We start from the raw sequence: 288,358 nt of genomic DNA, 5'->3' as shown, positions 1-288,358 counted from the left end.
GTTTGTGGTCTGGGAAACTAGGTGGAGGGTAGAGCTATTTGTGGACAAACAGGAGGGAAGAACCTAGAATCCTGTTTGGTACACATGCCCATTGATATCCAAGTAAAGATGTGGAGTATAAACAGGGTTGCATATCAGTGTCCCTGAAAGGGGATTGTTGATATGCTTTTGGGAGTTACCAGCATATTCATGGTATTCAAAGCTATGGGGCAGATGAAAGCTTCAGGGGGTGGACTGTAGATCGAGAAGTGAGGTCTGTACCTAGGGGTACTCAAACATTTAGAGGCCAGGAAGGAAAAGAAGATCCAGAAAAGGAAACAGAGAAGAAGCCGCAGTGAGGAGGGAAAGGCAGGGAGAGGATAACAGGAAAAGTGCCTTGGAAGCCTAGCGAAGAAAATCAGGTGGAGCTGCAGATTCAAGGCTCAACTCCCAGGATTCAACTCAAATTGCAGACCAGTTTGAATTGGTCAGCAACAGAGCTACAGCCTCTCTGAACATTCAGAGGTTGCTGGCTCAACTGTTGCTGTAAAGTTGATAAGAACTGAGAGCTGATCATTGGATTTGGTAACATGGAGGTTATCAATGGCTTGGCAATGGCAGTTTCACTGAGTGTGTCAAAACAGATAGGAATGAGGAAATAGAGACAATCCGTATAGATAACTCTTGATGAGCTCACCATACAACAAAGCAGATACGTGAGGAAGTGGAAGACAGGAGGATAGGACATTTTTATTTTAAGACGGGAAATATTAGAGCATGTCTGTATGCTAATGACGGATCCTGCAGAAAGGGAGGAAATAGTGATATGGGAGCAGTGGAGAAAATTAGAGTAGAAAAACCTTTAGCGGTGTCAGACAGATGGAACCCAGTGTTCAGAAGAGGGGTTGGCTTTAGACAGGATCAGAGACAGTTCCCCTTTTGTGGCAGGTGGGACGGCAGAGGGTCATGGGCAGTAGGCTGACTGATCAGGAGGTGGGAAGACATGAAAGTTCTCCTCGGGTTGCTTTTTATAGTATTGTAAAAGAAGGGGAAACGGTCATCATTTGAGAGTGAAGACAGAAGTTGGAGGAGAAAGGTGTGAACAGTTGTCTGGGAAAGAGAATTGTTTAGGGAATGAGCTGGGACTGCCTGGTAGAAGTAAGGGCACCCATGAGGTTGCATGGGTGCAGCAGATCGGTCAGCAGAGCTGCATTATTCTCTACATTCAGTTCAGAATAATAAGAATTGGATTAAGCCAAAGACGGGGCTTTGCTAGGAAGGCTCAGTGAAAGAGGAAAGGTCAGGTGGCCACAATATATGGAAAGGAATCACTTAGTGATGCTTCAGGGAATCTAACCTGGGCAAGAAAAGAAGCAAGGACCTGAGCTGCTTGAAGGGGAAAAGGTGGGAATTCACAGGAAATAATTTGACAGCACCAGTTAAGTTGAAAATAAGGATGCCCGTGGCATGGCCATGTCTTCCAGAAAAAAAAACACATTTATCTGTGCACAGGGAGGTGTTCAAAAATGTTCACTGTAGCATCGTTTGAAATTGAAAACAAACAAATGGGAGAACCAAATGCCCATTAACAGAAACATGTGTTTTAAATAATGATGGTATATTCACACCGTATAATAACACGTGGAAGTGAAAATGATGAACTAGTGCTGCAGGCCAGCAGGGACGACTCTCACATTCCATCAAGAGAAAATAAAAGGAAGTCATAAAGGAATACAGTCTGTATGATCCCAGTAATTATAAGTTTAAAAGCATGCAAAACTAAACAGTATTGTGTAGAGAGATAAAAGAAAAAAATTAATGAGTGAGAATGGTAGTTATTAATACAAAGTTTAGATAGTAGTTATCTAGGGGATGTAGTTGGGAAGGCTATGTAATGGGGTTTAATGCTCTTGGTAATATTTTATATCTATAGTTAGATAGTAGATATATGACTGCTGTGTTATTCTTTATATTGTTTGTATGTGTGAAATGATTCTTGACATATTTCAAAATAATAATGATGTTTTAAAATAATGCCAATGGACTGGCAGTATCTGGGAAGTCAGGATAGTGTTGGAGTGGGCACATTAGGGAAAGCCTGGAGGCTGTAATCGGAGACAGGGCACTTAAAATGGGGATTGCTGAGGTGGTGTAGTTACAGATATTGAAAAGCCTTGAGAATACATAGCAAAGGTGTGGTGGAGAAACAAATGAGTGGGCATAAAGGGGTCTGGGAACTGGGAAGCCAGGGTTTTGGATGGATAATTTATGTAGATGCTGAAGGATGTGAGTAACAGGGCTGGAAGTATAGCACTATTCCTAATGTAAAATAAATTGACAATGAATGTTTATCAAAATGAACTGAATTTCTTCAATAAATTATTGATAATCCTCTTCATTCTAGGTCTCTTTTTAATTTTTCTTCAGTGTAAAGTATCAAGGGTTGGTTGAACATTGTTCCACACACACACAGACACACACATACACACACATCTATTGGACCATTGTGTCCTTCAGTAAAAACTCCTAAGTTATTTACTTCCCATGAGGGAAATAGTTACATGTGGATGTGATGGTACGGCTGACTGTCACCTGCATGCTTATGCCTACGATTCTTTTTTTTTTTTTTTGAGACAGAGTCTCACTCTGTCACCCAGGCTGGAGTGTGCAGTGGCGTGATCTTGGCTCACTGCAAGCTCCGCCTCCTGGGTTCACACCATTCTCCTGCCTCAGCCTCCTGAGTAGCTGGGACTACAGGCGCCCGCCACCAGGCCGGGCTAATTTTTTGTATTATTTTCAGTACAGACGGGGTTTCACCGTGTTAGCCAGGATGGTCTTGATCTCCTGACCTCGTGATCTGCTCGCCTCAGCCTCCCAAAGTGCTGGGGTGCTTATGCCTACAATTTTAAATGTCAGATGAAAGCATCTTGAATGGAGAGTGAGGAGTCAATGTGATGAGTGAAAGACCACTGGATTATTTGTACTGACCACAGCACCTATTTTTACAAAAGCCAAAGGCCAAACAACAACAACGACAACAACAAATGCCACACACAAGAGCATGTATGTGTGTTGGTGGCGAGGAGGGGTTGGTGCAGGAGGGAGCATCTGGTCAAAATATATTTTAAAAAGCATATTGTATAAAATAAAGTGCTCAGAGGGATAAATAAGGTAGTTCTTTTTTTTCATCCAGACTTCTGATCTCCAAATGGTGATTAAGCTTTTTAGATTGGGAAATTCTCTTAATCAGGTAGTCATGGCTGGGTACGGTGGCTTATACCCGTAATACCTGCAATTTGGGAGGCTGAGTTGGGTGGATCACTAGAGTCCAAGAGTTTAAGATGCCTGGGCAACATGGTGAAACCCCTTCTCTACAAAAAACACAAAAATTAGCCGGACATGGTGGCATGTGCCTGTAGTCCAAGCTACTTGAGAGGCTGAGGTGGGAGGATTGTTTGAGCCTAGGAGGTTGAGGCTGCAGTGAGTTATGATCATGCCACTGCACTCTAGCCTGGATGAGAGAGTGAGACCCTGTCTCAAAAAAAAAAAAAAAAAATAGGTAGTTGTAAATCAAGGGGTACTTTGTTTCTGAAGCTCTATTCCCTGAATCTATATTTTACTACAAAATCTGGAGATAGATACTGACATGGTTTGGCTGTGTCCCCACCCAAATCTCATCTTGAATTCCCATGTGTTGTGGGAGGGACCCAGTGGGAGGTAATTGAATCATGGGGACAAGTCTTTCCCATGCTTTTCTCGTGATAGTCTCATGAGATCCGATGGTTTTAAAAAGAGGAGTTCCCCTGCACAAGCTCACTTTCTTTGCCTGATGCCATTCATGTAAGACGTGACTTGCTCCTGCTTGCCTTCCGCCATGATTGTGAGGTTTCCCCGCCACAATTGGAAAAGTTTAATTTTCCAATTAAACTTCTTTCTTTTGTAAATTGCACAGTCTCAGATTTGTCTTTATCAGCAGCATGAAAACGGACTAATACAGATACATTTTCACCGACCATGAAGCCCGGCACCTACCACACCTTAACACACAGGTAAGCAGCATCCATAGGCTTATGAAGTCATGGGCAGGAAGGTTGGTTCGAAAATGTGGAAAGCCTCTTCACTTACCGCCAGCAGCCTCTCAATACTGGAGTTTAGGGCAGCAGATTTCTTATTGGGCTTGATCTATCTGTAATCACACAAGGTGTGGTTCTACACACCAGAGATGAAAAAAGGAGTGAGGGTACAAAAAGTTTGAGTGATTTCCAGTCCCTTGAAGGACTTAAAAGCTTTTCAAATTGATCTCTGAGCTTCAATTGCATCATCTGTAAGATGAGAGTTGACTGATCTATAAGATCTATTTTAGTCATAAAATACATTAAATTTTAAAAATGTAACTGGGGGCACCACTGTCGAATAACCCAGGAAATTGATATATAGTATATATGGCTATGCAGACATGCAATTACAGCCGCATGATATAGGATGGTATATGCTAAATTAATGATACACCCAGAAGTGCTTGAAAATAAACTTTATGAGTCACACTATCTGGTATGATAAATATTGATTGCATATAACAGTTTCTTGGTAAATATTACACTAGCTTTAAAGATAGTTGAGAAAAGTTTCTAGATAAATACAGCAAAATCTTGTAGGATTATAAAAACCACTTTCTCTGATACCTCTATATGAAAAATTGTTTTATTTAATTTCTTTATTTATTTGAGACAGGTTCTCACTCTGTCACCCAGGCTGGAGGGCAGTGGCACAATCACAGCTCACTGCAGCCTTGACACCCTGGGCCCAAGTAATCCTCCCACCTCAGCCTCCCAAGTAGCTGGGATTACAGGCACACACCACCACACCTGGCTAATTTTTATATTTTTTGTAGAGACGGGGATCTGCTATGAGGCCTAGGCTGGTCTCAAACTCCTGAGCTCAAGCAGTCCTCCCGCCTCAGCCTCCCAAAGTGCTGGGATTACAGGCATGAGCCACTGCACCTGGCTGAAAAGTGGTTTTTAAGAATGCAAAAAATTCTCTAGCAACAACCAAATAAGGAAAGGGCATAGCATTATTCCATAAACATCAAAGAGTAGAGTCTATAAAAAGAAACAGAAGATTCAGAAGTGCTATGGTTCTGCCTCCAGAAGAAGTACTAAGGAAGGAAGACCACTTCACATAATGAGATTCTCATAATTCCCTACCATTCTGAGAAAAGTGGACTAAGGCTGATAAGATAGTCTTGGGACAAACCAAGGAAAAATTACTTAAGGAGCAGAAATCTTCTAAAAGTAGGAAGTCAATCCGTATAGTCTTAAACTAAAGCATATACCTGTAGTTAAAAATACAGTGATCATTTATTGTAATAATTAAGTCTCCAATGTCATAATGTTTTCCACAATAATTTTCTTAAGTTTAGAAGACTCTTTGATGGTGAAGAAATGCTTAATGAAGTTTAGCAACTCTTTCAGTTTAATGTCAGTTTCTTTTTCTTTTTTTTTTTTTTTTTTTTTTTTTTGAGACAGAGTATTGCTTTGTCACCCAGGCAGGAGTGCAGTGGTGCAATCTCAGCTCACTGCAACCTCTGCCTCCCAGGTTCAAGTGACTCTCCTGCCTCAGCCTCCTGAGTAGCTGGGACTACAGGCACGTGCCACCACACTGGGTAATTTTTTGTATTTTTAGTAGAGATGGGGTTTCACCATGTTAGCCAGGATGGTCTCGATCTCCTGACCTCGTGATCTGCCCGCCTTGGCCTCCCAAAGTGCTGGGATTACAGGTGTGAACCACCGCGCCTGGCCTGTTTTTCTTCTATCAAGTTTAAGTAAAATTGTGATTTTTTTTGTAAAGTAAGTAGCTTCTATAGAATTATTTTATTTTTAAACAATCATTTGACTTGCTGGTTATTTATATATAGATCTATTGTGATTTTTAAAAAGTAAGTAGCTTCTATAGAATTATTTTATTTTTAAATAATCATTTGACTTGCTGGTTATTTATCTATAGATCTTTCTATCCATCCATTTATCTAACTGTCCCTAACAAATAGCAGTGAGTAGGTTACATTGCAGCACTTTTAAACAATTTTTTTTTTTTTGAGAGAGAGAGAAAGTCTGGCTCTGTCACCCAGGCTGGAGTGCAGTGGGACAATCTTGGCTCACTGCAACCTCCACCTCTTGGGCTCAAGCCATCCTCCCACCTCAGCCTCCTGAGTAGCTGGATACAGGCTACTGCACCACCACCACCGGATAATTTTTGTATTTTCTGTAGAGATGCAATCTCACTATGTTGCACAGGCTGATCTTGAGCTCCTGAGCTCATGCAATCCTCTTGCCTTGGCCTCCCAAAGTGCTGGGATTAAAAGGGTGAGCCACCACATAGAGTCTTTAAACAATTTTGAGAAAATATTTTTAAATTAGAAAGTTTCTAGTACGAAGGCAAATGTCTCACTTCTAGCAGAACAGAAGTTCTGACAACACTGGGACCACATTGCCACTTGGCAATCACCTGCTTTACCTGAGAAATACCTGTGCCCTCTGGATGGGGCATGTCTTCTTCAGTTTGCCACAGTTGCCATCACTCTTATTGTTCTCCCAACAAGGAAAGCGTTGGTTGCTATATATCATCTTGCTTGCCCTGTAGTTTAAAAAAAATTTTTTTTTAGGGTACAGAAATATTTCTCCATACCATGTGGAAACACTCAAGGTAGACTGAGAGGATTGAATGAGTTTCCTCACATCAGTCTCAACCATGGAAGTTCCTCTTGACTCCTGAAAGCATTTTAGTTTGCAATATAGGCTTAAAGTGACATCTAGAATGATGTTCACCATGGACCAAACTAATTTTTTTTCCTTGGGGAGATGTGATTTTGTGGGATTTGTTAGTTTCTTCTTTGCTCTTTCCTGCATTACGTGATTTTTCTTTATGGTGAAAATGCATCATTTTTAGTTTTCAAAATCGGGCAATACTAAATATACAGACACACACATGCATGTATGTATGAATATACATATGTGTTTATATAAATATATGTATGTGTATACATAAATATCTATGTTTATGTGTGTGTGTGTGTGTGTGTGTATATACATATATATATGATGGAAAGTGGTGAGGGAAAATTATTCAAAGTACTCTTTTCTTTTTTTTTTTTGAGACGGAGTCTTGCTCTGTCACCCAGGCTGGAGTGCAGTGGCGCGATCTCGGCTCACTGCAAGCTCCGCCTCCCGGGTTCATGCCATTCTCCTGCCTCAGCCTCCCGAGTAGCTGGGACTACAGGCGCCCGCCACCTCGCCCGGCTAATTTTTTTGTATTTTTAGTAGACACAGGGTTTCACCGTGTTAGCCAGGATGGTCTCAATCTCCTGACCTCGTGATCCGCCCGCCTCGGCCTCCCAAAGTGCTGGGATTACAGGCGTGAGCCACCGCGCCCGGCCTCAAAGTGCTCTTATAAGAGAGAGGAGTACAGAACTCTTGGAGACAGTCTATGTACCTTCCCCTGAGTTAATAAATCAAGATTTTCCATTAGTAATCTTCAGATACACCTCTAGGGAGTCTCCTACATATATATGTAAAAGTAAATGTGACTCATAAATGGGGCATTCATTTATCGGGCATTATGACTTTTCAGGATTTCTAAAACAGCAGCAGAAAAAAAAATGATTTTTTTTAACACCACAGAAGGAAAACTTCTTAAAAAGTGAGATCTATTCCAGGGGAAACCACATCCAGATTTGGGAGCTGTTTCTTCTTTTTTTCTGTAGAAAGACTGATGAGGAACTTCATCTGAATCTATAATGAGGTTTCAGTTAAGTTGTATTTAATCAATCTTCCTGGCAGTTGTGTTTAATTTACAAAGGTATATCATTTCCCCCCTTCAAATTATTCAATTCAGTCCCCAGACGCTGTCTCCAACATACTGCAAGCCGGGAGATGATGAATGAGCAGAAGGAGGAAAGGTAGCAATTTCACAGCTGTTATACTTTCAAATCATAGCTTTTCACTAGATATTTTTTCTATTTTTTTAAAACATCTAACAGCATTATTGATGTCTTTTACATTATAATTGACCCTAGCAACTTTAAACTACTCTAACTATGCTGAAGTAGGTAATCAATAAGGATCACAAAACACAAAAGCAACCAAGATTAAAATCGAATATTTTCAAGAAATTATCTGCTTCAAAATTATACCAGCGAATCAAAAGCTCTTTCTTATCTCGAAGGCTATGGTGAGAAACGTAGGGAGTATTTGAATGGAGGCATAACGCGCTTTGTAATCCAGTCTTTGCATTTCATTTCTGCACTTTCTACCTTGCAGATTGTTTTATCCATTCCTTCCCTGGTTGGCTGAGGGAGGGATTGTGCCTCCCACAGGGTAAGGACTGAATCATTGGTAACTAGTAAATACTAGTTCACATATACCATAAACTCCTTTTTCTTTTTTTTTTTTTTTAAGACAGAGTCTGGCTCTGTTGCCCAGACTGGAGTGCAGTGGCACGATCCTGGTTCACTGCAACCTCCATCTCCTGGTTCAAGCGATTCTCCGAGTAGCTGGGCTTACAAGCGCCCACCACTACACCCGGCTATATAACCACCTTTCTGAAAAGACAAATCTTTCTTTGTCCTGAATCAAAGTTTCCCTACAAGCTTTATCACTGCCTACTCTGCTTTTAGAGGAGTTCCTTAACTCCCACAATATATAACAAAGAGGAAAGAAATCAAACATTTTTTAACCACACAGGAATATTTTTATTTTAACCATGAAGTAATTAATATATTAATGAACATAATTAATTAAGCTATACTACATTAAGTGTATCTATGCATGTATAATGAACCAATACACGTAAAGCACTTAGTATCTGGCACATATTGCTCAATTCACATTAAGTATTATGATGATGATGATGATGATTTTCATTCAACAAATATTTCTTGAGTTCCTACTACATGTCCTGTACTATCCCTACTGTGGGGCATATATCAGTGAATAAAACAGACAAAAATTTCTGCCTTCATGGAGCTTACATTCTAATGAAGAAGTTAAATGTTTAAATAAGTACATTATATAGGGTTCTGGGAGGTGATAAGCCCTATAGAGAAAAAAATTTTTTGTTTTTTTGAGACGGAGTCTCATTCTGTCGCCCAGGCTGGAGTGCAGCGGTGCTATCTCGACTCACTGCAAGCTCCGCCTCCCAGGTTCACGCCATTCTCCTGCCTCAGCCTCCCGAGTAGCTGGGATTACAGGCTCCTGCCACCACACCAGGCTAATTTTTTATATTTTTAGTAGAGACAGGGTTTCACCGTGTTAGCCCGGATGGTCTCGATCTCCTGACCTCGTGATATAGAGAAAAATTTTAAAACCAAGGAGGATAAAGAGTGCTGGGGGACGGTAGGAGGTGGATGGTTTGTAATTTTGAATAAGTGGCCAGAGGAGACCTGCCGAGAAGGCAAGATGCCAGCAGACTTAAAGGAACCAAAGGAAGGAGCCAGGAAGGTATCTGAAAGAAATATGTTCCAGGCAGAGGGAATGGCACGTGTGCAGAACAGCGAGGAGGCCAGAGTGGCTAATGCTGAGGGAAAACAGGCAAGAAGTAGGAGATGAATCCCTCTGCATTCTATGAAGGAAAAGGTTGTATAAACGCAACCCCCACTGTATTAGTCAGATAGGGCTTCAGTAACAAACACCACAGATGGTGCACCTTAGGCCACAGAAGTTTATTTTCTCACTGTTTTGGAGGAGTCTGAGATCAGGTGTCAGCAGAGCTGGTTCATTCTGAAGCCTCCCTCCTTGGCTGGTAGATGGCACCTTCTCCCTATGTCTTCACATGGGATTCCCTCTGTGTGTGTCTGTGTCCCCCTCTCCTCTTCTTCTAAGGATGCCATTTAAACTGGATTAGAGCCCACTCCCAGGATCCCATTTTAACTGAATTATCTCTTTAAAGACTCATCTCCAAATACGATCATAATCTGAAGCACTAGGGTTTGGGACTTCAACATACAAATGTGGGGCTGGGTGACGTGGTGCAGCACGGAACACTCAGGGTAACTTTTTCTGTGGCCACTCATACTGTGGTGGAACCGCCCTGCAAGGAGGCTTCCTTCCTACTTCGCGAGTCTGGTTATGAGACTCCAGTATCAGGTGACCCACTGCCTCACTTCCCTTCTATGGGAATTGCTTAACTGCATATACTTTCTGACTGCTGTCATCAAGGTTGCAAGGGTTCCCAGGGCTTATCACAGGACAAGTTTGGGGTGATGAGTCAGCTATACAAAACAAAGTCATCACAAATCTTTTCCTGAGAAATTGCTCAAAAAGGGTGAGGTGTTAGGTGCTACAAGGCATCTAGCTAAGTTAATGAAACATGTAAATCAAGAACTACCAAAAATTAACTACTATTGTCTATGGAAATATCAACATGAATGAAGCATTGACCAGAATAATCACTATGAACTTTCCTTCTTTCAGATAATAAATTGCTTTTTAAGAAGTAAACTGTCTATACTCTTTATTAAAATTATTTTTAGGGAGCATGGCCCTCAGAAGGTATTTCTGAAACTGGTATAGTGAGTGACAGAGCTGAATTCAAAGCAAGGTCTGATTCTTCCACATCCATGATCCATAAATCTAGATTTTTTTTTTTTTGAGACAGAGTCTCAGGCTGGAGTGCAGTGGTGTGATCACAGCTCACTGCAGCCTTGACCCCCTGGGGCTCAAACAATCCTCCAACCTCAGCCTCCAGAGAAGCTGAGACCACGGTCATGTACCGCCACACCTGGCTAATTATTATTATTATTATTATTATTATTATTATTATGATTTCGTAGAGACTGTTCTTGCTGTATTGCCCAGGCTGGTCTAGAACTCCTGGATTAAAGTAAGCCCCTTGCCCTGGCCTCCCAAAGTTCTCGGATTTACAGGTGTGAGCCACCACGCCCCGCCAAATCTAGATTAATTGTGAGGTAGAAGGTATCAGACCTTCTGCTGGTGGCCCCGCTGGCTTCTGAGGCTGTTTCACAGCAGTTACAGGGAAATTTGACAGGTATTTCTAGCACAGTGTGTAAACTGCAGGAATTCAATAGCAATTATAGGTCCTTTTTTTCTATTATTAACATAGGGAATTTAAATAATCTAGGAGAAGAGATCAAGGTTAAGAGAAAATATTGTGTGATCATGAAAATTATATTTATTGAACATTCATATGCCACTACACAAACATTTAAAAAATGAATAAAGATGGTTCCTGACAAGGTCTTTCCAATAGCTAAATATGGTTAAATCCATCTTCAGCAGGCACATTACTTTTCATCATATATGCTAGGGAAATCAGTTGCAGGAATTAAGATCTTAGGCTGAAATGAAACTATGCAACGGGCAATCAAAACGAGGTGCCTCACCAGACGACCCAGGTGCCAGCAATCTTAACTCATCAGGAATGATTTGTCTTACTTAAAAACTCAGCAGAATCAGAACAGATTTTTTTAAATGCTTCTGAAACTTTGATGTGACACTTTTTTCCATAGGATCCAATTTCCTCGTGTTGTATTTGATCAATGTTGGCAACCCCCTAGGTTTATTAACAGACAGTGTTGACAGGTTAATTACAGGAGGAAATTAGCACACATCAGAGACCTAGGTGATCACTCCTACTCGCAGTCACCTTTCATTGTAAGTGACTTGCTGCAGCTTCTCACCCACTCCTGGGGCAAAGGGTTTGGACAACATAGAAACTGCACAAAAGCCAGCTCCCTTCGCTAGGGAAGGAGTCTAGCACTGTGTCTTCACTAGACATTTGGCAAAGGCTTCTTTGAGTGCATAAAATATTGAGGATAACTAAAGACAGCATTCTGGTTCCCTAGGACTGCCATAACAAAGCACCACAGACTGGTTGGCTTAAACAATATAAATGTATTATTTCACAGTTCTGGAGCCTAGAAATCCAAAATCAAGGTGTTTGGAAGGCCACACTTCCTCTAAAGATGCCAGGGAAGGAGCTATTCCAGGCCTCTTTCCAAGCTTCTCAAAATTCCTTGGCTTGTGGCAACATAACTCCAGTCTTCATGTGGCATTCTCTTTCTCTTTCTCTGTCTCTCTCTCTCTCTCTCTGTGTGTGTGTTCAAATTTCCCCTTTTGGATGGGTGTTGTAGCTCACGCCTGTAATCCCAGCACTTTGAGAGGCTGAGGAGGGAGGATTGCCTGAGTTCAGGAGTTCAAGACTGGCCTGGCCAACATGGTGAAACACTGTCTCTACTAAAATACAAAAAAATTAGCCAAGTGTGGTGGCGGGCACCTGTAATCCCAGCTACTCAGGAGGCTGAGGCAGGAGAATTGCTTGAAATCAGGAGGTGGAGGTTGCAGTGAGCTGAGATCACGTCACTGCATTCCAGCCTGGGTGACAGAGCGAGACTCTGTCTCCAAGAAAAAACAAAAACAAAAACAAAAATAAATTTCCTCTTTGTACAAGGACATCAGTCATATTGGATTAGGGCCCATCCTAATGACCTCGTTAACTTGATTACATTTCCCTGTCTCCATATAAGGTCACATTTTGAGGTACCGGGTATTAGGACTTCCACACATAAATTTTGGGGCGGACACAATACAACCCATAATACACCCTGTTACTATCTAATTAATGATGGCTCCAGCAGCTGAAATTGCAGAGGAAAGAGGCAGGTGCCATGCTGTATGCTAAAAATATGGGTTTCAGGGTCACATAGACCTGGGTGTGGATCCTGACCTGTTCATCTATGATCTGTGCCCTTAGGGAAGTCGCTTGATTGATTGTCCAAAAGCAGTTCATAATTATCTAGTGCATTTTAAGTGATTTTTAAAAATCCATTCATTTTGTACACTTAACAAATATGTACTTTACAAATATTAATTTGTATAACCCTTATAACGACTCAAGGGGTAGGTATGGTTGTCACACAGAAGGTGCACAGAAGTTGAGTAACTTAACCTCAGTCACACAACTAGCAAGAAACAGAGGCATAATTCCAAAATAGTAGCCTTGCCCAAGACCCGAGGACTTAACCACTGTACCGTGCAGTAGATCATGCCCCACGTAGCTTTGTTCAAATGTTTTTTTTTTTTTGAGATGGAGTCTTGCTCTGTCGCCCAGGCTGGAGTGCAGTGGCGCAATCTCGGCTCACTGCAAGCTCTGCCTCCCGGGTTCACACCGTTCTCCTGCTTCAGCCTCCCAAGTAGCTGGGACTACAGGTGCCTGCCACCAAGCCTGGCTAATTTTTTGTATTTTTAGTAGAGACGGGGTTTCACCGTGTTAGCCAGGATGGTCTCGATATCCCGACCTCAAGATCCACCCGCCTTGGTCTCCCAAAGTGCTGGGATTACAGGCATGAGCCACCGCGCCCAGCCGCTTTGTTCAAATTTTTTTACTGGCTTCCCATTTGACTCAGAGGGAGAGCCAGGTCCTTAGAGTAGCTTATGAAACTGTAGAAGACATCACCCCTGCCAGCTGTGTGATCTCATCTCTGATCACTTCCCCCTCAACACCTCTGCTCCAGCCAAAACACAATCCTGAACACACAGGCACTCTCTGCCCCAGTGCCTTTGCACCGGTTGTTCCCTCTGGCTATCATGCTTTTCCCCCAGCTTTCATAGGACCGGCTCTAGTTCTCACCAGTGCCCCCGTGTCATTACATTTTTATGTCACTGATTACCTCCTGATGTCATACATGTTTATTGTTTGCTTGCATATTGTTTCTCTCCCTTCACCCCACCGGAAGCTTCATGAGGATCATGAATAATATAAGTTTTAATACAGGTAATGCAAGTAATTGGACACTCATGAGCTTCAGGAGTCTTTGTGTGTTTATTCACTGCTGTAATTCCAGCACTTAATATGCAATAGGTACTCAATAAATAGTTGTGAATGGGTAAGTGAATTAATGAATTAGGTGACTATTACTAGGCCTGGTCTGTAGATCATGCTCAATAAATAATGACTGCAAATTTTTTTAGTGTGGAAACCAGAAGTTACTGAAAATAGCACAGAATGAGGTTAAAAACCAAAGGTTCTTAGTCGGGGGTTTTTTTGTCTTAGTATTTAGAAGATGCATGTTGCTGAAATTCACCATGCATCAGGCTTGGGCACAGTGCCTGGGATATAAGAAGCACTCCGTAGATGAGGGTTGAGGGAAGCGGGGGAAAGGGAGGGAGAAAGGAGAGGATAGACAGGGAAGGGGAGGTAAAAGAGGAAGACAGGGAAGGGAGGAAGTTTGAACACCTGCTATGTGCTGTGCAGGGTGCCGTGGTGCTGGCAACACAAAGATGAAAAACTGGGCTGAGCCCAAGAGAAACTCTGTGTCTGGTAGCTGGGAAGTGTCCTATGATAGACAGTGCAATATTACAAAGCCACTCTACTGGGTGTGTCCATCTGACTGTCTGCATGGAAGTGTCCTCAGAGTGCTTCCATTCTTCATTCCTCACTTATGAGGGGAAGGGATTTTCTCTGAACCCCTGAACTTCACAACTTCACTTTTTCTTTTTTTTTTTCAGACGGAGTTTCACTCTGTTGCCCAGGCTGCAGTGCAGTGGCACAAACTCAGCTCACTGCAACCTCCACCTCCCAGGTTCAAGTGATTCTCCTGCCTCAGCCTCCCAAGTACCTGGGATTACAGATGCCTGCCACCACGCCCAGCTGATTTTTGTATTTTTAAGTAGAGACAGACTTTCTCCATGTTGGTCAGGCTGGTCTCCAACTCCTGACCTCAGGTGATCCACTCACCTTGGTCCCCCAAAGTGCTGGGATTACAGACATGAACCACTGCACCTGGCCTGAACTTCACATTTTGAGCCACAATTGTACCAAGACCCACGTGAAACTTCTTAGACATGAGTGACCTTCTGAGACATTTTCTATCCTCAGTGATACAGGGTAGATTGCTCAGCCTAATGGCAATTCATTTTCTCATTGCCTTGCAAAAGTCTAGATAAATTATTTTCTGAAGGACTTTTTTTCGTCTCTTCCTGCTGTTCTTAGCAAAGAAAAACAATAGCTTGCCAGGGACTCTGGGTGCCCATGTCACCTCTATAATAATAAACTATCACATGGAAAGGCTGGCAGAGGCAAACTCACTCACTCCATAGGAAATGCATTTTGGCTTGACAATTTCAAATGTTTCAAAGAAAAATAGGCCAAACTCAGGTTATAATGTCTGACTAATGAAAACTATGCCGACTGCCACTCTTCACTGGTCTGAAACCAGAGCCAGCGTTAATGGGTAACCGTTCACAGGGATCCTTCGTCTACCCGACCCCAGCATTCTCCTGTGGAATGTCCTTATCAGCATCAAAAGTCACCACATTCCATACGGATCTTTCTGGGACAGGGAGTGTAAAGCGAAGCTACCATATAAGGTCATTTCCAGCTGCCACAGTGCTGTTTTCAGGGGCAAAGCTCCCTGTGTCAGATCCTTCTCCCACCAAATCCAAGGCAAGATGGAGAGACTTCTTCTGGGATAACATAGTTTAGAGTCCAACCACAAAATGCAGAAATGAGCTGTCACTAATGATGTCTGACATCACTGTGCATTCAACATCTGAAAATGTTTGTCCTTTTTTGGAATCTAGAAAGCCAACCCTTTGGGGCACAGTTCACAAATGCACATTCTGTGTTTACATTCATTACAGACTGTGGATTTCAGAAGGTGTGCCCTATGATGACTTAACTTTCAAAAAAAATTGAAGGAAGAGGGAATTCTGATTTCTAGGTAGCTTTCTAGTGACTGTAACTCTTCTGACACGTGGCTAATGCTCATGCTACAGAGGATGGGTCAAGAGAAGAGAGAATGGGAACCAGCACCCATAGTGTTTGAGGTAGGGGGTGGGTGGGTTGAATTTACCTTCCTTGGAATATGTTTTTAAATTTAATACCAAAATGAATTTGCATTCTTGGGATATGTACCAACTCCTTGGTTTATCCAACCAACATTTATCTGTCATGAAAGGATTGGAAAAAAAGAGAAAAGGAACAGGAAGAGAAAAAGTAATCCAGAAATGTCCTAAACGAAGTATCAGGGGATAATTAAGAATGGATTCAACCTAAAATAGTCATTTTTCCATTTCCAACAAGAAAATCAGAAATGCACTCCAAATTATGAAGTAGAATAATCTCTCAAAATAACAAAATATGGGTCTGGCGCAGTGGCTCCCGCCTATAATTTTAGCACTTTGAGAGGCCAAGACAGGAGGATCGCTTGAGCCCAGGAGTTTGAGAACAGCCTAAGCAACATGGCAAAACCCCATCTCTACCAAAAGAAAAAAAAAATTAGCCTATAGTCCCAGCTACTTGGGAGGCTAAGGTAGGAGGATCACCTGAGCCCCGGGAGGTCAAGGCTGCAGTGAGCTGTGATCGCACCACTGCACTCCAGCCTGGCAACAGAATGAGACCCTGTCTCAAAAAATATATAAATAAAATAAAATATAGAAGAAAAGAGTCTATGATAGAATGCAGTAGAAAATTAAAATTTGTCCTATGTAGTATTTAAAGTCATTTTAATTCATTTTATTCTTAGGAAACTAGAAAATACATGTTTTTCCAAATCACTGAACTGCAGAAAAATAATTTCTTAAATGTAGAGGGAACCATTCTTGTAATAATGGGATGCATTTGGATTTTTTCCCATTTCCTTTTATCCTCCAACTCAGCAAAAGCTTATTTTAATGGCATTCTCATGAGATCCCCATACATAGCCATAAAACCAACCTATACTGTTTTCAAAAGACATGTTAGAAAGGACCTACTAGAAAAAACTTTTTCAAAAGAAACTTTTGATATTGGATATACATAAGAGTTATTTTTTCACTCCCCAACTAAACTTTTTGCAAGTACCCCTTAATGAAAACAAAATACGATGAAAATAAATCTGAGAGTATACAATCCATAGAACAGAATTAGGATCAAAAGAGAAGAAGATAAAATAGGTTACCAGAGAAGCCTATTAGCAACTTCTCAAGTCGTTGGTGAAAGCCGAACTTGTAAGTATGGAATCCAAATTAATTCATCCTGGGATTCTCCAATACTACAGACCGTGCCTTATACATGTTCAAAAAAATGTTTTGTTTTGTTTTGTTTGTTTGTTTGTTTTAGATGGGTCTCCCTTTGTCATCCAGGCTGGAGTGCAGTGGCACAATGATGGATCACTGCAGCCTCCACCTCCCAGGCTCAAGTGATCCTCTCACCTCAGCCTCCCAAGTAGCTGGGACTACAGTTGTGTGCCACCACATCTAGCTAATTTTTGCATTTTTTATAGAAACGGGGTTTCCCCATGTTGCCCAGGCTCGTCTCAAACTCCTGGGCTCAAACGATTCGCCCACCTCAGCCTCCCAAAGTGCTGAGATTATAGGCGTGAGCCATTGCAACCAGCCTTGTTTGATTTTAAATAAAGAGAAATAAGATTCTAGAGAAAGAAAAGCATGTGTTTGAAAATGTCTAGATTAAGAATAGAACACGAGAAGACCTATATCATTCAACCACGATTTATTGGCCACCTACTAGCTTCCCTTCTCTGCTCTAGGCTTGTAAACTACCAGGTCTCAAAAGAATGATGACACATTCAATCAATGGTTCAGTATTCATCTGTAGGTTCATGCTTCTCAGTCTGGGCTAGGCATGGCTTAGGTCAAGTTGTGTGCCAAGGATTACATAAGGCCAAAAATGAATATGAAACATTTTTCTGCAGTGCTCATTTTATGCCAAGAATTTTTGGGGAAGGGTTATTAAAACAATGGTGATATTATAAAGTAGAATGCAAAAGTCATGTAATTTTTAAAATAAAACAAAAAGATTTCAAATCTATTCCAGGCATGAGGCAGACTGTTTGAAGCTACCTGTTTATTCCCTTTGGCTTGAGAGATGCTTTGGTGGAAAGTCTAAGAAGCCTATCTCTGGGTCCCTTTAAATGAATCTGGAATGCACAGTGGAAGTGCTTGCAGGATGCATAAAAGAGAGCTACCTCAAATAATGGCCTTCTAGACTCCAGTCTCTAGGCTTTTTCAAAGCCTGCCCCACATTAGCATGGTTTTGATGCAGGGAAGGCAAGCCCCAAAGTGGAGCTTAGGCCACAAGGGTACTTAGTTTTGCCCAGGAAAGAATTCAAGGGCAAGCTGGAGGTAGAGGAAAACAGCTTTATTGAAGCAGCAGTGTTACAGCTCCATAACTGCGCCTGCAGAGCAGGGCTACCCCGTAGGCAGATAGTAGCAGTTCAGGGCAGTCTTGCAGTCATATTTATGCCCAATTTTAATTGCATACAGATTAAGGGGCAGTTTATGCAGAAATTTCTAGGGAAGGGGTAGTAACTTTGGAGTCTTGCCATGGAAAGGGGAAGTAACTCCCAGGTGTTGCCATGGCAATAGTAAATTGACATGGCACACTCCTGGGCTGTCTGATAGAAAGCTGCTTCTGCCCCTGGCCCTGTATTTGCTAGTCCTCAATCTGGTCCGGTGTCTGAGCCCAGCCTCTGGAGTCAAGTCCTGCCTCCTATCTCAGTTTGACTCAATTCTCCAGCAGTCTTGGTCTCCATCTTTACACCATTTCTCATCTCTTAGTCCCAATCTCAAGCCTAGACTTCAAAATCAGAATGGGGATTCCCAAGTCCAACATGGTCCATTTTCTCTACTATCTGAATACTGAAGGTAAATGGGTTTCTGTGCCCCACCACAGACAGGGCAGCACCCAGCTTCCTGGGAATGGTGATGAGACCAGCACAACCCTGATTTAGGCAAGCAAAGGTTAGGCTCTGTACCAGACATTCTACGAGAAGGGCTGGATGTGCACAACATATAGCTTTTATGTTTTCCACTTGTACAACATATAGATTTTATATTTTCCACTCAAATACCTGACATAGTACACTCAAATTGTCTTATACTAGGTACAGAGAAGAAAATGTTTGTTTTTAAAAATTGATTGACAGTGGCTTATGCCTGTAATCCCAGACTTTAGGAGGCCGAGGTGGGCAGATCACCTGAGGTTGGGAGTTTGAGACTGGCCCGGCCAACATGGAGAAAACCCATCTCTACTAAAAATACAAAATTAGCCGGGCATGGTGGTGGGCACCTGTAATCCCAGCTACTCCGGAGGCTGAGGCAGGAGAATCACCTGAACCTGGGAGGTGGAGGTTGCAGTAAGCCGAGATCACGCCATTGTCCTCCAGCCTGGGCAGCAAGAGCAAAACAACATCTCAAAAAAAAAAAAAAAAAAAAAAAGGATTGACAGTCATTACAATGGAAAGGCAGGGATTAGTCTGTTCTCACATTGCTATAAAGACATACCTGAGACTGAGTAAGTATGCATCAGTCCTGTGTAGTGACTGGTGTCCTGTCTTCTGGTAGGTTCCAATGCCATTCTGTTGGAATAGATGTAAAATATGATTCGAACCAGGAAGGTATAATCAAGGTAATGAAGATGCCATGAACAAATAAGCAATTATGGTTTTAATAACTGTTACAGACTGCAAGGACCTTGACCACAGGAATCATTTCTTGTCATCTTTGGACTCCTGGCACAGTGACTGCTGCCTGCAAAGACATCCAGGCTTTGACCATTTCTCACTGCCTCCATTGTGACATCCTGGCTCAAGCCACCATCACCTCTCCACTGTGTTAACACGAGAGCTTCTTAATTGGTCTTCTTGCGTCTGTCGTTGGCCTCTGTGATGGTTAATTTTATTTGTCAACTAGGCCCAGATATTTGGTCAAACAGTATTCTAGATACTTCCGTGAAGGTATTTTTTTTAGATGAGATTAACATTTAATCAGTAGACTCTGAATAAAGCAGATTGCCCCAGAAGCGTTCCTTCCCCGGAGATCTGCATGGTTCTCTCTTTCATTGCCTTTGAACTGTTGTTGCCTCCTTAGGAAATTCTTCCTTAATCACTATTTAAATCTCACATGTACTGTGCTCTCCACCAGCACTCTCATCCTTATTATGCAGCCTTGTTTTCCCCTGTAGCACCTGTCACCTTCTAACACACCCTATCATTTATTTATTTCCTATGGGGCTCTCCTTACCACTACAATGTAAGCTGCATGAGGGAAGGGGCCTTTTATTCCCAGCCTGCTAGAGGCACTCAGTACTTATTGAATGAATGAATGAATAAATAAATACCTTCTGTTCCCAGGAAAATTGTTACTTATATGTTCTCTTTGCATCTTCAAATTTTCTCCTTTAACTTTTCTGTCAGCATTTAAAAGATCTGCAAGATTCCCCATTTTAACAAAACAAAATAAGACAACAAAGACCAACAATGAACTTTTTTCTATGGTTTTATTCTTAGTTCTCGATGCTGTTCATCTTATACCATCTCCCTGGGTGACTTCATCAAGACCCTGGTTTTCAGCCATGATATGCTGATGACATCCATATAAAGACGTCCATATGTAACGACCATATAGAGACTATGGTCTCTAGCCCAGCCCGCTCTTCTGGAGTTGTAAGTTCAGGCAACTGACTAATATGCATCCTCTGTGTGCTTCACAAGCATCTCAAACTCAACATTTCCAACATTGAGGCCAATAGCATTCTCCTAATCACCTATGCTTTTAGGCAGTAGCCTGCATGTGACACCCATGTCCAGCCAACTGGTCCAAGCCAGAAACCCAGGTTCCCTTATACCTCCTCCCTCTTCCTCACCCCCAAATCTAAATTTCTATGACATTCTTTCCATTTTACCTCCTAAATAGCTTTCAAACCCATCTGTTTTCAGGGGCCAGCTCAGACCCTCACCACTTTTTGTTTCTATGACTACCCATCACTTTAACAGTCCGTCCTTCCTCTTGTCTGTTCTCTACCATCTTAATTCATTATGGCTGCCACAAGTGACCCCTCTGAAATGCAAATCAGATCCTGCCATACCTCAGCTTAAAACCCTTCCTTGGCTCCCACATAATTCAGAAGACAGTCTAAAATCTTCTATGATACAAATCTAACCTACCCTTCCCACCTTGTTTCCTGCCATCTCCCTTCTGCTCTATGGTTTTCCTTTTCTTTTCTTTACTTTTTTTTTTTTTTTTTTTTTTTTGAGACAGTCTCTCACTCTGTTGTCCAGGCTGGAGTGCAGTGGCTCGACCTCGGCTCACTGCAACCTCCCAGGTTCAAGTGATTCTCCTGTCTCAGCCTCCCGAGTAGCTGGGATTACAGGCGCATGCCACCACACCTGGCTAATTTTTGTAGTTTTTAGTAGAGACGGGGTTTCGCCATGTTAGCCAGGCTGGTCTCAAACTCCTGACCTCAGGTGATCTGCCTGCCTCAGCCTCCCAAAGTGCTGGGATTACAGGTATGAGCCACTGAGCCCAGCCTCTACACTTTTCCCATGTCAAAATGAACTCAGCTCCCCACACTTCATCCCAGTAGTCATTCTTGCCTTCATTCATGCTGACACTCTGCCTGGAACTCCCAACTCTCTTTTAATTGACAAGGCCAGACATACTTATTCTTAAAGACTCTCCTCATGTGACTTCCTCTTCAGGATGATTTAGAGACTCTTTCTTTGAGGTCTCACAGCATCACACATGGTGCCTCTACTAGCATCTATTACCCTGAATTGAAGTTGATTTACTTACTACCTCCATCTTTCTAAACTTCACATTTTTTGAGAGCAAGGAATGTGTCTTTATACATTTTTTATTCCTCATTCTTAGCTCAGTTCCTGGCATAAAGTAAGTACTCAATAAATCTCATTTAATTGTAATAATGATTTTCTTGTCAGTTCCTAGCATAGCATAAAGCTAAATAAATCTTAGTTAAATGAAATAAATGGAATGTGACATGCCGGGCAGCTTGAGATCGAGTGAGGCGACTTCACTGAGAGCCTAGGAAGAGGATTCTAACATGGGGATGGCGGATGAAGGTTCCTCTTCTGTCTCTTCGGGGGCAATATGTCACAAATGGAAATCGCAATTCAGAGCTGTGACTGGGGTCGCAAATGATGATGGGAAGGAAGGAAGGATTTTTGAAGCAGGAAGTTATGTCAACAACTAACCTCACATCACCCTAATGGAAGTTTTCATTTGCACGGAGAATAAAAGAGTAGTTATTTGGAGATATTCCAGAGCTATGGGATAGAGGCAACAGGATCAGTGGCTACAGAGGAGAACTTGAATGCATGCCAACGAGAATGCCTAGTCCACACCCAAGAACCCTTCTGGAGTAATGATAGAAATGGAGAAACTGAGATTCTGTTGGCTGAGGGCTGAACTGCCAAAGATGACTTATAATGTATATATACAAATTCATGGATTAAATGTCTAAATAGAACATACCTCTTATTGGAATTCCATTGACATCACTTCTACTAGAGAAAGCTTCTCAACCACAAAGTAGAAGAGGATGTATGCAACTGTCTAAGTGTAGGAACTGGTATAAAATTGTGTGATCAGCTAAACACGGGAATATTATTATTTTCTCCAAGTCACTGGTCACATATTTCAATACAAAAAGGTCAAGGACAGGGCCCTTTGCCACAAGACTGAGGCTTCCTTTTAGTTTGACATCAATAGGGACCAGTGGTTCCACATACTACTAATTGGTCTGACTGTCATCTAGCCTTAGTTGCAAGATTATTACAAAAGACCTTATCAAATGCCTGGCTGAACTCCCCTTACCCTGTGTTTATGGTAGTGGGCTTTATGAAGTTCTGCAAAGGTGAATGGATAGTTATTCTGGTAGATCTCTGAACTTCTGTCTTATCCAGTAGAGTAGCTCTACTAGAAACTTCTTTATATATTCAGATACAGGTAAAGATCTCAATGAGTTTTTTTTTTAAGTACATAAACCAGTTATCTATGGCATCAACCAATTTAGCAATTTGATTTAAAAAGGAAACTAGGAGAGTTTAGCATACTCATGATTATCGTACACAGGTTGGTTCAGAGTCACCATGATTTCCTTTCTGAGGACAACCAGTAGTTAAATTTGGAGTCAGATGTATTCTGTGTGCCAGCTTTTCTGCTTATAAGCTATATCACTCCCAGGCAAGTTACTTAAATTCCTCTTGGGCCTCAGTTTTATCTGTAAAATGTGTATAGGTCCAGTTAATTGTGTTATTGTGTGGATTAAACTAGATGTAAAATTGTAGAGGAATCCTGGCATATTGGAAGATTGTTTTTTTAATTAATACATTCTAAAATTTTTTTAACCGCTGACATCTTGCCTGCATGTTGCCTGGGTATCTACACAAGTCAGAATCCTTATTTTCCCGATTTTGAAATCAGAACATTTCCCTGTTTTAATCTGGCCACTCTGTGTTCTCTGTTCATGTATTTATCTGCATATATTTATTGAGCACTTACTCTATACCAGGCAATGTTCTAGATGCTGGAATACAGCATGATGAAAGAGATCAGACCCATGCTCTCAGGGAACTCGTCTAGTAGCTAGATTCGTCCAACTTTGGAACAAGTCAAGTGCCAAAGCCTATCAATGATTTCATCACTGAGAAATATAATTTATCTGGAGTCAGAGATGAAAACGTATTTCTAACACCTTGATATTCTCTTAAGTATCCTTTTCTATCTTGAATTCAGTTTTTCTTGTGAGGAAATTTCATCTCTCTTTTCTAGTTTGAAGTTCATTTCTCTTTATAGAGGACAAAGACAAAATAAGAATTGCATAATTTGATTTTCTTTATATTAATATTTTCCCAGCTTCCCTTGGCAGTGTCTGTCCTTTTTGGCTCTTCTTTGTGCTCTGAACGTAGCTTTCAAAGCCCTTTGGCTTCTTCTACCTCATTCTGTTGTAAGAGTCCTGACAACAGCTACTTATGTTTTTTGTTGTTTGTTTTTGAGACACAGTCTCGCTCTGTCGCCCAGGCTGGAGTGCAGTGGCGCGATCTCTGCTCACTGCAACCTCTGCCTCCCAGGTTCAAGTGATTCTCCCACCTCAGCCTCCCAAGTAGCTGGGATTACAGGCACCCGCCATCATGCCTGGTTAATTTTTGTATTTTTAGTAGAGACAGGGTTTCAGCATGTTGGCCAGGCTGGTCTCAAACTCCTGACCTCAAGTGACCCGCCCACCTCGGCCTCCCAAAGTGCTGGGATTACAGCCGTGAGCCACCGCGCCCGGCCTGTCTGTCCTTTGTGGTAGGCTCTTTGTAATCTGAATTTATGAATAAATATCTGAGTTTATCAGAGACCTCCTGGCTGGTCATAATGGTCAGTGCTGTAGCACTCCCTTTACTTAATTTAGTTATGTGGTAGATTCTCTCTCTCTCTCTCTCTCTCTCTCTCTCTCTCTGTACTCTCCTTTAGATCTCTTCCTGAAGAACTAAAATTTTATAACTTCCTTCCTAAAATCTGATATCATAATAATTCCCCAGACCTGTGCTGGCCAATGGTAGCCACATATCCAATTATAAATTTTCTAGAAGTCACATTATACAAGTAAATGAAATAGGTAACATTAATTTTAATAGGTTTAATTCAATCCACTATTTTAAAATATTTACATTTCAACATATAATCAATAAACGTCATTAATGATATACTTTGCATTCTCTTCTTTTTGTTCTGAGTCCTCAAAATCACATATGTATTTTTGAACTTACCGCACATCTCAATTGAGACCAGCCCCATTTCAAGGACTCAACTGCCACATGTACCTACTTAACACTTCTCATCCCATCATGCAAAAGCTATTCATGCTACCCATTATTTCCTTTTAATATTGAATTAATTATTTCTCATTAAAGCTTTTGGTTAGTAAAAACTATGAAAAAGAATTAAAATCCCTTAAGTTCTAAAACTGAGCCAGTTTGAAGTAGTATTTGTCGTATTATGCACTCAAGTCTGTGACTTTTGCTTCGTCTCTTTCTCATAACTTGCATATTAATGCACCTAACAATATACTTGAAATACTTAGCACCGTAGTAGGGGGTCACTAAACATCTCTGCTTTCCATTGCTTTTCATCTGTAGTGTCTTAGCTTGTCATTAAAAAACATAGCGGATTAATTGCGCTTTAAACGATATTCCACAAACAAACAAATTGCAAGATGTTTGATCTCATTAATAAGCAAATAAATGCAAAATGAAAGAACAATTGGGAGCCATTTTAGCCTATTAATTTAGCAATTTACTTTTAAATGACTACATCTAATGAGGATAAGACCTTGAAAACTGTTTTTCTGCACACCGTTAATGATATTGTCACAACATTTTAAGAAAACATTTTGACAATATGAGTCAGTAATGTTAAAAATATTTATCCCATTGATTCTGTAATCATCCTTCATGGAATTTATCCTAGAGAAATTATCAGTGATATTGACAATAATATTCATATGGAATGCTTTCTTCAGAATTATTTATAAGAGCAAAAAGTGAAAACAACCTCACTGTCCAAAATGGGAAATAGGATAAGTAAATTACACTATGTTCATTAGGCAGCATATTGACTAAGTATTGAAATTATAATAATGAAAAACTTTCAGGAATAATAAAAATATAAGAATAATATGTTAAGCAAAAAGCATATAATTAAATTACATAGGCCAGCTGCTGTGGCTCACGCCTATAATCCCAACACTTTGGGAGGCTGAGTAAGCCTTATAACAGCTCTATAAAATTACCACTATTATTATCCCCATTTTGCAGATGAGAAAACTGAGGCCCAGGGAGCTTCTAGTCACACAGCTTCTAAGTGGCAGATGCAATAATATTAGGTGATGAGCTTACTGTTTGAAGTTACATGACTGTGTGGGACTAACATTTTTTAAATGTTTTACAAAACATTTAGCTGTATTGCAAAAAAAAAAAAAAAGTATGTTTCAAAATAGAACTTAAAATGTTCCTGTGTTACTCCATTCTCACATTGCTATAAAGAACCACCTGAGACTGAGTAATTAATGAAGAAAAGAGGTTTAATTTACTCATGGTTCCACGGATTGTACTGGAAGCATGGCTGGGAGGCCTCAGGAAACTTACAATCATAGAGGAAGGGCAAAGGGGAAGCAAGCGCGTCTTCACATGGCGGCAGAAGAGAGAGCAAAGAGGGAAGTGCCACACACTTTTAAACCATCAGATCTCATGAAAACTCACTCCCTATCACGACAACAGCAAGGGGGAAATCTGCCCCCACGATCCAATCACCTCCCACCAGGTCCCTCCCGCAACACTGGGAATTACAATTCAACATGAGATTTGGGTGAGGACACAGAGCCAAACCATATCAGTTCCCAATACAAAAAAATTATAAATGCTTGAGGTGATGGAAATACCCAAATACCCTAACTTGATCATTACACATTCTATGCATGTAATGAAATATCACATGTACTGCATAAATATGTACAAATATTGTGTATCCATTTAAAAATTTAAAAATATGTACTTAAGAGAGGTAAAAAAATTACACACACACACACACACATTTCTATGAAACATACAAATCAAAGAAAAATGCTGAAGAAAATATCCAAAAATAAAAATAATGGTTTTATATGGGTAGTGGGATGTAGATTATCTTTTGGATGAACCATATTCCATGTTTTAAAAAGAAATATTGTAATTGATTTAAATTCTAAAATTAATTTGTACACTTAAGAAGTCAGTCATATGATATGAAGGTGTTGCAGAAGCATATTTAGCAATTGTCTAGTGGCCCAAGAGAGGACTGAGATCCTGGTTCTAGCCCCTAATTAGCTGTGAGAATGGAACATACTTTATCATGTTTTCTGGCCTCAGTTCCCTCATCTATAAAATGAAGAATAGAAGTAAATGACATTATACATTTTCCAGGTCTAATATTCTATAATTTTACAAAAGCACAGGCCAAAATGATCTCTATTGTGTTTTCGTAGTGAGCATCAAATGAGATAACATTTAGGAAAGTAGTTTAAAATATGAAAAGCATTACCATGTTACATTGGTTCTATTATTAAAGTTCAGCTCTGTAACTACACCATGTATTGGATTTTGGCAAAATCAATCAAACAATATTGACTATTGACTTCTGGACATAATTTATTATGTTCTTTTTATTTATTTTAAAAATTGTATTCTTTTTTTTTTTTTTTAGACAAAGTCTCACTCTGCTGCCCAGGCTGGAGTGCAGTGGCACAATCAGGCTTGCTGCAGCCTTGAACTTCTGGGCTCAAGCAATCCTTCCACCTCAGCCTCCTGAGTAGTTGGGACTACAGGCACACACCACGACACCTGGCTAATTTCTTTAAAAAGTTTTTGTACAGTTGGGGTCTCCCCGTGTTGCCCAGGCTGATCTTGAACTCCTGGGCTCAAGCCATCCTCCCACCTACGCCTCCCAAAGTGCTGGGATTAGAGGTGTGAGCCACTGTGCCTAGCCTACTGTGTCCTTTTTAGATTGGTTGACAATGGACAATGTTTTAACAAATCAACGTAGACAAAGTAACAGTGCTCCTAAACAAGTGTGGTTGCTCTGTATCTTGAATATATTAGCTTACCTCTTAGTTTACTGTTAGAATGCTATTGTGAGAATTAGACATTTTTTAGAATTTTTAAAATACTATTACTGGTATTATTAGCCCATTTAGTAACAGCCAAAATTATATTTTTCTGTGCTCTTTTTTTTTCTTATTTGGTTATCAAAACTTAGAGATTGTCAAGAAATATGCATATGCCAGCTGTGCCTGGAAGTTCAGCTTAGAAAGCAGTAGAAAATATTTGGCATCTTGAGAGTTTTAAATACTGAAAATCAGGGCCATATTTTTACACCCATATACCATTCAGTAAGACATTTATTCCTGCTAACTTGTAATACAAACTTTTGGTCTTAAATGGGTGAATTAATTTATTCAAGAGATGTTAGTATTCCAACCCAGTTGCAATGTGTCGGGTACTCTTACAGGTGTTGACAAGAGAATAAAATAGAAATGTTAACTCAAGGAGTTTACCATCCTGGGGAGGGGTGTGGAAAAACACTACAAGAGCCAACAGATAAAGAAATTAAGTATGAAAGGAAGGAATTAGGTGCCACAAGAAAAGACTAAGAAAAACGGGCTCTGTGTTAGAGTGGATGCCTAAGGAGGGTCTCTCTGAATGGGTGACCACCAAAGCCAAAAGAATAAGACAGAGAGAGAGCCGGATAATGCAGAGTTGGGACAAAAGAGTTGCAGGCAGAAAGCAAGCAGTGCACAGGCTCCAAAGCGGCAAAACTGACTTGTGCAAGGAACTGAGAGAAGGTCAATAGAGTTGGAAACTGCGGAGTGAGAGGAGGTGGGAGGAACAAGGTGGGATTTAAGAAATGGGAATGAGCCAGTTCAAGGAGGGCCTGAACCTCTGGAAAGAAACCTTTGTTCTGGATTCAATGGAAAGCCACTGAAATGTTTCTACCCTGCTTATTCAACTTTGAACATTTTTATTTTCTATTTTTAAAAATAATACATATGAACGGTAAATAATTCAAAAGGAACTAAAGGTTTTATATATAGAGTGAAGATTCAGCCTGTCCCATTTCTTCCCGTTCCTACTACTCCCAAGTCCTGTATCCAGAAGGTACAAATGTTGGCAGCATAAATCTGCATAAAGGATAAGAGTGGAGATGTGTGCATACATATTTATAGTTTTTCTGAAAAGGTAGCATAATATACACATTGTTCTACAATTTGCTTTCCTTTTTACTTAGTATATTTCAGCAACATATCAATACAACACAACACAACACAACACAACACAACAATACAATGTAAGTAGCCTTACTATTTTTTCTTTCAGTGACTCCATAGTATTCCACTGAAGGCATATCTTACAGTTTATTGAATCTCTTCCTTATTTGGCCATTTAGCTTGCTTCCAACTTTTGCTGTTACACATAATGACATAAATATCATTGTTCACATTTTTCCCACATGTGAATATGTCAATAAGAATAAATTCCTAGAAATGGAATAAATTCCCAGAAATATGCATTTTTCATGTTTGACAGAAAGTGCCAAATTGTTCTCCAAATTGGTCAGACTAATTATTTTACTGTCATTAATAGTATATGAAATTATTACTGAATATAGTCCTTCAAATAGTGCACAAACATTTTTGTTGTTGTTAATCGTTTGCGGAAAATGGATACTGTACAGAAGAAGTTCCAGTTGGCATTTCACTTATGAATGAGGTAGAACATTTTTCAAAGATGCCAAATTCATTCACATGTCTCTTCCTATGAACTATTTCATGTTTTTGTTCATTTTTCCTTTGAATTATTGGCCTTTTCTAAACAATATGTAGGTATTTTATCCATTTATAACTCATTTTGCATGTTGTATTTTTTATCCATGCAATTTTTAAAAAATTTCTATGTCATCGAATTTATTAGTCTTTTTTTATATTTGTTGAATTTTGTGTAGTGTTTAGAAAGTGTTTTTTTTAACTCTCATATTATTAAAAATAATTAGCCAGTCTTTTTACTGGTATTTTCATGATTTATTAAACATTTTAAAAATATTAAATATTTAATCAATCTGAAATTTATTTTGGTGAAAGGAGTAAGGTGGGGTTCAAATTAATTTTTCTCTTGATTGGCTATTAAAACACTCCACTGTTATCTACTAAATGAATCATCATTTCTCTAGTGATGTGAAATTCAAATATTATTATATACAAAGTATACATTCAACATATATTTATCTATTTTTATACTCTGTAGTCATGCCCATTTATAGGGATATATATTTGTCAATAATAAACTGTTTTATTTCCTATAATATTTGGAGTACGGACAGGAACAGTTTATTAATCTTTCTTCAGAATTTATTTGTTTTTTCTTGCTTATTTATTTTTCCATTGAACTTAGAATTAGTTCACTTAATTCCAAAAACAATTTTTTCTCCGGTATTTTTATTGAGATCACATTAAACTTGTGATTTAATTTTAAGAAAATTGAACTTTACAATATTGAATCTATCAGCTCAGGAATAAGGCATACCATTCTATTTGGATAATATTTTTATGTTACTCAGTAGCATTTGAAAACCTTATATAGATCTTATATATTTCTTATATTTATTTCTTGTAATCTTATAGCTATTCTAAGTGGTGTCATTTTATGTTCTGATTTTGATATAAGTAATTAACTGAATTTTGATATTAACTTCGTATCTTATCAAATTCACTTATTGTTTTTATGTTTTTCATGTGTACAATCACAGAATCTACAAATATCAATATAGTTGCTTCTTCCTTTCCTACTTTTCATTTCTCTTTTTTTCCCCTGGCTGTCCTATACATGGTGGTGGTCCTAGAAACTTGTGTATGTTTGTTAAGAAAGTATCGATCTATTCATAATTTGTTAATATTTTTGAAAGCTCAAGGAACATATCTAAAATCTCTATAGTTTCCATGAAGATGATATGATGAATTTTCACCTTTGTAACATTAGTATGGTAAAACAACAGATTGTCTAATATGGAGCTATCATTGCATCACTGGTATGAACCCCATTTGGTTGTGGCTTGTCATTTTTTAAAGATGCACTTTGGTTTAATTAACTAATATCTTATTTATGACATTTATATTGCTATCCATAAGTGATAGATGATCTTAACTTTTATTAACTGAAAATATCTCAGACTTTATTTTTAAAGGATAATTTTCTAGATATAAGATTTTAGGCTGATAACTCAACTCTTTAAAGATGCTAGTCCCTGATAGGCTGTCTTGTATTGTTTTTAATGAGATGTTAGTAGTCATTTTCTTAGTCTGTTTGTGCTGCTGTAAAGGAATTCCTAAGACAGGGTTATTTATAAAGGAAAAAGATTTATGGCCAGGCATGGTGGCTCACACCTGTAATCCCAACACTTTGGGAAGCCAAGGCAGGCAGATCACTTGATGTCAGGGGTTCAAGACCAGCCTGGCCAATATGGTGAAACCTCATCTCTACAAAAAAATTAGCAAGGCGTGGTGGTGCACACCTGTAATCCCAGCTACTCGGGAGGCTGAGGCATGAGAAACGCTTGAATCCTGGAGGCAGAGGTTGCAGTGAGCCAGGATCATGCCACTGCACTCCAGCCTGGGCAACAGAGAGACTCCGTTTAAAAAAAAAAAAAAAAAGATTTATTTGGCTCATGATTCTGATAGCTGGAAAAGTTCAGGATTGGGGATCTATATCCAGCAAGGGCCACAAGCTGCTTCCAGTAATGGTGGATGGAAGGCAAAGGGGAGCTGGTATGTGCAGAGATAACATGGCAAGAGAGGACACAAGGGGTGGGTGAGGTGCCAGGCTCTCTTTAACAATCAGTTCTATGCAACTAACAGAGGGAGAACTCACTCACCACCCCACAGGGAGGGCATTAATCCATTCGTGAGGGGTTTGCCCCCATGACCCAAACACCTCTCATTAGACCCCCACCTGTAGTATTGGGATCAAATTTCAACATGAGGTTTGAGTGGGACAAACATCCAAACTATAGCAGTAATTTTTACCTTTGGAAAATGTTCAGCCATTATTTTTGCAAATGTGTCCTCTGCTCTGAACTCTGCTCTCTTTCTATGACCCCGATTACCACTTGATAATATTTCAACCAACCACTGAAATTCTTCATTTTTAAGAAATCTCTCTTCTCTGTATTTAAATTTAGATTTTCTGTTGCTCTATATTTAAGTTTTCTGATACTTCCTTCTGCATGTTTCAATCTGCTATTCAGCCCATCCAGTGAATTTTTCATTTCTGACTTTTTTTAGTTCCAGATTTTCCATGTATTTAATTTATATAGTTTTGATTTCTCTGCTGAAATTCATCTTTTCGTTAAAAAAAAATGCTCATGCTCTTCTTTTAATCCTGAAACAAATTTATAATACTCTTGGAAAATTTCTATTTCATAATTTCATCATCTGGGTCATCTCAGGTCTGTTTATTTCAACTTATTTCTCCTGGGTATTTGGTCACATTTTCTTGCTTCTTTGCACGTCTAGTAACTTTCATCGCATATGGGATATTGCAGCTGCTATGTTGCTGAGAGTTTGGATTTTGTTGCCTTTCTTTAGCGTTGAGTTTTATTCTGGCAGGCAGTTAATTTACTGGTGAATCAACTGACTTTAGGCTTTATTAGGTAGCATTTACCGTATGGTTAGTATACCCCTATTTTTTTAACAATTTGATGGTTTTAGTGAAATTATAGAATTGTGTCACCATCACCACAATCCTGTGTAAGAACATTTCCATCATCCCAGAAAGTTCCTTCACGCTGTTTCCAGTCAATTTCAATTCTTATCTTCAGCTCAAGACAACCACTGATCTGCCTTCTGACTTCACAAGTTTGTCTTTTCTAGACATTGCATATATATTTAATAGTCTTTTGTGTCTGGCTTCTTTCACTTAGCATTTTTTCTAGTTTAATACATTTTATTATTAATTATGTGTATATATGTATTATTAATATGTATATATGTAATATTAATACATATGCCAGTAATCATTCTACTTACTTGCTGAATATATAATTTCATTGTATGGATACACACATTTTGTTTATCTGATCACTAGTTGATGAAAATTTAGATTTTTACTTGCTTTTGGCTATTATAAATAACTGAGTTTACAATTTCATTATATGGATACACACATTCTGTTTATCTGATCACTAGTTGATGAACATTTAGATTTTTACTTGCTTTTGGCTATTATAAATAATGCTGTGGTGAACATTCATGTACATATCTCTGTGTAGATATGTTTTTAATTCTCTTGAGTAGATTTCTAGGAGTGAATTTGCTAGGTTGAATGATAAAGTTTTGTATAACATTTCAATACACCAGCAAAATGTTTTTCAAAGTGGATATACCATGTTCATTTCCATCAGAATGCATGATGGTTCCCATTTCTCCACATCCTTGCCAACACTTGGTATTCTTGTTTCTTATTACAGCCACTCCAGTGGGTGTATAGTGGTACATAGGCCACTGGTGTTTCAATTCACATTTCTCTAATAACTACTGGTATTGAGCAAATTTTCATGTGCTTATTAACCATTCATATATGTATACCTTTTTAAAATGAACTCTCTAATTCAAGTCTTTGGCTCACTTTTTAATTTGGTTGTCAGTCCTACTTTTAAGGTGTGGCTTTTCTGTGATTTCAAAACAGAATGCCTGAGGTATTACGTGAAATGACTCCACTCTGCCAGGTCAGAACGCCAGTGCCCCTCAGCACTGTGGAACCTGCAGTATTCCAGTTCAACTCAGAGCCTCTTATAGCCCTTCTCTGCCAGAAATCATGGAGTTTCACATGTGCATGCCAATGACTCAAAGGAACCTATATGCAGATTTCTAGAGCTACGCTTCTGTGCAGCTTTTTCCTCTCTGGATATGCCTCTTCAAAAATTATAGCTGCGTCATGGCCCTGAACTCTACTGTTCCCTCCACCCAGCAAGACCACTGCTGTCAATCTGGGTGAACGCCTTACACCACAGTGTGGAAAGTGCCCCAGGCAGAAAGCTAAAGGCAAGGTGTGTCTGCCTGCCTGTGATTCCATCTTGAATGGACTACAGCCCTTTGTGGTAAGTTGTCCAATGTCTGAAAACAGTCACTTCATCATTTTTGTCCAGTTTGAGAGTTCATTACTTTTCAGTAGCTACATTTAAAACCTGTTATTTAGTCATGTTCATAATCAGAAGTCCCTTCCTTTTTAATATAAAAATGTTTCTTTCAGAAATTTTACCTCTAAATATATATATTCATTGTGTGTGTGTACACATGTATGAATATTAAACCTTAGCCTGAAATGTGTAAAAAATATTTTAGAGACTTCCACTGCTTTTTATTTTAAAATAAATAATGACTTCTCCTAGGAAAGTTTTATAAAGTTGCAATGAAATAATAATACATATCACTTTTCAGCTGAACCTTTTACTCTATGGGACAATTGCATAATGACTCATAAAAGTTTTGATTTTATTGGTGGAATTTAAATGTATGACATGAAGTGATTTTTTTTTATTCTAACTGCTTCAGAGAAACAGGAAATGCATTCTAAGAAATTCCATCTGTGACAACAGATTGAGGCACAAAGGGCTGCAGTTCAAATTTAAGAGGCAAATAAAAGGGAAAATGGAAGAAACCATCAATAGCTTCATTATGTTGATTGCAATGAGATTAAAATGCAAACATGGTCTGCCCAAATGGGATTGTTTGCGAATGCCACATTAATCAATGGCAATAAATACAGATCAAAATATACCATTTTTGTGTTCCATTCTGGAATAGTGGAATGAAGAGAAGTTTGAGTCTGTGTTTAGTGTGATGATACTGTAATTGGTAAACAGGTGACAAAGCAAAAATTTTGACATTTGTGCTGAAAGTTCTTCAAGATATTTATATCTAAATCTTTTGTAGGTAACATTCTAGGAAATTCCAGATCCGAGTACAAAATAGAGACAAATATATCATCTGTATTCTCAATACAAAGGCTTTGAGAGATCAAAAATCATGATGTTGCTGAAAACACTGCCTATTTTCTCTTGAAGCCAAAGGAAAAGGTAATCCTCCATCATCTAAGTGTTCCCCAGGTAAAATGATTTGACAGAATTCAAATAGTTCTCTTTTACGTTCTGACAAATTGCTCCCACTTCCCCCAAAATCAATCAGTCAGTCAGTCTGTCTGTCTGTCTGTCTGTCTGTCTGTCTGTCTGTCTGTCTGTCTGTCTGTCTATCTATCTATCTATCTATCTATCTATCTATCTATCTATCTATCTATCTATCTATCTATCTATCTTTACAATGTGATTTGGCCTGGAATCCCTGCCACTGTAGCTCCTTAAAATAATGTTGAGTTTAATTATCTGAAATTCTTTTAAATTTATTTTTGTTAGCTACTTATTGTTCAAACTTCAGTAACTTCACATGGGCAAATACAACCATAAATTCTATCCCTTGCTTTTGTATATTGTATCTCAAGGGATATAACAAAATTATTATGATATAGTTAATTTGGGCTTATATATGAATATTAGAGGTATGTGCCACGCTACGATTTTGAGTGTAGATGGCTAGACAGAATCCAAAAATGAGTTGAAATCACTGTCCCATAATTAAATGATCTTACCTTATAAATGTGAAAAACCATGAAAGGTGGCAAAAAGATGAGAAATCAGGACATCATCTAAATTCTAGTCCAAGTAGGACAAGATTAAATTAAGTGATTAAAACTTAGTTATCTCAGTTAAACTTCTCATCTAAAAAAGAAGGGCTTTTATCTGAAAGATCACTGTAGAACATATCTCCAAGAACTCCATAACGTAGCTGGCACCCCAGACATTTGCACAGAATATTTAATAAACACAAGAGGATGCTAAAGCGAGTCTGCTCCACAGAACAGGAGTCATATCCTTTAAATTTGCCTTTCCTTCTCTTTCTCTCACTCAGTTCTCCTTCTGAGTGTTTCATGTATCTAATTAATACTACAGAGGATGTTAGACCAGTAAAAACAACTTTGTTCTACCTTGTTTGTTCTCTTATTCTCAAATTTTCCTGTTTTTCAAAAGGATTACAACTAGGATTGGTAGACTCCTGAAGTTTCTCTTGTTTCGTTTTGGCTTAAATTTTTACTAGAATTAAAAAAAATCATTTTTCTTAGCTGTTCTAGTTGAAAGTACATTTTCTTTTTTTATACATAAGTTTTCTCCCTTTAAATGTCCTGTGATACAGACTCCCCCATGAATAATGTTATACTGCAGTTTGGTCTCTGGCATCATTTTTACTTCTTCACTTTAGAAAAATCAGGTCTCCTTCGGTGCTGAGATGTGCATCCTTTCTTGAGTCACCGGGGAGGGCCACCATGTGATTGGACGCCACATCCTGCAGTACTCATGCACACAGTGTCACCCGCATTTCTAATCGCAAAGGCATTCTGACGTTATTAATGACACCTTCTACTTGCACAGTACTGTTTATATATTATTAGGTAATTCTACACATTTCCTTACTGGATCTTCCTCGCAAGACTCTTTTGATGCAGGCATGGCACGCACTATTCTTTAAGAAGGAAAGAATGGAAGATCAGAGATAGCAAGTCACAAAGAATCCAAGAGGTGAGACTGAGGGAAGAACCCACGTACTCTGGCCCCTGGTTCAAGACTCAATCACTATGTCACATCATCTTTCCTCTCCAAAGAAACAGACATTTCCTTCAGCCCTGAACTAAACTGAAAACCTTCTTTGAAATCACTATGAAACCTGATTTCATAACAATTCACATGTCATCAGAACTTTTGCTGCTAGTTGGGGATGGGACAATAGATCTCTTAGAGTTACAAATAACCTGTCAGCTTTATGATCAATATGCCTGTTATCTTTTTGCTTCACATCCCTGAGGCACGACAGGAAGAAGCAATTTCTGAGTGTGATTCCTCATATACTTTATTTTCTCTTATTTTTCTCTTTTCTTTAAATAAAAGGGAAATTTTTGTTTTAAGAAAAAAAGGAAAAGATGGTACTGATATCACACATAAATTATTTTCTATTTGACTTTTCAACATGACAAGTTCATGAAATTGATTTTTAGGTGCGTTAGTTGGCATCTTCAATTCTTTTCCTATTTTTCATGCTATCTTTGTAATCTACTGTTAATACAGGAAGTGCTTGAAACTCTGGGCCCCATGTATGAACTTGTCTAATTTCCAAATCTTAGGAAAATACACTGAGAATAAACTACAGAATAATGAATTTCGATATCTGGGTAATCAGCTTTCAGGAGAAGAAATATGAGGTATTCCGTAGTTTCCATATCTCGGCTCTGATCATACTCTCAAGCTATTTTGGCAAAGAAAATAGCTTCTCTTATTTGTACCACAAAATGCATTATTATGATCAAAAGAGAAAAAATGGGATTTTAAGGTAAGTCATCTAGATGTTAGCATCCATGTTTTATGATGTAAGAAGAACCACTTCTACACTTTGACAAATACAAGCTCTCACCTTTGCAACTTGTATCACTATGATGGCATCCAGGATAATATTCACATTTTCCTGTACTGACTGTAGCGAGGGCGTCAATGTTTCAGCATTTGGGTGTCTGCTGTTTTGAGAATCTACTCAAAGTCTCCGAATACTTTTCTTTTGGATTACTTCAGTTCTCTGTAATAACAGATCTGATAGAGTTTATAAGCCAAGCTAAAACACCTGGCATGGTGGCATGTGCCTGTAGTCCCAGCTACTTGGGAGGCTTAGGTGGGAGGATTGCTTGAGACCAGGAGGTTGAGGCTGCAGTGAGCTATGATTATGTCACTGCACTCCAGGGTCTCACTCTGCTGCTCCATCCTGGGCAATAGAGTGAGACCCTGTCTCTAAAAAAAAATTTTATTTATTTATTTACTTTTATTATTTTTTATTTTTTGAGACGGAGTCTCACTCTGTCGCCCAGGCTGGAGTGCAGTGGCACAATCTCAGCTCACTGTAACCTCTGCCTCCCGGTTTCATGCCATTCTCCTGCCTCAGCCTCCCGAGTAGCTGGGACTACAGGCACCTGCCACCAGGCCCGGCTAATTTTTTGTGTTTTTAGTAGAGACGGGGTTTCACCATGTTAGCCAGGATGGTCTCGATCTCCTAACCTCGTGATCCACCTGCCTCGGCCTCCCAAAGTGCTGGGATTACAGGCGTGAGCCACAGTGCCTGGCTCTAAAAAAAATTTTGCTTAAGTTACAAAAAATAAACATATGTATAGTCAGAATTATAAGACTGTCTGCATATTCAGAGCATGAGTTCTTAACCCTGACAGATGTTTGTTGACCTATGAAACTGACCAAACTGCCATCATTGCAATATAGCTATGTCTATCTTAATGAAATCACATGTTGTTTACACCTGTACTTGATACATCTTTTTCAAGCCCATTCAGCATTAAGCAGCACCTACAATAAAAGATCCTTTACCACAAATGAAAACAAAGATATGTTCACGGATTTGAATATTAATCTCGTGTGGATTTATAACATTGTAAAGTAAGACCTGAGGTGATCCAGAGGGAAAAGAAGTTGTGGCTTCTTCTCATACACGCTTAAGCCCAGAAGGTGGCCTAACGCTCTTACAATCTTTCAATGGAAATTTTGATGAAAGAAAATGACGTGGTGTTTATGAAATACAGGAAACACCGAATATCTTTCTTATTTTTCATAACAACACATCTATTTATAATTACTTGTTAAGAGATTAAGAAACAATAATAATTTTGGAGAAACTGACAATTAGAGCAAATCCGTAGGTGATTTTTAAATACTTAGTATAAACAGATACATTTTCTTCCTCTGAAAATATTGCATGCTTATAATTATAGTTTATAAGAATAAAGAACTCTTTCTCCTCAGTAGATGAAGACTGAAGTTTGTGAATCGCTGCAAATGTATATGCCAAGAAAACAACTGAATTTATTTTAATTTAAAATGCTCTTATTCAGCTTAGCAAATAATGGGCCTGTAGTTAGAAAAGAATATGCATGAAGAAAAAGTAAGATAAATACACAGTAGAAGTGGGCCAACATTTTCCAGGGTCTCAGGCAAATATTTATCCATTCTCAGCCTCAGTTTCCTTAACTGAAAAAGAGTGCCAACCTCATAGTATTAATAGAAGGATTAAACGAAAAAAAAATATGAAGTGTTTAGCAGGATACCTAGCACACAGTAAATGATCAGACATTTTAATAATTTATTTTGCAAATGCTATTCAATATCTTGAGTGCATATTGATATAAAGCTTATTTGAAATTTCTACAAGATAAATGCTTTCCAGTCTTTTAAAAGAAAATTCATGTCATAGCTGTTTAGTTTCTCATGTTTTATATCTTAATTTTTGTTTTATACTAACAGGATCATTTTTGGAAGCATTATTTATAAATAATAAATAAGTACATATAAATGATAAATAAACAAAACATTATTTATAAGTAACTACTGTTGGGAAAAATGCCTAACATCATTGTAGATTTCTACTGAACTTTTGGTTTTGCTTATGTGTATTACATGGATACATTTTCTTTTTAAAAAAACATTAAAACATTACTTGTAGGTGATACTGTTACTTGTAAGTGATACTCACCTTCATGGAACAATAGTAGTCATAATGGTAAAAGCAGGAGAGCAACCTTGGCCTTGAGCTCCTTGTGCTCCACGACTTCCATCCTCCCTGCTCCTGGGGATGAGAAGGAGCAACTCATTAACTAATTGTTGGTGGTGACCACTGGCTCATATTTTTAAGGAGGGTGGAGCCAATCTATGAAAATGCTGTAAGATTGAGCTATCCGTCTCTTTATTTTCTGGCTCCAATCAGAGGTTATGCAGAACTAAGCTCCCTTTCTTATGGACTGTCCCAAAGCTTAGCCTGCTGGTGGATGGTGCGGAGGGAATGCAGGGGAGCAAAAAATGATAGGAGGTGAGGAACAGGACCACTGCAAGCCTGCTTGATTATGAAACTAAGCCACCTGCTCCATTATCACCTTCCTCAGTCACAAAGCTGATATTTGGGTCCCTATCTATATATTAATCTGTTCCCAGCTCAGGTAGAAAACAACTGTATTGTTCATTTGCCTCATAAAACCCCATCACCTCCTGATTGCCTGTCCCACAACCTTCAGCGTCTCTCCAGGGACATCCAGAGCTATGAGCTACATGTATCATTCCATGCCTTTTCCTGTGCTTTTACATAGAGATATACGACTTCATCATTCTATACTTCATTTGTTTATATCTTTCCATATTTTTAAAATAAATTGGATCCCATTGTATAAATTTTTCTGCAACTAGTTATTTTATCTCAAAACATGTCTTGGAGATCCATCCATCTATTAACGCTTTCTTTTTAGTTCTGCTTAGTATTCTAGAAAAAGGAAAATACTGTCGTTTATTCAGACATTACTCTATTGAAAGGCATTTAGGTTCTTTACAATTTTTCAGTAGAGAAAAACACCACACAATGAATTTTTTCGGTCATGTCCCCTTGGCAAGTGTTCCTCTAGGGTTGATGTAAGGGAGTGGGGATTGCTGGAACATAGAGCCTGCACGTGTAGCTCTAATAAATACTGCCAGATTGTTCTTCCAAATGGCCCCATCAACTCAGACCTCCCTCTGCCAGTTGTGTCTGAAGACACTGCTTCCTCTACAGCCCTGCCATACCAGATGTGCTTAGGTTCTTAATATTTGCCTACCTGGTTATAAAAACCATATCTTGTTTTAATTTGCATTCCTCTCATTTTTATTAAAGATGTCCTTTATTTCCCATGTACCTGTTGTCCATTTATATTTTTTTCTACTATGAATTGCATATTTTTACATTTAAACAAATATTTTTGTAGAGATGGGGTCTTGCCATCTTGCCCAGGCTGGTCTCAAACTCCTGGCCCCATGTAATCCTCCCACCTCGGTCTCTCAAAGTGTTGGAATTATAGGTGGGCACCACCATGCCCGGATCTTATTCTCACAGTTTGAACATTTTCCTAGTGTGTTATTTGACTTTTCCCGACCAACTTGTAAAATAATTGAAATAAGTTTTGGATGAGAATCCTCTGTAAGACACATAAAGCAAATATTTTCCTCCAATTTAGTTTTTATTTTAAACAGTTTTGAGGGTAGTACCAAAGTTTTGCCTCTTGATGAACTTGAATTTACGAGCCTTCATGATTTTGGGGTTTTGTTTCTTACCTGCAAGCCTTTCCCTATCTCAATGTCATAAAGATAGCACTATATATTTTCCCTAGTAAACGTATAGCTTCCCTTTTCATAGTTATACTTTGAAATGTTATCTTAAACATTTCAGATTAAAGTCACAAGAAACATAAACCCAACACAAACACTTTCAAATATTCTTTATAAATTAATCAAATTCTTTTAAATATTTTACATTACAAGTATAAATTTTATGTATTAGTATCTGATTCTCTGAAGTACTTTGAATACTGACATGGGAGACATACAAACGAATAACAAATAACAAAAACAAATGTTACTAAACACAAAAATTCCCCTATCACTTATCTAGCTTATTAGAAAGACACATTGTGGTTTAGAGTCAAAATTTCAGAGCAAGAAGGGACATTTGATTGTCAGTTATTATCTTCTGGTTTCAAATTTCTAACGTTGGTCTCCCCAGATTAATAACAATCAGTGCAACAATAATAATAATGAGAGAACTTTGAACACTTAATACAGGCTACACAGGTCCTTTACTAAACACCTACATAAGATCTCATTTATTCACAGCAATTTCTGAGGTTGATATTATCATTAGGCCCATTTTATAGATGAAGAAATTTAGGTGCAGGAAGATATAATGACTTTCTCAAGTTTAGAAAACTTGTAGGTAGAGGAGGAAGAATAAAATCCCAAGCACAGTCTCCAAAGCCTGTGCTGGTAGCTACCATGAACATGGCCCCTTTGTATCATTTTATTTTTTTAACTTGTATTTTAGGTTTGGGGGTACATGTGCAGGTTTGTTATACAGGTAAACTCGTGTCACAGGGATTTGTTGTACAGATTATTTCATCACCCAGGTACTAAGCCTAGTACTCAATAGTTGTTTTTTCTGCTCCTCTCCCTCCTCCCACCCTCCACCCTCAAGTAGATCCCAGTGTCTGCTGTTCTCTTCTTTGTGTCCATGAGTTCTCATCATTTAGCTCCCACTTATAAGAGAGAGCATGCAGTGTTTGTTTTCCTGTTCCTGCATTAGTTTGCTGAAGTTAATGGCCTCCAGCTCCATCCACGTTCCCGCAGAAGATATGATCTCGTTCTTTTTCATGGCTGCATAGTATTCCATGGTGTATATGTACCACATTTGCTTTATACAATCTGTCACTGATGGGCATTTAGGTTGATTCCATATCTTTGCTATTGTGAATAGCCAAAAGCAATGACAACAAAAGCAAAAATTGACAAATGGGATCTAATTAAACAAGAGCTTCTGCACAGCAAAAGAATATATCAACAGAGTAAACAATCTACAGAATGAGAGAAAATATTTGCAAACTATGCATCTGACAAAGGTCTAATATCCAGCATCTGTAAGGAACTTAAACAAATTTAGAAGAAAAAAAACAAACAATGCTTTGTATCCTTTTTAAAGGATGGAGAGTATTCACCCTCTTTGGACATTGCTTTCTTCATTTACTAAATGGGGAAACTGGAGGAGTTAGCTCAAGCTTGCTTTTTATATCTGAAGTCCAACGGCTCCTAAAAACATACCCAAGACTGGCCGGGCACGGTGGCTCACGCCTGTAATCCCAACACTTTAGGAGGCCGAGGCAGGTGGATCACCTGAGGTCAGGAGTTCGAGATCAGCCTGGCCAACATGGTGAAACTCCATCTCTACTAAAAATACAAAAATTAGCCAGGCATGATGGCAGGCCCCTGTAATCCCAGGTACTTGGGAAGCTGAGGCAAGAGAATCGCTTGAATCTGGAGGTGGACGTTCCGGTGAGCCGAGATCAGCCATCGCACTCCAGCCTGGGGGACAAGAGCGAGACTTCGTTTCAAAAAAAAAAAAAAAAAAATCCCAAGACTTACAAAAACAAAATTACCCCGAGTCAAACCAAATACCACTCTGACTAATCAACTGTTTCTAATTACTGCTTAACAATGTCACTCAGATACCCTCTTGTGCCAGTTGTGAGTAACCTGGAGGTTGCCAGGCCATAATAAGCATCCCGGATCCCAGCAGAACTGGAGATGCAGAGGCAGCTCACTAAGTGGCTGATGGGCTCCTCGCAGCCTCAGGAGGCTTCTTTGTTGTCTAATGCTGGTCTCCGGACAGGCCTGGACTCTGTGGAGGGCCCAGCAGCGATCATATGCAAAGATCACTCCTCTCTGTGACCAATCCCTGTTAGGTTGCACCAAGAATAAAGTCAACCCCAGAAGAGCCAGGCAATACGTACCCTCCCTTCTGGATGGTGCCGCGTCACCTACAAAGATCTCACACACTGTTCCGCCAGCTGACAGCCCATCCTCCCTTAGTGAATGCACAGAAAGACTCCACATTTTCGAACTTTTAGAAAGAAGACTTCACATAAGCTGTCAGAGATGACCTGTTTGGTTTATTTGACTTATTTCTGCCTTGTCTGGTTTTTCTGCAAAGCACTTAGGAAACATTTTAAACATAGCGCAGTATTTAAAAATAGGGTGTAAGTGGTTTTGAACATAGTCACAGATACACATCTGACCATGGACTTGCATGTGATAAGTGCTTCATAAGTATTTGTTGAATGAATGTTAGTATCTGTTCTATTGGAAAGCATTTAAAATTATTGAAAAACTTGAATAACTAGGGCTAACATTTATTTGGATATTACTATACACTAGGATTTGTTAAATACTTTGCATATTATCTGTTTTTATCTTCCCAAAGGCCCTCTCATGTTGGCACTTTTGCCCTAACTTACAGATGAGAAAACTGAAGCACAGAAAATAAATAATTTGACAATTAGCTGGTAAATTGTTTCCATATGCAATACTTAAAAAAAATTAAGCTAATGTTTTGATTTGACAGATAAACTAGAAAACACCAGCACTATTTAATAGTAATTAGATACGAATATTAATATTCATTAGATACCAATTAATTATTAATTCAATACTAATAATATTGTTGCAGTATGTAGATGACAAGCCTTGAGATAGTATTTGTAAATCTATTCTCTCTTGCCCACACCCCATTTAGTCATAAATTTGTGAGATGACTCATAACAGTTAGAGACACAATCTATGGTCATTGAAATAAACCTTGAACAGAGATTGAACTTATGTTCATTCACACCAACCACCAGATCTAAATGGCCCCTAACTCTGGACCGAAGTAATGCAATGTACAGATTTTACAAATCATTCATTTACAAATCATTTAAATTACATTACAAATCATTTACAAATACATTTGGCATGTATTCTACGTGCTAAAGAGAGTTATTTAAATAGCAACAAGAAGGACAACAACAACAACAAAAGTTGTAAGTGCCTCTAAGAGACAATACAAGTCCATCATGGAAATATGTTATCTATTTCAACTGAAATTCTAAAGAACATACGATTCTACCTGTAGCAGAAACTCGAAATGTTTTGTCGCCTGAATCTGTTGTGTCTTCCAAATGCTGCTTCTTTTTTTGAAGGATTTAGAAAAACGACAACAAAGGGTTCACAGGAATTTGTTTAGTTACAAAACAAAACAAACAAAACATTTTTCCAGGATTGGTCCCTGGGGTCCCTGTGTCAGTTCTGATCTTTATCTCCATTTAAAGGGCCTTCAGAGCACTGACCTGGGGGTATTAGGGTTGCTTAAGTATCAAAGAGGGTTGATGTACCGTATACTAAATATTTTACAACTATTTCCAACAGAGGCTTAATGCTTTCATTGAGCATTTAACTTCATTAGTTAAGTTTTTAATAATTTGCGTGATTTTAAAAAAATAAATTTTAGAAATTATTTTATTTTTCTCCTCATAGACATATTTTTTGAAATTTGGTTTCTCATAATCAGTATTATGAATTCAAAAGTTTCCAACCCTTGTAGATTAGAAATGACGCATATTATTTCATTAGAATAGTTAACATACTTTTAATGAAGACCAGATTGTCCAATCAATAATTATTATGATTGCACAGGGTTGAGTATGAATAATAAGTAGACTGCATGAAGTCGTAAACTACTTCTGGCAAATAAAAATGTTGAAGGAACAGAAAATGTCTTGCTGTGTAATGAAGGTACAGAGATGTTCCAAAATAAATAAATTCAAATGTATTAAAGGGCACTACTGCTGAATCAAAACTGTTCTTAACATTTGACCCTACTGGGCAAAAATAAGCCTTGCTATAAGCAGAGAAAACTAAGCATGCCTGGCTAATTGACTGATCTCAGAGCTGGCTTTTCTTTCCATGACTGATCTCCAGGAATGTAAAGCCCTGATGTCTTTCACCTATCATGGTTTCCTTAGATCTCATTTGGCAACATTCATAGGTAGCTAACTAAACATACTGTCTTTCAAGTAACTGAAAACAAGTGAATGAAAGATGTCTTGTCTCAAGCAAATTCAACAACATAACAAATGTCTATTGGTCTTCGTGAAATATCTTTTTCAAGCCCACAGATATATAGACGTCATAAAAGTTATCTAATTATTCACGTCTGCATTTCAGGACCAAAAGTAAGAATCAGACAAAGAAAAAAGTTACGTTTTATATGTAGGGACCTCTATTGCCTTATACTGCAATATGGGATCATCTGCTAAACAGAACAAATATTTATTTTTCTCTCTTACGCTTTTTATAGCTAAAATGTATAAATGCCTTCATTTCCAAGTTCCTGTCATCGCTTTCTTTCCCTCATAAAGTCTGCACATAAAAAGCAGTGCAATTTGCTGTCCCCTTCCTAGGAGAAATATGTTTAAATAATTATCTTCTTTATAAAATGTAATGGAAAATTGCTCCATTTCTTTTTGGAAATATTTCTGAAAAGATCAGACTCAGGAACTTTATAATATAATATGTTATGCTGTATTCCAACAATGTCAATACTCAAAACAATGTGAATCCCTGCTCCACTGTCTTCCCTCCAATCTTTTCTCATAAGACATGTAACAAAGACATTTTTCTGAATAATGATGAAGAACTGAAACTTAATCTACTTGGAAGTTTACATGTGTTATGCTTGATTAGAACTGTCACTTTGGATTGCTCTTTTATCTCCTGCTATTTAAGTTAAATGTTTCTTCACTAAATATTTTTATGGCTCCTATTATATCAGTTGTGAGAAAGGGCAAAGAAAAAGGTTACAAAATCTATTATTTATACAAATATGCATGGCACTGGACATACTCGTTTTTGTAGAAAATTTAAATGGGATGTTTTATGAATACTAAATAGACTTTCACCTAGAAATGAATACAATACAACCCAATTATCATAAATCATTACTGAAAAAGCAGCATGGAACAGTAGAAAAAAAAAAAAGGACCGTGTTTTAACTCCCAGCCTCACTACTTAACTAGCTTTGCAACCCTGAGCAATTATCTCAACCACAATGTGAGAATGACTTCATATAATGCAATATCTGTTGTAAATGTTAAAATTAAAAATACTGCACTATATAAAATGTGAGTTTTTTTAATAAAACACTATCATACCAACAGAGCATGACCTATAATCTCAAAATTTAAATCTACTATCTTGTTAGTTTAAGTAAGAAAATTTACCTATCTTTGAAAAGTCATTTATCAATATCTCTTTGAGCCAGGAAAATTTCCTGTTTAATTTGAGGTGTCTTAATAATTACCAAAATCAGCTATATTTTTTTTTCAGAATGAGATTTATGGTCTAAGTGGTGGGGAAATAAAACTTAAAACTTATTTAGGTCCTTAATTTCCACTTTTCCATCCTTACCTGAGCATGCAGTCCCCAGTAACAATCTAGTTCCCAGTAACAATCTAGCACCTCAAAAGAACAGTCGTTCAGTGTGCTGAAATACACCCTTAATACAATATCTAATGTACACCTCAGGCATGATGGAATGAGACAGCCCTAGCTTCTCAGAGAACAAAAGCAAAGTAATTAGAAAACTTTTGTTAAATGTCATGGGGACTTTTAATTATGTCTGAAAGGCCAAATCTACAAAATGAACAAAACTTGATTCCTGACTTAGAGAAATGTCTGCCTGGTCCTTCTCCCAGATGATGGAATGTGGGTGGGTCATGGGTTTGAGTCCCAGGCTCTTCTCAGCTGCCTCTATCTACTTTCTCAGAGCAGATCTAGTCGTCAGAGTCCGAGCTCTTGGAGGTGGTGTCCATTCAGAACTCGCTTGAGAATCAAGTGGAGGGGTGAACAGCTAAGCATTGCCTCCCTGGCTGATCCCAATACATCTTAGAGGATTGGCGTGAATCATACTAGAATGTTTAACCTTGCAGTCTTCCTTGAAGAGAAATCACTATGTTCTTCCATATTTATGTCTGATTATTATGCAAATATGAGCTTTAGCTGTGAGCCATGAATTCCCACTAGCTTCTTGCTGTGAGGTTCATTTTAGTTTTACACAAAAATGAATGGGGACATGGCATTTCCCTCACAATAGCCCACTTTCTCTTCTTTCATAATCCCTGAACTCTCTCTCCTTCCACCAGAAAGGCAACTTCTTTTTTATTATTTCTGCTCTGTGACTCTCCCTAGGTGTGTCCTTAGCTATCAGGTGAGGAACCCGCCAGATTATCCTATTTCCAGCCCCTCTCGCAGGGGCCACTGTGAGCTTGGCCTCAGAGCCTGATGGCCTCAGAATGTGCTCTTTTGTCTGTATCTTGTTCAAGCCTGGAGTCCGATTATGGAGGATGCTCCCGGAATGCTCTGATCATGAGGGTATAGAGTGTGGTTTTACATAATGTATTATGAAATCATGGATTTCTGGCTGGGCATAGTGGCTCATGCCTGTAATCCCAGCACTTTGGGAGGCTGAGGCAGTAGGATTGCTTGCGGTCAGGAGTTCAAGAACAGCCTGGGCAACATAGCAAAATCCCATCTCTACAAAACATAAAATAAAAAATAAATAACGTATTTCTACTATGCCCCAGATTAGGCTTTATCTTGGGAGAGGGAGGGATGAGGGTGGCACATACTGAACTTTGTGCAAAGCAAACTGCTGTTTTTTAGTACACTTAAATTTTCAATCCAAGTGCCAAGGCTTTTGCTTTCTTGTTAAATTGTCTTATTCATATTCAGCCCATCTCTCCGCTTGGTTGAATCTTCTGGACACTGATCCTGACCTACTTGGGTCATCAACAAATGTCTCCTCTATTTTATTCAGTCCACCAACTAAAAAGAAAGGACACGGTGGCCAGCTTGGCACTGGGTCACTCGTGATTGCTTCCACCCTCCTCTGCATTACTTCCCTTTCCTCCTTACTTTTGTGTCCTGTGACTGCCTCACTCTCCCGTAAGTTATTAACACATTAGAAAAGTGACGATGATGGTTTCTGGAATCCACAGCCCGTGCTCCTTTCCCTGTAGTGCTCTGACCCACTGATTGCTCTTTCCACTTAACGAGCCCACCGTACAAATCATCCTTAAATCCAACCACAATATTATTGCGGCTTCGTCAGATGCCTTCCTAAATCCCAAAATGTGGTTTATTCCCTTGGTCTCAATGCCCTTTCACGTTCCCTGCTATTTGCTTATGTGTTATGCTGTTGCATCACACCATCCTGGCTTCAAATCCCAGCATCTGCACGGCAAGGTTTCATCACATCTGTGAGTTGCAGCCTCTCCACCTATAAAACGAAGAGATAATCCTTCCTGCTTGGAATGATTACATAAGATTATAGATGGCACGCCGTAGGGATAAATACGGATTCTCCTCCACAGTGCTTCTGTCTGTTCTGTCTCATCCACTGTCTCTGCTTAACCAAGTCCCTTCAAGGCCATATTTAAATGTCTCATTCTCTTTGAAGCACTCCCTCATCAACTCAGCCAGGAATTCTCCTTCATTCGCACTCCTGCTGGACTCGGTGGTACCTTCTTTTGCCATTCAAGATACCTTGCGTCTTGCTTACTTACTCTTCTACTAGAACTGAAGCTCCTGAAGAACAGGCATCATTTAATTTGCATCAAATTTGCATTCCCAAAGTTTTTTTTTTCTTTTTTTTTGAAATAGAGTCTCACTCTGTCGCCCAGGCTGGAGTGCAGCGGCATGATCTCAGCTCACTGCAAGCTCTGCCTCCCAGGTTCACGCCATTCTCCTGCCTCAGCTTCCCAAGTAGCTGGGACTACAGGCGCCCACCACCACCCCCAGCTACTTTTTTTGTATTTGTAGTAGAGACAGGGTTTCGCTGTGTTAGCCAGGATGGTCTCTATCTACTGACCTCATGATCTGCCCGCCTTGGCCTCCCAAAGTGCTGGGATTACAGGTCCCAAAGTGCTTTCTACACTATTGGTGCTAAATAAATATTATCGAATGTCTGAGTGAATCCTCTCTTCCACTTAGACTGGTCCCTGGCACACATTCGTCTTAGACTTCATGACTGCTATTTTTGTTCTACTCCTTAGCATCATGTATATTCTAAAGTCCCAAATCCTATACCTCCTTCAAAATACAGCAATCCCCTGTATACACAAATCATTCTTTAACTTCTTAAGACAATCACTTTCTTAACTCTCATACATTTTTAAAGTCTGTGGTCTCTACGATGTGGTCTATTGTCGTGTCCTAGTTTACCTGATCTGTCTTAAGCAGGCATTCTCCTCTGGGGTAGAAACTGTACCTTCTAATTTCTTTTGGAGTTGGTTGGTACTTAAATTATTACTGGATTTTGGATGTCTGGGCGTTTTCTTCAAACCCAAGCCTGATTCAGAAGACAGTGAACACCTAGGAGCAGATAATGTCTCTTATGCCTACAGTGCCTTCCAGAGAACCTTTACACTCAAGGTTCCAGATAAACCTGTGTGTGCAAAGACTAGGAATCGAATATATTTAAGTAAATGCATCATGACTTTCAGATTACAGATGTTCTTTGATTTACCATGGGGTTACATCCCAATGAATCTATTGTAAATTGAAAATATCCCAAATAAAAAATGCATTTACCGGGCACAGTGGCTCATGCCTGTAATCTCAGCACTTTGGGAGGCCGAGGCAGGCGGATCACTTGAGGTCAGGAGTTCGAGATTGGCCTGGCCAACACAGTGAAACCCCATCTCTACTAAAAATACAAAAATTAGCCAGAGTGGTGGTGTGTGCCTGCAATTCCAGCTATTCGGGTGGTTGAGGCAGGAGAATCACTTGAACCTGGGAGGCAGAGGTTGCACTGAGCTGAGATTGCGCCACTGCACTACAGCCTGGGCAACAGAGCAAGACTGTTTCAACAACAACAAAGCATTTAATATATTTAACCTACTGAACAACATAGCTTAGGCTACCCTACTTTAAACGTGCTCACTTACATTAGCCTACAGTTGGACAGCATCATCTAACAATTATTTATTTAAAAATAAATAAAGTCTAGAATATCTCGTATAATGTATTGAATACAGTGCACTGTAGTGTGTTTGTGGTTACAATCACGTAGCTGGCTGGGAGCTTTGGCTCCTGCTGCTGCCCAGCATCATAAGAGATCAAACCATATATTGCTAGCGCAGAAAGATACCAAAATTCAGAGTATGGTTTCTACTGAATGCTTATCATTTTCACACCAGTGTAAAGTTGAAAAAATCATTAAATTCAAACATAGTAAGCTGTGAACAGTCTGCATATAATTTGTAGAGAAAAACATTTGGCTATTCTTGCTTTAAACCTTTTCTCCTTTTTTTCCCCACTTGGTAATGAGAGCAGCGAGTTATTGCCATTAAAATATTATATTATATAAATATATATTATATTATATATAAATATATATAATATATAATATATAATATAATATATATATTTTATATATAATATAATATATATTTAATATATATAATTAATATATATTATATATTATCTATAAATATATATATTATTTATATATAATATATAAATATATATAATTACATATATTATATATAAATATATATAAATATATAATTACATATATTATATATAATATATACATATATAAATATATACATATATATTATATATAATATATATACATGTATATATTATATATAATATATACATGTATATATATTATATATAATATATACATATATATATTATATATAATATATACATATATATATTATATATAATATATAAATACATGTATATGTGTATATAATTATATACATGTATATGTATATAATTATATAATATATATGTATATTATATATGTATATATGTATATATGTATACTATATATGCATATATTATATATGTATATATACATATACATGTATGTGTGTATGTGTGTGTGTATATAATATATATACATGTACATGTATATATGTGTGTATATAATATATATACATGTACATGTATATATGTGTGTATATAATATATATACATGTACATGTATATATGTGTGTATATAATATATATACATGTACATGTATATATGTGTGTATATAATATATATACATGTACATGTATATGTGTGTATATAATATATATACATGTACATGCATATATGTGTGTATATAATATATATACATGTACATGCATATATGTGTGTATATAATATATATACATGTACATGCATATATGTGTGTATATAATATATATACATGTACATGCATATATGTGTGTATATAATATATATACATGTACATGCATATATGTGTGTATATAATATATATACATGTGCATGTATATGTGTGTATATAATATATATACATGTACATGTATATATGTGTGTATATAATATATACATGTACATGTATATGTGTATATATAATATACATATACGTGTATATATTATATATACATATATACATATATACATGTACATGTATATATTATATATACATATATACATATATACATGTACATGTATATATTATATATACATATATACGTGTATATTATATATACACGTGTACGTATATATATTATATATACATATATACATGTACATATGTTTATTATATATACATGTATATGTATATATATAATACATGTATAGGTATAATACATGTATATGTATACATATACATAAACATGTATATGATATACACATGTACATGTGTATATTATATACATATATACGTACATGTGTGTATATTAAATACACATATATACATGTACATGTGTGTATATTATATACACACATATACATGTACATGTGTGTATATTATATACACACATATACATGTACATGTGTGTATATTATATACACATATATACGTATGTGTGTATATTATATACACACATATACATGTATGTGTGTATATTATATATTATATATATATATAACATATATAATATACACATATATATTATATATATAATATACACATATATACGTATGTGTATATATTACATACACATATACATGTATATGTATATATTATATGTATATGTATATATATTATATACACATAAATACATGTATACGTATACACGTAGATGTATATATACGTATACACGTAGATGTATATATAACATATATGTAGATGTATATAATATATAACATATATACGTATATGTATATATAACATTTATATATATCATGCATGTAATATATACATAGATTTTATATATATACAAATATATATTACAAAATACATATTTTGAATATTAAATAGGAAATTTAATATTTTAAGTCATGGGAAGTCACATTGAGAGAAGATTCTTACGCTGATATACATCCTGTATTTAGAATTTATAGATGGTTTTGAAACAAAATTAATGAAAATCATCTTTCTGGTATTATTTGAAGTTGACTGCAAAATGTAAGATGAAAAACAGAAAAGTCAAAAAGAACCCTGATGTTACAATTTGAACTGAGCATGAATCAAGATCTATTAACTATCTTAACAGTCTTCCAACAAAAATAATTATTTTCCATAATCCTTATTAACTGCTATCATTTAAAATTCAGGCCAGGGATTAATTAGTAAGAAACGTGTTACTTATACTGTTTCTGTGAAAGGAAAATCAGGTCTATATTATGAAAAAAATAACTGAGAAACAAAATTTGTACATTCAATACCATCAGTTAATTATCATTTTGAAAGAAATAATTATCATTTTGGCTTAAAGTTTAGGGAATGAAAATAAGTTATTGGAACACCCTCGATTTATGTTATAATACATTTTCATAAGCCGGATATAATAATCTTTAAGTAGAAAAACGACCTGTGGTTCTTCAGCTGTTTTTTCCAGTACTTCTGATGATAGCATTGCAGTGGATTCACACAAGGTATTGAAATTGTTACACATTAAAACTTTCACCTGTTTTGTCAATAAATTATCTTACTATGTCATTGCACCCTAGTTCTCTACAGGCCTGGGTCTCCACACACGACAGTGCAACAGAATAAAAGTCAAATGTAGTCCCATTAGTTCTCCGAATTACATTATTAGGAAGTCGTTTATATTTGGGAGTATCAAGTGGACACTGCTCCTTGGGAAAAGACGACTTTGGAGAAATAGCACAAAATTATTGTTCCCTTGTCTATTTTGTGCATGTAATTTCAAAATATAATGGCTTAGACTTTGGTAATATTTTTTATAGAGCTGCATATTTCAAATACTAGCAAAATACTTGAAAGGCTACAATAAAGCTTGAAAGTTGCCAACAGTAAAGGTATTTGCATGATGTGTTGAATTTTGAAAAGCCCAAAATAAGAATCTTGAAAAGTACAAAATAAGAGTAAGGTACATTACAGCATTATGAAAATTTCAAGGGAACATCCACTCACATCGTAACACTTAAGTATAGGAATTTTTTAAATTAAGAAAATTCTATAGAAACTAAAAAACCTCAATGCTAAAAACTCCAAGCATTATTTTTGAATTTAGAGAAGTCATCTGTACTTAATTATGGAGTTAAGAATATGCTTATTATACTGCTTTAAAATTTTAGGCAATAAAAAGTTCATGACACAGTTAAAACATTAATTTTGAGAAACTGGACAGAAAACAGACCTCATTTTCAACAGCTATTATTGATAGGGCAACGCAATCCCTGGAGCAGATATTTCCAGAATTCTTTCCAAAGCTATCTCAGAATATAAAAATGTAGTTTTATTGTTTTTGAGAGAATTTTGTTACTTAATCTGTGGAAATATGTAAATGTAAATTGAAGCATTCATTTAAAGCATCACAGATCCACCAGTGCGTGCTGGGACTGCAGCACACCTTGGAGATCCTAATTGAGATAAGGATAAGCAAGTTGAAATGCCAGGTCTTTGCAGAGTCACAGATGTGAAGCTGGGGTTGGCTAGCAGCAGGTCTCCAAACCCCTTAGTAGATAGGCTGTCCCCTACCTCTCTCCCCGCAAACCATGCTGTTGTCTTACTTATTTCATGTCTCTGCAATCTTTGTAAGCAAGCCTTTAAAAATGTGAATACATTGACTTAATGATGTGCTAAGTATTTAAATTGCAACATTAAAATACTTTTCTCATAAACCTAGCATCTGTAATCATTAATAATGCAAATCACTGCACTGGTAATTGGGGGCTCCCCATGCCGCCATATTTTTCTGAATAAGGATGGTTCAACCTTCCAGGACAGGAAATAGTAATGTCTAAAGAGAGTCACTTAAGTTAATTTAGAAGTCTGAATTTGGCTCTTCGGTAATCTTGGACACTCTGTAGTTCAGTGCTGGACAGAGTTCTGTGAGTTTAACAGCATCAAGGGAAAGAAGAGCCCATAGCCCACGAACAGATCTGGTGTTGGAGCCTGGAAATGAGGTTATACGGGTCTCATCTGAGCCAAATTCTAAGGACAATGGGGTTTAACTCATGTTTCCCAGAAATTTCCATACCCTCATTTAGGAACGTTGCCCATTTTAGGCTATATGCTTTATGTATATACAGAAAGTATTCTTATATATTTAGTCTTCTAATAATAACTATGAAATGACTTCTCACAAATAAGAAAAATAGGTCAATCAGTTGTATGGATTTCAGTTACAGTTTCACATGGTAGAAAGGCGACTACACATGGTAGAAAGGCGACTAAAGTCTCTGTTTATAAAAAAAAACGAAGGGTTGACGGGAATGTGGAAAGAATGGAACCCAGGGCTATTTTCCAAATGCAGATCACTGATCACTGGATGATATAAAGAAGGCACAACTGAAGCAATGGTAAAGTCAGTAAACAATATTTTACTGAAACATTTCATAACACAGAAAATCTGTCTGAAGTGTAAAGTTACTGTCTTACACAAGGAGGACAGACCCATTTTCAAAGACTAATATGAATACAATAAATATGGAGTTTACATACTAATTTATACACAGAAACTCTGCCCCATAGCCATAAAATTTATATTCAACAGTGGAACATATAATTTAATCATTTGATTTGACAGGTTTTCCTTACTAAACACAAATAACTACCTGATTTTCATATACATATATATTTTTATGTATATAGATATTCAACAATCTGTACAGTTTCTAAACATAAAGCTCCTAAAAGGCACAATTGTCTATACAACATGTACAAAAATGGCTGGAGCTGACACAAAACAACAATTATTGGTCAAAAGTTCATGATTGCACAAAGATTAGTCATGAGTTTATGTCAGAAAAATGTGCTTTAAGGAAAGGAGGGTTTTCAAAGAAACCTTTAAGTGTTATATATAAAAAAAAAAGCAAATAAAAAATAAAATCCATCAGGTTGCTATCACAAGCCTGTCCTCGTCATCATCGCTGCTCACGTCGCTGAACTGCACAGTGGGCTGCCTCCGCGGCAGTGCTGTGGGCCTGGGCACCTGTCTGTCTGGAGAGAGAGTCTGCTGGCCTGAGGGCTTTGTAAAAACTTCAGAATGTGCCTTCAGCAGAGGTTGTGACGTGGACGCTGGTTGGCCCTGTACGGAAGTGAGTTCAGGCTTGGGCTTCACGTGATTTGCCGAGGCAGCCTTCTCTGTGTCCATTTTACTCAGGCCATCAAGCCTTGCATGGTCACCTGCAGGGGCAGGTGGATTCAGAACTTTTTTTGCATTTTCTCGCTGGACTTTAGGTGACCCCTGAGGAGACTCGGTCCTGCTGACCTGGTTTGCGCTGGCTACAGAAGTCTGCTTGGGTTGTGTCTCGCTTGCTTTGCTTTGGGAAGCTGGCATTTCTGGAGCTCCCTGTGCATCAACGGCTACTTGACTGACTGAGGGGATTAAGGTGGGCAATGCTATGTTCAAGATCTGGAGACCTGGAATGTGTGCCTGAGGGGCGGGGCTGCTTTGTGACGAAGGGTTTGCAGTCAGAACCTGCAGTCCGACAGCATTCAGAGCCAGTCCTGGTGGATGGACTTGTGGGGCCATATTTGTATTGGCTAGGCCTACAATATTGACGGTTTCCATGCTTAACGAGGGGAGTGACTGCAAGCCTGGGGTACTTAGGTTCTGAAGGCCTGGCACGCGGATTTGGCCAATAGGAATACATGGCACAACACTGCTTAATTCAGCCACTCCAGCGGGGTTTGTAGTGCCAGACACTTCTGTGACCGTATTCCCGGGAGTACCCAAAGTTCTGTGAACGACACTGACAGCAGGGATCGTGAGCTGCACTGGTCCAGCCTGAAGGGGCACAAACGTGGAGTATGTGAGGCCAGCAGGTACCACATGGATCCCCCCAACTGGAACCATATTATAAGGTGTCCTCGATTGCTGCTGGGAATGCAAAGGAAGGTGGCTAAACAAATGAGTGTGGGGAGAAGGCAAGCCTGGAGTCGGCTGTAGAGTTATTTGCTGCTTCTGTTCTTGAGGGTCAGGATATGGGGAGGCCACAGAAGGCATCCCCACTGCTGTCTGGGGGCTGTGCTCGGCTGCAGCAGGAGGAAGTCTTACAGATGATGGGCTCTAAATGACAAGAGAGAGCAATCCTTTTATGACAGGTCTTTTGTAATCACTGAGATATAAAGCTAGTGCTAAATCTATTTCTTCACAATGAGACAAAAGTAAGTATATTTGCATTGATAAAAATGATGTTTGCTGCAATGAAATTATTTTTCGATTTTTAAAAATAAGCTTCCAATTAAAAAATTATTACATCTTTAATTTCGTTTCCGGTAGAAATAATGGCAATACATCTTGTATAGTCTTTTGCATGTCTGAAGCAAATTTCCTGGATTTTGTCATATTGTACACAGAGAATAACTCTGAGAAGTGGACACAGCTATATTCTTAAGCTGCTATTTTTGTTATTATTTCTGTTTCTGGCACTACCAGCTCCACCTTATTTCAGAGATTAAGAGTTACTGAGAAATTGAGATACAAGTTGGCTGTGTCAACTCAATGGGGAAAAATGAACTAAAGAATTATTTGTGAAGAGATGTTACTATGAAAAAGGTCTCTGGTTGTTTGTCTATCGTTTGCAAGTTTATGAAATGTCTACTGAAAACCAGATTTCCAGGCACTGGTAAGTGTCTGAGAGGTTTTGGGATAGAGATGCTTACAGCACAATCTGCCACAATTAGGAATAAATCCTATTGCAATATTCAATACATACTAGAGGTAAGAGAACTATCAATGAGGGAAGAATGTATTCCTCCCAGAATTAATCATTTGTCACAAAACAGCCAGAGGTAGAGCAGGGACTCACTCACAGCACATGGAGCGTAACTTTTCAGAGGCCTGTGCCTGCCTTGAGCTAGTTCTTGGGCAGAAAGCTCTCCCAAGCTGCTGTAGCAATGTGATCATTCAAGCAAAGTGAACTTCTTGATGTGTTTTCGGGTCACATTAACTTTGCCATAGAAACTGGTAGCTGTCTTGCCAATGGGGGCAAAGTGCAAAATGTTTGGATAAGTCAGTGAAAATCCATCATCACATCAGCACCAGTGGAGAAACTGCTCAGAAGGGGCCAGCAGATAAATCAGTTGCGGGACTTGTGTTTGCCACTGTCACGTTTATTTTTTTAATTTCAAAAATTTTTCAAAAAGCAAATAAAAATAAATGGGTATATTTTTCAAGAACCATTTGGTTCTTTCATAGATTTACAATAAAATATCTGAACTGCTTAAGATACTCAACAAGACTCCAAAGGGCAAAAATACCCTCTACCCTTAAATACAAGAAAAAAATAAAGCTATACAAACTGATTTGGCCTAAAAAAATCACTTAGGTGCATTATTTTCTTAAGCCATTAAGTTCTCCATATTTAATAGGTTAAAACGAAAAAAGAAATAAAAGAACAACTGCCAATCATTTACCTGTGTTATAGCAACAGCTTTTCCTGCCATAGAACTTCTCAGAATTTCTTCTGACTCAGGGTAGTCCACAGACATCTGATGACACGGGGACCTGGAAGTGTCTACAGACGGAATTGTGTCGTTTTCATCTCTCGCGGCACGCTGCCTGACCTTCCCCGGAGAGAGTGTCTTCCTATTGTAGTCAGACTGTGCTGTGCTCAGGACAGTCATTTTGGTGAGCAGCGCCCTGGGCAGAACGTCCATTGGGTCCGTGTGTACCCCAGAAAAGCAATCGGTGATCCTGACATCCTCGTCAGCACTCACAGGGTCCTGAAGGCTACTTCTAGATGGAAGGTGCTGCGGGCTAGCTGTGACTGAGGGTGCGGCTGACAGGACTGATTCAGCCTGGCTGTCCTCATCATCGTCTTCATTTTCATTGTCATCCTCATCTGGGCCATCAGATTCTTCAAGATCATATCCAGATCGCTCATAACTGAATCTCTGTTTTTCATCTAATAAAAACAACCAAGAGGTATGTGATGGAATGCTTTCCAAGTGCACAAGTGCTATTTAAAAAATTTTTTATACGTTTGGCAACTCTGCGAGGATTATAAAAGACAAGGACCCTGCCCACAACGAGCCTCCGCCCTGGCTGAGAAGGCCCTGGGGAAGAATAAGACAGTTGGCCATCAGGATTCAGAGGAGGGCAGCTCTGCGGGAGGGGCCGGGTCAGGGACGAGGAATGGGAAATGACTCTCAGAAGGGGAATGAGGCAGGCGGAGGGTAATCAAGAAACAAGGAAATGAAGGCCTCTAAGATTGCACTTGAAAATCTTTAAAACACAACTGAACTACATATAAAATTAATAAAGAGTTCAACACCACTCTTTTCCTGAGCTTTTTCCCTATTTTGTATCTTCCTTTTATTGAACAAATTAAATCAAACACAAAAAACTGATGGCTGTTGGTATCTGTGAGCAACATACATTTTCTTTAGATTTGAATAGTATTATAGATGAGGAAAGTAAAGGACTTTTATCTGAGGAATGTGGGCCCTTTCAAATTACTAGGCCCCAAAGAGGCATTAAGATGAGACAGCAATCACATCCTACTCCACACTTTACTGAAGCTGCTTCCCATTGCCACAGGTAGCTGTGAATTAACCTAGTAATGTGGCACCGGACACTATATCCCACATTCTATAGCTTAACCATGGACAGGCAGTCACTAATCACTGTTACTTCTGTATATCCATGAGAATTCCTGACAGAACTGTCTAACAGTCTACTCGGTAACACCGGCCCCCTCCCCTGCCTCCTGTTTTTTTGTTTTTGTTTTTTTCTTTTTGCCTTTAAAAATCTGCCTGTAACAAAGGCCAAGCAAGCAGTTTGGGTGAGTCATCTGGGCAGCTGTCCTTATTCTGGCTCAAGTCAACTCTTTCAACCACACTTTGTGCTTTAGCTTCTTCTTTTGGTTGACACAGGCACGTTTCAATGGTCCTCCGTGTCGTCATATTCACCTAATGTGTAAGCCTTCTTATTTACTCAGAGAGATGCTAAAATTTCCTGTCAATTTCTTCTGTGATATGATTCAACCCATTCCTCATAGAAAGGGGGATATTATCTAAAAGTCGTTAGTATCAGCCTCTTAACATCATGTGAAACTGAGTTTAACAAGGAATCTTCAAGATGATCCAGGAAATAGTTTCAAAAATCTCATAAGCTCATGTGGAACTTTTAAACTCTTCGCATTTTCAAAATCTTGCAAATTAGAGGCTCTTTCCCACTGAAAGCTTAATAAAATTTAGTTATGGGGGAGGAATGTCACTGAGATATAATAAAGATGACATTAGACAATGTACAGTTTAGCTGTGATACATTCTGCACTTACAGGTATTTTTTTGAAAAGAGACAAACATGTAAACAGAGCAACAAGCAATAGGCTGCCTTTCCCAAATGTCCTAGATATTAATTTTTTACTACTTTTTCTTTGTATATGACAACAATGAGTTCTTAGAGAAAAGTCTTAGAAGACTCATAGAAAAGATTTGAGGGTGATTATTTCCAGGAGATGAAAAGAACTTGACATTTTACATGATTTATCACAAACGTGTGCTACTTTTATAATTAAAAAACTCAAAGATGAGACATGCATTTAGGTTCTGTTAGCATGTGATTTCATAAGCCTTTTGCTTTTAGGGTTCTACTATTATGCTGTAAAATAAGTAATGACATAAAATAATAACCAAAGTATTGAATGGCTCTAGGGGCCTGTGCTGGAGACAGAATGTGTGATTTCTGGGTAAATACCCAGACTCCTGCGCCTCAGCTACTTCTCTACCTTGCCTATTTTAAAAATTTTTTATAGGTTTGGCAACTCTGCCAGGATTATAAAAGACAAGGACCCTGCCCACAACGAGCCTCTGCCCTGGCTGAGGAGAAGGCCCCGGGGAAGAATAAGACAGTTGGCCATCAGGATTGTTTGGCATTGTAAAATTCGAGTCATCCTCAATTTGACTTGAATTTGCCACATCAGTAGCAAATTAGGTATTCTTTTTTTTTTGGAGACGCATCTTCTTTAAAGAAGTAAAATTTGTAAAAAGACTAAAGAGAACTGAATGACTGGGAGAATAAGTTACTGGAGAGAAAGGATGATTTCATTCAAGGCTGCTCTTGCTGTAAAGTCTAACAAGGATGGGACCTGTTTACGTTAAACACACACACAAGCGTGCACGTGCGCGCACACACACACACACATGTACAGCCTAACTTTAAACTTATTAACTTTTTCCAAACCCATCAATAAGCCGAGGTCCCAGATAATCAACAGCCCAAAATCTAAGGAGACACAAGCTTGTGTCACCGAGGGCAGACACAACAGAACCCCAGTCAGGGGAGTCCCGCTCAAGTATCTGGTTAGAGTCAAGAGTGGGCTGCCAAGATTGTGTGAAACCTCTGAGGGTTACATTCTCACACAGGATCTATGCCATGACCATCACCCAGGTGCTCACAGGAAGGTGGGGTAAGAAGTGTCCACTGTGTTCCAGATATGGGGGAGAGAAGCAGTAACCCTAGAGGAGTGGCAAGGAACTACACCTGGATCCATCTCCCCTGTCTCCACCAGGAAAACAAAAGACCTATCTCCTGTGAGGAGAAGGGCGGCACGCACTGTTGTCCTTAGGACACTGCTGAAAACTCACTGCAGTGTGGAAAGGGAACAGGAAAAACATACACATACAACCTGTCTCCTTGGGGAGGGACAGGATTACACAGAAACTCCCACAACACTTGGGGGAGAGGGAGGAGAACTGAGAAGGTCACAGCCCAGAAACCTAAGAAAATGGTGCAGGTACGAGACTGTAACTCAATCGGAACAGAGACAGCACCCCATCCTCCTCCTTGCCCCACAATGTCAAGCTAAGGAGCTTAGCATTACAGGTAACAAAATAGTGCTTGGAGAGAAACAGGAGAACAAGAATGTGCAGAGAGACCCTTTCTGAGGCATAGTGCAAAAGGAAGGCCTAAAACTAGAACTGAACAGGTGATGTTCTTGTGATCCAACCCCCAGCCAAAACACAAGGTATCTCTACAGGAACATGAAGCCTTTGCTGCAGTGAGGATAGCTGTAGTGCCAACAAATCTCTCAAACCTAGCAAACGCCTAACTAGATAAACTCTAACTACCACACTAAAGGCCTCTAGGAAGGAGAGGCATGCACATTTCTAGGATACAAACAATTTCCATGGGTCTCTACTGTCTTACACAAGATGTACAGCTTTCAACACAAAATTATAAGGCATACAAGAAGGCAAGAAAAAAACATACTTCAGAGAGACAAAGCAATAATCAGAACCACAGTCAGATATGACACCTATGTTAGAAATGACTGAGAATTTAAAATAACTATGATTAATATTTTGAAGGCTCTAAAGGGAAAGGTAGACAATAACAGATGGGACTTTCAGCTGAGTGCCGACAACTATTAAAAAGAATCCAATGAAAATGGTGCAAATAAAAAATACAGTAACAATATCAAGAAAACTGTTAAATCCAGAATTCTATGCCCATTGAAAATAATTTTCAAAGATGAAAGAGAAATACAGACTTTCTTAGAAAAACAAAAACTGAGGGGATTCATTGCCAGCTGTTTGACCTAGTGGACAATAAATGTTAAACGGAAGTTCCTCAGGCAGAAGGAACACAACATCAGATGGAGGCCCGGATCTACACAAACAAACAAAGAGCAGTGAAAATAGAATAAATGGGGACACAATTTTTTTTCTTATTTTTTAATTGCTCTAAAAGATACCTGAATGTGTAAAACAATGTACTGTGCGTTCACAGTAAATGTAAATGTAAAAAGGTATGGCCACAACAGCATAAAGGACGGAAAGAAGGAGCTGTGTATATACTGCAGTAAAGTCTATAGGCTCCATGTAAAGCAATGTAATATTATCTGAAGGTAAATACAATTTTTTAAAGGTATAAATAATAAGTCAGTAGAGGAAATAGAACAGAATCATAAACAACACTCGATTAATACTAGAGAAGGCATCAAAAGAAAACTGAAACCCAAAAATGAAACAAACAGAAAACGGCTGCCAATATGGTACATTTTAATCCAATTACACAAATAATAACAGTAAAAGGGGTGGCCTAACACATAAATTAAAAGACAGAAACGACTAGGACTGAATAAAATGCAAGTCCCATGCATATACTCTATATAAGAAATGCATTTTAAATATTGATATAAAGACATAAGTAGGCTGAAAATAAAAGTTTGGGGAAAGATATACCATAAATCAATAACTAAAATACAGCTGCAGAAACTATACTAATATCAGACGAAGTGGACTTCAGAGCAAAGAATATTATGAAGGATAAACAGGAGCATTACATAATGATATAGGTCATCCCATGAACATAACAATCCTAAGTATGTACGCAATAGAGCTTCGAAACAAATGAGCGGAAACTGAAAAAAATAAATCCATAATCAGAGCTGAAGACTTCAATAATCCACTCTCGGTAATTAATGGAACACATAAATAGAAAATCAGGAAGAACATAAAAGACCCGCAAAACACTATCAAGACCTAATAGACATTTATAGAAATGTTCCACTCAACAGCAGGACATACTTTTTATATAAGGGTATGTGGAACATTCACCAGTACATACCATATTCTGAGCTACAAAAGAAACCTCAACTATTTAAAATCAGTAGAAACCATACAGAGTGTGTTTTTACATGAAAACAGAATTAAACCAGAAATCAATTAATTGGAGGATATCTGAAAAACCATCAAATTATTGCAGAATTAAAGAACACATGCATGATACTGGTACAAGAACAGACACATAGATCAACGGAACAGAATAGAGAACTCAGAAATAAGACTGCACACCAGCAACCATCTGATCTTCAACAAACAAAAAGAAGTGATGGGGGGAAAGAGTCCCTATTTAATAAATGATGCTCGGAAAACTGGCTAGCCATATGCAGAAAACTGAAACTGGACCCCTTCTTTACAATATATATAAAAATTAACTCAAGATGGATTAAAGACTTAAATGCAAAATGAAAAACTATGAAAACCCTAGAAGAAAATCTAGGCAATATCATTCAGGATATAGTCACGGGCAAAGATTTTATGACGAAAACACCAAAAGGAAAAATTGACAAATGGGGTCTAATTAAACTGCAGAGCTTCTGCACAACAAAAGGAACTATCATCAGAGTGAACACGCAACCTACAGAATTGGAGAAAATTTTCACAATCCATCCATCTGACAAAGGTCTAATGTCCACAGTCTACAACGAACTTAAACAAATTTATAAGAAAAAAAGTAACCCGATTAAAAAGCAGGCAAAGGACATGAATAGGCACTTCTCAAAAGAACACATACATGCAGCCAGCAACATGAAGAAAAGCTCAACATCACTGATAATTAGAGAAATGCAAATCAAAACCACAATGAGATACCATCTCAGGCCAGTCAGAATGGCTATTATTAAAAAGTTAAAAAATAACAGATGCTGGAGAGGTTGCAGAGAAAAAGGAATGCTTTGACACTGCCGGTGGGAGTGTAAATTAGCTCGACCATTGTGGAAGACAGTGTGGTGATTCCTCAAAGACCTAGACCTCTGCAGAAATACCATCTGACCCAGCAATCGCATTACTGGGTATATACCCAAAGGAACAGAAATCATTTTATTATAAAGATAACATGCATGCATATGTTCATTCGTAATAGCAAAGACATGGAATCAACCTGAATGCCCATCAATGATAGACTGGATAAAGAAAACGTGGTGCATGTACACCATGGAATACTCTGCAGCCACAAAAAAGAATGAGATCATGTCCTTTGCAGGGACATGGATGGATTTGGAAGCCATAATCCTCAGCAAACTAATGCAGGAAGAGAAAACCAAATACCGCATGTTTTCACTTATAAGTGGGAGCTGAACGATGAAAACACGAGGACACATTGGGGGGAACAATACTCACTGGGGCCTGTCTGTTGGGGGGTGATGGGGGTGTGGGGGAAGAACATCAGGAAGAAATGCTGGGCTTAATACCGAGATGATGAGACGGTTTGTGCAGCAAACCACCATGGCACACGTTTACCTATGTAACAAGCCTGCACATCCTGCACATGTACCCCTGAACTCAGAAGTTGAAGAAAAAAAAGAACACATCTCTAAATATTCATTGGGTTAATGAGGAAGTCTCAAAACATGTCAAATATTTTCAACTGGATGAAAATTAAAACACAACATTCAAATTTTGTGGGATGTAACTAATGCAGTGGTCAGTGGGAAATTTATCGTATTCAACACTTTCATTAGAAAAGAAGGTTCTCGGATAAATCTAAATTTTCAGTTTAAGAAATCAGAAAAAGAAGATCAAACTAAACTCAAAGCAAGGAGAGGGAAGAAAATAATAAAAATAAGAACAGAAATGATGACATTGAAAAAAGAAAAATAGAGAAAGGCAAGGAAACCAAAAGCTGGGTTCTTAGAAAAATTCTCTGGTAACACTAGCCAAGAAAGAGAGAGAGAAGATACAAATTACCAACATTAGAAAAGAAAGGGGAGATAAACACACAATTTTTAAAAAATTTATTATACTTTAAGTTCAGGGATACATGTGGCAAATGTGCAGGTTTGTTACATAGGTATACATGTGCCATGGAGGTTTGCTGCACCCATCAACCCGTCTTCTAGGTTTCAAGCCCCATATGCATTAGGTATTTGTCCTAACGCTCTCCCTCCCCTTGTCTCCCACCCCCGACAGACCCTGGTGTGTGATGTTCCCCTCCTTGTGTCCATGTGATGAACATACAATTCTATGCATTTGTCAAAAACCACGTACTATACACCATAAAGTAAATTTTATTGTAAGTAAATAAAAACAGAATCAACTAGGATGTGGGGTGAACCTAAGAGGAATGCAAGCTGAGACAGACGGCTCTGACTGCAGCTGCATGGATGGCACAGCCACGCTAAGGGCATGGAAAGTAAGGTCCTGTCCTAGATAACCTTGGCAAAGAGGGTTTTGACTGGAGACTGTGAAGGCTAGAGACAAGAATCGCACACGCTGCACGTAATTTTAAATCTGTTTCTCACAGGAGTAAAGGTAAGGATTTCTGAAACTAGTTTATTTATATACTAGAACTGAGCAAATATGTAAACATACTGTAGGTGCGAACCAGGTTTCTCACTGTGGGTGAAGAAGAGAAGGAAATGGAGAAGACTAGAATAAATTCAGTGGTGCTGGACTGGAAGTTATCAGTATGGATTCATATCTTCACTTGTATATATGGAATACACATGTACACTGCAACCTCCGCCTCCCAGGTTCAACTGATTCTCTTGCCTCAGCCTCCCAAGTAGCTGGGATCACAGGCACCCGCCACCATGCCCGGCTAATTTTTGCACTTTTAGTAGAGACGGGGTTTCACCATGTTGGTCAGGTGGGTCTTGAACACCTGACCTCAAGTGATCTACCTGCCTTGGCCTCCCAAAGCGCTGGGATTACAGGCGTGAGCCACTGCACCCGGCCCGCTCTAGGGTCTTTTACTCTACTGATACCGCTATTCTCTCACATAAGCTTGCACAACGAGCACCTCCCTATTAGCCCCATAGTCAAATCAAGACTTCTCACTAGTACCTTCTGTCTTCCTATTATTTAATAGGACACTATCAATTCTTGAAATCAATTTCAACACTTCTACTGGTTAACTTGGAAGCACAGGAAATTTCACCCCAATTCACTCTAACCTAGATACACATTTTAAATTCTTAGAACCTAAAAGTGCTCTTATCTTGTATCTATTTTTTTTTTTTTGCATTTCTTACTCTATTGTACATATGATGACTAAATGGCTCTATTCCGGTTGCAGCCATCTATAGCCTGGATCCTAAGTTAGCATCATTCTGTACAAACCAATACTATTCGATCATAATTCAAACAAGGACTAATTAAGGAGTTGACTTTTTCTCAGAGCATGATTTAAAAGATGAAAAATGCAGTTAATTACTTTCAAAGTGGTGAGCCCACAGCTCATAAATGTCACAGCTAAGATTCAAACCCATGTTAGTCTACACCTAGACATTCCACATTCAATCATATTTTAAAAATCTAACTACAGAATCATCAGAAAGGTCAACAATGAATTATAGTCAATAAGCTACCTTATAAATATGCATGAATTCAATGTTTGTAGGTACAGACATTAAGAATATCATATAATTATTTGATTACAAGTAACAGAATATATAAAATGTAGTCCCCAAGGAGAATGTAAATAATTGAACTTTTAAAATTTCAAATATACTGCATTATATGAAAGTTTAAGAATCAGTTATAAATATTTTAAATTGTTAAGACTTACATGTTTCAAGAAGCATGCTGATTTCTTTTTTAGCATATGCAAATAATATGAATAATTTAAAACGAACACCATATATTTTTTATGTATGTAAAAACTATTTGAAGTGTAAAACTATTTGGCTCCATTTTAATCTGATTTTGCCTTGATTATATTAAATTTCAGGTCAGGTCAGGATTAGCAGTATGGGTGAGAAGACACACAGGGTGGCTTCTCTGCTCCCTTCTCCCCCCCTGGATGAGCCACATGCCTGTAGCTTGGAGAGGATGCAGGAGGGGCTGGGATTCCTTTCCTGGGTTTCTTTCACTGAGATAAGCACAGAATGATGTTTCTGTCTCTGAATACATAGTATCTGAAATCTCTGCTAGAGGAGATCACTGTCAAAGTTTAAAAACCTGCAAATGAATTTTGAACCATTACATATTTGTTAAACAGGACTGATATTCTGGGTAACAGAGAAAAGATAAAATGGGTAGCTTAAATGAACAGAAGACAATGGTATCCTTTTAAACATCCACGGCACCAAAACAAAGCACAGACAACTCCGCCCTCTGTTTGGATTCATAAGAATAAAAGTCCATTATATACTTCCCTGTCCCCCTTAACCTCTGCCCCTGCCCCCTAAACAAGACTACTGCTGCTGAATCAAAAGTCGTACTGATAGAAGACCCAGAAAGGAAAAGTGCCTTGCCTGGGATCAACAAGTCTGCGAGGACAAGAACAAGGACTTGTTATGGACTCAAAACACTTGTCATATATGACTCTGTGATACTGCTTACTTTGCTACTGCATGTTATTTAATGTAACAGCTATGATACTATGTTGAGTAACTGGTTTTTTTGTTGTTGTCTTTTTTTGTTTTTTTGAGATGAAGTCTTGGAGTCTTGCTCCGTCACCCAGGCTGGAGTGCAGTGGCATAATCCTGGCTCACTGCAACCTCTGCCTCCCAGGTTCAAGCGATTCTGCTGCCTCAGCCTCCCGAGTAGCTGGGATTACAGGTGCCCGCCACCATGCTTGGCTAATTTTTGAATTTTTAGTAGAGATGGGGTTTCACCATGTTGTCCAGGCTGGTCTCGAACTCCTGACCTCAGGTGATCCACCCGCCTCGGCCTCCCAAAGTGTTGGGATTACAGGTGAGTAACGGTTATATCAGGGATTGGCAAACTATGGTCACCAGCTGCATGTGGCTCTCCACTGGTTCTTGTGGATAAAGTTTTATTGGAACACAGCCAGGCTCATTTGTTTATATACTGTCTATGGCTGCTTTTGTGCTACAGTCACAGTTTAGTATTCATGACAGAGAATAGGTGGCTTGCAAAGCCTAAAATATTTACTATCCAGCCCTTGACATTAAAAAGTTTGCCAACATCTATGCCACATCACCCTCCAGGTTTAAGCCTAATTACCACCCATGACAGAGTTGATACCACACCCATCGTCCACAAGGAAGTTAAGACGCTTGTACTGTATATGATTAGAATGCATCAAAGCCAGGATTCAAAAACAGGTTTCTATGAACTTAGGAGCCCTGTCATTATGCCAATAAGATACACTGACTTTCTCCTTTTCTATTACAATTGTTCCTTTCTTGGTGTATATAATACAGACTAATACTTCAGGAGGGTAAGCACTGTGGCTTACCCCTTTGCAGCCATCAGAGACTCTAGAACAGACCTAAGGAATCTATATTTGCTTAGCAAATTCATAAATAAATGGTCCTAAAAGTTCCATTTAATTATGTCCTCCCAGCCACATTCCCCTCTCATTATAAACAAATGTTTCTAATACTCAGTAAAATTTTATATCAGCACAAGATTAATTCCTTTATTTTCTGTGAATTTCAATTCATGAGGGAAAAAGCAGGCATATGATGTAGCAACATTTTTGTCAAAAGTAAAGGTTTTGATACATTTACGTCAAACAACTTCCCTAAAGATAAATTTTAAAAGTTATAATTTGAAGATGAGTCAGGTGAACCGCAACCTGCCCGCCCACTGCTGCCAGACAGTGACACCTGCTGGAAGAGTCGGAGTCACAAAAGCAGCAGGAGGGGCTCCCTGAGAGAAGGGGCTCCCGAGGGTAGCAACCCGGCCCACGTACACTCAGTAGCAACCTTCTTTTGTTGTTGAAGTTTGCCTGTTTTTGTTTTTCACATATGTTTAGAAATATTACTCTGAAAGCCAGATAAACAATGGCAACCTAGGGAAAAAAATTTTTTAAAGAATGTGAATACAATTATATATATATATATATATTATATATATATATTTTTTTAAAGATAAAATCATCATTTAAAAACATAATGGGGCAGAGTTTAATGTTTAACTTTAGGAAGTAAACCAAAATACTGTGTCATGTGCGTGTCATTCAAAATAATATTAGCACTGCTTTAAGTATAAATCCTAAAGCCTATTATGGTTTCATATTCTACACATGGAAGTGTTTCTTAAAAAGAGTAATAATGTATTCTATAAAAATCCCGATGATAATATATTCTACAGGTTTCATTTGGAAAAAAAGCTTTGCTAGTAATTTTTAAAAATTCACCTAAATTATTTTTAAGAGTAAATGTGATATAGGTTTTAAAACCTGCGATTAAACATCATCTTTACTGTAAGTACTTAAACTCCAACAAGAATAATGTTTCTCACTGCACTTCGTCATATTAAACGGTTCTCCTAGCTGGCAGCTGAGGGTACACATTAACATTCCTTGCACTGAATGTCCAGCATTTGTTGACGAAAACATTCTTCGGATCAAAGGATGAAAAGCAAACTGCTGGCGGCATGAATTTTGACACAAAAGGTGAAAACTAAAATGTAGTCACTAATACCCCAAGAACAGGAGAACAAAATTCCCGAGGCTATATCATGTTTTATGGCAAGAAAACAAGGGAATGTGCAGTGGAGCGGAGGGATTAGGCTTCCCATGAGCATTTCTTATCATTGCAGCTCAAGTTGCTAGTTTTAAACTAAATAGAAACTTCTTTTAAATGCCGAATGTCCACATTTTAATGGCTGGCTTATAAAAATGTATAATTCCTCCTGCTTCATCAAACGCAAACGTTTCCCAACATCCCCTAATTTATTCCATTGAGAATTAGAACATGAATTCCATCTGCTAAAAGATAAGACAGGTACCGCGCAGCCTGCTGTTGCTAAGGGTGGTAAAGAATTCAGAAGGGGCCTGTGGCCTTTCATCACATCATTTTCACATCACCCTTTAATGAACACTCTTTATCAACCAGAGACCAGGCACAATATGATGGTGAATGATAACCTGGGTATGGTGTGGCTGGCAGAGTAGAGAACAGGTCTAGGATCCTCAAAAGGAAAAGACTGAAGATAATGCTTGGAAAACACTGACATTAATTAGAAAGAAATATGGAGAAAACCTTTAGTGAAAAACAAAACAATGCACATGTAAGGGAGCAACTCAGCACAAACACAGCATAAGACCTGGGCTTTTTCCAGAATGCTATGAGCTGACGGAGATATTACCAAGTGGTAATGATGTTTAAAAAATAAGCACTATACTGGGGTGCTTTGTAGTAACACTGACTGCCTCTAAGTGTTTAGTACATTTTGTTTAATGAATGAAAGCTCAGAGACGTTTCCTGGTGATGATTACGTTTATGCTACAGAAAAGACCAGTTAAATGACTATGCCCCCAAATGTGTCCTATAAACCTAAAAACACAATCCTTAGGTTTCTGGGTACTGTTCTGCAAACTCTGGCAGGGGTTGTGACCTTTTAGACTTACAATCAGGTCTCCCAAATTTTGTCCTTTTTAAAAAAAGGTTTACCCCATTTTCCATGTCAGAGATCATCAAGACTCAAACATATAAGGCATGTTCTTAAATATCCTATTAGTATCAAGTATACATCACTTTCAGAAAAGCATGCTGAGTCTAATATTCCCTCTTCACATGCGGCAGGACCCCACTACTGATGTCACTACCACCCTGTTGTTAGGAAATAGGAAGTGTACCTACCAAAACAGAGAAGACAATTTTCATATTGATCAAGACTTGATGTTTCATAGTACTGGTTCCTGAAAAGACACGTGGCTCCTGATGTGGGACATTTTTCTTTCAGCACTATATTATCTAATAGTCATCTATAATCTGTAAGCATGATGAAACAACATACTTCGACTGTGTTTGGGAGAACCCAGGAAATAAAAGAGTTTCCTGGGTTATTTTGGATTTTCAGTTTTCATATAGCTAGACCAGACATCCCTCGATAACTGCAGGTGTGAAGACATAATGAAAGGTGTCTGAAAAGCCACCAAAATCACTGTTTGGAATAAAAGTAAGAGGCTGACTTTGATAACTGCTGTGGAAACTTACTGCTGGCAAAACCAGAGGATTGTCCTGAATTTCTACTGTTTACACACAGCAAATGAAATCCCGGTGTGGTTTCTAGCAGTCTGTTTGTGTAACATGACTAATATTCGAATTATGTTAGATTAAGAAGATGAGAGATGATATCAAGACCCCATGATACCACAAAACGTTGTTCACCATTAAAAGGAAAAGACAGCAAGTTTGTGTGTTAAAATATCCCACTTTACACAATACAATGTTTTCACTTATCCTCACTGACTGGGCTAAGAAAATGGAGAATACACTGTCAGGCAGGACTCTCAAGAATGGCAGAGGCTCTGCATAGTGGCTCACTTCTCAAAAGGAGCTGCTGCCAAGAGCCTGCTCCCCAAGAGGGGCAGGTGCCCCCTATGATGAGGGAAGTGGAGATGCATCGGGGTGTGAAGAGGATGCCGGGGAGAACCAGGCACATGAGCTCACTCGACAGTGACCAGCCCCCAGGCCTCCCTAGCTTTGTTCTGCTGGGCTGTCCACTTCAAAACTTGAAACTGTAGTACCAGAAACATTTTATTCTCCTTCATCATGTTTTATGTCAGCCACTTCTTCTACTCCTACTGTATGTCTAATATAGTAATCATTTGCATTTTTCTTTGGAAAATACAATTGTTAGTAAAATGAAACACTTTATAACACACTGCTCTCTTTATAACATTCTTATAGAGTTGATTGGGGCAAGGTTTTAAAACATATACAGAAGCGTTAAAGTAGCACAAGTACAGGCCTCATCTTTTACCAGAGGCTACTCTGTGGTGAAAGTTCTACACCACAGTGATCCTGGGCCAGAGCAGAAACTAATTCCAGGGGAAATAATGCTTCCTAGTTTAATAAATTGATAGCGCTATTTCCAAATTAGTCATTATACATTTATACATAGACATAAAAAACGGGATATCACAAGGGAAAATCATTTCAGACTTTCCATCCAAACTGTTAAACTCCATCTGGTGGAGAATGAGAGAGGCTGAAGTCCTGAGGTACTTCTTTTATAAAACACTCATCCATCCAGAAAAAAGGCTTTGGCTCTGTGGGAGTATTAGTATTATTGTTGCTGAATGGGATCATCCACTTAATGAAACATGCTTCTTTCTGTCATTACTGTCTAAATTCCCACTACAAAATAAAACAGCAGCAACAGCAAAAAAAAAACAAACAAACAACAAACCTCAACAATGAAAATTCAAGGGTCACAGATTAAAAGCCCTATAATCTTTTATCTTGTCTCCAGAACATTTGAGAACATAACCCAGGATAAGTCAGATATATGTGGTCCTAAAGGGGCAATAGCTTTAAACAACTTCAGTTCAGACTTTTGTAATCAAAGAAACACTGTATGTGTCACTATTTAGAAAAATTAAAATACTCAAGAATCCTATCTAAAAAATAATAGTTTTCAAGTGTCAGAACATGAAGAAATGGGTATAAACTGACATGACAGGGGTGCTCATTGTATCCAAGCCCAGTGAATAGAGTTTAAGCCTGAAATGGCAGTTCTCATGCTGAAACTCCCCTGCACAGCATCTATTACCTGTCCCCCAGCCTGCTTCCCAGCCTTGGGCCCTGTGGAACTCTCTTGTTTTTCTGTCCCATTCACACTCTTATACCCTATTCCTCTTCCCCAACCTGTGTGTCTTCGGTCAGGCAACTCCTTGGTCTAGAATGTTTGCCCTTCCTTTCCCTCCTCACCAACAGCTTTCCAAATGCAGCAGTGTAGGGATAAATAAATTCCTTCCCTTCCTTCTGGGACCACTTTGGCCATCACCGGTCTTTCCCTGATTCCAGACTTGGGAAGTGAACCTTGCCAAATTTGGGCTCATGCCACATCATAGCCATCAGCCAGGAGCTCCTGGGCGATAGTAATTGTGCACACATTGAATAGGTGCCGAAGTGATACATAAAAAAAAAAAATCATTCAAAAAGAGAATAAACTTTTCTCCTCTGGAGCTATTAAAAAACAGAACAGATCTTTATCAACCTGAAATGATCATCACTGAGGATGAGAACACATAATAGTCAAAAAACTTGAATTACCTTCTAGTCATCTGCTCCAATAACCAATAAATAACAAATTAACAAACAAATGCCATTATCACATTAATAATACCTATACTGACCTTGGCCATATAACATAAACACTATTTATAAGTAAAGGTATCAAGTAGCACAGTTACCATTTGATTTTAGTGAAGTAATTTAATGAAAAACGATTATATCTAATTACTATTATTATTATTTTTTTGAGATGGAGTTTAGCTCTTGTTGCCCGGGCTGGAGTGCAATGGCACCATCTCGGCTCACCGCAATCTCCGCCTCCTAGGTTCAAGCAATTCTCTTGCCTCAGCCTCCCAAACAGCTGGGATTACAGGCATGCGCCATCACGCCTGGCTAACTTTTATATTTTTGGTTGAGACAGGATTTCTCCATGTTAGTCAGGCTGGTCTTGAACTCCCGACCTCAGATGATCCGCCTGCCTTGGCCTCCCAAAGTGCTGGGATTACAGGTGTGAGCCACTGCACCCAGCCGACTATATCTAATTCGAAAATTAATAATATTGAATTATTTCCTAGATTATAGAAAGCTGCTGCCAAGAACAGATTATACTGTCCATTTTAAAAAAAGGTTTACCCCATTTCTCCTGTCAGAGATCATCAAGGCTCAAACATATGAAGCATGTTCTTACATATCCTATTAGCATCACTTAAGTATATGTCACTTTCAGAAAAGCAGGCAGAGTCTAATATTCCTTCTTCACATGCTGCAGGACTACAGATTTTAGAGATTTTTTTCTAGTAATTCAATAAACAACTGTTTATTACCTACTATTTGCCAGGCACAATCCTAAGGAGCTGAAGATACAGCAGCAAGCAAAATATCATCTTTGCCCTTATATAATTTATTTTCTAGTTGGAAGAAATAGATAATAAACACGCACACACGTGTCTGGTGGTGGTTAAGTGCTATGAGGAAAAAGAAAACAGAATAAAGGGCGTAAGTGATGCGAGCAGTAAGAGGGTGAGGTGCCTTTTGCTTTTATATATATTTATATTTACATATATTTATATTCAGGAAGGCCCCACTGATCAAAGGACATCTGCTAGAGAGCTGAAGGCAGGGTGGCGTAAGTCTCACAGTATCTGGTAGAGGGCGTTCTTTTTTTTTTTTTTTTTTTTATACTTTAAGTTCTAGGGTACATGTGCACAACGTGCAGGTTTGTTACATAGGGTATACATGTGCCATGTTGGTTTGCTGCACCCATAAACTAGTCATTTACATTAGGTATATCTCCTAATGCTATCCCTCCCCCAGGCCCCCACCCCATGACAGGCCCCAGGGTGTGATGTTCCCCTCCCTGTGTTCAAGTGTTCTCATTGTTCAATTCCCATCTATGAGTGAGAACATGCGGTGTTTGGTTTTCTGTCCTTGTGACAGTTTACTCAGAAGGATGATTTCCAGCTGCATCCAAGTCTCTGCAAAGGACATGAACTCATCCTTTTTTATGGCTGCATAGTATTCCATGGTAAATATGTGCCACATTTTCTTAATCCAGTCTATAATTGATGGACATTTGGGTTGGTTCCAAGTCTTTGCTATTGTGAATAGTGCCGCAATAAACATACGTGTGCATGTGTCTTTATAGTAGCATGATTTATAATCCTTTGGGTATATACCCAGTAATGGGATGGCTGGGTCAAATGGTATTTCTAGTTCTAGATCCTTGAGGAATTGCCACACTGTCTTCCACAATGGTTGAACTAGTTTACACTCCCACCAACAGTGTAAAAGCATTCCGATTTCCCCACATCCTCTCCATCATCTGTTGCTTCCAACTTTTTAATGATCACCATTCTAACTGGTGTGAGATGGTATCTCACTGTGGTTTTGATTTGCATTTCTCTGATGACCAGTGATGATGAGCATTTTTTCATGTGTCTGTTGGCTGCATAAATGTCTTCTTTTGAGAAGTGTCTGTTCATATCCTTTGCCCACTTTTGGATGGGGTTGTTTTTTTTTCTTATAAATTTGTTTGAGTTCTTTGTAGATTCTGGATATTAGCCCTTTGTCAGATGACTGCAAAAATTTTCTCCCATTCCGTAGGTTGCCTGTTCACTCTGATGGTAGTTTCGTGCAGAAGCTCTTTAGTTTAATTAGATCCCATTTGTCTATTTTGGCTTCTGTTGCCATTGCTTTTGGTGTTTTAGAGATGAAGTCCTTGCCCATGTCTATGTCCTTCGTGGTATTGCCTAGGTTTTCTTCTAGGGTTTTTATGGTTTTAGGTCTAACATTTAAGTCTTTAACCCATCTTGAATTAATTTTTGTATAAGGTGTAAGGAAGGGATCCAGTTTCAGCTTTCTACATATGGCTAGCCAGTTTTCCCAGCACTGTTTATTAAATAGGGAATCCTTTCCCCTTTTCTTGTTTTTGTTAGATTTGTCAAAGATCAGATGGTTATAGATGTGTGGTGTTATTTCTGAGGCCTCTGTTCTGTTCCATTGGTCTATATATCTGTTTTGGTACCAGTACCATGCTGTTTGGTTACTGTAGCCTTGTCATATAGTTTAAGTCAGATAGCATGATGCCTCCAGCTTTGTTCCTTTTGCTTAGGATTGTCTTGGCAATGTGGGCTGTTTTTTGGTTCCATATGAACTTTAGTTTTTTTCCAGTTCTGTGAAGAAAGTCATTGGTAGCTTGATGGAGATGGTCTACAAATTACCTTGGGCAGTATGGCCATTTTCACGTTATTGATTCTTCCTATCCATGAGCATGGAATGTTCTTCCATTTGTTTGTGTCCTCTTTTATTTTGTTGAGCAGTGGTTTGTAGTTCTCCTTGAAGAGGTCCTTCACATCCCTTGTAAGTTGGATTCTTAGATATTTTATTCTCTTTTTAGCAATTGGGAATGGGAGTTCACTCATGATTTGGCTCTCTGTTTGTCTGTTATTGGTGTATAGGAATGCTTGTGATTTTTGCACATTGATTTTGCATCCTGAGACTTTGCTGAAGTTGTTTATCAGCTTAAGGAGATTTTGGGCTGAGACAATGGGGTTTTCTAAATATACAACCATGTCATCTGCAAACAGGGACAATTTGACTTCTTCTTTTCCTAATTGAACACCCTTTATTTCTTTCTCTTACCTGATTGCCTTGGCCAGAACTTCCAACACTATGTTGAATAGGAGTGGTGACAGAGGGCATCCTTGTCTTGTGCCATTTTTCAAAGGGACTGCTTCCAGCTTTTGCCCATTCAGTATGATATTGGTTGCGGGTTTGTCATAAATAGCTCTTATTATTTTGAGATACGTTCCATCAATACCTAGCTTATTGAGATTTTTTAGCATGAAGGGCTATTGAATTTTGTCGAAAGCCTTTTCTGCATCTATTGAGATAATCATGTGGTTTTTGTCATTGGTTCTGTTTATGTGATGGATTATGTTTATTGATTTGCATATGTTGAACCAGCCTTGCATCCCAGGGATGAAGCCGACTTGATCGTGGTGGATAAGCTTTTAGATGTGCTGCTGGATTTGGTTTGCCAGTATTTTATTGAGGATTTTCACATCGATGTTCATCAGGGATATTGGTCTAAAATTCTCTTTTTTTTTGTTATGTCTCTGCCAGGCTTTGGTATCAGGATGATGCTGGCCTCATAAAATGAGTTAGGGAGGATTCCCTCTTTTTCTATTGATTGGAATAGTTTCGGAAGGAATGGTACCAGCTCCTCTTTGTACCTCTGGTAGAATTCAGCTGTAAATCCGTCTGGTCCTGGACTTTTTTTGGTTGGTAGCCTATTAATTATTGCCTCAATTTCAGAGCCTGTTATTAGTCTATTCAGAGATTGAACTTCTTCCTGGTTTAGTCTTGGGAGGGTGTATGTGTCCGGAATTTATCCATTTCTTCTAGATTTTCTAGTTTATTTGCATAGAGGTGTTTATAGTATTCTCTGATGATAGTTTGTATTCTGTGGGATCGGTGGTGATATCCCCTTTACCATTTTTTATTGTTTGATTCTTCTCTCTTTTCTTCTTTATTAGTCTTGCTAGCAGTCTATCAATTTGGTTGATCTTTTCAAAAAACCAGCTCCTGGATTCATTGATTTTTTCAAGGGTTTTTTGTGTCTCTATCTCCTTCAGTTCTGCTCTGATCTCAGTTATTTCTTGCCTTCTGCTGGCTTTTGAATTTGTTTGCTCTTGCTTCTCTAGTTCCTTTAATTTTGATGTTAGGGTGTTGATTTTACATCTTTCCTGCTTTCTCTTGTGGGCATTTAGTGCTATAAATGTCCCTCTACACACTGCTTTAAATGTGTCCCAGAGATTCTGATACGTTGTGTCTTGGTTCTCACTGGTTTCAAAGAACATCTTTATTTCTGCCTTCATTTCGTTACTTACCCATCAGCCATTCAGGAGCACGTTGTTCAGTTTCCATGTAGTTGTGCGGTTTTGAGTGAGTTTCTTAATCCTGAGTTCTAATTGGATTGCACTGTGGTCTGAGAGAGTTTGTTGTGATTTCTGTTCTTTTACATTTGCTGAGGAGTGCTTTACTTCCAACTATGTGGTCAATTTTAGAATAAGGGCGATGTGGTGCTGAGAAGAATGTATATTCTCTTGATTTGGGGTGGAGAGTTCTGTAGATGTCTCTTAGGTCTGCTTGGTGCAGAGCTGAGTTCAAGTCCTAGATATCCTTGTTAACCTTCTGTCTTGTTGATCTGTCTAATATTGACAGTGGGGTGTTAAAGTCTCCCATTATTATTGTATGGGAGTCTAAGTCTCTTTGTAGGTCTCTAAGGACTTGCTTTATGAATCTGGGTGCTCCTGTATTGGGTGCATATATATTTAGGATAGTTAGCTCTTCTTGTTGAATTGATCCCTTTGCCATTACGTAATGGCCTTCTTTGTCTCTTCTGATCTTTACTGGTTTAGTCTGTTTTATCAGAGACTAGGATTGCAACCCCTGCTTTTTTTTTTTTTTTTTTTTTTTTTTTTTTTGCTTTCCATTTGCTTGGTAGATCTTCTTCCATCCCTTTATTTTGAGTCTATGTGTGTCACTGCATGTGAGATGGGTCTCCTGAATACAGCACACTGATGGGTCTTGACTCTTTATCCAATTTGCCTGTGTCTTTTAATTGAGGCATTTAGCCCATTTACATTAAAGGTTAATATTGTTATGTGTGAATTTGATCCTGTCATTATGTTAGCTGGTTATTTTGCCCGTTAGTTGATGCAGTTTCTTCCTAGTATTGATGGTCTTTACAATTTGGCATGTTTTTGCAGTAGCTGGTACTGGTTGTTCCTTTCCATGTTTAGTCCTTCCTTCAGGAACTCTCGTAAGGCAGGTCTGGTGGTGACAAAATCTCTCAGCATTTGCTTGTCTATAAAGGATTTTTTTTTCTCCTTCACTTATGAGGCTTAGTTTGGCTAGATATGAAATTCTGGGTTGAAAATTCTTTTCTTTAAGAATGCTGAATACCGGCCCCCACTCTCCTCTGGCTTGTAGAGTTTCTGCCGAGAGATCCGCTGTTAAGTCTGATGGGCTACCCTTTGTAGGTGACCCGACCTTTCTCTCTGGCTGTCCTTAACATTTTTCCCTTCATTTCAACCTTGGTGAATCTGACAATTATGTGTCTTGCGGTTGCTCTTCTCAAGGAGTATCTTTGTGGTGTTCTCTGTATTTCCTAAATTTGAATATTGGCCTGCCTTGCTAGGTTGGGGAAGTTCTCCTGGATAATATCCTGAAGAGTGTTTTCCAACTTGGTTCCATTCTCCCCGTCACTTTCAGGTACACCAATCAAACATAGGTTTGGTTTTTTCACATAGTCCCATATTTCTTGGAGGCTTTGTTCGTTTCTTTCTACTTTTTTTTCTCTAACCTTCTCTTCTCGCTTTATTTCATTAATTTGATCTTCAATCACTGATATCCTTTCTTCCACTTGATCGAATCAGCTATTGAAGCTTGTGCATGCGTCACGTAGTTCTCGTGCCACAATTTTGCTCCATCAGGTCATTTAAGGTCTTCTCTACACTGTTTATTCTAGTTAGCCATTTGTCTAAGCTTTTTTCAAGGTTTTTAGCTTCCTTGTAATGGGTTCAAACATCCTCCTTTAGCTTGGAAAAGTTTGTTATTACTGACCTTCTGAAGCCTACTTCTGTCAGCTCATCAAAGTCATTCTCCATCCAGCTTTGTTCCATTGCTGGCGAGGAGCTGCGATCCTTTGGAAGAGAAGAGGCTCTCTGGTTTTCAGAATTTTCAGATTTTCTGGTCTGGTTTCTCCCCATCATTGTGATTTTATCTACCTTTGGTCTTTGATGTTGGTGACCCACCAACATCAAATGGGGTTTTGGTGTGGATGTTCATTTTGTTGATGTTGATGCTAATCCTTTTGTTTGTTAGTTTTCCTCCTAACAGTCAGGTCCCTCAGCTGCACATCTGTTGGAGTTTGCTGGAGGTCCACTCCAGGCCTTGTATGCCTGGGTATCACCAGCAGAGGCTGAAGAACAGCAAATATTGCAGAACGGCAAATATTGGTGCCTGATCCTTCCTCTGGAAGCTTTGCCCCAGAGGGGTACCCGCCTGTATGAGGTGTCAGTCAGCCCCTACTGGGAGGTGTCTCCTAGTTAGGCTACACGGGGGTCAGGGACCCACTTGAGGAGGCAGTCTGTCCTTTCTCTGCGCTCAAACACCATGCTGGGAGAACCACTGCTCTCTTCAGAGCTGTCAGACAGGAATGTTTAAGTCTGCAGAAGTTTCTGCTGTCTTTTGCTCAGCTATGCCCTGCCCCCAGAGGCGGAGACTACAGAGGCAGCCTTCCTTGCTGAGCTGCGGTGGGCTCTGCCCAGTTTGAGCTTCCCCGGCCTCTTTGTTTACCTACTCAAGCCTCAGCAATGGCAGATGCCACTCCCTCTGCCAGGCTGCTGCCTCACAGGTAGATCTCAGACTGCTGCGCTAGCAGTGAGCAAGGCTCTGTGGGCATGGGATCCACCAAGCCAGATGCGGGATATAATCTTCTGGTGTGCCATTTGCTAAGACTGTTGGAAAAGTGCAGTATTTGGGCGGGAGTGTCCCGTTTTTCCAGGTACTGTCTGTCACAGCGTCCCTTGGCTAGGAAAGGGAAATCCCCTGACCTCTTGTGCTTCCTGGGTGAGGCGATGCCCTGCCCTGCTTTGGCTCACCCTCTGTGGGCTGCACCCACTGTCCAACCAGTCCCAATGAGATGAACCAGGTACCTCAGTTGGAAATGCAGAAATCATCCGTCTTCTGCATCAATCACGCTGGGAGCTGCAGACTGGAGCTGTTCCTATTCGGCCATCTTGGAATGGAATCCTCCTAGAGGGCATTCTTAACAGAGGAAAGAAGTGCAAAGTCCCTGAGATAGGGGGCTGCTGCGGGTGTTCAAGAAAGAGGCAGGAGACCCGTGTGGCTGCAGCTGAGCACACGAGGGAGGAAGGATGGGGAGCTGAGCCACAGGGAGATGGTAAGGAGGAAGACAGAGCTCCTGGTGGGTGCCTGATCAGTGCTCCAAATGAGTCAGGAAACCCCTGGGGCTTTTAAGCAAAGGAATGACACAATTGTTACAAGGCCACTTTGGCTGCTATGTGGAAGATAGTCTGTAAAGGAACAGGGTAGAACCAAAGAGACCAATCAGGAGCTATTCCAGAAGCAATTTAGTAGAGAGGATGTGGCTGGGGTGGGGTGTTGGAGGTGATTAAAAGTGGATAGATTCTGAAGACACTTTGAAGTGAAGGGCCAAAAGGTTTTACTGGTAGAGTAGAGGCAACACGTGAGAAAGATGGGCATCAAGGATGACTTCAAGATTTTTGGCCAAGCAGCTGGAAGGATGGCGGAAGACTACGGGGGAAGTGTGCTTAGAGGTAAGGGGTGAACCAGGGATCTGGGACACATCAGATCTGAGATACTAATTAGACACCCCAGCAGAGACTGGTGGGATAAGTCAGAATGATACCCACATGTGGAATGAACTGGGGCATCATCAGCACAGAGATGGTATCTGAAGTCAGGAGACCAGATGAGACTACCTACAAAGTGAGCACAGACAGGAAGAGAAGAGATCAAAGGCCACAGCCCTGGGGCCTATGTGAGAGGCTGGGGAGGTGAGGAGGAGCCAGCACAGAAGACTGAAAAGGAACAGCTGGTACCACTCTGGGCTGGTGGAAGGCTAGAAACAGTGCACCCTCCAGACACAGCATCATGCTGCAGGCTTCTGGCTTGTCCCCTCAAACAGGGACATGTGCAGAATTGCTAAGCAAAATCCCATCTCCAGCTATCATCAGTTTAATGGAGTAAAAGTTTGTTTTAAAGAATAATGAGACCCAATCTTAGTAATCAATAAACCAGAAAGACAACAAACAAATCCATCAAATTGGCCAAAAATTTAAATTCTAACAATATTAGGTATAATTACAGAGGTGAGGAAATGGAAAGTCTCTTCTGGAGAACAATGTAAAATTATAAAGCACAATATCTAGGTATCTACATACAAAGTGGTACTGTTTATGCAAATTTAAAATACAAACATAAAATCACATAAAATCACATATGATAGATATATACATGTACGTTGAATGAACTGAAAGGAAAACCCCCAGTGCAGTGAGAGCTCCTCTGAGAGGGACAGGAGAGTGGCAAGGAGTGGGAAGTAATGGAAACTGCCCCTCAGCAGCAATAACCTTGCTGAGCTAGTTTTTAAAAAATATATTGAATTTGTGAAAAGAACGTGAAGCAAATATGAGAAAATATTTATAATCAACTCTGCTGTTAATACATGAGTACACACAATAAAATACTTTGTACTTTTTTGTATATAAAAAATCTCCAAATATGTTTTAAAAGCACAGAAAAGCACAATAAAACAAGATCATTTGTTTAAAACAACAACTGTTTACTATATTTAAACCTACACTGCAAGCCTATAATAAAGCAAAAGGAGAGGAATAAATTCTGCTGGTGTAGCAACACAGAATGTTAGGTCTCTAGCACAGCATGACACAGCACTTGGCAAAACTCCACCTCTGTGTTCTACTTCACTATTATTTGACAAACACTGTAAAAAAAAAACTTTCAGCACACTACCCACAAATACAGTAGTTTTAAAAAAAAGTAAACGGAAAGGAAAAAGGTAAAACTACGTTGTTTATCAGAAGTTCTAATCTAAATAGGGAATTAGGATATCAACTTTGAGTAATAATCTAAGACCAGGTTCAAATGCTTTTGGAATTAGATGAAAATACAACAATGAATAAATACATAGGTAGGTCAATCAGTCAGCAAATGTAAACAATCTATGATAATTAATAGAAACTATAATTCTCCTATGCAAATTTAAGATATAAGTACTACCTTCCCTTAACAATTTAGAGAATTCTACAGACATATTAATTTTTATAAGATTCATCTTCTTGAAGATATACATGAGTATATACTATAACAATAGCTTTACCTTGTCCCTTTTCTAGTCAGTGGGTAATGAACATACTTGCTGAAACTCTTACACATTTTTCCTAGCTTTTTACAACCGAAGTGCTCTGTATCACTGAAGACGTGAGTCATTTCTCTTGTATATTTATAAGTAAATTCAGGCTGATTCATTTCGTGTGTTACAGGGATTAAATGCCTTTGAATTTTTACCTATATATTCAATGATGTCCTCATCACTTTCTCTTTGGAAATTTTCTCTAGACCAAACTAATACATGTTAAGAAAAATATAGCAAGCAGGTAAATGTTTAATTCAGGGCATTTTAAAAAGCAGAATACCTTTTCAATTTTTTTTTTCTTTTGTTGATAAATCCTTGGGTTAAAAACAAGTTTCACAAAAACATATTTCTATTCTCTGATGAGTTAGAACACATGAACAGGTTTATTCTTCCTCAAAATTGGTCAGAGATAAATACTTAAATTTGTTAACACCTTTTAAAAAAAAACAGCCATTTAACCTTTTCGGAATAATAAACACTTTGGAGAAGTAAACAAACGCTTTATTCCACAAATATGGAGCTGCTGAGCAGCGCAAGGCACTGCGCTAAGTGCTTCTGGTGAGCACACATTATGCACTCACTGGCTCTGCTCATGACATGCTGAATCACTGTGGTGGGAGCTCAGGTGAGTGCGTGAATAATCTCAGAACAAGAGGGGGATTAAATGCTTTCAGGGAGGAAATTGTAAAATACTAGAGGAGTCCAGAGAAGGGAAGAATTGTTTCCTGCAAGAGGTGTGGAAAAGGAAAATCAGAGAAGGCTTCATGACAGCAGTGGACTTGGCTGGATCTTGAAGGAAAGTGAGATTTTGACCAGGGCACTGGGAGCCACGTTTGTGTGGGGAGTGAGGGCTGGGGTTTTAAGTGAGGGGTGTAAAGGTGAAGAGCGATCAATGTCAAGTATGCAGGAAATTCAAGCATGAGGGTAGGTAAAAGAGAGAAATGAGAAGGGTAGAGAAGTAGGTAAGCAGCAGATTACAAAGGATTTTGGTCAAGGTCAAGTGTTCACATTTTATTTTCTAGACAGATGGGAACCGATGAGAACCTCTGAGCAGAGGAGAGGTATGATCAGACACATACTTCAGAAAGATGAACATCGTGGGGGATAGATGAATAGGAAGGAGGAAGGAGGACAATCTAGACATGGAAAAACTAATTAGGAGTCTACTGCATATAAATAAGAGGTAATGAAAACAGAATTAGGCAGAATCAGTGGGAATGGAAAGGGTATGGAAGCAAAAAAAATTGTACATTATAAATAGCATTTATGAAAAATATGGTATAAAGCCTTACCTGATTCTTCTGTATCCTGTTCATCTATTAAACCTACTGAGACGCCTAAATCCACACATTTCTTGCTATGTGCCTTGGACTTCATGTGTTTTGTCAGATTTCCTTAAGGGAAAAGAATGTTTACTAAGCTTAAGTAGTATGATTTTGCTATTGCATTTGTAAACACTGGCAAATTTCATTCCTATTCAAGCAAAAGTACAGATTGTGGTCGTACAATTCCAATGACTAAAATGTGAACAAAAGAAAATTTGGTATCTATATGTTTTAATACCTTGTTATTTATCAGTTTATATTTTCTTTTTAAAATCTGCCTCCTCTACTTTGATAACATTTCCTTTACCTTATGTTTTCTATTCTCTAGTCCTTATTTATTTCTTGGGACATTTTATACATACTTAATTTAAAGTCCCGTTCAGACTACACTGTGATCTGTAGTTCTTGGAGTGTGAATTCTCCACTTGTTATGACTGCTGGCTCTTTCTCATTTGTTTCTTTGCATGCTTTTTACTTTTAATTATAAGTTTATCCTCAGCAAGATTGTTTTCCATGGAATCCTAAGTACCCTGGGTTGTAGAAACATCTCTATAAAGCAGTTTTTCAATTGCTTCTGCCTGGGACCTTAACAGTTTCATTGGCTTCAGACAACTGACTCTGGGCCAGTTTGTTTGTTTGTTTTTGCATGGTATAGATATAGGGTTTTACTTTTAAGCGGTTAGGGTTTTTCCCACATGGCCCAAAGTCACTGGACAGGAGGACTAGGCTTATTTCAGGAACCTCAGATGCTATCTCAGGACAGGTAAGCCTGTAGGCATATATCTGGCCTCGATTCCCATAAGGCCTTTTAATTTTTTTGTTAGTATCTGTTCACCATGTTAGCTTTGAGCTTCTTATTTCTGGTACCTTGGAATTCACCTTTTAAAGTTTCAAGCTTGACTATGAAAAACTATTTTGGGTCATTGTAATTTTATAAACAGTATTTCTGGAATAAGAGAAAGCATTTCCTGTATTAATTTCATTTCACATATAGAGTATAAGTCTCAAAATAGTACCAGTAAAGGAGTGTTCCCTCTGGCAGCTGTTGTATCGACCTCTTTAAGTATGACCATGCTAGCTGAGAACCACTAGCACACCTGCCTCAAGTGATCACTGAATCCAGGGGAAACAGTTCATATTCTTCTGAGGATAACAAGCATCTCCAGTGGATAATGCCATACACAAAAGCATTGCCAACAAGGGCAAGCCATCTTTTTTGAGAAACAAAAACAACTCTAAATGTTGAATTTAGTGGGCAGAGGCAAAGTAGTATTTGCGAATAAGTCTTTAGAAGAGCTCAAAATGTCTGAATCATTGGTCCAAATTTCGGGCTTGCAGTAGCCGAAGCACATGGAAAATAGCTATATCTATTCAATTTCTTGATAAATGCACTAAGCCTGTGAAACTGGTCATCCCTGTACAAGCTGATTCTTGCACTACATAGTACATTCTTGTCTCAGCCAACCACGCAGGACCCCAGAACTTAGTACTTAAGGAGGTCAGGCTTAAGAGGATGCCGAGACCAGATGATGGCTAAGGTCCATCAAACCCTGACTTCTGTGATTCTGGAGATAACACCTGGATTAATACTTGGCTATCTCTGATATTTACATTAAATATACTGAAAAAATATGAAGCAAATATGGCAAAATCTTAGCAATTATTAAAAGATTATGTGCACAATGGTGTTCATTATACAGATCTCTACTTTTATGTGACAGCTTTAAAGTTTTCACATTAAGAAATTATAAAAATGGTTTAGATATCTTACTATGGTTGAAATTTCCACTTGTAAGTCAAAATGTTTTCAGTGTGTTAATACTAACAATATTACAAACCATATTATAAGGTCCATTATAGTCCTCTTTTTTTGTTGTTGTTGAGACGGAGTCTTACTGTTGCCCAGGCTGGAGTGCAGTGGCGAGATCTCAGCTCAGTGCAACCTCCATCTCCCAGGTTCAAGCCATTCTCTTGCCTCAGCCTCCCGGGTAGCTGCGATTACAGGCGCCTGCCAATGCGCCAGGCTAATTTTTTGTATTTTAGTTAAGACGGGGTTTCACCATGTTGCCCAGGCTCAAACTCCTGACCTCAGGCAATCTGCCTGCCTTGGCCTCCCAAAGTGCTAGGATTACAGGTGTAAGCCACCGCACCTGGCCCTCTTTTAAAATGTTTTTGCTCCCTAGATAGACACCCATTGCAGGTTATTTACTTTTTAAGAAACTAATGTATAATTGTAACTAGACAAATTTGGAAATACAAGTTTTTAGTAAGCATATTTTCTCATAACTTTAGCTATTATTTATTATGAATCAACTTCCTAAATAATGTAAAATAAACACAAATCTGCATTTCAATATACAAAATATTGAAAGTGTGCCCATATTGAAACGCAAATATCTCTTAGCAATTTTATAAACCTGTGTGTTAATTTAATAAATAATTTTTCTGATAGATTTAATAAAAATTTATCTGAATCCTCTGGAAAGCATGAGAGGTTTTGTTTCTGGACTCCTAGAGCTACATACAGTCTAACTTTCTGTGATATAAATGAGACTAAATCTTGCAGAGATACAAGCTCTCTATATGTTTTCTGCTGACTGACCTTTAACGTAGAATCATGAAAACAAATCAATTAAAATTATTTTGAAAATGTACTCACAAAATAAACTCAGAGGGCAAATAATGAATTATGGATTTGTAAGCATTACCATCAGAAGCATCAATTTTTAGCTCTACAGATTATTTTTCTGATAGCGTTTTGCTGTCTTTGCATACCATATTTATACAGCATGCCATCACATCACTATTTCCTTCTGTTAGTAACCCGACACTTTCAATAATAAGTGGAGTCCTACTGGCTAGTATAGCAAGTAAATCAGAGAAGGTGAAACTCTGGGGCATAATTCAAAAAAAGGTCTACTATTATTTAACTACCTTTAAAAGGTGCTGTGGAATCTGTTTTACATAGATTCACAAAAAGTAGACTTCAAAAAGGAAGCTGACTGTAAAAAAAAGAGAAGTGTCATGCCAAGAAAAGGGAAATCCTGAATTTCTAACATTTTCTTCACCAGTCTCCTTAGCAAGGATAGCCTCCTTCAAGTAAATATTTACCATATAATTCCACATAATGTCTTACAAAACAACAAATTTAATGCAAATTCAGATATACAGCATATTAGAGATGTGTAAGACATGAAAAGTGCTAACAGGCAATGCTCACTCTTCAGGGGTCATTATGGACTGTCCACCATTTAGTTAACATTTATCTAAAATCTTCGAGTTATTTCACTAAGATTAATATTTGTGACTCATCATATTTTTCCTTGCCAAGAAATCTCTGTAGTTTCATTTGGTTTACCACATCTAGGTTATCCTTCCTTTTTTGCCCTTACTTGATAAATATTTTTTAAATAACCTCATTCTTTTTCCTCTTTCTATTGAGAAATACCCATTTCCCATTGTATCTTGATCTTCTTGTATTTGATAACATCCTTTTGTACATGATAATCTTTTATTAGTAATACTAGCTTTCTAAATATGCTTCTTGTCTTATAAAGGAAGCTAATAGATGTTTCTTAATCATAGGATCAAAACGAGTGAAAAAGCAATAAATTCAGTTAAAAGACCAAAGTACTTTACCCTATCAGAGTCCTCCCTCTGGACCAGGAAGGAAACTCATCCTTAAACTCACCCTCCAACGACAGAGGGAGGTTCTACGTCACAATTAAAAAACTGCATCCTGAGTATCCCTCCCAACCTCTCTCATTTCTTGAAACTTTTTTGAAATATTCAAAGCCATCTGAAGAATATTTTGTTTTTCCATCATTCTTGTTTCAGACACCACTGGCACTTAAAGAGTACTAATTTGAAGCATGTAGTTGTTACAAGTTATAACTCTCTTTAAATGCCCATAAATACTAGCCAAAAAATGTAATAAATTTTGCTAAGAAGTTGATCAATCTTTAAAACAAAAACTGCAAAGACAACCAGCATAAGAAAAAAGTAAATGTTAACTCAAAGGATAAAAGTTGTTTCTATTTTTAAAAATCAATTAATCTTTTTTTTTTTTTTTTTTTTTTTTTTTTTTTTTTACTGTTTTCTCAGACATGTTTTCACGATTACCTTGCTTTGTTAAAGAGAGATCTTTGGTTTTTAGAGAGTGGCATATAAAATTAAAATCTCAAGCAACAAATTGTTCATGAATAAGGAGCCTGACGGAGGAAGCAAACATTTAAAGTAGTATACCTATTATATGTGTCAAGAAACTTGTACAGGGTAAAATTAACTATGAGTGAGGCTTATAAATAAAAACCTATTTAAAAACCCAGAAAGGGTCCTAAATATAATTTTAATGATTAGTTCTGAGACTTCTTTATAAACATTAATAGAAACTATAGAAAATTTTTGAAGCTAAAATTTAACAGTATTTGTGTAAAAAAAAGCATCGTGAAAAAAATGGCTATGTATGCCTAAAATCAGACAATAAAACAGAAGTGTAATTATTATAGTTTACTGTAGTTATTACTTTAAATCTTTCTTCAATCTTTTAGCACCCAGTGAATTTACTTGTGATCACGAAAATTTCTTTTTATTCTTCAGCCCCAAATTAAATATTCTTGAAAAGGTATATTAGTCATCATGTTGTACAACTGCAATTTAAGGAGTTACGTTTTTTAAAAAGGGCAGTTGCTCTTTTAAAAATATTATATTTATTATATATTTATTCTAAAAGTGTACAATTAAAAACTTTTCCCAATGGGTCTAAAATCATATAAAGTAATAAGACTACAACATTGACAAGATGTAACTGACATTAGTCTATTTAAGCTACTATTTCATCGGTCAAAGAAAACGCACAGTTGGGTTTTAGCTCTCCCACCTAAATACATATAAAAAGGACCTTGAAGCAATGTGCATCTCATACCTTTAGTCTTAAAGGAGAAGTTACAGTAAGTGCAGTGGTAGGGGCGGACATCTGTATGGGTTCGTATGTGTTTCTTTAACATGCTAGGTTTCTTACAACGTATTCCACATTCTTCACAAATGTATTTTCCTCTTCCCCTGCCTCGGACATATACATACTCTTCATTTGACTTATATCTAATTTAAAGAAAAAAAATGAATAGGGAGATTGGACACTATGTCTCTGAGAAAATATTGATGATTAAAATTCAACCCAAAAATAAAACAAGGCACAACTTTTATACTCAACCAATAACAATTTTACGCATGTGTAAGTAACAGAATATTCCAACTTTTTACATCAACACTTAATATAGCTAATTCTAATCAAACAACCTTTTGCAATATTATATTTTGTTTTTTTTTTTTTTTTTTTTTTTTTAGAGACAGTCTTGCTCCGTTGCCCAGGCTGGAGCCCAGTGGTGTGATCGTAGCTCAATGAAGCCTCAACCTCCCGGGCTCACATGATCCTCCCGCCTCAGCCTCCCGAACAGCTGGGACTACAGGCGCGCACCACTGCGCTGCACTACTGCATGTAATTTTAAAATACTTCTCTGTTTCCCTGTTTCCAAGTCATTGGTTAAAATTTGTTCTTCTTTGCTAAATTCAACCACAATAATTTTAAGTACTGAAATATTTTGGAGCTTTACTATAACTATAATTGGCTTTTATGATGTTTTTGTTCACAACAAAATACACAAAGATATCTAATGGGCAATGAATTCATCTGAGAGCAGATTCGCTAGGTCATTCCTTACTGTAAATCAATGTGAAAACCAAGGTTCACTCTAATAATTTAGTTTTTAGCTGCCTTCAAGGTAGTACAGTATTTCCCAAATAGTCATCATTTCTCCATCAAAATAAAATGATTTAACATAATGCTAACATATTTTGCTATGGAGATTCTGTTAATATGCTGAGAAACCTTGCAACATCGATGCTAAATTGGCACTAAGTCTTCATTCACATGAAAGCAAATGTACATTTAAAAAGTCAGTTTAAATGTACATTTAAGAAGCAAAATTTGTACTTGCCCTCCATCAAATATTTTAATTCTTCTTGGTTCACTTTTGATTAAGGAATTTTCTTTATCTTGCTCACTGTTTATTTCAGAGGCATCTTTATTGCTGAATTCAACTACTGTGGACTTTTGATTACCTAATGCTCTCTGAAAGGAAAAAAGAGAGAAACTAATTTAATAAAACTGAAAACACAAGCATGCTAATCTTTCACTGGAAATTAAAACATGGCAGAGTACAGAGCATATGGTCAACGAAATGCATTTCAAAGTAGTAATAGGTTCAAAGGGCATTTGCTTTATCTCCTCCCTTATGAATCTGTCTCAATCACAGCAAACTGATAAATCTTATGTTACTTTAAAATTCCACCACAGTTCACTGACACCCCCAAATAAAGGCTTTACAACCTCCTATACCATGGTATTCCATAAGTCTAACAGAAACTTTTTTTAGTAGACTAAATATTTTTTCTTCCATTTAACCAGCCACTCATACTACCATTTAAATACATTTCTTAAAGAGTTTACTTTTGGAGATGGAAAAGAGCTAGCTACTCCTTTTGGTAAAATAATGCCTCATATCCATTAAAAACATCATTAAGTCTCCTTCAGCTTCAGTGCATTATAAGGTAAAGCAGAAGCCCCATTTCCAAATATTTTACTTTTTCTTCCTCCATTATTTTAAATCATAAATCTTTTTTGAGATGGGATCTTACTATTGCCCAGGCTGGAGTGCAGTAGTACAATCATAGCTCACTGCAGCCTCAAACTCCTGGGCTCAAGAGGTCCTCCCACCTCAGCCTCCTGAGTAGCTAGGACCACAGGCCTGAGCCACCACACCTGGCTACCTTTAAAATTTTACAGAAATGGGGGTCTTGCTCTGTTGCACCGACCAGTCTTATACTCCTGACCTCAAGTGATCCTCCCACCTCAGCCACCCAAAGTGCTGGAATTACAGGCATGAGCCACCATGCCCAGCTAAAACCATAATTCTTTCTATCTTCTCAAAAGTTTACTGAATACTGATAAATGTGACATCCAGGTCTAGCCAAAAAGTTAGGTTTTGGCTTGGTAACAATTAAGTCTCTGGAAAAAAGGTAATGAATGTCAAAATCAAAATGATAAACGATATGTGGTTTTCCTATAGGAACAATATAATAATACCACCTTATGATTTTATGTAAGATTTTATGCTACTACCCGTTTGATAGTATGTTGTCTCACTTATAGTGCCATTCCATTCTCTCAGGTCCCTGTGAGGCAGGCAGCACAGGTGGACTATATATCCCAGTGAGGAAGGACGCTCTCAGGGTGAAGTTCCTCGTCCCATGTCAAGTGTTAAGTAAAGGCTCAAACTCTAATCCTCTGGCTGAATCCAATGCAACGCACAACTTTTCCTACCAAGGGCTTCTTTTATACAAACCTCCTTTGAGAAATTACATTGTCAAGCAGACAGCTGTGGTGCTGAAATGACTTAATAATACTAAGAGATAAGAGTCTGTTCATTATGGAGAGGGGTATGTGTGGCCTCAGAATAGTACCTTGGGAGGCCCACCCTTACACAGGCAGGAGGAAAGAAAAGCTGCTGGCCCACGTTCCTCAAAAAGGCAGAGGGAAGAGCTACTGATGCAACCTTTCCTTCTCTTTTCCTGGCAAAGATTGGCTTCCGCATAATTTAGAATATATGCACACACCTTCCTTTGACTTTATCCCTTTAACAGTAATCCTCTTTATTTTCAATATCAAATTCCCCTTTATCTTTTGCTCACTTTCGTACTATTAAATCTGGCTTCTACTTGCCAAAGTTATCAATGAGCTAAATGCCAAAATCTTAGTCTTTACATGCTTGAGCACTCTATGTATTGTATGTTGAAAATGCCATGTTTTGCCTAGAAATACTTTTACTTTATAGCATCTATCTGTTCTTTCCCATTGTGAATCATAAATGCATTAACATTTGAGTTGTGGATAAAAGCCCAGTAATCCATGCTCCATAGCCACTTGCTCATAGACTCAACTCTCCAGTGATCTGCGCAGTCCAGATATACCCATTTGCCTTCAACTTTATTTGACCTAACAACTCTCCTTGAATATCTTCTTCTGTGTTTTATGTGATGCCACTTTCTGCTCATTCTTATCCTTCCTCTATGATCAAACTCTTTCAGTTTCCATACAGGAGTGTGGACTTTCTTCAACCATTCAACTTTTTAAATAGTAGTGATCCCCAGGATCCAGTCTAGGCTCTCTCCTCTTCTTTATACCCTGAGCAATCTCATTAATCACACCTATGCACTAAAGAATCTCTACCCTACACAAAAGAATCTCTACTCTACACACTTCCATCCAGAGCTCTCTCCTAAGCTCCAAATCTAGATATGCATTTCCAGACATTTCTTCCGAGGCATCTGGTACTCAAGGAGAGCCACTTCTCTTCTTCACAAACACTACAGGAACATACACGGAGTTTTGTTTAAATTCTAACGATTAGGTCTTAACTTCCAAGATTTCGTAGATTTAGAGCCTGAGAACTTAACAAATTCCACAGGTGGTTTGGATGCACTTTCCTTCACTGAGAAGGTATCATTGGTTCTCCACCACAATACACATGATTTGATTTTTACCTATGTTTCCAACTTATAACACTTTTTAACCAGGCCAGACTCTTCAGAGTTCTTTAAATGAACCAAGTTTATTCTCATTTCCATGTCATTTCGTGTATTATTATTATTATTTTTTTTAATTCTTGCTGGGCGCGGTGGCTCACACCTGTAATCCCAGCACTTTGGGAGGCCAAGATGGGTGAATCATCTGAGGTCAGGAGTTCAAGACCAGCTTGGCCAAACCAGACATGGTGAAACCCTGTCTCTACCAAAAATACAAAAAGCCAGGCGTGGTGGTGGGTACCTGTAATCCCAGCTACTCGGGAGGCTGAGACAGGAGGGTTGCTTTAACCTGGGAGGGGAGGATGCAATGAGCCAAGAGCACACCACTGCACTCCAGCCTGGGCGACAGAGTGAGATTCTGTCTTGAAAAAAAAAAAAAGATTATTCTTCTTTGCCTGAAAAATCCCTATTTTTTAAAAAAAAATTTGAAAAGTTAGCTAAAGTATCACCACCTTTGGAGTATGTTTGCTGAATTCTTCTCTCTTCCACCTACCAGTAATGTTAGAAACTTCCTTCTTTAGAATTGTTCATAATTCTATAGTAATACTGATACTGCAGTATTTTCCTACTGACAGATCTGTAAATGTTTATTAACCTGTGTTGCATGCTTATGAATCTGCAGAGGCCAAATACTTCTGAATATGCAGAGTCGAACGTGATATGCTTACCTATTATTCTAATCAAGTAAATGACTTTTTCCCATTTTATAAAGCTGATAATTCTAATGAGACTGATTCCACAAATTACCCCAAGTTACAGTTTCATGACCTTAAATTACTTTATAAATATTGACCAAATCAACTTACCAAGTATATGAATTATTTTGTGAAACTTCTCTCTAGTGCTAATGGTTCTCACAGCTACATTGGAAGACAGCTACATAGCATGACAGGGGCGTGTAGCTAGTAAGCTCAGGACAAGTCTAAATGACTTTCTGCTTATATTTCAGGATGAAATGCAACTATCTTTGATTATCTACACCTGTTTCCCTGCATTAGGAGGAACAAAGCATAACCATGATTTCCTTTCACTTAACAAGAAAAACAAAACCTCAATATAAATAAAACATCAAAGTAAAACCATGATCATCTGTACTACTAAGTAAAGACTTATATAGTTAGCTGAGAAAAAGAAAAGTGCTCAGGGTAAATTATTTCTAAAATCTTTCAAGATAGAATCACTGCAAGACTCTTGGTAACTCTTATCAATGTAACTCCTGGGGTAAATATATCACCCTGTCTTTCAAATAAGACATTTACAGCACATCTTTGTCACTCAAAATTAAAATATTTCCAGTTAAAATATTTAAAGGTATCAAGACACATGAAAACAAATTTGCGCAAACCATATCTGAAGATAAATTATATTTCAAGTACCTTGCTTAAGCTGCTTTTCCACTTGCTTGAATAGACCAATAAGTCTGACTTGGAATGGGTAGTTATTGCTTGACAGTATAGTGATTTTCCAGTGTTCTGTTTTGAATTAAGGAGAGCAAGTGCAACTTTTGTGGGCAAACCGAGTGGATTTGGATTACTGGCGCTTACTGTCCAATCAGTATAGGCTGAAGTTTTCTGGTCCTTCTGAGGCAAATGCAACGACTTCTGCCTTAAGAGATAACACCATGTAAAGTTGGTTGTAGTTTTCAGGCTAGGGAAAGCCAGCTGCTGGGTGTCCTTGATGTTAAACAATGAAAGAGAAGTGACTGGCCGTTGACTTTGCTCTTGGATGTTCACTTTGTCACCTTGATTTTTAACCCCTGGAGACTTCCTTTCTTGGTTATTGTCTGTACATTTCAAAGGAGAAATATGAGTATTTTCTGAAGGGACAGGTGAACTTCGAACTGTAAGAGTTAATGACGTGGATGACTTGATGTTTTCAAATTCCTGAAATTCACTTATAGGTTCTATAACAACAAATTTAGAGCATCCTGTTGATGAATTATCAGCTGGTAAAACATTTGTCAAATTAACGGCCTCATTACTAATTTCAGGTTGAGAAAAAACATCCTTTTCCAACATCACACCGTCCAGGGGCTCTGTAGTACAAACCTGTCTCACTAAAATAGGCTTCTTCTGTTTACTAGCTTCATTAACTCTCGAACTCAAAGCCTCTAAAGGTCTCACGTCTGTTGCACAAACAGCTCCATTTTCATCTTTGGCCCGCTTCTGGTGCTTTTCCATGGCAATGTCTAAACTATTTGCTGGGGAAAGCATCCTTTTACTCGAAGCTGAAGATTCTTGTTGAGGGGAAAGTCGACCAACAGATATTTTCTGAGTTATGGGCAAGGATTCTGATAGAGAAGAATTTTGGCCCATCTCTGAAAAAACATTTTCACATAGAAATTCCTTCTCTGGGTTTGGCAAAGCATTCTGATGACCTTTTTGTAATGTTGGCACAGAATTTTGTTCTTCACTGATTGGCACTACACTATGATTAGTCTGGCAAATTGGCTGATTGGGCAGATCTTGGGTCACTAGTATTTGTGGCAGGGATGTGAGTGTAGCAAAACAGTAAGCAGGAACATTACTCTGCAGGCGTATGGGCAGCATGAATGATGATGGCACCTTCTGCACCTGACTTCCAAGGGGCCTGAGCTCTGGTGGTAGCAGAGGATGCGAATTAGACATGCTATCAATTAATTTGGTTGGTAATGTTGCTGATGTCACACAATGATCTGTTCCAACTGGATCTGAAATAACTTGATTTGGCAAAGAATGCACAGGATTAGAAGAGCAAGATGGGCCTGAAGTGAAAACCTGACAATGCAATTGGTATTTGGGAGCAAAGCAATCCTCACTTTTAGAAGACCCAGATAAAACAGAATTTTTATCTGGCTTGCTACCCTGCGTAGACACTTGCAGAGACAGCTGTGTGCTCTGGTGGCTAGGCGGTGCATGGATTTGATTTAACAAATTGATATCACAGAGCTGTTGAACAGGAAAAATGTTGGTAGAGCTGGAGTTTGATGTTTCTGCCTGCAGATCCTTAACCTGAGTCTGAGAGTGCAAAGTATTTGCAGAAAACTCAGCTAAAGATGTACTAGTGAGCTGAGGCCCCTGATATGGCACTGCGTTCACACTGGGAAGAGCAGTATTTTGGAAAGATGTTGGGTGTACAGGAGACAGATGACTATCTGGGGCTATGTTTAAAGATATTTGCCGTACCAGTGGGCCTCTCCTTCTTTCTAAGAGAGGCACGTGCCCAGTCACTCCCACTCGAGAAGGTGAAGATGGAGGCTGCAATTCAGTAAGTGGTGTTGTCTGGGGTGGGGTGATGCTTCCACAATCAAATGATTTGCTTCTGAGATCAGAGACCTCCATTGACGTTTGCGTGCAATTAATCTGTTCTGATGCAGTACGCCTCATTTCCCGGTGACATCCAGGAACATTCAGCGTATTCAAGCCAGCTGGAATCATAAGAAACTCGGCTTTATTTAGAAAATCGATTTTGGGGGAAGCCTCCGTTTTAGAAACGTCCTCTATGTCTAAAGAGGCTGAGAAACTTGAAGTGTGAGATAAACTGCTCTCCCTACTTAGACTCCTGGAGAGAGTGGAATCAAAGCTCGATTCCGTTGAGGAATGTTCTATCTCAGACAGACGGAGCCTTTTCTTTTTGGGTGGCAGTTTCTCTGTTGGCAATTTTGACAAGGTTTCACTACGCTGGGGCCAACTGAACTTCTCTGACTTTTCTTGATCATGGCATTGAGCTTCCAGGTCTCGATCTGGTTCTTCTGTGACCAAAATCTCTGGAACTTGGATGTTGTGCTGCCGGACAAGTCTTGAGGGCTGTCCTAACACATGTCGTTCACTTGGACTCTTTCTGGAGCTTTCCTGAAGTTCTCCTCTGAGAGCGTCTGATAGTGCAAGCTGGTGAGGATGAGACCCGTCCCGAGAAGGGTGATTTTCCTCTTGGGAGATTCCTATCACTTTTAGAGACCCCGACTTCCCTGTTCTATTCAGCTCCTGGAAAGAAACTGGGGAGGCTCTTTCAAAAGGCTCAGGCTTGTCAAATGAGTTGGGCCTGCTCAGGGAGTTGGTGTGCTGGATGACAGAGATTCCAGTTCCGTGTCTCTGCAGTTCTATCTTGTCCTGGGCTGCTGAACTTATCTGTTGTTCCATGATGGTCGACAGCTTGGGATCCATGGTCTGCTCAGGGCCCCTGGCAACAAGGTGAATATGGGAGTTTTGCAACTGTATATTTTTATGCTGCTGGTCACTTCTTATGGTAACATTATGTTTAGGCAAACTGGGATTACAGCCCAGAGCATTCTGAAACTGAAGGCCTTCAGAACTTTTTGGAGATGTTCCACTTTCATTTTGCTGAAGTTCATCATCATCCCCAACACTTTTCATTTTCCTCCTTTTTCTTATCTGGGGCGTCTGTTCCCAGATGCCGGAGGACCCAGCGACTCTGTAGTGTAAAATCTGCGGCTGCTGACCGCCGGGCACAGGGCTGTGCTCAGGTTCTCTCATGGCTACCTTTGTTTTTGGTCCATGTAACTCAGAACAGTAAAATTTCTTATGATTTTCAAAATTTTCCAGTTTCCTATACCTGTTTCTACAAGTTTCACACTCAAACATTGTCCCTCGCCCTTGATGAGACTTCTTTTTTTCTATATGTGGGCCTTGTGCCAGTGCCTTGCTCCGCACTGACATGGCTTCACCAGCAGCATGGCATCCTTGATGGCTCTCATCCAGGGACTGTCCAGTACCAAGAACATGACTTTCATTTGCTGAAGAGTCTTCTATGGCTGCTTGTCTCACAAGTGTACGGGGATGCCCACTCTGGGGCAGAGGAGTGTTAGGTCCTGATACAAAAACATCATCATAGAAAGCGCCAATTTTGTCGTCAAATGACTGACTTCCTCTTAGTGGATGAGGAGGAGGTATTATATTTGCAGGTACTGCTGAATAACCTGTGGTCGGCATGGAATTACTTCTTGTGATAGGTAAACAGTCAAGTGAAGGTACAGACAGAAGAAACACTTGCTTTGATTTTTCAGTAGGGGTGAAAGGTGACTTCGGTATATCAGAGCTTGAACTTGTTCTCCGTCCCACTGGTTTTAAATCAAACTGGAAAGAATCTTTAAATATGTATGATTTGGGGGAATCAATGCTTCCTCGTCTTGATAGTGAGGTTCTCCGTGGCTTCACACTATCCAGTTGCTTGTCATCTACCAAAGCTTCATTGTCTGAGATAAGCTTCGATATCCGCTCCTCAAGTGTTTTTGTGGCCAAAGGTGGGCGCATCTGACCTGGTAAAAGCAATGCCTTTTCCCCTGTGGGCAAAGCAGAGGGTGTTGACGTGGTGACAAGAGCTGCAGAGGGTCCGTTACTCCTTCCAGAGTCTTGTTCTGTGCTGGGTAACCTTCTGGCAAAGGGAGTTGGTGGACTCACTGTTTGATCGGCACTTTCAGAACGTGAAAAGTAACCAGAATCCGTACTTCCTAAACTTCGAGGACTCAGGAGCTTTCCTTGCTGCTCTTGGGAGTAATCGGTAGCCTGCTGCCTTTGTAGCTGGGCGTGTACTGTTCCTACGTGAGAGTCTTGCTTTCCTTCCAGTGGATTCATGTCACCTTTCTGGTGGGAATTCTCATTAGTCTCCAACCTGGAGACTCCACCCTGGGACATGTTGGCTGAAAGTGGCTGTACGTTTGTCACCTGAAGGTCCTTTTGCTTTTGTGCACTAGAAAGTTCAGGCTTGGGATCCACGGCCTTTGGACTGTCAGTTCTTAAGGGGGACACGGTGACATGGTGGACCACAACTTTCGGTAACTCTGTCACAGCTTGTGATTCTGCAGATTTGTCCTGTAGCAAAAAGTCACCTACCACATTTTCTGGATTGCTTGGAGTGAAGCTTGATTTTAGTAAAGTTTCAGCATTTGACATCCTCTTTATTATGTGCACAGGCTGCAGCTCCATGGCACCCAGGTCATGCTGTCTCTCATCAGTGGCGCCTTCCTCCTCGCTCTCCCCACTGTCTTCTACGTCTGAATGAATACTAAGTGCTTTGGGGGACTCGTGGGACAAGAACAAGCCACCAGCATCTGGTTGCAAGACAAGACCCAGTTTGATAGTATGTGCGTGGGATTTCTTGTGCTTATACAGATTACTTTTAGTCTTAAATGAAAATCCACAAGTCACACAGGGATAGGGTCGCTCTCCAGTGTGGGAGCGGATATGCTTTAAAAGCACACTAGGCTTTGCACATGCTCTATTGCAATACTCACAAATATATTTTCCTTGTTTTTTTGGCTTCTGATCTTTCAGAAGGAGATTGCACATTTGCTCTACGCTTTGATTAACAACAGAGGCAACATGAGTTGAATTATAGATTGGCATGGGGGGCGACTGTGTAGAATTAGCTGGACTTATTGACAAAGGTGAAGCAGAATCCATTTGCTGGTTTTGAGGAGTAACCTGAGATCTACTGGAAGGTGAAGTTAGGCCTACAGATGATGTCACTGCTATATTATAAACCTGTTCAAGTTTGGCATTCTCTTGATTTTGCAGATTTGTCAGTGATCCTGTGAAACCTGAACACCCTGGAAGCTGTTGATTATGTTGGTTGGATTTGGGAACAAAGTGTTCATGTTGATGATACAAATGAGAAGCTGACTGCACTGCCCCTTGCTCATTCTTCTGAGCAGCAGACACATGGACTGTGTATGAGGTACAAGAAAACTGTGATTCAGCAACCAATTCCTGTGAAGTCTGATTTGGGGCATCCATTGAACTGTTTTTTAATTTGGAAGGGGAATGTGCAGTTTTATTTGGCCTCAGTTTTTCTGTCTTAATTGCACAAGGTGAGCCCTTTTGTGACAAGCTGCTCAGTTCTGGCTCCATTGCTTTCAGTAAGACATCGAATGCGGTGTTTGTATAGGAGGGGGACGTAGTGCCACAATGAGAAGAGATGCATTCGCTATTGTCAGTCCTGGTTTTACTTGACAAGGAACTTGAGTCACATTGTTCATCGAGGTCACTGAATTTGGCAGGGTCAGCGCCTTCGGATCTCCATCTACGCAGTTCAGATGGATGCTGCAGAAACAAGGGCTTCTTTGGGGAGACAGATTCTTCAGATTTTGAGGCTTCAGCAATTATTCCAGGTGTTTCTCCATTTTGTTTGGTAAACTGCTTCCCATTTTTTACAGGAATATAATTCTGTTTCTTGTGAGACTCCGAAGCACTATGAAGAACGGCGAAAGATGACTCTTCTGTATTTTGCTTATGTTTTGCCTGAAGAGGATTTCTCAGTGGGGATTTTGGTATTTTTTTCAGGTGATTCTCAGCTACGATCTTTTTGCGTTTCACACCTTTAAGGGATTCCGAAGTTCCTTTAACACCAGCCTGTAAGATTTCTGGAAAAAAAAACCAACAACAACAAACAATTGGTAACATTGTACATACACCAACTATAATTTTTTGAAAATTAAGATTACTATCATAAGGACATTATGACAAGTGAAGAAAGTAGTTTAAGGAAAGTCTATTTTTTAAATAAAATTGCACTTCTGCATTCTGGAAATTGAACAATGTTGCCAATCAAAATCTATTGAAACACTCATTCAAAGACCTAAGTGTGCATTTCTAGAATGCTTATGTTCCTTTCTTGAATAATCAACATCCTGGAACTAGGTCTTTCAAAACTGAATTGTCTTTCCCCTTTTCACTATCATACTTAAACAGTGCTCCATGGGGTTAAAGAAACTGGTAACTAACAAGAAGTTTTGAGCTTGTCTTACAGCACTGCAGATAAAGAAACAGCTTGTTAGAACTCCCTCTGCTTGTAACAAAACTGGTTGACTGGTTGAAGCTGGTTGGAACTAGTATGGCTGATTGGGATCTGCACAGAATAGACTTCTTGCCAGATGAGGGACTTTCTGATATCAAAGCCAGTATTTTCACAACAGGTTTCACACCAACTCCCTCTGAATTTGCAAAGGCAACCCATGAAGAAGCACGAAGAGACAACTGTGCCTGCTCAAGGGACTTTCCAAACCTCCCCTCCCTTTCCAACAATCATTAACCAACCCCAAAACTCCTCCTCCAGCATCTCCTTTTATATACTGCTTTAAGCTGGTAAGAGAAGACAGAATTGAGCCCATCTCCTGCATGGCTGCCTTGCCATTACTCTTTCTCTCTATAAAAATCCAGTGATTCAGTGTTTGGCTTTTCATTGTGTGCAGACAAATGGACCTAGATTGGCTTGGTAGCAATACCTGAGGACTCTGTCTACACAACAGTCTGAGAAGGCTGGCCAAAAAGAAGAAAATTCAACCCTTTAATGCTGAATATTTGACTGTCTTATCTCATTAAGGTTCTTTTAAAACAAACTTTTCAGCAAATTTCTAAGTATGCAAAACTGATATTTTCATGAGAAAAGGGGCTGCTAATATAATTTCTAGAGCAGACCATAGTCAGGACAGCCATGAAGTATTGCTGATATAGCAATTATATCAATGAACAGAAAATTATGAAACTAAAATAATCCACTTATTTGTGGTTTCTTACCAACAAAATTAAAAAGTCATAAGGTTGTAATGGGCCTTGGTTTAAAAAAAAATCACCATTTTAACTCAACAAAATATTCAATGGCTATGTTTCTTTGTCATTAGCAATAGGTAGGGCAGGTAGGCAGGTAGGGAGATAGGCAGAAAGAAGGTAAAACTTATTGCAAGAGAAATGAAATCACCTTAATTTCTAGTTGTGTTGGAAATAACTCAGTATTTAAGTGACAGTGCCCACAATCTATCAACTACTGTATTTTTGAGCAATAATTACTTACCATGATTTAGTTTGGTTTCCATTTGTTGGATTGTTGGGCATATGAACAAAAAATATTCAATCATATATTACTCTATTTGTAGAAAGCCAACTACTTAATTCTCCACTATTTTCAAATAGCTGTTGCAACGTACATATTTGAAATTCATATTAGACCAAAATGTCTACACTGTAATAACTACTAATTGAGAATAAAATTTACATTAGAAATATTCTAGTAATATTGTGACATCAGTTTATATGCTCCCATATCATAGTTTAATGAAAAAAATGCATACTATTCCATTAAAGATATATTTACCCACCATAATAAAAAAAAAACCAAAAGGGGGTCTCATAACTAAAATATTTGAGCTAAAGAACAATAGAAAAAAGTATCAGTATTATTCACTTTTACAAAATGTTGAACAAACATTTTTTTATTCTCCAATCCACTCACTCATGAAATGATGTTTTCACACTGGTTTTCCCTTATTAAGATGAATGTAAGAAAGTCAGTGATGCACTTTTTGACTCTCATTAACTCTATCAGGCAAGTAGGCAAAGTGAAAAATGATGCTCATCAACCTGGGCTGAGTAGTCTCTCTGTCCACTTCCAAAAGCTAGATGTGGGTATCATAAAGGTGAAAGCCAGTAGGCTATTGAAATAAATACAAAAACAGAGATGAGAAACCACTTGGATGAGAAGCTAGCAGAGCTGAAACACCATGGACTTAAAAATAATCTACCCATGTCAGGCCCCATCCAGGACCTATTCAACCAGAGTCTTGGACAGGGTGGGTATGCCTGTTTTGCTCTGCTTCACAAACATTTTAAGATAAACTTTTATTTTTAGATAAAGTTATGTTATTCAAAATTAAATAGTCTTATACTCCAAAGAAAAATGCAAAAATTCAACCCAGAAATACTGTATGTGATTTAAACAACAACAACAAAAACTGTAACCTTGTACTTAAAAGAAAATGACATTGAAGTTAAGATAAAGGAATTGCTAAACTTAAGATCCATATTTCTTTATAAGAGAAACTATTTTCTAAAAATCTACTGGGAGTTAAGAATTGGAAAAACAGATATGTTAAACGGAACTTTTGAACTACACGTTTTGATTTTGGATATAGACAAACTCCTCTCTCATTTGTCAAAGCTTATAACACTTACATTTTATCTGTATCATTGTTTATACTTAGTTCTCTAATTAATTTTAACACTTGACTGGTGCTATTCCCTTCAAAACTTTGCATACTCCTTTGTTTTCTGGCAATTTGGTTTAAACCTCAGAAAACTTTTCTTCTATGATATCTTCATATACGTTTTCTGGTCAACTTTTTTTGGAATAAAGTTCTTTTCTTTAGGGAAAAGGTTTTTACCTTTTGTTTTCTCTACAATTTTCTAAAGCTTTTCTCTTATGTTGATAACTGAATTGTCACACCATTAAATTCTTTACTGTTTCATATTTATTCATTAGTTTTGGACTGACAGTATTTTGTTCTCATTTTATTCCCTTAGTTCCATATTTCCCATTTCATCTCATTTTATTGTCTCATATTAAGTTTGAGCTCTTGCTTAAATACATTTATGATCTTTAGTTCTGCACTTAAAAACACTTGTGTTTCTGGAGTAATATTTCCTTTAAGGCAGAATTTGGGCCTGTCTTCCACATTCTCAAGGCTCTTCTACTGCCTGAGATCATGGGGAATGGTGATCTCACTCAGCACTCAGCTCAGAACATACTCCTGACAGTCTTTTTTGAGTTGTGTTCATTCTTCTGGATTTTGTTGGATCTTCTTTCTTTAACAGGTTCACTGTCCTTGTTCAAGGGATAAAGCCCACTCTACCACTGGTGCTTGGGAGGGGAGGAGGTAGTGAGATGACCCTGGACCTTGGATCAGTCTAAATTCAAGGACTTTTTTTTTTATTGTAAGGAGGGAAGAGGCTAGTGGAGGGGATGTGAGAGATGCAAACAGAAGGACGATGGCAGGCATATGTGAGAAGAATACTGCACTATCATTTTAGAGGTGGAAGTGAAAGCAAGGTGCCTGCCTCTCCATAGATTTTTCACTCTCCACCCCTTGATTCTCAAGATCTGAGGCTGAACAGCTCAGAGTGGGCAGCTAAACCATCAGGCTAGGAATTATAGACAAATACCTTCTCTTGAGAACCAAGGCCCTAGAGTGGAAGGCAGCAGACCCTTGGGCTTTCAGATAATGAAATACCTGGAATAGTTTTTTAAACTTACCCTCATCTTAATTAATTTTAAATCTATCTATTAAAGAGTGACTGGAGTTATTTTCTCTTGTCCTCTTATCTATAGAAAAGAGCACAATCATCAAACCTTGTGGCTGTATCTACAACATAGTCAAGAGGATGCACAGACCATAGTGCTTCAAAGCAGAAATAAAATTGGTATGAAGAGAAGGAGGAGACAGCTGTTCACCATTAGCACTTGTGCTTTTCCATCATTTTAAAGGCAATTTGTTGTTAAGGTGAATTAAATATAAAATACATTACAGGAAACAAAGAGAAAGACCAAGCAGTGGAAGGCAGCCCAAGGATTCACATGGAGCTTATGCAATGTGATCACTCCCCACCAACCCCACCAACCAGCACCCCCTGCGAGCCTCTGCCTCAGAGGAAGTACACTGGCTTCTATTCACCACCCTGATTCCAGAAATGTTGTCATTTTGCATGTTTGTTTTTACCATTACTAAGTTTAGACATACTTGGTGTACACCAGCATTGAAACACAACCCTCTCTCCTTACACAGGGAGAACTTACAGTCAGATTGGGAAGGGAAGAGAAAGATTCAAAATAGGAGTCAGGCGGCCACTGAAAACTGTATTCTCCCACTTGTCAGTGTGCTACCGGTAATGACTGAAAATCAGGCAGAAATTCTGAGATACCAACACATCAAAAATCCAAACACGACTTCATATAACAGATACAAAGGACACTCAGGAGAGGGACCAAAATCAGCAGCACTGCCCCTGTCAGACCACTGACCTGGGCTTCGAAAGGAAAGCCAGCACTCTTCATCAGTTAGGGAGTCAAGAACAGCTTAGAAAGACCACAGGGGCCACTTCGTTTAAAAAAAAAAAAAAAAAAAGACTAGTTGGGGAAGCATAAGTTAAGATTCCTGTGTTCTATGTGAAGTCACTGACACTTTATTTTCCAAGGCACAAATCTATTTATTAGGGCTTCTATGTTTCTTCAAAGAAGAGCACCAACAAGTTTGAAATATCACTGTCAGCTGTTTTTCAGGATTACTTCTAGAGAGTAACAGATTAAAAGCAAACAGATTAAAAGGCTCAAGAGTGCATCTTAGTTGCCAATAAAGTGTGGTAAAGAATATTCTTATGGTAAGTAGCAGAGATGATAAACCACAACTCAGAGTGTGTTTAAAATCCTGTCTTGATTGAAGGTGAACCTCCAAATAAATCTCTTTTCAGATTTACTCAGAGACATGTCAGCTGAAAAACTTCAGATCTCTTTTGGGCCTTAGGAACACAAGTAGTACCTGTTTTCTAACAATTGAGATCATGCTCGGCCAGAAGGTCAAGAGATCAGACCAGGAGGCCATTCAGAAGGCTTTTTTCAGTAGTTTGTGCAAGAGTTAAAATGCTACCCTGAACTCAGGCAGTGACAGTGGGCCTCTTATCTGATTCAAAATAAGAAAGCCTGAGAAAGGTTTGCCAAAGATTCTGCTGAGGTTTCTCGTCTGAGCACTGAGCTAGTTTGGAAGAGAAAAAATCCATTCACTTTCCATTCCACTCAATCTCAAACTCAATATACATGCACAGAATTGTAAACTGTAGCTGGAAATTCAGGACAAGAAATTTTCAATAGGAAATGGTTAGGCTAATTATGGCACAGCCACTTAACATAACATTATACATCCATTTAAAATAATTACAAAGATTACACAGCAATATGAAAATTATGATACATTAAGTATACGTGCACATACTTTTTTTTCCTCTAGAGAGAGGTCTGGGCTAGAGGCACAGATCTGGGAATATGCAGTGAGAGCTGTTTTTGTAAAAGGACATAAATGATAAGCCAAAGAGAATATGCTGTGGAGAGGGGAGGTCTGACATGAGAAGGATGGGTAATCCCTACACTTAGGGGTGAGCTAGAAACAAAAAGAAACAAGGGGAAATCAGAAAGATGAGACAAAACATGTGATAGTGAAACAGCCAGGAAGTGGGGGTTTAGAAACTTTTAAAAAGGAAGATGTGGCCAATAGTGTTGAATATCACATTCAGATACACAGATGAAAATTAACAAGAGGTCCCTGGGCTTGGTGGTCACTGGGACTAGGAAGACATTATTATCTCTGAAAGCAGTGTCAGCGGGGTTCTGGAGGTAAAAACCCTATCATACACCAGTAAGGAGTGAAGGAGGGCATGAGGACGCACAGGGCCCGCAAATACAGGCGCTCTCCTGGGGATATGGCTGTAAAGTAAAAGAGAAAGACAAGACGTCAGAGTCAGGGGAAAGCAGGGCAAGGGAAGGCTTCTTTAGGATATGGGAGGGTTGAGTGTGTTTATAAACAGGTAGTGAAAGTTGGCAGAGAGAACCAGACTAAAGATACAAGACAGAAAAATTAATTAAATAAAACAAATTTAAAAATTAATTAAACAAACTAAACAAATAATGTGTGATAAACAGGTATACTCAAGAAGCTACCACATAGATGTGGGAACAACTGGTGAAGATGGAGGTAAGGAAATGCCTGGGAGAAGTTTCGTGGCAGCAGCACATCTGACTAGAGCCTACAGAGACAGGCAGAGAGGGACAAGTCCTTTCCAGTTAGGGAACAGCATGACAAGGTGAGCAGGAAAATGCATAAGACTCACCTAAGAGCAGGAAGCCAACCTTGTTGTTCATCTATTGGTAGAGTGGGAGATAGGATGGAAAAGGTATTCTAGAACCAGGTTACTCTAGGCCTTGAACACAAAGCAGAAGAGACTGGAACTCACTTAGCAAGCAAAAGGGAGCTACATTCAGATCATCACCAAGTTCTTCCCATTCCTCACGCAATGTAATTCAAGCATCTTAACATGGCCAAAAGACTGCAGGGTCATCTGACTCACAACTCTCCAACCTCCCTCTACACCATTTCCCCTGACTCACTCCGCTTCAGCCTGCGGTAAACTTTCTCCTCCTCGAACTGCCCCATCTCGTTGCTGCCCCTGGGATTTGTACTTGCCATCTCCTCTGCATGAAAAGCCCTCCCTACACCCAACTCTCAAGATGACAGGGTCATTTTCAACCTTCAACTCACCGCACCAGTGTTACCTCTGGGCTGTTCCTCCACTCTACCTAAGGTCGGTGTCCCTGTCCTGCCCACCCCACCCTTCTTTACAGTCATAATCTAGAATGCCCTGTTTGCCTGTTTACATGTGTATCTTCTGCCTTTGAATTAGGATGGGCTGAGGGAGTCCACACTCACTTACAGGCTCTTTAACATGGGCCCGCACCAGGTGCTCACATGAGGGGCAGGACAAGGCCAGAGAAGTGTCCCCAGCGTGTAAGCAGAGTGGACAGGCATGAAGCCAACCCTCCTTGAGAGCTTCCTCCCCCTGAGCAAAGCCTTGGGCTTTAAGCTGATAGGGAAAGGGCAGCAGATGTCACCACAGGGACAGACAGAAACACCCTGCAGCCGGGAGAAGAACAGAGGAGGACACCCTCTACCCCAGGGGAGGCAGGAAACTGTCCTGAGACCAAAATCCCACACCAATAAAATTTCAGTCCCTTGCCATGGGGGAGGGGCTGGAAACACAGGGACCGCCAAGACTGAGGCTGGACCAGGAGATGGAGCAACCCTCCCCTCCCCACCCCATCCAGAAGCCCAGCCCTGTGGGGGAAGCAGCAGCAGCCCACTGCTAGGGGGGCGGTGAGGAGGTGGGCAGGGACTCCCCCAGCCTATGGCGCAGGAGGCTGCAAGCTGAGCAGGGGCACTAGCACTGAGAAAAGCCCCCAGAGTCCCAGTCCCCACCATAAGCACAAGGAACTGGCAGGAAAAGGAAGAATAAACAGGGTAGTAGAAATACATGAAAAAAATAATGGCCAAGAATTTTCCCCAAATAATGAAAACAACAAACCATACATCCAAAAAGCCTAAATAACCCATAACTAGGATGATTAAGAATAGGATACGAAAGAATAAGCATAAAGAATAAAAAAAATACTGAGAAAAAGAAGAAAAGGGAGAAAAAGAATTTAGACAATATATTCAAAGTGCTGAAAACCAAAGATAAAGAGAAAATCCTGAAAGCAGCCAGAGGGTAGAAAAACATTACACACAGAGAATAAAAGATAAAAATTAAAGCAGACTTCTCAACGGAAACCATGGTGTGATATTTTTACACTACTGAAAGAAAAAAAAAATTGTCCAACCCAGAATTTCATATTGAGAAATAATTTAGCTTTCAAAAATGAAGGCCATAGCAAGATTTTTTTCAGAAAAACAAAAGCTTAGAGAATTCGTTGTCTTCAGGCCTATACTGAAATGTTAAAACTTAAATGTGGATCTATACATATAAATGAAGAGCTCTGAAAATGACAATAATAAAATTATAAAAAGAACTTTAAGAATTTTATCACTTCAAAATTTCACCAGTTTAAAAGATAATACAGTGTAAAGTTGTACTGTCCAATGTGGCAGCATGGCGGGTGAAATAATGGCCCTGTAAAATGGCCACACCCCAACCTCTGGAACCTGTAAATGTTTCTGAATGTGGCAAAGGGGACACTGCAAATGTGATAAGGTTACGTATTTTGAGATGGGGAGATTATCCTCGGTTATTGCAGGACTCTTTCAAATTTAATTACACAATCCCATAACAATGGAGAATCTCTTCTGGCTGAAGTCAGAGGTATTGAACAACTGAAGAGGCAGGAAAGAGACAGGAAATGAGACCTGACCTGCCATTGCTGGCTTTCAAGATGGAGAAAGAGAGCTCCCGTCCAAAGAACATGGTAGCCTCTAAAAGCTGGGAATGGACTTCAGCTGACAGCTCACAAGAACATGATGACTACAGCTACAGGACTAAATTCTGCCAGTAACCTGAATAAGCAGGAAAACAGAATTTCCCCTGGAGCCTCCAGAAGACAGACCTGCTGACATCATCATTATAGCCAGGTCCTGTGTCAGGCTTCTGACCTACAGAACCACAAGACAGTAAGTACTGTGTCAACTGCTAAGTTTGTAGCAATTTGTTACGCAGCAAAAGAAAATGAATACAGGTATACCTTGTTTTGTTGAGCTTCATAGATACTGTGCTTTTTACATTAAGGGTTTGTGGCAACTCTGCATGGAGCAAGTCTGTCTTGGCACCATTTCTCCAAACATATGCACTCACTTCTGGTGTGTGACACATTTTTTCTAATTCTTGCAATATTTCAAACTTTTGCATTATTATTATATCTGTCATGGTGATCTTTGATCAGTGATCTTTGTTTTTACTGTTGTAATTGTTTTGGGGCTGCATTAATTGTGCCCATGTAACACAGTGAACTTAATAAATGTTGTGTGTGTGTTCTCACTGCTCCATCAACCAGCCATTCCCCAGTCTCTCTGCCTCTCCTTGGACCTGCCTATTACCCAAGACACAACAATGTTAAAATTATGCCAGTTAATAAGCCTACAAGGGCCTCTAAGTGTTCAAGTGAAAGGAAGAGTTGCATGTCTCTAGCTTTAAGCCAAAAGCTAGAAATGATTAAGCTTACTGAAGAAGGCATGTTGAAAGCTGAGATAGGCTGAAGGCTAGGATGCTTGTGCCAGCCAGTAAGCCAAGTTGTGAATGCAAAGGCAAAGTTATTGAAGGAAATTAAAAGTGCTACTCCAGGAAACACCTGAACGACAAAAAAGCACAACAGTCTTATTGCTGATATGAAGAAAATTTTAGTGGTTTGGACAGAAGATGAAACCAGCCACAACATCCCTTAAGCCAAAGCCTAATCCAGAGAAAAGCCCTAACTCTCTTCAATGCTATGAAGGCTGAAACAAGTGAGGAAGCTGCAGAAGAAAGGCTGACAGTTAGCAGAGGTTGGCTTAAGAGATTTAAGGAAAGAGGCCATCTCCATGACATAAAAGGGCAAGGTGAAGCAGCAGGTGTTAATGTAGAAGCTGCAGCAAGTTATCCAGAAGATTTTGCTAAGATAACTGAGGAAGGTGGCTACAGAAAACAACAGATTTTCTATGTAGATAAACCAGCCTTCTATTGGAAGAAGATGCCATCCAGGGCTTTCATACTAGAGAGAAGTCAATGCCTGGCTTCAAAGCTTCAAAGGACAGGCTGACTCTCTTGCTAAGGGCTAATACAGCTGGTGGCTTTAAGTTGAAGCAAATGCTCATCTACTATTCTGAAAATCCATAAGACCCTTAAGAATCATGCTAAATCTACTCTGCCTGTGCTGCACAGATGGAACAACAAAGCATGGATGACAGCACATCTGTTTATAGCATGGTTTACTGAATATTTTAAGCCCAATATTGAGAGTGACTACTCAGAAAAAATAGATTTCTTTTAAAATATCACTCATTGATAATAAACCTTGTCATTCAAGAGCTCTGATGGAGATGTATAAGAAGATGAATGTTGTTTTCATGCCTGGTAATACAATGTCCATTTTTCAGCCCACGGATCAAAGAGTAATTTTTACTTTCAAGGCTTACTATTTAAGAAATTCATTTCATAAGGTGATAGCTGTCATAGACAGTGATTCCTCTGATGGAGCTGGGCAAAGCAAATGGAAAGCCTTCTTGAAAGGATTCACTATTCTAAATGCCATTAAAAGCATTCATGATTGATGAGAGGAGGTCAAAATGGCAACATTAACAGGAGTTTGGAAGAAGCAGATTCCAGTCCTCAAGGATGACTTTGAGGGATTCAAGACTTCAGTGGAGGAAGTCCCCGCAGATGTGGTGGAAACAGCAAGAGAAGCAGAACTAAAGTGGAGCTTGAAGATGTGACTGAATTGCTGCAATCTCACGATAAGGCTTGAATGGATAAGGAGATGCTTCTATGGATGAGCAAAGAAAGTGGTTTCTTGAGATGAAATCTATTTCTGGTGAAGATGCTGTAAACGCTGCTGAAGTGACAACAAAGGATTTAGAGTACTACATAAACACAATTGATAAAGCAGTGGCAGACTTTGAGAGGACTGACTCCAGTTTTGAAAGAAGTTTTACTCTGGGTGAAATGCTATCAAACACCATCCTATGCTACAGAGAAATCTTTCATGAAAGTAAAAGTCAAGGTGGCAAACTTCACTGCTTTAAGAAACGGCGGCCTGGCCCTGTGGCTCACGCCTGTAATCCCAGCACTTTGGGAGGCCGAAGCGGGCGGATCACGAGGTCAGGAGATTGAGACCATCCTGGCTAACATGGTGAAATCCCGTCTCTACTAATAAAAAATTTAAAAAAATTTAAAAAAATTAGCCGGGCGTGGTGGCAGGTGCCTGTAGTCCCAGGTACTCGGGAGGCTGAGGCAGGAGAATGGCGTGAACCTGGGAGGCGGAGCTTGCAGTGAGCCAAGATCGCGCCGCTGCACTCCAGCCTGGGCGACAGAGCGAGAGTCTGTCTCAAAAAAAAGTAAAAATAAAAATAAAAAATAAAAAGAAATGGCAATGAGAGGTGACAGCGTGCTGGCAGTCCTGAGAACCCTCGCTCCCTCTCGGTGCCTCCTCTGCCGGGGCTCCCACTTTGGCGGCACCTGAGGAGCCCTTCAGCCCACCGCTGCACTGTGGGAGCCCCTTTCTGGGCTGGCCAAGGCCAGAGCCGGCTCCCTCAGCTTGCAGGGAGGTGTGGAGGGAGAGGCGCGAGCCGGAACCGGGGGTGCGCGTGGCGCTTGCGGGCCAGCTGGAGCTCCGGGTGGGCGTGGGCTTGGCGGGCCCCGCACTCGGAGCAGCCGGCCGGCCCTGCTGGCCCCAGGCAATGAGGGGCTTAGCACCCAGGCCAGCGGCTGCAGAGGGTGTACTGGGTCCCCCAGCAGTGCCAGCCCACCAGCGCTGCGCTCGATTTCTCGCCGGGCATTAGCTGCCTTCCTGCGGGGCAGGGCTCGGGACCTGCAGCCCGCCATGCCTGAGCCTCCCACCCCCTCCGTGGGCTCCTGTGCAGCCCAAGCCTCCCCGATGAGCGCCGCCCCCTGCTCCATGGCGCCCAGTCCCATTGACCACCAAAGGGCTGAAGAGCGCGGGCGCAGTGCACGGGACTGGCAGGCAGCTCCACCTGCAGTCCTGGTGCAGGATCTACTGGGTGAAGCCAGCTGGGCTCCTGAGTCTGGTGGGGACGTGGAGAACCTTTATGTCTAGCTCAGGGATTGTAAATACACCAGTTGGCACTCTGTATCTAGCTCAAGGTTTGTAAACACACCAATCAGCACCCTGTGTCTAGCTCAGGGTTTGTGAAGGCAACAATCGACACTCTGTATCTAGCTACTCTGGTGGGGCCTTGGAGAAACTTTATGTCTAGCTCAGGGATTGTAAATATACCAATAGGCACTCTTTATCTAGCCCAAGGTTTGTAAACACACCAATGAGCACCCTGTGTCTAGCTCAGGGTTTGTGAATGCACCAATTGACACTCTGTATCTAGCTACTCTGGTGGGGCCTTCGAGAACCTTTGTGTCCACACTCTGTATCTAGCTAATCTGGTGGGGACGTGGAGAACCTTTGTGTCTAGCTCAGCAATTGTAAACGCACCAATCAGCGCCCTGTCAAAACACACCCCTCGGCTCTACCAATCAGCAGGATGTGGGTGGGGCCAGATAAGAGAATAAAAGCAGGCTGCCCGAGCCAGCAGTGGCAACCCGCTCGGGTCCCCTTCCACACTGTGGAAGCTTTGTTCTTTCACTCTTTGCAACAAATCCTGCTGCTGCTCACTCTTGGGTCCACACTACCTTTATGAGCTGTAACACTCACCACGAAGGTCTGCAGCTTCACTCCTGAGCCAGCGAGACCACGAACCCACCAGAAGGCAGAAACTCCGAACACATCCGAACATCAGAAGGAACAAACTGTGGACACGCGCCTTTAAGAACTGTAACACTCACCGCGAGGGTCCGCAGCTTCATTCTTGAAGTCAGTGAGACCAAGAACCCACCAGTTCCGGACACAGCAACAGCCACCCAACCTTTAGCCACCACTACCCTGATCAGTCAGCAGCAATCTGCATCGAGGCAAGACCCTCTACCAGCAAAAAGATTATGACTGGATAAAGACTCAGATGATCATTCACATTTTTGGCAATATTTTTTAAATTAAGGTATTCTCATTGTTTTATTAGACACAATGCTATGAAAGCCAATGCTCACCTGCACTTACACGGATTACAGTATAATGTAAACATAACTTTGATATGCACTGGGAAATAAAAAAAATTCACGTAACCTGCTTTATTGCAGTATTTGCTTTACTGCAGTGGTCTAGAACTAAACCCATGGCATCTCTAGGGTATGCATATTCAAGGAGCACTAGGTACAGTGCCTATTGGCTATTTAAATTTTAAAACAAAGTATGCAGTTCAAAAAAGTTAAGAAGACATAGAAAGTATGTTCTCTGAACACAAAAAAATTAAACTAGAAATAGCAGAAAGATACCTGAAAAACCTCCAAATATTTAGAAAGTTATCAATACAATTCTGAACAGCCCAGGGGTCAAACAGAAAGTCACAAGAGAAATTAGAAAAATCAAAATAAAACTAGCAAACTAAGAAAATACGATAAAGAATATCCCTCATGCCAATGATACGCAATACTCAAAGCCAGATCCTAGAAAAATCTCCTTCTGAGGTCTGGGATAATAAGAGGATTCCTGCAATAGCCACTTATTTTTAATCACTTCTGTAGACTGTTCAACTAACACAATGAAAGAATAAAAATCAATGAAATATAAATGATGGTAAGAAGGAAAATAGCATTATTTCCTGATAATAAAATGGTCTCCTAGAGAACCCATAAGAAATCACTGACAATCTATTATACCTAACAGAAGAGTTCAGTACAGAAACACACAAATATCAGTCTTTTTCCTTATGCCATAAATGATTAGTTAGAAAATACAATGGAAAATATTCTTCGACTAATATTAATAAAAATATTAAAATGCCATGAAATAATTTCGCACAGAAAATTTTAAAGTTTTCAATATGAGTTTTTGTTTAAAAGTGGCTTACATAATAAAGAAACACACCATCCCCCTGGGAAAAAAATCATATTTTGAATACGTCAATTTGCAAATATCCAAGTTTTATAAAATTTCAAACAATAAAAAATTTTACTCTTTTAAGAAATGTAACATGCCTCCAATCTCCATTTGAGAAAATAATCACTCTAAATTGAACAATAAAATGCTGAAAGAAAATTATGTAAAGACAGCTTCATGGAAAAGATATTAAATGGTTAAGACAATATTTTCTCAAGATCAGATCAATGGATAAACCAAAAATACATAAAAAGGCCCTATCATATATATGTATATATGTGTATATATATATATATGTGTGTGTATATATGTATATATGTGTATATATATATGTATATATGTACTTAGTAAATGAAAAAGGTGCCATATTTCAAAATTTTTGGGAAAAGAGATTCAAGTCTCATACACTGGATGATAAAGTAGAAGCAGATCTTAAGCAAACAGCATGTACCAAAATAAGTTCAATAATTCAATGTAAGAAATAAAACCACAAAAAGAACAAGAAAATAGGAATAAATATTTAGCTCACCTTGGGCTGGGATTACACTTTCTAAGCAAAAAAGCAAGCAAAGCAATTTGAATACATAAAAACTAAGGAGTGTGTCTGTGTGAGAGCGTGTGTGTATGTAATTTTCATTTTAAAAAGCAAGTGAGAAACTGAGAAAGTATCTGCAACATGTAAGGCAAGGGTTAATATGATAATGTATAAAGAACTTTTATAAGGGACTTATAGTAATTAAGAATTAAGTAATTAAGTAATTCAGATGATCCTCCTCTCAGGACAACAGATTACCTAGACAAAATATAAACATGATCACCTTGAAGGCAATTAAGCAATAAAAAGATAGTGAAAAGTTACTGAGCCAAGATCCTGGAGAGGATAAAAGTCCAAACAGGGGAGATCAGTATCTAGGGCTCCTTTTGATTAGGGAGGGTTTGTCTATTCAAAAGAGCAGCTAAAAGGCTGGGCAGTTCTGACAATCTAAAGGAGCTATAAAGGTACAAATGACAGAATCCAGGGCATGCCATGCATGGAGTCCGCATTAAAACCTGCATGTTTTCAGCTGAGAACCTAAAGGGCTTCATTCTAGGAATAAGGGAAAACTGCACAAAGATCAAGCTTCACATAAACTGCAATTCACTTTCAATGGCCCCAAAACTCTCACACTCCAAAACTCAATTAAGATGAATCTTAGATTGTCAGTTCTCCTAGAAGCCTGGCAGAAGAAAACTGAAATCTTCTTTGAAGGAAGATATTGTCAACTTAGGCTTAAAACATTTCTATAATTTTTAAAATAAAATGTCCATCATATATTCAAAGATAACCAGGCATCTGAGAAAAGAATTCAACATGAAAGAACCAACATTATAAACAGATTTACAGGGGTCCAATATATTGGAATGAATACACAAAGACTTTAAAATAAATGTGCTTACTTAAGGACAAGAATACTGAAAATTTCAGAAAACTGGAAGTATAAAGAGACACAGCATATTTGAAAAGCCAAATATAAATTATAGAATTGAAAAAAATACCATAATAGAACTAAGATAGATTTAAATTTAGATTAGAACAACTGAAAAAGACAGTTGCTAGGTGCAGTGGCTCACAGAGGTTGCCACTCCCAGCTACTCAGGAGGTTGAGGCAGGAAGATTGCTTGAGGCCAGAAGTTCAAGACCAGGCTGAAGAATATAGCAAGACTTTGTCTCTAAAACAAGAACAAAAACCAAAACCAAAACAAAAAATAAATATAATCTGGGTGCAGTGGTGCATGCCTTTAGTTCCAGCTACCTGGGAGGCTGAGGCAAGAGGATTGCTTGAGCCCAGGTGGTTGAGGCTATAGTGAGCTATAGTGAGCCTGGATGACTGAGCAAGACCCTGTCTCAGAAAAAAAAAAAAAAAAGGAAAGAAAAAGAGAGAGAGAGAGAGAAACGAAGAGAGAGAGAGAAAGAGAGAGAGAGAGAATAAGTCAGATGAAAACAACACAGAATAAAGTATTAGAAGACCAAAGGATACAATATCCAGAAAGTAACAAAACAAAGAAGGTGGAAAGATACACAATGAGGCAGAAGCAATATGTAAGGAGATAAAGTCTAAAAATTGTTAAAAATGAATGAAATGCATGAATCTACAGATTCAAGAGCACTCTAAACCACAAGCAAGACAAATATAGAGAAATCATACCTGTACACATCACTTTGAAACTATGAAAGTCAAAGACAAGGCCCAAAATCTTAAAAATAATTTTAAAAATTACTAGTAATTTTTAAAAGCCAGATTACCTTCAAAGAAGCAATAGTGTGACACCTCTACACCAACAATGTACTCAGGAAAATAAAATGCCAGGCTAGATTTCTATGCTTCCAAACCCAGCAAGAATATTTTCCAACAATGAAAGTGAAATAGACCTTTTCTAATAAATGACACTTGAAAGAATTTGCCACAACAAACTTGCACAAATGGAAAACTAAAAGAAACTCTTTAAAATTATGAGAATATTGTATTCTATTTTAACTTAGACAACCTGAATAACACATAAAATTTAACTTATATTATAAATAAAATTAGCCCAAGAAAGCAAAAACTTTAACAGGTCTCTGAGGAAGAAAATAAGAATACACTATTGAAGACCTACACAATACTCTTCTCCTTCCCTCAAAAACACTCAAAACTTTCAAGTAACGTATATTAAATTTTCCAGAATATTAAATATAATAACAGCTGCCTAATACAGTTAAGTCCAGATAGATAAAAAAAAAAAAATAGTAAGTCTCCATGTGTGGCACAGCCATTCATGCAGTTGTCTAAACTAGAAACTATCCTGGAATCTTGCATCCAGTTACCACTTCCGCTCACTTTTTCTCAAATCATCACTGTTCACATATGTCCTCTGGTGAACTCTGAAGACAGGGAAGCCAAGGTCTAGGTTCTGGCTCTGCTGCTTCAGCTATGTGACCTTGGGTAAGTTCTATTATTGAGCCTTCATTATCTGCAAAACACAGATAATGGCACCTCATGGGGTTGTGAGAATTATTTGAGATAATGCATGTAGACAGCTTGGCATTGTGCCCAGAACTTCAATTTTAGTTCATTATTATTGCTTCTGTTGATATTATTATTATTATCATTATTACATAATCAACACCATTGCTGGTTGCAATTGCAATACTAGGACAAAATGGCTACACCACTATTTCAGCATGTATATTTCTATCATACTACAGGGCCGGGATTAACACTGGTATTTTAGCTTCAGTGAAACTAAATGTTTAATACCCTTCTCATAAAAAAACTCATAAACATATATTTTATTTGATGTTTTAAAATAACTTTCTTTAAAAAGCTATTATTCTAATTATTAAAATACAAAATATTTAAAGTAGACTGAACACTATTAAAATAAAACAAACAAAAAAACAAAATCATTTTATAAGTATGTACTTATGAATTGACAACATAACAACACTGGGTCACAAGTGTATTTCTGTACTAAAAGTTTCAGCTTTTAACATGCTCTGACTCTACCTTAAGAAAATGAGATCAAATGTTATTTCTGTATCTTCAAATAATCCGCTTCTTGCTTGATATTTACGAAGATGCTTTTTACTTTGAGGTTTTTCTTGGAGGAATTGTAGTTGTACATCAAGCTGTATTTTTGTTTCAAAGAAAACATTTCCAGAGGCACTTATCTTTGCTAGTTTCCTCATGTAGAGGAATTCAAATGCAGAATTACCTGTTATCAGTATGACAGCAATGTTCCTAGTCTACTTGTCTGGAAAGCCTTGGTGTCATTTGTACAACAGAAGTTCTGCTTTGCTGACTGACATTTCTCCTCCTCTTAGGGACAATGTGGGACTGGAAGAATTTTTTCACATCAGTACATTTTTCTGTTACTGATTTCTAATTTCATTCCACGGCAGTTGGAGCAAACTATATTATTTCAATTCTTTTTGATTTAATGATCAACTGCTTTATGGCCTAGGTGATGGTCTATCCTGAAGAATATTCCATGTATACTGGAGAATAATGTGTATTCTGTTGTTCTTGGGTGGAGTATTTAGGTCTACTTGGCTTACAGTGTTGGTAGTCAAGCCTTCTATTTCCTTGCTGACCTTCTGTCTAGAAGATTCCATCCATTATTAACAGTGGGGTAATGAAGTCTCCAACTGTTATTGTTGAATTGTCTATTTCTCCCTTCATTTTTATCAGTTTTTGCTTCATGTCTTTTAAGGCTCTATTATCAGGTGGATACATGTTTATAACTGTTATACCTTCCTGATGGATTGACACTTTCATCATTAGAAAATGTCCCTCTTTACCTCTAGTAACATTTTTTATTTTGAAGTCCCTTTTGATATTAACATAGCCACTCCAGCTTTCTTATGCTTATTATTTGCATGATACATCTTTTCCTATCCTTTCACTTCCAATATATTTGTGTCTTGGATCTAAAGTGAGTGCCAGTGCAGACAGTGTATAGTCAGATCTTGTTTCTTTAATCTGGTCTGACAATCTATGCCTTTTGATTGGACTGTTTAATCCATTCATATTATTGATATTATTGACATAGCTGAATTTGTGCCTGCAATTTAACTTTTTTTTTCTGTATGTCTTGTGTCTTTTTTTGTTCCTCTACTTCTCCTTTAATGTTTTCTTTTACATTAAGTGAATATTTTCAAATGTAATATTTAATTTCTTTAATAATTTTTTCACTTATAGAGATTTTTGATTATTTCCTTTGTAGTAGCTCTAGGACTTACCTCACATCTTCAGAGTCTTAGATTTATATTAACTTAATTCCAGTGAGATGTATATTAACTTAATTCCAGTGAGATGTGGCAACATTATGCCTATATAGCTCTATTTTCCTTTTTCCTCCTTTTGTTATATACATATTGTATTTATACATGTTATATACATATTGTATTTATAAATGTTACAGTTCAAAAATACACTGTTATCATTACTTAACTATGTCTTTTAAACACTCCACTAAGAGAAGAAAACCAAGTATATACTCAGAGTATTTGTTATATTAACCTTCTTATTTGCCTTTTCAATAAGCACTTTGCCTGACTCCTGACAAGTACTTCATAAAAAGTGGTAAGAACAATTTTGTAACTCAACACAGGTCCTCTTTGGCTATGATATAGCTGGGTTAGCACAAAAGGTAATAGAAAAGTGACAATTGATGTGAAGTGTCATGAAATAAATACATTTTCTATTTTTATAACTTGCTCTAATGTTGTATAGTATGGTTTGTACAAAAGTAGCAGAAAGCTGAAAGACAAAAATCTAAATGTTGCTAACAAGATAACTGACACTGATGAGAAAACCAAACACATACTATCTCTCATCCAAAATGCTTGGGACCAGAAGTGTTTTGGATTTCTGATGTTTTTTTCAGATTTTGGAATATTTGCATTATACTTGCCGGCTGAGCATCCCTACACTGAAAATCTGAAATCCGAAATGCTCCAATGAGCATTTCTTTTGAGCATCATATTAGTGCTCAAAAAGTTTCCAATTTTGAAGCATTTTAGATTTCAGATTTTCAGATTAGGGATACTCACCCTGTATTCTACTGTTATTTTTACAGGTTTAAGAAAATCACTTAGCAGAAGGTTGATTCAGCCTTCGACTAAAACACTAGGTTTACAGAATAATAGTTACATTTCTCTGCCCTGAGTCTTTCAAATTTATATCCTCTTGCTCCACTTTCATGAGAAAGATTCCAAAGACTTCAGTGATTTTTCTAAGAAAGTTCTAGGATCTCTAAACTTAGGATTAGTGTCCAGTCAGTGTCATGTCTGTCTCTTACTGTATACAGTAGTTGAATCCACAAGAATATAGTATGATAACGATTTCTCCAAGCAATGTGTGCTGTGGACCACTCCACTACTAAACAAATATTCAGGAATTTTGCAAGCCGCAACCATTCGGTAGGTTGAAATCATCCATGGTGGGGAGTATTTTTACCACTTTGAAAAATGCTATAAATTGTTAACTCCCTCCCCAACCAACCCCTCTAAGCCTGCCCCAGCTAGCAGCTAGTTTACTAGCACTCCAACTGACCCCACATCAGCAAGAAAAGGTTAAATCCAGGGCAATACTGTCTATTACCAGAACAGGGAAATGTGAACTCCCCTTGATTAACATTTCTACCACCAGGACGTTTGAGTTGTAGTGTTAACACCAGAAATCTGGAATCCTCAGTTCTTCACACTATCACAACCTCCCACCAGGTTTACAAAGATGTTATGATATCACAAAATAACTACACTGAGAGTAGTCTGAGTCTTCCTGATTCAATGAAGTCATAAGAAAGGATTCATTTGGAGCTGTTAAAGAAGGAAGCTTTTATTTTTGTGACAATGACACACACAAACTATTTGCACACATCACTGCATTAGATAATTTAATATGACAAAAGAAACAACTTACTTCAGAAAAGCAATCTAGATTACATATCTAACCACACTTAAGAAATCAAAGAAAGCAATAATAACGCACTGTTTACAAATCCTGCCTGTTAAGTAAAGGAATCCATCCTTTCTGACACCTCTACCATCCATCATCGATTCAATAAACATTTGTCAAATGCCTACTACATGCACTAAGAACTGTAGTAAGTGCTGTGCTATGACTGTGGGCAAAACTGTATAGGGGAAAATGTGAGGAGACCCCAGGCAGAGGTGAGAGGGTGAGGGTGTGGAGAAGTGAGTTGCATCTATGTTACCACGTTTTTTCCTCACATATAAGGGTCATGTTAAACAGTTACTAAATGGCTAACTACATGATGTGGGGTGAGCCTGCTGAAATAAACACACTCCTCCAGGCCAAAAACTCAGTGACATTTCCCTCTGGCTCCTGCTCCTTCACAGTGGGCTGGACTCCCAAAGCGTCTGCTCCTCGGGCTCCTGCAGTCCACCTCCCACCGCAGATCAGGCCATGCATGAATGTTACTACATACATTTGTTTTCATTGCGATGCTTTTAAGTCCTCTTCTTGCCCTTCCCACTCATCCACAGAATCTTATCTGCTACTTCCAACGCTTTTCTTAAATAAAATAATTTTATACCCCATTGCTTGGTGGTCAGGGAAAAATTCTAAGCTACATCCTTCAAAGTTTGATAAATTTCCTGCGTATAGCATAGCTCCACAAAATACCCTTTGCACAGTGAAGCAATAAAAGAACACCATATTGTTGGTTAAATACTTTGCTATCTCCATGCTTTGCTTTTTAATTTTTTAAATTCATTTTATAGACTTCCTCCCAGTTTGTTATCTGTCTTCAATTTATCTGCCTCCTCTCACTTTTATTTTCTACTATTTCTGCCCTCAAATTATATTCTTCAGGTTTATGCAACATGTCTGCTCTCTTCTCTGAGGAAACATGAGAAAAAGAACAAATCTCTACGTAGGCAAAATATATACAAGCTTATCTCTTTCTTTCTTTTTGGTCTCATACAGAGAATACAGTAGCAAACCTGGGGAAAAGCCTAAATAGATGAACAGCAACACATATTATCCTTATAAGTCACTCCGTGGCATTATTTATATAGAAAATACTCAGATATATGGCATGAAGTCAATTACCTAAGAAGCAAAGTGAAACAAACAAAACCTGGGTTTTTCTCCCCATACCACTCTTCCATGAATCCCCAAATGAGCCTCTAGGATAAGATTCATTTCTTTGTTTTTCACAGTCCTCAGGGATTCTGTCAAAGCAGCTCAAATCCATATGCCATTACCTTAAATACTTTATCTTTCTTCTCAAAAAATGTACCAGTGGACATAAATATGTATTTAATATAATGTAAGACAAATTTTAAAAAGCATTTTAATCCCTCTAAAATCAGGATGCATCTTCTAATCAATTATAAGAGCACTGTGTCATAACTTAATTGGCAGTGACTTTTCTCCTTGCTAAAGGATGCATAAAATCGTTGTGCATCTTGCAATCAATAGCATTTTGAAGTCAATGAAATATGCTATAAGTATGCACAAGAATGTGAGTCTTTCTATGAATCATCCTATAAAATTAAAATCAGGTTAGCTATTTAAGTCTCTAATAAATGGCTCAATAAACCATGATAAGTAACACTGTTAGGAAATACTGAGAATTTTTGCTTTCATATTTCAAAAGGAGCAATGTTTTAGGATTTTGAACTTAAACACAGTGAGGACAGATATTTGAAGACATTTATTTTACATTAATATACTACAAAATGTTTTGTTTATATCATTATGCAAATCATCTTTTATAAAGCTGGCAGTCTATCTGAAAGGCAATGATCTCTTGGGAGTTGGGATTTTCAAATTTCTCAAAATATTGGCATGGTTAACACATGATACCTTTAACTTATATAAATGACACAAATAATTAAAATACTAATTTCCCTGTAATTCAAGCTCACAGCATTCACTGTCTATTACACTAAGAGAATACTTTGTAAGACGTGAATATTTAAATTTGAAATTTTAATAGTAAAAAAAAGGAGATGACTTTCTTTTCTAAAAAATAAAAAATCTGTTGCTGTTTTCCCAAGGGAAATTTGTTAGGCACTGCTGCCAGTCTACCTCATGAATTTTTGCTCTACCAATTCAGGATTTATGATGATTTGGGTAAGAGCTGGGTTAAAGCTTGCGGGCTCCTTTAAGGTTTAGACTTTTTCTTTCCTATCTATTACTCAGGGCAAAAAAAAAAAAAAAAATGGCTGGTGCACAACAACAATTTACTAAATAAATTAATGAGAGGTACAAGGAAAAAACATAATTTTTAGGGCATTTAACATTAAGAGACTAAGATGTACAAATACTGTTATTTAAAATAAACCTCTATTAAACATGCTCACTAAAATATATTATTTCCTAATAAGAAACCCAAGGACCACGCTGGATAAAAAATAAACTAGTTAACATCAATATAATGTTAAAATAATAAAACTGCATTCCATTTAAAATACAGAATTCCATTCAGACATCTCACAAAAATACTATACTAGCCTTTCCTCTAGCCATATCCACATGAGCTTTCATTTTGTAAATTGTCAATACCCTTCTAAGGTAAGCCTATCAAGTTTTGTTTTATTGTACAAATGTTCTCCCAGTTTTAAAACATTTTCACCTTCTCTATTGACATTCTTCATTTTAATTTAATAAAATCTGTCCAACTTTTCTACTATACTACCTAAATTTCAGTATTACATGGGAAGGACTTTGTCATCCCTAATTACAAGAATATGTCCTTGTATTTTCTTAATTATACTCAGCAGAATTGTTAAGGAAGAGTGTCATTGGCAATAAAGCATGGCCTTATTAACATAAAATATTTATTCGAAATTAGCCTTCGTTTTAAAAAATGTTATGTGTGGTAATTAAAATTTTTTTTAAATGAGAGTCACCATTTTTCACCCCTTGGAAACTCATTCACATTATCTTCAAAAATATTATTATAATTTTTTTATAATATCATTGTAAAATGAATAAAAATATTCATTTTTTAATGTAGAAAAGTAGGCGAGAAACTAGCATTTTTACTGACACACCAATTAGAGTTCATGATCCAATGGAGCCACTCTCACTTCTGACTTAGTCTCATTTTCCACAGGAACCTAACTTCCCTCAAGCTTCCCCAGACAAGAGAAGCATATTTCAGGGCATAAGTCATGCCTATGTTAACAAAAATCCCACTTATCAACTGACTTTTCAGAGCAAATATGAATATCATTCAGTATTACTAGAACAGATTTCCTTACTATATTTCTTAACTCATATAAACTACCTATATATATTTAGGCCCTCTTACTCTTATATAGATGCTGATATTCACAGAAATTATTTAAAAAATAAAAATGTTCTGGGGCTGAAGTATATAATGTAAGAGTGATACCACTACTGCTGAAAAGAAATTACTGGTAATGATAGTGGCAATTGTAGGTTCTTATTGTGAGACAGAAAATAATGTTAAAAAAAAAAATCATAATGCAAGCTGACCTAAAGTCTCTACCTTTCTCTATGGCCATTGTCTGAATCCTAACTCTTTTATCCTGTATCATCGTAACATTTCTGTAGGTGACTGCTATCATAATCTCATCATTCAAAAAGGTAAGTTAGAACAGAAATAAAACTGTACCAGAAATTCAACTATAACACAGATCTTATCTAGTTATACCAGGGAATAATATCAGAATAGCACAGTCCAAGACATGGGCTTCATTTTCCTCATGTACTTTCTGGTTGCACTCCCTTGGGTTAAGTTATTTAACATTATTCAACTTCAGCTTTTTCATCATGGCAAAATGATTAATTTACTTATAAAATGCTCAATTTCTAACATAAAATCTATGAGTACTTTTATACTACATTCTCAGAAAATTTCGATTACATGGTATTCAGAAACAGAGAAGAAATAATTTTGGATATCCTAAATGGTTTTAAAAAACAATTAACAATACAATGCAATTAAGTGAGAAATTACTAAAAATAAATAAGATCCCCATCCATGTGGAGAAAAAGAAATTCCAACATGATTTGGGGTGGGGGGAGGGTCAGAGAAGAAACCAGCATAGAAAAGAATGAAACTAATAAATATAAAATTGTGTATGATACATCTAAGCAATACTTACAAGGAAATTAACAGCTTTAAGTGATTCCAATAGAGCAGAATAAAGGCTTAAAAATGAATGAGCATTCCAAGTTAAGAAATTTGAGTAACAGAACAACCCTGAAGAAAAAGACAGGAAAAGATAATAAAGAACAAAATTTAATGAAACTAAAAAGGATGAAGCAAGAAAGTATCATGAAAATCAGATGTTGGCAAAATAAAAAGAAAGTAAGACAGAAAACTGGCAACACTAATCAAGAAAGCGAGGAGAGGCACAAATCAATGATAGAAGCGATAAAAAACAGACATAACTACACACCCAGCAGAAATGAAAGAGAGTAAGAAAATACTACGACTGATTTTTGCCAACAGATGTGACTGTTTAGATAAGATGGATAAATTATAAGAAAAATACAACTTCCTAAAACTGAAGAGAAAATAGAATGTTTGGATAATCCCTTATTGTTAAGTACACTTGGGAGTTAAAAGTCTACCCTGCAGTCCCTCCCAAAAGTCAAAATATGTTGTAAGACTTGCCTACAAAGGTACAGTTCCAATATCAAACAAACAGCTCCATGCGAATCAGAAGCATATAGTCCTCAGATCATCCTATCAAACTAGCATAACCTTAAAACAAAATCAGGCACAGAAAATTATAAAACATAATAAAAATATAAACCAATGCCTTGAACATGGATTTAAAATTCTTCAATAAAATATTAACAAATCAAATCTAGCAGTGATTACGATTAAACATCATGACCAAATTGGTTTAAAGATACGTAAGTCACTTTTAAACATCAGAATGAAAGAATAAAGGACATAGTAAGATCGTCTTTACATAGAAACAAAACGTGATAAAAATAAAAATCCATTTATGATTTTTAAAAAAAATTTCAACAAATAAAAAATAGAAGATAACACCTTTAAGCAACTAAAAAATATACAGACTCTCTTCCCACAAAAAAAGATAGCAAACATTTTAATGGTGAAAAATTAGAAGCATTTTCTTTAAAATCAGGAGCAAGTCTAAGATACCAATTTTACTGGCGCCAACTGAGCAAGATAAGAAAAATAAATAAAAGAAACAATTATTTCAAAATGAAGAAACAAACTTTCATTATTCCCAGCTGATATGACAAGAAAATCTGAAAACACCAGCAGACGATTTTCATAACGAATGAGAATCCAGCCAAGTAGCTGGATATAAAAATAAATATTCAAAAATATATTGCATTTTTATTTGCCAGGAGCTAGAAAACAATTTTACAAAAGAAAAAATCATTAAAATGAGGAAAACACCAAATTCTAAGAAATAGAGCAGAAAAAAATAAAGATTCATATGGAGGAAAATGATAAGACACTAAAGAAAACACAAGTATCAGAAATATACAATCTTTTTTGAATAGGAGGCCTGAAAACTGTGAAGATGGTCAGTTTGCCCCAGATTCAATCAAACCCAAACAAAATTCCAACAAGTTTTTTAAAGACCTGATTCTAAAATTCAAATAGATGAGCAAAGGACTATAAATAGTGAAAACATTCCTGAAGGCAAATAACACAAGGAATCTGCCCTACTGTATATAGTATATACTAGTTATTGCACACTGTATATATCAAGACAATAAAGTGGTAAGTAATTAACATACTGTGATATTAAAATATGGGTAAACAAATTCACAGAACAGAATAGCTAAGAAGCAAACCCACACAAAAATGAAAAATTAATACGAAACAGTAAAAGGAAAACATACTAAATGTTTCATGGACATTTAACAATATTAGCAATGGTTACCCACTTGAGAAAAAAAAGAAACTTGAATCCTAACTTACACTACATTAAAAAACTAGGTATATTTTTTTAAAAAAACAAACTCCAGATGGGTTTTTAATCTGAAACATGGAAGTCTTTTAGAAGAAAATATAGAAAATATATATATATACTTAAGACCTTGTGGTAGAGAAGAATTTAAGACAAAAATACAAAAAAATGAATCACAGAAGCAAGAAATTAATAGGTTGACAATATTAAAATCAAGAGCTTCTATTCACTTTAGTGAATAGAAGGCACTTTAAATGAAGTAAAAGATAAATCTGAAAAATAAAGCACATAAAATGAATAAAGATAGTTATTCAAAATATATTAAGAAAAAGATAACTCAATTTTTACAAAATGGACAAATAATAATAGCAAGCATTTCAGTAAGGGGGAATACAAATGAAGACATGTTTGACATTATTAAATTAAATAAGCAGGAGGCCATTTGCCTGAGGCTGTCTCCTTACCTCGAGTTATGACCTAACAAACGGCAACCTCATTTAGTGCGCAAACACAAACCTAATTTAGAGTATTTTTTGTAAAAGATAGCTACTTTTCAGCCAATCACAGGCAGTCAACTGATCAGATCATGCCCAAATAAGGCAAATACTTCATCACACCCTACCTGAATAAGGCAGGTGCCTAGTTGCAGCCAATCAGGTGATTTCTCACTTTGCTTGCGAGTTCAGCCTATACAAGCTTGCTGCTCACACTGCTCGGCAGAGCTCTCTGAACCTCTTCTGGTTCTGAATGATGCCTGATTCATGAATCATTCTTTGTTTAAATAAAATCAGTTAAACTTTTTGTGTCTAAAGTTTTTCTTTTAACATTAGTAACCAGGGAAACAAAAATCAAAGCAGAATAAAAGAGGATTTAACATCTATCCAATTAGGAAAAAAAAGACTAAAAATACCATGTACTTGATAGTACAAAATGAATTCTTGGACACTGATAGCGGGAATGCAAAAAGTTTCCCCAAAAAAACTCTGGAAAACAATATAGCATCATTTTGTAGAGCTGAACATTCACATTCCCTATATATCTCTAGAAACTCACACATAGGCACCAGGATATAAAAATATTCATACCTGCATTGTTTATGATAGCAAACAGGTGGAAATAACTTAAATATCAACAGAAGAATGGGCCAACAATTTCATACAGTGCAATATTACAACACTGAAAAGTAACAGCTATGTGCAACGGCATGGGTGAATCTTAGGAACAACGTTAAGTGAAAAAAGCTGCAGAAGACTACGTACAATATGGTTTCATTTAAAAGTTCAAACTCAGGCACAACTAGAAAATATATTGTTTGGGGATACATACTTATATGACATAATCGTTTTTTAAAAGGACTGAAATGATGAACACAAAACTAAGGACAGTAAAACCTCTACAGAAGAGACAATGGGATGAATTGCCCATCAGCATGTGGGTGGATACAATGGTACTGGCAACATTCCCGTTCTTAAATTGGGTGTGAGAATCAAAGATTACCATGTCATTCTTATGCTTTGTAATTTAATATGCTACATATATTAATTTATATGTGTCAAACATTGTATGATAAAAATTTAAGAGTATTAAAATTAAAGCTTGAGAAAGCCATAAAGCTCTCCTAATCGATCTATTTATTTCTTCCCAGTTAATTTTATTCATATTCCATTACCACATCTGTGACAGTCACTATTTCATTTAAATCCCACTCAACAATTTTAAAAATAGTGTCAAGCACAATGTGTGTTAAGAATTAGGAGATAGCACTGTAAGGAAAAACATAATGACTTTATGGAGACTTGTGTGAATGTTGCATCCTTATCTCTATCCCTAAATTGATTAAAATCAAAATAAATCAAATTAAAGTCATCTGATTTTCATTGAAAAGAGAAAAAGAATAAAATAAGTACATTAACATAATTTAGTGCATTTCTTTATTCTATTGGTGTATGATAGGCAAAGTCAGTTTCTTTACTTCCATATGACACTAAACAGATTTAATCCTCCTTAAATTATTAAAATACAAGAGGAAATGTCTTTTTTAATCTATTAATGAGGAAGTTGCTTTTAAGAGCCTACTACTATGCTAGATACTTCTGAAAATAAATTAGTTACTTGTCCTAATAATTACAAAAAAGAGAGAAAGGGAGAAAGAGCCTCAAATAAGTTAAAGACCACAGAACCTTTAATGGAGACAAAGCCTTAGAACTACAAGCAGTGTTTAAAAATAATTTTTTTAAAAAGCAATGTGGCTAAACTCACAGGGTGAAAAAACCCAAAGTACGTCAGAAAAACAATGCAAAAGAGATCTATTGTAGATGACTTACCATAATCTAAAATGAACGTCTATATTTTTAAAGTACATTCTTTGATGGAAGAAATGAATATCCTTTAAAATAAAATAGGTATCAGCAAGAAAAGGTTTGAAAAATCTCAACACCACTGTTACTCACACTTTTCATGTTGTTAAAGAGAAACTGATATTATTTCTTACTTATATTTGAAAGGGAAAACTATTTTATTTTTAATTTCTGTATAAAAATGAAAGCCAAGCAGTAATTCTATGCAGTGAACTGCACAGAACAATGCTCACTTGGTATTCATCCTAGCTCTTAAATAAGTGTAGCCTGCCAACTGTAGCCCAATCCATTATTCTGAACCTCATTATCCAATTTCTCTTTCTAGAACCTTTGTTTCATTTCCTCCTTCCTATCAGGCATTTAGTTCACTGTTCTGAAAACTCTTGCCAAAGAAGTAACAAGGAAAAGGAAGACAGGCTCACATTTACTTTGCTACTAGAAGCAGCTCTAAACCATGACTAGATGTAAAAAAAAAAAAGGCTGGCTATAAAGAAAACTTTAAAAGTATGACCTCTTATAACCCCAGTGTCTCAAATGCCTCATGCGTTTAAGTCAGTCAACCCTTCAAAGGGACAAGGTGGCCATGGAGACATCTTTACTCTTTCTATGCTTGTTTTTCTGCAAGAATGTCATTAGAGGGTCAGATATACATGGCCCTTCCAGAGCTCCCATGGAAGGAGTGTGGGTTGAGGAGAAGGCAGACATGTGGGGTGCTACATAGTACCCCATAAATGTAAGACCAACCCCAAACCATCCTGAAGGCTTCACAGGCTGGTTTAAGGGATGGAGAACTGGGATGGCAGGAAATTATTTCCCCTACAGATACCTGCTCAGTAGTCTAACTAGATTTAAAAGCTATTTTTTGTAAAACGGCTTTCAATTGGAATCCTATTTAGCTAAATTACTCTGTCAAAATAGTCTGCTGTAATTTGAAGATACAAGGCAAAATAAATAATAAATCACGGAATACAAATGTCATAAAGAGAACTTTATTTGCCCACAATATTAAAAGCACATAATCAATTTTGCTCTTTAACAGATAGCGTTTAAACAGTATTTACCTCACTACCTGACCATCCCTACATGCTCTTCTGCATCACATCTATTTGTTTATATTACTTGGAAAGATAATCAATGTTTTCTATGGTGAAAACCAATTTTTTCCTTTCAAGTTTTTAATTTTAATACAAAATTACATCCATTGCAGCTGGTGAAATAATACAAAGGCATATAAATGAGTGGGTCATCTTCCCTTGCTCCTCTTCCCACTATTAACACATATCTGTGTATAAATCCTTTCCAACATTGTCCAATCTCACAGAAGCCTCTGTGTGTGTATGCATATATATATATACATATAAATACTTGTATACACACTTGACTTTGTTAGTTTTCACAAAAAAATAAGATATTTTACATACTACATTGCAATGTTATTTTTCTTATTTGATAAGTTATCACCATCAACTAAAGTAATTAACACTTTTTCAAAGCTGCATGATACCCCAAAATATGAGTATACTACAAATTATTCAACTATTCTTCCACTGACTGGTATTCAGGCTGTTTTAGTTGCCTTAGGTTTTTGTCGCTACAAAAAAAAAAAGAAAACTGCATCACATGAATACACACATGAACACACATGCACGGACATAGCCAACTGTGCTCCTTATATAGGTACTTTCATTGCTACAGGACAGTCTCACAAACAGGACTTTCAAAAGAGCTGCAACAACCTTTCACACTTCTACCAGTCATACATTAATACGTGGGAAACAGTTATAGAATGTGCTATGTGGCTAAAATGTTTCATGAAGCAAAGTCCACAACATTTTAAGTATCAACAAGTTCAAGGGGATTTCTAATTTTGTGATATGTCTATATTGATTTATTTCATAAGGCTACATTTATGAGGTATATGTATAGGCATCATTGCAAGAATAAAGTTTACATTCAAGCTGATTTTAATTTACCTTTTTTTGAAACTTCTGCCCCATTAAGTTCTTTTTGTGCTTCTTCAATTTTGTCTAAGAAAAACAGAGAAAAATTTATAAATGAATTTACCTTAAACAAATAAGAATACAGTAAAGCAAACATACTACTTTTAAACAGTGTCAGATACCTAGTAATAAATGTGTTGAATAAATTATGATACAGATGTGTATAAACTGTTGAAGGATATATTCCCTTTTAAATTCATAATTTTAATCATTTCTTAGTCACAAGGACTATTTCCGATTAACAAATGTTTCCATAATGCAAATAATTAGTACATTTTAGATACTGAACTACAGCTTTAAAATTCTAGTCATCTAATCAAAGTATCTAAAAATAATATTATCTTTACATACAAAGTACCTAATACGGATTTTAGAGATCTAACAAATGCCTACTAGCTTAGAAACAACCAGATTAAGCAAAGCTAAGACTTCAGACAGAAGATAGAAAAGGATGGAAAAACAGAGAGGAGGATGAGCTGAAATATGGCATGGCAGAAAGTGTCTATATCCCTTGCTGGCAGCATAGAGCTGACAGCATCTATGAAGTATGAGGACAGAGCACTGCATTCAAGAGGTACTATATACAACTCACTGCAGAACTGCTACACATGTGCACAGTTTTGTCAGACAGATGTAACCCAGGAGCAATAACTAAGAGAATTGGGAGCAGTGCCTCGCTCCTGCTGTTCTTTGACCTGGGGCTCTGGGCACAACTGGATTTTGTAAATATGTCCATGCTCTATTTCAATAATAATTAATTGAAACTTTATAAGGATATACATACTTCATGACATGGGCAGTAATCGATTCCAAATTTAACACACTGGTCTAGGTACTTATTAAAATGGCAAAAGGAACAAATTCCCAGGGTACTATTTTGTACTGAACTGAAGACAATACTGATAATTATATAACATTCTACATATCCCAAATGTGTAAGTACAATTTAAATAAACGCATCAGCTCAGAAGTTGTCTCCAATGCTGACCCTACCGCTGCTCACTGGCCATGGAAGATGTAACCTCCAATATGGTATCCTACTCCAAATAAATAAAAGGCAGACACCGCACACCATGGGCCCTTCAAACTCTGATCTACCTGCCTCTCTCCCTATCTTGCCAGAAAGGCCAAGAAATTCAGAGAACCTTCTATTTACAGATCAAACGTCTTTCAATTGCATATTGATCCAACTTGCCAAGGCAAAGTGGGAGAACAGAACAAAGGAAGCAAGCTAGTTTGAAATATAGGACGTTACATCTCAACAATAGTCAAAAATAACTAAATTTTCATCCTGATAAATGTATCGCCCACAGCAATGTCTTATTTGCTTCCTGCGAATTATCAGATCCAGAATATAATTTGAGAGTAGTACAGGCAATCTTTGGAATAAGACAATTTTTCTTATTTATAAACTTTAGTTACTGCTCGTGAAAACGGTGAGTGAAGTTGAAATAGTCCTGGAAAAAAACACACATTAAATGCAGAAACTGGATCCTCTGTTCAGTGGTAGTTTTGCTTCATAGAGAAAAATATGGAATGCTTGCATGAAATCTATATTAACACAGTGTAAGTAACAAAAGGCTAAGACCCACTTTTAAAAAACGAAATACATGAATTACCTGCAGATTTTCAAACTATAAATAATAAACAAATCACATAACATAGAGTACTTGAAAAACATGTAAAAGGACTTTTATTACCAAAGCACTAGTATTTCTATGCCAGTAATTCACCCAAACTTAAGAATCATAAATAATATATATGTATTATATATTCACAGTAGTAACAACTGTGCTTAATAGTTTATGTGCACATAATTTTGCATTATATAATAAAAACAACTTTTCTTAATAGAATCAGTTGTGGCTTAAAGCAACAAGAACTCATGATTAACAAATACTTACAGAATAGCTGTTGTTAAGTAATTGAAGTTTGGCCACTTTCTGTTTGCACTTCAACATAACAAAACTCTTACAAAAATAACTTGTTTATATCTGCTTACAAAATACCAGTCTCTGTTTTTAAAATTTTCAATTAAGTTACCTTTTTATCTTGATAATAACAGTATATAAATTTAGACTACTGATTTAGGACAGCTACTACAATAAATATAATAAGTACCTCCTCAAATGCTTCTACCTATAGCTCCAGGTCAATAGGTAAACAATCTCCAATTAGCTTGTAACAGCCATTATAAAAGCTTTTGCTTTGGGCAAGTTTTATTACAATTCCTGTTTATATTTAGTGTGTTTTTATAATTCTCCTGGTAAATATGATGTGTTTTAAAGACACTCTCCAAAATTACAAAGAAAGTAGTCATTTACTACACGCTCTTAACTGATTCATACAAGACAGTTTACTGATATGTAAAGCATTATTTATATTTTTTCACCGTGACAGAGAAAAAATATAGTTTTACGTTTCAACTAATATCCCACGTGCATACATATTATGCATACATGTAATTCCCTATTAAAAATGAAAAATCCTGCCCCTTTCTCAACTACATTAATTTCAGGGCTGCCTGCTAGACTCTAAATCTACAGCTTTAAGTTCATCAATATAAGAGGCAGTTTCCAACACATCCTTTTTGCCAAACCTTTACCAAGGGTAACACTTCCCAGCAATCACATCTCTCACCATAAGTCTTGATTTAGGGGAGGAGGAGCAAAGGGAAAAAAATGGTATGTTAGACTCTAAGACATCCCCCATCATGCCCTCCCCACCATCACTGGGATCTGGGTTAACAATTTCCCAAAGAACTACACATTCAGAAATAAATAATAGTTTCTCTGTTGCTGTTACCTAAAAATAAAAATAGATATACAAACAAAAAGAATACTCATACCACGTCAGTAAATCTGAAGCCCATAATATGCATTCTTACTATAATGAGTTCTTACTGTATTTAAATTAACATGTAATCTTAATTCATTCAATTTTTACATTAAATACACTTGGAGGAGCCATCACTTGGAAGAAAGATCCCAGCAAACACATGAATGGATCTGTAATCTTTGAGATCCAGAAAGGCCAGTGGCTAAAACAGCAATAGGCTAGAAGAGAAGTAACTAATAGTATAGACTAAATTTTTGTTCTACAACTATTAAAAATGTATACTATTAAAAATGTATACACAGAAACTGTTAATGATAAAGGCTATAAGAACTATCTTGTGTGATACCTTAAATTAAAAATTTTGTGTAAGAAAATGATGCAAAAATATCTCATTTTCATCATTCACAAATAATCATAAAAGAAGTCTCTTTATTAGTGAAACATAATCTGAAACCACTGAACAAAAGGAAAAAGTCCTAGAGCCGTTAAGAAATAATAATCTTTCTTTTAGGGTTTCTGGAAGAAGACTGAATTAAAAACAAATCATTTATAGAAATTACATAATCTTCAAATAAGGATTTACAGTAGCCCCTTGCTCTCTGACCATTCTTCAGTCTATGCTAAAGTGCGTGTGGGGACGGTCTCCCTCACCATCTCAGAGGCCTGCCTCTCATTCCCCAAGAGCCTTGGGCTCTAATGCATCACAGGTTGGAGGAGCAGCCCACTAAGTTGTTAGGATTTGGTTCAATGAATGCTGTGTTTTTACTGCAATTGCATGCCTGCTCTGTGTCAGGTTTAATGTGAACAGTTACAGGGAAAAAGGTATCAGGTCCTCCCAGAGGGGCTCCTACTTTAGTGTATCCTTACAAATCATTTTAATATCAATTTGATGGTAAATAAGGCTCAAACTCCCCTGTGTGGTTAACGAGGTTCTTTGTGATCTAGTTACCTCTTTGCCCTTTGCCACTTCTGTTCTCTCTTCAAGATCAGGCACAGTGAAGTCCAGGCTCAACCAGACCCTAGGACTTAACCCCCGCTTTGTCCTCTTCCCTGAAGGTGCCTCCCACACTGTCCCTTCTCTGTGGGGCATCCTTTCAAGATGGGGCTTCTCTGGGCAAACTTCCCTAACACCCTTGTCCAGAGCCCATCACTCTCTCTGTACCACCAGTAAACGTCGTGCACAGAACCCTGTTTCTCTAGAGTTGCATAGCTCATGATCGTTAGTAATAATGGCAATTAGATGGAGCTGAGTGGTTTACTGATCATATAAACACTGACAAGACAATAACCTGTGACACAGAACCTGCATTCTGAAGAGAAAAAGAGAAAAAAGCACCTACACACAAACTGAAAACTGGCACTGCGTGGTTTCACTTAAGAATCTACCATTTTATCATCTTTAACATTATAAATTATGTCAACATTTGGGAAGCTGTATCAGTAACCTGAAAGCACTCGAGTCAACTATTGCTCCCTTAGATCTATAAGAGATTTAAGTCATGTCTCACCTACTTCTATCAGCTCATCCTTCTCTCATACTGTTCTGCTGGGTACCATATAGCCTCTGCGCTAGCACCCGTGCGTCCTCCCTCTTCGTTTAGCCTTCAAAACCCACATTGGTAACATTTTATGAAGTAAATCCTAATGAACTGTAAAAGGCACCTCTGTTTACTGACAGAGGTACCATCTGATTGAAAAAAGATCACCATATGTAACTGTACTATTTTTACTACTGAATAAAACATAATTCCTACTTCCTCTCATTATATGCCAGCGCAAGCACCTTACTCTTACTGTGAACTGTAAGTGCTATTTCAATAGCACTAAATAAATGACAATGGCATAAAATTAAAATTGTATCCAGCACACACAGTCATTTATACATGCTCTTGTAAGTGAAGATTATTCCTAGTCTTCACTACTAAGTAAACTGAGTAAACCCACCTTTACAATCAACCCATTTTAACCTCCAAGTTTCACATCTCAAATACCGCTGGACTTACCTGTCTTTGAGGAAGATGACACGCTGTTATAATGCTGAAAATGATAGTCTAGACTAGCAGTATTTCAAACAAAAACACTGCCTGCAGTAAGTGAAAAAGAAATCAAAGACTCAACTCTGTGCTAATGAATTTGAAAATTGTGATGAACTAGTAAAATCCTAGAAAAATACACAACTACCCAAACTGATCCAGAATGAGGAAAGCTTGACCAGAATAACCAGCACTGACAAAGCTGAGAGTTGCCACAGCATTACACTGAATTTGCTTTTTAAAAAAATTCACTGGGCCTGGAACCTTATTATCAACTTCTTTCAAATTTTAAAGAATAAAGCATGTCCTAAACTGCTCCAGAGCCCAGGATAACACAGAAGGCATTCTACATTATTTCATACAGCTGGCATGCCTCAGATACCAAACCCAGCCAAAGGGGCAGAAAAACCAACACCACACATGAACACAGCTTTAACAATCTATATCAAGAAGCACATTCACAGAAAATAGGAAGCAAAGCTATTTCAATATTCAGAAGCAACATATTATAATTTTTCACAGCAACAGGTCCAGGAAGGGGAGTAAAGATAAGTTAAATAATGTCCCACATGTACTTGATTAAATCATACCTATCTTTAATGTTTCAAAAAACCCTCAATATTACATAGAAAAGGATATTCTTCATCATACTAACCAAGTGTTATCCTAACAAATATCCTGAGCAAAAGAAATCAGTCAATAACCATGTTGTCTGTTCCCCTGCAGCTCTGGTAGGCAGCCTTCCCTGACATCTCCCTCAAACTCCTCTGTGTCCCTGGCATTCTTTTCCTACCCCTAGAGCAGCAGCGGTCCTCACAGCATATTCCGAGAGTCTGTTTGCTTGCTTTCCACATCAAACTGTATCTTACTCCACAGAGCACATAGTTGCCAGGGTCACTAGACCCTTGACACACAGTTGTCTAATAAATGAATTGCTACTGCGATATTACTCCAGCATTTTTGTTAATAATAACTTGGCAGGAATTCTATATACAAAACAATATGGAGCTGGTTAAACAAATACTTAAATATTTCTATACAAGAGAATGTTGTTTAGCCATTAAATGTATTTTTTACAAAATATTTATTGATGGAAAATGCTCAACATACATTATATTAAAAAGACATAATTCTAAACATTTTGCGCCATGAAGATGAATGTGTAGAAATGTACAGAAACACACACACACACTTGACAGACATATACACTCATACGTCTATGAAGAAGGCCCAACTGGGTATCTGAAGGCAGTGCATTAACACACAGTTTTCATTTTACCATTTATATTTTCTCCAATTACTAAAGTACCTATAATGAATACATATCTTAATATAAACTGTATAATTTAAATTCAATAAAAGCTAACAATGTGCTCAATTATCTTTTAAAAAACGTTGGCTATAGATTCCAAATTGCAAAGTTCCAATCATACAGAAAACTACACAATAATTCCTAAAACATGGAAACATTCATACACATAGTCCCATTTGGCTCAGCATGTATTCATTAGCTCCTGTGTGCCGGCACTAAGGATACTCGAAGATGAACAACCCTGCATGCAGGAACTTAGGGAAATAAATAAGCAATTCCTAGGCACGCAGTAATGCAGTGACTATATCCAAAGAGTCAAGGGCATTCAGGTAGAGGGGCATTAGGGTTTGGAAAGGCAAAGAGGCAAGTTCATTGAGGACTTAAAGCAGTTTGGATACATGAATCTAGAGAGAGCAGAGTCGCGGTAAAGAGTTCAGGAGCCACTTTCTTACATAACTGGCAGTTAAAACCATAGCCTAGAGTTGGTAGAAGCAAAAATAGGGCTTTCTATGAAAAAATTTGACCACAGGTATCAAGATCTTAGAAAACCCTACCTTTTAATAGAGTAATCCGGTCTATCCTGAGACTATGAAACAAGTGAAACAAATGCTACCTATCAGAGTGCTTTTCATGACAGACAAAAACTGAATAATCAATAGCACCTGGGATATAGAAGGTGCTCAATGAATATCTGTTGAATGAATGAATATTTAAGAAATGGTTAAATAATTTATGGTACCTGCATATGACAGAATATTACAGAGCCATGATACTGTAGGTTTCTAGAAGGACATACTGAATCAGATACTCCAGGAATGACACCCCAGACTGTATACATTCTTTTAAGCTTTGACAAGTGGTTCTGTTGGGTTAATTACTCTCCATTTAAGGCAGAATGGGAAGTAGTTCCAAATTTTAAGGAGCAAGTAGAGGAAAAGAAACACACAAAAAAAGAGGCAAAAAAAATGGTTAAAAAAGGAGAACAGAAAGTATTTTGGCCACAGAAGTCAAGAGAACAGCGTTTCAATGTAAAAATCAGTAGAGGATGCAAAAGACAAGGACTGAAAAAGCTTTCTATGAATGCAGTGATTAAGAGGCCACCGGTGGTGTTTCCCGAAGCATGCAGGATATGGGGAAGCCTGGAGGGAAGTGGGCTGAGGAAGTTATGGGACAGGACAGAAGAGAGAGGGGAGAGAAGAAAGCAAAGTGGAACTGTCTTACAAACTCCTGAGCTTAAAATAAGAGAGTGAACTGCAAAGGAGCAGGGGATAGAGAAACACAGGGTCAAAGGAAAACACTTTTGACTATTTGATTTGTTTTGTTCTTCCAAGATGTTCACAGGCCCAGTGGGAGGAGCCAATAAAAGAAGAGTGAAAATACAAGAAGAAGAAGAGGTGTGGAGCGGCAAGGTTTTGGAGAAAGCAGAGCAGGGCATCAAGAGTCCGAGCAGGGCATCGAGAGTCCAGGCCGAGCGTTGGTTTAAAACTGGGGAAGACTCGAGGCTGTTCTCTGAGGCCAGAGGGAAGGCAAAGAGCACAGAAGGAATGTTAGGTGAAAGGAAAAGCCTGCTAGTGGAAAGGATGAATTTAAGGCAATTCATATCCAACTGCCTCCACTGTATTGAGGTAAGAGACATTGCTGTCTACAAAGAAAAAGGAGTTTAGTGAGTGTGTAAGGGGCTACAGAGACTAGTAAAAACATGGCAAAGTGACTGATGGGAACGCAGGAGCCAACCAAGTGTGAGGACAAAAGCACTGCTGAACAGGAACTAGGCAATCTGTGAATGTGGAAATCCATGCATTTTTGGTGTCTCCAATCTGCACAGCGGTTTCATCTACTCTTACAAAGCTTGGCAACTCGGATGAAGAAGTGGAGAAGGGATGCCACGTTTGGATATTTCCAGGAGGAAAGACAGAAAATTCAGTGAGATGAAGGTGCCAGAGAGGAGTCCATCTGATGGACCAAATATACAGGATGGATAGAGGCTAGAAAGGCAGTGTGAAGAGTGACACAGGTACCAAGAGCAGATGGCTGAATAGGAGGGGGGAGCTGGAAGTCAGAGCGCCCAGAGATAGAGGGAGCTGCAGGTTTTAATTAATTTATAGGTAATGGTTCAAGGGTTTTTAGAAGATCCAGAGTGGTTATGGACAAAATAGAGTAGAGATAAAAGTTAAATGGACATGAACAATGTCTACCCTAGTGTGATAATGAGCTGTGGAATAGCAAAGGTGATTAGGAACAAAACATTCTATAATAAAATTTAAAATGTGAAATGCCTCATCTTGCTACACTTTTATGGTCTGCCCTTTGCAAAACTCTTCACTTATCCTTTTCAGAAAGCATGTTTCCATTGTGATACTGAAAAAAACTTTTAAAAGTTCAAAGAGAAAAGTAGATATGAGGTCCACTGCACTTTTAAGACCACAGATCAACTAAACGTTGTTTCTTCTTTATGAAAACCATCTTGATATCAAAACAGACCATGAAAATAACCAAATGTACACAGACACACAACAAATGTGTTACACTGAGCCTTCTAAGGATTTTACATTATTCTGTCTCTTAACATATCTAATTATTGATACATACGGTATATATCAATCACCTGGTTTCATTTGGCAGCCTTGTTCTGAGAACTGTGTGAGACCACCACCCTTCAACTGCACTTTTAATAGTGGGGGAAAGAAGTTCCCCCTTATACTAAATATGTTTTTACCCATAGAAGATGCTAGGAAGACCACTGTCTTTTACGGTTGAGCACACATTCCCTAAGAAGTAAAAATAAAAGCAAACTCCCAAAGTCTCCTTCCGAAAACCTCACACTATTTCAGAGCCCACAGGAGCCCAGGTGAGGGACCGAGCTAAAAGTCCAAAAGCACCTTCTTTAGACAGGTGTCAAATCAACTTAGCCCAAGGATGATTCTCTTAGTGCCACTCTTTTAGCTCCTGCTTTGATGACCCTTTATACATCCCCTAAAACAGTAAAACCCAACTTTTGATGCATATTTTTAAAGATTTAACTCACTTATTAATAAAACAGCAAGACACTATAACTCATTCAAAGGAGAATTCAAAGATCAGATATAGATAGATAGATAGATAGATACCATCAGGAATGTCAAAATAAATTTGCTTAATTATGTGAAAATAATCAACATCCACAGGGCAATAATCAACTGCATCTTCACCAGGCACAATTTGCATTTCCATGGACAAGAATCAAATTTGTTGTATTAATTTCTATTACAGAGTTGTTAAATAATTGCTGCATATTTGAGTCACCTAATATTAGTCATTTAAAAATCTTGATACTCAGGCTGCACCCCACTCCAATTAAATCAGCATTTTAAAAAGTTTCCCAGGTGATTCCAACATGCGGCCAACCTTGCAAATCAATGTTCTCTAAATTACAGATATTATCTGGTCAAGATTCAAAATTGTATAAAATGCAAGTAGTTAAGGGAGAAAAGTCTTATCAGCCAGCTCTTCGAAGCAATATTTTATCAAGTACCAGGGGCAGCAGCAGCATCTGTCTGCCTTATCAAAGCTACTGCTGATGTTAGTGGATACTGAGGAAGATAAGGAAGGAAAAGTTCAATGTGCACTTCATGGCTAAGAATGTCTAATTAAATTATACCTCTAAAATCCAAAGCCAGAGCCTATATTCTTAATAGGTATTAAACCAAAAATAGATCTAATAATTATTACTGTCAGCCCTAAACTAGAACATAATTTTCCAGCTGAAAATTTAATGCTTGAAGATACAAAAACTATTTAAATATATAAACTATTGTTATAAAGATGTTGAAAATTGATAAGCTTTCCAATACATATTTCTAATAATATAGTTTTCTAATAATCACAACAAAATATGTTGCCCACTGTGGGATGGATATAATTATTAGAGTATGACAACATTGGTTTCCTCTTCCCACTGGATGATTTCTGATGTAGCAAATGGAAGGAGGTAGTCATTGTAACCATGGTGGGAGAGAAAGAACAAGACAGTATTCTCACCCTGAGAGGCTACATGCCAGGGACCACTGAACTTGGGCTACTAATCCAGTATGGATTCACACATGCACACACACACACGGGCACATGCATCCACACCCTGAATTTGGGGCTAAGGATGCAGATTTACGGATGGTTGGGAGAGACCCAGGATCTCAAAGACTTAAAAAAAACAAAACAAACTCACTGGCATGCTCCTCCAGCTTTTCAGGCAGGCCACTACCCCACCCCTTGTCAGCAAATAATTACATCCATTTTCCCCTATAATAAATGTTAAAAGTATATATATATGTGTGTGTGTGTGTGTGTGTTTATATATATGTATATATGTGTGTATGGTGTGTGTATATATATATGTATATATATGTATATATATGTGTGTGTGTGTGTGTGTGTGTGTATATATATATATATGTGTGTGTGTGTGTTTTTTTTTTAAAGAGGACTCAGATACAAGGTGCTGCTATTACCTGGGGCAAAAACACAGAAACTAAGCCACTAAGTGTAGTGAACTCTGACTGCCTCTCCAAATCCGAGCCACTCCCCTTCCTGGGCCTTGTGCACTTAGCTCACTGCAGACCAGGAACCATGAGAAATGTACTATGGGTTGGAGCAAATCCTTTTTGATATTTCAGATTTCTGGTTCTGTTGGAACAAGACACAGTCTGAGAAAAGCTTGGTCTACTGGTACTGGGGCAGAGGATCTGAGCAACAGAGACGGGGCAGCACCAAGCCTGACAATGCGGACCAAGTCAAACAGAAACACAGACCACCAAGACTATTCTTTCAGACGTTCTTAAATGCTAAGTTGTCAATTAGTGACTATGTTTTTTAGCTATTATAGCTGAGTCAATGCTTTGCTTCGCATCTTTCACATCCCTTCTCTAGGAGTATTGAGATCAACAGACCTGCCTGTCAGATATTAATCCTACAGTCACTATTCACAACTGTCCCATTAACTTGCCATATGCATTCTTCTTCACCGTCTTCTTACCTAAACGATGTCCTCTTCTTTTGTAATCCTTTCCAGAATTGGTAATTCTCTGTGGGGGAAATACAACAGCAAGCAAGATATAGCCTCTTTTCAAGATGGTACTCCATCGCATTCTGTGATCTCAAATTACTACAGATACAAACACATCCATATTCTCTAAAAGGAAAGGATGAAGATTTAAAATGTGGGAGTAGCAGAAAAGAAACAGTGAAAATAACTGTCCAACCCCCTCTTGAGTAAGAAGAGGGAGACTGAGAGGCACAGAAGATGAGAAAGGAAAGAATGCCATTACATTTCTTCTAGAACTCTCAACAGAACGAAATGTCAATTTGAGATAAATAATATACTGATGCTTCAGTTTTCTACTATAGACCCAACGACCAAACCAACAGCTAAGACTTAAGACCTTCCAGTCCCAGACACCGGACTTATCATCACTGTGCTGGCACCTTCAGCTGGTGGATCTCCAGCCCCATCTTCCCCTTGTAAGTTTTGCACATTCCCTGAGAAGGCTCCTTACTTCAGGAAGCTCTCACTTCCCCATCACATGCCTACGAAAGGTGACAAGTGCAGATGACTTATGACAAGGACGCCAAGGACTTCAGAGCTCCTGTCCAGGATCCCATGGCACGAGAGCACCCACCCGGAGTCTTGAATATAACCCTAAACAAAGCGTCCCTCTGGACACAATGGCATCGCCACCAGGGATGACGTTAGCAGGATGAGCTCTGTATTGCCAGTGACAATAGTCAGGTACATTACAAATTAAATATCTTTTGCAGGCTATGCTGAAAACCTAATCTGATATGACACATTATTACTAAGGGCAAATGTGGTCTGGGCACCAAACCACAGATTTAAAACTGAATTTTTGTTACATAATCCAGTTATAATTGAGGCCTCACTGCATGTGACTCGGGTTCACAATGCTTCAGATAATTCACTTAGGAAGAAAACTCTGTCAGTACGAGAAGTTTCTGGGCTCCTCCTGGGGCTTTGGAAGTTGTAGTTTAGGGCCCTGGCTTCCTATCTGATATACATCATCCCTCCAGCAAGATCCACCTCTATGGAAAACTTACTCTAGGTAATCTATGCTCACATCACAGAGACTCTGAAAAGGCCTCTGTCATGTAACGTTAAGTAGCTGACTATATTCTAATTAAAAATGAAACAAGAATTCTCTTTTCCTTCAGCCCCAATCAGAAATTTGGCAGACACATTCACTCACTACCTGTTGCACAGATATGGCTATCTGCTGTGGTCTCGATGTTTTTGTCCCCTCCAAAATGCATGTGTTGGAAACTTAACCCACAACGCAATAGCAATGGGAGGCAGGGTCTACTGGGAGGTGTTTAGGTCATGCAGGCTCCCCCCTCATGATGGACCTATGCTGATATAAAAAAGGATTGCAGGAGTGGGTTTACTGTCTTCTGCTCTTCAGCCATGTGAGGACACAGGGTTTGTCCTTCTCTTAACCTTCTGCCTTCCTCCATGTGAAGACACAGCAAGAGGGCCCTCACCAGTGCTGCCACCTTGATCTTGGAATCCCAGCCCCCAGAACTGTGAAAAAGAAATTTCTGTTCCTTTATAAATTATCCAGTCTCAGGTGTTTTGTTATAGCAAGCACAAACAGACTAAAACAGCATCTCTCTCTCTAAGATGTTTTCAAAGTAATTTTATCTGATTTTGAACTATTTTTTCTTGTGAGTTTTTATTTCAAAAAGTATACCATACTTCAAATCAATAAACATGTGCTTAATTAGTAACCCATACAAGTCAAAGCCATAAACAGAGATATGTTAGGCAACAAATGTATATTCAAATATAATCTGATATTGAAAGAATATCTAAAAACTTAAAAGCAATCAGTTAATATTCTTTAATAAAACATATTTCTATATTTGACCATTTGAAAAAACAAAGACCAACGGTAAAAAAGCTGTAAGACAAACAACTCAGTTCCTTTCACAAATAACCTGCAAAAAAACCAAGAAGAGAATTGGAAAGGGTACCCACAGATCAAAAGAACACAAAAGATACATCAACTTATAAAACAGGTGGAGCTTATTTGCCCTCATTCTAACGAAATGTTTAAAAAATTACAATACTGGGGACAACTGGAAATTCAAATACTGACAGGATATTTGACCATATTATTAAGGAAATTACTCTTCTTTATTTTTGTTTGTTTCACAAAGGTATTGTGATGACATGAAAAGATATCCCTTATCGTTTGGAGCTTATATAATGAAAACATAGGAATGAAATTATATCCCCGAGGTTAGCTTTAAAGCAATGTGGGAGGGTGGAAGTAGCCAGAGTAGTAAATGCAACCAGACTGGCTACCAGCTGTTAGTTACTGAAGCTGAACGATAGGTAAATGGAGGCTTATTACACTATTCTATTTTGTAATCATTTTAAAACTTCCATAATGAAGTTTAGAAAAAAAAAAAAAAGCCCAATCTGAAATTTTTTAAAAACTGAAAGATTACCAAACTCTTAACACGTGTTGTTGTAGTGTTAGTAATAATAAACAAGAAATGACATGTGACAGTGCAAGACGAGTGAGGTGAAGCAGCTAAAGACCAGCGCAGAGTGGGCATTCAAAAGGTCACTGCCCCTAAAAATCATCTGAGCCCAAAGGAAAGGAAATAATTTCTGAACTACCACTAGGAGTCAGGTTTGCACACACCAAAGCTGAAAAGGATAACAGAATAGAAAACAATTTCTAGACATCCAAAGTTCTTCATTCCTTTCGAGAGGATTGGGAGACAGGGTCAAAGACCTCCCCTTTAAGAATCTGAAAATTGGAAAGCCTTCAAGATACAAAATCTAAAACGCCAAACCCAAGGAGCAGAGCAATGTACATGGTACACTTCCATCTGTGTCATGCACGTGTCTACGTGCCTGTGCGTGTGCATGAAACGATACACAAGTCACTGCTGCAGTCAGCCCTGAGGAAAGGGGCGGTGTGAGAAAGACACAGGTTTCACTGTACTTTTTTTACTGTCTTTTCTGTTTGAACTAATTAACTTGTGAGATTTAACTTTGGTTTTTGAAATTTAAACGATATCTAATAGAAGAAGAAAGTATTTCAACTATCCCAATTTGCCACTGTTAACATATTACCACATTAGTTTCCAGGTTATTTTTCATGTTTGTGTATGTATACACACATACTATCAAACATGAAAAGACATAAGAAAATATGGATACATTCTTTCTATCTTTATAAATTACATCTTCATCATCCTACTCCAATACTGATCCATCACTTTTTCCATTAAAAAAGTGATTTTTTAAAAAGAATAAAACTTCAAAAGATCTCTATAAAAAAAAAATCTCATGACCAGCATACAGCCTCTCTCAGAAAGAGAGACAAGGACATGCGCGCGCGCACACACACACACACACACTTTTTCATACAATTAAGGACTGCAGCAATCTATGGAGACCCCTAAATCCATGTCAAGAACCCCTGCTACAGACCTACACTACACTATCATTATTCTTGCACTGTGAATGAGAATTCAAAGATACATTTTTATGGTGCTATTGAACACTAACTTTTCTGCTCATTTTCATTTTTTTCAGTTGTTAAATTTCTCCCCAAATAATATAGTAATATAGCTCTTACTAGTACACACTATTCTTATTTTGCCATACGGAAAAATAAGTTTAAAAAGTAGGTATATAATCTTTCCTTTTCTTAATTTCCCAATGCAATTATTTTTAACAACTCTCATAGAGTGGAAGAGAGTAGACAGGAAAGAAAAAATCACTGATATCGGTGCATCAGGCATTGTGCTTGGCATAGGACACTCACATCATCTTTAGAATCGGCCATGTGCCAACCTTTGAGTAAGGCAGTATCCCCCGTTTTAGAACCTAAGCTTTAGTGGAGATGAACATATTTTAATCACATAAAATGTTTTCACGCATAAGTACCTATAACATACAGTAAACAATGCAATTTCTACAAATGCACAAGGAAGAAAGAACAGTGATGTGCAGCTCTCATGGTGCACACCACTCCAATCAATCTACTTTTGTTCCCAGCAGTAGTGAGGTGGGGAGTGTGTGGTGCAGGGACCTCTCACCAGCTCACCTACAAACCCTGCCAGCCAACTGGGGGCACCCAAATTCACCACCCAAAAGGATCCCAGCACCATCTTATTTTTCCGCCTGCCAGCTCAGGAGGCTTCCCAGAGTGTCTTAATCCTTTAACATGATGAAAATCTGGACGGCAAAGGTTCCCCAAGAATTTAATATCTACTCACTTAGGACTCAGGCTTCTGGTAATGGCAGAATAGCCTATATGAGACTAACCCTCCTTCTAATAACAATAAAAATGTAGAGAAAATATATATTTTTAATGAAAGTGCTGGAGAGTGACCAAGAGCTGGCAGAAACTAGATGTGTTGACCCTTAAAGGCTGAGATGCAAAGGAGGTGAGGCCACATTTAAATGGTCTTTCCCCCAGGGCAACGGCCAGTCCCCTAGCAACAGTGAGGCAGGAAGCAGTATCACTGAGCTGGAGGACACAGAGATGGGGTCTGGGGCAGCTGGAAATTGGGAGGAGGTAGGTACAGTGAGTGGAAATCCCAGAAGAGAGGGAGACTCAGAGGAGGGAGTCTAGAATCTAATAAACCCTCAAATCCTTGGCTGTCTTTTGAACTGCTTGTGTAGAAGACAAGGAACCCAAAGTAAAGCCACCCAAAGGAAGACTGGAAGAACTGAGCAAAGTATCAGCAGTGACTCAATATGGGGGACAAGGAGCTAGGAACTCAAGTCCTGCCAGGGATAGAGTAGCCAAGCGAACATCTTGTATTTCCACTGAAACTTCAGACTATGGGCAACTCAACAGACCTACTCTAAAAAGCCTCAAACCAAGCCTCCACCAGTCTACAAAATAATCTGATAGTAATTTAACTGCCTGCTAGAAAACACATGATAATCTTCAGATGAAGATGACAACAGAGAGCCTCTAAAACATATCCACATTGTTCTCTATGTGATTAAAAATTATTAGGCACGCAAATCACAAAAATGTGACACACAGAGAAAGCAGTAAAAAGAATAAGAACTACACAAGACAAAGATGTTGGAATCAGCAGACAAGGGATGTAAAATAACTATAATATATAGGAAATCATTTACAGAAAAAAGATGGGTAAAGAATGAATGAAGAGTAGAAGAATTTCAGAAGAGATATAGAAACTAAAAAGAATGGAAATATTAGAACAGAAAAGTACAATAGCTGAAATAAAAACTCACTGGATGAGAATAACAGCAGACAGGGCACTGCTGTTAGGAAAGGAGTCACGAACTTGAAGACAAGTCAACAAAAATTATCCAACCAACACATACAGAGAAAAGCCTGAAAAAAATGAACAAACTGTGGAATCATATCACGTAATCTAACACAGATGCAACGAAAGCTCCAGAAGAGAGAGCTGGAAAAAGGGAATAGAAGAATATTCCCCAAACTTGACTGAAAATATCAGCCTGCAGATCCAGGAGGCTCGGTGAACCCAGGGAAGATGGCTCTAAAGGATACTACACATAGACATATCACAGCAAACCAGCAGATTAAAACAGGAATAGAGATGAGGAAAGGGAGGGGCACCAAGTGGGAGAGGGGAAGGGGAGGGAGAAGCAGCGAGGCAACAGGATTTAAAAATGTCTAACTAGAATTCTATATCTAGCCAAATTACCCTTTGAAAGTAAAGCAAAGTGATGATATTTTCAGAAAAAAGTTGAGACAATTTCTTGCCAGTATTATAAGCAATGCTAAAAGGGGCTGATTCAGGCTGATGGGAAATGACAACAGATGGAAATAAGCACCATAGCAGGGGACAGAGCACCATGGTCCACAGGCCAACTTCAGCCTATCGCTGTTTCTGTAGTGCCCATGCATTATTTATTTAATAAAAAAAAAAAAAAAGAAGATGAATATGTGACAAAGACTGCAGACTATGAGGCCCACAAAATCTGTAATATTTACTATCTTGTGCCTTACAAAAAAAGGTTGCCAAATCCCAATTTATAAGAAGAAAAAGACAGAGGCAAATGTAAGACTATATCTTTTTCTTTAGTTCTTCAAAAGATAATTGTTTAAAGCAAAAATAACAATGAATTAAAGCATTTACAGTATATGTGTAAATAAAACAGATTACAAAAAATTAACTCATCTAAAAATGCCCTCAAGCCCAAGGCCATCCCATAAATAATGAACTCATACAACCCTAAATCTTAGTAATATTAAATTATTTCACATTATTTCTCAAAAGCCTTAAAACACCAGGCTGAAATGATTATTTTTTAATAACACAAAACTGAAATAAAATAGATGGTTTGCTCCCAATCTATCTTCTAACATACACAGCAAATAGCAAGTATGTTATCAGCTATGAAAATCTTTTGAAAAACTGAAAGCACCTTCTGTTTAAAGTGCTTCTTAAAAAATTAATAATTTGCTCTCTTTCAAGCTGTTGAATATTGGCAAAGTGTGAGGGTTGACAGGAAACACTTCTTTGAAGAAAGAACATGAAGAAGGGTATAAATAGGAAAAGGAAGACAATATTTGGGGAACAATGGTGTGAGTCAGAAAGTAAATACACAAGGTGAGAGGAGAGTGGTGAAGAGTTAGTGTATCGGGAGAGCAATCAGAGTCTCTCACAAGGCACAGAGGGCTCTGGCTGGGGGGCAGGAGGTATGGCAATGCCAGCCCCCCACTATCAAGGAGGTGACCCACTTTCAGCACTGTACATCCAGTGGCTTGCACAATTTACACACATAACTGAGGGAAGTGTCTGGAATCAATAGGTTAACTACTACATGAACAAATGAAGAAACAGAAATGGTCTATTAGGGATGAGAAGTCAATGTGTACACATAACAATGAATTTGGAACATGAGCCTAAGGGGTGGGGGCTTATTCCAAGAGAGATGCTTCAAAAGAATGCTGGAACAGAACACTACAGACTGATCAAGTCAGGACCTACTGATTCTGATTTGTAATTCAGAGTCTCGAGTTCTCATTTACTTTAATAGATCCTGGTTTGTGTTTTATCATGTTTGGTCACTAAAGAAAATTGGGAGTGCTTTGTTCTCATTCTATTTCAAATGCATACTATGTAAATAAAATTATTATGAGTGAGAAAATTAAAAATCAGCAAGAAACTGATAAAGATACTAACCAGATGGATGGGAAATAAACGGTAACCTAAAATCATGGAGGCGGTTGAGTGGAGCCAAATTTTATAAATGGTCAGGTCACTAGCTGGTGTTTTCCTACTGGTAGAGCTTTAACTTTCAATTTAAGTTCAAACTGTAGAAATATGGATAGTGACTTTTTAGAGTATGATAATCCTGAATTTTTTAAATAATAGACTTTCATATTAGTATCCAGTCAAGCATTCCATAATGACATTTCAGTTAACAACAGACTAAATGTACGATGGTAGTCTCACAAGATTATAAAGGAGTTGAAAAATTCTTTTTAGTAGAGGCAGGGTTGCACCATGTTGGCCACGCGCTGGTCTCGAACTCCTAACCCCAAGTGATCTACCCGCCTCGGCCTCCCAAAGTGCTGGGATTACAGGCATGAGCCACCGCACCTGGCCGAAAAATCCATATTGCCTAGTGACATTTGGGCTTTCTACGTCATAATGCAACACATTCATCACGTATCTGTGGTAATGCTGGTGTAAACAAACCCACTGCACTGCCAGTCATATACAAATACAGAACATGCAATTATGTACAATACATAATGCTTGATAATGATAGTAAATGACTATATGACTGGTTTATGTATTTACTATACTTTGTTATTTTAGACTGTACTCCTTCTACTTATTTTTTTAAAAAGTTAATAGTAAAACAGCCTCAGGCAGATCCTTCAGGAGGGATTCCAGAAGCAGCACTGTTCTCATGGGAAATGACAGCTCCATATGTGTCACTGCCCGTGAAGACCTTCCGTGGGACAAGATGTAGAGACGGAAGACAATGATACTGATGAGCCTGATCCTCTGCAGGGCTAGGCTAATGTGTGTGTGTGTATCTTAGTTCTTAACAACAAAGTTAAAAAAGTAAAAAATAATAATTCTAAAAATAGAAAAAAACATAGAATAAGAATATAAAAAATATTTTTGTACAGCTATACAATGTGTTTGCTTTAAGCTAGATGTTATAGAAGAGTCAAAAAGTTAAAAATTAAAAGGTTATAAAGTTACAGTAAGCTAACTAACACAATTTTTATTTATTTATTTATTTATTTATTTATTATTATTATACTTTAAGTTTTAGGATACATGTGCACAATGTGCAGGTTAGTTACATATGTATACATGTGCCACGCTGGTGCGCTGCACCCACTAACTCGTCATCTAGCATTAGGTATATCTCCCAATGCTATCCCTCCCCCCTCCCCCCACCCCACAACAGTCCCCAGAGTGTGATGTTCCCCTTCCTGTGTTCATGTGTTCTCATTGTTCAATTCCCACCTATGAGTGAGAATATGCGTACTAACACAATTTTTTAAAAAATTGAGTATATCCTAAGTATACAGCATTTATAAAGTCTACAGTAGCGTGCAGTAACGTCCTAGGCCTCCCCATCCACTCACCACCCACTCACTGACTCAACCCAGAGAAACTTCCAGTCCTTCAAGCTCTATTCATGGTAAGTGTCCTATACAGGTTGTATGAATTTTTTATCTTTTATACTATACCTTTTCTGTTTAGATACACAAATACCATTGTGCTGTAATTGCCTACAGTATTCAGTAAATGAACATGCTGGGCAGGTTTGTAACCTAGGAGCAATAGGCTATACCATATAGGCTACGTGTGTACCCTATATGGTACCATCTAGGTTTGTGTAAGTACACCCCATGGTGTTTGCACAATGACCAATGAGGAAATCACCTAACGACACATTTCTCAGAATGTATCCCATTGTTAAATGATTAATGACTTTGTACATTACATAAGTCAATTTTTGTGTATGTGCACACATGTTTTAAAGAACAATATTATCATAGCTGCATTTCTGGGGAAAGTGACAAGAAATTGGTAAGGCTGATAATGAGGATAAAGAGCAGAGGCAAGTAAAGAGAGAAAACACCAATTTTTTATTGTATATGCTTCTGTATTAGTTGATTTAAGTTCACATATTACTCATATTAAAGATATATTATTTACTCATTTAAATACACAGGTATGTATAATATATATGAACATATGTGTAAATATGGACAGCCAAACAAAAAACAAACTTGGGTGTCTCAATTCCCTGAAAGTATATAAGTGCCTGCTTGCTTATATGCTTAATACACATATTACATATATGTGTGACGATTTACGCATATATCTTCACAAATACGTGTGCACATATATGAATATATATGCATACTGTCAGATTCTTAAGTATTCTCCCTTAAACTCAATACATTATTCCATACTTCCAATTTATTTGATGCCTGTTTCCTCCTTCCAAATTAAGAATATTTTAACATCATCTAACTGACAATAATACTATTATAAGTATTACAAAACATGATCCTTTACACTTTACATTCCTTTAATTTAGTTAAAAGTGTTAGTTAAAGTATTCTAAGGTCAGGCTGGGCATGGTGGCTCGTGCCTGTAATCCTAGTACTTTGGGAAGCCAAGGTGGGCGGATCACCTGAGGTCAGGAGTTTGAGACCACCCTGGCCAACACGGTGAAACCCCGCCTCTACTAAAAACACAAAATTAGACGGGCATGGTGGTGTGCATCTGTAATCCCAGCTATTTGGAAGGCTGAGGCAAGAGAATCACTTGAACCCGGGAGGCGGAGATTGCACTGAGCCAAGATCGTGCCACTGTACTCCAGCCTGGGCAACAAGGGCGAAACTCCATCTCAAAAAACAAAAAAAGTATTCTGAGGTCAGTTAATAAGTCTGCTCTTTCATCTTAAAATCTGCATCTCTTCTAAAGCACAGCCCCCTCACCAGCACGAATCAGAAATTAAAAAGGTATGAAAAATATAAGTAGGTCTTAGAGGGGAGAAAAATAAAATGAACACAATGGATAAAATCTAACAGCTTTAGTCATCAATTACAGATATGATCTTTATTTGGGAATTATCATCAAAATAAACCAACAAACACCCTAACATTTTACAATTCCTCAAGACTACATTGGGGGCCATTGATTTGTACCCCACATAACCTAATACCTTCCCTTCCCTACCAGAGCAGTTGTTTCCTTTCATCATAACAGCCCCTCACCAGACCATGGAGTGCATGGTCTGGGGAGGACAGGCAGGAATTGGGGACACAAGCAGGAGTTGCTCACCACTGTCCTCAGCACAGAGCTGGACACACAGCAGGCAGGGCACCCAATAATCTCCAGCTTTGCATCAGATAAATGCAATAAATCCTAACCATTCTACGCCATCGGCGCCTACTCAAAAGCAGGGAAGAATTAACATTTTATAACCACAAGAAAAATATACCTTAAAAAAAAAAATCCAAGCTCAAAAATTTTAAAATTAACTACATAGTTTAAATAGTCCTTATTATTATTTCTGTAAAATAAATGGCTAAACGGCCAGTCAACTTCCTTTAAAGAATTCATGAGAAAAGTTCACAAATTTTTTGTAGTTTCACAGAAATAGATTAAATATGTAACATTCCAATTATTAATTTTCCATGCTATAATTTTAAATGTAAATGATAGTAACTACTAAGTGATACACTTCAATAAAAATAGAAAATGGTTGAAACATAAAGAAATTTATAGGTAGTCAACTGCAAGATCCATAATACTAATAATTAATCATTATTTAAAAGTTAGTTTTTTAATTAAACTTAAACCCTAACCCTATCCCTAACATTAACTCTAACCAGCCAACACATTCAGAGATATATTCCCTAAACTGATTTTCCAATGACTAATACTTAGAAAATGTATCACCAAATCTGCTGATGAAAATACACTAAATTATATTTCAGGAAAATAAATTATCTGGAATCCACATTACTATTATTATTGTTGTTGTTCAAAGCCATTAGCCTAACTAAATAACAGTACATATATTTTGTATGTATGTATATATAATAAAGTGTATGTGTGTATATATATATATATATACACACACACACACACAGTGTCTGTTTGAAATATATCCACCATCCCATTATATATAAACATGTATATGCCTTCTAGTTATTTGTTTTCACTGTTACCTTGAAGAAATAGCTCAGAGAAGACAATGATAATATTGGGCCCATCATACATTTAAGTGGTTCCGAACAAATATTTATTTATGATAAAATTTATAATGCACAAAATTCCCAATCTAAATCTTCATAATCTAAGCAGTCAAAAAAATTCATATGCTTTGAGAAATCATCACAATTCAAACAATGAACAAGTGTCATTTCTTTCACAAAGGAAGTACTTGGCTAAGTCCAACACTTCCAAGGACTCTGGCCAAAAATAACAGTAATTAAGCTTGTAACTTCATATGTATGGATCTGAACTAGTCAAACCAAAAATAGCTTTCTGATCATTTATCAGCTGCTGCCATTTGCCTAAGAAGCTAACTGCAACAAAGAGACTAAGTTAGACAAATCATGGTGAAAACACACAGAAATATAACTGAACTTAAGACTTAAAGCTCTTTTCAGTTATTATATGGTAGCACAAGAGGGATGGTCATCACGCAATTATTTGGATACTTAACAAGATTAACTATTTCTTAAACTCCCTAAGATACATGTAAAATACACAGCAAAACACAGAATTAACACACACGCACACAGCTCTTAAAACCAATGGAAACAGCGCACAAGCTATCTGTTCCCATCCAGCCTAAGAATCCCTCCCCTTGAAAATTCTCCTCTTGAATGAACAACACTGCCTTTTAGGGATGCCCACCGCACACAGCTTGCCTTCCCCCACCGCTGCCTCAAGCTCATGGTGTTCCTTCTCATGAGAATCACCTCCCCAATGTTCCTTTACACCTGCCTGGGAAGCCCTCATTCTCCTTACTCACAGCCGCACCCTCGCATTTCAGGCCCTACTGGGGGATATCCAACAGTAACAGCTTCCTGTGTGCTGAGTGCTGTTCTGAGGACTTCACATCTACATCTGAACTAGTCAAACCAAAAATAGCTTTCTAATCGTTTATCAGCTCTGCCATTTGCAGAAGCTAACTGCATCATAGAAACCAAGTTAGGCAAATCACAGCAAAAACACACTAAAATAAAACTGGACTTAGAGCTCTTTTCAGTTATTATATTGTAACAACCATTCAATGCACACACACACACACACACACAAAACCTACCTGGGAGGAGACCACCCTTGACCTCCATTTTCCAGAGGAGCAAACAGTGGCACACAGAGCGAATTCACAGAGCCCGTCAGGGGAAGAACCAGCTTGAACCCAGGCAGATTTGCCTCCAGAACGGGAAGTTGCTGGTACAGTGATACTCTATGCCACCTCCCTGTATTCTATGTGTGTATCAAAAGGGCGTCCTGCCTGACCTGGCAACTTCTCATCTTTCATGTGTGAGCATCAATGTCACATGCTCTTGAAGCTCTCTCCTGACACTAACTGGGAGCACTCCAGTGTGCACCAACAGCACCCCACCTCTTCTTGTGTTAAATGTATGTGTGTGACCTTGCTTGTTTCATGTCTGCATCACCCTCTAAAATCAAACGCCATGATCAGAATCTATCATAGTTATTTTCTCCTATCCCAGGTCCCAACATTTATCCACAACTCACCAGTTTTTCATGACATGCTTTAACCCCAACTCTCAGAAACACCTACTAATGATTCCAGGAAAGTAACAGTTTCTTGCCTCCCTATACATTGCACAGACCTTTTACCTAGTTCATACAATTTGGCATTTAGTTGCATCCAATTTGTCCACCATGATTTAGGTCTTATTTGGGCCTTAAATTATCTATTATGTGTGAATCTCTTTTCCATCTGAGATGTTTTAGCCACCTGAAGATAGAAGAGCCAACCCCACAGTATGTGTACAGCCGTAGAAACACAGCATGTGCTCAATATGGCTGGATTCACATCTGTTGGAGGCAAAGAACATACTGAAAATGTCTTGACTGCTTCATGAAGGCCCACTGGGAAACTGGGATGGAAAATCAAATTGAAAAATTCCTTTTGCAGGGAAAAACAGGGCAGTCGCTAACTGATCTAACTGATCAACAGAAGTGTAATGGGAATGTGTGTGTGTACGGCGTGGGGAGGGGACACACAAAAAATGAAAACTCCATGAAGCTGTCGGGAAAGGTAGCCTCTCCCTTCTCTTCCCTTTTGTCTTCTCTTGGGCTAGACCTAAGAACCAAGAGTTCTCAGTTCTGGCTCAAAACTGAAGTTTCATTTTACTACGGTAGAAATCACAGACAGACACATGCAGATACATACGATTTCACCAACATAATTCTGCAGAATAAAAAAAGGTTTTATCACCACTACTGAAATAATGAACACTAAAAGTGCCTTATAATACTATCATTTAAGTTGCAATTACAATTCGTGGTGATGTCACCCACTGCTGTTAACAAACGATCATTAAGTTCTGCTTGTGATGACCTTATTGAAATAGCTCCCAAAACAGCCTGCTGAGGTTATTTGCTGAGAAAGAAAGAAATTTCATCTGGTTTCCCTGACTGTTGTAACACAGAAAGAGTCTGGAATACTTTAGTCATTACCATTTACAAAATTTATGGTACATATGCCATTCCCACTATAGGGATGCATTGCTTCCAGAAATCTGTAAACTTCAAAATTGTTACTCAAAAACACTGAGTCACAATACATTAAAAAAAATTTATTTGGTGTCCAATGAATTATTTAGTTTACAAGAAAAGCATTAGAGAAGAAAGCTCTAGGGTCAAGGCCAGAAACCTGGGTAGGAGCAAGCAACCTGGCAAGAATCCAGGAAGAGGGAATATTATATATTATACCAAGGCACGTTCCTTGCCAAAATCTGAGGTCTCTCATTTTCCAAGATCACACCTAATCTTCAAACCAAGGCAAATCATGGAAGTTTTAAATATGGGAGTCACTTGGCAGTCCCAAACTTAAGACCCAAGGTTTGCAGTGCTCAGGAAGGTCTAGGACATGCAATGATTTTTACCACTAAGAAACATACGTGAATCTCATGCATGGTGAAGCTGGCACACAGGAGGTTCCACTTGGATGGAGAGTCAGTCTTGCAGACTGCCCAGTGACCACCTCTCAAAACCTTCACTGTTCTTTATTAAGTGCTGTCAAATGTCTAATACTCTGGCAATCCCCAAGTCCTCTGATTCTTCCTCCAAAAACCTCTCCAAGCTGCCCACTTCAGCCACCCAGATCCAAGCCCCTTCTCTCCCCAAGACATCTGCCTCTGCCTCTTTGCAGTCCTCTGCATGACATCTGCTCCTGCCCTTCCCTGCCTTCCAACCCACCTTCCACGTGCAGCCACACCTGCCAACATGAGCCAGCTCCTCCCTCCCCACTTTCCACCAATGTCCTCATCCCAATCTTGTTTAATGCCATATAACTCCACTAGTGGTTTTTAGGTTGGGGTGATTTTGCCCCCCAAAAGGCATTTGGAAATGCCTGGAGACATCTTGGTTTACAACTGAGGGAGGAAGACTGCAATTGGCATCTAGTGGGTACAGGCCAGGAAGTCTGTCAAATATCCCATGACACACAGGACAGTGCCCAAGACAAAGAATTATCCAGGCCAAATCATAAATGGAGCTGAGGTTGAAAAACTCTGCTAGAAATCAATAAATATTTTAATGATAACTGAAAATCATTCAATATTACTTTAATCATATCCTCTTTATTCCTCCTTTTATTCTATTAACTATTTCCAAAAAGAGTAAAACATAATTTAGATTAGCATATTACATTTTTAAATCATGAATAATGATACGTGTTAGCAATAACTACTACTAACAGGGGAGTCTTCACATTTAGCACAAGAATAAAAGTACTCACATGTATTCTTCTAGTAAGTACCTGTGAGAAAACTAAGGCATGAAGAGGTGTAACTTCGGTCACTCAGCTAAGACAAGGAAAGCTGGGATTCCATCCCACGACACCTGAACAGAAAGCTTTTCCCACTATGCCAGACTACACTATACTTTCAATACGCAAAATGACAGTAATGTGTGGGTGTTAGAAACTTCTCTCAGTTCAAATCCTGGTCTATCCCTTTCTTATCTTTATGACATTGAGCAAGTTACTTATAAGCCAAACCTCAGTTACCTCATCTGTAATGGGTGAGAAAATAGTACCTACCTCACAAAGTTGCTTGAGATTCAGAAAAACAAGAATAAGAATATTTAGAGTAGCACTTGGCATGTAGCTGGCACTCATTAAAGATTACTTCTTATTATCTAACAAATACTCAAATATTTTATTCCCCATAGGCTTTTGACTTGCATGAGCAATTGAAAAAAAGAAAACCAATTTTGGCTTCCTTGCTGAATAGATGTAACTTAGAATTAATTTAAAAATTAATAAAAATAATGAAATGTTTAATTACATCAATATCTGTATCTAATAACTCATAAATGTTTATACATTTAAATATCATACTCAAAAAGTAAAGAAATTTAGACTTAATATACAATATTCCAAATAAAAAAGAAATGGAAGGTTTAGGAAGCCAAATAAGGCTATCATTAAAGGAATAGTTTTATATATATAATCTCTAACATGTATTAATTTCTGAAATACTTTAACATAATGTAATAATTTCTAAGTAAATTCTAAGTAAATTTGAACATTCTACAAATTTGTTCAGTGGCACTATGTAACACCATCACCTAGATTTTACCTAACACTATACTTTTAAAAAGAAAAGATTTGGCATTTATTTCACAGATTTGACTTAGGCAACTAGTTATTCTTTAAATAAGTTGTAATATGCATTAAACAGTCAATGACTAACAACCTGACAATGTATTATTTCACCTAAACTATTTTTGACTCTACTATAAAACAATATTAATATTTGGCTCTCATTCAAATTTCATCAGAAAACTAAGAAGTCAAATAAGTTTCTTTATATTTGGTAAATTTAATACATGATAGGATTTCCTCATGAGAAATAGATTTTTACTTAGAAATTTTTTTTAAACTGTAGCTTGGTGTTTAAGTTAAAATTACCAATCACATTTATTTTTAAACAAAGGCAATATCCACAATGATATCCACAAGAAAACAAAAGACAAATATAATTTTCATATTCAATTTACCACTTATGTCAACAAAAGCCATAAAATGATCATACTATAAACTCGTTAGCAATTTTCTATTTGATATAAAAGTATTTCCAATAAAATATACTAAAACAATGATCAAAATTCTCAAAATTCATCTCTTCAGATATAAGCATTTTATCTACAAAACATGCAAGTGATTTTCTTCTACATTTTATGCAGAAAAAAATCTTATAACTTTCATTGTTTCGTTTTTCTTCTATTAGCCAGCTACACCACTCTGTCATATCTGTATAATAATGATACCAGGTTAGTAACACAGTCATTTCTGGTTACAGTTTAACCTACCATATTAGATTTTTCTGAGTGTATTCGTCCCACAGTAATTTATTTGACCTGCTATTGATGTCATTTACCTATATGCAAACGTGCCAATTGAAGTTAGTCTCTTTTTATAACCAGGGTGTACATTTGGTTTAATTGTTTAAACTCTTTTCATCAAATCACATCAAGTGTAGGAAATCGCATCAAAGGGTGGGAACACACACAACATTACAATCCTTTCATTTCACATAGAGAATCCACAGGCACTTGCACAAACATATCCGTCACACCCAGGGGTATGCGCACAGTCACGTTACCAGCCATGACAGGTCGGCCATCCCCATTATCTGTGCCGCCGCGGCACACCTGAGCTCCCTGCCCCTTCACGTCACATCTAGGAGCAGCTCTAAGGCAGACTCTCGCTCATGGGCTGCCTCCTGGAAGTCCTCCCCCACTACCTCTCCATGGCAACCGCAGCCACAGAGAAGCCAGTCCACCTCTTACGCAAATGAAAGGAGGCCACAAATGTCAGCAGTCACAACATCCCCATTTTCCCTCCCTACTTAATTTCCTTCTTAAAGTCACAGTAATGCATTCTTCTTATTCTGCATCCGAGAGTACCTTCCCAACCGTTTGATGGCCAGGAAAGCAACTTAGGAAAATCAGAGTTAAAAATCCATCTGTGTGACCACTTACATAACATGACTGAGAATCCAAAGATGATTATGATTTGCTCAGTTTCATTTACCGACACAGTATCTCAGCAAGCCCCCTTTATGTCTCAGCATCCTAGTATTTGAGATAAGAGTCCTTTAAGATATTAACTATCCTGTAATTTGGCTTTCTTAAAAACGACAGAGAGAGAGAGGCCATCCATTATGACGATCAAGAAACAATCAGTACTTAATATGCATTGTTTCTTTTGCAGATTATCATTTATTTAGAAAAGTCAAGGTTTTAAAAAATATTTTTACTTTTAAACCAAATCATCAACTATCTAATTCTACAGGAGGGAAAAACTGAACAGATTATCATTCATTATTCAATTGCTATCAGGTTTAGTTTATACTGTAATTGTCTGAAGTTTTATTTCCCAGATATATATTTAAAGAAGCAAATATAATGGCTAGTTACACTTCATATGGCTACAGAGATTGGAAAGCAGATGTAAATCCCCATTAACAAAATCATGCTTACAATAACTGTTTATTATATAGATGTCAGATTTTAAAGTATGTTTTAATCCATGGGATGCACCAAAGTATCAAATTCTGTAAGTGGTTATAAACATGTGATGGTCTAATAAAAAGAATTCCAATTGAAATAGCTTGGAACAAGATACTACTGGTGAACAATATAAACGTGGTGGGTTTAATATCCTCCAAAACATGTATTCGAAATCAATTGAAATCCAAAACAGTTATGTTTACATGAAAAACAATACAAGAGAATTAGAACATTAAAAAGTACATATATATGTATACATGTATATGCATACACATTTTTTAGTTGTCCAATGAAAAGGGCAATTTAAAAACTTGAATTCTTCAGCAAAACATTTACTAAGTATCTACCAACGTGCTACGTACCCTACAGTTTAGGGACACAGAGACATGAGGTATTTTCATGGAGGGCCACTCAGAGGCAGTGGGAGCTGTTCCTCAAGCAGCCCCAACCCATCCCAGCTGAGTGTTCCGGGAGGCTGCCCAGAGGGACTAGAGGTCAATCTCAGGATCAAGTTTCAGTCCACAGCAGAAAAAGACTCAAGAGATTCAGGGAAAAGCATGATGGTTAGAAACAGCACAGTAGGCGAGGAGAACCCCAGGTAGGTGGCAATGCAGGGAGCACCGCCGGAGGGATGTGGCAGAAGCAGCAGCCAAGATCATGGACACAGTAACGTGAAAGGAATCTAAGCCTTTATCTTGAGGTTTAGGGTTAGAGTATGGTGTTCTAGATAACACAATAACACAATCACATTACAAATTACTCAAATTATTCATTGCTGTTGGTTCTAAATGTTTAGCGGGAATCCCCACCCAACCTCTGTACCCCGCCCCCCAAAAAATGTAGGATAAGAAAGTATGAATGTCGGCTGGACGCAGTGGCTCACGCCTGCAATTCCAGCACTTTGGGAGGCCGAGGCAGGTGGATCACTTGAGGTCAGGAGTTGGAGACCAGCCTGGCCGACATGGCAAAAACCCATCTCTTCTAAAAATACAAAAATTAGCTAGGTACAGTGGTATCAAATTCTGTAAGTGGTTATAAACATGTGATGGTCTAATAATAAGAATTCCAATTGAAATAGCCTGGAACAAGATACTACTGGTGAACAATATAATGTTCAGCTATTTGGGAGGCTAAGGCAGGAGAATTGCTTGAACCTGGGAGGTGGAGGTTGCAGTGAGCCAAGATTGTGTCACTGCACTCCAGCCTGGGCAACAAACAGAGTGACACTCTGTCTCCAAAAAAGAAAAAAAAAAAAGTAAGCATGAATGTCTATGTCTATGTGTCTCACATAAAGCAGCTGTTAACTGCACAGAGCAAGGTACTAAATCAATACATATGTACATACTTACATAGATATTTACATGCATACATGCAAGCTTGGTAAAATTTTCTTTTGCAAAGCTTACTAGGTCAGCCCCACGTGACTTGTATCAAGAGACCAGGAGTCTAGTTCCAGCAATACCATCACCAGTACGGAGCTGTTTGCGCCTGGGCTGCTTGCCCAAGCTGCTGGAGCCACACCTAGGAAACATGGAAAATCTACCTCCTGCCTAAAGCTTCCATTCCAGAACTTACTACCCCAAAGTAAAGTATTTGTTCAGGTTGTCTATCTTTCAGGCTAGACTTTAAGGGCAACAGCCATATTTTATTCATTTTTATATCTCTAATATCTAACGCAATATTTGTTCCAACAACAACAACAAACATATTTTGAATCAATGCTCTCCAGGTTCCTTTCAGCGATAAGATCAATGATTCTAGGATTTTAAGAGTCAACTTCAAAAGAGCCAGCCAACTTGGGAGTGGAACTAAAATGTAAATGACATCATCAACCCCTTTCTTTAACTTCCTTTTGACAATTTCTATTTCTCTAAACACATGACTGGATGAATGCTATTTTCAAAACACTAACATTTGCAGAATTACCACTAAGCACTTTATAAATGCAGTATATATAAATTTTACACTTTTTTTTTTCCCAAATCACTGGCAATATTGACACTGACAAACACTCTCAGACCAAAGCCCCCTTACATGACAGCAGCATTTTGGTTTGAAACAATCAGAATCAATCTGATTACCTAGATGCCTTCCTTCTCACACTAAAGCGATGTGACAACTCAACATGCTGGCCTCAGGGACTTATGTACTCTAAACATCTGTTTAGCAAGAAAGCCACATTGGTTTTCTTTTTTTCAATTACTCATGCAAGTCAAAAGGCTATGGGGAATAAAATATTTGAGTATTTGTTAGACAATAAGAAGTAATCTTTAATGAGTGCAAACTACATGCCGAGTGCTACTCTAAACGTTCTTCCCCAAAATGATGCACACTATTGTTCACATTTTACAGTTACTGTATTACTATTAGAAAGGATTCTACTGACTCCCCTCCCATTGTCCAAATAATTATTAAATTTTATATTCATCATTCTAATCTATTTAGAAAGAGTTATAATATCAAATATTCAAGAAAGAAGCCTCTTAACCAATCCTGAGCATATCAGAAGAGCCTACTAACTAGAATACCCCAGAGCATCAAAGTTAGGAGATACCAATTGATGGTGAAGCTTTAGAATGAGTTACTTCATGAGACTGTAACACAGTCATCATCTCTGAGAGTCTTTGATAAACAGAAAACAGAACAATGGAGGTAACCTCTTCAAGTTCCTCTTATTTCTGAGATTGCAGAATCTGCACATTAATATCAAGATCATCTGTAGACCATATACCATATACTCACATGCAAAACTACCAAAGAAGGGGTAAGGAGGAAAATATGCATTTTTTTAAGTATCTAGATTACTGACTGCCAACCATTTCAAGCATGAGGTCTTCTTTCCAACAAACAATGCTATAGTCCTCCAGGTGACAGTAGTTATATTTTTACTATCTGTTGATTTAGCAAACATATCAATAATAAAAATACAGGCAATACTTTTAAATGCACCTGTTATTTCATTAGTCACAATAGCATCTATATTCATTAATTTAAAATATAGTTGTACTCAAGTATATAAAAAGACTAAAATATCATCACCAAGTTAGAGCTCCAGAATATAAGGATAGCTTTGCCATCAGAAAAATCTATGCTTACAATTCATTATACAGACATATTAAACCAAAACACTGATAAAAATTCCATACCCAGACTAGGCAACATGGTGAAACACCATCTCTACCAAAAAAGATTTAAAAAATTAGTCAGGTGTGGTGCTGCACACCTGTAGTCCCAGCTACTTGGAAGGCTAAGATGAGAGGATCACTTGAGCTCAGGAGGCAGAAACTGCAGTAAGCCAAGATCATGCCACTGCACTCCAGCCTGGGTAACAAAGCAAGGTTCTGTTTGAAAAAAAAAAAAAAAAACCATACCATTATTTGCAAAATGCTCAAAAAGTTATGACTAAAATAATTTCCAAAACTATGTAAAAAATGTCTGAGAAGCTAACTTGTATTTAACTGTGAACTACCAGAAGCATTGCCATTAAAGTCGGGTTTTTACCAATGATAGTATTTGATACTTCACTAGAGTCCTGGACAATGTAATAAAATTACAAAAAATTTAAAAGATGCATAAAAATTGTAAAGAAAGAAACTCATTTTATTTGCAGCTGATATGATAATCTAATTAGACAAATCCCCCCAAAATCAACTGAATCGATAAGAATAAGAATTCAGTAAAGTGGCATATTCAAATTCAACTTACAAAAATTGATAACTTTAATACACTTTCAAATGTACGACAAATAAATGAACAAAAAAGTACATATACAGAGATAAGGCAAATGTGGCAAGACATTAACTGCTATGAATTCGACTGAAGGAAACACAATTATTATTAATATTAATCTTTCCACTTTTCCTTAAGAACATCACACTACCTCGAGTCTAAGGCTCTATACAACATAGTAAGTACATTCAAGACACTTCCTTCATCTTCAAACCTCACATTGCCCAGTAACACACTAGTAATTTATTGGTCCTATTTCACCTCCAAATAAATCCCAAAGACATTTAAACTTATTTTCTGCTCCGGACTCTTCACTTCCGCTTCTTCATTAATCTTTTTTTTTAACCTTAGTTTCTCTATTCCAGCCTTTTACCAGATCAAGGATAAAACTAGGGCCCCTAGAACAAGTGCCTAGAGCCATTTAATCCAATATATGACTTCTGCTACCTAAGTTGCTGAGCAAGCACATATAAAATAAAAGGAGCAAATAACAGCTCATCTTTTCCACGAATATTACATATAGTACAGTTCCCCAAAATGATGCACACTATCCTTCCATATCTCCCTGTGCTCACTTTATAACAGCACTAGCTTAATAGAACACTTGTCTTGGGCTTTATGGACCAAGCACGTTTATCTCCATCATTTTGCTGATTTTGTTTAACTTGCTTTGTGAGCAGGGAAAGGCTCTTTTAATCATAGTGATGAAATCTCATGATTCCAATCCAGGATGCTGGCAGAAATAACTCAATTTGTATCCTGAAATTTGCTAGCTTAGAAAAAAATTCCAGCTCAGAAATCAAATATCCAACCAAAAGGATTAAAGATTTCTTCTCCTCTAAACTGGATATTGGTGAGAGAAAAACATATAAATACCATGTCCATATTGTATCCTCCGGTTTGTGCCAACTGGTCAGATGAGGCATTGTGGTTTTCTATTTTAAATAGAAACAAAAAAAGATAACAAAATAACGACTTTTTTTTTTTTTTTTTTGAGACGGAGTCTCACTCTGTTGCCAGGCTGGAGTGCAGTGGCGGATCTCGGCTCACTGCAACCTCTGACTTCCTGGTTCAAGGGGTTCTCCTGCCTCAGCCTCCCGAGTAGCTGGGATTACAGGCACGTGCCACCATGCCCAGCTAATTTTTGCATTTTTAGTAAAGACGGGGTGGGTTTCACCGTGTTGGCCAGGATGGTCTCAATCTCCTGACCTCGTGATTCGCCCGCCTTGGCCTCCCAAAGTGATGGGATTACAGGCGTGAGCCACTGAAAATCATGATTTTAACTGAAGAATTTTCTTTCCTGTTTAGATTCCTCAAGTGTACATTCTAAAAACATACTATAACTTTAGGTTTGTAATGTTTATTACAAGTATAATTCTATAATAATGTATTAATTACTTAGTATTATACTTTCCCACTAGGCAGTAAACTCTACAAGAGCAGGAACTTGCCCATCTTGTTCTGCACAGAAGTCTGACTATCTAGCGAGAAGACAATCTACATCTCACGAGAAACTGAATGAAAGTAGATCAAACTGAAGCTAACAAAGGTAACTTTCTAAAATGGGTATTTAACATGTAGATAATTTTTTCCTTAGAAGTATTTCAGGATAAACATACAAATGAATATCACAACCCTGAATTAGGTTCTTCTCAAATGCTCAGATTTTTTAATGAGCAAGAAGCACAACAGCAAATAATATGCTATGTCATGAAATCATGTATGTTAATCAGAAAAGTGAAAAAAGAGGTTCCACGATAACCAAATAAAATGGAACAAACTAATCAAACAACAGCAAAAAAAATTCATTATGGTGAAGTCATGTGATACAATATTATGCAGTCATTTGAAACTGATGTTTATAGGGAATTTTAATGACACTGAAAAATACTAGTAATAGATAATATTAAGGGGAGCATCCCAAAAGATACACTGTATGATGCCAACTGTGCTTTAAAATTCATGTATGTGTAGTTATATATTCATATGTATATGTGTGTAAATGTGCATGTATATATAGTCTAGATGCATATGTAGGTATATGCATATATATCCATATGTATACATATAAATGAAAGATATCAAATTGTTAATAGTAGTTATTTCTGGAAGGTACAGTTATGAGTGACTATAACTTCTGTATGTGGATCTTCCAAATTTTCTGCAACAAACATATAGTGTATGTTTTCTTGTAAATATACCTATAGACTATATACTGTTTTTCATACCATAGTTTCCACAGCATAAACCTTGGTATCAATCCAATTATTTGCAGAATCATCAGGCAAATGAGTGAATCAAATGTAATAATCCCAAATATCTCGAGTTGGCATCACAATTGACAGATTAAAGTAAATAAACACAGAGTGGGCATGTTTTATATGTTGCTGAGAGTTATGGGCAATGCGAGCCTGAAAGCTATTAGCTTTCAAATATGACAGACTATTTGAAATGGAGAAGGGAAAGATAACCTACGTTTCTGATACTAACAAGTTGTAGCTCACATTTCCACATGGAGAAGGATCAAATGTACGTTCCCTTTCTGTTATCCTATTTCTCATATTCTTTATTGAAAAAAATAATGACCTTAAGTACAAGATACATTATGTACCAAGATGTTCATCCTATTTATTCTGGAAAAGGGCTGAAAGCCACCATATAACAGAGCTTGGCAGATTTATCTCTAGGGTTCTCTTGCCAATTTCTGTTTTGTGGGGGAAGGGGTTTGCTATGATTGAGAAAGGAAAATTAATGTTTTCTTTTCTCTCCAAATATATCCTAGCTTAAGCAGTACACAGCCCCCCACAGAGCATCCCCCTACCCCACCTCCACTTTGGTTTCAGTCAAGACATGGAATCAATTCTGCCCTTACCTAGGGCTATGGACTCAGAACTCCCCCACACCATCTCCACAGGGCCTCAGAATATTTCTATTAGTCTTTTGCCCCTTAAGACTCACAGGTACCTATTTATGGTTTTTTTTGTCATATCCTAAAATTTTAGTTAATTTATAATTAATGGTGTTTTCTTATAATAATTTTCCATGGCTTATAATACATTTCTATACTGCTTCTCTTATTTGTATCCTTGGTAAACTTTATCTTCTAACTTGACTAGAAAAAAATCCCACTCTTCTTTTAAACAAACCACAAATTGACAGTCAGGACATCTCAATGTTTAAAGAACAGCAAATAAGATTTGGCTATATATGCCACAAAATATCCCTACACACACACAGACACACACACACACACATGAACAGCATATTGGGAAATATTTATAATAATTTTATACCTTGTCTACTGCAAATCTTTATAATGAACACCATATACTATGGACATGTGTTATATTTTCCCCAAAACAGATGTAAATTAAAGCAGCTGCACAGAAAGTCGTCCGATCTTGAATTATAGCTGTGAAGTGTAAAGGCAAATACTCCAATTACAGGAACTACACAGCTTTGCAATAATGACAATCAAATTATTTTAAAAACTGTGATGAGAATCCCCGCCCAACCCCAAGAAATTACTTTCTGAGCATTTGCTACAAACAAGTCTCCAAAAGACAGCATTTCCTAACCATTTTAGCCTGCATTTTTAAAGCATAGGAATGATTGTCTTATCAATTAAAATTTCTAGTTTACAGATGGTTACCTAGTCTTAATCTGGTGAAATTAGAACCTTAGACTTCATTTTAAGACAAGAAAAGAAAGTAAATTGAGATAACAAGGTACACCGGGAACAGTAAGAGTTTGTTTTCAGACAAACTGAGGCTCAATTCCTAGTTTGGCCATTTACTAGGTACATGATATAAGGCAAGAGATTCCAACTCTCCAAGTCTCAGCCTCTTTCATAACAAAAAATTAAATAGTGCTATCTGCCTCATAAGATAGTTTTAATTCCTGAAAGAGATGACTGATGGAATATACCAGACACAGAGTAGATACTCAATGTATGTTAGCTCTTATACCCTTCTTCACAAATACTACAAAATTTTCCAAACTGACCAAATAACTTTACACACATAAGGTTTGGACACTATTGTAACAGTTTCATGTACTATTGGAGGTATATTTAGAACACTAATTTTTTAAATAATGTTTAAGAAAGTTAAAATGTATTAATAAAAACCCTCAGATATTCCATCATGCTCTACAAAGCTATCTCTAGGTGGCCCTCTAAGTGGCTTACTTTGGGTGGTTCCAGTAAGATGCATTTCATTATTTAGATGTCTCCTTGTTAAGTAAATATAAGGTAAAGTAAAAGAATCAATACATTCATCATCTGCCTGTATACATATGCTGTGGTCTTGATTCCGTAAGAAGACATGTCTTTATCCATCTAAAGCCACGTACAAATGGAAGTAGAATTTCCAAAGACTGCTTTTAAAATTAAAGGCATGTTTCACAAGTTAGCAGAAGCTGTTGCAGCCTCTTAGATCTCTGTACTGGCTAACCACACACCACGACATGCTGTCCTCAGTTGGAAAGTCCCCCCACACAGTATTTGAACTCATTTTGAAACTGGAGAGAACAGTTCCTCCTATAACTCATCTGGGCAAGTTTATATAAAAGAATAATTTTTCAGAAAGCCACAGAGGTTCTCTCCCAAGATTGCTGAAGTATAATTATGGACAAGTGTAAATATGGAAAGAGAAGCTGACTAAAAGTAAAAAGCACAGTGAATAAGCATTTATAAAGATTTATATAAAAAGAAACAAAAACAAATAAAAACTTCAGCCCACCTAATAAAGTAATTTTAGTAATGCCCATTCATGTACCACCCTCCCCACCACCTCCCTTCCCGAGAAACAAAAAAAATGGTTAGACTGCATGTTAACATGTAAAGATACCTGTATCTACATATTTATATTTTATCTATGTATTATATTTAATTAGGGTGAAATAATAATATGCACTAATTATATAGTATTTACATACATACACTATGTATACACACACATAGTAAAGGCAAAAATGGAAAGACAAAACATAATATTCTTAAATGGTTACTTACTGGAGGGGAGAAGGCAGAGATAGAAGATGGACTTTTCTGACAGTATCTTATTTTCTAGATGCTACTTTGGAGTCATGTAAATATTTTCTGTGATTGTAAAACAAAAATTTTAAATAAAAACTCCTAAAAATCAAAAATAAAATGTGACAAATGAACTCTGCATTTATAAGGTGGTAGCATAACCACACAGAGAAGAATGACTGACAGTGAAACACATTAATCCGATATCCGTAGTGGGACATAAACTAATGACAAAAGAAAAATGGTGGTATTGGTGCTGGCATTAGTAGTCTGCACTGCTGTGTGTATCAAAGCAAGTAAGTAATTCTGCCATTCCAGGAGTACAAGCATTCTCGCTGTGAGAGAAAGGAGACAGAAGTATAAGATCCAAGAGGTGAAGTAAAAACCCTGTCGTCCTGGTATTTATTTTAATATACATATATATATATATATATATATATATATGCACTTGTGTACGTGCTACACACATGCACACAGCGTCCACTGAACAGGCCTGGAAGCAACGGCCAACCCAGTAGCAATGAGCATGCCTAGCGCCTGGCCTGTGGTTCCCCGATACCATTTCCCGCCACTTCTACCTTCATCAATAGAACATTTCAATAGGTGGAGATTAAGACCCCCCAAAAGTAGGAGCAAAGACTTGGAAGCAGGAAAGGCCTACTTAGGATGAGCAAATGGCCCACCAGGCCAAGGGCTAGAAAGCAAGGGCATCTGCAGTGAGACTGTCTGGAGGGGCCTGACAGGGCCCGACTGCGAGAGCTAATCTTGAAAGCAAAGAAAGATGTTTATGATTCTTGAGGAGAGGATGGGAGTCGCCCAGCTGGACCCATGGTGTTTAATTTTTTTTTTTTTTTTTTTTTTTTTTTGAGATGGAGTCTCTCTCTGTCGCCCAGGCTGGAGTGCAGTGGCGTGATCTCGGCTCACTGCAAGCTCCGCCTCCCGGGTTCACGCCATTCTCCTGCCTCAGCCTCCCGAGTAACTGGGACTACAGGTGCCTGCCACTACGCCCGGCTAGTGTTTTTGAATTTTTAGTAGAGACAGGGTTTCACCGTGTTAGCCAGGATGGTCTCGATCTCCTGACGTCATGATCCGCCCGTCTTGGCCTTCCAAAGTGCTGGGATTACAGGCATGAGCCACCGCACCCGGCCGATGGTGTTTAATTTTTACAGTGCCCATGTGTGGCAGGCATGAACTCTCGTTATTTACAGACGAGGATGCTAAGGCTTATCTGGCAAGTAGAGAGCATGTGGAACAGTCCCAATTCTAAACCCAATCGCGGTTTCCTAATACAGGCTTGTTTCCACTGGGCTGGCGGAGTAGGTGCCTGGCATTTAGGGCAGTTAATGGTGTCAGTGTAAGAACAAGTTAGAGAGTCATGGACAAAGCTGATCAGATAGGAGGCTCTGTCTTTCTTAGGAGCAACAGGGGCAGACTCTGAGCACCTCCGGATATACATGCTCCAGAGAGCCCATATCATCGCCAGCAACACCCCAGAAAGTGACATTCATTTGGTGAATACCTTGTAATTTTTCATCTTCATTTCAATGTTACAAACCAGTTCATCAAATTCTAACAGTTACATCAAAAAGGAAGCAAAATTTCACAACAAAAATATTCCCTCATTACATAATAAAAATTGTTGAAATCCCAAATAGAACATACGAGAAAAAGGAAGTTTAATAAAAACTACTCAAGTGTGCCATGAAAGTATAAGCTTATTAGTGGAAATCCACAAATTTGTTTTTAAATAAGTTTGAGTCATCTGTAAATCATCCCTCCATCTTTCTTTCTACATATAAATAGCATTTATTATCTGAGCAAGCAGACAGAAAAATACCTTGATTATTTGTGTTGATTTGTGAACAGAGAACTGGACAAAATCTAAATATCTAAGAGCCCTCCTTTAACTTTAATATCGTATAGTCATTTAAAGAGACACATCCGATCAGGCAGAGCAACTGGCATGATGGTCCCCTCCTCACGCAAGGTCTCACACTCTGCCAAACACAGAAAGCCAGTGCTGTCACGCCACAAGCTCCCTGAGGGGCTAAAACACCACTCAGATCCCCTTTCTCCAGGTGCTGACCCACTCAGCAGCCAAATCTTAGAGAGAGGAAGAGAGAGGGTCAGAACCCTGCAGAGGAAGGCTGCTCACGAGGGGGCCTGCCAACACTACCTGCACCTTAAAAACAGGTGAATCCTGACATAAGAAATGTCATTAATCTCAAGCCTCTGTGTACCAAAAAGATTTCAACGTATTAGCACCTGTTTCAAGGGTGTTCCTGTTATTTGGTAACCCACACCCCATAATAAATGTTCTGGTTATAAAGGCTTGGGAGAATCACCCCATACTCTTCCCCCTGCCCACACCCACCTTTTGCTGTATTCTCACCTCTTTTATTTTCCTTTGGGTAAGCCAGAGTTGGCTAGACTTTGGAATCTAAAATCTCATCATAATGCCCAATGAGTAACTGTCTCCACATTTTCTTTTACTAACATCATATTAAAATGCATTAAGCAGCCAGTGTGCCCAGTAGATACCACATAAACACTCTGAGGCTTGATTTTGGTTTGAATTGTGCAGACTAGGGGAGAGAAAATAATACAAAACTGTCCCCAAGCAGAAAGAACAACTTCACCATTTTGCTCAAAAGTGAGCCAGTAACTGGAAAGAAAGGGTCAAAAACAAGCCTGTATCTCAGTTTCACAAAGATTGAATAATTTTGATGTGAGTAATACTAAAAAGGAGACAATCTCGTTTTAGCCTTTATGGTTCTTTAAACTGGAAAGGTATTTTTAAAAACAAGCATTCTGTATTCGCCCTTAAATGTTGAATTTTCAATTAGAGAGCGTATCCAGGTACCATGAACAACAGATTGTGCATGTTTTTAAATACTCTGTGACTCACAAGTAATATCTTGATTGCTAAAAAATAAATTTTAAAAAAGATAAGATTTTGGGGTGGGATGATGGGCATACTGGTTGCAAGGCCAAGAATTGCTGGAGAGAGGTAGAGTATTGGAAATGTATGCCATCTCTTCTCAATTCTAAATTATCATTTAATGTCTAGGTGACAAAGTTCAGAAAAATATGACCCTAATTTTTTATTCAAGCAAATGTTCTTTCCTTTATCTAAAGGAGCAAGAAGGTGTCCACTCTCCAAGCCTTGTCATACCCTGCTGCCGCGGACAGCGCACAAGTGCCTTCCCAAGGCCTTACGCTTCACCATGGCCCACCTGCTCTTATCCCTGGGCCCAATGGCAGCTAAAATTTATGACTTTTCAAGCTGGGACAAAGAACTGGCTGAAATGGAGATGCCCGCTTAACAGAAATCTTATAAGAAGCTGAAAAGCCCACGGTCATGAAAGCTAGTGAAAAACAGAAGAGTCCAGATGCATCCTAACTGCAAAATGGAACAGCAAGAGTTGAGCCTACAGCTCACTTACAAATTCAGAGGGCCTCTAGGCACGTGCCAGAACCACGCAAACTGCTCAGTACTCAGGTGTGAAAAGCAAGGAGGGTACTGCTCTGAAAAGACAAGTGCAATGAACCCAAAACAAAGGTCTGAAATTCTTTCCCGACCAGCTTATCGAGGAAACTAAGAGGGTTCCATGACTGCAAGCGATCTCTCACGATGGAAATACCACTGAATTAAAAAGCTTCCTACCGGGTGCATCCACAGGAAAAAGGTGCCCTTAGAAGTGCCTAAGAAACGTAAGGGTGAAAACCGAAGGAAACATCCACACCCTCAGCCAATCCCACCCCAAAAGCAGAGTGAGGGAAAGGCCAAACTCTTAACAGCAATCAGCAGTGTGACAGGACGGAAAGAAGATGAGTTTGTGGCAGAACACCTGCTTCTGAGTAGCACCTCTGCTCCAGTGGCTGTGAGACCCGCGATGTGACCTAGGCTGCCCAGGGCTACCATGAACCTGTCTCCCCTCCCAGCACCGTGGGGACCACGAGGTAGCAGCACATGCAGGCAAATCAGCTTCCTCCCTTCGCCCAGTTATGCCTTCCGAAAACACCATTTCACCCACTGGCCAACCGTCCAACTTCCTGATTCCTCTGTGAAGACACTGACAAAATGTCTCCAGTCGTTTAAAACTGCATGGTCTTTTAATGCTCATGTACATCACTGTACAAGGGCTACACTTGACACTAGCATGGTCCCAAAATGTTACAAGACTTCCACATATTTGTAGGCATTCAGAATTATGTCACTTATTTAATGTACAAATTACTGCTAAAAGTATTGGAATAGTATTTTATGCCTTTAACAATGTGGTCAGCTGGGCGCAGTGGCTCACACCTGTAATCCCAGCACTTTGGGAGGCTGAGGCTGGTAGATCACGAGGTCAGGAGTTCCAGACCAGCCTGGCCAACATGGTGAAACCCCGTCTCTACTAAAAATACAAAAATTAGCCAGGCGTGGTGGTGGACGCCTGTAATCCCAGTTACTCGGGAGGCTGAGGCAGGGGAATTGCTTGAACCCGGGAGGCGAAGGTTGCAGTGAGCCAAGGTCACGCCACTGCACTCCAGCCTGTGCTACAGAGCGAGACTCCATCTCAAAAACACACACACACACAAACACGACAGTGTAGTGGCAGTAAGAAGAAGTGTAAAGCTTTGGATGAGGCCACCCAGAATTCTTTTTTTTAATTTTGAGATGGAGTCTCGCTCTGTCACCAGGCTGAAGTGCAGTGGCAGGATCTCAGCTCACTGCAACCTCCACCTCCTGGGTTCAAGTGACTCTCCTGCCTCAGCCTTCCGAGTAGCTGGGACTACAGGCACGCGCCACCATGCCTGGCTAATTTTTGTATTTTTGGTAAAGACAGTGTTTTACCATGTTGGCCAGGATGGTCTCGATCTCTTGACCTCGTGATCCGCCCACCTCAGCCTCCCAAAGTGATGAGATTACAGGCGTGAGCCACCACACCCAGCCAGCAACCCAGGATTCTAACTCCAGTGTCTGCTCTGACATTCACTTCCTAGGGGGGCTGCAGCTTCTCATTTCTATAGGCCTTAGCTTTCCTCTTTCTGAACTGGGGACTACAAACATAGCAGTGTGCCACAAGACTTTTTTTGCAGGGTTAAATGTGGTAATGAGAGTTGAACAGGTCCAGAAATGCAGTAAGAACTCAATAAATGTTGGCCATTATCCCTAATAACACAGACAAAATATTACCATATGGTTAATTTTTAGACTGCTACTCAAGTTTAGAATATCAAAGTGTTTGTAAACACATAAAATTATTTTTTGAACATAAAGTCTATAAAATCTACAAAGGTAATTCAGATACTTAAAACAATCAAGGTGTAATTTTTCTCATTAGTTTTTATATTGCTAAAATTATTAAAAAATTTCTCCCAGTGAATTCTGGGTGATTTAAATTACATGAATCTCATCTCTTCACTTGACATTTCAAAGAAGATACTTAACATTCTTTTGAGACTCACATTCATTCACAAAAAAATTTCAAGTATTAGAAATACAAACAGGTGGATTTCAAATGGGTACAATTTTAAAGGTAATTATAAAGCATAAAGACAATTATTGGCTTCCAAATATTTGGGACTATTCGTTATTATCAAATTTTTATTAGGCACGTATTCACCACTGCAGATGTGATGGAGAACATTTTAACAGGCATACATTGTTAAAATTATAAGGCAATTTTAATTGTCATTTAATAAATGAGGTTTGAGCTTTGTCACCAGAGGCATTTATGTGCTAAAATCACCATGCTAACATATCTTCCATGGCACCAGTGGGTTACAATCAATCACCTCTAACAAACATTCCCTAACATAGCAGGGTACACTTCATCACCAAGCATTAACTCAACATGCATTTACTGAAGAAATTAATGGGCTATCTCAAGGCTGTGCTCACTGCACAATCCCAGGAGACACCATTCACAATGTATTCTAAAGCTGGCAGCACAGTGGTCCTGGGCCTCCTTTCTACCCTAACAGCACCTTTAAAAATGTGCCCAACTCATGAGATGTTAAAGGAAATATACAAACAAATACATCTGCCCTGACATGTTAACATAAACCCCACCATGCTCCACCCTCCTTTCAGGTGAATCTAACGTATCAGAAGCCAATAGCTGGTGTGAAATAAAGCTGCCCTGCCTCTCCATCCAGTGAGCAATACAGGGCACCCTCCCAGGACCCAGGTGATGAGCTGCTTCTCTCAGATGAACGGTGGATGTATTTGGATCCACACACACATTCACCCAAGACAACTTCTGATCAAGCATATGAATAAAAATGCCCAGTAGATGGCGAGGGTTAGGAACAGAGCTGACTGTGCTAGAAGAAAGCCAAGATCCACACAATGTTTCATCACCCTGGTGATCTCATTAGTCTAGTGTTCTAAACAACTCATCTAAATAGCCACAGAAGCCCTAGAACCAGAAAATAAACATGAACCTTCTTAAAAAGCAAATTTGACTTAGCTCTATTGATGGGTTACAGGCAAGCATCACAGCGGAGGCTCCAAAATGTCTACACAGGAGGGATGTGGGTCCAGTCAGCTTGGAGAAGGAAGGAGGAACTGGCTGAGGCACTTCACTGCAAACACACATGCACAGCAAGCCCTCAGCTGTACACAGGTGTGCTGGCTTTGAGTGGGGGACAGCAAGCCCTCAGCTGCACACAGGTGCACTGGCTTTGAGGGGGGCACAGTGAGCCCTCAGCTGTACACAGGTGCACTGGCTTTGAGTGAGGGACAGCAAGCCCTCAGCTGTACACAGGTGAAATGGCTTTGAGTGGGGGAACAGCAAGCCCTCAGCTGTACACAGGTGCGCTGGCTTTGAGTGGGGGACAGAAAGCCCTCAGCTGCACACAGGCACACTGGCTTTGAGTGGAGGACAGCAAGCCCTCAGCTGTACACAGGTGCGCTGGCTTTGAGGGGGGCACAGTGAGCCCTCAGCTGTACACAGGTGCGCTGGCTTTGAGTGGGGGACAGCAAGCCCTCAGCTGTACACAGGTGCGCTGGCTTTGAGTGGGGGACAGCAAGCCCTCAGCTGTATATGGGTGCGCTGGCTTTGACTGCTTTGAGGGGCGTTAACAGGGCGATAGGATGGTGAGGGGGTGGGGAAAGGAAAGCTTCCCAAGGTACCCTTTGGTGCCAACAAAAAAAACCTGCTGTTTTAAAATTCAACTGAAAATATTATTGTTTAGAAATGAGAATATATTTTCCCCCTTAGGAAAAATTATACATTTGGTTGCTGTCTTGACCAGTCCATAAAAGTCCATAAATTGATCCCTAAAATAGTAAAACATTAACACAGAACCCAATAATTGATTAAAACAGTGTTCTATGGGGGTGGTGGAGATTCACTTAGAATTCTTATTCAGGAGCCCAGAAACCCATTTGCACCGTGCCATTCACGGCTTTAAGATAGTGGTCTCCACATGGGCAGGCCCACCCCATAGAAGGCATCATTTACAGATGCAGGGCATTGAAAAAAATAAACATTCCCAATGTATATTTAAAAAGAGAGCCCAGAATAACCCCACATTCACACGCTCCCCATCTTCAACAATTCTCCATATACTCCTCCACACCCGAGATCCACCCCTCAGTTTACTCCGAAGCAAAACTCTGTGGGAACTTTTATCATAATGACTGGAGTGCCACTGGCATCAGAGGACAGAGACACTAAAATTGCTAGAAATCCCACAAAACCCAGACAGTCTCTAGACATAAATTACACAAGTGCCACGAACAACACAGCAAGGGGACGCTGATCAGCGTCGGTTCAACGAGAACTTCTGCACTTGATGCTGAAGCCACTAATGCCACCGAGCTAAGAACAAACCCAGGAAAATCATGAACCTTCTTAAAAAACAAATTACACGGCTGGGCGCGGTGCCTCACGCCTGTAATCCCAGCACTCTGGGAGGCTGAGGCAGGTGGATCACCTGAGGTCAGGAGTTTGAGACCAGCCTGACCAACATGGTAAAACCCCGGCTCTACCAAAAATACAAAAATTAGCTGGCTGCGGTGGCAGGAGCCTGTCCTGTAATCCCAGCTACTTGGGAGGCTGAGGCAGGAGAATCACTTGAACCTGGGAGGTGGAGGTTGCAGTGAACTGAGATCATGCCATTGCACTCCAGCCTGGGTGACAGAGTGAGACTCTGTCTCCAAAAAAAAAAAATTTTTTTCACTTAGAAAGTGGGAATAGGAGAAATGCCGTTATATGAGCACTCATGTGCATATAAATATCATATAAAATGCCTGCCTGGATCAACTCATTTTGTAAGTAAAGAGAGTAGGTAAAAACAGAGACTTGAGAATCAAAAGTTAGGGTATTTCAAGTAAACATTAAGAAATGTTTAAAATAAAAAAGTACAGTGAAGGCAAACTTACCCTTTTGGAATTTAGAACTAAAAACCACTGTTGTCAAAAAGAGTATAGCACAGGAACAAATAAATTAGTGGATCAGGCCAGGAGTCAAAGTATATATCAGAAGTTACTACATGGCAATTCTGCGAGAAAAGATTCTTCCTTTAGCAAAAAACACTGAGAAATCGGCTTTATTTGTAGGGGGAAAAATGGACTCCATAACCTCATGACATATACAAAAATAAGTACAAATGGATTAAAGATCTAAGTGCAAGAAATACCAATTACGCTGAATTCAAAACATCAATTATAACAGAAACCATCATTTTATGTATCACTGAAAGAAAAAGTACTATTAGCTAAGTTATGATACACTATTATAAGAAATAACTTCAGAGATATGAAAGTTTTTTAAAAAACTATTTTGGAATCAATAAAATATTTGATAAACTAAACCTATTTCTATTACAAATATTAGAAACTTTAGAAGGGCTATTTGTATAACTGCAGGTTAGAATAGAAAACACGTTGACGGATTCAACTACAAAAAAGTTTTAAAATTCTGTATGATAAAGGCACCACTAATAGAACTAAAATATAGATTGAGAGAATCACTGTAAATAATATATATTATAAAAATAAAAGCATAAGGTAGGGTGTGGGGGCACACACCTATAATCTCAGTAGCCTGGGAGACCTGAGGCTTCAGTGAGCCGTGATCGGGCCACTGCACTCCAGCCTGGGCAACAGAGGGAGACCCTGTCTCAAAAAAAAAAAAAAAGCATATGAATATTAATAAATATAATCTATGTACAAAGGATGTAAGGATGTTTACTGCAGTCGTTTGTAATGGCAAAAATAAAAGCAAAACTGAAAAGAAATAAAAAACAAAACTGGCGGGGCACGGTGACTCACACCTGTAATCCCAGCACTTTGGGAGGCCAAGGTGGGCGGATCACAAGGTCAGGAGATCTCGAGACCATCCTGGCTAACATGGTGAAAACCCGTCTCTACTATAAATACAAAAAATCAGCCAGGCATGGTGGCATGGGCCTTTAATTCCAGCCACTTGGCTGAGGCAGAAGAATTGTTTGAACCTGGGAGGCGGAGGTTGCAGTGAGCCAAGATCAAGCAACTGAACTCCAGCCTGGGCGAGAGAGCGAGACTCTGTCTCAAAAAAACAAAACAATCAAACAATTAATTTGTTCTATCAAAGAAATAACTAAATTAGGTAAATTCTTACTAGAGATGATGTAACAAATTAACAAATTAAAATCTGCATGTAATGACCTGAAGGACATGAAGGATGTCTACACCAAATTCTTAAGTTGGGGGGAAGAAAAAAAAACATGTAAGCTAGAATGTAATGTATACAGTAGCCCATATTAGCAACCCACTTTCTCCGGCTATTTTTTTTTTTTTTTTTTTTTTTTTTTTTTAGACGGAGTCTCTCTCTGTCGCCCAGGCTGGAGTGCAATGGCGGGATCTCGGCTCACTACAAGCTCCGCCTCCCGGGTTCACGCCATTCTCCTGCCTCAGCCTCCCAAGTAACTGGGACTACAGGTGCCCACCACCACGCCCGGCTAGTGTTTTTGAATTTTTAGTAGAGACAGGGTTTCACCACGTTAGCCAGGATGGTCTCGATCTCCTGACCTTGTGATCCGCCTGCCTCAGCCTCCCAAAGTGCTGGGATTACAGGCGTGAGCCACACCGCGCCCGGCCGGCTATTTATTTCTAAAAACAGAAAGATGCTGGAGAGAGCAAACTGTCAACAGCTCAGAGGAGAAAAAGAGACAAACAGACCGACTGATATAGTTTGGATATTTGTCCCAACCCAAATCTCATGTTGTATTGTAATGCCCAATGCTGGAGGTGGGGCTGGATCATGGGGACACACGCCTCATGGCTTGGTACTGTCTTCGTGAGAGTGAGTTCTCCTGAGATCTGGTTGTTTAAAAGTGTGTGGCACCTCCCCCCACCACTCTTCACTCCTCCTCCTTGCCACGCGATGTGCCTACTCCCTCTTCACTTTCCACCATGATTGGAAGCTTCCTGAGGCCTCCCCAGAGGCAGATGCCAGTGCTATGCTTCCTGTACAGCCTGGAGAACCATAAGCCAATGAAACTTCTTTTCTTAGAAATTACTCAGTCTCAGGTACTGCTTTATAGCAATGTAAGAACGGCCTAATACACTGACCAACATGACATGAGTTTTACCTTCAAAAATTTAAATCACACAAGTTATATGCATTGAGCAAAAAGTTATCAGAATTGGGTGTTTCTAGCTCCATAAAGAGTGTGTGAAACAATTAATATATTGAATATATTACTGTTTTTCCCAGTCATTGCAGTTTCTTTCTACAAAAAACAAAACAGTAGTACAGCCTCAAAAATCTACAGATAATTTAGATCTATAGTTACGTATTTAAAAAGATATGTAAATCTACCTGTATCTTTATTAAAGACAAAAGGAAAGCAAGAATCAGATCAACAATGCTTCACGTTGTGTGACAGGACTAAACTCTTAAACAGAGAAAATGACACAATTTTAAATTATTCTTATCTTTTGAGGATTTAACCTCTATGAACATCATAAAAGATTTGCACCACCTGGTGGAAAAGCAAAGATTCAAACACAGTTAAATCTCTTTATTACAGTGTTTCTTAACTCCTGGATCAAAAGACCTTTTAGGACTTTGATGAAAGCCCAGATCCCTTCCTCTCCAAAATGCAGGCATATGCATGCACGCCCACACAGGCACACACACATACACAGATAATAAGCAGTTCCAACAACTGCTGAGCCCATCTATAGAAAACCTTCATCTGTTGTTGGGCTTACATTTCCCCTCGACCGCCCAGCATCAGAATCCTTGCCCCACAGTTGGGGACTCCACTGCTGTTGAGTCCTGCTCAGCAGGGCAGCCAGGCCAGATGCCCGCCCTGCCTGAACTCCAGCCAGGGAACCACTGCAGGTGCTCACAGGGGCCCAGTGCTCCCTGTGGAGGCAGCATCCAAGATCCAGGCTGCTCATGGGTGGTGATATCCCCTGTCCTGGCTGCATAGCTTCTTCCCCTGGTTCCTCACTGTCTTTTAAACACAGATATCCACCTGTGTTGGGGGTTATGACAGCAACCTGACACCCCTTCCAATGAGGTTGTTCCCTGAGTCAAAGAGGCTACTTCTACTCTTTGCAATCAAGAACTCTGGCTTTACGCTTCTACTTGATTATAAGGCTCTGCCAGGACCTCCCTCTAACCTCCTACACACAAACCAACGCTATGACCTTCTAACCAACTTGGCGTCAATAGAACAAATGAGGTTTAAAGAGCTACTGGAACTGAAGGTAAGGACAGAGGATGGCCACTGAAAATACACAAGAATATCACTTTCATTAGACCTAAGGCAGGGTTCCTACAACCCAACCCCAAAAAGAGGCTTGTTTACCTGCATAGCTTCCACATGGCTCTGACTGGTATTTAAGACAATTAAGTAAATTGTCCTTTACTTTAAGTCATGACGTTGGATAAACAGCATGGTTTCAACCAAATGTGACTGACAAACATTTAATGAGAGAAAACTGGTAGGGAAAAGTTAGGTGGCATGGACACAAAAGACAATGCCTGTTGATATATGCATGTCTTTAATCAACAAAATAAAAGCTTAACTGACCAAGCATTCCAATTTGAAAAAGGTAATCCTGGTTTTTTATATAATCACAGATTTTTTTTAGCTGAAGTAGAAATATACAAATCTAAATCCTTTCAGTGTAGATAAATAGGTAACAAAGACCAAAAAGTGGTAAGTAATTTGGCCAAGGACATAGCTAGTTCATGATAAGAGTAAGGACCAAAGGCGTAACAACATTCATTCTATGTGCCTGTTACTCTGCCAGGTATATTATATAAAGTGTCCATTTTAACTCTCATCACAAATCTGTGACAGATATATTATACTCATTTTATAACATAGAGAATGACAGTCAGAAGTAAAACGTCCCATCCACAGAGCTCCTAAAAGGCAGAGTAGAGATCCAAAACTCTATTTATTAATTTCTAAAGTTAATCTTACTCCCTTCCTGGCTTTAGGGTTTGGGGAATGGAGGATGATTCTTTGTTGTTGTTGTTGTTGGTTCTTTGTTGTTGTTGTTGTTGTTGTTGAGATGGAGTCTCGCCCTGTCGCCCAGGCTGGAGTGCAGTGGCGCAATCTTGGCTCACTGCAACCTCCGCCTCCTGGCTTCAAGCAATTATCCTGCCTCAGCCTCCCAAGTAGCTGGGACTACAAGTGCATGCCACCATGCCCAGCTAATTTTTGTATTTTTAGTACAGACGGGGTTTCGGCATGTTGGCCAGGATGGTCTCAATCTCTTGACCTCGTGATCTGCCTGCCTCAGCCTTCCAAAGTGCTGGGATTACAATCGTGAGCCACCGCGCCCATCCAGAAGATGATTCTTAACTTTTTCTGTGTACCCTGTATGCCTCTGCAGTTTAGCCAAATTGATGGACCCCTTTTCAGAATGTTTTAAAATGCATAAAATACACAGGATTAAAAAAACAATTACACCAAAATATAGTTCTCAAATATTAAAAATTACAGTTGATAAATAGTAATATCTGTGCTTCTTTATGAAAGCATTAAATAAAATCTAATAAAGCCCCGAATAACTATTGTTCCTTGCCTTCAATAGAAAGGACATCAATAGATCAAAACACTAAAACATACTGAATTTGCATGGTATTAATGTCTAACAGATACATCATGTTCCTTAATTTTTTCTGCACAGGATGTTTAAAAATAAGAAGAAGAAAAACCACAGACTAGGTGCGGTGGCTCATGCCTGTAATCTCAGTGCTTTGGGGGGCCAAAAAAGGAGGTTCACTTGAGGCTGGGAGTTCAAGACCAGTCTGGGCAACAAAGTGAGGAACTCCCCTCCCCTCCGCCAAAAAAAAAAGTAGCTAGGCACACTGGCATGTGCCTGTAGTCCAAGCTATCTGGGAAGCTAAGGCAGGAAGGGGACAAGCCTTAGCTTGTCCCCAGAAGTTTGGGGTTGCAGTGAGCTACAACTACACCACTGCACTCCAGCCTGAGCAAAAGAGCAAGACCCTACAAAAAAAAAAGGAAAAAACAATAAACAGAATTATCATTTAGATTTCATTCTCCATGTTGAAGAACATTTAAAAAGAAAACAGGAAAACACTCACTGCTACTATCTATTTCATATACAAAATTCTTTTCCATAATATCCAGTGCAACCTCTCAGCCACATACAACTACATTATCCACAAATATGTTTATATTCAACATAACCTACAGCCCAGCAATAAAATGCAGAAAGGAATATGGTTTCACAGATCGGGAGTCAGAAAATCTAATTTTTGCCAGCAATGCAATAAACGGTCTCAGGAAAATCATCGCTGATCAATATATGAATGACCACAGTAGCAAACACACGAAGAAATTGACACGGACAAATATCTCTTTTGATTCTATACACTTATGTTTACTAAATAGCCAGGCAACCAAAAAAGGTGCTCAAAAATTATGAGAATGTGGCATGATTAACAAGACAAATAATACATACTGAACTTTGAAAGATGAAAAAGCTGCAAGAAGTGAAAATGAGGCACTCCTCTTCCACCCAAAATACGATATACACCCACCCACTCCAAGACCCGGGCCTCAACACCCACTCCGTCCCCTCCATCACTGCTCCTGACTGTTAAGGTCACCCTGAGATAACTTGGTCCTTTGTAAATAACCATATCCTCCAAAACTTGAACATCACTACTTTATTTCCATGGTTGCCTCCATTCAGCCAGCCTCCACCCAGATGATCTGGCCAACTCCTATTCATTCTCCAAGACCCAGCCCCCACACCATCTTCTCTGGAGGGCTGTTTTTTGTTTGTTTGTTTCTTTTTGGTTTTGGTTTTTGAGATGAATCTTCCGTTGCCCAGGCTGGAGTGCAGTGGTGCAATCTCAGTTCACTGCAGCCTCCGCCTCCCGGGTTCAAGCACTTCTCCTGACTCAGCTTCCCAAGTAGCTGGGATTACAGGCGTGCGCCACCATGCACGCCCAGCTAATTTTTGTATTATTAGTACAGGTGGGGTTTCCCCATGTTAGCCAGGCTGGTCTCGATCTCCTGACCTCAGGTGATCCACCTGCTTCAGCCTCCCAAAATGCTGGGATTACAGGCGTGAGCCACAGCACTCAGCCAGAAAGCTGCTCTTTCATCTGTGTTGTTAGCTGCTTATGTGTCCGCCTACAGGACCACAGAGATCACCCAAGGGGCTGTGCATCCCTGGAGCCTATAGCAGTGCTCAGAACACAGACTGATGAATTAACTGAAGAGTCACAGGGTAAATGCTCAATTGATGCCTGAAATTACTTAAAATTCTCATATTCCTGTCACCGTAACAAAAGTATTTCCACAAAGACCATACAATTGTATATCCTATACATACATGGATTTTTACATATAATGAACATTTTTCATGCTTCCACAGGATTTCAAAAATTATCATTTTTAATGTCTGCCAGAGCATAAGATCAATTTACTAGTCTGCACTGAAGGGCATTTAAGGCACTTCTACTGTTTTGCTATTAAAGATAACACCAAAATCAAGCTCTTTGAACAAATATCTTTTTGCTTCAGCTGAATTATTTCCTTAGGATAAATTTCAAGACATAAAACCCTTTAAAGCTCTACTATGTCATCAGCAATAAATAAGTATACTTGTTCCACACAACCTCAGCAGCCCTGGGTGCCATTTCTTTAAAATAGCAAATGCGTTGGTAAATAAAAATTGTCTCCACATTGTTTCCATTTTTTCTTTTTATTACAGAGAATGATGTTTCCATATAATACTTTAGCATTTGTAATTCCCTTTGTCCATTTACCTATTGTACCTTTTCTTACGTATTGGAAAAGGCTACCTTTTTTTTGTTTTGTTTTTTGTTTTTTGAGACGGAGTCTTGCTCTGTCGCCCAGGCTGGAGTGCAGTGGCGCGATCTCGGCTCACTGCAAGCTCCGCCTCCTGGGTTCACGCCATTCTCCTGCCTCAGCCTCCCAGCAGCTGGGATTACAGGCGCCCGCCACCACGCCCAGCTAATTTTTTGTGTTTTTAGTAGAGACAGGGTTTCACCGTGTTAGCCAGGATGGTCTTGATCTCCTGACCTCGTGATCCACCCGCCTCGGCCTCCCAAAGTGCTGGGATTACAGGCGTGAGCCACCGCGCCCGGCCAAAAGGCTACCTTTTTAATACTAGTTCTGAAATAAGCATTTTATATTTTTCTATCTGTCATGCTTTTTGTTTCTGGGCTGTAATTCTCTAAGCCCTAGAATGAAATCTCAATGTTTTTCTGTATTTCCTACTTTCTATATATTGATTTTCTACATATCTACTCGAAAATGTATGTTGATTTGTGGGATGAATTTCAGTACTTTCCCCTCCAAACATCCACTCCGTTAATCCCAATATCATATTTAAAAGATCCTTCCCTGTTTATGTGTCTGCTTATGTGGGTATACAAATAATTCTAAAATGGTTAAATGTTAAAAAATAAGATTCACTTTAGAAGTACATTTCAGAAACAACAAATTTTGTTGATATACACACACAGGTTCAGAGTACAAGGCACACATGAAAAACAAAATGTACTATGTGTAATTTTTCATTGAAATTAGATTTTTCTAGAAAGACCCACCTATCAATGGGTCCTGACACTCCACCACTCTGAACTATTCTTATTTCATTAAATAAGAAGAAAAAGCATGCTTGCAGTTTTTTCCTCAAACAGTATGCATCTAAACTTGAAAAAGATCATGCATCATTTACATGACACCTGCTCTTCACTGCCAGTAAGTCCTATCTGCAGAATTCTGTCAGACAAATCAGGATACATTTAGAAAGATTAATCTGTGACTCCTGAACAGATACACTCCAAGTTTATTTTCAAGCAACTGAGGAATATACTGAACAGCTTTCTCTGTCACAGATTAAACTCATAGATCAATTTTAGCCAAGACCATGTGCATATACCCACCATATATAGATTCTGGTACATACACATACACACTTTCCGTAACCAGAAATAATAACATCCACATCCATGAGGTGTCAGTAGCTCTTCATACATCTGGTACCAAGCGCTTGATTTACACAAATGGTATTTTTCCCAATTCTAACATGCTGCCAGCCCCAAGCTTACCCGCATTATTTTTCCAACTATATTTTCGTTGAGATCCTGCACTTCCAGGCTGTTTCAGTGGCATGTCAGATCAGGATGCCACACACAGCCTGGTACAACGCCCAGGTCAAGAAACCACACTATTTGACCAGGTTACTCTCCTTACCCAAGTCTCTGACCCCAAATTCCTTTTTCCTCTCTTTCAAGTACCCACAATGAGAAGAAATCAGAAATACATGCATAGGTTTTACGAAACTGGGACTTAGAGAATTAGCTCAATGTGGGCATAGAAAGTAAAGAGAATTCTTGGGGTTGAGGGGGTAGCTTTCACATGGAATCAGAAAACACTGTTCTCCTTTCCCAGTCTCTCCTGACAGTTTTCATTGTTCCATAGCCCTTATCACTTTGCAGCTGTTACAGTTTTGGGCTTGTCTTAACTCTCCTATTGAACTGCAGCGTCAGGGTCGCTGAGGCTACAATGTATGCCAGAGTCACTCAGGTAACCTCCACAGCACTTAGCAGGCACAGTGCCTCGCAGGGCTATTTATCAAACATTTGCTAAGTGTACAAGAAAAATTATCCAATCTGCAAAGAATAAAAGGTCTAAACTTTTACTTTACTTAATAAAACTCATAGATTCGGTTGCCAAAAATATGATTTTTAAAGCCTAAGAAACAGTAATCATTTTTATAAATCTGTTACAGACCAGCCTCAAGAGACACATTTATATCAGTGTTTAACAGAAGTACAAGATTCAGACCAAAATGCATACATACATAACTTCTTGCTTGACTCTTACAAAAAAATGCAGGTGCTAAAAGACTATTTAATGTTTATAAAATCCATTATTTAACTACAGCACTTCTGCTCTATCATGTATGTTACTGGCATGGGTGGGTTATTAAGTCAGACTGCACTCCAGACAGCACACGGCTGCAGTTCAGGGTGAAGAGACTGCCTACAAAACGTCTGCTTAATCCCATCCAATCTTTAACCAGAGACTTCCTGATTTCACCTTACAACAAATGAGCCCTGAATCCTGATTTCCTGTATGTCTAAATTCTGCAATGTCTATGTTGCAAAATTTAAACCTATCCAACTAGTTTAAGAATTACTCTTGATGAACACACTGTCCACAACAAATGTACTCTTCAGGAGACAATAAGGTTTCCAAGGAACAAGAAGTGTCTAGAGATTTCGCTTTTAAAAACTTAATATTTTTTTAAAAAGTATTCTAGAATAAGGTACTCTGTCAGTTAAGTAAAATAGTAAGATAAACTATACAATTCTCCGTTCTAAAAACTCTAGGAAAATATAGTATTATTAAGAGGGTCTGGACATACTGGAGTCCAGTTGTGTCCACCCCAAAACTAAAGGTGACATTAAAACCTGATGTAACCAAAGTTACCACTTCTTCCATATTAACTTAAATATCACAGAAGAGAACCGCTGAGGTTGAGCAGAGTGGGCTGTGGTCCAGCAAGGTTCAAGAACGTTTCTCAGTAAATTCTTTGATAATCTCTCTTAGAGACCTTGCTTTGCCCCTTCTAATCATGGCCTGAGAATGTCTACATAACAATGCTACTGTCTCTCATTGTACAGATGTTCCACCGGATAATCTTTTACACACACACACACACACACACACACACATGCTCCTCTACTTATAATGGGGTCATGAACTGATAAACCCATCATAAATTGAAAATATCATAAGTCAAATGCATTTAATACACCATAACCTACCAAACATTGTAACAACCTAGCCTACCTTCAATGTGCTTAGCACATTTGTATTAGCCTACAGTTGTGCAAAATCATCTAATATAAAGGCTCTTTTATACTAAAGTGTTAGATATCTCACATATTGAATACTGTACTGAAAGTGAAAAACAGAATGGTTGTATGGGTCGAAAAATCATAAGACAAACTATTGGTTAAGTCAGGGACCGTCTACATATGAGTTCATTCACCGTAAAATAACAGTGAAGTTTCATCATCACTTGTAAGCACATGAAATTTATACTTCAGAAAGGAAATCACTATGAAATGTTGGGAAATTTTGGATATCTGGAAAGAGCATTCAACCAAAATGTACCCTGAAAGAAATACACTGTATGTTTCAGTTACTATATAAAATAGCAAAATTATTCTACAAAAAGGAGAAAACGTTAAGAAGCAAAGCTAGGTAAAGCAAGAAGTTAAATCTGGTAAAGAAAAAGTTGCCAAAAACACACCCACAACCACAAACTTTTTGGGTGGGTAAACAAACGTTTGCTGAATAGCTACTAAGTACCAGTTTAATCTATGTTATATTTAATTTTCAAAATAACCCATAAGGTAGGAATATTATATCCAATTTAGGATGAGAAAACAGGTTCAGAGAGATTAAGTAACATTCTGTCAATCGCAGACCTAGTAAGTTGTAGAACCAGGATTCAATCCCAATTCCACAACTCTAAACTCCAAACTCTTGCTTTTTTTCCCCACTAAACCACACTTTCAGTTATAGAAGTTTAAATATAAAAGTTTTCATGGCCGGGCGCGGTGGCTCACGCCTGTAATCCCAGCACTTTGGGAGGCTGAGGCGGGCGGATCACAAGGTCAGAAGATCGAGACCATCCTGGCTAACACAGTGAAACCCTGTCTCTACTAAAAAAAAAATACAAAAAATTAGCCGGGCATGGTGGCACTCTTGTAGTCGCAGCTACTTGGGAGGCTGAGACAGGAGAATGGCGTGAAACTGGGAAGCAGAGCTTGCAGTGAGCCGAAATCGCGCCACTACACTCCAGCCTGGGCAACAGAGCAAGACTCTGTCTCAAAAAATTAAAAAAATTAAAAAAAAAAAAGGTATCAGTGAACTAACATTTGCATCAGTAGTAGGGATTTTAAATATGCAGAATGCCTGCAACAGTATTTTAAAAACACAATCATCACACTATTTGTATCTTTTAAAAAGCATCTAGATTTTCTGCCAGCTTGATGGGTCTCTACATGCAGTCTTAAGTAAGAGGCCTGTCAAAACACACTGTGCAACTTGATGTTATGAGGGCCCAGGACATTGCCTGCTGCAGGAGGACAGCATGGTCCACATTCATGGTCCACAGGAGGACAGAATGGTACACATTCATAGGAAATGCAGCAAGGACAAAGTGAGGAGTGACAAATCCTCTCCACAAAACGCAACCATAAAGCCACACAAAACTGTCAAGAACCACCACTGTCAGTGCTCTGGCAATCACCCAAAGCCATATACACGTGGAGGGGCATTTCTTCGTGGAAAGTACTGAACTGCAGGTAAGACTAGCCCAGTGGCATTTTTTGCCCGGGGCTGTTCCTGTCTCCCTATCCCAGTTCTGTCAGTGCCAGGGTTCAACCAAGAGGGGAAAGCTGGGAAAAGCAGCAACTTCACTGCTTTTGCCAGGCCAGGTTCACCAGATTTGGAGCACAGTCAGTTAAACTGGCAATCCCAATAGCAAGAGAACTCAAGAAAATCAATGGCAATGTCCGCCTGAGGCTGAGGTCCTGCTGAGGGCAAGCAAGAGACCAGAAGACTAGCCAGGAACTTACTAGGGAGTTCTGGTAGGTGAGCCACTTACAGTGTGCTGGGTAAACTCTCCACATGTATCCCAGGTTAACCAGAGACTCTGCACATGTGTCACCAACACTAGGGCAGTCTCCTAACCTCTGCACACTCCTGGGCCACAGAGCCTGGGCATACACACACAAAGAAGACATAAGAGGGTCCAGCTGTAAGTTAAAGCCAGGACAGATGTGAGAACTGCCTGTGATTTGAAAGTGCTCCCCAGCCCACACACAGATCCACAGGCAGAGAGTCAAGGTTCAGACTGACTCACAATTAAGCTCTGATCTACCTTTGGCTTTAAAACAAAACTACACAGGGTAACCCTCTAGGAAGCTAGGATTTAAAGTAAAACATAAGAAAACAAAAAAACAAACAAACGAAAGCAAACCTGGGCAGAGCCATCAGCAGCCACACAACATGAGAGAAATAGCCTTCACATATTTAGTCCAGAAAAGTTACTAAACCAAAAAATAACTCACAAGGGAGCAAGGATCAGAATCCACAGTTGCTACAATCTATTATCTTAAATGTAAAATATTCAACAAAAAATTGGAGACATGAAGAGAAATAAGAAAGTGTGACCCATACTCAGGGGAAAAATTGAGTCAATAGAAAGTATCTCTAGTATCCCCAAATGCTGGATTTAATAGGTTGAGATTTCATAGTAGCTATTATATGTTCAAAGAACTGAAGGGAACCATATTTAAAGAATTAAAGTATGATTATAACAACAAATAGAATCTCAATAAAGTGATAGAAATTATTTTAAAAAGAGACAGAGAAGCAAATAGAAATTCTAGAGTTGAAAAGTAAAATAAGTGAAATGAAAAATTTACTAGAGGGACTCAACAGCAAATCTGAACTGGTACAAGAAACAATCCATATATTTGAAGATAGCTCAATGAAAAGTATCCAATCTGAGGAACAGAAAAAAATTAAAGAGATATTAACAGACCCTCAGAGACCTGTGGAACGACAAACATAAAAATAAATGTGTGATTAGAGAAAAGAAAGGTACAGAAAAAATATATGAAGAAATAATGGCCAAAAACTCCCCAAATTTGATAAAACAAAAATACTGATCTACATATCCAAGAAGTTCAATAAGATTCCAAATAAGATAAACACAAAGAAATCCACAACTAAGCACATCAGATTCAAATTGGAGAAAGATGAGAAACAAATGGAAAGAACCATGAAAGAAACAATTCATCTTGCAAAGAAAACACAACACAATAAACAGCTGACTTCTCAGAAGTAACAGAGGCCAGAGAACAGTGGATGTTCAGAGTTCAGAAAGAAAAACAACAAAACCCTATCAACCAAGAATTCTATATCCAGAAAATTATGCTTCAAAACGGAAGGAAAAATAAAGACATTCCATAAATATTAAAAAAGCAACATTGCTGCTAGAAGACCTGACTTTCAAGAAATGCTATATGAAATATTTCAGGTTGAATAAAAGTGGTACAAGATGATAACCTGAATCCATAGAAGAAGAGGAGAGTGCTAGAAACAATAAATATGTAGGTATATGTAAGACCTATTAGTATGTTTCTCATTTCTTCTCTTAAATTATTTTTAAAAAAGATTGTGTAAAGGAGTGATTTAACACTGTATAACCTGCTTTATAATATAAAGGGATTAAGCATATATCACAATAATAGCATAAAAGGAGAAAGAAAAGGAGATACTGGAGAAAAGTTTCTATATTTTACCAGAGTTCAGTTAGTATTACTCTCAAGTAGGCAGTGATACTTTAAGATGCATATTATAATCTCTAGGGCAACCACTAAGAAAATTAATCAAAAGTATAGTAAAAACAAAAAAGAAAGAGAAATCAAAATCATACACTAAAAAATTTAACACAAAAGAAGGCAATTAAGGAAGTACAGAGGAACAAAAGTATGAAGCAAACAGAAAAGGCAAAATCACAGATATAAATTCAGTAATAATAATAAATTACATCGATGTGATGGAATAAACACCCACCCAAAAGGCAGATTGTCGGACTGGATGAAAAAGCAATTGCGGCAACACGCTGTCCACAAAAGACACACCTGCAACAGTGGCAGAGGTTCAAAGAAACAAAAAGTCCAACGTGAAAGAACAGGAAAACACATGCCATGCAACCAATAACCCTAGTCTCTACAACAATATCAAGTAAAATAGGTGTTAATGGCCAGCTTGACCTGAGACTTATAGAACACTCTACGTAACCGCAGATTTGTATGGGATTGCTTACAGCAACATTATTCACACAAGCCAAACACTGAAAACAATACAAATGTCCATCAAACGAGTGAATGAATCAATATAATCAGTGCATTTATATAAGAGAATATTATGTAGCGATAAAAGGTAAGGAAGATCCTGATACATGCTACGACACAGATTAATCTCAAACACATTATAGTCAATGAAAAAAAGCTACATGTAAAAACTATATACCGTATGATTCTACTTATTAAATGTCCAGAATAGGCAAATGTAAAGAGCCAGAAAACAGACCAGCAATTGCCTGCAGCTGACAGTGGGAGCAAGGATTGGTTGCAAATAAGCTCAAGGAAATTTTGGGGGGTGACAGACGTGTTCTAAAACTGGACTGTGGTAAAGGTTTCCCAACTCTATAAATTTACTAAACACATTGAATCGTACACTTAAAATGGGTGAATTTTATTGCATGTAAATTATGTCTTAATAAAGCTGTAAAACAAATACACTATATAGTAGTACAACTAAGGCAGTAAACTGGAGACTGAAAAAGGTAATCTTTCCATGAAGGAGCATATCCATCAAATACAACTTATTGCAAACCCTAGCTCTTCCAAGAAGACATTAACATGAATACTGAATATATAACTCATCACACGTATGGCATTAATTCCATCAAAACATGGTAGATCAACCTAAACTGTCAACATACAGAAGGATAAATAAAGCATTTAACCCCTTGGCTATGCAGTCATACATCTCCTTACATATGTTAACTGAGTATTTCCTTATATGCTCACTCATCAAATATTCGTACAGCTGTCTAGACTTTCACGTGAAGCCATTACGGCCTTTATGTCTTCAACTATAAATTTCCTGGAAGACAGGGACAGAGGTGGTGAACTCCACAACATGTCCAGCACCTCAGAGCCGGGCCACAGAAGTCCAGACGGGCTTATAAGTGACAGCCACCAAAGTGGCCTTCTGATTCCACCATACTTCATGACCACTATGGGCTCTTCCTGTCGCTGGGAAAGGAAACATGTTAGCAGTTACCGATTCTCATACTATTTTGAGCCACGTGCTAACACCAGCATGGACCAAAATAAAGAGGTTAACGATCCAATTCATCTGTGGAGAATTAACGTGCTTTCCAAAGTATTCCCCAAACAACTCAACAGTTATCATGAGCTCAACTGAGCCTATCCTTAAATTTAAACTTAAGCAAAATAAATTAAAACAAAACCATAACACAAAAATATCATTTACTTACTCTCATCCCACTACCCCAAAACCACCAGAAACAAAGAATTATTAGGATATTACAGAAAGTGTTGTAGGGACTACTGAGAATTCAAACATATTGGATGTTTAAACATGTTTCCCACAACCTAAGTACAAATTATAATGCTTAATGTGCTAGCAGCAATTATCAATCACTCAGATGACCCGGTCCCATTCTCAAGACCTGGCACTCCACTCACAGGGGAAGACCTTCCTTGTAGGGCTCATTTGTCAGAAGGCGCACCTCTCAAAGACAGCTCTATTTTGCTGAATAACAGTCCTTCACAAGACGTTTCATGTACAGCATTGGAAATGGATTGCCTGCAGTAGTTTTCTACCAAGTTGAGTTAAATACAAAAGTGACTAGATGGAGACAGTACAATTTAAAAAAGGAGAGTACGCTACCTGACTGAATAGGTGGCTCCCTAACAATCTAATCCTTTTGGGTTGAGACCCATGACCTTGGTATCAGAAAATCAAGAACTAAATATTTCTGGCAAAACTAACTCGACCTCTAAGGCTTTCCCTTCATTTTAAAACCACAAGTAAGTGGACTTCTTCCCAACCAAATGTGAATTCCCTTATGCCTGGCAGGCAGCGGACCCTCACATACTAACTAAAGCAGTACACCTAGGTTCCCCTATAATAATTCATTCCTACAGCAATCCTCCACAGAAAGATAAAGCATTCTCATTTATTCCCAAACAGAAAAGAGTTTACAAATAAATGTGTTAACTCTCTATTTCCCAGGCAGGATTCGGCAAACTTTTCTGTAAAGCATTAAACAGTAAATATTTTAGGCTTCGTGACCACAAACAGCCACTCAACTCTGCCACTGTTGCATGAAAGAAGCCATGGTCAGTATGTAAATAAATGGGCATGGCTATGTTTCTATAAAACTTTATTTACAAAAACAGGTGGAGGATTGGATTTAGTCAGGATTTACTGATCCCTAGAATAACAGCCATTTACAACTAAAAACTAAATTGCAGATCAACATCACCCCTACCAACCCCTAACCACCTTGTTCTCTAAGAAGAAACTAAAGATATTTGCTCAAAGCCATATTACTCTTTTGCTGGTTTATTCATATACATGATGATCTTCTGAAATAGGAAAAACAATAAAAAATGGCTGCCTCATTCTTTTAAACTGTTACCAGTTTCCTGGGTGTCAACAAATCATACTGACCTTGGGTGAAGGTTGTTTTTTTAATGTTAACATAAAAGATACTGCCTAGCCACTGAACGATCTTCTTTAAATACTTATGACCTTATGACCCACCTGGCAGTATAAAAGACCTTGACCTGGTAATTTTATAATTACCATAAACAGAAACCAAACACATTAAATCTAATAAGTTTCCTTTCCTCTTTTCTTCCTTAGAGTTTCAAGTTCACTGGGAAATCCACTCTAACCAAGCAATCTAAACCAACAATCACTTCTGCATAATTTTTCCCCCATTCATTCTTCTACCAAAGTCTAAAAACAACTTATTTTCTCTGCCAATATATCCTTCCTGTCTTTAAAAACCCATCTCAAAACTCCTCCTCATTCAGGTTTTAGTTGAGAAGAAAGTTGACTCCTCCGCGAGGTATTTCCTCATTGCTTTACTCCACTCCAATTATTTTTTGCTCCACTTTCCCTTGGGGAATTCCATACTGCACATACTAGCCTGAAATTATATTTGTTCCTTTATGTTGCTCTTAGATCTTTTATTTTCCTGTGTTTGGAGACACAATGTATTAAAAACTCTAAGAGGGCAGGTACAAGATTTTTTGTCTAGGCATAGCCTACTAGCATTTTCACTGCTCCCGGAAGACAAACAGAATTCTCTATGATCCCTTAAAAATTGTTCTTTTTTTTTTTTTTTTTTTTTGATATGGGGTTTCACTCTTGTTGCCCAGGCTGGAATGCAATGGTGTGGTCTTAGCTCACTGCAAACTCTGCTTCCCAGGCTCAAGCGATTCTCCTGCCTTAGCCTCCCAACTGGCTGGGATTAGAGGGACCTGCCACCAAGCCCAGCTAATTTTTTTATTTTTAGTAGGGACAGGGTTTCGCCATGTTGGCCAGGCTGGTCTTGAACTCCTGACCTCAGGTGATTCACCTGCTTCGGCCTCCCAAAGTGCTGGGATTACAGGCGTGAGCCATCGAGCCTGGCCAAAAATGGTTATTTGCCCTTTACCTGCAGTGTGGAAGAAGAGTGCCCATACGTCTAAAATAGCATGCTTTTTCCATATCCTACTGTACCTACCACATGAAGACAAATTATAGAATGTTATCTACTTTATTTTGCTTAGAATTTTAATGTTTTCACGTTAGTTTCCCCAGAAATATTTTCTAAGCCTTCATGTCCAAAATTTCAGCTGTTAGGCGGAGATTCCCACTTAAACACTGCCATTCTCCATTTTAAGTAAAACATCTCTACTTCCAACTATAAAATTAAGCAAATCATGTAAGCAAACGTCTTGGATGAGACAACTATTCTTTCCCTCTTAAAGAGCTTGGAAATTCCCTAGACTGTTTGTGATAGCAAATCTAACTTGGAATAATATATACATATACAACTTGAAATAGATTCTAAACAATTAAAGGCTTAAGAAAAAAAAAATCCTTCAAATTCTGACCTCCTGAATAACCTCAGCTCTGTGTGCTATCCTTAGCAAGTTAACTGGGTTGGAGAGCATTTCTAAACTCTTACTAATCAGGAAAGAACTTTCTACTATCAACGTCAGCAAGTATAAGCATGATGGTTAGAAGCAAAAGCACTGCAGACTCCTAGCTATGTGACCCTGGGCAAATAGCAATCTTTCTGTGCCTCATTTCCACATCTATAAAATGGGAATCATAAAAGTACCTGTCTCAGGTAGCTGTAGGAATCAAATGAGAAAACATGAAAAGCCCTCTGAACAGAGCCTAGTAGAGACCTGTGGAAAGGTTTGCTCTTTTTATCATCGTAAGACCTATCTAAAACCACCTCCCTCTTGCCACTGGGCCTTCCCATCTGCAGAATGAGGAGGCTGAACTAAATGACCTCCAAGGTCCATCCTTCCTGCTGTAAAATGTGTAATTCTCTCAGAGAGGCGCACAAGAACCCAGCAACACAAGGGAGCGCCTTGGTTCACTCCTGGGGTGGCTTAACCAACCACCTTCCAAGTCCCTGTGTATCAGCCCAGTTTATTTTTCTCTTTATCTTTAAACTATCAAATACCACCCTAACTGTATATTTAACCTATTTCCATCTGGATACTATATTAAGCAGTGGTATGCTCACCCTATCTTTTTCTTCACTGGCAAATCTGAAAGAATTTGAAGATAACCTATGTAATCACACTTCAAAGTACAAAATAACAAGTATGCTTGGTTAAATTCATACTCTAGTCACACAGGCACACAGAAATTCTGTGGACAGAAACACATAAGGACCATAAAAATCAAGCTTTGTATTAAGTAGGTGTAACTCTTAAACAGTATGGTTCCAATTCATGCTTAGGGACTGCTATCTCATTACACAGCAGCCAACCATTTTGTTATCACTTTCTATTTTTTCAATACTTTTGCATCACAGCACAGCCTTAGAATATTTTCCAGAACAAAATTCATCATAGAAAATCTCTAAAAACCTTTTGACAACTTCTCATTAAAATTGTAAAAAAAAAAAAAAAAAAATCAAAATCAATGCAACTGTATACCAAATGTAAGCCTAAAGCCTCACGATCAAAAAGCGCTTCTTTCTCAAAGAATGACTTGAGCACTGAGAAGAAAGGTCTCTCTTTGGTTATAAGTTTTTGTGCTATAGTGAACAATGGTTAACAGTATAACAGCATCACCTGTAATAAGCATAGTATTAATATGCAGAAGAGTACTGCAAAAATGTTTTTAAAGAGTTAAATATGTAAATGAAAAAGTAAAGCACTTAATTTATTTATAAAATATTTTTCTGCATAATACAAGAATCAACTTTAGCCCAGACTTGCTCAAATTATCGCCATTTTAAATGTGAAGCTTAAAAATGTTTTTCTATGATAGGAGATTTTACACAAATTATGTATTTTTCCATTCTATGGTAAGATAAGATTGTACCTCATCAGAACATATTTTGTACAAAAATGTTCTAAAATAAAATCATTACTCTGGTTAATCATATTACTACATTTTGTATTTGCTTTTAAAAAGAAGCATTTGGCTAACGTTAATAAGCATTCAGAAAGCATCAAATAAGCTCTCAACATGAGCTGAAAAATAATTATCTGCAAAAAAACAAGGAGGCTCGCTATGTTAACTCCATTTTCATATTTTTATCCTACTCAAACTAAGTACTGTCAGCTATTTACATGATCGCTCCTAATAACTTCTTCATCCATATTAACAAAAACTATTTTTTAAATTATTACTTATTTCCTTTCTAGCTACAATATAGAGAATTTCTTTTGTTTTTGTTTTTGAAATAAGCCATGGGGTTGTTTCCACTGCAAGATTTTTGATTTCTCAAATCTTAAGGCTGTCAGCATGGAACTGCTGACCTAACATTCAAATGTGAAAAACGATGCTTAAACAGCTGGAATTCCATCTGAAAATCATCAAAATTAAACCTACTCCACTTATAAGCTCAACAAGATAATCCCTACATAACAAGTAAACATAAGATTTTATTCCTGGTAGTAGACGTTGTAAAATAACCACTGGAGTAGGCCCACAATTGATAGCAAATGAAAACATCCATCTTAATCAGATTAATTCTGAAACCCCGGCTGGGCTTCTCTTGTGTCACACAGAAGCGGAGCAGGGGACAGAGAGATGGCTGCCATCTTGGAACCTAAGGAGAGCACTTCACTTCAATCCCGCGTGATCTGTGACACCGACATTTTTTAAAAGAGTTCCACAATAAAATAGAAGCCCTCAGAACCTGTTTCTTGAGAACTAAGTGAAGACAAATATTCTGTTTAACCTCATCTAACACTGTCAAAAAACGAGGCAAGGCTTAAATGAATTTAAGTGGAAAAATGGAGGGAGCAGCACATTGGTAAGAATATTCCCAAATTATTTTCTGCACTGACCTCTCTCCCCCAGATCCCAACCTTTGAATAGTCAGAACAAGAATGGGACATGTCAGTAATCAACATTGAGCACATGAGAAGCCTAAAATGCATTTACAGATTTTATGTAGATATTCCTGTTTCCTGTGTTTATAAAGCATATGGAACCCAGGAGTCTGACATAAACCAGTTTTTTACAGAAAGTAGTAGCTCTCTGGATTGAGTGTGTACCCTGTGTCAGGCACTGTGGCAAATGCTTACATTTGCCATATCATCTCATCTTCACACATTATCTCCATTTTACACACAAGGAAACCAACCACATAGCAAGTCAGTGACTGCATGAGGCCAAACTCTTTGTCTTTATAGTAATTAAATGTACCAAAGGGATAAGCTATAAAAATCCTGTATATGGGCCAGGCGCGGTGGCTCACGCCTGTAATCCCAGCACTTTGGGAGGCCGAGGCGGGTGGATCACGAGGTCAGGAGTTCAAGACCAGCCTGGCCAAAATGGTGAAATCCCATCTCTACTAAAAATACAAAAAATTAGCTGGGCGCGGTGGCAGGAGCCTGTAGTCCCAGCTACTCAGGAGGCTGAGGAAGGAGAATCATTTGAACCTGGAGAGTGGAGGTTGCAGTGAGCCGAGATCGTGCCACTGCACTCCAGCCTGGGTGACAGAGTGAAACTCCGTCTCAAAAAAAAAAATCCTGTATGTGAAGTAAAATTTCATATAAAACAAAAGTTAACAATAACCACCTGGTTTATCTGTTCAGGCAATTAAAATTATCACAAGTTTTTAATCAGAAGCTACCAAATATTGGAAGAAGCATTTCCTACTCGAGGTTCAAAAATGTAAACAAATTCCCTGAGTATAAATCATCTCAACCCTCTAGTTTGCTAAAAAGTTGACACAACCAGGCCAGGCGAAGTGGCTCATGCCTGTAATCCCAGCACTTTGGGAGACCAAGGCGGGTGGATCACTTGAGGTTAGGAGTTCAAGACCAGCCTGGCCAACATGGGGAAACCCTGTCTCTACTAAAAATACAAAATCAGCCGGGCGTGGTAGCACAGGCCTGTAATCCCAGCTACTCCGGAGGCCGAGGCAGGAGAATTGCTTGAACCCTAGAGGCGGAGGTTGCAGTGAGCCAAGACAGCACTACTGCACTCCAGCCTGGACAACAAGAGCAAAACTCCGTCTCAAAAACAAAAAGTTAACACAACCAAATATTCTTCTGTTGCACACAGATGACCAAAATGGTCTCTTCTGACATATTATAATCCCGCTAAGATAAGAGACCTGGAGAAGAATGATCATGATGTAATATCGTAAGTACAAGAAGGCACATGTGGACACAAGCAAAGGAGACCCAGGGCATGTCTGTGGAGGGGAGGAGGATATCTGACAAGAGAACAGAAAATGGGGGAAAAAACTCAAGAGGTGAAATCTTTAGCAGAGACATCTCCCATACAGAGTAAGAAAACAGTAGAAATGGAAAAGGAGAAGAAGTACCTTCCAGAAAGACAACCAAGCACAGAAATATCGGATGTGCATGCTGAGCTCCTGAAATGGCAAATGACTATGCACAAGATGCCGTGGAGAACAAGAAGGCCAACCGTGGAAAGCGACCCCACGTGTCAATCAAGGCTATGATCTCATCACATTCCTCAGTGCTACTTCTCACATTTTAAGCAGTCTGGGCCGGGCGCGGTGGCTCACGCCTGTAATCCCAGCACTTTGAGGCGGGTGGATCACCTGAGGTTAGAAGTTTTGAGACCAGCCTGGCCAACGTGGTGAAAACCTGTCTCTACTAAAAATACAAAAAAATTAGCTGTGCGTGGTGGCAGGCGCCTATAGTCCCAGCTACTTGGGAGGCTGAGGCAGGAGAATCGCTTGAACCTGGGAGGCGGAGCTTGCAGTGAGCCAAGATCGCACCGCTGCACTCTAGCCTGGGTGACAGAGTGAGACTCCGTCTCAGAAAAAAAAAAAAAAAAAAAGAAAGAAAGAAATCTGGTTCTCAGACGGGAAAAGAGTTCTCATTTTTTGCAGGGTGTTCGGAGCCAAATGAACTCAACCAATAAAAATGAAAAACAGCTACACCAAATTTTCAAAACATGTTTTGCAAAAGGTTAATACTTAGTATTTTCCACACTGACTTCCAATCTTAAAGGAAATGAAGCTTTGAAACCCTAAGCCCAAATACAACTAAAGTAAGTAACACCTCTTTTCCTTTTTTCAAAGCTTTGAAACACATTCACAAGAATGAGTGGCAAAACACGAATAGAGCCCTTTATCACAACGGAAGTGGCATGGAACCCCCTGCAAGTCACCAACTCCTCCATTCCATGTTACTCAAGGGTCCAAGCGAAGGCCTGAGAAGGTGGTGGAGATAACCCCTCCACAGAACAGCGATGAGTAAGGAATGATGGCTGGGAGACACAACGCTGCCCTGCTGTCAACTCACCAACACCATGCGGAAGAGCCACCCCGTGCAGTCCAGTGACCCTTCTCCACGGAACCCAGGACAACATGCTAAGCCTTTCTTCTGAACACCAAGTGCTTCTCTCATGCTCTTTCAAAATTCTTCAACCTCACAAACGATAGGTCGGTGTCAAAACTGCACCCACCCTGTTTCCTGCAGATGGGAAACAGGCATGGAGAACTGATTCTATCTGGTTTAACGCTGGGCCAAGGGTGAAGAGACTGAATTCAACAAAACCGCAGTCCTACACAGTCACCCAACAAGTCGGACACTGTCTCACTTATGTCCCCAATTTGTTTCCTGCCCTTAACCTAACAATTCTTCTTATACCTTTTCTAGTAAACAACCTCTAAGAGCAAAGAAGTAGATACTCCATCTCCTTATGAAAGCAGTCTGTGCAGGCTTAATTTTCAAATCCATGCAAACTTTCTATACTCTTCCATGATAGATTCCGGTATTGCATATTTTTATGCTTGTCTAATACTTTAATATGTGTATACGTGTGCACACACAGACAAGTATACATATTTTTCCCCCAAGTAAAATTCACATTCCTGAAAGATACATGTTACCCTGTGGCTTTGCACATCCGTAGGGATATATCTGTCCCAGCAGGAGAACCAAGAATAAATCAAAGAAAGATTACATTCTAAGAGGTGAAACTACCATGGAAGCATAAGAAAAATATAATTTGAGAAAGTATCAGGTATCTGTCTTTTAATACTGACTTGATTACCAAGCACAAGACAAACATTTCAGACTAATTTCCCCCAGGAAGCCTAAAAAGAGGCGATGCGTTTCCTGAAAGCTCCTGAGCTGACGGCAGAAACAATAGGGGCAAACTGGGCTGTGACTCCTCTTCTGGTCTCCCAATTTCCTCTCCCCGCATTTCTTATCTCATCGCATTAGAGATGTCTTCTAGTAAAGCAAAGCAGTGGATCACAGGTAGGGCACAACAAACCTGATATTCCAAACTGTCACAATGAGATATTAAAGATACGCTCAAAAATTAATCTCAGTAGCTGATGGTTACCTGCTTACTCTAACCCCCACATCCTTCCCAGGGCTCGAGTCCTTACAGACATTGTGAGGAGAGCAGAAGTTTCTAGGTGTCACCGCTGAGCACCAACCCCTGTCCCTTTGCTTACTCAGGGTTTCCCATGGGGACCTAGAGCTTCACTCCCGTCCCCCGCTGCTGAGTGAGCTACACTGGCTCAGAAGCCGCCGCTTCCCTGAAGTCTTCCCCTTCCCCATCAGAAGTCCCACTGAGGTGGCTTTAGTGTGCTTACTAGAGCTAATCTATTCCAATCTTTTCTTTAGTGGCTGTGAGTTCTTAACTACCTTAGTCAAGCAACTTTCTAAACGCTCACAGCCAAGTCAGACACAATTTATTCCAAGTTCTCTTTGAAAACTTTAAAAATTTCTTAAAGAAGCAAGTTTTCTTATTAAAACTTTTAACTCTACATATGAAATGTAGGCTTAAATCTGAGGGCCTTTCCTGATCTGATTCCTCCTGATTCTCCTGCTCCAGTATCCTGCCTCTCTGTCTCCTTCTCATCCCTTCTGAATAGAACTTCTTATGCTCTAGAAGTAGAGAACCATTTAAAGTTGCTCAGAGTCCCCAAGTTATTTCACAACCTGCTACCCCAGGATGAAATGCACTCACTTTGCCTTGTCAGCTTCGCAGATAATTTCCCAGCCTTAAGAACCAAATCCAGGTGTTAACTTGCCTTCCCTAAATCATCATTCTGCTTCACCCCAAATTGCCCCCCCTACAATGGGGACAAAATAATGACTCCCTATCTCTGTGGAATCTCCATACTATTCATTTCTCACCATAGTACATAGTTACATGTTTACCTATCAGCTCTTCAACTCCATTCTTCTTTCGAGACCTGTGTTTTATCATTTTATCCCTATCATAAGAACATGAAGTACATGAAGGTAGTAATGAGAGGTGACACCGTGCTGTCAGCCCTCACTCGCTCTCGGCGCCTCCTCTGCCTTGCTGCCCACTCTGGCCGCGCTTGAGGAGCCCTTCAGCCCGCCGCTGCACTGTGGGAGCACCTTCCTGGGATGGCCCAGGCCAGAGCCGGCTCCCTCAGCTTGCAGGGAGGGTGTGGAGGAAGAAGCGCGGGCGGGAACCGGGGCTGCGCGTGGCGCTTGTAGGCCAGCTAGAGTTCCCAGTTGGCGTGGGCTTGGTGGGCCCTGGGCAGTGAGGGGCTTAGCACCCGAGCCAGCAGCCGCGAAGGGTGCGCCAGGTCCCCCAGCAGTGCCGGCCCACTGGTGCTGTGCTCGATTTCTCGCTGGGCTTTAGCTGCTTCCCGGTGGGGCAGGGCTCAGGACCTGCAGCCCGCCATGCCTAAGGACCCCCCACGCCATGGGCTCCTGCGCAGCCCCAGCCTCCCCGATGAGCGCTGCCGCCTGTTCCTAGGCGCCCAGTCCCATCGACCACCCAAGGGCTGAGTAGTGCAGGCACAAGGCGCAGGCAGCTCCACCTGTGGCCCCAGTGCGGGACCCAGGGGGGGAAGCCAGCTGGGCTCCTGAGTCTAGTGGGGACTTGGAGAAACTTTATGTCTAGCTAAGGGATTGTGAATACACCAATCGGCACTCTGTATCTAGCTCAAGGTTTGTAAATGCACCAATCAGCACTCTGTGTCTAGCTCAAGGTTTGTAAATACACCAATCAGCACTCTGTATCTAGCTAATCTAGTGGGGACCTGGAGAACTTGTGTCTAGCTCAGGGATTGTAAACACACCAATCAGCACCCTGTCAAAATGGACCAATCAGCTCTCTGTAAAACAGACCAATCAGCTCTCTGTAAAACGGACCAATCAGCAGGATGTGGGTGAGGCCAAACAAGAGAATAAAAGCCGGCTGCCACAGGCAACAGTTTCAACTGCTTGGGTCCGCTTGCGGGCTGTGGAAGCTTTGTTGTGCTCTTTGCAATAAATCTTGCTGCTGCTTGCTCTTTGAGTCTGTACTGCCTTTATGAGCTGTAAGACTCACCGCAAAGGTCTGCAGCTTCACTTCTGAACTAGCAAGACAACGAACCTACCAGAAAAAAGAAACTCGAAACACATCTGAACATCAGAAGGAACAACCTGTGGACACGCCACCTTTAAGAGCTATAACACTCATGGCGAGGGCCCGTGGCTTCATTCTTGAAGTCAGTGAGACCAAGAACCCACCAATTCCAGACACAGTAACAAACATGTGCTGAGTTGAACATTTATTTGATACAGAAAGGAAAAGAGCCTATGGCCTGTAAATCTGTGTTTCTCAGGATAGTCATTTTATCTAGAATGTTATGAACATATATTTTAAATATGAAAAATGTTTAATATTTATGGCCTAATAACACCTTCAGATCAATCATGCACTCGTTCGTTCAACAAATATTTGGGCTGCCATTAGCTGCCAGGAACTGTGCTGGCCTAGGGCTGCTGCTCATCTGCATGCTGCACTTGTGCAAACTAGAACAGGGTGCCCTCCCTGGACAGATAAAGCAGGGCCCATGTCTCCAAATGCCCACCTCAGCTGGTACCCTTGGGTCTGGAGGCTTTTCCTACAGTAACAAATGAGAGTGAGTCTCTAGGGAGTTCAGATTCTAGTGATGGGGACAGGCAAACACATTCAATTTTCAACGTTTCCTATATGACTATAAAAAATCAGATTTCCACACACCACACTTGTTTTCATGTAAATCTCCACCTCATTGAACACTGGTTACTACAATCATCAATTTGAACTTGGGCTGAGGCATCCACCTGAGGCAGCAGAGATTTCTAGACAGGAAACAAGCACTATTTCCAGATTCACGGAGGCCATAAAATTGACTGCATTTTCAAAGATCACCTTATGGTGACTAGCCAAATTGATTTTACCAAAAAACATTTCAAATTAATTTATTTGATTTTTAAGTCACTTCTCCCCTACATATGCTTCAGAATTTTTTTTCTGTAATGGTAAATATTTCATAAAACACCATAGTCAGTTTGGAATTATTTGCTTTAATAGTTCTTGTTTTTAACACTACTACATTCTTATCTCCTGAAGTTTAATATAAAAGATAATTGCTATTCACCATTGATATAACACATGAGAACAATACAAATCTTTTTAAACAATAAGCTAGAATACACTTTTCTACTATTAAAAGTATTCACGGTTGGTGGAAAACACACACTTTTCTGTCTTTGCATGAAATGTGTATCGTATATATATTTGTGACCCACTGCTTCTTCGTGGAAAATAACTCAGTTTGCCTCTGACTTCTGCAAGTAATGGTCTGAGTGAATGCCTACAATTCTCTTCACTTCTTATCTTGTTAATCTAACTGATGGAGCAGTACAAAAATAAACCTCAGAAGAACTATGGAGGAAGAGTGAAAAAAAACATAAAATTCTTAATGATCCAGTTGGCAAAGAATATTTAACCATTACTTTCAGATTCCTTGACCCAAATATGGTTCCTATTAACAAATAGCAACTTTCAGCCTTTAATACCCCATCTAACGGTTTGGAAGGAATGCACTGTAATTTCATCAAATTCAATTCATTCATTCAACAGATATTTATTAAGTATCTCCTGAGAGACAGGAATTGTGCAGGACTGCTGGAAATGAGCAAGAGAAATAGAGCTCGTCACCAGGCAGGGTCAACATCTAACAAACGGCCATTCCTGTCACCAAAGAGGTACTTTGTTAAAAGATTTACAGCAAGCCTTACTTCTACTTAATGCAGTGCTTTACCTCTTAGATTTCTGGGATGAATTTGTTTAGTCCGAGGCATCTTCTTTGACTCAGGGCCTTCTTTTTCTTCTTAAAAACTGCAGATAAAGCAAGCCACCAAAAGGCAGCTCCATAAACTCAACATACATCAATTAATCCATGTGCTGAAAAAGAAAAAAATGAAGAAGCACATTTTACTACCTTCAGAGGAGAAAGATACTTTAAAAGTTACTGCCTAGCAGAGCACTAACCTAAACTCAAGAAAAAGTAACCAAGCTGGGCACCACTGCAAAAAATTACTAACTTTTAATTAAACAGAGGTCATTTTGTCAGTATCAGGACTTCTCATTAAGAAAACAGAAAAAAACCACCATATCTTTATCAGACAAGAGTAAAAAAACTCACTTTGTGTTTTAAAACGACAATACCAGGAACAAGTAAAGTATCGCATCAGGCTACAAAAGGATTATGTTAGGCATGTATAGTAAATCTGCCCATTCATAGGGGCAGGGACAAGGTCTTGTTCATCTTGTTTTAGAGTTAACTCAGTTAATACAAGGGGTTGCTACTGTGGCTGCTCCAGTTATTCCAGACCTCTAGGTTCATGGTAGGACCACACTTTCTGCCTCCCTGTGTTTCCCAGGAACGTGTGAGGAGTTGTAGCTAACGACCTGTGAGTGGATGAGACTTCACTTCCAGGCTGGAGCATTTAGTTATTATCACAGCAAGATCCTCCAGAGCTCTTCTCTCTGCCATGGGATCAGCACTGCTCCAGACAGCAAATCTGACACCACCACAAAGTCAGCTCTGGCTAACCCACGTGATCACACAGCATACGCCAGAAACACCTTTTTGTTTGCTTAAATAAGTGAGGTTTGAGAGTTATCTGTTACTGCAGCATAACCTAGCCTGTCCTGACTTACACATTTTAAAACACAGTGATCTGAAATACAATAGGCCAAGACAAGAATGACCCAAAACCGAATCACCTATCTCCCCAAATCAGCCACCTCAGACTCTTCCACAAGATTCTCAAGGATTTTAAAGCTGAAATTTTAACTTACTGCAAGAAAACTGAGAAGCAAAGCCCACTGTCACTGTTAAACATGAAACAATGTTTAGTCGTTAAGCAAAGACACAAGAATAGAACAGTAAGGCTTAGAGCTTTTGTTATTAGTGGTACTGTAGAAGACAAGAGAACACTTATGAGCACCTACTATGTGCCTGTGTACTTTCTACACATTCCCTAATTTAATCTGTTAACTAAGAAGGTAGCTATCATTTATTCATTTTACAGATTAAAAAAAAATAGGAGGATAAGTAACTTGTCCAAGATCAACAACTAAAGAATGTGGTACTGCACGACTCAGTTATATCCAGTGCTTATTTTGTGGAGCTGATAACATCTACTTTCAGGATTTCTTTCAAGAGGCGCAGCAAGTCATGACTACTTATCTTGGTGTCAAACCAGAGTGGGTTCAAAGCCAGGCTTTACCCCTTACTGTGTGGCCTTGTTCAGGTTACTTAACCTCTCTGAAGATCAGATTTCCCAACTGTAAAACTAGGAAATATTATCCACATCAGAAGGTTGTTATAAGGACTAAACATTGTCTTTGCCTGTCACACAAAAACGCTGAACTATTAATTCTCCTTAAGAAAGCCTATATGGGAAGGAATGTGTCTAACATCCCAGTATAAGGTTTTAGAAATTTATGGTTTCATTACAGCAAAGAAACAGAAGGTAAAGAAGGCCACGATTAACTTCAGTATTTTATCCCTGATGTCAGCTCAGCACAAAATTATTTGCAATTTTTAATTACATGGTAAAATAATACAAAAAAAATGATGGTCTAAGTATTTCATCTAGCATTGTGCTAAGTGATCTATAAAAGATAGGGTTTCTCAACTCCTTGTTCTAAAGAAACATCCGCTATCTAATTCAGGAAGGTTCTGATCCAATAAAGAATTGAGACACAGCTGAACCAAATAAATTGCACGAATGCTTAACTACGTTCGTTGTTAAACTTAAAGCTTTTAAATGGTAACGATATTTGGAAGTTTTTAAAGCGTGAACTCTGACTGTAATCCAATCATGTGATCCCATGGGATCCGGAGCATTAAATGTAAAATATGCACATTCCCTGTCCGTAAAGGCTTTCTGTTACCCCGTTCACTGCCTACCCACTGTCCCTAGCTGTCCATCCCATGTTTAAATCCTTGTGGGGGGAAGTGGGTATTTCCAAAGACAGCAGCATTGTAGCGACTAGGACGAGCGATAAACCGTTCCTTTACGGGAAAGAAATAAATACTACATGGAGCAAAAACATGACACGATCAAAAAGCGTAAAGACAGTTGCAAGGAGAAAAAACATGAATGAATGTGGAGGGCGGAGCCTGGGAAAACCCCTCTGCAACGCTGCACTGAACAAAGCGCTTCGCATGCCAGGAGGAGGGGGGAATGGAAGTGCCAGCTCAGGAAGGAGCCTGGAGTGGATGCAGAGAGCTGAGGAGGAGGAGGACGAGATGAGGCGAGCGCGGCAGCCCTGAGACTCCTCCTCGCCGCCTGCTCCGCCGCCGCCCCCTCCCCTCTCCAGCCAGCAACTCCTTCCCGAGCCCGACCCCAAGGCGAGCCCGAGCCGACCCGCACCCCAACCCACCGCCCCCTTCCCAACTGCAGCTGGCGCGCACTCCCAACCCGGAAAGAAACTACCCAGGTGGCCGGGAGTAAACAGGCACTTAGAGCAAAGAACGAAAGGGAAAGAAAGCCACAAAGCCGGGAGGTTGGGATGCCGAGGCCTGGTCTCCTTCACCCCCCACCCTCTTGCAAAATGCGTCTGCGGCTGGAAGGCGGCTGGGGAGGCTGGGTCCCTCTGTACCTGCTCGGCTCGCGCGCGGCGAGGGCGCCCAGAAGTGCCAAGTGTCTCCCGCATGCAGCCATCCCCTCTGCAAGGTCGGCGGTTGCACACACACGCACACACACACACGCGCCCGCACGCCCCCCGCCCGCCGAAGGGATGTGCTCCTGCCCCCCCCCCCCCCGCTCCGCCCCGCCGCCCTCCCCAGCTGCAGCGCCCCCGCCGCGGAGCCCGCGCCGAACCTGCTGCCAGGACGCCCGGCGGAGCCGCTGCCGCTGCAGCCGGCCCTGGAGCTGCGCTGCTGATGGCGGCGGCCGCGGCTCGGGATCTCCGCGACCCCCGCGCGGCGGCGGCGGCGGCGGCGGCGGCGCCTGGGATCCCTCCTTCACTTGACAACCCCAAACACAAACATAACCTCCTCCGGCGGCCGCCGCTCCCCGGTCCCCCGCTCCGTCCGCCACCCTGCCGCCGCCCAGCAGCCGCCACGCTGAAGGCCGGCGACTGGCGCTCACACCACCCAGCACTGAAATATTAAACAGGGGAGCGGGCCGGGGGGCGGGGGGGGAGCGCGGGGCGCGCGGGCGGGGGCCGCAGCCGCCGGGCGGAGGAGGCGGCGAAGCTCGCCGGCGCCCGGAGCCACGGCATGATCGCGGCCGCCAGGGAGCCGGGCAGCCGGGCTGGGGGGCGCGCGCCGCGGCGGGGCGGGCGGGCAGACCCTGGGGCCGCGGGGCCCGGGGCGGGAAGGACGGGCGCGGGCTTTACCTCTCCCCCGGGGCAGAGTAGGGCACGTTTAGCGTCTTTGGGGCCGGCGGGAGGAACGCGGGCCGGGCGGCGCGGGGGAGGCAGGGCGAAGGTCGGAGGCTTTCCCGCGGGTGGGCGGGGCAGCAGGGGATCCCCGGGGGCGGGAGGAGGGGAGGCCGCGGGCGGCGACGCGTGGGCGGGGGAGGGGGCGTCCCCGCGGGGGCTGGGGTTGAGGCCGGGGCGAGGGGCGGGGGACGCCCAGGCGCCGGGGCCCAGCTGGGCCGGCGCAGCCGCCAGCTCTGACCGGGTGTAGGGACTGGATGGGCGCCCGGCCCGGCACGAACCCGGAGCCACTGCCCCGGGTCTCCCCGGCGGGGCGGGCCCCAGACCGCGCCGGCCCCGCCACCTACCCGCCGCTTCGTCCCTCCCAGCCCCGCCCGGCCGAGCCGCCGCAGGGACGGGAGGGGGACGCGGGAGGAGGTGGCAGCGCAGCCCGGGGGGGAGGGGCGGGGTTAGGGACGCGGGGGGCGGGAACCCGGGGTCGCGACGCCTGGGGAACCAGCACCCGGCGGGGGCGGAGAGGCGGGCCCGGCCAGTCACGCGGCCCCGGGAAGGCCTGGCCGGGTCGCTTAGTTGGGGGCGGTTGGTCCGGGAAGAGGGACGGGACGGGCGGGGCCGTAGTTTCTCTTTACCGTCTCTTTACTTTCTACAGCAGGATGTGGGCCGGCCGCTGACGTCATGGGGTCTCCCGGCCCCGCCCCTCGCCCGGGCCGAATGGGGGAGGGGGAGGCGGGGAGGCGGGGGGGGGGGGACCCCAAGGGGGTTTCCTCAGCAACGCGTAGAAGGAAGGGGAAAGTCATTGTGAAACTTGAAACTCATTAACTTTGAAAAACAACTTTTAAAAAAACGGAGGGGGCAGGGTGTTGGTTTGGAGAGTGGAAGGGGACATATTAACCCTGAACTGAAACCACTTTTTGGTGGCGGATGTTCTATTAAAAGAGCGAGGAAAGCCAAGGTTATTCCAGAGGCCGCTCCAAAGCCCCGCTGGTGCTTCCCAGTGCCGAAGCTGCGAGCGCAATTAACCCCTGCCTGCCAGCCTGACAGCTTATAGGGCCAACCCGGGAGGGGACTTCGGGGACAGAAAAGGGGGGTGCGGGGCTGGTCGTCGGACCGGGCTCCAGGGAAGAGGGGAGGGCGTGAAAGGGGAAGAGGGAGTAATTAGCATGAACCAAGGTGTGACCCCGGCTGCTAGAAAGCAGTAGAGGAAGCAAGGAGTGGAAATCCATGGCAAAGCAGTGAAGAGGGGCTGGACCAGGGTAACGAAGAAGGTTTTCAGGGTTAGACCTAAAGAACGTTCGCAGTTTGGGGCACAGAAATTCCACAGGTCCACCTCAAGAAGCAAAAGTGGCTGGTTTAACGGGTTACCTCAAACTTGAGAGGAATAAGGTGAAACAAAATTGATGCAAAAAAAAAAATCCCTGATGAAACTAAACTGTTTTCCCCTTTTAAGGAATAAAAATGCTAAACGACCATACACCCACTAAGACAGCTGGCCATCTGTGCAAACTTGAATTGTTTTGTTCCCCTGGGCTTCCATAACGACGTCTAGGTTTTTCCTGCTGGAGTTGACCCCTAAAATTCCCCTGAGGAAATCGTACCTCTGGCTCATTTGAGCTAAGAAAAGCTCAAACCACCAGAATGGGAATGATTAAAAATGGAATACTCAGTAATGGCGAGTGTGTAGCCAAAAATAATATCATGTAAAGGGAGAAATATGCCTACTACAAAGTAAATTTGGTTATAAAAGCAAAGATCATCCAACTGTGTACATGTACAATTATGTCTAGCATACTAATGCTAACCCTACGATGAAATAATGCAATTTTTATTTTCATTGTGCTATAACCATCTCTCATTTGTGAAATGAAATGATATCCAATAGGTTGCAATCACCAAAAAAGTATATAATGTAACTTCCCAACTGGGTTATTTGAATCAAAAAGTAAACATGCATTTAACTGTGAACGTATAGCTATTAATCTGTCAGGAGAAAGGTAATTTGATAATGAGTGAAGTTTGTATCACTTTGGAAGTGAAAAATGCTAACTGAATGAATAACTTTTAACCCAATAATTGTTGAGCACAACATACTGTCAACACAATGTTTATGTAGGATTCAGCATTACTACGAACTTTCTAACAAAACATTCATGCAGTTTCAAATTACGATAGGTAAATTTTGACATTTCAACTATTTCCTTGACCAGCAAACCGATATTAAACTTTTATTTGAAATATATACAATACAGAATAGTTTCCTAGTAAGTTTTTGAATTTTCTAAATGCAGTTTGTTTTCCTAATTCTGCCTACAATTCTTCCTAGATACCAGGATGCAGGGAAACCTGGCTATACTATAAAGTAGCTTCTTTAGGCTTGTTTTGTGGCAAATCCAATATATTTTCTCAAAATGTATCAAATAAACAGAGCGTGGGAAAAAAATGAAGCAGAGGGTGAATGTGGAGGATGAATGTGAATGGTAAACTGCAGTTTCAACTGTCAAAAATCCTGGGACAATGCAGGAGCAAGTGACCATTCTCTGCCCCCAAAAAAGAGGGGGCTCCTAGAGGTCCATTTCTCTATGGTTCCATCCCCACCGGCCGCGTGAACGCTTCTGGAGCCCCCCTTGGGGAAAGTGGGGTTCGAGGGAGGATAGTGTCACTGAAAAGCTCAACACACGTTTTTCTTGGCGAACAGTTTGGAGAGGGCACAAAGTCCACCCCGGAGCCGCGTCCACTGGGCCCCGCGCCACCCTGCCCGCCCCCGCCGCTGCGTCCACGGCTCGGGTTCCCACGCGGCCGCCCGGCCGGGCTCGGCTCAGGCTCCCCCCTGGCGCGGCCCCGCGGCCCCGGCCCTCCGCCCAGCGCGCGGCCCGGCAGCGCCGCCGCCGCCGCCGCCGCCACCGCCACGCGGAGATCCCGGAGGTTCCTCCCCGCCGGCCGCCGGGTCACGCCGCTCGTCCCTCCCCTCGGCCCTCCGCCCTCCGCCCTCCGCGCGCGCTGGGCTTTCCCGTCCACCGGCCGAATCCCCTCCTCCTCTGGGCGACCCGGCGACAAAACCTTCCCCGCACGCCCTGCCAACTCTGCCCCACGCCCAGGCTCTTCCCAAGCCAGGCGCCAGACAAAAGAACCGAGAGAAAAACTTACCCGAACTGCAACACAAAAGTCTGATCCAAAGCTTCCTGGGTTTAACTTTTAATTTTAAAAACAAAAAAGCAGAAACCAAAAGCCTCCTAGGTTGGAAGTGGGCGTGAGAGGAAATGCTAGAGGGAGGCGCTTCATTCCCCGGGCTGCCTGTGCCCCCCTTTCTGGCCCCTGCCCGGGGCTTTGATGTTATCTAGTGCACCGCCTCCATCGGTTTCTACCTTGGGCTCTGCGCCGCCGAGAAGATAGACAGATCTTCCGCACTTCACTTGCAGGTTCTGAGAGAGGCAAGCAGGTAGTCGCGGCAAAGGACCCACACTCCTTAGCCCCGCAGTGAGAGAGGAACATTTGCACGGGCTTCCTGTTGTTACCTGGACTGAAATGAACAATCCACCCCTCTAGTGATCCTGGAGACTTGCACCGTATGGTCTTTCCTGCTAGACGCACAGCGGGAGGCCTCCTACATTAGATTCATTTTTCCCTCCACCCGTAGCACAAACTTGTAAGATGGTGGTGGAGTATGTTTCCTGAGGCTTTGTTCGGGTTTCAGATCTCAGTTTGGAAGGTAAATATTATTTCTCTTCTGAGACAGTCCTGCAGCCTTGAAGAGACAAGAATAAAAATCTAAAGGCAACAAATTCTATAACATGCTTTACATACACCATAAATTCCCTTATGGGTCAAAATATCCGCACACTTTCCCCTCACGTTATGAAAAGCTTGTAACTGTTGATTTTCTTTTGTCTGGACACTAGCAGACACTGGATATAGTTTTTCATTAGGTTAGCAGTCTCGGGACCATCACTAACAAAACACTACAACAAAGAATTTTTTTTTTTAACAGATTAGTAATAAAGAAGGACGGCAGTGTTTAGCAATCAGCCTTACCTGTGCCTCCACTTTACACCAACAGAAGCCTGCGTTCAGGCCTTGCCCTCTGGAAGATTACAAATTAATGGAGACAGGATAAACACATGGAAAAATACCTAGAGGGAAAAAAAGATATAAGAGGCTTATAAACAGAGCCAATTAAAGTTATACAGTTATTTACATGATCGCTGAGAGGCTTCTGCTTGAGTAGAGGACAGGGTGAGCAGAGTCCCATCCTGGGGGTGAGTTCTCAGTGGGATATTGAAGGAGAGAAAGTTCACGATTTGGCAGTGGTGGAAGTACAGCATTCTAGAGGAGGGAAATAACTTGAAGGTGAGAGCAAGTGAACTGTGTGTGATGGTTTTTCCACCGAGAGCAGAAAGTCTAAGCAAATGGGAAACAAGTAACACCCACGCCAGGACACTTTTGAGAGTGAAAGGGAAGGTATTAATTATACTCAGGGCCGGGCGCAGTGGCTCACGCTTGTAATCCCAGCACTTTGGGAGGCCGAGGCGGGCGGATCACAAGGTCAGGAGATCGAGACCATCGTGGCTAACACAGTGAAACCCTGTCTCTACTAAAAATAGAAAAATTAGCTGGGCGTGGTGACGGGCGCCTGTAGTCCCAGCTACTCGGGGGACTGAGGCAGGAGAATGGCGTGAACCCGGGAGGGGGAGCTTGCAGTGAGCCAAGATCACGCCACTGCACTCCAGCCTGGGCCACAGAGCGAGACTCCGTCTCAAAAAAAAAATTATGCTCAGATGAGAGATGTACACCTGGATTGCCCCGGGACCAGTGGGAAGGGTGGGTTCTCTGGTAATGAGCTAGGAAGACAGAATGGGCAGGCAACAGGCAACCAGAGAAGAGCCTACTCAGTCATCATTTGGAAGGAATTAAGACATGATATTACAAACAGTTGGTAGCTATTTGGAGACATCTGGCCTGAGAATGGTCTTTTTAAGGAAAGTTATTGTTACTGATGGATTTAGGATCGATATGGAGGCTGGTTACAAAAACTGCAGTAACAGCAGTTGTAATAATGGTAGTGGTAGTGATTAACAGCTATTGAGCGCTTACGACTTGCCGGGTTTTCCTATATGAACTCATTTAGTCTCCGCCATAAACCCACACTGTAGATGAAGAAACAGAGGCTTAGAAATGCTACATAGTCTTCCGGAAGCTACAGAGCTGGTAAATGATAGAACTATGATGGGGATCCAGAAAATATTCAGATGCTCAAAGTTTAAAGATTATATTTTGTGAAAACCAGATTTCAATAACTTTATAATATTCTACATCAATGGAGCGAATAAGAAAAGGGAATTTTTTAAAGTTTTTCAAATTTCGATGTGTCATGAAAATGATGGGCATCCTGGCATGGTGTGAGGCTTAAGGGAAAGAAGAGAAAATGTGTTTGATTTTAACCATGTCTAGTTTTTAGAAGGATGATTTAATTCACATTTACGCCAGTACTGATACTGTTACCTGTAGGAGACGTGCTATTAGAGCAAACCACACCTCATTGAAAAGCCTCTCTTTCAATGGCAAGTAACAACAGTTTAATGGGTATTATTTGGTGTACTATCTGTGAAGAGGGGAAAGAAAACTAGATGTGATTGATACCTGCAGTTCCTGAAAGAATTCCTCATAAGCTATGTCCACAAGTGGCATACTGAGGAACCCTAGAGGAAGAATAGCATTCAATGAAAATGACCCAACCTTATCTGTGATCTAACAAGGTGGTATTTTTGTTACAGTGGGCCCTGAGCTAATACAGTGTCCCACAGTTCTAGAGGCTGGGAGTTCAAGATCAAGGCATTAGCAGGGTTGGCTTTCTCCGAGGCCTCTCTTCTTGGCTTGTAGACTGCCACCTTCTCTCTGTGTCCTCACATGGCCTTTCCCAGGTGTAGTGCTTATACAGAGAGAGGGAGCACTGGCTCTTTGGTGTCTCTTCTTTTAAGGTCGCTAATCCCATTAGATCAGGACCCCACCCTTATTACCTAATTTAACCTTAATTACCTCCTAAAGACTCTATCTCCAGATTCAGTAACATTGGGGGTTAGGGCTTCAACATATCAATTGGGATGCTGGGGGGACAATTCTTTCATAGCAGATACCAAGAGTATATTTACATAGAATTGTAGATAGAGTTAATGCCGGCCTAGGAAAGGGGCTTGTCAGTTGCTTGAGGAGGAGCCAAAAGACTTCATTCTAGACTTTCGTATTTCCATGAAGAATTACTCCTAAATAACTCTTAAAACATTGTTGTGTAAATACTCTTTCACATTTCTAGTAAAATGGTTCTCAAACCTCCTGTGGAAAGCCGTCTTGGTGCACACCTTTATTGTGTTATAAATAAAGTGATTTTGTCGATTGCCAAAGGATTTAAGGGTTTTATTTTCCCCATTGTAATCACAATCTGAACACATGTAAATTAAACATGATATGTCCTATCTCAAGTGTGGATACCCCCTCCCCTATCCCATAGTCTCTGCCTCATCATCATTCATTAATTTCCTTTATAACATCGCACAGTCTACAATTATCTTATTGGTTTCCATGTTTATTATCTCTCAACCCTCTACTAGACTATGAGGGCCATGAGTGAAGTGGCAATGCTTTGTTCCTCTCTGTCTCCCCAGCACCTAGAACAGTGTTGAAATAAACGTGTGTTGAATGAATGTTGTAGTCTGAGGCCTGCTCACCTTCCAGTTTAGTTGCTAAGCCTTTCATATCAACTTAATTGCTTTCTTGCTTTTGCATTTTTCTTTAAACATCCTTTTTAAATGTTCTGGACTCAAAATTATTATATATAACACAGTTAAAGGGGATCTGCTCATTTTATAGACTGGGAAGCCCATATAAGGAGTCATGTGAATTAAATGACAGAATAACCAGCTGGTTCCTGGCAGAGCTTGACTGGAGAGCTCCCAGTCCATCCTCCCTCTCCCCTTCTTTCTGCTCCCAAATCCTTCCTCTTTTATGCCTTTCCTGATTCTTACCAGAAACTCCATTGCCTTTTGCTTGCTCTTAATCTTCATTCCTAGATTTTTTTTTAAAGTTTCTTTTCTGCTGTAGTTTTGATAGAGGTTCCATGGCTTAAACATGTAGTATGGATGGAAGGAAAGAAGGGACAGAGGGAAGGAGAGAGGGAAAAAGGGAATATATGTGTATAAAATTAAGAAAACGCCAGGCACAATGGCTCACGCCTGTAATCCCAGCACTTTGGGAGGCTAAGAGGGGCCGACTGCTTGAGCCAGGAGTTTGAGACCGGCCTGGGCAACATGGGGTAACCCTGTCTCTACAAAAAATACAAAAATTAGCCAGGCATGGTGGTGTGCACCTGTAGTTCCAGCTGCTCAGGAGTCTGAGTCGGGAGGATCCCTTGAGTCTGGGAGATCAAGGTTGCAATGAGCAGTGATCGCACTACTGCACTCCAGCCTAGGCTACAGAGTGAAACCCTCCCTCCAAAAAAAATAAAAAATAAAAAATAAAATAAAAAATTAAGAAAAAATATGGCAGAGTAAGCGTTCAAAAAAGTGATTTATAAGAAAAGCTATGAAACATGTACTTCTGGCTTATTCAATCCACATTCCTTACCTTTTCTTTTTGAGTTGCTATAACTTTTTATTTAAAGAGGGTTAAAAATCAGGCATATTTTCAGTGACTAACAGAGAACTACTTAGTAATATTCTTCTGTCCTAGAGAGAATTCACCAGTTCCAGAGTCTCCTACTAATAAAGAGTATATATGATGCACATACAAAGAGGCACCGTCGTGACTAAAAGCATGGGCTTAAGAGCCAGCAAGCCTGGGTTGAAGCCCAGATCTGCCAGCTGCATAATTTGGGGCCATTTTTTTGACCTTCCTGTGCCTCCATTTTCTGATCTGTAAAGTAAATGTAATTGGAGTCTTCACAGAATAGCTGTGAATATTAGATGAATTGGTGTTTTGAAAGTGCTGAAGACAGTGCCTGTCACATAGTTACAACGATCTCTCAGTGTTGACCAATGCTTTATTACATGTTTCGCACTAGACTAAGTGTGCTCTACGTGTGTTATGTTTTAAACCTTGAAATAAGTCTCTGGAGACTTATCCAGAGAGGACCTGACAACCAAATCTAACATGATCCTCGATGGGATCCTGGAATAGAGAGAAGACATTAATGGCAAAACTGTTGACATCCAGATAAAGTCTTCAGTGTAGTTAATAGTAATGTCAACATGTCAATTTCTTGTTTTTGATAAATGTATCCTGGTAATGTAAGATGTTAACAATGAAGTAAACAGTAAGGGCATATGTACAGAGCTCTCTACAATCTTTATAAATTTTCTGTAAAGCTAGAATTATTCCAAAATAAAGTTTATTTAAAAAAATAATAATAATAACCTGCTGCTACAGACACAGTTACCCATGTTTTAGTGATTAAGGAGCTCAGGCTTAGGTTAAGTACCAAGCCAAAGGTACAACTAGACCTGGCCTCACAGGGACCCTGACTGTCTGCAGAGAAGACCACATCCTAAATCCCTAGGCTACCCCACCGCCCAGTAAGCCTCAGATTTGTTTTATATTCTCATTCGTGGCAGGCTGGGATCAGGAAAAGCAGGTGTGATCTAAACACAGTTATGAAACAAACAGTGTTTTTCTTTAAGCTCCCTTTCTCTTCTTTGAGATTTAATTCCCACCCTGATGGCCTGTCTACTATAACCTGATTTCGGGTTTTAAAAAAATTATATATGTACATATGAAAAAATACATGCACACATCTCTGTATATATTCACCTTTCCACAGTTTCAATTACCCACCATTAACCATGGTCCTAAAATATTACAGTATTTTGAGAGAGAGAGACCATATTCATATATGACTTTTATTACAGTATATTACAATTGTTCTAGTGTTAGTTATTGTTAATTTATAACTGTGCCTAATTTTTAAATTAAACTTTATCATAGCTATGTATGTATAGAAAAAAGCAGTATATATGGGCCGGGCACAGTGGCTCATGCCTGTAATCCTAGCACTTTGGGAGGCCAAGGCAGGCAGATCCCCTGAGGTCAGCAGTTCAAGACCAGCCTGGTCAACATGGTGAAACCCCATCTCTATTTAGCCCGGTGCAGTGGTGTGCGCCTGTAATCCCAGCTACTCGGGAGGCTGAGGCAGGAGAATCGCTTGAACCCGGGAGGCGGAGGTTGCGTTGAACCGAGATAGCGCCACTGCGCTCCAGCCTGGGCGACAGAGTGAGACTTTGTCTCAAAAAAATAAATAAATAAATGAAAAGAAAGAAAAGAAAAAGAAATAAAAAAACAGTTTATATATATATAGATTTCAGTAATATCTGAGGTTTCAGGCATCCACTGGGTGTCTTGAAACATATTTTATAAATGAAGCTTGAAACTATTTTATATATATATATATATATATATATATATATATATATACTGAAACTACTTTGTGTATATATATATATACACACATACACACACATATATGCAGACACCTGTATCATATATTTATATATGTACATATATTTTAATAAGGGCTGTATTTATATGTCTATATTTATGGGATTTCAGCATCAGCAGTTGGGTATACTGGGCACATGGACCAGACTACAGGACAGTATTCCACACAATCCTAAAGCATTTCAAATTTCCCATCTAAATCATTGATTACAAGTAACCTTTCCTTCTTGTTAATAAACTGCCAACACCACAACTTCACCACCACTAGCTTTACAAGTACCTCTTTTTTTGCAAACACATCTCAATTCCCAATATCTACCTCCTACATTAACATCTGTTTCCCCAAACTTTACCAGATCTCAAACTCACCAGCTTCTGACTCTGTAAGTATGTTGCCAACATAAGAAGCTTTCTCCAGATGCCTGTTCATGGGATCAAATTTTGCAGATGAATTGTTTCTGGTAAACAACACTTTATTAAACCACTCATTTTTCCCTTCCCTAAACTTTCTGCTATACCATTCCGTACTATTTTGTTTTTGAAAGCACACGATTAAATTTACAGTTTTGAATGTATTGGCATCTCCTTTTCATGGCAGTTCCTATTGTACCAAAATGTCTGTGGACATCAATACAAAGGAACCCATGAGTCTAGAGTCAAAGTCCAACTTGGGAAAAGTTGGAGAAAGGGCGATTGATAAAATGGACTTTCTGGAAGCTAAGGAAAATGAAAGGGACATGAATTCACAAGTGAGAGAGATGAGCCAGAGAACAGAAGATAAGAGTAAGCCGCTAATAACAGGATGATAATAGCCTATGGTGAGCTTTAACATGTTCTAAGCGCTTTTTAAATTTCAGCTGTTTTAATTTCTGCAAAAGGAGGTAGAGCTTGATTTATGGTAGATGATTGAAAATGGAACTAGCATTATAATAAGGCATCTAAATAAGGGTATCTGTGTGTGTGCATGTGTGTGTGTGTGTGTGTGTGTGTGTGTGTGTGTAGTGCATATCAGCTAGCCAGATGGCTGTCTAACCTAAAGACAGTGTAGATGTTACTTGTAAGATTTTTTTTTGCTACTAATGGGTTATACACATGAGGTTTGGTAATTATAAAAAATATTGATGCAAGCAGGAAATCTTGGCACGGCGGCAGTGTGTAGTTCTCAGAGCAGGAGTAACAGGACACACACATTTGTCTTCGGCTTGCTACTCATACAACTGTCGTTTCCAACTGTTGTGGAACCTTCTGGTTGCAAAATTCCATCCCTCACATAGTAACAAGAGAGTCAAAACAGTCCCTCCCTCCAGAGCTTTGATCACACAACAGTTTTGTAACCATGTTCTCTCAGAAAGTTCCATAGTCCACCCGTCTGGAACAAAATAGTGATTTCCAGAAAGGTAAATCAGACATTCTCTCACAGGAGTTTTCTGCTATTTTTATTATTCTAAAAGCATAGTTTTCTATTGCCTCAGGTTTGATTTGGGGGAGCAGGATGGCTATCCTATGAATGTTCTTCAAAAATATTTTTCTACTGTCTTAGTAACCATTCCTTTTGGTATCTAGTCTGAGCAACTGATTATCTTGTATCCATTTTCATACAATTAAAACAAATTCACACAATTTAAAATTGAAAACTCTAATGTTATTTCTTATTAAGATAGCTCCTAATTTCTTAGTAAGGGGGAAAAAAGACTTGTCCCAAACAAACTATTATTCAAAAAAGTTTCCAAACATAAGTTGTTTTATGACAGTGACCCATGATTCATATTCCCCAAAGGCCAAACTGCCATTCTGCAATAAATTACAACAAAACATTTTGTGTCTGTATTCACAAATGCAAAGAAAGCCAGAATAATATTGGGCAGTACTTAAATGAGAAATTCTGGGATGCTGAGGAAATATAGCAGGTGTCAAATAATACGGATTTCTTGCTACTAAAATCTCCTTGAAGCATGCTTGATTTTTCCTGGAAACCTAAATCAATGGTAATTTTGAGAAGTCATCATGCAATATTGACCAGTTGTATAGCAGATAAGTCAAAGAAATGGTTCTTCTAAGTTACACTGAAGGTCCTGAAAACAAAGAAATATTAATGTTTCTTACCACTGCCAAATTCCATCTCAAATACATTGCTAATTAGCAACCTAAGTTTAATGTGCTGAAGTACCAAATGACATTTGACAGTGTCCCCATCTGTAAAATGGGGTGATAATAACCTACTCCTTAGGGATACTTTGCAAAAGAGCAATGAGTGCTTTTTAAGTAATCTGGAAGAATCTGCTTCTGTGAGTATCTAAATAGCTCCTTTCCTTTATATCTTTCTACTGTGTGTAATGTCTCCTTTATCTTATTCTTCTATGTCTCTTCATTATATCCTCTTGTTTTTTACTGATTAGTAATTGGATTTCTCTTTAAGCAAGCATTTATTTACATACTTGTAACTACTTGCCATTCTACTCTATTTTCTTTTTTCTTCTTTGCTTCTTAATTTGAAGAGAATGACTTATGTTAAACCCAGGACAAGATTTTTCTAGATGCCATGAAGATGGTGACTTGGATATCTACCCTTCTAAATTCACTTACAATTACTTCTATTAATATTAATAGTTCCAATGGCTTTGACTTCACTGGATGAAAACTACTACACACTCTCTTTTTCCTCTAGTTTATATTGCCCTGACTACCTGGCTTCTTGAATATAGATGATCTAACTGATTAAAATCAGAATTATCTCTTTACAACCATCCATAACCTACAATTCTGACATCATTCCCCAAAACATTTTTATAATCCCTCTGTTTTTGCCTTAACCAAGGCCTTCCTATTTTCTCAACTCTAACTCATTGCTTTATTTCATTTAGAAAATGTGGGATTTTATTATTATGACCATAAAATGTAGAGGTCCAATGTGACATATTTTCAAACTTTTCCTCACTCTTCTTTGAAAAAATTGCTGAAGGTGAAAAGCAAGTACATCTCGTATTACATTTCATAAAAACTGCTCAACAGATTCTTCCAGTGTTGCCAATATTAACATCTAAGAGTGTCTGGGGAGAGAACGCAGTTGTCTACCATGACATCAACTTGGAAAAGATAGGGCTAGAGTCCAAACATTCCTAGCTTCTCTGAATCAGGCACACCACCCTAATTATCTCCTAAAAGGAATGCTGTCATCATGTAACTCCCTCACTGAAGAAACCGAGTCGCTTCCCTCTAACTACAAGATACACATTCCCTAGCTGGTCTTTAAACCTCGATATGGTGGAAGCCATCACCTCAAAACATTATGTTTACTTACTTCCCTAAACAAAGCCTTCACTCCAGCTAAATGGGTCCACTCACTGTTCTTGCAGTAAGTTTGGTGCTTCCTTTCTACATACTTCTGTTTCAGTCAACATCGTTGCACAGAATGCTTGCTTTCCTCCTCTTTGCTCATCCAAATGCTCTAAGCCATTCTCTCAAAGATCTAGGTGCATTGTACCATTTCTAGGAGCACTTCATGAAGTGATCCACAAGGCTCATGTAAAATTGGCAGACTGGGCATGGTGGCTTGGGCATGTAATCCCGGCACTTTGGGAAGCCGAGGTGAGTGGATTGCTTGAGCCCAGGAGTTGGAGACCAGCCTGGGCAACATGGTGAAACCTCATCTCTACAAAAAATACAAAAATTAGCCAGAGGTATCTGTAGTCCCAGCTACCCGGGAGGCTGAGGTGAAAAAAATCACCTGAGCCCAGGGAGGTCAAGGCTGCAGTGAGCTGTGATCACGCCACCGCACGCCAGCCTGGGTGACAGAGTGAGACCCTGTCTCAAAAAAATAAAAATAAAAAATAAAATAAAATTGACATACTCCCAATTAGTTAATCAATTATGCCTGTCCTTTTAAGTGCTATCGTTTCACTTTTTCTAGGTTTCCATTTTCTGATCTAAATTGTTTAGAACACACAATTCTATCTTATACATACAGCCTTTCCTTCCCTCAAGTCTCCCTTATTCATTAATTAATAATCAACTCTACATGTTATCCATGAACCATCCTTCCAGAGAAATGAGATCCATAGTCTATTGATTATTGTATCTAGGGTTTTTAAAATGTGTTTGTTTGTTTTGTTCCTGTTGAGAAATATAGATAAGTGGTACCTTCTACTGCTAACATTGACACCTCATTGGGTTTTACTTCCTACCTGCAAAGTGTCTGCGTTAGACTAGCTCACTAAAGTCCACTCTAGGTTAAAGAATTGTGGTTTGGTTGGTTCTACTTCAAAGATTGGTGAATATTTTCATCAAATACTTTGAGGATATAAAAGGTAATCACGAGCTTCACCTTTTTAGATTTTAGTTGCCTTTTAAGTTGTCTCTTGACCTCCAAACTTCTTAAAAGTTTAATCTGTAATAGCCCCCATTCTCTCTGCATCAACGTAATGCCCTTTCCTCTGACGCAGTAGTAATGTCTTTCAAGCTTCCACTACATCGGAAATGTCATAGGTCAACCACATCGAACGTTTGTCTAACTCTTCATTTTCCAAAATGCTTTCACATGACTTTGTGTGTTATGGTGGATTTTTAGCTCCACTCCTGGCTATGTGTTATGTCTCTCTTGCACTTCTCTCTTCTTTTATCCTCATGTCAATTTATCCTGCCTTAACATATTGACATATCCTTGAGAGCTACCCAATACCCTTTAGACAACAGGTGAAGTATTTGCAAAAACTATTCCTGATTTTACTGAGGAAATTGATGTTCCTAGGAGACGTCCTAGGACTTGTCCAGATCTCCACACCCATTACATGACAAAGACAGGATTTAACTCAATTTTTTCTGACTTCAAATTTACTACATTTCCATAAAATCATGGCTTGCTTCTGCAGTAAGTGGTCTGTTTCTTCCTTTCTAATTTAGTGGTTAATGGATAAAACTCAGGCCTTTATTTTTCATTTCTTCCTAACTGACCTGACACCTCGCATGCTTCCAACCTGTCCTAAACTCAGCTGTCAAAATTAGAGCCATCACAATCTTCTCCTCAAATATTTTCCTATTTACTTACAGTCTAAATTCTAAATTTAACATGGAATTCAAAGCCCTCTGTTATCAACCTCTAACTATCTTTACAATCTTATCCATCCATTTATGGGGCAAATGTTTACTGAGTATCGTTATATGCCAGGCAAGGTTCTAGTATTGGGAATGGTGAACAAGGCACATAAGATGCCTGCTCTCTTGGAGTTAACATTCTTATTCTTTGTTCTTCATTATAATTAAAGAATTGCAACCATCCAGTCATGCTGAGACACTTCCTATTTTCATAGTTTTTCTCATGTTGGTCCCAGCTATCTGGTCTACCTCCTCCTTCAAGCCTCAATTCAAATTTCCATATTCAGCAAGCAGACTTCTAGATCTTTTTTCTTTTATACTGTCATATGTATGTACTGTCCTTTCTGTCTGCCCTAGTTCCTTTTTATTTATTCATATAAACACATAAAACATTTTAAATATATGTCATGTTCACTTGCAAGCAACATAAGGAAGAAAATCATGGTGTATTCCTTTCATATTTATCTTTCTCATGGAACTTTGCATGTGGTAATCATTCAATAAATGTTTATTCACACAACCCTATGAATGAATTAACAAATAGAAAGGTATAATCATTATCAGATAAGTTATCTACCTTAGCCATATCACCTAAAATGACTCATCCAAAGATTTTAGGAATGTATATTTTCATCTCAATGCTTTCTTTTGTTTTTCATTTACATCAATGTATAATATTTCATTAGAGTTTAAAGAGTCAGATTGTTTTATGGCATGCTAAGAAATAAAGCTGTTTCTTGCCATCTCTGCTGTCACTATTTCCCACTCCCTAGATAAAAATATTTTCAACTCTTTTACCAATTGTTTAATACTTACATTTGCATCTCTAAATAAAATGTAACTTTTGACTTTTCAACTTTAGACTATCTATTGCCTTCTCACTCTGAAATGTGGAGCTTTAGCTCTCTTTTTGTGCTGCTCCCTCTGTCCCCGAGCACACACAGTTACATTGCTGTCCCCTCTGTGCCCCACGTAGATTAGAGTTTTGGTTGGGTCAACAGTCGGTGTTTAAAGTACATTATCACCGAGACTAAGAACACTATTCACAACTAAGCCATACGATACACTGTGATTATTTTTCCCTTTTTGTGCTTCCATAAAGAACATCATTGCTTAGTTTGTGTATTTGCTTGGCTTTCTGTGGACAGTCATACACTGCACAATGACATTTCAGGCAACAACAGACAACGTATACGACAGTGGTCCCATCAGATTATAATGAAGCTGAACAATTCCTACCACCTAATGAGGTCTTGATGATCGCGCGTGTGTGCAGGCCAAGGCCAATGTTTGTGTTTATGTCTTAGTTTTTACCAAAAAAGTTTAAAGAGTAAAAAATAAAAATAGAAAAAAGTTTATAGAATAGAATATAAAGAAAGAAAATATTTTGTACAGCTGTACAATGTATTTGTATTTTAAGCCAAGTGTTACTCCAAAAGAGTCAAAAAGTTAAAAAAAATTAAAAGGTTTATTAAGTTAAAAAGTTACAGTAAGCTAAGGTTAATTTATTACTGTGGAAAGAAAATTTTTAAAAATAAATTTAGTGTAGCCTAAGTGTCCAGTGTTTATAAAGGTCTGAAGTAGGGTACAGTGATGTCCTAGGCCTTCACGGTCACTCACCATTATTCACTGACTCACCCAGAGCAACCTCCAGTCCTGTGAGCTCCATTCATGGGAAGTGCTCTAAGTGTATCATTTTTAAAACCTTTTATATCGGCCAGGCGCGGTGGCTCACGCCTGTAATCCCAGCACTTTGGGAGGAGGAGGTAAGCGGATCACGAGGTCAGGAGATGGAGACCATCCTGGCTAACATGGTGAAACCCCATCTCAACTAAAACTACAAAAAATTAGCCGGGCGTGGTGGCTCACGCCTGTAATCCCAGCTACTCAGGAGGCTGAGGCAAAAGAATCGCTTGAACCTGGGAGGCAGAGGTTGCAGTGAGCCGAGATTGCATCACTGCACCCCAGCCTGGGAGACAGAGCAAGACTCCATCTTAAAAAAAAAAACCAAAAAAACAAAAACAAAAAAAATCCAAAAAACCCTTTTATACCGTATTCTTACTGCACCTTTTGTATGATTAGATATGTTTAGATACACAAATACTTACCCTTGTATTCCAGTTGCCTACAGTATTCAGTACAATGACATGCTGTCCAGGTTTGTAGCCTAGGAGTCATAGGCTGTCACATACAGTCTAGGTGTGTAGTAGGCTCTACCAAGTATACTCTACGATGTTAGCAGAACAAAATGGCCTAATGACACATTTCTCAAAAGGTATCCTTGTCATTAAAAAACACATGACTGTACTTAGTAATTCAACCTAAGATGGGTAAATGTCATCTCAACACATTCAAACTAACCTAATATAGTATTAATTGGGTCCTATCCAATAGCTCTCACCTAGAGCTTTCCGACCTGTATTCTGAGTCACACCCTAGGCCTGACTCAGCAGTTTTTATGGGATCCCTTTCACCATCATCTTTGGGGTTGACTTCTCCCATTTCTCAAGTGGGTCACGATTTCCCGGATCCCATGCCTTCCTTCTTCCTGAGTTTATTCCTGCATTTTGGTTGGTCCCATACTCCAGGGCTTCCTAAGAAAGGATCCACAGCAAACAAAAAATTTTGAGGTCTTGGAAATCCTAGAATGTCTTTATTCTGCCTTCCTGCCTAATTTATAGATTGGCTGGATAGCGAATTCTAGAATAAAATGAATTTTTCCACATAATTTCGAAGGCATTAAATTCCTTGTCTTCTAGCTTCCAGCATTTCTACTATGAGATGTCAAGCCACTCTGAATCTTGATTCTTCTTATAAAATCTCTTCTTTCTAGAGGCTGATAATATATTCTTTTCATCCCAGAGTTTCAAAAATTTCTCAGTGTTGTGTCTTAATGCTGGAGTGCAGTTGCGCGATCTCGGCTCACTGCAAGCTCTGCCTCCGGGGTTCATGCCATTCTCCTGCCTCAGCCTCCCGAGTAGCTGGGACTACAGGCGCCTGCCACCAAGCCCAGTTAATTTTTTTTTTTTTTTTTTTGTATTTTTTTTTTGAAACAGATGGGATTTCACCGTGTTGGCCAGGATAGTCTCCATCTCCTGACCTTGCGATCCGCCCACCTCGGCCTTCCAGGTGGGCGGCCTTGATGTTGGTTTTTAAATTATTTCTAGTGCTGGATCTGTGTGGTTTATTTTGATCTAAAAACTCATGTTCTTTCATTTGGGGGAAATATTTTTGCATTGTTTCACTGATGATTTCCTATTCTCTATTTCTTGAGTTATTTCTTTGTGGGACTCCTATCATATAGACGTTGCACCTGCTGGACATGTCCTGCATTTTTTTCTTATCTTTTATCCCTTATTTTTTATTTTTGCTCTGCTTTTAGAAGATTTCCTCTAATTTATCTTCCAACTCTTCTATTGATTTTTTTACTTCCACAATTCTATTTTTAATTATTTTAAAGTTCTTATTCCTCAAAATATTCTTTTTCTAAAATAGCATGCTTTTCTTGTTTTTTACATGCAATATATTATCTGAATGTATTAAGGATCATTTTCAAATGTTATCCTCCCCTCCTGCTTCTGTTTTCTCCCATTGCTTTTTTCCCTGATTGTTTGTTTCCGTGTCTCTCATATTAGAATCCTATCCTAATAATCCTTGTGTGGCTACTCCTACTAGGCATGGGTGCACTAAAAGCCGATCGGAGGCCAGGTGCGGTGGCTCATGCCTGTAATCCCAGCATTATGGGAGGCCAAGGTGGGTGGATCACCTGGGGTCAGGAGTTTGAGACCAGCCTGACCAATGGTGAAACCCCATCCCTACTAAAACTACAAAAATTAGCCGGGTGTGGGGGCACACACCTATAGTCCCAGCTACTTCGGAGACTGAGACAGGAGAATTGCTTGGATCCGAGAGACGGAGGTTGCAGTGAGCTGAGATCGCGCCACTGCACTTCAGCCTGGGCAACAGAGCAGACTGGGTCTCAGAAAAAAAAAAAATGCCGATTGGAGGAGGAGTGTGTGACTAGTTATTGACCAGGGACTTCACTGTATCATAGCCTGCCTTTGCTCTTCCTAGTGGAGCCCTCATTGGCAATATTTTCAGATCTTTTCTACTGGGCTTGTCAAATTCCCCGGAGAAGACTTCTAGTTGTCTGCCTAGGGCATATGTGTCTGTGTATGCGTGTGTATGCACTCACAAGAGTGTGTGTACTTAGCAAACGGTATTCCAGCCTAGAAAAGGTTAAGAAATATGAAGGGTTTTTGCATTTAGTGTGTAAGCTCAACTCCCCTCTTTTTAGTTCAAACCCTCTGTGTGTCTGTCTGCAGGAAATAAATCTCTTAGATCTTCTGCTAAGATGGTTAGTTACCTGTTGCATGAATTGGGGAGGAGATGAGAAGGTCCAGCTGCTTCTTCAGCAACTCTACTTGCAACAGAACTTCCAGAGATATTTGAGGATGCCCATTGTTGGATCTGTATTTGAAATTAAAAACAAAACAAAACAAAAAAAATCAGTCTGCTTCTCAGCTCTCTCTGCAGTTGGCTGAGAATCCAGCTTTCTCAGATCTTCTCCCAGCTTCCAAATTTCTGTTGCTGTTGTCTCCATTCTTGTTTATTTTATCTTTGTATGCTATGCCTTTAAAAAAAAATTATTGTCATTTGAACTGTAGCATTGAGCTAAATGCTAATGGCTAATCTGCCATCTTTAATTAAATATCCTAGAGTATCTATTTGCAGTGGAAAAAATACCTGGGTTATTGTTTAATAATAAGTTATTTTTGAATGTGAACTTTCATAAAAACAGAACTTTAAGAAAAATGTAATTGTTCTTGTAATTCCTATTTTGTCTGGGAGAAAAAATGATTGCTAGGCAGTTACCATCAATGAGCAAAAATTTAAGAAAAACTAATAATGTTTAAAATTTTTTAAAAGCAAAAGAAAAACATTTTTCTTAATCTTAATTTTTTTTTATTGTTAAAAAACATAGCTTCATTCTTGTTTTATTTAATCTGTATCCTGTTAAAATGGCCATTCTGAATCTATGGCCTTTCCGAGGGCTAACATTGCTGTTCTAAAATATACCTGTGCCTCTGAGGTTCCTGTAGGTTAGTTTTTGCTGCTCAGAAAACTGCCATTACCAGCACTGAATTTCAATGACTTCCTGCAGGCAAACACCTGGAGGCAATTACCTGTACTTGTCTGCAGCAGACGCAAATAAGCTTTAGGATAGGAAAACTATGTCTGATTTTTAAAAAATGAATCTACCTCCTTTGTGTAATGTTTTACTTGTGTCAGAATAAAAGGCTAGCTTATCCAGTCCAGGAATTTATCCATTAACCAATTACATGTTGGTCAATCCACTTTTTCAGCACAGAATTTCCAAACATTAGTGATTTTCTATTATCCTTACCCATCTTTCGATGTCAAAGCTCTCTTGCTGTCTTACAGGATATGGGTCAATGACAGTGTGGGAAGAAACAAGAAAAATCAATAACCTACATTTTAATGTGAAATGACAACATGTTTAACAACAGACTTCCCAGGCATGCTTCAGGAGAGAATGCGAGAACATGTAAAATACATCATACTTTATATTATGTTGATGCATAAGTAATTGTTGTTTTTTCCATTAATGTACATGTGGACTTGGCAATATTTTAATTTAATTTAGATTGATTTAATTAACTAATTTATTTATCTATTAGTTTCTTTTTTAAAGATGGAGTCTTGATCTGTCACCCAGGCTGGAGTATAGTGGTGTGATCACAGCTCACTGCAGCCTTGAGATCTCGGGCTCAAGCGATCCTCCTGCTTCAGCTCCTGAGTAGCGGGACTACAAGCACGTGCCACTATATCTGGCTACTTTTTATTTTTAATTTTTTTGTAGAGGCAGGACCTGGCTACGTGTTCCAGGCTGGTTTCACATCCTGGTCTCAAGTGATCCTCCTGCATAGGCCTCCCAAAGTGTCGGGATTATAGGAGTGAGCCACTGCACCTGGCCAATATTTTATACACCTAGATATAATCTCTGGAGCAAATCTTGGGGATGACTGCTACTTTAGCTAAGCCACGAATGCTCTGCACTTAAATTTACATGTAGAATTAGGGCCAAGCATGGTGATGCATGTCTGTAATCTCAGCTGCTTGGGAGGCTGAGGTGTGAGGATACCTTGGGTTTAGGAGTTCGAGATCACCTGGGCAGCACGGTGAGACCACTGTCTCATATTAAAAATGAAAAAAAAAAAAGATAAACGTAGATTTAAATTGCACTCTTAGAAATATCAGACCATAAAATACTTTTATTTGTACTAAATAATAATGATTTATGGTTTTATAGACTACTGCAGTTAGGGCAGACTATTCAATCATTATGCATGCAAGAAGACCTGTTCTTCTTCAGTGCAAGTTCAAAGTTTCATGTCTTTCTGATTTTATTCTTATTCAGACAAAACTATAGATGATTACCACGCTTTAAAACTTCCTTATTTTCAGTATAACCAAATCATTAGATAAATTTTGATGGAAGTTTCATTTCCTTTCTTCATTCTTCTTTCTGTAATATCTCGCATTTTTACATTTAGTGAATCATTTTATTTGAAAAATATTCTTATTTTTTCTGCTATTTATAAGTACAGTTTCCTAGGGTCTTTAATTCTTGTTTTATAGACATATCTAACAGTTTTCTTCCTCCTAGTATAGCTTTCAAATTTCTACTGTACACATTACTAATGTATAAAATTTCTGTTTTATTATACAAAGCCTTCTAAGAGCTCCTGTCAAAAATATTGCTGTAAATAAATCCTGTTTTTTATAGTTTTAGTGTTATAATTAGCTATTGCATTCCCAAAGACTTGATGTTAAATAAAGCAAGGAATATGACCAACAATATGCTGTAAAAATGAAACTATGACTACAGATTTCTTTAATGACTTAAAATACTATCATATTTTCTTCCAACCTCTACAGAATTTTAGAACCAGAAGGAAACTTAGAGATGATGAGAACTTAACACTGGATTTCACAGATGAGAAATGGAGACCCTGACTGGAGAACTTTCTTGGGTCACACAACTAGTTATCCACTTTCAGCTTGGTCTTCTTTCAATCTTCATTTGCCTCCTAAATAAAAGATCTGCTGGCTCGGACTCAATGTTTGGCCCAATGTCTCATGTTGAAATAGCCTCCATCTTCAGTTGGGCACAGTCACTCACGCCTGTAATCCCAGCACTTTGGGAGGCTGAGGCGGGCAGATCACCTAAGGTCAGGAGTTCAAGACCAGCCTGACCAATGTGGTGAAACCCCGTCTCTACTAAAAATACAAACATTAGCCAGGCGTGGTGGTGCACACCTGTAATCTCAGCTACTTGGGTGGCTGAGGCAGGAGAATCGCTTGAACCCGAGAGGCAGAGGTTGCAGTGAGCCAAGATGGCGTCATTGCACTCCAGCCTGGGCAACAAGAGCAAAACTTCATCCCCTGCCGGCCAAAAAATAAATAAATAAATAAATAAATAAATAAATGAAATAGCCTCCATCTCCTTCCACCCCTCAGTGGAGTCTCTTCTTATTCAAACTCTGCCTTTCCTTGACGATCAGATGATGCCCCTTGGCTGAAGCATTGCCTGATCTCACTCTCCTCAGAATTCCTGTGAAATTTTATTCACACTTTCAGTGGTTAAGTGGTTAAATACAAATTCTAATCTTTTGCCATTTATAAGGCACCTAAAACATCATGATGTATTATGTGTAAAAATGTAAAAATGAGTAAAATATGCCAGGTGAAACTTAATTTAAGGAATGCTAGTTGGCAAGAAAAAAGGAAGTACTGATAAATGCTACAATGTGGACATATTTCAAAAATATTGTGCTCAGTGAAAGAAGCCAAGCATACATGTTGTATGAGCTAATTTATATGAAGTGTCCAAAGGAAAAAGGCAGATAATAAGAGACAGAAACTGCATTACTCATTGTCTATGGCTGATGATGGAATGGAGAGTGATGGTGTGAAGTTTCTTCTTAGGATGATGGAAATGTTTTAAAATTGGATTCTGTTGATGGTTGCACAACTCCACAAATATAGTAAAATTTATTAAATTGTAGACTTAACACAGTTGAATTTTATGATATGTAAATTATATCACAACAAAACAGTTTTTGAAAACATCGGTTTAAGATGATAAAGATAAAATGGGACCCAAATAGATTATTCTACACTGGTATAATAAAACTTTGAAAGTCATAAACTATTATATGCTAAGTAGCATTGCTTGAAATATACACATTTAAAAATTAGAAAAATTCACCTTCAAAGAAAATTATGGAATTCATATCTATAGCATGATTCTTTTAAAAAAAACTCAATATTCGTTTGTATGCATCTGTTAAAAGACAACATTAAGTTAATACTTCAGGAGGAAAGAACTGGAGGGGGCTGCCTGGGCAAAGATGTTAAAATTTTCTATCATCTCTTATTTAACTTTTACAATGAGCTTATTACTGTAGTAATTAAAATAAAATCCTCATCAACTCAGTCTTAGAGTTGAGCCGAGCAAAACATCAAGCAGGCAGTAACAGAAACATGAATGTGAAGGATCGAATAGTAAAATTAGTACTGATGGTTAATGGACATGAAGAAAAACTTCGTTCCTTAGAGAGACCTACTTTTCTGGCACCTGCAGAATCACTGATTATTTACATCAGTTATGCACATCGGGCCAGCAGCTCTGATCTGTCAGAGAGAAGCCCTGAGCCTGTGAGCCAATGCGCTTTCCCTCCAGCTGCATACCAGATAGGGCATGCCTCAGAAAGATGTCCATCCTGCGGGTGCAAAATACAAATAAAATAAAACGACGGTTTTTATCATTAGTTTCCAACGTTTTTGAGCAGACGTTTTTGGAGAGCTCCTATGTTTCCAGAACATTCATTTGAGAACATGCGTTGTGGAATGTGCCCCCTCCAAGGCCAGGTCACTCAGCGGCAGTTACAGCTGGGCAGGCGCCTTTAGGAGGTGGGTGAGATGGCTGACTAGTACCATCAGTTCTATCACATGAGTTACCAATATTTTACCACCCCTCCGTCCCCCACCGGCTTTGAAGCAAAACGGAACAGCCGGGCACGCACAGGGAGAATGTCTGTGCCGCTGTTGTTCTAGGTTTGTCAGCCGGGGCGGCAATCAAGGAATCCAGGGGCTGACTTGTCCTGCTCCAAGAAGCAAAAGAGCCCACACCATTGCTGACTGTGACACTGTGAATTTTGTTATCTTCACTGCCTTCCAGAATGGACCTTTTCTTTGAGAGTGGCCTCAATAAATCATAGTGAAGCTAATTTGATGTTGGTTATGAGTTGTTGTTGTTGTTAAGAATTATGCCACTCTTAAGGCTAGTGAGGAAGAACTAGAGACTAAATTCGGAAACCAGGACCCATCCAGAGAACCCATGACAGCCTATTTCAGAGGAAAAATTTTCAGAGAAAAATTGTAATACACTTCCCAAAGCAGAAGTGGTATAGACAGTTTTTTAAGACCACAATGCTATAAATGCAATCAAAGATTTTAAATTGGAAAAAACACTCCAAAACTGTTCTTTCTTCCCCAAATCCAACTATTTGAAAATATCAAGACATCCTCCTAAATAAGACTTAAGTCAAAAAAGGAATCAAATATGCTGTTACAGATTTAAACATTATTAATATATTCAGACATCGGCATAAGGAAAAGATTTCTTATCAATATAACAAAAGCTATATTCTGAGAAAGAAAATCATTTTAAGATGTTGGTCAAAGGATACAAAGTTTCAGTTAGGCAGGATGAATAAACTTGGGCGGTCTAAGTTTACAAATGCCGTGGCAGCATCAGGAAGTTATCCTATATTGTCTGAAAAGGGAAGGCATGAATAATCTGCTGCTTGTTTTGCATATCATCAAGCAATAACCACAAAAATGGGCAACCAGTAGCCCTCAGGACTGCCCTGCCTATGAAGTAGTCATTATTTTATTCCTTTACTTACTTAATAAACATGCTTTCACTTAAAAAAATAAAAGTTTGCGAGATCTAGTATTGTATAGCATGGTGACTATAGTTAATAAAAGTGTATTGTATATTTAAATATTGCTAAGAGAGTAGATCTTTATTCTCACCACAAAAAATAACTATTGGATATATTCAATAGATTGATTTAAACATTTCACAATGTACTTATATATCAAAACATTACATTGTACACCATAAATATAATATATACAATATGTATCTGTCAATTATACCTTAACCAAAAAAAAAAAAAACCTAGTGTTTAACTCAAGAAGCTGATATCACAAGAAAATAAATCTAAGAAAAGGAAGAGGAAATAATTATTAGGTGTAAAAGTGTAATAATAAATTAGAAGGATAGAAAAAGTGATAAATACAAAATAAATATTTACCAAGGGCCGGGTATGGTGGCTCATGCCTGTAATCCCAGCACTTTGGGAGGCAAGGTGGGCGGATCACGAGGTTAAGAGATTGAGACCATCCTGGCCAACATGGAGAAACCCTGTCTCTACTAAAAACACAAAAATTAGCTGGGTGTGGTGGCGGGTGCCTGTAGTCCCAGCTACTCGGGAGGCTGAGGCAGGAGAATCACTTGAACCCCAGAGGCGGAGGTTGCAGTGAGCCGAGATCACGCCACTGCACTCCGGCCTGGCGACAGAGTGAGACTCCGTCTCAAAAAAAAAAAAAAAAAATCTACCAAGTTTGATTAAGAAAACCAAAACAAAACCATAAAGACCTAAAATTAGGAACGATAATGTTGAACCACAGATTAAAAGGAAATTTAATAGGAATGTAGAAGACAGTATTCTCTCAGTTTTTTTTTCTGAAATGATGTTGATGTATCCTAAGGGATGATCTGTGCCAGAATGGTATGCAAATAAAATATTGGGACACTTATTTTTATGTTTTTTTAATTTTAAAAATGGAAAATAATCTGTCCAGATACTGCAACTACTGTTTCACAGTGGACCCCTGCTCAGTTCCTAGGCCAGGCCTGTGTTCTCCTTGGTAGAGGAGGGAAGGGGAGGGTTTCACTATCCTAAGGAGTTGGTGTTTATGCTTTTGGTTCTTTAGTTTGTTGGGACACATATACTTAGCTAAATAGAGTGCAGAATAGATTATTTAAAATAATAGAATGTTTAAAATTAGCCAGGCATGGTGGCACACACCTGTAATCCTAGCTACTTGGGAAGCTGAGGCAGGAGAATTGCTTGAAGCCAGGAGGCAGAGGTTGCAGTGAGCCAAGATCACACCACTGCACTCCAGCCTGGGCCACAGAGCGAGACTCCATCTCAAAAAAAAAAAAAAAAAAAAGAATGAAAGAAAGAAAAAGAGAATGTTTACAATTTCCTGAAATGAGATGAGGAATTATCATGAATACATGAATATATTTTCCATGGAGATTCCCTAGCTGTGTTTTGTCAAACTATTTAAAAGAATGTTTTTCCCCCTGGACAAATGATCTTCAAACTGGGCTAAATAGAGACTCTAAAAAGGTATACAATGTGGGTAGTTTAAAGGTCTCAATATACACGGCACAACTTCGGTATATACTCCTCCCTTCTATAAAGTGGGCTCTCTTTTTCCTTAGCTCATCTTTCAAAGTAAAACTTTTCCCATTTTAAAAAAGAAAGTTGAATTTGTCAGGATGTTGTGGGAAACCATCCACTCCAGAATGTCACTGTTTCTCTTTACAATGCATTCCCTTGGCCCCACAGAGCCTGGCAGACAGAGAGCCTGGAAAGGTTCAGTGAACAGCATCACTGATCATCGTGAAAGATTTACCCCTCACCGCTCCGAGATTTTACCATAGTGGTATCTGGCCCCTTAATGTGAGGTGCCGCCAGAGAACCAAACCAAGGGACTTCTGAAAATATTGTTTTCTTGGAGCCTTCCTTTTATGATTAATCCACGGATCAATAAAAGTCCACAAGTTTTCTAGTATTTCACTCTCTTCTACATATTTCTTTTTAAAGATATAGAGGTGTATTGGAAGCAGAGTCTTTTGCCCTTTGTGGATCATCCTGAAACCTGACATTTCCAAGAGGGAAATGAATGACAGTTATCTTTTACAACCTCTTCTTTTACTTCTCAAAAGGATTGGCAAAAAGTGCATTGCTCTCCAAGGGAGAGTTTGCACCCGCAAAGCAAAGGGAGCATTGGTAAAACACACTGATGCCAAAAATGACTGTCTTTTTTTCTCATTTAAATGTAAGCAGTTTTCTTCAGCTACTTTCAATTCTCCTCCCAAGGATGTGCCATTGACTGGGAAGAAAAACATCTTCAAGGAACAAGCAGTGGAGATTGGTGATACTATTTGCTTTAAAAGTAACTGGGGTCCAAATGTTTCAAATGATAGCAATTTTTTTTTTAGATTTGGAATGTATTATTCAATTATTGGTTAAAATATATTTTATCAAGTCAGATCTTAAAAATATCTTGTTCATTTTCTAAATTGTTTACATTTTCTACCTATTAAATATTTTGTTATGTAATAGCTGCTAGAATAGGTTTTTTTTTAGCAGTGTATAAAATCTTTCATTGATTACAGAAAATGTTTGCTAATAATGCAAACAAAATTAAGGAAGCAATTTTTGGATTTGTAAATATGATTTTTAGTTAACTATTCCAAAAAGCCAAATACCAAAATTCAATACATAAGATGCACACACATATAATAAACATCATGTTTTTATCACATTCCTCCCTTCATAACATCACTTTATCTATATATTACATTTTATTTTTAGAAATTAAGCTATAAGAAACAGTGTATAGATTTACTCTTTAACTTGTAAAGTGGATAATTTCATTATATTGAATCTACACAATTTTAATCTTAATCACCTTTAGTAAACTCTGTTGCAAAATGTGCTCCATAATTTATTTTGCAGTGTTTTCATCACATTCCTTGAAATATTAACATGTTTATGTACATGTTATTTATAATACTTGTAAATCAACATTGACACTTATTTGATTTGAAAAATGCAGTGAGTGATTTTCTGATGCAAACTAAATCTCTATTAGTTGATAGATTTCAAAATGAGAAATAGCTTTGCTAGTTAGGTTTCATAGCAGACATTTTCCATAAATTGAATGCTCTAAAGCTATAGCTTTCAATAAATTGGTTCCATTATTAGTTGTAAATACATAAAAATACATATTTAAAGCATTTAATAAGATAAAAGGGATCATTATAAATATATTCCATTAGAAAATTTTTGATATAAAAAGTAATTTGATTTTCTCAACTCCTTTTTAAGAATAAGCTTTTATTTGGAGTATAACATACAGAAAGAGTCCATAGGTTATGAATGTACAGTTCACTGAATTATCACTCGGTGAACTCACGTGTGTATCCACCACACAGGTAAAAACATAAAGAAACACTACTAGCATCTCAAAAACCTTTCTCATATCTCTTCTTAATCTGCCAATTCTTTTTCATATATTGATTTGAACAAGTTATTGCTAAGTGAAAACTAGATTCAAAGCAAAACAATATATACAACAAGAATAATAGCTAATGGGTGTGTTAGATTAGATTATTCCACAAACATTCACTCCCCCATCTCACACATCCATGGTAAGAATATTCATCGGCCCATTGATGCTGGGCATGGTCTCTGACTTTCTTTGGCCAGTGACCATGTGCTCATTCTAAGAAGTGTAGGCTTTAAGATGTACTGTGTGTTTTGACCCCGAAACAAGGAGTGTATGCCTCAGGGAGCCACTGCGACTTCATCCTGGACCCCAGAATGAGACACACGGAACAGGCTGGCACTGACTTGCAGCCGAACCCAGGTTTGCCCCAGTTCACCTGCATACTTTCTAGGGAGAAAAATAATTGCTTTTTTTCTTACATGCCACTGAGATTTTGTTGGTTGGTTACACGGAAAAGGCTGACTCATATAATAATCCTTTGATAAATTTCAAGGAAGCCTAAGTGAACAAACTCTAACCACTGGGGAGCACATTCATTCTTTGCTTTTGTCACAATTGAAGAATGAATTAGAATTGTCAAAAGATAGATTATTAGAACTAATTTCATCAGTCAGTAACTTCTCAGCAAATAACCCAGAAGTGGGTAAACACATTGAGCAGCAACAGAATTTCCATTTCTGTCTATTTATATGAACAAGGTTTCTCAGGGCGTACATCTAGAAACATAAAATATATGAACAGAATTGATGTGAGCCCTGTCTCATTCAAATCATGAACAATATTTATCTAGGGGCAAATGAAAATAACCTGGCCCCATTAATCTCATTAAGAGCTTTCTTTTTGATAATTTAAAAATTGTTGTTTAATGATTATCTGTGAAAATCTATAATGTAGTTACGTTGTTTTGACTAATTATGTACTACTAACAGTCGCAATGATAGCTCTCTCTGAAAGGCAATTAACACTTAGAGCCTGATGTTCACAGGTAATTAAAAAATTAATCTTTCAATTTATATGCATATTTTTATCATAGAAAATATTGATGATAACAGAGTTTCAAAAATAAATATATACTAAATACATTCTTGGGAATGGGGGCTTGAAGTGAAATAGGAATAAAAGTCCAGGAAGAAAAAGGAATAAAGTACAATTTCCCATTGTTAGATAAAATCTGATACATATATTTTTAAGAATGGACAGTGTGGGTGTCAAATTGCTATGGTATTGGAATGTCATTGAGTATGATGGGATTTAAGTTTTATTTTTTTGATGTCTGTGGTTACCAAATTCCACAAATTACATCTTTGCAAACTTGTAATTTTTTGATAACAATTATGAGATGGCCACCTAAAAAAAATCAATGAAGAATACATAGAATTTCATTTCCTCTTGCAGGATGTCTGGGATTTAAATTTGAAGAAAAATTTTAAGCTATTTTAATTTGTTTACTGATTTAAGCTATTGGTGAGTTATGTACGTGTCCTTTATAGAGAGGCAGGTGTCCCAAATTAGCTGATCGTTTCTGTGAAGGTAAATGGCCGTCAGTTGTATCAACCCAGCCAACACTGGAAAAATATTAGCACAAACTGCCACTCAAAGGTAAAAGTGATATGCTTTTACAAGGGAATAGAAAATAATTGGCTTTTTAAACAAACTTCTGCAATGGAGACCGCATTTTGAGAATAATTGGAAATGTTCCCATCATTATGTGATTTTTGTTGCTGAAAACAATGTTTGTCACTTACAAAATTTCTTAAATCTGCCTACTCTAAAAACAGGACCACAAAATATATAACCTGCTTTGTAACCTGTGTGCAGTCCCAGTGGTATGTAAACTCATTTGTTAAAAATTTAAAAATTCAACAGCTTCTGACTGACATCAGGAAAAGCAAATATTTTTTAATATTTCAACCATTATCTACATGATTAGTAAATGGGACTGAAAAGAATGCACATGATGACTTGGTAAGACTGACAATGATGCACGCACTTTTTCCAATTTGGACCTATGTGTATTTGTGAGGTATCTTTAGAGCTAGGGTAACTTTTTAAAACAAATACCAAAATAAATTGAATTTAGAAAAATATCTTTGATCACTATGTCACAAATTATTAAACCAAGATTTAAAAAAATAATAAAATGTATTTAATGACATAATTCTTATTAAAATATTAATATTAAGACTATTTTAGAGAAGCAACAAATTTTTTATTTCATGATTGAACTAAATATAAATTATTTTTAAATAGTTTATTTCATCTTTATCTTATCTTTAAAATTCTTCTATTTACAAGAGTGTTTTATACTTTATGTAATCCACGAGTCTAGTAGTAAATACATGCAATTATTAAATAAGTAAATTGGGGTGCCTACTCAAGCATTTTTAACTGATAGGAGGCAAGAACAAAACATTGGGAGCTACTTCTCCATAAAACTTTATGCAACTGAGTGAGAATATCTTGATGAAATAGATTGTCTGCCTGGAATATATAAATAACCAAAATTGGCTCAAAATGTAGAAGATCCACCATGAATAAAATTGAAAAAGATGATAATTATCCCTTCAAATTTGCCAAAACCAGATGATTTTATGGATGTTATTTTAGACTCTGAAATTATAGATTTCTTTTGCAATTTAAAATGTCCCAGAGAATAAAGATGGAAATCTTCCCAGTTTATTTTAACCTCATACCAAAACCTGATAAAATTATCACAATGAAAGAAAACTATAGCTAAATTTCACTTATGATTATAGAGAATTAAAAAATCCTAAATAAAATCACCAACCCAAACGTATTAAAAGAGCAATAAATTACCCCTGTACTGGAGTTTATTCTTGGAATCAAGAAGTATAAAGAAATCTATTAATGTAATAGATACAAATGATTTTTAAAAAGACAGTATCAATAGATATCTTCCAAAAGTACCTAATTTAGTTTAACAACCCTGTTTGACAGAGTATTTAAGGAAACTAGAAAGAATATTCCTTCAACATTTCATATATACATCGATAAATACATACATATCAAAATGGACCTCTCTGTTTCTCTCTCAGAGGTATTCCATTGGAAACCATAAATACTTGATGTAAACAGTTACTACTATTTTGTGAATCTTGGCCAATATCATGGGAAAAGCTAAATAAGTTTCAAAATACACAAATAAAGAAGTATCAATGTTTGCAGCTGATTTCTTTAAATAGGCAAGTCCAGTAAAATGGCCATTTACAAATCATACAGACATTAATTTTAAAACAGTTTTCTAACAACTAATATCAACTGCCTAGACATATACTTAATTAAGAATGCCTAAAATCCATTAGAAAGTATTAACATTTTCCAAGGGACATAGACAACTACAAAAAAACGACGCTGCAGATAAGACTTAGTATTGTTAAGATATCAGTTCTGCTAAATTAATTATAAGTTGTCAGAATTTTAGTGAGATTTTTCTTTAAAAAAACATGTAACAGTGATTTCAAATTTCAACTAGAAAAATAAACATACTGCAATAATTAAATTTTTGAAAACTAAGAATGAGAAGAGATTTGCGCAAATGGTTTTCAAAATATATTATCAAAATATAACCAATTAAAACAATGGTACTGGAATAGAAAGAACAATGAAACAAAACAAAAATCCTAGGAGGATTTCAAGCATACTTAAGAATTTATGCTAAAGTGACTTTTATTAACAATGAGAGAATATATTACTTAACAATGGTGCTGGAACAGTTGGCCTGCTTTGAAAAAGTAGGACAAATTTTCCACCCTATACCATAATCTAAAATAAATTCCAGATAGATTAAATATTTCTTTTTCTTTCTTTCTTCTTTTTTTTTTTTTTCGCCCAGGCTGGAGCGCAGTGGCACAATCACAGCTTGCCACAGCCTCAACCTCCTGGGCTCAGATGATCCTCTTTCCTCAGCCTCCCAAGTAGCTGGAACTGCAGGCAGATGCCGCCATGCTTGGCTAATTTTTTAAATTTTTCGTAGAGACAGATTCTCCCTGTTTTGCCCAGGCTGGTCTTGAACTCCCAGCCTCAAGCAATCCTCCTACCTTGGCCTCCCAAAATGCTGGGATTACAGCCATGAGCCACTGCACCTAGCTTCAAGATTAAATATTTTGAATACAGAAAATGAATTATGTTTATAATCAAGAATTCTCTAAGCCTCAAACAAGGGTTGGATACAGATTTTGTGGGAACCAAGCTTAATCAATTTTAGAACTTTCATTAAATGAAGTAATGTAAAAACGTAAATGCAAAATTAGAAACAAAACTGGATATCTGCTTAGAATGAGAAAACAAAGCTGATAAATACCATTGACATCACAAAATCCCAGAAAAATAACATAGCATTTTTATTAACATACTCTACAATATTTTTTTCTACTTTTTTGGGCTGTATTTTGCTTCCTCCTATGACAATGATTTTGTAATATAATTTTCTAAAGAGAAAAATAAAAATATACACCAGTCCTTTTTGTCGTGGTTCATCAAATCACGTTCTTTAAACTGATAGACTGGAAACCTTTCTCACAGCTTCACAACTCATAATAGATAATATCATGTAAATTTTTAGTGTTGTTGCTGAATTGGGAAAACCTCTAAGTTTCTTCATACATGAAGTGGAAGACCTTGGGGCATTTCAAGTTCTCCTCTATAAAGTCTAACCTTAAGACATTCTTTGAATTGGTTACACTAATTGAACAAACTATCCTTGGTGGTACTGCAATGTTGTATTTTTTTACATTATTTGTATTTATCTTTCTTGATGTTTGTATTTCCTGACAAATTAGTGAAAAATGTATTTTTTTTTCAGTTTGTTACACTCCTCTTTATTAACTGGAAAATCAAACAATTCTATGGTGTATTCACCACTTACATTTCAAATTTATCTCTTTATTTTAATGAATTCTGTTTTCAGTATTGGGTGAGGGGTTTTTGGCTATATTTTGCTTCTAAATGTCAGAATTGTTTCTATTGACATATTGAAATACACAGCACATACTTTTATTGTATGGACATATACAAAATTATATATATTGCATTATCAAGTTGGAATTATTTTTGTGCATTAACAGGAGAAAATTTCTGTTATGACTAGGTATTGATGAAAACCAAACCCTGTGCTTATAATTTTGCAGACTAGCTCCCAGGTCTGTATATTTCCAGCGTATTGTTATTCCTGGAAGTCATTGCTACAGAGACATAGCTAGAAAGAACTAAATTGTACTCAGAAACGAGAGCAAACTACATACATGCATACTACTAAACTAAATGTATCTTAAGTTCAATTTCCCTTAGTTAGACCTCTAACTGCCTTTTGTCTCTGATATCATTTAACATGAAGTTCAGTGTAATGGACTGGAAGTAAAAGTGAAAAGTAACTGAATGTTGTTAAAGTATCTGACTTTTGGAAGATTTATGACCAGAATAACACATGACTAGGACTCCTTCCAGAGCCTTGAAAATGGCCCATATAAGTGAGGATCCCTGGAACCTAAAGTTTATGGTAACTCTTTTTCTGACATGTAAAGGCAAGCTGGTAAAGAAAATACTGATCAGTTAAATAAGATAAGCACTATAAACAGTGGTAACCCAAGTATGCCATTTATAGTTAAGAGGCAAATGACAAATGAGGGAAGTGACAAATACACACACACACCCACACACATACACATACACATACAAGTGAGTGTGGCAAATACATAAATGTATATGACTTTTTAGTATATATGTGGCAAATAAATATACATGGCATATATATGCTATGTATACATATCAAATATGCAAACATTTTAGAAGATCTTCTGGTATCACAATGAAATACAATTATTTACTGTTGTTTATTTTAAAACAGAAGTGCTAAGATCTGGTTGCCTTTAAAATTTAAAATTACTTGAGAAATTACTAATATGCATTTTTTCTAAGCAACATGTATAAAGTAATAGATAAACCCTACTATAATTGTGTTTGAACATATTGTCCAAAAATTATGTATAGATAATGCTGACATTTCCAAATGATCATCTCGAAATTTAGCCAGTGTCATATAGACAATAACATATCAAAAGAGAAGGGGAAATTAACAAAGTCATGGAGAATGAATAATAGAAAATGCATTTTAGGGTTGGGCACAGTGGTGCATGCCTCTAATTCTAGCATTTTGGGAGGCCAAGGTAGGCAGATCACTTACCGTCAGGAGTTTGAGCCCAGTCTGGCCAACATGGTGAAACTCCGTCTCTACCAAAAATACAAAAATTAGCCGGGCATGGTGGTGCACACCTGTAATCCAACTACTCAGGAGGCTGAGGCAGGAGAATCACTTGAACCTGGGAGGTGGAGGTTGCAGTGAGCCAAGATCACACCACTGCACTCCAGTCTGGGCGATAGGAGCAAGACTCTGTCTCGGAAAAAAAAGAAAAAAAAATGCATCTTAGGAAGATGCAGAAAAAAATAATCAGAAACAGGGAATTGAAGGAAGTGGAACAGATGTACACCAACGAAACTAATCACTCTACTGGTCCCAGCTTGGCCAAGAGGTGTCATGTCTGACATCAGAGTGAGGGCCAGGCCTAACCAAGCGCGGTGATCTGTGTGATAAAGAACTCCACACAAAAACTTAAAAACAAATTTTGGGAAAAGACAGGCCCTGAACTGAGGTGAATGGGAACATGCAGATAATTCTTTTCTTTTTCTTCATTGCTGTTTAAGTCACTCCTTTTCTCAATATTTACTTTGTGTAAATCCTGATTCCTCCCTGGATTAAGTCTTTTTACTGCATATCATTTGGTATTGTAGGGAGAACAAATGCTGCAATTGTAATATTTGGAGTATGCTTTTGTCATATTTCATTGTCTATCATCTCTTCTGGTTTGAGGATGCTGATAATATTACCTTTTCCCACAAGTAGTTGTAATGTTCAAAGGAAGAAAAATGCCAGCCAAGTTATCCTTATTTAATTCAATTAGTTCCTTCTATTCAACAGGTACATGCTGAGGCCAAGAAGTATCATGTTCTTTGCTGGTTTCTGGGGATACCTAGAGTAGGTCTCCCTGGCCATGTGATAGTTACATACACTAATCACAACACTGTATGATAGGAACTATAATGGAGATATCTGATCAATTATATGGCAAATCAGATGAGAAAAGTGTTGATTCTCCCCAAAGGGACACACTTGAGCTGAGTGGAAAGAATAAGACATCATATGTCCACTGTGGGGGAGAAGGGGGCAAGCAGGAAGTGAAAACATCAGAAAAACATAGAGAAGTGGCTGATCACAGTGCACTCAGGGATGGATTTGGTGTGGACAAAGCAAAAGGGCCCCCATTCGGGGCTAATCTCACTGTCCTCTGGAGTGGTCTTTCTCTCAACTCCTAGAAAAACTAAAAGCACAGAGAAGCCACTTTCAGAGAAACAGTGGAGGCCAGAAAACAGCGCTTCGTTCTCAGAAGGAAATGTATTACACTGGCTTCTTTTCTCCTGGGAAGAGGCGAGCAAGGGAAAGAGGAAGATCTCTGTTGCTCTCTATCTGAAACCTGCTAGGGCTTTTCTTTGCCTTCTAAACACAGTTCAGCCTCCTGAACAGCACATACAAATCTCTTCATAATATGAAACTAGTGTAGTATCTATTTGGTATTTTTCCAGGTTTATTATGGCACAAGAATCATCGTTTCAAGAACTTCTTGGCAGAATCTGAGGTAAAAATAAATAAATAAATAAAATAAAACTTTTATAGTTGAAGATGCTTGCCTTTAGTGAAAACACCAAATTCAAGATTAACATGTTATAAAACCATGGTTTTTGCAAGTTGAGGCACTTGAACACTGCAGACTTGTGAAATGACTGAAATTGGGAAGAGCCAGGACGACACCCCTCATTTCGCCCTCTCCAGAGGCAAGAAGGCAGTGGACTGGGAACTCCTAACTCTAAACATACCAAGTGCAGGTGAGAGCCCTGTTGCTGAGGCAGGTCCTTTGGCTTCTGAGCAGAGAAGCATTGTGGTGCATGTTAACAAAAGACTACTTTTTATTGGGTTGTTAACTTGGAGGATGAGAAACATTAAAAGATTGGCAAGAAACAGGTCAAGGAAAATACAGTTCGGTAGAGAGCTGAAGAGGTAAGCTGTGACTTTAGCCCTGGCAGCAATCTGAATGTGGTCAAAGAAGCAGTGACTCTGCAGAGCTCTCACCACAGAGGAGATGACAATCTTCTGCGACGACGGAAGTTAGAACAGCTGCTTCCTACTCTGAGGGGACAAACAGCCACGTGCACTGAAGGACACATACAAAGTCCTCCGAAACATGAGTAATATGTGAATGTGTGTGTGTGGTATATGAAAGATTTTGTTTCTTTTATTTTTCCTTTCTTTTTTTTTTTTTTTCTGAGATGGAGTCTTGCTCTGTCACCCAGGCTGGAATGTAGTGGCGTGGTCCCCATTCACCGCAACCTCCGCCTCCCAGGTTCAAGCGATACTCCTGCCTCAGCCTCCCAAGTATCTGGGATTACAGGCATGCACCACCATGACCAGCTAATTTTTTAATTTTTTTTTAGTAGAGACAGCGTTTCACTATGTTGGTCAGGCTGGTCTCAAACTTCTGACCTCAGGTGACCCACCAGCCTCGGCCTCCCAAACTGTTGGGATTACAGGCATGAGCCACCACTCCCAGCCTTGTTTCATTTTTATAATAATAAGCAAGATGCCAAAAATGCATGCTCAAGTCAATGACTTTCTCGATAAGTCAATGTTAGGGCCACTCTTGGGGCCATACATCCCACGTCATCTTCATCATCATCTCTAGAACTCACAAGTGAGCTTGTCATCACTCCCTTAGTGCTCATCCTTGGGGGGACATTCTCATTCCTATCACAGCAAACAGCTCCACAGTCTACATGGTAACTTGGACCAGAAACCCAGAAGTCATTCTAGATATCTCTTTGTGTCTTTACTTTAACATACAGATTACAGTTTACATCTATATCTTTGTTTACCTCTTTCTGTAAAAAAACTGATATAGCTACTCCATCATCAGAGTGTAAGCTCATTGAGAAAAAGCCTTAATCCCATTTCTGTATGTCTAAGACATCATGCATTATCTTGAACACAAAACATGTTTGTGAGCTGAAATAATACTTTTACACCCAAAAAGGTTTAATTATATACCACATAATGTATGTAAGCATTCAAGCATTTTCACGTTGTTTTTTTTTATAAAGTTCAAAGATTTTAAATGTTCGCAGTCAAAGATCAACACTCCTGTCCTCTATAGGATGGTTTGTTCCCTAATGGCTATGCAGAGTAAAAAGTTCTATGGTACTCTCCTGGGACACTGGCAGGTCAGATATTTTCACTCACTGGCAGTAACACCTCAAAGTGTCATTCAGGCCTGAGGATGCTCCCTTTCTATTTGGGAGGTGTTCGGACCATCCATATTCTTAAACAGGCTCACTCAATAATTACACAGCACTATGTATCTGAAGACAAAAAATTAATAGCTCTTCTAATTAGTGCAAAGAGAATTGTTTCTAGATTTATCCACCAAATGTTATTCCATTACACATAAATAAATCATGATTTTCATCTTTAAGAGTCTTCTAAAAATAGAAAAGACTGACACACCTAGAGATAGATAAGAATGTAGACAAGCAGAATGAGTATTTCTGACTTCATTCCAATGGAAACATTCCAAACTAAATTAAGAAATCTCTAGCTCTCTACTCTCTTCTTTCTTAAAGCTTCCTCCCTATCTTTTTTTTTTAGAGAAAGAATTATTTATTTTGATTAATCCTATTCTCCCATCATTCTTTTTCTTTCATTACTGTCATGGCAGTAGGAAATTAAGGGAAATCTCTCAATGCAAATGATGGTGTGGAAATTTTCCATCTAATTATGACAGTTTTTTATAAAAGGTTCTTTATCACTTAGAACCATCCTGCATTTTAATTTTCTTTGTCTTCATCCCTATTCACATGTCCCCTTGAATCAAACTTTTTTGAGAAATTGAAACCACTACTTTTCATTACAGAATCACTTTATTGTATTTGGTTTGAGTGGTTGATCTTTGCTTGTGAATTTCTTGAGCCGAGCTTCATGTGTTGAGCATAGTTTATGCACTGGGCTCCTGAAACATGAAAACATCTTCCCTCTCACACTATGTCAAGTCTTGGCTGCCATCTTTCTGTAAGGTTAGCTGTAGACAACTGCTGATTTAAAGGTAAATTTCCAACAGGGTATTTGCTTGATTGTTTCTGATTGATTAATTTCCACTTAATCATTGAAATCAGAACCAGCTGCTTAAGACTGTGACAAAATGGTGTTTTTCTCACTTTCTAATGAGTCCAATGTAGTTATTTCTTTTTTTGATGAAATAAAATGTCTCTGATAAAATTGATTTGTAACATGTATTTATTGCTTTGTTTTCTCTTGAATGCCTCATTTATCTCAGTGGTAGTATAAATGGGAAATACATGGAGACCCATTGTATTGTATATGGTGCTCCGAGGGTGAGGCTTAGTACCAATGAACAGAGACCCACAGGTGGCTTCTTCAGAAAGAGAGAAAATGATTTGCCTTTTAGATTTGCTCAGCTTGCATTTCATTTATTCTGTAAAGAGCCAACAATGACACATACACTTCGGTTCAAATTTAATTTATGCCGTTTGTTGTTAAAAATGACACAGTATCTGTTCTGTTTACCAGGGGGCTGTTGAACAAGGCTGGCCAGTTTTCTTTGAATTCCAGTATTTTCATGCTATAGGGAATTAGGTGTTTAGCTAAGAGTCATGTTTGCCCAATGTCCCACTGTCAAGACTGGGCATCCCCAGACACTCCAACAAACATCTGGTCTGAAGATGCAGTTCTGTTAAAAATAGCAACAACAACAACAATCTGAGGAGTAGCCAGTGTTGCAATCCCACTTTCATGTTTGCTGATTGTCTCAGTTGGCGTTCTCTAGCGCACTTGAGACAAAGACATAGAAGGTGGTTTGCTGGGTTGACCCAGGAAATACACATGAGGGCATGGGGAAAGGGAGGAATGGCAGTGGGGAAGGAGGAAAGAGAGGAGTCATCCCTGGGTAGCTAGGGCATTTGTCCCCCCACCTCCACCCCGAGGGTCTTACATCCTCAGCAGTCCCGCTGCCTCGCATGCTGGCTGGGCAAGCTGGCATGACTTGGGCACCTGAGAAAAACCCAGGCAGGGCCGCTGAGGGAGAAGTTGTCAGGTGCTCAGAAATTGACCTCTGCCAATGCAGAAGTGAGTTCAGGTGCAGCGGACATAGAGCATCTGCTATACTAATGCATGAAGCTTCCTTGCAGAAACCCGGGTAAGCCTTGTTCTTAGGGCGACTGCTTTGAACACACTGCAAATTTGATGTTAGCTTTACTGGCGTTCTCATCTGAGAAATGTCTGCCCTGTCTGGAAGAGAATGGCATTGCATCCCAGGCAAATTACTGACCGTGATGAGTAGCAGTGTGGTCTTGTGGTGAAGAACACAGGCTCAGGGGCCTAACTGCCTGAGTGTGAATGCTGACTTTAACACTTACTACCTGTGTGATACTGAGCCAGTTACTGAATATCTCAGTCCCAGGTCCACATCTGTAAAGCAGAGAGAATCAGAGTGTCTGTCTCTCAGAGCTGTTGGGAGGACTAACTGAGATCCTAAATATAAAGCTCTTAGCACTCTGACTGGCACACTGAAGCAAAGATGAGCTGTTATCCTGATGAGGTAGTAACGTCTGCTGCTTCTTCTCAGCTGAAGGGATGTACGGTTGAGAAACTGGTTTTATCGTTAAAAGCATATTACTAACAAGTCCCAAAAAGACAAATACTGCATGATTCCACTTATGTGAGGTACTCAGAGTAGTTACATTCATAGAAACAGAAAGTGGTTACCAGGGGCTGGGAGGAGAGGAGAATAAAGAGTTATTGGTTAACGAGTATAGAGTTTCCACTTTGCAAGGGGAAAAAGTAGTGGAGATTGGTTTCACAACATTGGGAATATACTTAACACTACTAAACTCTATGTTTAAAAATAGACAAGAAGGTACATTTTATACAATTTTTTTACCACAATTAAAAGTTAAATATTTTAAATAACATTTTGTAGAGGGGCTGGGCGTGGTGACTCACACCTGTAATCCCAGGACTTTGAGTGGCTGAGGTGCACGGATCTCTTGAGCTCAGGAGTTTGAGATCAGTCTGGGCAACATGGAGAAACCTCGTCTCTACTAAAAATACAAAAATTAGCAGGTCATGGTGGTGCACGCCTGTAATCCCAGCTACTCAGGAGGCTGAGGTGGGAGGATCACTTGAGCCCAGGAGGCACAGGTTGCAGAGAGCTGAGATCGTGTCACTGCACTCTAGCCTGGGTGACAGAGCCAGACCCTGTCTCAAAAACAAAACAAAACAAAACAAAAAAAGCCATATTGTTGATAAGCTTCATCAGCCATCATTTGGACATTATATTTATCAAATGGAATCCGCAGTCTATTGTAAGCACTGCTCTCTTTTTGTGGTCAACTGCTTCAACATGGAATCTGGAAGACATTTCAGATAACCCTGTGTGTAGAATCCACATCCCCCAAAATGCCATTAAAATGATTCATTTGGGGCACGCAATTAAAGACTCCAGCCAGTGAAAGAGCTTCACTGCCTGCCACAGAAAATCAAAGCAGTTGTTTTTAATATAAATGCTGCCTCTTAAACAGTAAGTTTCCAATAAAGTCAGGAGGATACAAGAAAAACAAAATTCAGGAGCTTCTGGATAACTGAACATGTGGAGGTTCCTGGAAGATGGCAAGTCCAGGGAAGGCATGGAGGCCCTGCACCCCTTCCCACATACCTTACCCTATGCACCTCTTCATCTGCATCCTTTCTAATTCCTTTATAACAAACCAGTAAAAGTAAAACAAACAAACAAATAAACAAATATAATTCAGAGGGTTTGCAGATTGAGACAGGTAACTCTCCATTTGGTCAGCATTCACATTCAGGATAGATTCAATTTTTCCGACTGCAAATTCAGGAATGTGGAAAGCCAATTCCTTACAAAGAAAGATCATTGTACAAAAGAAGATGTCAGGCCAGGCGCGGTGGCTCATGCCTATAATCCCAACACTTTGGGAGGCCGAGGCAGGTGGATCACTTGAGGCCAGGAGTTCAAGTCCAGCCTGGCCAACATGGTAAAAGCCCATCTCTATTAAAAATACAAACATTAGCCAGGCATGGTAGCGCATGCCTGTAATCCCAGCTACTCTGGAGGCCGAGGCACAAGAATCACTTGAACCCAGGAGGTGGAGGTTGCAGTGAGCCGAGATTACGCCTCTGCACTCCAGCCTGAGTGACAGAGCGAGACTCTGTCCTCAGCCTCCCCCACAAAAAAGATGTCATATAAATTAAATCAGAATAACGTACAGAACTACCAAAGCAGCCCTGGCCAGTAAAGCCCCAGGAGTTGTATTCCAGCTGTAGGTCCCAGGATGAGAAGACCTGCAATCCTGTAGAACACTTAAGTGACTAAGAAGGAAGTAAATTGCAGGCATGACCCATTATTTACTAATATTCTCACTTTTAAAGAATTTTCTCTGAGGGATTTTTGCCATTAGCAAGATCACGATGATATCAGAGAAGTACAGAACAATCTCTCAAAAGTGTCCCTTGAGATGGTAATGCCTGGGCGTGGCCCCCATTTCTCAGGCCTGGTTCTTAGTTTCAAAATCCAATTTTTTTACTTCCCAGTTCTTTCAAATCTAAGGACCAGACCCTGAGAAATGACCTGCAATCCTCTAGACTGTCAGTAATATTGGACTGTAGGAGTGTAGGATTTTTCCTAGGTGATTATACATCTTTTCTGAAACTGACTTAGGTTAATCAAATTTATAAAAGACTGATGTATACGGTAGACTTACAAATTAATAATTCGTCTGGAATCCAGACCCCAATTTTTCTTTCTTTCTTTTTTTTTTTTTTTTTTTTTGAGATGGAGTTTCACTCTCGTTGCCCAGGCTGGAGTGCAATGGTGCGATCTTGGCTCACTGCAACCTCCGCCTCCCAGATTCAAGAGATTCTCCTACCTCAGCCTCCTGAGTAGCTGGGATTACAGGCATGCACCACCACGCCCGGCTAATTTTTTGTATTTTTAGTAGAGACGGGGTTTCTCCATGTTGGTCAGGGTGGTCTCGAACTCCCGATCTCAGGTGATCCACCCGCCTCAGCCTCCCAAAGTGCTGGGATTACAGGCATGAGCCACCGTGCCCATCCCAGACCCCAATTTCTTATACCCAAAGTCAAGATATTAATTGGAAGACTGCTTATGTAGATGGAATTAGAAATAAAGAGGGTGGGATAATCTTAAGACCCATATGAACCAGAAAAAAAAAATCACCCTTGTCTTCCAGCAGCCCATACCTCTGTAATGATTTTAATATATGGCTTCAGTTGGCAGTATTAGATTAACACTAATAAATTCTCAATCTCTACTATAATATCCCTTTTCAAAGCTCCAATCAGACCATCTTCTCTTAATACATTTTCCCAGATGGGATAAACTCATTAGACTCCAGCTTTCCTAGTTACAATCACATTCTTTCCCTGCTTTCTTTAGATAACAATGAGACAGACTTTTTGGGCTTGGATCTTGCCCAAACTCTCCCATGTATTTACTGGAAATCTCTTGGCTTCTTTCTGCTGATTCCATTTGGGTCAGCTGGTCTACTTTCACTTTTAGATGAGAACAATTCCTTAGGATGTCTCACTTCAGAGGGTCAAACTATTTACGACCATTCTTGAAGTTTGCAAAGGCTTTTGCAGTGCAGTAACAGCAAAGGAACTAGCATAGGTGTGAAATAGGACTGTTTTGGTACCTATGGCATTTCTGATATCTAGCATAGTGCCTGAAGCATAGTAGGCATTCAGTAAGCCTGATATGTATGTCGTGATTGCTGCTACCATAGAAAGTAGAGTTCACAGAAATCCCTGCTTCCCCTTGCTATTACTCTACAATGTGTTCCCCTGGATCATGGATTACAAGGCAAAGAGAAGCAGATAGCTTCTGTATAGTGCCTGGTATGCAGTAGGAGCTCAGGACATTTTCATTCAATAGACTTGGTTTACTCGTCATGGAGTCATCAGTGCCTCTGTTAAATAAGCAAGGAACCATCGGGAAATAACACGGCGGGTGATGTCAATCAAAGTCACTTAAATTCTAATTCTAACTCTGTCACTTCACTAGGTATGAAAAGATAAGTCATTTATCCATTCAGAGTCTTCTCAATTTCTGCATTTGTAAAGTGGAAATGATAGTACCTAATTTTGCAAGGCAGTTGAGAAAATGCATGGCAGGTGGTGATACCTGGTAAGATACAGAAAATCAGTAAATACAAGTTCCCCATTGTAACTTTCTCTGGTTTTCCTCAACTATTCTGTGGTCCTCAATCTTCCCAGCTGTCCTATCCACTTGTTGTTGGACCCCAATAAGCCAACTCAGTAGCTCTCAGCATTGGATCTCAGTTTGGCATGTTACTTCTAGTCTCGTTTCTCCTGCCTGGCCTTCACCCAGTCCTGACCTCTCTTACTCACCCACTGAATGTCAGATCTGGAAGAAAGTCTGAAGTCATAGAACCCTGACCCCTTAGGGACTGTGGGGTGTTTCCTCTTCCTCTGCCTGCTCCTCTCAGTACCTTGCTGGGTCCGGCTGAAGCAAATATCATGCTGCACCATAGCCACATATCAGCACTACGAGTGCTGAGCTTAGAGCCTGTAGATCCAATTCTTCCCCCACTAACTTCTAGCACAGCTCAAGGGATTGAAAAAGACCCTGTAGTTTCAGGGTTTTCCGAATATCCAAGGATCTAGTTTTAGATCTGGAACTCTAAGAATTTCTATGTTATTTTATAGATACCCGAGATGAAGAGAAAAAAATATGAATTTGAAGCATTCAGCGTCACCATTTCAGGCTGTCACACCAATGTTATTAGTATTAATTCCTCTAAAGAAAGGAAGAGGTGGCCAGGTGTGATGGCTCACGCCTGTAATCCCAGCATTTTGGGAAGCTGAGGCGGGTGGATCACCTGAGGTCAGGAGTTCAAGACCAGCCTGGCCAATATGGTGAAACCCCATCTCTGTTGAAAATACTAAAGATTTAGCTGGGCGTGGTGGCAGGTGCCTGTAATTCCAGCTACTCGGGAGGCTGAGGCAGGAGAGTCGCTTGAACCTGGGGGATGGAGGTTGCAGTGAGCCGAGATCAAGCCACTGCACTCCAGCCTGAGCAACAAAGTGGGACTCTGTCTCAGAAAAAAAAAAAAAAAAAAGGAGAGGATTGAAAGATCGAAGCAGGAATTCCTGGCCTTGCTGGGCTACCATATACATTTAATTCTTTCCTTCCATAAAAGTATGCCTCGAACAGTCCCAACCTCCTCTCCAGAGTCCAGACAAATGGGAACCCAGTGTGCTGGATCCAGACTGGGATTCAGAGTTCAGGAAATATCATCCTGGTCCCGGGGTCAGGAAAGTGGGGAGAGGATGGTTTCAGGTGAGGGGATAGTCTGCTCCTTGTGTGGAAAGTGGTGAGTCATGGATGACCCAACGAGGAGCAGTGTGTGTGTGAGGAACCGAAGCCCAAACACAGAAAACGTCCAGCCCAGTTGATAGTCAGAGGAGCTAAGGTAGAAGGTAGAAGATGAACTAGGGAAACAAGACCACAAGACAGAGGATTTGGAGTAAAGGAAAAAACATGGAGCCTGTCCTTCCAAGAGGCTGCAGGAACACTTTGTAGCTACTTTCTACAGGCTGTCTACCTTGCCTGGAAGGGAGTGCCAGAGCTCAATTGTGAAGCACCAATTGTTGTCAGCCAAGAGCATCTGTATTAATTTTCTCTTGCTGTGTAACATATGATCACAAATATGGAGGCTTAAAACATGTGATGGTTAATACTGACTGCCAACTTGATTGGAATGAAGGATGCAAAGTATTGATCCTGGGTGTGTCCGTGAGGCTGTTGCCAAAGGATATTAACATTTGAGTCAGCGGGCTGGGGAAGGAAGACCCAACCTCAATCTGGTGAGCACCATCTAATCAGCTGCCAGCAAATATAAAGCAGGCAGAAAAACGTGAAAAAGAGAGACAGTCCTAGCCTCCCAGCCTACATCTTTCTCTGGTGCTAGACACTTCCTGCCCTCAAACATCAGACTCCACGTTCTTCAGTTTTGAGACTCGGACTGGCTCTCCTTGCTCCTCAAGCTTGCAGACAGCCTATTATGGGACCTAGTTATTGTGTGAGTTAATACTTAATAAACTCCCATATATATATGATATCATATATATCATATATCTGATATCAGATATCATATCATATATATGATATCATATATCTGATATCAGATATCATATCATATATATGATATCATATATCTGATATCAGATATCATATCATATATATGATATCATATATCTGATATCAGATATCATATCATATATATGATATCATATATCTGATATCAGATATCATATCATATATATGATATCATATATCTGATATCAGATATCATATCATATATATGATATCATATATCTGATATCAGATATCATATCATATATATGATATCATATATCTGATATCAGATATCATATCATATATATGATATCATATATCTGATATCAGATATCATATCATATATATGATATCATATATCTGATATCAGATATCATATCATATATATGATATCATATATCTGATATCAGATATCATATCATATATATGATATCATATATCTGATATCAGATATCATATCATATATATGATATCATATATCTGATATCAGATATCATATATCATATATATGATATCATATATATATCATATATCTGATATCATATATATGATATATATAATCATATATATATTCTATTAGTTCTGTCCCTCTAGAGAACCCTAATATGAAACAACACCATTTCTAATACTAATACGAAACAACACCCATTTATTAGCTCACAGCTCTTCAGGTGGAAAGTATAGCACAACATAATGAGATTCTCTACTCAGGGCCTCCCAAGGCCGAAATCGAGATGTCAGGCACATTGTCTTCTCATCTGTAGGCTTTGGGTAAAAATCCCCTTCCAAGCTTGTTCTTGTTGTTGACAGAATTCAATTCCTTGTAGTTGTTGGACTGAGGTTCTCATTTCCTTGCTGTTGTCAGCTGGTGGTCACACACAGGCTGTCTTGAGATGTGACCCCCTCCATCTCTAAACCAGCAACAGCATGTCCGTGAATCCTTCCTGTGTTTTGAATCTCTGGCTTCTTCTGAGAGGACACTGGAGAACACTCTTTTTTAAAGGACTTATGCGACTAGGTCAATGCCACTTGGACAATTTCCCTTCTTAAAGGCAACTGCATCACATATCCTAACCTAATCACAGGAGTAAATTCCATCACATTCACAGGATTACATAGGAGGTATATATGGAGGATGGAGGGAAAGGAAATTTGGGGGGCTATCTTAGACTTCTACCTATTAAAGCATCTCATATGATTTGTTGTATCAATAGGATACTTCCAGCTATTATTGACATATGAATCTGGGCTGCATTATGCAAAAATTCATATATAAATATGTATCAATGGTAATTAACTTTGCTTTTTTGAATTTGTGTCTCACCACAAAACTTGAGCTGTCTCTGGACATATCAATTTCCTTTTGAGGGCCGATGGAGGATCCAGACTAGGGCATTAGCCAGGCAAGCCAGGGTCAGGGACTGGGCTTCAAAGAGCTGGAAATAGAGCAGGGCATGCAGCTCAAGGCAGCCAGGAGCTCTGGGGGAAAGTCCTACCCAAGTTAGTAGTGAATACTGAAATCCAGCCAGAAACCAGAATCCAAGTACCAATTCTAAGAGGCTAGAAAAGGACCAAAATATGAGATGAAGGCAAAGGGCAGGAGCTTGGCAGCATGGAAATGGAATAGAGCAGCTAGAAGCCAAACACAGACAGGGACAAGGTGATTGTTTCAAATGCCACTGTCTGTCTGGGGGAGCCGAGGTAGAAAGAGATGTGGTCTCTGCCTCCTTGTGAAGGAAAAGGGCACCTACAGAACGGATCCCTGACCATATTGACAAAGGAGCATTTGATGTCACCAAGGGACAAGGTCCACAGTAACATTTGCTTCTGACTGTTCTGGCCCCATGCAGGCAGTCAGCTCTTTTGCAGTCTGTCATGTGAGCGTGTAGAATTCATAGACAGCACATTTCCACATGTTATGACTGCCCTTTACCATGGCTGAGCTAGCCAAGCTCCTTTCTTCTCCTACACTAAATCCCATCTGCTCTGATCTACTCCTGCAGTTCTCTCCCTTCTCTCTCTTCCATCGTTTCCCCCTTCTTCTGGGTTATTTTGCATTATTTCTGTTGCCTAACAAAAGCCTTCTCTTGACCTCCCCTCACATCACTTGCCCCATGTGTTTGCTCCCTTTGGCAGCAAAACTCTTTGAGTTACTATTACTCTCTGTCTTTCATTCCTCCCCTAGTTCCCTCTTTATCCCATGTGTTGTCATTTAAATGTGTCTCTCCACAAGCATGTGCAGAAAACTCAATCTCAATGCAATAGTACTGAGAGGTGAGGCCTAAAGGGAAGTATGTAAGTCATGAGGGCTCCATCCTTATGAATGGATTAATGCCAATCATAAAAGGGCTTGGGGCTGCAAGTTCAATCTCTGTCTCTCACCTGCTCTCACCCTCTTGCCTTCCACCATAGGATGATGCAGCAAGAAGGCCCTCACCAGATGCCAGTACATTGATACTGAACTTTCCAGCCTCCAAAACTGCAAGAAATAAATTCTTTAGAAATCCCCCAGTCTGTGGTATTCTGTTATAACAACACAAAACAGACTAAGATACCATCAAAATAGGATTTCATCCCCAGTCCCCTCTTACTGAGGTCATCAGTGGCCTCTACATTGTGAAATACATTGGTTGGCTCTCAGGCTTCATTTGACTCTGCGAATCACTCCACGTTCTTACACGTTCCTCACCTGCTGTTCAGGACTCCACACTCATTACCCTGGGGAGGACACCAAGCCATTCATGAGGGGATCCACCCCCATGACCCAAACACCTCCCACTAGGTCTGATCTCAAGATCACATTTCAACATGAGAGTCAGAGGGGACAGACATGCAAACTATATCACACTCCTTGATATTTACCCAAGTGAGTTGAAAACATGTCTACACAAAAACCTGCATAGGATGCTTCTAGCAGCTTTATCCATAATTGTTAAAACTTGGAAGCAACTTAGATGTTCTTTGGTTCAGGATAAATGAACTGTGGTACAACCAGACAATGGAGTATTATTCACAGCTAAAAAGAAATAAGGCATCAAGTCACTAAAAGACATGAAAGAAACTTAAATGCATATTACTAAGTGAAAGAAGCTGTATTAGGGTTCTCCAGAGAGACAACAAACAGGTGATAGATCGATAATAGATTCGATGGATGAGATAGTTAGATAGGTAGATAGATAACAGATTAGATGAATGGAATAGATAGATTAGATAGATAGATAGGTAATAGATTAGATGAATGGAATAGATAGATTAGACATATTAGATTGATTAGATACATAGATAGATAAATAGATTAGATGAATTAGAGATAGATAGATTCGATGGATGGAATGGATGGGATGGATAGATGGATGAATATATAGATAATAGATTATATGAATGGGATAGACAGACAGACAGCTAGATAGATAATATGGGATTTACTATGAAAATTGGCTTGCATAATTATGGTGACTGAGAAACCCCACAATAGGCCATTTATAAGCTGGAGAACCAGCGAAGCTGATTGCATGGCTCAGTCCAGGTCCAAAGGCCTCAGAACCAAGGAGTTTGATGGCATAACTCTGTTAGAGGCCAAAGGCCTGAGAAACGGAAGGATTGCTGGTGCAAGTCCCTAAGTCTAAAGACTATAGAACCTGGAATTCTGATGTCCAAGGGCAGGAGAAGGAGGGTGCGCCAGCTCCAGGAGAGACAGAGAGAGAGAGAGAGAGAGAGAATTCACCTTCCCTCTGCCTGCTTGTCCTATCTGAGCACTGCCCACATTGGTGAGGGCAGATCTCCCTTAGTCTACTGACTCAAATGCCAACCTCTTCTGGAAACATCTTCACAGACATACCCAGAAATAATGCTTTATCAGCTATCTGAGTACCCCTTAATCCAGTTGAGTTGACAGCTAAAATTAACCATCACAAAAACCAATTGGAAATGGCTGCATATTGTATGATTCCAACTCCATGACATTCTGAAAAAGCAAAACTATGGTGACAGTAAAAATTTCTGTCATTACCAGAGGTTGGTGGGGGAGAGAAGGATGAATGGGTGGACCACATAGGATTCTTCTTAGGGCAGTGAAACTATTCTGTATGATGCTACAATGCTAGATACATGTCATTAGACTTGTCAAAAAACACAGAATGTACAAAACCAGGAGGAAACCTTGATGAAAACTGTTGACTCTGGGTGATAATGATGTGTCATCACAGGCTCATTGATTGTAAAAAAAAATGTACCACGCAGGTGGGGGATGCTGAAAATGGTGGACACTGAGCATGTGTGGGGGCAGAGGGTCTACAGGAACTCTCTGTACCCTCTGCTCAATTTTGCTAAAAACTTAAAACTGCTCTAGAAAATAAAATTCATATTTAATAAATAAATGAATAAATATAGTGTGTTTTTTTAAAAAGTCTCCAGACATTGCCAAATGTCACCTGAGGCCAAACTTGCCCCGGGTTGAGAATCACCAATTAAATTTTAGGCAAGTTATATGAACAGTGGTTACAAATAGTGATGTGGTGATGAAGGAGACAGTAGGTGATGTGATCAAGAGTTAAAGAGAGTCACTTTATGCAGCATAGCAGCTAACCCTCATTTAAGGGAGGAAACATTTAAGCTGAGGCTTGAATTCTAGAAGGAGTTAGCCATAGGCATAGAGAGAAGACATCCAGGCAAAGGGAGGAAACTTGCAAGGCTTTGAGGCAGGATGGTGACTGGGACAGCTGAGGTGCTCCCTGTACAATAGTGACAAGTAGGGCAGCAGGAGATCAGGCCAGAGAGGTGCCTTCTGAGTCACATCAGGCTGTGCCATTTCCAGTCATGATAGGGGACTGGAAATTTAAACTGAGAGTGACGGCCAGCCCCAGAGGGTGTTAAGCAGAGAATGTCATAATCTTACTCACTTTAAAAAAATGAGGGATTTAACATTGAAACCTTGATGTGATGATCAATTTTATGTGTCTCCTTGGCTAGGCTATAGGGCCTAGCTTTGGGGGCAAACGCTAATCTAGATCCTTCTGTGAAAATTATTATTATTTTGAGATGGAGTTTCACTCTTGTCGCCCAGGCTGGAGTGCAGTAGTGCGATCTCAGCTCACTGCAATCTCCGCCTCCTGGGTTCAAGCGATTCTCCTGCCTCAGCCTCCCGAGTAGCTGGGATTACAGGTATGCTCCACCACACCCAGCTAATTTTTTTTTCTTGTACTTTTAGTGGAGATGGGGTTTCACCATGTTGGCCAGGCTGGTCTCAAACAACTGACCTCAGGTGATCGGCCCTCCTCTGCCTCCCAAAGTGCTGGGATTACAGGCATGAACCACTGCACCCGGCCTGTGAAAATTATTTTGCAGAAGTGGTTCATATCTACAATCAGGTGACTCTGTGTAAGGGAGATTGCTCTCAGTAACGTGGGTGGGCCTTACCTAATTGGTTGAAGGCCTGAAGAGGAAAAATGAGGCTTCCTAGAGAGGAAGGAATTCTGCCTAAGACTCTAACATAGAAATTCTGTCTGAGCTTCCAACATTCGGGCCTGCCCTGCATATTTTGAACCTGCCAGCCCTCCCAATTGTGTGAGGCAATTCCTGAAATTAAATCTCTTAGTGTATATCCTGTTGGTTCTATTTCTCTGGTGAGCCCTGACTGATGCACTTGGCTGCAAAGAAATTGTGGCCAATGATTAGATTTGATAAGTCCTTCAAGGACAAGGCCTGTGGCTTATTAAGCCGTGAAATTCCACCTCTTCTCTCAGCAGTTTGGATAGATGAAGCTGACATTGAGGTCTGGATTCTGGGAAGGCCTGGAGGGCTAATATTTGATGGCCAGAGAACTTGTGTAACCCAAATGCTCAGTTTGGAGACTTTATGAGACTTTGAGACTCAGCCCTGCATCCTGGGGCCATGTCTCTTCGTCATCCACTGCTCTGATGTGGAGCGTTGTATATCACAGGGGATCAACAGGAAGCCAACTCCCAACCCTGCACCTGGTCCACAAAGGAGATCAGCAAATCTGCAGCACTGTGGACTCATTCAAAATCCGGTTTTTTCAATGGGTTGCTGGCCACAATTGTTTTTTCCACTGAGTCTGCATTTACCTTAGGCATGCAATCATTTATTCACCCTGCCAATCTTTCAACATAGTTCTGCAGTACCTGCTGTTTGTAAGGTTCTATTCTAGGTCCTCAGGATCAGATTAAACAGAAGTGAAGCCCTACCCTCATGAAGCTTTCATTCTAGTGGTGGTGATAGGTAGAAAAGAGGCAAACCAAAAAAGTAAACGAAATGATTGCAAGTTGTGGCAAGCACTGTAAGGGAACCAAAAAAGAGGCTGAGAAGGGAGTGGTTACAGAGTGGTTAGAGAAGGTGTCTTCAATTCACAAGTTGAAATCTGGAAAACAGGGAGAGGTTTGACCACGTGGAGGGTGGAGGAAGCATTCCAGGCAGAGGGCGCAGGGTTAGAAAGGCTCCAAGGGAGGAAGCAGCTTCTCACTGTGAAGGATCTTGTGGAAATAAACGAAGACAAAGCAGATGAGAAAAGCGAAGGCTGTTTATTCCAAGCTTGCGGTAGCAGGGAGTCGGCTACCATCACTTGAGTTTTGGCAGAGGCTCAAAGGCAGTCAGAGGAGTGGGGAAGCTTTCATAGTGGAGAAAAGGGAAGGCTCCGAAAGTGTGCTGATTGGAAGCTGTTGGCGTGGGAAGCTGGAGGCGGCTCACTGGAAGTGGGGCATCAGGTGCATACTTGGCTTTCTCTGGTTGTTCTTCTGTTGGAAGTAGGGCCAAAAATTAGGGAAGCTGTCAGTTACTCATCAGTCAAGTCCTGGCCACTTTGGTCCTGTTATTGAGGTGTTCTTCTTTGTCTTCCTGGATCAGTTGCTAGAGACAGTGGTCTGGCTTCCTACAAGTCTAGCTTCTAGAGAGCAGGCTGGCTTCCTGGCTTGGTTCCTCTGGATAATGGGCTGGCTTCCTGGGCTGGTTGCTGCAGGTTGGGGGTCAGAATTCTGTTTTTATTTATGGTCTAGCCATTGACCATTTCTATAGTCAGACTCTCAAATCTGAACGCACACCTCTGTGTTGGGGAGTCTGGAGTGCTGGGGAGAGGGGCACTTGATGAGGCTGGAGAGGAGGCAGGGGCCTGATCATACCAAACCTTACAAACCACAAGTCAGGGCTGGAGCTCCTTCTTATATAATGGGGAGCTACTGAAGGGTTTTGAATAGAGGAGGGACCTGATTGGATTTGTGTTTTAAAAGGAACACTTTTGCTGCTGGGTGCCTTATGGATTTGAGAGGCAGGCAGTGCAGAGAACAGTCAGGAGGCTGTTGCAAGAATCCAGACATAAGACAACGGTAGCTTAGACTAAGGTGATGGTATCTCAGCTGCATAGTAATCTGTGACCAGGAATCTTTTCTGAGCAGTTAATCATTTGGATATAATTTAGCTACCTGTCTCTCTCCTATAGGCGGTGATTGAGCTGCATGTTGACTTGATAGTTATATTTTTATTATGAATTAATAAGTTGGCATTGCAGTGCACACATAAATCTGTCAGGAGTTTATTCAGTATGAGCCAATTGCTAATCACCATGGGTGCGTTTACAAAATTATCCTTAGATCCAATCAGTGCAACGCAGACACAGTGGCCACATTGTGTTCCTACCACACTGTTTGTGCAGCCATTTGGCTTCCCGAAAGGGCCCTATATCTATCCCTGTATCATCATTAGTATCTTGAAATCACACAGATAATAGTTATTCCTACTAACCTTCTTCTTGCTAGGCATTTATATCCCTTCAGCATATTTCTGGGTCCGATTATTCTGGCTTGTTTACTCATTCATTCATTGAACACCTACTGCATGCCAGATACAAGGCTCAGCACTGGGAACATAATAGAAGACGAGACAGGCACGGTTCCTGCCTCCCTTCAGTCTATATGGGAAAGTGGGGGTTGGGGGAGGGGTCATTAAACAAGCATACACTCAAGTGAATATATAATTATACATGTCTGTAAGTGCTATAAAGGAAAAGATCAGGGATCAAAATGATGGAAATGGGGCTATTTTAGATTGTGTGATCAGGGAAGCAGTCACTGATAAATATTTAAATTGAGGCATGAATGGTGAGAAGGAATCAATGCAGTAAAAATCTGGGGAAAGTAAGCATGAAGTCTCTGAGGAGGGAAGCGGACAGGGAAAGGAAGCAGCGCTGGCTTGGAAAGTAAGGAGAGCAACTTACGAAGAAGGTGGAGAATGAGAGTGTGTCTGGGCGAGAACTGCTGTCTTGAGGGTCAAGGCAGCCCAATTCCCTTAAACAGAAATGGACAAGGCTATTTAAATTTTTAAAAGATCGCTGTGGTTGTTATGTGGATGGGCCGTGGGGAAAGAAGTGAAGGCTGAGAGAAGGTTGGGAGGTCATTGTGGTTGTCCTGGTGAGACGTGTCAGTGGTGGGACCAAGCATGGAAGGTAGAACTCAGTAGAATGATTTGAGAGATGTTTTGGAAGTTGAATTAATGGATAAGATGTAAGGGAGAGGGAAGGGAAATAGAAAATATGATCCCCAGTTTCTGGTTTGAGCAATGGGTGGATGGCTGGAGAATTCTGTTTCTAGACTTCCCCCCATGGGTTTTCTTATGGAATTCAAAGGCTTGCTTTTAAATGGTGTGATCATAGCTTCATCATCATCCACTGCTTCTCAAGTGTTTCCTCTAGTTTTGTGTTGGTTCTGTAGTCTTACTCTCTAATTTTCATGTTACTTAATAGTTTATTTACACCTGGCTTTGTAGAACTGATATCTTACTTCTTAATTTAGTCTAATATTTACTTCCATGTGTACAAGAAATGCATTCACATAATTAAATTTGTTTTGCTTTTACCATTCCAATTTAGTGAACTCTAGGAGTGTGGTTGCGTGAGTCCACAGAACACACCATGTGAACAGCTAGGCTATTAATGGGAGCTGTGTGGACCGCTGGCCTCTTCCTCCCTATTTTGCCTTCCAACGTAAAATTATATAGATATTCCTTCCGTCAATTTACCTGACCTATAGCTCAATGAACTGTGTTCATTCATATTTTCAAGCTTTACCAAAAGAACCTTTTCCTTAATTTAATCTTAGATTAAATCTAAGATTAGTTTAATCCTAAACCAAGGAATACATATTTTTGGTTGCATATTCTACTTTTAGCCCATTTTTCCCCCTTTTAAGGTTGATCTTAAAAGTTGAACCGAACAGCTATATTTACATAAAGCTGCTCTAAATCATACAGAAGCTTATTTTTTACTTTATATTTTTAGTTCCATATATCATAAATGAATATATTCCCAATGTAAAAATTCAAACCAAGAATTATATGAAACAAACCTAAATTAAAGTATGTAAATTCTCCTTTGTCTGTATCTATGTATGCATGCAAATATATGTATGTAATCATACTCTATCAACTGATATGCAACTTGTTTGTTACACACACAGCAAAATATATTGAAGATCTTTCCATATCTATACATGTAACACTATCTCATTCTTTTTTTAATAACTGAAACGTATTTCAATGCCTGGATGTTCTGTAGCTTTTTATTAACCATTCTCCTTTTAAGGAATATTAATGCTGTTTCCAGTAATTTGCTGTTACAAACAGTTCAAATGACCTTTCCTGTACATGCTTCTTTTGTACACATTTGCGTATTTTGGTAGGTTCATAGACATCAAGTTCTTTGGTCAAAAGTTATGCGCATCTCATCTACAGCAACAATCTGTGAGTTTTTGATTTCATGTTCATACAATCATCAACCCTGAGTAGGAATAATCTTCAAACACTTTTGCCAATTTGGTGAAAGCATCTCAGTATTGTTTTAATTTGTATTTATTTCTTTATTAAGAGGTTGAGCATATACATTTCCCATTGACTTTTTTTTGGTAAATTGCCAGTTTATATTCTTTCCCCATTTTTATGTTGTCTTTTTATTTATAGAAACTTTTTATTTATTTTATATTCTAATTGATCTTTTATACACATTTAAATGCTGTCAGCCTGTTCCACATCTTCTAATTTGTTTGTGGTATATTTTATCTTGTAAGCATTTAAAATTTTATGAAGTTACATTTTTCAGTTTTTCTCCTTAGACCTTGCAGATTTTTTAATGCTAGGTAGAAAGTGCTTTCCCAACTCAGGATGATAAAAACTATCCTCTAGCTGTTATTAAAAAGTCAGAAAACAACAATGCTGGAAAGGCTGCAGAGAAAAGGGGACTCTTATACACTGTTGGTGAGAATGTAAATTAATTCAGCCACCATGAAAAGCAGTTTGGAGATTTCTCAAAGAACTTGAAATGAAACTATCATTCTACCCAGCATTCCCATTACTGAGTATATATCCAAAAGAAAATAATTTGTTCTACCAAAAAGACATACACACTCATATGTTCATTACTGCACTATTTATAATAGCAAAAACGTAGAATCAATGTAGGTACCCATCAGTGGTGGACTGGATAAAGAAAATGTGGTAATAGACACCATGGAATACTATGCAGCCATGAAAAATGAATGACATAATGTCCTTTGCAGCAACATGGATGCAGCTGGAGGCCATTATCCTAAGCAAGCTAAGCCAGGAAAAGAAAACAAAATACTGCATGCTCTCACTTATAAGTGGGAGCTAAACATTGAGTACTTGGGGACATAACGATGACAACAATAGACACTGGGGACTAATAGAGGAGGGAGGGTGGGGGAAAGGGTTGAAAAACTAACTGTTGGATACTATGCTCATTACCTGGGTGATGAAATCAATTGAACTCCAAAGCTCAGCATCACACAATATACCCAGGTAAGAAATCTGTGCATGAACCCCCAGAATCTAAAATAAAAGTTAAAATTATTAAAAAAAAAGTTCTTCCGTGTTTTATCTTAATACATTTTATAGATTAGAAAATGACTTAGCTCTTTATGATATTGGATATTTATTTTTGTACATGGAGTTGGTTAGAGATCAAATTCCTGTTTCCAAAACATGTGAGCATTTAAATATCTGTTGAGTAAATAAATGACCTTAATTTTTTCCCAAAGGATTCAAATTATGCCAATACCATTTATTGAATAGCAAACTGTTTCTTCACTAGATGAAATTATCATCAATATCCTCTACTAAATTATCATAGAGAGATAAGTCTGTTTCTGGCCCTTCATCATGTTCCATTGATGTCTGCTTGTGCTCCTATGTTACCATTTTAATAGCTATAGATTTCAAGTATGCTCTGATATTTGCTAGGGCCAGTTATTAAAATTCCTTTAGCTATTCTTAACATATTTTATCTTCCAAATGAACTTCAGAATCCACTTATGAAGCCCTATATAATTTGGTGAGGATTTTAAAGTTGGAATTACATCAAATTTATAGATAATTTGATGTATGTTTAATCTTAATTACTCTTGTTGTCATAAGACCACCATTATAATTAGAGATGTTTGGTTCTCATTTCTGGAAAAATAAGAATGCTTGTCTTAATATTAGTGATTAAGAATTGCTTAAAATAACTGGAAGTGTGTGTGTGTGTGTGTGTGTGTGTGTGTGTGTGTGTGTGTCTTGTGCATCTTTAGATGTCTCTTAGTACGGTGCCTAGCAGAGGGAAGTCATTCAATCAGTACTTGTGAAATAAATGTTATTGATTAAAATCTGCAAATTATTACAACTCAATCCTTTTTGCGCTTTTAAAATTGAAATAATTTTAGGCTTAGAAAACAGTTGCAAAAATATTCCAGAGAGATCCTGTCTATCTTCACCTACCTTCCACTTACGTAGACATCCTATATAATCACAACACAATTATGGAAAGGAGGAAATCAACATTGATGACACACAATTAATTACTTCACAAACCTTCACATTTCACCAGTTTTTTCACTAGTGTCTGTTTGGATCCTGGACTGTATGGTATTTAATTGTCATATCTCCTAATCTCCTTTCACCTGTGACGATTTCTCTCTCCTTGTGTTTTCATGGCCTTGATACTTTTGAAGAGTGCTCCTGGGTCAGTTTGGAAACCGTCCCTTATTTTGCATTTGTGTGTTATTTTCTCAGCATTAGATTGAGATATGCATTTCTGGTATGAATGCAGGAATGATATTGTGTCCTCAGTGTAACACACCAAGACATACATGATGCTGCTGTCTTACAACTGATGATGTTAACTTTCAATACTACATAAAGGTGGTGTTTGCTGTGTTTCTCCAGAGTAAAATTAGGATGTTCTCTTTTCAATTAATAAATATCTTGTGGGAAGATACTTTAATGCTATGCAAATATTCATCTCATTTTCTTTTCGTGGTTTTGCCCAATAATTTTATCATTCTGGGGTTGTTCTTGTGTTTGCCTAATGGTCATTTTATGTGTCCCTCATTTCTTTTATGTCTGTGAAATGAAGTTCTATTGTAAGGAGGAGTATCTTTTTCTTCCCTATTGATTGATTGATATAAGTATAGACTTTTAGATATTTAGTTTATTTGATGGGTTATAATCTAATATTATCATTATTTATTTTGTCACTCAAATTGTTCCAGCTTTGGCCATTGGGAATTCTTACAAATTGGCTCCTCTGTTCTTCTGACATGGCTCTATCATTTTTCAAACGTGTCTTTATTTTTTGGCACCACAAGATGTTCTGGGCTTATATCTTCCCTGCCAGAGCCCTAAATCAATAATTTCTCCAAGAAGTTGTTATTCTTATTATCAGAGAATCATATTTAGAACCAATATCTTGGCTCTAGGTATGCTAATTGCTACCAGTTTGTTGTTGTTTCTAGGTTTTTTCAGCAGACAGAGCTAGGAAATATGTTTGTATATTAATCTGTGCATAAGCACATACCTATATATCTTTGTCTATCCATATATATATACACTTACAACTTACATACATATATTTACATATGTATACACATATATACACATATATACATATGTATACACATATATATATATACACATATACACACATATTTACATATGTGTATATGTGTATACACATATACACATACATATATATATATACATAAACCATGAATTCATACAAATACCTTTAGTTTTAATACCATACCACACAGGTCATTCTATTCTCCCCCCTCCCTTTCCTTATTTGTAACTTTTTTTCTCCAAAAGTGAAAAACCCAACTTTCATCGTCCACATTATATTCACATATTTGTTCAATCCCAGTATAAACTTAAGTAGTATTATGGACTCTTTTATTTTAAAAAACCCTCGGATATTATTTGATATAATTCCTTTATTTTACAAGTGAGAAAATCCAGGCCCGCAGTGATTAAGCTGCCAGAAGAAAGAAACAAATTACTAGAAGAATTATAAATGTCAGGATTTTAAATTTTAATATTGTATATATTTTACAGGAGAGTTTAGAAAAGGCAGGAAGTGTAATGTCAGGTCACTGCTGAGAAGAGGCATTAATTTATTTTTTTCTCCACTGTTGCTATTTAACTGAAGCCATTCTAGTTAACACAGTAAGGCATTTGGTCAGCATGGCTTGTATGAATAAAATAACCAAAGGTCAGAAAAATTAGACACCCCACTCATGTGGTGTTAAAACAGCCTCTGGAAAATGGAAGAACCAGTGTTTCATCACCATGTCTAATTTCCACAATTATAAATACAGCTTAATCCACAGAGGTCACTGAGGTTTTCAGATCTGGTTACAGGAAGTAGACGTAAAGTAGGGATTTTATTTCTTCTTTCTCTTATAAATATTATCAACATCTTGTCTTTCATGACTCTATTTCAGTCACAGCGATTGAAAGTTGTAAAGGTGAGTTGAACAGTATGCCTCCTAGAAAGCCATTCATTTTTCCAGCCTGAAAATGGACAGTTATATGTCACGCATTGAAAACCCGATCTTTAAACTCCTTCAGTGTCTCATCTCTCCTCTGCTATGGAGATTTGGGATCCTGTTTTAATGATGCCTTAGGATTCGCATTTCCTTTGAGGCTGGAGAAAAGAAGAGTTTATTCTCACTAAAAAGTGGGCTATGGAAAGAGGGTGCTCATGAAGCATCTGGGAATTGAAACGTGAAACTTGTTTTCCCATAAAACAATGGCACACGTGATGATCAGGCTCTACTAACTGTTAATAACACAATGTATATATCTTGTGGGTTGAAACTTAAATTCCACATGTATTGTTATTGCTGTGGGAAATTGTTTCCAAACAATCAACTTGGAAATCAGCTCATAATTGGTGACACCCTGTTGAGTTCATGTATCTATAGAATTTCAGCAATTCTATTTCACTATATTTATAATTTGTTATTCCTAATTTTTTTTTTTTTGAGATGGAATCTCACTCTGTCACCCAGGCTGGAGTGCAGTGGCATGAGCTCGGCTCCCTGCAACCTCCATCCCCTGGGTTCAAGCAATTCTCCTGGCCTCAGCCTCCTGAGTAGCTGGGATTACAGGCGCCAGCCACCATGCCTGGCTAATTTTTGTATTTTTCAGTAGAGATGGTGTTTCTGCCATGTTGGCCAGGCTGGTCTTGAACTCCAGACCTCAGGTGATCCACCCGCCTTGGCCTCCCAAAGTGCTGGGATTACAGGTGTGAGCCACTGCACCCAGCCAAATTCCTAAATCTTAATTCATGTTCTAGACACATTTTTTTTTTCTTTTGTCTTGGCTAGAACAAGACCTAGGAAATGGTAAATTGGATCATTGCCTTGAGTTTTAGGAGCTCTGCAAAGCTGGTAGAAGAGCCTAGCTATTTCCAAGGAAAGTTAAAAAGACTTCATGCATCTACAGTCATCTCACAGATAATCCTCATCTTCTTCAAATCAAATACTTCTCCCCAGTTTCAGACTTGTATAGTTACCCTTCCGAATTTTTTCTCCATCCTTTTGCATTTGATATATTTTTAACTTCACATCATCTATAATGAAATATTTAAGTGGAGATGAGTATATGGCATTATTGTAACCAAGACTACACTCTGGGGATATGAGTTAGTCATGAATTTTTATCCTGATTCAAGATATTTATAAACATCAAAATGTGGAAAATATGATCTTGCTTTGTGTGTCTTAAAGAACTGGAAATTATTTCTGAGTTGTTTGATTGAAAAGGAGATCTATAAAATTGCCACCTCACAAAACATTGAAGGGTTTACTGCTTAATTACAAAATAAACCTTCTTACCACAGCATAAGTAGTACACTCTAAAAGGGGTCTTCATATTGCAGAAGACATTATAATAAATCTTTTTTAGAAAATATACTGATTTTTTATGGTTGTTAGTTTACTGAATCCCTTTTCTTATTTGTCAACGACAAAAATAGTTCTCAGAGGATGTTTTCTTTCTTTCAGTCCAACAAAGTAAAAATGTTTATAACAATACAAGTGAGCTTGAGACAAAAACAAAAGCAAAAACAAAACAAAACAAAAACCCCAGATGCTGTTATTTTGAGGAATGCACCAAGGGGAATTGTGGAGGGTTGTGAAGAACTGATTTATACACATATGTTTGCAATAATAATTGAACTTAAAATTATACTCCAAATCGATTATATTTTATGTGTTTTCTCTTTTCAAATGTGTTAAGATGACAAAGTTTCTCTTTAAATTTACAAGGATTTTGAATGCTTAAATTGTTCCCACGACTCACATTAACATCAAGTGGCCTCATGGTGAGAAAAGAATAGTTCCCAGAGTGTCTAAATGACATTCTGAAATGGGTCCTATCAATTACATGTCACTACTCTTCTCACTCTTCTCATTTTTGATCCATTTCACATTTGAAACAGGAAATGAAGTTATGGTAAAAACATTTGTAAAAACCAGTCTACCTATTGATGATGAGTGAAGACCCTTGAAAAGCTAGAGCTGGCAGGGCACAAGCCATTGAAAATATTCAGGAGGACAACATGGATAATATTTCCAGTCTTCAAGGGAAAAAGATTTTGCCCTAGGAAAAAATTGAGATACTGGGATGAGAAGTCAGGTAACATTTTACTTTGTTACCAAAGAATCTTATTTAGAGAATTTCTTAGAAAGTTTCTCTCTGAAATAGACCTAAGTGACTGACCCCTCCACAATTTATATCAAAAAGGACTTGCTAAGATTCTAAGCTATTTCAAGTAAAATGTAACTCATTATCATAATTTTTCTGTATTTTTCAACAGTGCTATCTACAAATATGATTAAACATGCAGGGCTAAAATAATCTACGAGTAGTCAATCTTGATATATGTCCCCCCAACTCAAATTCATAGGTTGAAGCCCTAGACCCCAGTGTGACTGTATTTGGAGACAGGGCTTTTAGGAGGTAATGAAGGTTAAATGTGGTTATAAGGGTGGGGCCCTAGTCTGATAGGATTGGTAGCCTTATAAGAAGAGGAATAGAAAGACTTATTTCTTTTTCTCTGCCATGTGAGAACTCAGTAAGAAGATGGCCACTTGCAAGCCAGGAAGAGAGCCCTCACCAGAAACTGAATCGGCCAGAACCTTGATCTTATACTTTCAGCCTCCAGAATAGTGAGAAATAAGTTTCTCTTAAGCCACACAGTCTACGGTATTTTGGTGTGACTACTTGAGCAGATGAATACAACTTCTTTAGCAATATTTCCAATAAGCAGCCAGAACTTGTGATTTAAAATATTTCTGACCCAGCTTCTACATGTCCATACACAATTCACAGTTCACAGTGTAAGGACCAAACTGTGATGCAGGCTGAGTTGGTTTTTGGAACCATGAAGCTCCAAGCTTTCTGACTTTTGCTTTTGTAGTGTCTCCCCTCAGCTTGATTTCAAGCTACATTTTACTTAAAATATCAAATAAGGGTCTGTTACCAACAAGTTTCCACTAGAGTACAAGTAGGCTCTCAGCATTGTTCTTGCTTTAAGTCTCTTAAATTCAAATTTTTAATGAAAGGCTAACAAAATGGTGGTTGTAATTGTTTTTGGTTGTTGTTTTTACAAAGGTGGATTGTTTTACCATTTGTTATCATGGAAATCATACCACTTTTACAGGAAGGACTTAAAGGCTAATTTTAGAGTGATGTGGAGACTGAGGTATCAGAAGATAGAGGGCTTATTTCCATGTGTAGCTCTGCTCTGCTCTTTCTGGAAGAATAATCTTTGGGCTGGTCCAGCTGGATTTATTATAAGCCCATTAACAGGAATGACGAGAGTGTTGAGGTATTGCTCAATGTTTTGTCTGTTTATTTTTGAGTTCCAGCCTCAGGATTAAGGAGACTGCTTTACCTTGTAGAAGTGTTTCCGCAATGCCAGATTTTTTTCTCCTTTTCTTTCCCCAAGCACAAGACCAGCTGCCTTCTTTTATACTCTTTTCTTCTTCTGTCTCCTAAGGCTCAGATTCCAGCAATTAAAAATCCATTATTAACTGTCTCCTCTCTCTTTACAGCATAGAGTTATTGCTATAGATGTCTAAGGCAATTTTTCAGTGATTGGATCATCCATTGCTTCAGGCCCATTGATATCCAGTGTCTTGGTCTGTTTGGGCTGCTATAAGAAAATACTTTATTTAGGCTGGATTTATAAACAACAGAAATGTAGTCCTCACAGTTCTGGAGGGTGAGAAGTTCAAGATCAAGGTGCCGGCAGATTCAGTGTCTGGCAAGGGCCCAGTCCTCATAGATGGTGCCCTCTATGTGTGCTCACATGGTGGAAGAGACAAATAGGTTCTCTCAGGCCTCTTTTACACGGGCATTGATGCCATGAATGAGGGCACAGCCCTCATGACCTAATCACTCCCCACAAAGACCCCACCTCTTAATGCTATCACCTTAGGAGTTGGATTTCAGCACAGCAATTTTGCAGGGACACCAACATTCAGGCCATGGCATCCAGGACACAAGAGAACAGCCTTCCTGGATGGTACTGAACAATGATGTTCTTGTGAGCGAAGATTAAGCCTTGTACGTGTCTCTAGATCCAGTTTTGTGGTCCATGGCTTGTGGGAAATATTTGTTAACTGACTGGTTGAGTAACTGATGCATGAATAAAAGTAAATGGGTGGGAAACAGCTAGGTGCTGCCTAACAGCTTCAGGAGTGAGGTGGAAATTGGATAGAAGAAAATAAGCTCAGTAAATATGAAGAACCATAAGAACCAACATTCCTGGAACATAGGGCATTGTGTGTAAACAGGAGCTCCCAGAATTCTCTATAGAATTATGTAGGACTCCAGGTTATTTTTCAGGGAATGCGGCTATGTATAGATGTGTGCACATACCTATGTATGGATTACACTGTGCAGAACATAAGAGATATGAGTTACAAAAACAACCCTAACAATGAGAAGCGATAAGCTACAAAATGTGTTTTGAATATGTAAGAGTTACATTGATTGTAGCCACTCAAGTCTCTAGTAATTATGAAGCATAATGTCATCTGTGTAAAGCAGTAATTTTATTGTGAATGATAGAATACTAAATGACATTCAGCAATATGTGGTTTTCATTGTGTATTATGCAGGTAGCAGGGTTTGGCGGCATAAATTCAAAAATCTGTATGGATATGACCACCGATAAGTCTCACATGCCACAGTGCCTGACACGTAGTAGGTCTTACTAAATACTTATTGTTGAATGAAGCTGTAGGCAATTATACAGAAATCTTCAACTACGGAATTTTAGTAGCATTGAACCACTTGTGTTCTCTCTTACATCTCTGACAAAATCACTTGGAAAACATTTGCATTAGGATAGGTACATTTTTCAATAAGATTTTTATTTTTGTGCAATTTTGTCTCTTTGCCTATGACAATTCTATATACCTATCTGCATATATACAGTTTTTTAAAAGGACAAAGCCTGATGGCCAGCCTGAGACAGGAATTTGATTATTATCAATAGTGATCCAAAGGAGTTGGAGATCTAAAAATATGTAACTGTGTTTTTGCAGTGAGAGAAAATTTGATAGCCATTTCAATTTATTTTTTTCCAGCTTGATTAAAGTATACTTGAAAAATAAAAATTGTGTATATTTAAGATGTACAACATGATGTTTTGGTATACATATACATTGTGAAATGATTACGACAATCAAACTAATGAACATATTCATCATCTCACATAGCTATTTTTTTTGTGTGTGTGTTGAGAACACTAAAGATGAACTCTCTTAGGAAATTTCAGATATACAATACATTATTATTAACTATAGTCACCATGCTGTGCACTATTAGATTTCCCAGTACTTACTTATTGTGCATAACAAAATCTTAACACCCTTTGACCAACATCGCCACATTTGTCCCAACCCCCAGTTCTTGGCAACCAACATTTTACTCTGCTTTTATGAATTTGACTTCCTTTAGATTCCATACATAACTGAAACCATGCAGTATTTGTCTTTCTGTGTCTAGCTTATTTCACTTAAAGTAATAATGTCCTTTGTGTTCATCCATGTTGTTCCAAATGGCAGGATTTCTATCTTTTCTTTAAGGCTGAATAATACTGTATTATGTGTATATATACATATATGTATATAACAATTTATTTTTAATTTAAACCGGAGAACAAATATAACTAATAGCCTACTAAGTGAAAGGTGCATACAAGGTAATTCCTGTGCTCAAATCCAAGTCTGGGTAAAAAAGCCATAAAAACAGTCATGTGTCACTTAACCGAAGGGAATATGTTCTAAGAAATATGCCATTGGGCAATTCTGTCATTGTGCAAACATCATAGAGTGTATTTACATAAGTCTAGATGGCAGAGCCTACTACACACCTAGGCTAGATGGTACAGCTTATTTCTCCTGGGCTACAAAGATGTTGTACAATATGTTGCTATACTGAATAGGCTAGGCAATTGTAATCAGTGTTAAGCATATGTGCATCAAAACATACTAAACATAGAAATAATGTGTTGTGTTATGACATTATAATGGCTATGATGTCACTGGGTGATAGGAATTTCTTAGCTCCATTATAATCTTATGAGACAATAGTCATATATGTGGTCTGTCATTGATCAAAGCATTGTTATGCAGCACAGGAGTATATACGGAAAATGATTGCTAAACGCAAAAGGCAAGGGGTTCAGATTAGAGAGCTGGACCTAGACCACATCTGAATCAAAGCAGTGGAAGGCCAATACTAAGCTAGAAAAGTAGCATTGTAAACAACACAATTGGGTTGCCAGGAACAGAGAACAGAGATGAGAACTCTAAAGGCACAACATCAAGTCACAGAATTTAGCACCTACTTTCTCCTAGTGGATGACCTCCCTCACTGCACTCCACATACAGAACAGCTTTCACGCAGGAGGTCCTGCAACTTCCCACCCATTCAAACCATTCTGAGTTCCAAATAAAATGATTATAAGCAATCCATTCCTAGGTAATAGTAAACTTTTTTAATTTCACAGATAAAGAAAATAAATTATATAAGCATGAAAGCAGAAGAAAAAACCTAGATAATGGTAACATACTATCTCAGGGTTCTCAATAGGATGTGTGTGTGTGTGTGTGTGTGTGTGTGTGTGTATAAAGAGATTTATTATAAGGAATTAAGTCAGTGGGCTGGAGAATCAGGAGAGCCAATGGTTTAAGTTCCAGTATGAACTGAAGGCTGGTAGGTGTGAGTCCCAGGAAGAGATGATACTTTAGTTCAAGTCCAAAGGCAGGAAAAAACCAATGTCTCAGTTTAGAGGCCACCACACAGGAGGAATTCTCTCCATTACTCAGGGAAATTTTGAGGGTTCCAATCAGGCCATCAAGTGATTGGATAAGGCTCATCCACAAAAGGAAGTGAACATTTTGCAACAAGTCAATTTAGTGATTTAAATGTTAAGTGCATCCAAAACTACCCTCACAGAAACACCCAGAATAAGAGTTGACCAAATAAATGGATACCCTGTGGCCTAGTCAAGTTGACACATAAAATTAACCATCACACATACAAAGGCTAGCCTCAGACTTTGTCTCCACTATTCTGTATATCAAACAACAATAGTTATACATTTGTGAAGGAAAAGATTGCAGTGTAAGAATTCTGTATCCTGCAAAGTGTTATTCACGTGTGATAGCAACAGAAGGGATATTGTATATGTGTAAAGGCTCAGAAAGTACCCCTGTACGCTTCCTAAAAAATTTACTGAAAGATATGTGATAGCCAACTTAGACACAAGTAAAATCCAATAACTCAGCAGTTTGAAATACAGGGTAAACAAACACTGTGAATAATTATTACAGATAAATGGTTAATAATCTTAGTGGTCTTGAGAAAGACTTTGAACAACAACAACAACAAAAAAAGGCACTACATCCTCAAAATATGACCAAATAAACATTGCTCAGAAAGACCTAAAATGCTATTAAATATTATATATGATAAAATTAGAATTAAAAATTGTTACCTGTCAAATAGGAAAATTTGAAATATGAATAAGATCTGAATGTTGTGAAACAATACCTCTCATTCCACTCATGAGTATTTTTTTGAAAAGCCATTTTACCAAATGAATTAAAAGTCATAAAACATGTTCAAATCTTTTTACTCAACATTTCCATTTTGGCAATTTATCTCAAGGAATTAATGAGAAGCATGCACCAGGATGTTAATGTGAAGATGAAAAACTAGAACAAAACCAACCAGCCGATAATACAGGAATGGTTATTTAAAATGGCCCATTCATATAAGATGTTACGCAGCCCTTACAAGCCATATTTTAAAGACTAATTAATGATCTCATACAACACTTGCTCTATACTATATGAAAAAGGCAAAATATATACTTACAACCAGTAGGTCTCAACTTTGTTAAACGTATTTAATGAGAGAAAGTTTAAAGACTAGAGGGCTAAATACCAATATGTTGCCAGTCCTTAGTTATAGGAAATAGAATTGAAATTATTTAATTTTTCTTCCTTGCATTTGTATATATTCCTCAACATTTTTTCATTGGACTTTTATTTAAAAATTCTTTTATTTAAAAAATCAAATTTTATTTAACAAAGATTATCTCTTAAAATGTCCATTAAAAACTTAGTTTATTAAAAAATCTAGTAAGCTTTTTTAATAAAAGCAAATAATTTGTCTCACTGATAAACCTATAAAGAAATAGAATATTTACACTGCTACTGAGGCAAGACAGAAAGGTGTAAATAAGCAAAATTTTTGTGGAATTAAATTTAGATATTAGTAAAACATAGTCTCAAAAGAATTTACTCATTCTGACATAGCAATTCAATTTACGAACTCTTTCTTTCTTTCTTTCTTTTTTTGAGACAGGGTCTCACTCTGTCATTTAGGCTGGAGTGCAGTGGTGCAATCATGGCTCACTGTAGCCTCAAACTCCCCCTGGGCTCAGGTGATTCTCCCACCTCAGCCTCCTGAGTAGCCGGGACTACAGGTGTACTCCACCACATCTGGCTAATTTTGCCCTTTTTATTTTTTTGTAGAGATCAGGTTTGCCACGTTGCCCAGGCTGGTCTCTAACTTCTGGGCTCAAGTGATCCTCCCACCTTAGCCTCCCAAAGTGCTAGGATTACAGGCATGAGCCACCGCACCCAGCCTGAACTCTATCTTAAAGGCATAAAAATGCACTTTTAATTTAAAAGATTTTTATACATGGATGCTTATGCAAAGCATTTGGAATGACCCAATTGTTAGCAGTAAAGGAAAGGTTAAACAAAATTAGTAGAGTCATTTGTTGTAATATTGGTCACTCATTAGAAATCATGTTGTCAGAAATTATTCAATGATGCTGGAAGATACAGTATAATAGTAAGTAAAAAATGTAGAATATGAAAATTGAAGTAGGATAAAAAGTGTATAAATATGTAAATAATGGAAGAAAATACTCCAGAATATATTTAGTAATCCTCTCTGGATAGTGACAATATAAAAGGTTTTTAAAAAATATTATACTATTTTTAAAACATGTATATAAACATAATAGCAATAATCCTTTTATTTTACTCTCAATGGCTTAAAAGACTCTCCAGTTTCCTTAACATGTCACACAGGTCTATTTCCAATCTATGTTCTGAATACCTCCAGTCTCATTCCCCATCACCACTGAATATTACCTAATACTCTTACCAAGCTGGTATATTTACAGCTCTCTGAGAAGTTGGGTTCTTCGGTTGCATGACTTTGGGTTAAATAGCTTTGCTTCCAAGAATAACCTTCACCCTTTTTCAACCCATTCTGGTTAATGGTTAAATAAAAACATCAAACATTAGATTAAGTATCACCTTCTAGGGAGGCCTTCTGGAACTTTCCAAGGAGGGGAGGTAATGTACCCTTACTCTCTGATCTAATATTACTATTTACATTCCTTTTATAGCACTTGTCACACTGTCTTAAGATTAGTTATTTTTCTGCTTCTTTCTCTCACATGTAAAAGGCTTGAAAAAGTAGCATAAAGATTTGTGGTAGGGTACTGTGGATACTCAAATATAGGCACTCACTTAAATAGTTTTAATTAATGGATATCTGATTACACACACTTTAAGTTCCTAAAAACATAATCACCCATCAAATCAATCACCAATGAAAATAATTCACAAGGATTCAATATTATATTAGAATTTTTATTTACAATGTAAATAATATTTACCAACCTATGACATATGTATTAGTGTCACAGGGATATTTACATGTATAGGCTTATTGAATGAGATAGATTTTACAGAGTGCAAGGAAAAATAAACTTTTTTTTTCACTACTGCTTCTGCAAACCTTGCTGTGTGGGTCCATGTCTTCCTGCACCTTGGTAAATTATCAGCATGTCCTAGAACTATTGGCTTCTCTCTCAGATAATGAGTCCTCTGTCTCTTCCAGATGGAAGAAAGTCCAGGACAATGTGATGTCAAAATGCCAAGATTTCAAACAATTTGAAACTTTTCCTCCTTCCTTAGTTCATATCTGATTACTCAACCCATTTTTAATTTCTCTTCTTTCCCCAGGTCAGGTCTAATTGACCAGATAGTTCATGAGCTTCCCCTACCTTTTAAAATTACCAATTTTCCAATTACCTCTCTTGCAACTGGGTTGGGGCTATGTGACTAGTTCTGGCAAATGGGCTAGATGCAGTTAAGAGTGATGTGAGTGGCACATGCTCTTTCTTCCCCTCATACAGCTCCATGTTGAGGTGGCAGCATCGCAACATGGTGCAATACCCGTTATCCTGGATCCACCTGAATGAATCAGTGGAACTGAGTTCCCATCTAATAAGCACTGGATATACAGCATGAACACATAATAAATCTTGGTTGTGTTAAGCTATTGAAATATGGGTGTTTATTTGTAACCATGGATACCTTATCCTTTTTTTTTTTTTTTTCAAGATGAACTTTTGCTCTTGTCCAGGCAGGAGTGCAGTGGCGCCATCTTGGCTCACTGCAAACTCTGCCTCCTGGGTTCAAGAGATTCTCCCACCCCAGCCTCCCGAGTAGCTGGGATTACAAGCACCCGCCAGCATGCTCAGCTAATTTTTGCATTTTTAGTAGAGATGGGGTTTCACCATGTTGGCCAGGCTGGTCTTGAACTCCTGAGCTCAGGTGATCTGCCTGCCTCGGTCTCCCAAAGTGCTGAGATTAACAGGAGTGAGCCACTGCGCCTGGCCCCTTATTCTATCTTGACGAATTCAAATAGAATTGATGAATTAGTCTTCACTCTAATTGTAATTAGCTGGAATTTGACCTGTGATCCTTCCTTGTATTTATGTCTGCCTTCTTCCTCTTTTCCCTCACTCTTGTTGCTACATTGGGTTATCTTTTTCTCCTTCATGATTTTCCCTGTCTCATAACTCCAGTCACCAAGATCATCAAACTTCTTTTGATCCAATCCTACTCATTTAATGCTACCCCATCACTCTGTCATGTTGCTCAGCACCTCTTTTTGTAATGACTAGACTATTGTAATAAGCCCTCATCAATCCATTGCCTCTTTTATCTTGTATAGGGTGCCACACAGCTTTGATCATATTATTTGCTCAGAAACCTCTTGTTCACCTATGTAATATCTGAACTCTTCTTAGGCTGACATTCAAGGTCTTTCATATCAGTTTCAACCACTCAGCAATAATAACTCCTGTTTTCTCCTACATGTTCCTGCTATCTCTGATCCTCCCCACAAACGTGTCATTTCCTGCCTTTGCTCCTATCAGATGCTCTCTGGCTAGACTATCCAAATCCTGGCCACCTTCTGAGCACAGCTCAGGTGACTCCTCCTCCAGGAAGGAGCCCTACTGGCCCTGGTGCTCTCTCCTTCCTCTGAACTACTCATACGTACTGTCTAAAGCACCTGTTTAATGCGCACCTGTGTGCTGCTTTTTCACATTTCAAGGTTCCAAAACCTGCCAAGAAAATCGCGGAGTATTTTTCCAAAAATTGTTATAGATGCCTGCATTCAGATTCTAAGAAATAATCATTTCATTAGTCCCATGCTTTAATAACAGTCTTAAGAAATAACTTAAAATATGTAAATCAAATTTAATTTTCTCATCTAAAGCATCAATCGATGATTTAGAAAAGATAGAAGCCTGAACAATAATACTGAATTGTAAATGTGCATTACCAAGTCCTATGTGTTATTTTACTTATGAACTCAGTTTTTCTTTCCATTGCTCTTAGATACCCGAACAATTCAATCTTGTCATCAGGGTAATTGAACTGACCTCTCTGAACAAAGCCAAGGCACATGATCTCATTTAAAATTCACTTGCGTAACAGAGGAGTTGAAAACCGAAAACCGTATGTTCTCACCTGTAAGTGGGAGCCTAGCTATGAGTACGCAAAGGCATACAGAGTGATGTAATGGACTTTAGACATTCAGAAGGGGGAGGCTGGAAGGGGGGCTAGGGATAAAAACTGCACATTAGATACAATGTACACTATTTGGGTTACTGGTGCATTAAAATCTCAGAATTTACCAGTATGTAATTCATCCCCGTAACAAAAAACCCACATATACCCCAAAAGCTATTGAAATAAAAAAAAAAAATTCACTCGCATTGTTGTCCATTTACTAAATATGTTTATGTTTTTTAAAAAGCCAAGCATTATTAATTGAATTGTGTACCCCAAAATGATTTGTTGTTCAACAAATAGGAGTACTGGGGTACTCCTAACCCACAGTACCTCAGAATATGACCTTATTTCAAAATAGGGTTGTTGCAGATATAATTAGTTAAGATGAATCATCCTGGAGAAAAAGGTGGACGCTTAATGCAACATGAGTGGTATCCTTGTAAAGAAGAAGGGAGACACACAGGGAGAAGGCGGCCACGGAAACAGAGTTTGGGGTAATGACGCCGCAAGCCAAGGGTGGCTGGCAACAATCAGAAGTGAGGCTGGCGGCATGGAACAGACGGCCTCCCTAAACTCCCAGAAGGAACCAACTATGCCAACACCTTGATTTTGAACTTACAGCCTCTAGAAGTATGAGAAAAATTAAATACATATATTTATATATTATATGTGTATATATGTGTATTATATATTATATATAATTTATATTATCTATATATTATATATTAATAATATAATAAATTAATATATTATAATTTATTATATATTTCTATTTAATAAATACATTATAATTTATTATAAATATAATATATATTAATAATATAATAAATATATATAGTATATATATTTGTTGTTTTAAGCAATCCAATGGCATTTTGTTACAGCAGCCCTGGGAAACTAGAGCACTAAGTATTCAAGATTACTTTTTTTCTTTTGAGACAGAGTTTCACTCTTGTTGCCCAGGCTGGAGTGCAGTGGCACAATCTCGTCTCACTGCAACCTCCACCTCCCGGGTTCAAGCGGTTCTCCTGCCTCAGCCTTCCCAGTAGCTGGGATTACAGGCACCTGCCACCACACCCGGTCAAATTTTTGTATTTTTAATAGAGACAGGGTTTCACCACGTTGGCCAGGCTGGTCCCAAACTCCTGGCCTCAATTGATCTGCCTGCCTTGGCCTCCCAAATTGCTGGGATTACAAGCATGAGCCAACATGCCCGGCCAAGATTATTACATTTAACAGTGATTCTCTATCACAGGGGGAAGTGAGCTGTGGCCTGTGCATCAAATTCTGCTTGTTACCTGTTTTCATAAATACAAAATTATTGAAGCATACCCATGATCATTACTTTATGAATTATCATGGCTGCTTGCATGCTCTAATGGTAGAGTGGAGTAGTTATGAGAGGGATTATCTGGCCTACACAACTTTAAAATATTGACTTTCTGGTCCTTTGTAGAAAAAGCCTGCCAATTCTTGATACATGCTACTAAGCCTTTAATTAAAAGGTTGAAATGTTTAAGAGTCTAACTAGATTTTTGTTTAGCTCTCAAAACTGAAACCCATTCTTCTCTGTATTAGAACAGGCTACGCTTGCTACAGTAAATAACAGCTCCTAAAGTTCAGGGTTTTTTAAAATACAGTAAAAGCTTATTTCTCACTCAGGTAATGTCCACTATGGGTCTGGGAAACACTGCCCAATGCAGTGATTTGCAATGGAGGTTGCTTCAATCTAAAGTCTCTATTATCTTATAGACTTCTGTCAACCTTGCAGATTTAAAGAACTAGAGAATTGCTCAAGGTTTTTCCATGCCTTGGCCTGGAAGTGACACACTTCATTTCCTTTCACATCCATTGGCCAGAAACAGTTATGTGACCCTAACTGCAAGGAGGCTGGAAGAAATAGGATGAATAGAATATTCAAGAGTACTGTTATCACCACCCTACTAATACCTTGACTGAGTATTATTATTATAAAATCAGCACTTCAATGACTTCTAGAATGTAAAATAGTGAATATTGTTGTAATAGTGAATATTGTTGAAGAGTCACAGGTAAGTACTCTTATTATCAGGTAATTTCTTGGGAATCTCTATTAGCCATTTGTAAACTTGTGATCTTTATAAATGGCGAGACTGAGATTTTGTGAAACATCATAAATGATATATATTTTTTCCTTTTGCTATTGTCAAAGAAATACCTCATGTGGCTTAAAAGGCATTACTCAAATTAAGAAATAAAAAAAATCTGAATATGTACACCTGGCACTAGGCTGTAAGCATGTTTAAGCAGTATTACTAATCTCTGCCCCTCTTCATACAGGTGAAAGGAACTGGCTCCAGAAATCACACACTTTATTTGTATATGAAGAAACAGATATCCCATATTTAGGTTTTTTTTTTTTTTTTTTTTCAGACCGAGTTTCACTGCAGTGGTGCGATCTTGGCTCACTGCAACCTCCGCCTCCCGGGTTCAAGCAATTCTCCTGCCTCAGCCTCCTGAGTAGCTGGGATTACAGGCGTGTGTCACCACACCCGGCTAATTTTTGTATTTTTAGCAGAGAGGGGGTTTCACTATGATCTACCCACCTCGGCCTCCCAAGGTGCTGGGATTACAGGCGTGAGCCACTGCTCCCAGCCATATTTAGGGTTTTTTACATATAGAAATATAGGGTTTTTTTTTTTTTTTGCTGGACACAAGCAATTAAAGAAAATGAAATACCAAAAATAAATACATAAATAAATAAACCTTTGCAATCCCAGCAGTTGCTCCCTAGCTGGAAGAGAATGAAGGAATGAGACAAGGACTCAGGAGATTGTTGGGCCATCTACCCCCTGCCTTAGAGGGAGTTGTCAAGAAAAGAGATCAGCAGGTGCTCCGGAGGGAAAGTGGCTTGGCCAAGGTTCACAGCCCGCGTTGTTCAGATACCATGACTGCTGGGCTTGCTCCCCCTATAGCGGTGGGGGAGGTTCAGATGTTGTCAGGATAAGGAAGTTCCTTATTTCCCTGTCTTCCTGCTACTGGACACTCTCAAGCCCTTCATGCTCTGTCCCAGCTTGTGCCTCTGCTCCTTTGGCAACTGCTCCCTTCCACTGTTTGTGTGCCAGCCTGGCAGACCAGAAGGGACAGTTTGGTTCCTTTTGTAGCATTTCTCCAGCTCTCACCAGCATCCATCCTTTCACTGTGTAGCCCCAGGGAATGGATCGGGGAATCTGTGATGTTTGCTTTCGTTTAAAAAGTTTGTTTTTGCATGTCCACTGGAGCCAATCATTTTCTCCTATTCGCCTTGGTGACATCTTAGCCTTGAGGTTTATCTGAAATGTGATTGTTGCTGATTGATTGCTTCTAAACATGCTGGTGCAGCCATTTGAAAAATTAGTAGAGTCAGGGTTTTTCTTTTGTTTTGTTTTGAGAACAGTCAAACCAGTTTGTGCAAAAGTATAATTATATACTTCAATTTTCCTCATAAAAGCTCAAAAGCATGGTGTAATCACTTGTACCATTAAGCTATCTAAATGTGCTTATTCAGACCAAGTGTAAATAATGCCAAGAAAAGAATATGCTGGAAAAAGAAGAACTGCATCACACATAAGACTATCCTGCATGATGATTGCACATAAATAGGTATTAAATCTATGGAGAGACACTGAATTCATGCTTCTTACAGAAGACAAGCTTTTAAAATATAAAATCAAGTTGTGTAGTAACAATGGCAATACAGATTCATTTGAGCCACTGAACTCATACATTTTTAAATTGTATCCATTTACGGAGCAAAAAAATTAAGTGGATCTCAGCAGATGAAATTAGTTATACTTACATGAATTTGACTAATCATATATGCATGGTTGCAAAAAATTGACTACTTCCCAACTCAAGTTTAACTGCTGTCAATGCTAGAATCTATAGGACCAAAATTATAATTTTATAATTTGTAAACTTTGTCCATGTACATAATCTCATTGATCTGCATTGATTTCTTATGAGGCAGGTATTATGATTCTCGTTTTGCCGGTTAAGAAACTGAGGCTTCACAAGGTTTGTGACCTCCCTAGGATCACCTGAACATTAAATGATCTTGGAGAAAAAAATCAAAAACCTCTACTGTCACTTCTTAATTAGCAACCAAAGCTCTTTGTTCATTGAAATGTTTAGATATTTTCCTCATTTGACAATTCATAAATGGTTCTAGGTGTATTTTCTCAAGAGTTACTGTACATCACTGTTGGAGGAAAATTTCTTATACATAATGCCCACATCTACTCTAGGGGTCAATCAACCATTCCAGGTATTTTGATCTTCTTCTTAGGTATTTTTCACTGGTAGGAGTTTGGGGTAGGCTTTTGGTTTGCTTTAGGCACAATTTATATGTAAAGTTTATAATCTCAAACAGGGAAGGAATTTAATCAGTTCTAAATTAAAAAGGCTAAGGAGGTTTCACTTTCAGAAAGATGAACTTTTATTTTTTCATAACATTATTCGATGCTTTCCTTTTTACTACAAGTACCCAGTGCATGCAAAAAAAAGTAATAAAATAAAATAAAAAAATAAAATAAAATACAAATATAGGACCTATCACTGTTTCCAATGTACCTTGGCAAATTTTCCTCCTACTCTGGCTATCAGGAAGCTCAGAGTCTAATTTATAGCCTAAATTTGCACTAACTACATCTTAATATCTTTCCTGATTTCTTCTGCAAGATTTTCCCAGATACTTTGAATTTGATACTGATGGGATAAACCTTTTAATTATAATTTGTCTCAATTCCATTAAGAAAGTTGGTGTAATTTGTTTAACATTATTTCAACATTTATTAATCACCTACTATCTACGTGATCTTATGATACAGAGATAAGTAGAACAACAGCTTCTGCCCTCAAGCCAGTTATGAATTCCCATACAGACAACTAAAACTAAATAAATATGCGAACAAACAAACAGCTCATGCATAGATACAAACACGGGTCTAGACTACCACATAAATCAAATATACCTTTTAGTTGTTAACGAAATCAACAGACCTCCATCTCATAGCATGGTAGGTACATTTTATATATATATATATATCTGTTGAATAAATTAGTTCATTCATGCCTGGATGAAAAAAACTATAAAATATAAACATGAATACATAATGAAATAAATAAAATTTCAGAGAAAACAATGTTATAGGTTAAAAATCCAGGAAAAAATAGAACTAATTCTAGAGTGATCTCGAGAGTTTTTTGTTTTCATTTTTCTTTTGAGACAGAGTCTCACTCTGTCACCCAGGCTACAGTGTGGTGGTTTGATCTTGGCTCACTGCAACCTTCACCTCCCAGGTTCAAACCATTCTCATGCCTCAGTCTCCCAAGTAACTGGGATTACAGGCACCCACCACTACGCCTGGCTAATTTTTGTATTTTTAGTAGAGAGGGAATTTCACCATGTTGGCCAGGCTGATCTCGAGCTCCTGACCTCAGGTGATCTGCCCGCCTCGGCATCCCAGAGTGCTGGGATTACAGGTGTGAGCTACCATGCCCAGCCGCGAACATGGAGTTTTTAGGTCCTCCCTATCCCAGCATGTCAACAGGCAGCAGGGTCATGGAGTGCAGTCTGCCTCTTGGTGCCTCACGGTCCCATGTTACCCTCTCCATGGTCCCGTGTTACCCTTCACCACATTAGATACAGGTTGAGATCTCCGTTATACCAAGGACCTCACCTACCTTGAGCATGTCATCCAGAGAGACCTCTCTGAATTATCTTACATACTTCATTGACATGTCATGTTCAACTACGCTACCATACAGGGCATTCCTTCATCTGCTGAGTACCTATCATGTGAAAGTTCCTTTGAGGTGGGGGATAAAAAGAACAGAAAGGGACTAAAAAATAATTCATCAAAAGTGAAGTACTGATGGCTCTAACCAGCTGGATCACTGATGTTATATACTTCTATGAAACTAGGGATGTCTTAACAGATACATAAAGTACTCTAAAAACTGATTTGGGGAGAAAAAATGTTTATGGAAGATGTCTCATAATGCTTTAGGAGTATCTACTGCTGAAATCACTGAAAAGGTCATTTATTAAATAGATCTGATGTAGTCAAAAGCATCTCATATCTTCCAACAAAATGAACAATGGATCCTTCTTAGCAGCAAGCCACTGAGAAAAGAATTGTGCTTCTCATTAGGCATTCTGTAATTCCGCAGTCTATCTTCTGAAAGGCCTGTACAAGGTAAATCTTTCTTTTTCTATCTTATCTTGAGTGTGGGGAAGGTTAAGGCAAAGAGCAAGAGCTTTGCGAAGGCACTACAGATTGGGCTAAATTGAGTTCCTCCTACCTCCGCTTATCAAAGCTGCCCGTAGTACAAAAAGTACTCTTTGCCACACAGATTTGTACTTGTAAATGTGTTGCAAAACCTCGGTGAGACTTGCTAGGGCAGCCCAATCTTGTTTGTGCAATAACAATCATAACTGAAGGTTGAAAGTATTCTCGCATCCAAAAATTATCCCAATAAGTTGGATTCTACCTTATTACCATATTTCCCAAATTCGCTAGGCCTTTCCTGAAATGCAATATTTTTAGCTTAAAAATCAGTATGTGAACGGTCTACATGTTCACAGGATGCTCAGGAACAGAAGGAACCAATGAAAGAGCCACTAGGTTAAAGCCTTCTTTGAAAACAATTTGCAATTAAAGGGCAATTGAAAAATCGCTAAAGGGTTTGCATATAGAACCTGCTTGCTTTAAACTATCGTGTCCGGAATTGGTCGGTTCTTGGTCTCACTGACCTCAAGAATGAAGCCGGGGACCCTCGCCGTGAGTGTTACAGCTCTATAAGGTGGCGCGTCTGGAGTTTGTTCCTTCTGATATTCGGATGTGTTCCGAGTTCCTTCCTTCTGGTGGGTTCGTGGTCTCGCTGGCTCACAAGTGAAAATGCAGACCTTCGCGGTGTTACAGCTCTTAAGATAGTGCGTCTGGAGTTGTTTGTTTCTCGCGGTGGGCTCGTGGTCTCACTGGCTTCAGGAGTGAAGCTGCAGACGTTTAGCAGTGAGTGTTACAGCTCATAAAAGTAGCGTGGACTCAAAGACTGAGCAGTAGCAAGACTTATTGTAAAAAGCGAAAAAACAAAGCTTCCACAGGGTGGAAACGGACCTCAGCGGGTTGCCGCCGCTGGCTGGGGCAGCCTGCTTTTATTCTCTTATCTGGCAACACCCACATCCTGCTGATTGGTAGAGCCGAGTGGTCTGTTTTGACAGGGCGCTGATTGGTGCGTTTACAATCCCTGAGCTAGACACAAAGGTTCTCCACGTCGCCACTAGATTAACTAGATACAGAGTGTGGACACAAAGGTTCTCCAAGGCCCCACTAGAGTAGCTAGATACAGAGTGTCGATTGGTGCATTCACAAACCCTGAGCTAGACACAGGGTGCTGATTGGTGTATTTAGAATCCCTGAGCTACCCATAAAGGTTCTCCGTCCCCACCAGACTCAGGAGCCCAGCTGGCTTCACCAGTGGATCCCGCACCGGGGCTGCAGGTGGAGCTGCCTGCCAGTCCCACGCTGTGCGCCCACACTCTTCAGCCCTTGGGTGGTCAATGGGACTGGGCGTCCTGGAGCAGGGGGCAGCGCTCATCGGGGAGGCTCGGGCCGCACAAGAGCCCACGGAGGGGGTGGGAGGCTCAGGCATGGCGGGCTGCAGGTCCCGAGCCCCTCCCCGTGGGGAGGCAGCTAAGGCCTGGGGAGAAATCGAGCGCAGTGCCGGTGGGCTGACACTGCTGGGGGACCCAGTACACCCTCTGCAGCCGCTGGCCCGGGTGCTAAGCCCCTCAATGCCCGGGGCCGGCAGGGCTGGCCGGCTGCTCCGAGTGCGGGGCCCGCCAAGACCACGCCCACCCGGAACTCCAGCTGGCCCGCAAGCGCTGCGCGCAGCCCGGGTTCCCGCTTGCGCCTGTCCCTCCACACCTCCCTGCAAGCTGAGGGAGCCGGCTCCGGCCTTGGCCAGCCCAGAAAGGGGCTCCCAGGGTGCAGCGGTGGGCTGAAGGGCTCCTCAAGTGCCGCCAAAGTGGGAGCCCAGGCAGAGGAGGCGCCGAGAGCGAGCGAGGGCTGTGAGGACTGCCAGCACGCTGTCACCTCTCACCATTTTGCATTAAAGCATCATTGACTAATCCATGGCACCAACAGCAAAGAAAGTGAGTAAAGCATACATACTCTTAGGCTATTTCTGGCTGAGGTTTTTTGTTTCTTTGTTTTATAAGGTACCCCACAATAGGTAATGGCAGAATGGCCAGGCCTAGAGCCTAGAACCTTCTCCCTCTGGCTCCCTGCTTCCTGTACCACCTAGCCAGGAGAACATGCAGACACAGAATTTCTTCCTCCAAACATACTTTGTAGGTGAAAATGTGGTTGACTTTGGGTCTTCTAACTTTTTCCATGACCACTTTCATGCTTATTTATGTAATCATGCTAGATCATATTTATAGGATCACTCTTTCTGGTTTTAAAATTTTCTCTGTAGCCGGGAGTTGGGGATGGTTAATGGGTACATATGAAAAAAAAAAAAAGAACAAATAAAACCTACTATTTGATAGTACAATAGGATGATTAGAGTCAATAATAATTGTTTATTAAAGAATGTAATTGGATCTGCTTATTTCACATTGCATGGTTGTATCAAAGCATCTCATGTACCCCATAAATATATATACCTACTATGTACCCACAAAATTTTAAAAAATAATTTAAAAAAATCTATTTTTTTCTCTGCTTATGTTTCCGGGGAGTCTTCATCAGAGCTGGCCTTTTGGACTGAATTCAGAGTCTAAACTGAGTCTTCACTAAATCAAGGCTTGGAGCTGGCTCTAAACAAAACTGGGGGTGTGAAATGTTCAAAGTTTAGCCCTCCTGGGCCCTCATGTCTGGAACCTCTCTCTTAACCTGGTATTTCTTCCGTTTTGATCTCCCTTTTCTTCCTCTTACCTTCTATTAGTCACTATTCCCAATGAAAAGACTCTCCAAGGCCCTGGAGCACCTGGCCCACCTCTCCTTGCACCAGCTCCTGTATGCTTGGGCCCCCTCCGAGGCCTGACTTCACTGGTAGGTGCTGGGGGCTGCCCCGGTCTCGAGCTTCCTTTGATCTCCAGGCACAGACTGTGCCTTCTGGGGACAGTGTGCATCACGCGTCATGGAGGGAGCTTGTCACAGAGAGCAGACATGCTCCTTTCAGCTCTGTGCTATTGATTCTTTAGGTCTAGTATGAGGCCTGGGAACCTTCATATTTAAAAAACCTCCCAGGTAATTCCGATGCAATCAGAAGATACGTATTTTCAAATGGCCGCTTGTAGTCCAAGAAAAGCTCAAATATGATGAATTTTAGACAGGCAGGTGGAGAAGGTGGGCCTCTTTGGAAGCATTGGCTTAAACTGATTAAGCTTTGAGGAGGCCCAGGACCCAGAGCAAGTCTTTTCCAAGAATAATATGCTGTTGGGTCCAAGCCCCCACCAAGTCCTTCTACTTTGTTTGCCTGAAGGGAGCTATAGAGGATGTTAGAGATAAGGTCAGATGGAAACTAGCTCAGGTGCAGCCAACTGATAGCCAGGCAAGAGGCTTCTCTATGGAAAACTCCCCTCTGAGTCACAGAAAACATTTTTTTGAAACACTATTTTTTAGGAGAGAATGCTTCCAAATTGACAGTAAATGTACTCAGCCATTTGTAGAGTTCAGCCATCCTCAGACTTTTTGGTCTCAGGAAACCTACGTTCTTAAAAATAAT

At 38.9% G+C, this 288,358-nt stretch overlaps 1 protein-coding gene and 1 long non-coding RNA gene across 5 annotated transcripts; one reads left to right on the top strand and one right to left on the bottom strand.

Moving 5' to 3' along the window:
* Nucleotides 1-54,631: 54,631 nt before the first annotated feature.
* On the bottom strand, nucleotides 54,632-285,759 carry HIVEP1 (HIVEP zinc finger 1). Of its 4 annotated transcripts, XM_063707336.1 has the most exons (12): nucleotides 285,378-285,759; nucleotides 226,412-226,515; nucleotides 211,510-211,607; nucleotides 210,625-211,222; nucleotides 203,846-203,988; nucleotides 130,161-130,214; nucleotides 93,783-99,763; nucleotides 89,760-89,893; nucleotides 88,688-88,863; nucleotides 83,731-83,832; nucleotides 57,692-58,182; nucleotides 54,632-56,342 (listed from the first exon to the last, which is right to left on the bottom strand). In XM_063707336.1, exons 5-12 carry the CDS (start codon nucleotides 203,883-203,885, stop codon nucleotides 55,164-55,166), a joined length of 8,157 nt encoding a protein of 2,718 aa, XP_063563406.1. In that variant the 5' UTR covers nucleotides 203,886-203,988; nucleotides 210,625-211,222; nucleotides 211,510-211,607; nucleotides 226,412-226,515; nucleotides 285,378-285,759; the 3' UTR covers nucleotides 54,632-55,163. The 4 variants fall into 4 exon arrangements, with proteins under 4 accessions (XP_063563406.1, XP_063563407.1, XP_063563408.1 ...); XM_063707337.1 differs by lacking the exons at nucleotides 210,625-211,222; nucleotides 211,510-211,607; nucleotides 226,412-226,515; nucleotides 285,378-285,759 and adding an exon at nucleotides 207,442-207,828; XM_063707338.1 differs by lacking the exons at nucleotides 210,625-211,222; nucleotides 211,510-211,607; nucleotides 226,412-226,515; nucleotides 285,378-285,759 and adding an exon at nucleotides 206,922-207,054.
* On the top strand, nucleotides 218,259-229,191 carry LOC109027376 (uncharacterized). Its single transcript, XR_002006566.4, has 3 exons — nucleotides 218,259-218,354; nucleotides 227,491-227,614; nucleotides 229,009-229,191. It is a non-coding gene; the product is annotated as an uncharacterized lncRNA (long non-coding RNA).
* Nucleotides 285,760-288,358: the final 2,599 nt, after the last annotated feature.

This window comes from Gorilla gorilla, chromosome 5 (genome assembly GCF_029281585.2).
Source record: "Gorilla gorilla gorilla isolate KB3781 chromosome 5, NHGRI_mGorGor1-v2.1_pri, whole genome shotgun sequence".
NCBI lineage: Eukaryota > Metazoa > Chordata > Mammalia > Primates > Hominidae > Gorilla > Gorilla gorilla.
This window is presented reverse-complemented; position numbering and strand designations above follow the sequence as displayed.

Bases quoted from the DNA above. Each gene is read 5' to 3' on its own strand.
- HIVEP1 (XM_063707336.1), bottom strand. From the start codon at position 203,885: ATGCCTCGGACTAAACAAATTCATCCCAGAAATCTAAGAG. The intron at 89,894-93,782 runs GTACTTGAAATA...TTTTCCTTTCAG, and splicing joins GGAAAAGCAGCTTAAGCAAG to AGAGCATTAGGTAATCAAAA. The intron at 56,343-57,691 runs GTAAATGATTGG...CTTGTCATTTAG, and splicing joins AAGCTGTTGCTATAACACAG to AGCCCATCATCTGTAAGACT.